This window comes from Ostrinia furnacalis, unplaced genomic scaffold, assembly GCF_004193835.3.
Source record: "Ostrinia furnacalis isolate ACB-3 unplaced genomic scaffold, ASM419383v2 OfSCF0396, whole genome shotgun sequence".
Lineage (NCBI taxonomy): Eukaryota > Metazoa > Arthropoda > Insecta > Lepidoptera > Crambidae > Ostrinia > Ostrinia furnacalis.
The window spans coordinates 51,310-339,667 of record NW_021130635.1 but is presented as its reverse complement, the minus strand read 5'-3'; the positions used below and the strand labels follow the sequence as shown (position 1 = coordinate 339,667).

Sequence of the window (288,358 nt, the reverse complement as noted above, 5' to 3'; positions counted from 1 at the left end):
ACCTCTTAGAGGCAATTTAAACACGTGTGTAACGTCATTAGGCGCACGCGCATGGGCGGAGCTGACGGTCACGTGACCTTTGACTCGCGGGCGGCTTCTGAGCGCAGCTGGTCTTGCACAAATTAGTTTAAGTTGAATGTAGAATGTGTTGCTTAAACCTGATGCGAGAGTAAAATTAAATAAATTTGCAGGCTGCGAATCAAGTCAAATGGGAAACGAGGAAGGAAAAAACGGCTGCCTGCTTTAGAGGTCCACGAATAACTCTAATTATGACAGTGGCAATTGGATTGGAGATTAGTATCCCGCTTATGTTACTGCAATGAGCACAAATAGATACCTACATACAAACATATTAACGTTTATTGTGTATTTAAGTTTTAAGTACACTTACCCGCTATCTCGGCAGCGTTCAGGAAACTACGCAACATATTTTCGTCCAAAATACCTCAGTGCCGTAAACAGCATAGGACGTCCACCCACAAGGTGGACCGACGACCTCATAAAGGTAGCGAGAAGGCGCTGGATGCAGGCCGCCACCAACCGGCCATTGTGGAATTCATTGGGGGAGACCTATGTTCAGCAGTGGACATCCTATGGCTGAAATGATGATGATGACCCGCTATCTGATCTAGCTCTTCTTAATTTGGGACTAGTTAGAGTATAGTCGTTGAAAAAAATATTGTGTATAATGTCCTAAAGATGTTCTTCCAATTTGCTTGGCAATAACACACAGAAGTACAATACTTTTATAAGAGTTGTAATTAGACCAACCGACTCTACTCGGTAGGTACAACTTATGAATAAGTATAATAATTCAAAACAATATAGGTAAGTGCATCATCTTCAACAAAATAAAGTATAGTTTTTACCTTTCATGAAAATAAGCATTGAGTTTCCAGGGCTGTGTAGCATCTCTCGCATACATTCCGACGACGCTCACGATCTGTCCCACCAATAACTCGCGTAATTGACGTCAGCCACCCAGCGAGGAGGCCGGTGCTGAAACCGCGTAAGTACAAAATCTTAAATTTTCAGCTTTCGACCTTCGTAGATGGACTTGTACTGGATAATTTTGACATTGCAATAGGAAAAACAACAGCTATCAAGAACAGTTACATTCTTCTTCTTCTTTTCGTGTCGACAACAAACCTACACAGTGTCAGCCCAAAACTCCGTCACAAGAGTGGCATTTACATTTACATTTACATTTACATATACACATAAGAGTTTTCACTAAAAAGCTTTTTTTAGCAAGCAATCATTATTTCTAACAAAGAATCAGTAGGTATCTGTCGGACCAATCATGCTTTGAGTAACTAGAAATATTTCCCATAAATTATGCAGATAAATCAGACCCCAGTAATAAAACGTTCCGCAATGGGCTCTCACACCTAAAGTACTGCTTTTACAGATATTAACGACACTAATATTTATCCAGTGCCTGCATAATAAAAGAGCAATGTACCGCACCATTACAATATTAAAACTCATTAGTACTTATTGCCTCAGCCTCGTAAAAATGCGAATAATCTGCCTTACTCGGTTATACGAGCCAGCGGGTTGTGTCGGCCGTCTTTATAACTCAGCGGGCGCGTGCGGTGAGTCCCTATGATAATTTAATTGTTGTTCGTACATTACCTTAGTCTGAGTGTCTTATTAATACAGGTTTATTTGTATTGTTGTAAGAAGTATGATGCTTTAGAACTTTTTCTGCACTTCACACTGCAGTTGATATGAAAGCGAAAAAGAATACCTAAAGTGTGAATTATGAAGTAGGTACCTATTTTAAATTATTATCATCGTATTTTCTCAAAACTTACTTTAGTAACCAACATTATTATTTGTACCACATTGCCATTGTTAGATAGACATTCACACGCAAAGCCTTCAACTCTATCATATCTTCAAAACTTTAAAAAACATTTTTTTGGACTTACTCTAATTTGCGCTTCGACGTTTCGCGTCGGGCCATCTCTATAACTCAGCGGGCGCGAGCGGTGACTTCCCTATGATAATTTAATTGTTGTGCGTGTACTACATAGTAAACTATTGTGCCCTAAACAATGTTACTGGCTGGACTAGGGCTAGACACTAGGAAATAAATGGCATGCAAATGCCATAAATGTATTCCAGAATGATCCAGTTTCTAACCAGACCGACGATCTGGTGAAGGGGGCGGAAAGTAGTTACTTGGTTGTGGGCAGGATCCGGTCGTTATGGAAATCCTTGGGGACAAGGATTTGGCTGAAACAGTGGCAACAGGTGAACGTCATTTGGCTGAAACGAACAAACACCGTTCGTTGTCAAAAGCTCCTCTATCTACATCGCAAATGTGTTTAAGAAGTTCCTGTGAAAGACACATATGTAAATTCGTTCGTTCGTTTCAGCCGAAAGACGTCCACTGCTGGACCAAGGCCTCCCCCAAGGATTTCCACAAAGACCGGTCTCCTGCGCCGCTCGCATCCAGGCACCTCCCGCGACCCTCACCAGATTTTCGGTCCACCTGCCCACGCTACGTCTTCCGGCTCGTGGTCGCCACTCAAGAACTTTCCTGCCCCACCGGCCATCAGCTCTACGAGCTATGTGCCCCGCCCACTGCCACGACTTTTAGCGATTCTGCGGGCTATGTCAGTCACTCTGGTTCTCCTACGGATCTCCTCGTTTCTGATTCGATCACGCAGGGAAACTCCGAGACGTAAAAAAAAAACATTGACTGCAACATGAGAAAATATCTATGATTCCTAAACTTATTATAATTAGAAATCATTCTGGCCACTTCATACCGCTACTAAATAAATAATAAATTCTTCTTTGATATTGAAACTGTTCATAGTACAGTCGCGGACTAGCTAATATTTTAATGCAGTAAATAAATGTACAGGCAAGAAATGTAACAGAATGCGCGCCCGCGAGGCATTCGCGGGCCTTGTAGGAAGATGAAAAGTAGAGTCCTTTGGTCTGAAATATTGTGTACTCGGGGGAAAATAAATGTATAGTGTATAAGCACAGAGTACATTGGACTAGATGTCATCTACCTTGTGATTTTGGTTACGTTACAACAGTGTGTTGATGTCAAACACAGATCACAAAAACTAAAGGGAGATGTGACAAGGGGGCGGGGCCCCACATGACTAATACCGCAGTGGATAATGAGCACATATTTTGATTACGTTGTGTGTGTGAATTTCTAATGCGACACTGAGTTTTGAACTCATCGCATTAATTGGCATCTCTCTCAATCTCTATGTTGTCAAATCTTCGTAATGGACATTATATGTATGGCTGCCCAATGGAGCAACAAAATATGTGAGATAAGGATGTGAACCAATTTCGAGCATTTTTATTTTCACATCTCTCACTTTAAGGTACTTAAATACGAACCAATAAAGTATGAATTTACTATCTTACACCAAACATGTATGTACTTCCCAAATCCATAAGGTATATGTATAGCAAAAATTACTGGAAAATATTAAGCTCAACTACGATTTATGTGTGAACTAAAAGTATAAGGCGATAGATATCAAATGTCACCCCATCAAGTAGTTACGTTCTAAAGGTACGGGACTATTCCCACCTCTCGTTCCCACCACTGCAACTCCTGTGTAGCCAGGATCTACAGCTTGACCGCCACAAAAAACCCAACCAATGAAGGTCAAGTTTGTCCCGGGGGAAAGTTAAACTGTCATTGGACCCGCAACGAAATTAATCAGAAGAACATAGGAGGAGTTCGAAATTAAGGTTCGACTTCCCTCCATTGCAAAGCGGATGACAGGTGACAAACAAAGGTTTAAAACCTTTAAGAAAAAGATTATGCACCACGGACAATAAATTAAATTAAGGGGGCCTATCTTATGAGCAATTAGCAACTACCTGCCAATAATATTTTTCACAAAATCGCTTAAAAGCACGGAAATTTTTCCTTGTCGCGACAAGATCGGTGTAATAAATTGCGGAAACAGATGTATGTTGTATTGAATTAAGCATTATATCACGTTCATGTTTCCAAAGATCACACTCCCACAAGATATGATGGGCAGACTGCTCATGACTGACATCATCAGTGGAACACTCGCAAAAAGGAGACGGAACTAGTTTGAATTCGTGAAGTTTATGTTTAAAGTTGCCATGTCCCGTGAGGAACTGCGACGAGCAATGGTCGATTTCTAACCATCGCCTAGTTAGACGTTCGCGTACATTCGGGAAGAATTTAAAACACTTATAAGCGATTTATCTATTTTTATAAGCAAAAACTCCCGAGAGCTCCGTACGCTAGCACTACACCGTGCGGGACGGGGGGGGACGTTCTAAAGGTAACATACTCCCTGTATTCAAATTGAGCATTCCTCGTCATCTCCAGCGCACATGCCAGTTGCCTTAATAAAGGCGTCCATATTTGGCCCCGGTCATGATAGGCTAACTATATCGACCAACCACTGTCTGTAGTCCCAATTGTTTTCTCTTTCTACTATTGCTAGCGAACTTGCGAAGTTTTAAACTTTCGTGTCGGAACGAAATCGAACTGAGATCGATTAACACTAGATCTACAACCTGGGGCGTAGAGAAATGTTGGTGGGCGTAATAGGTCTCAAACGATTGAAAATCGAGATTCAATTTAACTTTAACTTTAGTCTATGTAGGTTCATTATTTGTATTTTATTGTAATTTTTGCAACTCCATAAGAACACCAGGTACCTAATTATATTCGTGATTTAACTTTTCCACTAACTACCTATGTATTATAGGAATTAAATGAATAAACAGATTTCTTTACATTAATATTTTTGCTCAATTTAGAGTGGGCACTACATTGTCCTTCAACTTTTGGTCATGTGGTTTGGTACTTTGGTTAGTTTTGCAGTTCTTTAAGTAGTATGCAATCCCCATCTTAGCGTTTCTACTATCGTTAACGACAAACATCGGGTGCAAGTGTCCTGCAATTGAGTTGATCCCAACTATTCAGATTAAATAAATACAAGGCCTCGCAAATAAGGTCTTCATTAAAAGCTCTTCGCTTACTTTGTTTCAAACTGTAATTTGATTAAACTGTAATTTAACAATTACAGCACTTAAATACAGCGGTTTATTTTAATAAATAGGGACTGGAATTGACTATTATTTAACTCATAAGTATGTTGTACACACTTTTAAATGCTAACAAGTTTATTTATTATACCAAAGAGCAGTGAATAGTTACTTATTTTATCATAAGTACCAGTTAAAAATTAAGTTACCAAAAATTAATAAATGTTATGAAATTGAAAACTGAAAACACGTCAACCTAAAGCTAAATAAATTATTCAATCTCTAAATAGCAATAGATGATTTTAGACTTCTTATCTGTCTGTTTCATGATAATATTATGTTCAAATCAGATATTATATGATAGGCCTAGTAGTTTCCTCATCAAACTAGACCCAGACCCTGCCATGGCGACCAATATGGCCGCCCCAGACCTAGCTGGTACTAACTACAAAGGAACCGCTCAACCACAGATCACTGGACTATAACAGATGTCTAATGTATTGATTTGACCCGCGGCATGTTAACACGGCTAATGATTATACTATGACGTTAATTGGTCGGCTGAGTTGTTGTAATGATCCCAGACTGTTTAGCCAGGGGAGCACATTAAGTATTAAGGCAATTAGAATTATGAGTTGTAAGAGATTAGATTAGGCAGCAGTAACGTCTGCAATTTATATGATGTGGGCACTAGGAGCTTGTGCTAAAGGCCTTTCGAGGATGTCCCGTACAATATAAAGTAAAGTTCGCTTTACTGAGCTAGCTACATATCCCGCTCCTAAGTTCCAAAATGTTCTACTATAATAATAATGTGAAATCAGGATAAAATCGTAAAAGTTGTGCTGGCCGTGGACCAGAAGATTATTACACATACAATATTGCGGATAAATAAAAAGAAGAAATAAGAAACAGTTAGATAGCTTTGTAATAAATAAAGGATTAGATAGAAATATAAACAATGTAACTGTAAGTTATTGAGTAAAAAGTTAATAACATTGAAGCTAAAAATACGTGGGGGATTTTTTTTAGATCAGCATACATTAACAATTTACATTCATAAGCCAATTAAAACAACTTAATTAAGAATATGTTAAACGTAGCGGTTGCTACAAAGAGCCATGTTTTCCTATTTCCTATCTTTAATGTGATGTTTAGCAAAATTATACACCTAATAACGTTGTTAAAACCTTTTTGGGTAAATGTCAGCACCACGCCTCTTGTTCTAATCACGAAATTATCTGTGATTGCTGACCGAATTATTTCTAAAACAAGCATTAGACCTGATGTTTAGAATAGACATAAACTGCCTGTACATTATAATGAAGTCGGACAAACAAAGTTGCGAGTGTGGTTTATTGTATTGCCCACAAAGGGCACGGGATCAGTGGGATCGGGTGTAAGGCTTGGGGCTCACGAGACAAACGGCATGTGTCAAAATCACCTGACTTGTAAAATCTCAATCCACTGGGCTAGACGTAAGGCGTGACAAAGGTGTGCTATACTTGGGACTTGACAGAGGTCGTGTCAAGTGCCAGAGTGAATGGTAACTTATCCTTCAATGAGATGCGTAGAAGGTTGCAAAAATCTTTTGGTGCATTCTCTGTCCAACCGTGGACGTTTTCTAGTTTAGAAGAAGACACTTTGCAAAATTCTTAAATAAGGCGTTATTGCAATATCAATTTGAATTTCAGAAGCGTAAAACATTGAGTGCATCGGGATTATTAGCTCAGTCGAGTGAACACTGACTTTCATAAACTCTGGCACCACAAATAATGCTGTGTGTTTAGGTGTTACAAACCACACAAGAATTTTCGTCTGGTTTTCATTAGAAAGAGACTTTATTTTAGTGAAAAAGTTTAAGACTTAAAGAAATTTTAAAGCTGGATGAGATGATGCAACGATTACGAACAATTTTCCTCATGTACCCTCATCTTTACAGATACAATTTATATTGAGAGGCAAACAAAATTTAAACTCAATCGCTTATGGCCGGGATAAATTTGCATCGAAGGCGCTGCGCTGACGAAAATTGGTACAGGCATGGCGGACAAGTATGGTGGTGCTTGAATGTAAGCAAAGCTTCGATTCGGAATGCAACAATGAGCATTACATGGTATATGACGGGAATACTAATTAGAGCGAATACTAAGACGCACATATTTTGGGAACAAGTTGCTGAAATAAGTAAGCTTCTGTATAGATTTTAGTCGCGAAGAGCTTTATCGCAAATCTTTTTCATTGATTTCTTTAGTATTTTTAAATATGTTTTTTCTTATCTTAGGGATACCCCATCAGATAGCTAGATAATATTGATGACAAGTCATTCATCCATTAAGTCCTTCACCCCGAAAAATTCATCAATAAACATCATCAAAGGTTCAGCGATTTCTGAAAACGTAGCGAACAAATAGTATACAGAACTGCTTTTTCGTTATAAGCTTAAAGACAGTACAATAAATCACATTAGTTTCAAGGAAAGTTTTAATTCGAAGAAAACACGTTAATTTATTTATCAACGCCAGCAAGAAGATTGAAAATTGACATTTATTTACCAAGAACCAACCAGGCGGTACACTTTGCCACTTTAGCCAGAAATAAAATAAACAACTCAGGATAATAAGCTAACAGGCCCATAATAATATAAAAATAACCGACTATTGAAGTATTTTATGTCATCACTGCTCCTAACAAAAGTTAAAAGGTGCGAATTATTTCTCATAACCATACAATTTCGCAGATGGCGCATCTCACCTTGAAGAAACCAGTTCGAGTCCGATTCTTTAGATATCAAAGTTAAATAAGTGATTAATTTTCTTTTTAAGGGGACAGCAAGAATACTGGCAATTTTTTGAGCAATTGTAAGGCTGAGTTGCACCAACTAACTGTAACGATGGACGGTGTTTTTTTTGTATGGAGTTTGACAGATTTTTGACGTTTGTCAAAGTTAAAGTAAGATGGTGCAACCCAGCCTAAGTTCAGACCAATGTAGAGCATTGAATGAAATAATCCGTAGAAAATCCAATATTTGACGATCATGGTTTCAAATATACTTTTTTTGATCTTAATTAATTTAAGGGAAGGTAACCCAATTTTCCTTAACATTACCCCACATTGCCGGATATTGCTGTATGACGTCATAATTTTCAAGGTTAACTCAAGTAAATGAGAAAGGGGGGTTAATTATATTCCTTCTAAAGCAAGAAGTAAAAAAATGTGTTATGGTATGACATCAGTAATACAATTAGTGGGGACAATACAAAACTAGTCGTATCTTGGAAAACTTTGTTTGAAACTTTACAGTTAACTTTGACAGTCCCTTGACATACAACGGCCCCTATCTGGCCATCTCTAACCGCGTTATAAATAAATAGCAGCTACAATAAAATAAATACCAATATGACCCACAAACGAAGCCTCAAAGATACCGCTAACGAGGTATAAAAACGTGGTCGGACCTCGCAAATGGTAACAAATTGTCAGGTGTTTGCCACACCGCCCTATCGTACAATCCTGAGGACATACTGTAATAAATTGCCTTTAGGCCACTGTGACAGGAGGGGCGAGTACTTAGCTTCGTATTCTCTGCTTCAATGACAAAAGAAGATACTTAAATCCTGATTTACAACAATAATGCATCAATGCCAATAACATAAACGTTAGTCATCTTGATAAGACATTTGTGGTTAATGACTGACACGTTTACTGGACTATTAATGGACAAACGAATCGAAATGCTTAACGTCTGTAAAAGGTATTGTCTGCCTCTTGTTTAAATACTTATGAGGCTGTCTTATAATATTCTAACGGCTAACGCATCGTGTGCATGAACCGTTTTAGTAAAGACCATATCAGTCTACCAGCATATTTAACTGTCAAACTGCTAATTTTTGATTTATGTATCATTTATTTTATTTCCCGCTATTGTTGTAAGTGATCAAAGGTTGCATAGTAATATCTGTACTTATACTACGCCTGCAGTTTCGAGCTTAAAACTAATTACCTATGTATCTGCATTCTACACCTATCTTTTGCGTCGAGAAATGCTTTCTGCAGTGGTACCGGTAGATTTCGGTCGATGATGGGGATGACCAGTAGGTTATACGGGACTCTACTAGAAGGGCGGTGCTTATCCACAAACCCGACAGTGTTGCATTGGAGTCCAATGGTGGAACAAGGCCCCGGGCACACCATAACGGGTTACAGTACAGTCTGCCCCTTTCCCCGGGACAAACTTGACCTTCACTGGTTGGGTTTTCATTGGCGGTCAATCTGTAGATCCTGGCTACACAGGAGTTGCAGCAGTGGGAGCGAGAGGTGAGAATAGTCCCGTACAGTCTGCTCAGTCAATTCTGCTAATCAGAGAAGTACTAAACGTGGCCCTCAAGAAAAGTGGTCCGCAAAGTATTTGACACTTTAAATAATAACATCGCTGTCTCTTAGTACTATGAGCTAGCTCTTAGTTAAGGTCAGAGCCAGCGGGCAGCGAGGAGGTAAACGCTCGCAATTGTTACAAGCTTACCGTAATTCGTGCGCAGGTTCAGCTGATCTAGACAAATTCCATTAATTCTTTGTCTGTTTTATGGTTATGATGATGATTCTATAGTATAATACTTATTAGTTGTCTTACTAGATCATGGTTTGATATATCACGTGAATTTAGATCACATTATAACTAATTGGCGGTGCTGCTTGTGACATATTTTATACTCCTCTCGCACTTTAGTCGATCACTCATTGTTGAGAATGTTGATTATTCTATAATGTTTGTGAACCACTTGCTTCGACTTTCAGCTTCATAAACTTATAAATTAAAACTTTCTTAACACTCGCTACTAAATCATATTATGCCTTTATTACTTAAACTAATCAATATAATCCCAAACCATTACCATAAGTACCATAACAGACACCAAACTTGCTACTTCAATATCTCCATAAAATTATTTACACTATCTGAGCTTTTTGCTTCATCATTGTTCGCCATCAAATCCCATGCTCTCCATGAAAAAAATGATCTCCAGTCACGATTTATTTTGAATAAAATTTCACAGAGCCATTGTCTAAGGTGTGACGAGTTCTTGCCGCGCTATATCTGGATACAAATTGATTTTTTGCCGCTGAATCTTTCTAGTAAGTTTCGAATTTAAATATACTGTTATGACGGGCCGTATTTATAACTGACTACCAAATTGACTGTCTGATGAAGTGAATAATGCCCGTTTTCACCATCAATCCCTAATTTTTAAGTGACCTCTATGGTACACATAACAGGAATTTTGTTTTCGTAGGAGTCACTTAAGGCCGGGTAGCAGAGAAAATGGCGAAAATGAGGATTTNATTCCATCACAATACCGGTGATAAAAATGAAGTGGTGTATATTTGCTATAATAATCAACTACGATAATAAACGTATTTTTTCCGAAGTGAAAAATATCAACCCCCACCTTGGACCATGCCCTATTAGGTATTTCGTGAGATAAAAGCGACTCTTTTGGATTTTCTTTATGATGCGATAGACAAGCCTGACAACGTGACACCATGTCCTGTATTTGGCTGTTCATATTAGGCCAGTACATTATTTCTCGTGCCCTGAGTTTGCATTTTTCCACTCCCAAATGTCCAATGTGAACTTTTCTTAACATTTCCCCACGCATACTTTTTGGTATTACAATGCGATTACACTTCCACAGCATATCATAAGCCACATATAATTCATCACGACAGTCCCAGTATGGTTTTAGTGTACCGTCCATTTTAGATGGGAGGTATAAAAATTATAGAAATGAAAAAGTAATTTTAAATTTAACAAAAAGGTTTAAGTACGACTCTTTAGGGAGTGGATAAAAAATTGCAACGCGAAGAATCACCAGTCTTAAGCCCAATCAAAACCACTGCCCTTTTATCCGTGGAGAAGCGTTGACACGAAGTTGGGGTCACGAAGTTGTGATATCGTAGGGTAGTCCGATGACAAAAATGCAGCAATCACCTCCGCCGTAAGCCTGACTATGGAGAGTGAGCCGGGAGCAGCAATCGAAATCCGGTACTGGATCCCTGGAATTCCGGAAATCGGACACTTCTTAAAAAGTCTGATTTCATTTGTGTGACTGCCACATCAACCGGAAGTGAAGACAAGCGGATCAGAAGAAGAAGCGAATATGGTAATGATTATGGCAATAAATAGTGATTAATGATGTGGCAGTTATACACAATCATCCTTAGACTAGAACAATGCGATGTTTGTACTAAATAATGAACATGTAATTAAATAGTCACAAACATCTTACAAAATTACCACTAATGGATTACAGTTCTAAGTGCATTACTATAGTAATATTACTACAATAAGCTTAATCTAATCAAAGATAAATTTCCTAACATAATAATTAACAACGACCGCTGAAGGTCATGTAAGGTCATGTATGCATGACATTTACTTTTGTATTTATCATATTGAAGTAAAAACGACTATTATTTTATTATTAAACATTCTGCTTTCTAAAACCTTTAGATATTATTATGTACTTTTCAAATACTTAAATGTAGTGCATACATAGGAAGTACATTTAATTATTTTTTTGGCAGGTAGGTGATCAATAAATTTACCAAGCACTAAGTACTATTATCATGTATTAATTTGCAACACTTACCCGTTATCGGGGTGACGCACACAGACTTAATTAGATTCTGAGGTGTAAAAACTTCACGAGTTCGTAAACCTTATATTTAAAAAATCTGCAGTTAAAGTGGTACGTGTCTGCGTACGGATATTTCGCGAGACACAGTGATGGATTCGCGATCGCTGCGAGCATTCGCCGCGCCTTGAATCATTCGGCGTTCGTTCGTTCGCTCCAAGGATATAATAACAATGGTATCGCGCAGTTTGCTTACAAAAACAGTTCTTTCTATAAATATTATAATTTATTAAATGTTAGTATTTTTCTGATTTAATTGTATATTATTGTTTTCTTATTTTTAATTATAAAATAGTTGTTTTTAATAATTTCGATTTTAGTTTTTAAGAATAGTGTAACGAAGCGTTACATACCCCCCTTTTTAGGTTAGGATTTTTCTTAGAAAATCCAGCTAACTACTAGGTTAGCTTAAAATCTTTAACATGCCAAGTCCCTATATTGTGACCTGTCATATCTTGAAGATCATAGACTAATTTCGATTTCTTTGCTATTATACGACATTTAATAAATTTAGGAGCTAGTTTTTTTGAAAATTTATTGTCTTTATCGCTTTGATAAAACGTTCTTTTCCAAACAATGTCACCAACATTAAATTCTACATTTTTGCAGCGAAGATCGTAAGTAGTGCTATTTCGAGAATGTGCCTTAATTAGTGAGAGCTGCACTTTATCGAAAAGTTTTTGCAGCACTCCTATGTTTTCCGCATAGCTATCACGTGACGTGAAAACTATATGGTTCTCCAAGTCTGCGTCAACATAGTGGGAACCACAACTTACAAGTTCACGACCAAAAACTAAAAACGATGGTGTGAATCCAGTCACTTCGTTAACAGCCGAATTAAGNAAAAATCGTCCATGACGGCTTGGACAATCTCAATCAGTCGCGCGGTGGCGCTTACGGAGGACGGACGCGTGTCAGTTTTATGGCCGTGACAGTTCGCGATTTGTCAATATTTTTGACAATGATGACTTTGATGAGTCACAGTATAATAATATCAGTGTTACTGGAGAAAGCTTAAATTTTTGATAATTAAGAATTATCAATTTTGTCTACCTATTGAAATTTAAATCGTTCGCATCCTTTTAAACGAAGACTCTACTCATGATACATAGTACATTCCTCAAATATGAGACAAAACCAATGAGTTAAAATTGCATTTTAATAGTACCTACATACAATCGTCTTACACTCTTTAGAAGAGCACACTGACACAAATAAATAATAAAAAATGCTGTCTAAGGTCTGTAGCTAAAGGTCTAAGCTGTAAGATAGAAGAATCTTCTAGCCAAAAAGATGGCAGATGCAGCAGATGTTAACGGATTGTACCGTACCATTTTAGATGGGAGGTATAAAAATTATAGAAATGAAAAAGTAATTTTAAATTTAACAAAAGGGTTTAATTACAACTCTTCAGGGAGTGGGTACATAATTGCAACGCGAGGAATCACCGGCCTTAAATTCAATCAAAACCACTGCCCTTTTATCTGTGGTGTAGCGTTGACACGAAGTAGGAGCCACGAAGTTGTGATATCGTAGGGTAGTCCGACGACAAAAAAATGCGGCAATCACCTCCGCCGTAAACCTGGCTGTGGAGAGTGAGCCGGAAGCAGCAATTGAAATCCAGTACTGGAACCCCGTTATCGGGGTGACGCACACAGACTTAATTAGATTTTGAGGTGTAAAAACTTCACGAGTTCGTAAACCTTATATTTAAAAAATCTGCAGCTAAAGTGGTACGTGTCTGCGTACGGATGTTTCGCGAGACACAGTGATGGATTCGCGATCGCTGCGAGCATTCGCCGCGCCTTGAATCATTCGGCGTTCGTTCGTTCGCTCCAAAGATTTAATAACATTGGTATCGCGCAGTTTGCTTACAAAAACAATTCTTTCAATTAATATTAAAATTTATTAAATGTTAGTTATTTTATTGATTTAATTGTATATTATTTCTTCTTTTTTTTACTTATAAAATAGTTGTTTTTAATTATTTCGATTTTAGTTTTTAAGAATAGTGTAACGAAGCGTTACANTTTCTTTCTTATTTTTAATTATAAAATAGTTGTTTTTAATAATTTCGATTTTAGTTTTTAAGAATAGTGTAACGAAGCGTTACATACCCCCCTTTTTAGGTTAGGATTTTTCTTAGAAAATCCAGCTAACTACTAGGTTAGCTTAAAATCTTTAACATGCCAAGTCCCTATATTGTGACCTGTCATATCTTGAAGATCATAGACTAATTTCGATTTCTTTGCTATTATACGACATTTAATAAATTTAGGAGCTAGTTTTTTTGAAAATTTATTGTCTTTATCGCTTTGATAAAACGTTCTTTTCCAAACAATGTCACCAACATTAAATTCTAAATTTTTGCAGCGAAGATCGTAAGTAGTGCTATTTCGAGAATGTGCCTTAATTAGTGAGAGCTGCACTTTATCGAAAAGTTTTTGCAGCACTCCTATGTTTTCCGCATAGCTATCACGTGACGTGAAAACTATATGGTTCTCCAAGTCTGCGTCAACATAGTGGGAACCACAACTTACAAGTTCACGACCAAAAACTAAAAACGATGGTGTGAATCCAGTCACTTCGTTAACAGCCGAATTAAGAGCAAATTGAATTTTTGGAATGTTAGTGTCCCAAACATCAATAAAAGTAGATATTGCTGTTATGATGGTTTTATTGTAGCGTTCTACGGTATTTATTTGTGGGGTATATAGAGGAGTATAAAAAACATTTGGGATATTGTAGGTTTCAAATAGTTTTTTCATTGTAACGCTCACAAACTGTCGCCCGTTGTCCATCAGAATGGTACTAGGTATTCCGTGAATAAGAAAAACATGTTCCTCGATTATTTTTGCGATAATTTCGGATGTCGCACGACGGATGGGGAATAACAGGCAATATTTAGAGAAGCAACAGTTAATCACTAACAAAAATGTGTTTTGCTTCCTAGACACGGGTAAGGGACCTACCAAGTCTATGCTCAACATTTGGAAAAGGTCGATTACAGTCCTTGGGTCTACCCATTGTACCCAGTGTGGAGTGATTAGGGTGTTTGTGAGCGAGACAAGTATCACAATTAGACACGAAACTTACAACATATTGATGCATATTAGGCCAAAAATATCGTAACCTAAGACGTTTGTGTGTTTTATAAATGCCAAAATGGCCAGAGGTAGGTTCAGAATGGTTTTTAGCTATTATGGTATTTCTATCTTCTAACGGAACAACTTCTTTCCACTCGAACTCTCGAGTGAGTGGATTAAGCGACTTAAAAAATCGAAATAATTTTCCATTTTTAACTTGATAGTTTAAAAATGATGTTGGTGATGTCTTACATCCATTTAATATATTCAAAAACCAGGGATCACTTGTTTTATTGGTGTCGCATACTGTGTCAATAGTTGTAATCGGAACTGCGCGTGACAGACTATCTGGAACTAGATTCTCTGTCCCTTTNCCCGTTATCGGGGTGACGCACACAGACTTAATTAGATTTTGAGGTGTAAAAACTTCACGAGTTCGTAAACCTTATATTTAAAAAATCTGCAGCTAAAGTGGTACGTGTCTGCGTACGGATGTTTCGCGAGACACAGTGATGGATTCGCGATCGCTGCGAGCATTCGCCGCGCCTTGAATCATTCGGCGTTCGTTCGTTCGCTCCAAAGATTTAATAACATTGGTATCGCGCAGTTTGCTTACAAAAACAATTCTTTCAATTAATATTAAAATTTATTAAATGTTAGTTATTTTATTGATTTAATTGTATATTATTTCTTCTTTTTTTTACTTATAAAATAGTTGTTTTTAATTATTTCGATTTTAGTTTTTAAGAATAGTGTAACGAAGCGTTACATACCCCCCTTTTTAGGTTAGGATTTTTCTTAGAAAATCCTGCTAACTACTAGGTTAACTTAAAATCTTTAACGTGCCAAGTCCCTATATTGTGACCTGTCATATCTTGAAGATCGTAGACTAATTTAGATTTTTTTGCTATTATACGACATTTAATAAATTTAGGAGCTAGTTTTTTTGAAAATTTATTGTCTTTATCGCTTTGATAAAACGTCCTTTTCCAAACAATGTCACCAACATTAAATTCTACATTTTTGCGGCGAAGATCGTAAGTAGTGCTATTTCGAGAATGTGCCTTAATTAGTGAGAGCTGCACTTTATCGAATAGTTTTTGCAGCACCCCTATGTTTTCCGCATAGCTATCACGGGGCGTGAAAACTATATGGTTCTCCAGGTCTGCGTCAACATAGTGGGAACCACAACTCACAAGTTCACGACCAAAAACTAAAAACGATGGTGTGAATCCAGTCACTTCGTTAACAGCCGAATTAAGAGCAAATTGAATTTTTGGAATGTTAGTGTCCCAAACCCTATGATCTGCATCAATAAAAGTAGATATTGCTGTTATGATGGTTTTATTGTAGCGTTCTACGGTATTTATTTGTGGAGTATATAGAGGAGTATAAAAAACATTTGGTATGTTGTAGTTTTCAAATAGTTTTTTCATTGTAACGCTCACAAACTGTCGCCCGTTGTCCATCAGAATGGTACTAGGTATTCCGTGAATAAGGAAAACGTTTTCCTCGATTATTTTTGCGATAATTTCGGATGTCGCACGACGGATGGGGAATAACAGGCAATATTTAGAGAAGCAACAGTTAATCACTAACAAAAATGTGTTTTGCTTCCTAGACACCGGTAAGGGACCTACCAAGTCTATGCTCAACATTTGAAAAGGTCGATTACAGTCCTTAGGTCTACCCATTGTACCCAGTGTGGAGTGATTAGGGTGTTTGTGAGCGAGACAAGTATCACAATTAGACACGAAACTTACAACATCTTGATGCATATTAGGCCAAAAATATCTTAAGCTTAGTCGTTTGTGTGTTTTATAAATGCCAAAATGGCCAGAGGTAGGTTCAGAATGGTTTTTAGCTATTATGGTATTTCTATCCTCTAACGGAACAACTTCATTCCACTCGAACTCTCGAGTGAGTGGATTAAGCGACTTAAAATATCGGAATAATTTTCCATTTTTAACTTGATAGTTTAAAAATGATGTTGGTGATGTCTTACAACCATTCAATATATTCAAAAACCAGGGATCACTTGTTTTATTGGTGTCACATACTATGTCAATAGTTGTATTCGGAACTGCGCGTGACAGACTATCTGGAACTAGATTCTCTGTCCCTTTCCGGTGTTTTATATCGAAATTATAGGCTGATAGTCGTACTCCCCATCGAGCCAATCTTCCAGTTGGGTTATTAAGGTTGAGGAACCACTTAAGGGAAGAATGGTCTGTATAAACTGTGAATTTAAGACCATTTTCCAAATAGCAACGCCAATGTTCGATTGCAGTGAGTACGGCTAATGCTTCGCGTTCTGTTGCACTATAATTTCGTTCGGGTTGTGAAAGAGACTTACTCATGTAAGCAATTACCCTTTCCTTCCCATCCAGAGTTTGAGTGAGAACTGCTCCAATTCCGTAATCACTCGCATCAGTATGCACTTCAAAAGATTTTGTATAGTCTGGGCAAGAAAGAATTGGTGTAGTTGACAAACATTGTTTTAACTTGTTAAAAGCCAGGTCGGCTTCTGTAGACCAAATAAAAGGAGGGGCGTTTTTGCCTTGTGTCGTGAGTTTATTCAACGGGCTTGCCAAGGTACTGAAATTCGGAATAAACCTTCTGTACCAGGAGGCAGTACCTAAGAAACGCCTAACTTCTTTGCGGTTTGTGGGAGTAGGATAGTTAACTATCGACTCGACTTTATCAGGATCCGCCTGCAAGCCATTAGAGTCAACAATGTAGCCCAAGTATTTAAGTTGATTTCTAAAAAAATGGCTTTTTCGAAGGTTTATTGTGAGGTTAGCCATTTTAAGCTTTTCAAAAACACGAGTTAAGAGAGATATGTGTTGTTCAAAACTATTAGATACAACAATGACGTCATCGATAAATACGAATACCCTATGCTCAAATTCTGGCCCGTAGAATAGTTTGTCTACTAACCTTTGTTGGGTGGCTGGAGCGTTAGTGAGACCAAAAGCCATAGATTTGAATTGATAGGTACCGCGTGAAGGAATATAAAAAGCCGTCTTTTGTCTGTCTTCCTCTCGAATCAGAATCTGCCAAAAAGATTTTGAGAGGTCTAAGCTAGATAAATATTTTGCGTCGCGTAGGTTGTCAAGAATTTCTGCAATATAGGGTAGGCTATATGCATCTTTTTTAGTAATAGTATTTAATTTCCTACTGTCGAGGCAAAACCGCATTTCTCCATTTTTCTTCGGAGTTAATAGAACTGGGGATGACCACGGACTCTCGCATGGTTCTACGACGTCATCTTTAAGCATTTCATCAAGTTGTTCGACCAAAATGCGTTGTTTTTCTGGTGACATCCTGTAATAGCGCTGGCGAATGGGGGCTGCATCCCCAGTGTCAATTGGATGTGTTATTAAAGTAGTACGGCCTAAGCCACGCTCTTCATATGATATCTCGCGGAAAAGTGATGTCATATAGTCTGCTGTAGATTTTTGTTCCGGTGTGAGGTGAACGTACGAACATAGGTTTTCAGGTTCAGACTGAAGTTCAGTAGTGAAGATACCGTCTGAGTCCTTGTAGTATACTATACTGTCGAGGTGTTTAGGAAAAAGACCAAACGTCCTCCAAAAGTCCATACCTAATATAAGTTGGTGTTTTAAGTTCGGAACTACATATATTTTCAGTATGTGTGTTTGCTCATAAAAGGTAATTGGGAGGTATAGAGTTCCTATTGAGTTCAATTTTTCGCCACCAGCTGCAATAAACTGAAAAGTATCAGATTCGTGTAGCTTAAAACCTGATTTTAAAAAGAATACATGGGCACCATTACCCAATATAGTGGTAGAGGACCCAGTGTCAAGTAGACCAATAACAGAATTGTTACCCATTGCAACAGAAACATAGGGTCGGGACATATTTTTTGCATTATTTACGTGGATTGACGAGACCGCGTTGTAAGTAGAAAACGAAGATACAAAATTCAACCATCGATTCCAGTCCCCTAGGTTGAAATTTTTGTTAGAGTAAGTGTGTCTAGAAACGCTGTCCATGCAATCCACGTCGTTTAGTTTTTTTGATTATCGACGGGATTACATTTAGGGCATTCGGGGGTACGATAGTCCTTCTCTCCACACTTAAAACAAAAGATTTTTCGCTCTTCTTTACAATTCTTTAGAGAGTGATCATTAGATTTACATCTGGGACAGAATATGTATTCAGAGGAAGATCTATCAACAGCGTTAACAAATTCTCCTTTATTTTGTTTGAACTCTTTTTGATTTATGTTTTGTTTACTGTTCTCTGTTTTATTTTTAAATTCACCCTTAAATTCACTTTTGTAATTATTATTTACATAGAATTTATTCTTGTAAGCAAACTCGGGAGCCAATGTGGTAGTAGATACTCTAGGTGGCTCGTGAAAGTGAGAGAATCTAGCTAAGACATGTTCATAGTTACGGCATGCTGACACCAGGGAGTCTATGCTCCTAATATTTGGTGTAGCAGCCAACGTACTAGCATAGCAGGGACGAATATTATGGAGAAGAATTTCTAACTTTTCCTCTTCCGAAAAAGGTTTGCTGAGTCTAGAAAATAGTCCATGCATGATTGAAATGTATATCGTGATATTTTCTTGTTCACCTTGAGTACGGGATCTTATTTCTGCAGCGAGTCTGTAATCATAATCACTTGCGCTAAAATCCTGTTTGAGTAGAATACAAAGATCTTGCCATGAATTTACTTTATCTTTATTGTAACGATACCAGTGTAGAGCGTCACCTGTAAAAATTTCATAAGCCAACGAGAGTATCTTTTCAAACGATATACCACGAGACTGGACAAATTCCTCAACCTTTAGTATGAACGAATGAACGCAACTGTTGCCTGAATATTTAAGTTTTCCGATATCGGCCGATAAGCTACGTTCACCGCAAGAAACAGAAATTGTAGTTTGTTCTGCAACAGTGTCAGAGCACGATGTGGTGGTAGCTTTAGTTTGTGAACTGGAAGCAGGTCTCAAATTATTTAGTTCTTTGTAATAAGAATTAAAATTAGTTACGCAAACTTTATAAATATCAGCTACTTCGGTTGTATTGTTTATCCTGTTTATACGATGATAAAGATGATTTAGTAAGGCTTCAGTTCTAGTAAACAAATTTTTTTCAAATTTAGATTTTAAGTTAAGCAAGAGGTTATGTGCTTTTAGCAGCGATTCCTTAACTTGTTTCAGATCATCACTTGGTTCTAAATATGATTCAGATATGTCCTCCGATGAATTTAATTGGGAAAACTTTACAATTTGTTTGCGTAACTCTTGAACTGAGCCAGATGAACCACCTCGAAGTTCCACCTCATACTCTAATTCAGTCTTTTGTAAAGAAAGGAATTTAATTGGGTACGACATCTTCCTTAAATAAGAAGGGTATGTGTTGCAAAATTATAGAATGTAGTAATAATTATCTAACTACTCTAAGTACTAATGATTTTTAAGCAAGGTACTAATTCGGTGAAAGTACCTGTCATACAATGTGTGGTTTTAATATTTAATTAAAGAGGTTCTGAACCACTTACAATATACATTATTGTTTTTTTTTTAATAATTTGACGTTTCATACAGAAAACCACACATAGATAACACATATTAATAGCATAATCAGTCTTATACTAGGTTTATTTAAGCCAACACCAGAAAAAAACTATTAATTGCTAAAAAAACAAGTGACACTTCGGTTGCAATTATACTCGTTATTGGGCGCCAATGTCACGGTAATACTCCTAATTTACTTTTATGCTCTGGCCAACCATTTTGGATTATATTCTTAAGCTGCTGCATTTCTTCGTCCGACTTGGTACATCTTTGCAATTCAATAAAGTGCGAATCTGTCAATGGATTACTCACCGCTATCGCACACACCTGCGCTCCCGCGCCCATGTGGTCGCGCGGCTCCGAGCTGCCGCTGCCGTCGTCCGGCGCAACGGCGCGTGATAAGGTGTCTGCTATATATAAATACTTACCTGGTTTGTATTGAAGTACCGTCTCAGGTTGCCTGACGACGCGCGAGNTTCCTCCACCATGCGTAAGAATGTTTCAAAAATACTGTCTAAGGTCTGTAGCTAAAGGTCTAAGCTGCAAAATAAAATAATCTTCTAGCCAATAACTTTAAAACTATAATTTGAACGAATTTTGCTATTAGTGGACAAATGGCAATGCCAGATTTTGTATGGAAGGTGGCGTCTTTTTTTAAGAAATTGCAACAAAATATTCCGCTATTTTTTTATTGCGCTGATTCTACTCCACACTGATGTCTGGAGCCTTTAATGGATGGTATTGTTGGTTTACACATACAATGTCACTATTTTGTTGCAATTTCACACAAAACTTGCGCGCAAAAAGCAAATCTAGTATGTAAATCATCAAACTTCTAACGCTCGTAACTCAGTTCAGACTGAGTTTAGAGGTATGCATGTCATAGTAAGTTTGGTTTATTACACTATTTTGTAATCAAAAAACAAGGTTTGGTCGATGGCCGCGCGAAAAAAAAAGACGCCAATTTCCGGCATTGTCTTTTCTGCTCACGATGGACTAATTATCTGCTATACTATCGACTCTCTAAAGCACAACATTTATAAAAATTTTGCTGCCGTAATGCACTCCAGGTAACAGTGTGTGATGCTCATTGCTCATAGTGATTTTCGATACAGAGCCCCGTACATACGTTATACATAAATTATGGAAAGAAAACACCCAGACCAATACAAACAAATATGTATGCAATTTTAGTATGATATTTTTATTTATTAATAAACAAAAAAGACTGAACAAAATTGATGCGTGTACTGATTAATGTAATTAACCACATGCAAAGCTTTGTGAATTGCAACAACTATAATTTATTATCCAAGCTCTAAATAATCGCTACTACGAGTAACTGATCATAAAATGTTTTTCCAATCGCTCAAGCTCCCGAGGATCTACCGATAGGTCGGGTGACGTAATCTTGAAATTCTTTTAGCCCGGTCGTGGCCCTCTGGCAACAACTCCTTGATAAGGCATTCCGTATTTTTACGCAAAAGCCGCCGTCTGCGGCGCTCGCATCTGGGTACCGCCAGCACTGTGCCGGTGATTGAAATTGAAATCCAGAACTTCGTCCTCGAAGCGCACGGGATCTCGTCAAGTCAGGATACGGCTGCGCTCCCTGAAGCGCTGCGCGGCTCCAAACAAGCAAGGTGTGAAGGTTTTCGACTCGTCAATGTTTCTCGTCGGCCAGTTAGTGTGCCCGAAACATAATTTCACCTGCGTTTTGTTATTTATCAAGCGCGGCATTGTAATAACTCGCACACACACACACTGCAATACGTTTGGGCATAACATTGGACTGACTGGGACGATTGTTTGTTGTTGCGCTCCCGCATGCCGATCGGCGGCTCGGCGCGGGCTGTGGGCGCGGAGCGACTGGCAGCGATATCAATATGGCCGACTCACGCGGCGCGGCACGTGGCAGCGGTCGTTGCCCTCGTCCGGCTACTACGATAGTGCGTAAACGAATACTCACCGCGCTCAAAGGATGATTTATTTTTTATTTTTTTCGAAACATTCTTTGTCGTTTTACTCGAAAACTAGCCTGAATTTTTTTTTAAAAAACACTTGGGTTGTATTTGTATGATTTTATTAGATGCGTTGGTAAAGTATGATCAGTATAAAAAATAACACCTTATATTTATTCGATTCTAAAATATATTCCCAAAAATTTTGAAAGTTGTTTTAATTTGTATCACTTGGATATGATTTGTATTAGAAAGTGCTGTGAGTGTGACGCTTGAACGGAAGGAAGTCAACCTAACCTAACCAACTGCGTATTTCTAAACTGCGTATTTCTATACTGTGTAGCCGCGAGAGCTCTTTGGCGCGCTGTCTTCAGCGAAGTATTGCGCGTGCAGATTTTGACAGCGCGAAATACCTACTTTAGCAGAAATACCAAGCCTTAAAAATTAGGGAGTGATGGTGAAAACGAGCATAAGACTCTGTGCTTCGGAGGACAATTTAAGCTTAATGTCTGATTTAAAACATGTCAAGAGGATTTTAAATCATGAGATTTTAGTGAATTGTCGATGACACTGAATAAACATTTCTTTTTTCTTTCTTTTATTCAATTAATTATCGACAAAATAAGCGTTTGTAGAAATAATAATCGACATAAATACACAACAACACGAGTGGTCGTTTAAAACGGAAGTTTAAATTGGAAGACTGAAACTTAAATAAAAACAATTAAATAAAGCGAACTTAATGTCGAATGGCATCTTCCAGAAAACATTAGCCATGGCCACCTTCTGCAAGAACATATTTTATTTTCTTTCGTATTCTATTATGTGTAGCATCTAGTCCAATTAAAATTGAATGAGCGGACAAAGAATGCTGGCTTATCAGGACATGTGTATCACGAAACGTCAAAGTGGCTGTCAAAATTCAAGTGCCAAACTCAAATGTATAGCGTCAGGTGCACATAATAGAACTACCTATCGGAGAAAGTTAACAAGTGGAGTGTTCATGAATTGTTATTTTTTATCTTTTCATGTTCATCTTCGAACACAATTGACTTAATGAATCGTTGATACTTATCAACATCTTAATTAGCAATATCTCAGTACAGTTTCTCTAACAGCGCATATGAAATGAAATAATGATGATCCCATCAAATGTAATAATCAATTTAACTCCTGCTCACACGGTTAGATAACCATACAAAATCCCACTCTATCCATGTAATATTCCGCGCCAAAAAAACTGACTCAAATTCTCACAAAGAAAGTCGAATAGCATTGACTTTGAGTAAACTAATATCTAGTAATAGCAAACTAAACTGAAACAGTTCAGTCTCTATTTGAGTCTATTTTCATCATGCTATTTACAAAATGCCAGTTTCTATTGCCTCGGACTATGAAATCCGGCAATGCTCGTCGGTCCTGTCTACACAGTGCGGCCGGAATGTGAGCCATGGCGATCTAGTTAAAAATAATACAAAAACCAGGCTGACGGCGACCTCCGAGGGTATTGACACGATTTTTTCACAAATTACCAGCAAAAAACTAACAATGTTTCTATGATGGAACTGCGATGTTATTTTTAGAGTGTAATCATCTTATTGTGTTCGATTAATTTTATTGTTATAGTATTGTGGATCGTGTAGAGTAAGGACAGCAATTTGTTCACTAAAGATATATTTTGGTGTCCCTTTTTAAAAAGTCGAAGCTCTAGAGATGATTGTAATTAATTTTGTACCATAATATTTTTAACTTTGCCAATCTTTCTAAATAAAATATTCCAAATGTATAGTCATAGTAATACGAGAGACCGTGACCCAATAGCTCTTTTAGGAAATGTATGCTGTAGTTAATAAAATAAAGTCTCAACTTTTTACCTTATTTAGCGTTTCGAGATACTTCTGAGTTTAACTAATTCAGAGATAGCAGATTAAGTTTTGTGACTTTCTTAATATGTAGGTACCCAATTTGAGAGTTTTACACCTCGAGTGTGTTCTTGTAAAGTTCTTTCTCAAAACAACATTCTATTACCTAAACATGCAAACTTAGACAACTTAAACAGATTCAGGCTTAATTTTAGGGTGCTTTATGATGAAGGCATAATAAGAAAGACTATAAAATAAAAAATGAAAGCCCAACAAATTTACAACGGTAGGTACCTATAATTTCAAATAGGCACTAGACATCTAGACCCGTTGCTCCAAATAGTTTTGTGGAAATAAATCTAAGCTAAATTCAATTTTATTATTCGCAGTCATGTCTACATCAAATTGACTAGAATCATGCTCACAATGAAGAAGTACAGTTGCTGGAAATCTAATTAGGTCCTTAATATAACGCCCAAGCTTCCAATTGATAAAAACGTTCATGCACCGTGAGACCTAGTTTATTTATTTAGGTATTTATTTTATAGAAACCAACAGCGATACATTAAAAATGTTAGTTATAAGATTTAGACTGATAAGTATAACCAGGCCTGTTCATCTCCGCGAGTTTACATCGAAAACAAAACGCGCACGATGGCCCACCTACAGGATACGATTCGACAAGGCCTCACATACGAGCGAACATCGACTCACGCACGCGTATTCTTGTGTATGATGGAAGAAAATGGTGTACTAAATACTGTGCAGTATTTAACTGCCTAAATATTAATAAAAACACAGAATGTACTTTTTTAAGTTGCCTCAAGACACTGAGAGGTAAATAAGTAGTTAATATTATTCATGATAATTCATGCTAAATCATGTATTTCCTCCGCCATTTTCCGCAGTTTGGCACCTCACGTCACATCATTTTACCGAAGTCAGCCCTATAGCTTCGGCGCAGTGCCGATCACTGACGTTTGTCAACAAAATGGTGCTTGACTCTTGAGACAGGCTAAATTACACCATATTGTTAATGACATTGAGCATACATTTTTTTAAATACCTTCCCGAAGTAAAACTTCTGTACGTAGTACTTATTATTATTCTGTGGTATAACACAAGAAGTGAATGGTAACATATCACATCAAGCTTAGGTACAGGAACAGGACTATTCCCACCTCTCATTCCCACCACTGCAACTATTGTGTAGCCAGGATCTACAGCTTGACCGCCAATGAAAACCCAACCAGTGAAGGTCAAGCTTGTCCCGGGGATCACATCAAGCTGTCGACTGTGGTTCCTTGTGGTACTTATAATAGATGCTACTATTCTTTTGATGATGGACATAATTATTGAAACTTAATGTCCTTCAAAACCACAACCTCATGTCCCTTACTAGAGAATCATAATGATTAACTTGCAATGTTCTGAAGAAATTCCTTACGAGAACAGAAACTCTGAGAGGACGGTAACCAACTTTTTACTAACTACCATTCGTAAAGACTACGTTGTCTGTGTGTAACAGTGTAGTGACCTTAAAGCATGCTGGTATAACGTTACATTGCAAACGTCCTCCACATTACTATTCTTTATAATCATAGTTCAAGACATAAATTACTGGCTATAACTTAAGAACCAATCGCTAAACTTGGGTATGCAATCAGAATCGCCCAGCACGCGATTCGGGAGCCAACAATGCTAAACAATTTATTTTAATGGGCATTTATTAAGTTGGGTATATAATATCTGCGCGCGCGGCGGGTGGTTGAGATTATCTATGTCATGCACCCGCGAGAGATGCGTATCGCGATTATTCGGGCCTATTCGGCTTGGCTCGGGCCACATCCAGAATAGAACAGTATTATCACTCTTATTTGTGTAATAATCCCCTGCACATTATACTACTTATAAGCTGCTAGAAGCAGCAGCTACGAGGCTATTCCCACCTCTCGTTCCACCGCTTCAACTCCTGTGTAGCCAGGATCTACACTTTGAATGCCAATTAAACCCAACCAATGAAGGTCAAGTTTGTCCCGAGGAAAAGTTAAACTAGCATTGCTAGAAGCTAGGTCAAACTTCCCTCAATATTAAAACTGTAAACTCTCTTCTCAAGCAAATCTTAAGAAAGAAGGTTAAATATCTTCTCTTGCTCTCTGCTGAACTTAGTTTGCCACCATTCATCTATACCATCACCATTCAGTTCCTGGATAGAGTTTTCTTGGGTAGAGATGATTGAGAGAAATTTCACCTTATAATATTGAGAATCAAAAATCAAAATCAAAATCAAAAATATTTATTCAGTTTAGACCACAAGTGGCACTTATGAACGTCAATAGAAAATAATAAAAAAAGAAAAGGTAGCCCTTATGGGGCACTTTACATGTCTCCTTATCTTTTGGGCCCTACCAGCGCTTCGAGACAAACATATGGCAAGTGCTGAGAAGAAACGCCGGAACAAACTCAGTCACCACTTATTGCCAGGAATTATCTAACGGTAAGAATAGTCAAATTTAAGTACATCAAATATGTGCAGACTGAACTGACCACGCATCCTTGTCATCAATATAGTCTCGAACCTTGTAGTACCCTTTGGACATAATATTGAGATCTAGCCCCTTGTAATGTCCAAAATCAATCAATTTTCTGTCTTTTAAACTTTAAGAACCTTTGAATCTTGCTCTACTGTTCTGTATGGGCTGTGCTCAAGTCCGATGACAATGGCGGAACAAAATGCGAACACGTTCGCTCGTATTTCTGAACTAAGTACGAGTCTTAATGCCGTTTTGTGTGGTTCATTTGAAACCGATAGAGTTAATGAAACAATGAGGTAATTTATTCATAGATATACTTACTTTACAGATTCCTAATCCGATCAATAAATTGCACAAACTACATTAATTGGAAGAGCAGCTGTTTGTATAATCTTAAGAGCGTTTACGCCGTTTGGCGCAAAAACAGTACTTTTTCAACTCGTTACAATCATTAACCAGTAATACTACAAATATGTTATAGGCATAAATAGTTAGGCAATTTCGTCGTCTAAATAGTTAATTGAGAAAATATTGCGATTAGTTTAGCATTTAAGAATACTATCAAGATAAGTCCACACAGGTTTTGTAAATTTCCACTTTAGCGTCAGTTTACAAGCTGAAATTTTTATAAAAATACTGTGAAAACGATTTAACAAACACTTACATCCTATAGCATAGATCCTTGGGCAAATAGTTATCTGAGAAAATTTTTAGATTTAAGCATTTTACAATAAGAAATAACAAATTAAAAGAACGTGAAATACCCAAAAATCAAAGTGATTTTTTTACCAATATTCTTTCTTTATTCAACACAAAAATAGCTTAATATAATAGAAGAATATCTTATCTAAAATATTTACTTTGAAATTTAAAATAATTCATTGTAATTTTTTTTCTATGAGTATTTGAAAAGTACTATAAAACGCCGCGCACGAATCGTTCAAATTCAGTCCGCCTCGAGGCGTTCCAGAGTGAGGTCACGTCGCTCGGTGCTCTGCTGACATGTGTCACGCGTACGTTGNAAAATATTGTCATTAGTGGCGACGTATAACAATCCTACTAATATTATAAATGCGAAAGTTTGGATGTCTGGATGTTTGTTACTCTTTCACTCAAAAACTACTGAACGGATTTTGTTGAAACTTTACAGTATTATTGTTTATAAACCAGATTAACATAATTATAGGCTATAATTTATGACGATATGTGACAAATAAATTTCAATAAATAAATAAGACGTGTCTAAAAAGCGCAATCTATCGTCATTGGTTAAAATCTACAGCGCTGGACAAACTACTGTTTTTGACGTTCGTAAATATTCATGCGGGGGAAGCCGTGAAACGCCATCTATCAACATGATATCAAACAACAGATTTTACGAACTAAGGAGTAAAACGAGGTCCACGCGTACGAATTATTAATAAAATTAATAATATTTGTATTCATCTGGTCTTACTTGACTTTTACTTTACGTATGTCATGCACGATGACATTTGCGTCAATATTTGTGTACGTCCCCACTAGGCATAATTGGGATGTATTTTTCTAATTTGTCATAGGTTGTGAGAAAGCCTGTAGCTACAACTGGGAAAGTATGTTTTTTTTTTTTTTTTTTATGTGATAGGAGGCAAACGAGCAGACGGATCACCTGATGGTAAGCAATTGCCGTCGCCCATGTACACCCGCAACATCAGTGAAGTCACAAGTGCGCTGCCAACCTTTTAAATCCCATTCCCCCCCAATTGGGCATCCGGTATCCTCACTCACTCGGCGAAACACAGCGCAAGCGCTGCTTCACGCCGGTTTTTTGTGAGGCCGTGGTATCATGTGGCACCACTGGTGACAATTGATATTATTTATGCCATTTATCCTCAGTGGCGACAAAGCTAGTGTCGACAACCGAGAATAGACGCCAGTTGCGAGGTGACCATAGGGCCCAAGAGGAAATGTACGTGTACCTACGTGCACCACGAGAGGTGGAAACCAAAAGGTAGAGGAAACCAAATAGTTCCCTGCGTCAGAGTGATGTGTGCCGCAGCGATGCAAAAAGCAAAGAGCTCAGTATAAACACTACCCTCAAAAGGGCAGAACACTGATTTTCAGCTTTTGCTTGCACGCATGAAGCGTACAGGTATAGTGTGCTTACTTTCTGTGAAAGTGTTCTTTCACAGAAAGAAGCAGTGGAAAGGGGGAGCGAGAGGCCTCAGCCGACACTCCGGTTATCCGCCGCCGACACCCTGGGCGCAAGAGGACAGTTTATGGTCTCCAACTGTCCCTTCCTAACAGGCCTCGGTCGCTAACGACGGGCGAATGCTACAGGCAACAGCCAATGGCGATGTCCCGCGTTCCCTCATATCACTCATATGGATCATGGCAGAAACAGTCAGGTTTTTAATGGGTGTAGGGGCTACCCACCTTCTGGTAGGAAGAACCCCACATAACCCACTAGCTGCCCCCGCAGCTGGTGGGTATGAAATGTTATGCATTTTCCGGATAAAAAAAGAATAGTAAACAGGAAAAGTTTGTTTTGAATAGAACCGATTTGAAAAAATCTCTCACCATTAAAATTCAATTTTTTTTCTGCTGAACATAGGCTGTATAAAATATTCTCAAAATAGTAAAAAACCTTTGATAATTTACTATTTGATAAAGAATTTACGTATTTATTTATTGATTAGGACTAATGTATACCATTATTTATAATTATGGAGTCGGTGTTGGAAGATTTGAAGATTTCATAGTTTCCTTGAGCTGTCACTTGACAGCCTGGCACACTTTTACGATGGTGGATCAAAGTATTTTGGTTTGACTATAGAGCGTGAGAACACGCACACAGTCATAATTATTTTAGTGTGAATAAAACTAGCATCGAAATTACCTAAACTTGACATGCCACGCTAGACGTAAACGCTCTTAATAAGTTGTTTTTATAAAACTACTAGTATCCAATACAAGGGGTAAGTTTTAATAATAAACACATGTAAAAAAATACTACCTATCATGTTATGCATAATAGCACCTCTAAATTACATTACATATTACTACACGGTATTTCGTACAATGTTGTTAAAGGGGGGTTCATTTCCCATGTATGACGGAAATATACCTACTTACTGAATTATTTATAATTTTACTACCTAATGTGTACCTAATGTTACTTACTGATTTATTAAGTTTTCATTTAAACAATAGATAGTTAGATTTCTGTATGAAAGAGCGAGAAGATGCTTCGCCTATCAACTTATTCTTTATAGCGATTAAGACATTCAACTATTGTACAACGCGAGTTTAACTTTTTGTATTAAGTAGGGAAAGGTTACAATCAAATAAGTAGAGTTACTATAACACGCCTGCGCTGTGATATAATTTTAATTTTTAACGGCTTGTCTAATACCTAGTTACGTCTTTGAAGACCATTTCTATTGCTGATCCTGCCCAACGGCTCCACCAGAGGTCGCCGCGGGTCCGCTCCGCGAACATTACACCCTCTATCGGCGGAATGGCAGCAATTTCATAAAAGCAAACGATTCGCCTCCAGCGCGGTGTATCAATCAGATTAAAATATATTCCCAACTCGACAAAGGCGAAGCTAACATGATATCTGAAACTTTATGTTTTCTGTGTTCCAGTGAGGTACTTTGGATTTGTGAAAACTTCTTTTCGTACTGTGAATGGAGTGACCAGTTGTAATTTTACAGACGACGGCACATCGAGCTATGGCATCTTATTCTAATGCTAGTTTGCAACAAAAGTGTATATATTAACCGCTTGAGTCCCAGACGGCATTCATTAATGCCATAACAATTAATTATCTATTGTCTAGATTCGCGGGCCTTGAAGGATTAATATAGACCTCCAAAAGAGAGCTTCAGTGCTGTAGTGGTTGAATGAAAGCAGTAAAAAGCCGCTGGTTTAAACGCAGCTACAAACAATGAAATTATACTGACTAACTATAAGAAATTAATTTCATGAATTGAATTTTCAAATAATAGTTAGTATAGGTTCACATAAAGGTAAGCAAAAAAGTATTTAGGACGAGTGAAGTCCAAAAATATCTTTAATCTTAAACTTCTTACAAAGCGTGGAGAAGGAGAATGCATTTTCGTATGTTTTCCATTTCAGTGTAAAGATACGCGTAGTATCTTATTGCCAGATCACTGCTGGATTGGAGTACGCTAGAACAATTATGTAAGATTGTGTGCGTCTATTTAAATTTGAGCCGCCACGTCAAGTGACCTCGTAGATACTGGGTTTTCTAGCCTAAGTGGCGAGCTTAGGAGTGGGCTAAATGGGAAGCTCTAGCGGGAAAAAAATATAAGAAGCATTTTATAAGTGACAGTGGAAAGCGCTTATTGGAAAACGGATAAATACCAGGTAAGTGGTCAGCTTTACTCTCATGTTAATCGACTATAACTTTTTTTGTGCAGCAAAAGGTATTTGACCGCAATTACACATGTGTGCTTACCATGAGTTTACGTTAGGTGTGCTCGCTAGCGAATACGTCAAAAAAATCTATGAAGATTTAATTTCTTGAAAGTAGCCGCTAGGGGCGCTGCACAATATGTCATACATTTAATGTCATTTTTTACGCAGTCGCTAGCGAGCACACCTAACGTAAACTCATGGTAAGTACCCTGATGTTAAGTGAGAGCAGTCTAGGCTGGTAGGTACATACCTGCCTGCCCAGTAAAAGCCTATTCATTTTCACCTTTCGACCCAGATCGGATAGATAGAAAGATATCAGCAGGCAACGAATTCCAGTCTCTAGCTGTTGAAGATATCAATTCTCATCATTTAAAGTACCTAGCAAACCACTCAATTTCAAACACTATCCAGTCACGGCGCAGCCTAGCTTACTTCACTTTAAAATCCAACAAGGAATACTCGTATGCGACGGAATTATTGAAAGTGAATGCAAAGAAAAGGTAATCATATTAAATAGCGTTTTGTAACAGTGTACCAGAAGTATCCAATCCCACGGTCATAAACAACATAAGCATACGATAGAATTCCTTTCTGGCCATTCTTAAGGCTTGGTATTTCTGCTAAAGTAGGTATTTCGCGCTGTCAAAATCTGCGCGCGCAATACTTCGCCGAAGACAGCGCGCCAAAGAGCTCTCGCGGCTACACAGTATAGAAATACGCAGTTTAGAAATACGCAGTTGGTTAGGTTAGGTTGACTTCCTTCCGTTCAAGCGTCACACTCACAGCACTTTCTAATACAAATCATATCCAAGTGATACAAATTAAAACAACTTTCAAAATTTTTGGGAATACCTATATTTTAGAATCGAATAAATATAGAATATAACTGCCAAAGTAAACACGGTTCAAAGAGGCGTGGCGTCACCCGACCTTCCGGAAGTTCCGCGCCGGCTAAAAGAATTTCAAGATTACGTCACCCGACCTATCGGTAGATCCTCGGGAGCTTGAGCGATTGGAAAAACATTTTATGATCAGTTACTCGTAGTAGCGATTATTTAGAGCTTGGATAATAAATTATAGTTGTTGCAATTCACAAAGCTTTGCATGTGGTTAATTACATTAATCAGTACACGCATCAATTTTGTTCAGTCTTTTTGTTTATTAATAAATAAAAATATCATACTAAAATTGCATACATATTTGTTTGTATTGGTCTGGGTGTTTTCTTTCCATAATTTATGTAAGTATAACGTATGTACGGGGCTCTGTATCGAAAATCACTATGAGCAATGAGCATCACACATGGTTACCTGGAGTGCATTACCGCAGCAAAATTTGTATAAATGTTGTGCTTTAGAGAGTCGAGAGTATAGCAGATAATTAGTCCATCGTGAGCAGAAATGGCAATGCCAGATTTTGTATGGAAGGTGGCATCTTTTTTTTTCGCGCGGCCATCGACCAAACTTTGTTTTTTGATTACAAAATAATGTAATAAACCAAACTTACTATGACATGTATACCTCTAAACTCAGTCTGAACTGAGTTACGAGCGTTAGAAGTTTGATGATTTACATACTAGATTTGCTTTTTGCACGCAAGTTTTGTAAGAAATTGCAACACTCCACTAATAGCAAAATTCGTTCAAATTATAGTTTTAAAGTTATTGACTAGAAGATTCTTCTATCTTGCAGCTTAGACCTTTAGCTACAGACCTTAGACAGTATTTTTTTGAAAATTCTTACGCATGGTGGAGGAAGGGACGCTCTAGAACCAGGCCTGGCTCACTCCGCGCGGTACATCCGATAATTACCTACAGCGAAGCGCCCCGCCGGCGGGTATTATATCAGTCGAGTGTCACGCGCGCGCCCGTCGGGACTTGATGTTTTGCCTTTAATAAATAATTTCTTTTGAATACAATTTATGATGTTTTAAGAATTTTATCGTTAAAATATTAACTATTACCTTTCCGTGTAGGTAAATGAAACGGAAGAGTAACATCGATATGTTACGGTCAAAGTGATAAATGTGAAAATTATGAATAATCGCCGGTTATTATGAATAATTACCGCATGATTTGGTTAATGTGATTAATATGAGGTCATTTATGTGTGTATAAAACTAAATAGGCGGTCTTGGGGGTGCCCCGTAATATTATGCAAGAAACATTCCAAACTCATTATGCCAAATTATATTAATAAATATGATATCAAAACGTTCAAAAGTTTGGCTGTACACGAGCACGTACACAAGATGTTGTTCTCTTTTAAGAAATTTGTTAGTACTAAGGTTGAAATATTAAATAATCACTGTTAAATGTGATTAATTTATCACTTTTACCGCGACTGTCTGTAATTATTCATAATAACCGGTTATTATTAATAATTTTCAATTTATCACATTAACCGTAACAGATACACCAAATTACGACAAGCTAGTTCTTTTACCATAATGCATAGGTACCTACCCCAACAATATTCAGTAAAAAATAAATTGTTGCCAAAGTACAGCGAGTAACATTAGATTAAGTTTGTGCAAAGCCAAATACAAATATGATTTTCGGGTGATGCCTCTCGTTCTAGGATATAGCCGTTTCGTGTTTGCGTAGTAAGTAGGTAGGTATGATGTCATTCTTTCTTCTGTGATAGTAGGTATGTTTAATTTATTTGTCTTATGTTAAAATAGGTATGAATGAAGACATTGTATTAAAATAAGTACTTTTTTATCCTAAGTTGGTATATTTAAAATGTTATTTTTACAAAGGTAAAATAACACTAATACTTACCTACATACATACCTCATTACAAATACCTAAGTAGATTAATTCTATTTTTTCACTAGACAGCATAGCAACCCTAGCAGCGTAAGAAGAGTTCAGAGGCACGCGATAGAAAGAGACAAAACTTGTAGGTGAATAAAATTGTAGGTACGTAGTGCTGTGCGAGCTGAATTCCACTGTATCGCGTCGCAGCAAGACTCGCGTTTATTTAAATCGTCTTGCGGAGTAATCCTTCTGTACCTGTACTATTACTTATTCTGTGGTAACACTGATATTATTATACTGTGACTCATCAAAGTCATCATTGTCAAAAATATTGACAAATCGCGAACTGTCACGGCCAAAAAACTGACACGCGTCCGTCCTCCGTAAGCGCCACCGCGCGACTGATTGAGATTGTCCAAGCCGTCATGGACGATTTTTTCCACATTTTTTAACATAGTAACTAAATAAGACGCAATATAAAAATTTCATCCGTTAAAAGCCCTCAAGTTATTTCTGAACTTTAGTTTAGTAAAAGATTTAGAATCTCAAATCGCTTATTTTAAAAATAAAACCATAATTAGAAAACGAATAGAGGTAACTTTGGGAATATATTCTATCGAGTCAACTTCATCAAATCGTGTTTCCATCCGTTAATAGCCCTAGAAAATATCCTCAACTATGCCCAATAAAAATCTTAGCCTTTAATTTTACTGTTTAGTACCTCAAAAATGAAAAATGAAAACCTCATTTTCGCCATTTTCTCTGCTACCCGGCCTTAAGTCAATCAGTAATTGCTAATTTTATGCGTGTGAATTCGTTATGAAGATATCGAGATATTCTAGAAACATTTGCATGGGATGCTGCCATACTCGTAGGTGTGAGAGTCGAATAGGAGAATCATAACAAGATAATTATGTAAGAAATTAAAAACTGAGGGTCGAAATAAGTGTCTCTATGCCCTGATTCTGATGAGAATGAACGCAATTTTTTAACCACAACGGGGATTAGGCCAATGGTGCAAGCGAGCTTCACCTCAACCGCAATAAAACTGAACATTATCTTACCTCCAACTACGAAACAACAATGCTGCTAATATCGTGTGTGTACCTGTGTAGGTACCTGTGATCTTTCAAAAGTCATAAGTCAAAATGTATTTATTGCATTTCATGAATGTTTACAAGATGTGGTTATCTTAATATCCAGTACATCATGTTACCCATTTAGGCTTAGCAATTAAATTTCCGACAGACTACAGAGACGGATTTTTGTAAGTCTCGATACTCAATAAATTTATGGCTTACCACATTAGTGCATTCACAAATTGAAATCAGGCCTAACAATTCAGATCAGTTCTAAAAAGGGACAATATTATTTGATCCTCTAAAAACTAATTGATCTTTTTTGTATGTGCACTTTTAAAAATAAATGATGTATTTTATTATATTTTATCTTTATATTAATTATTGGGTCTATATTAGTTGATCTACGGATAAATTATGAATGATCTTCATTTAAGGTAACATAATATTTATGTTTAACATACTCTTTTAATATTTGGTAAACAAAAATAATATTTGATCCTCTTTTTTAGTTATTGATCTTTAATTTTGTTAATCTGATGATATTTATATCAAGTTTGCCTTTTAATATTGATCACCTAATAAATACATTTCGATCTATGTATAACTTAACTTTAAAATATATTTGATCTAACTAAAAATATTATTGGTTAATATTTAATTTACTCGGTACTTTGTAGTTGAGTGACAATCGTCCGTCATTGGTCACTGAGTTGGCCAAGGGCTTAGCGGCCAATAAGCAAGCAGAATGGTACATTGCCATGTTTGTTTAAATTACTAGCTTTGCTTAGTTTGGGACTAGAGGCGCTATGTAAAATAATTTCTTACTTCTGACATCCCTGAACCCGACATCATAATTTTTACCTCTTTATTTTGTTTTCAAATCGCAAGGTTGATTTTCTCTTAGTATACCGATCTCGACCGTGATCAGTGACCATAATAAAGTCATCTGTCAACGGGTTGATTAGACACGATAAAAGCACTAAACGATATTTGTTTACTTTTAGTGCGACATCGGGTCGTAAGGACCTGATAAGTTTTTTTTTCAAATATTTACTGTGTTTGACGAAACAATTGCAAAACAATATTTATCTTTCGTACTACTGAAAAGACCGAATATATCCATCCCGCACCAACGCATCCAGCACCTAAGGTCAATTCGACCCGATAACGCAGTGTGAACGTGCTTTTTTAATAAAAAATAAATCTTTGAACATCAAGTGCCTTTAAATAGTTTCCATCCTTTGACTACAAATTAATAAAAATAAGTACCATAACATAATTATTTTGAAGATTATTTGATATAGACAAAAAATAATTTGTACAAATCGAATTACTTAAAAAAGTATCACAATATTGAATATTTGGTGCTCATTTCTTTTATTTTTGAGGACCAACAAGTAACGATCAGATATAATTTTTACATCTCAAAATTTTTTTGCGTAGTTCAAAAGAGGTTTAAATATCGATCGATTTCATTTATTTTATGTCTCAAAGAATGAGGATCAATCATTAAAATAGATGACCATTTAGATTTTTTTATTTGCCGTTTTTGCTAATTTAAAAAGATCATTTAAATACATGCCTTCTAAAAATAACATTGGTAGTATTACACTTTTTTACGCAAGTTGAACGTAATGATGATAGACCAAATTAATGGATTTGGTGGAAATGTATTGTTTTATTCTACTCTGTAAGTATTTCGCTCTCTCTTCCAACATAAACGTATCTCGTAACAATTTAAGGTCGGCTCCACCAGTAACTCTGGTCAAGTGCGCGCCCTAACTCATCCCTCGGGCGGCGCGCGCGCACGTTACCGCGTAAGGGCACCCATTCACGCGATCGCACATTGTAGCCCCGGGTAGTGTAGGGATGGGAGTCTTTAATAGGGTCAAATCGATTGGACTTTGAAAGAATTTTAATCGATTAAACACATTTTTAAATACTCTCCGAACGTTTTATGATAACTTTAAAGATTTCGTCAGATTTGTAGGATTTCTATTCCACTTTGATCACCCGTGTGATCAAAGTGGACTTCCAGAGACAATTTAGTGTCCCTGATCACCTGGGTGATCAAAGGCAGGTGAACAAAGCGGAACAGATTATTATTATTATTATTATTCGAAGTAATTAAAATTGGATTTGCTGTTGGATGTAGGTCCCTTCCTAGTACCTACCCATCTTCCAAATACCTAGGGCCATAACATAGAAAATATTTAATCGAATCCATAATCGAACACAACGTTACATTGTTAAGTAGATGGTCTGGAATATTCTAACGAAACTGGAAACAAATCAAAATGTATTTCTTAACTTTTTACCACCGAGATGGCGTGAAGTGTCATCTGGCCAGAAAAAACTTATTCACACATTACCATGCAAATCTTGCGATATATTTTTTCATATTTTTCATTGTAGCTAGGTGTGAGAGGAACTTACTAGAGGCAAAACAATTCGCACATATAGCCATACCTTGTGACCTATTTTTTCATGATAATACATTGATTCGTCATCCATAAATCTTTCTGTAATTGCATCATTGTAATTTGAAAATAACCATGGGGTCTGTTGTCTTGCAATGCTTGTAACTTTTCAATGATGTACGAGTATACTACGAGTAATATTTAAAGAGGAAAGATTTGATTAATTGTATTGAATAGGCACCGAAACTACTGGATTGATTTGAAAAATTATATCATCATTAAAACCCGACATTATTTCTGATGAACCTAGGGTTAGTTTAAAACAAAGTCACTTTCCGCTGTCTGTCCCTATGTATGCTTATATCTTTAAAACTACGCAACGGATTTCGATGCCATTTTTTTCTAGATAGAGTGATTCATGAAGAAGGTTTGTAAGTAACATTGTACCTGTGCGAAGCATGTAATCGCTAGTCGTCGTCGTCGTCGTTTCAGCCAAATGACGTCCACAGCCAAATCGCTAGTAACTAATACATATTTTATGCTTTGTAAACATCGCAAATAGCGCTTTTATATGTTTTTTTCTTCTTCTAATTACCAAGGAGTATCGATTAAATTTAATCGATTTGTAAGTGAGACCGCGCATTTCTAAACCTTACCGCAACCAAGCGGGGGGCGCTAGAGACAATGAGTGGCCATAAACAAATGATCGCGATTTATATCTCGCTGCCATCTCCCGAGCAGCTCTGAGTAATGCTGAAACAGTTGCAGGTAAATAATTTCAATGGCTGAGGTCCTCTTAATTCTTATTCAACTTTCGATTCGAGAGCAACGTTTAATTATTCAAAACATAAAGAGACAATTCAATGTATTGTTAATAATGTTACTAGTTTTTCCCACATTATACAGGGTGTTAGGTAAATTGGTTTATAAGCCGACGACACTAGCCCATGTTAACATTATGCATATAAATAGTATGGTGAAGTCAGAAAATAGATTTTCATACAAATCGGATTTTATACATTTTATTTTATGTAGTCTTGAATGCAAATTGAAATTAAAATCATTTATTCAGTGTTCAGCCCTTTCCAGGGCACTTGTACATCTTCCAAATTAACTAGTTTGCTTCAGGACAACATACTAATATGGGCTAGTGCTAAGAAAAAGTGTAAGTGCATGATGCTCTTTATTACCAGGGGCAAATATAAGATCAATTTTTGATAGTATCTTCTATTAAGGTACATATTGACGAACCAAGTAAACCATAAGCAATCATTATGACCTTTTAGTTAGGTAAAACTAGTTAAAATTACTGTTTAAAATTACCAATGGCTAAAAGCTTTGGTGATAACATAGTTAAAACACAGACCATCCTCATCTATTTTAAACACTTCGAACACCGCGATTCCAACATCGATTGTTACTTTGCGCGTTTAGTTCTCTACCAGAATTATAGCGTCAATAACTTCTAGAGTTCGTATTGTAAGGTAATTTTGTTCTGTAGGTACACACTGCTTGTTTGTTTGGTAGACATGGCCAATTAACATTAACAAATAGTAGCGGGCGGTAGTCGGCTAAAAAGTATTCTAATGTCGTGCCCCGGGGAGAAATAACTGAATTGCACTCGTCGCGACCACATTAGCCTAAGCGGTTGGGGTGACCACAAATAGGTAGCTATAGGAAAAATATATTGTAAACTGACTGTTATTTAGCAGCTTTTGAACGCGGTGAGTTGTATTTTAATTTAAATGTGACTTTTATACGAACTTCAGCTACCAATTTTCCCTGATTGGGAAAGGATTTTATAAGCCCAAGAACACTTATCTGTTTATTTCTTTTTGACTCTATCCACGCTTTTTTCTCTTAGATTTATTTTTAATCCTTTCTTACAAAATAAATAAAGCTATTTATCAAAACTCAGCTTTTTTCATATTTCAGATTCTAGTTTCAAATTATGACAACATCTTCTTTGGGATAAGTTACGTGCACTCATAAAGCTGATTTAAAAGTTAATCCAAAGGCTGTTTCGTGTTTGCTTATTGGTGATCCATTGGTGCTTCATACGAGGACCTTTTTCATAACATAAATATGACCCTCTAGCTTTAGAGCTATTAGTAGCACTATTAGTAGTGCGAGTTCAAAACGTAAAGTGAACATAAATTTTGTAACGTGAACATAGTCACCCTAGTCTTTGACCTAAAAATTGCTCAATTCCGAACTGTACTTGGCTTCGAATAAGGCCCGTTACAGCTCTTGACAAATGTTACTAGAATTGAGTTCAGGAATTCTACCTATTAAGTAGCCTCTTTATCGGCGCCTTGGGGGCACTATTATCTGTAAACGCAGTACATTTTAGCAGCACCTCTTTATAATTTCGTAATTCTCTTTATAATGATGCCGCATCTAACTTATATTCTACTGTTTAAGAACGCCCATTTTAAAACTTTTTAGCTTTGTTTAGCTTATAATCATACAGGTATTATTTCATTGTTTCGAATATCTTATACCTAATCACAAACGTATCCACGCTGTTCTTTACCCATTAAATACTAAAAGTAGGTAAACGCACATAGGTATAATATGAATAATATATTATTATGATGTACAGCGTCTGATTCTGAGTATAAGTGTTACTAAATAATCACGTTAATTTAAGATGCGACTCTTAACGCTAAAAGTTAAATAATCACGTTAATATTCCCCCAGTAGAATTTAAATTTACTACATATTCACGTACAAACACTTGTATGCCTAATAAAAAAACAATTTATCTTAGTGACGAACCTCAGCCTAGGCGGTAACTATGTAATAAATATATCAACTGTTAACTACACGCGCCATTCGACGCCATGGACACGGCATTAATCACTGAATTAACCCATCCGCCGCCATTGGCGCGAGATAAATAAATCGCTGACCATAAATTAATCATTGACATTTTATCTATGCCTCGCGTTGACATAGAAGAGGTAAGGACGGCAAGCTTCATCAGTGTTTAGCAAACCTAGCTACATCGGGTATTAAAAGTCCATTCTTTAACAATTGGAAACGAATAGGATAGCATATTTTTAACCACCTCTGTGGTCAAGTGGTCTACCTGCTTCAGACGCAGAGGTCCCGGGTTCGATTCCCAGTGGGGGCAGATTTTTCTGTTCGGTTTGGTTGGTGGTAGGACTTGTTCTAAGTCCGCCTGGCTAGCTACCACCATCTTACCGAAGTATGTCGCCATAACAACAATGTTAACAGCATTGTTGTGTTCCGGCAGTTAGAGGTAAGATAGCCAGTTCCTCCGTGGCTGAGGATTCCGGGTGAAGCTCGCTTCCACCTTCGGCCTGATCATCACTTACCATCAGGTGAGATACAGGCCAAGAGCTTCCTCGTTGTGGATAAAAAAAAATGTTTTTCCTTTCTTTTTTGCCCCAAGCATTAGGGATGAATAAACCAGTTCTGTGATGTATGATGGGTTTTCATGCGGACTGGCTGCCCATAAAGGCATAGACTCATCTGCTACATTCAATTTAGAAACAATTCTTTCATCTTCAACAATTCGTACCACTGTATGGTCGATATAGCCACTATCCCTAGAAAACGTTTTATGCCAGCCTCAGCCAAGAAGTCAAATTCCTAAGTTGTTCTCAAATTAATGAAACCCCAGCGCCTAATAGACAGTGAATTGGAATCATCCATAAATCATTTAATTTATCGTTTGAACCATCCCTACTGTCTAAATATTCATTGTAGTAGAATTAATCGATAAAATATTCTGTAAATTCTGTAATGTATAATTGAAATCTATGCACAATCGATGAATTAAATCTATGTAGATTGTGATCCAATTACAAGGTATTTTATTAAAAATCAAGTTTAGATTTTTACTTTATGATCGTGGTTGGTGATTTCAGCTTGCATCAATATAAATCATATAACTCAGGAGGGTAAATTCATTTATCGATCAGTGATTACTTACAAATGGCAATGCCAGATTTTGTATGGAAAGTGGCGTCTTTTTTTTTTCGCGCGGCCATCGACCAAACTTTGTTTTTTGATTACAAAATAGTGTAATAAACCAAACTTACTATGACATGTATACCTCTAAACTCAGTCTGAACTGAGTTACGAGTATTAGAAGTTTGATGATTTTCATACTAGATTTGCTTTTTGTGCGCAAGTTTTGTAAGAAAATGCAACAAAATATTGCGCTATTTTTTTATTGCGCTGATTCTGCTCCATACTGATGTCTGGAGCCTTTAATGGATGGTATTGTTTGTTTACACATACAATCTCACTATTTTGTTGCAATTTCTTACAAAACTTTGCGCGAAAAAAGCAAATCTAGTATGAAAATCATCAAACTTCTAATGCTCGTAACTCAGTTCAGACTGAGTTTAGAGGTATACATGTCATAGTAAGTTTGGTTTATTACACTATTTTGTAATCAAAAAACAAAGTTTGGTCGATGGCCGCGCGAAAAAAAAAAGACGCCAATTTCCGGCATTGTCTTTTAAATATGCGAAAGAGGTTTAAATAATTCATTTCTGTAATACAAGATTAACCAACAAATAGTCAACAAAAGGCAAAACCATTGGTAAAGTGAACAAGTAAATCTTAAGCACTTGCTTTGCGTGCCCTGTTTAGTTGACATCTATGTTAAGATGCCGCGAAATATTTTGTCCGGCGCTTGTCTCATTTACAAACAAGCGTCCATAGCTTAGGCCCGGGGTACAGTCGGGGCCAAAAACACTTAAGTCATTATTTTCAACACCGATTTCACAAAATATTCAAAGTTTCAAATTATCCTTTTTTCTATTTCAATAAAAAATTACAAGCATTTTTTAAAACAAAGATAAATTCCAACATTTACCAATTTAATCAAATATTTTCACACTAAAAAGTGTTTGCTACTTTGCGAATCTTTGACACATTTAGTGTGTTGACTGTACAATAGTTACAATACGACATTAGCGGAGGAATTCGATACTAAACGATATAACGAACACAAGGCAAGAGGCAAATTCCCACACGCTAAATATTGAGACGTTTTTCCGAAAACAGACTAAACCCTTTACATTGTAGAAAGAAAGTTAAGTTTTTAGTTTCTAATTTTGTTGTAGCTTCCCCCAGTTTTGAATCAGAACCAAATGAGTTATTTAAAAATTATTAAAATTATCATGTTAAAGTCACTTCCTCTACTTCACCCATAGCTCCTTCCATACCAACCAGTAAACAAATTGTTACGTTTCCAATCCAAACCAATTAACTTCCAGTTTCTACGGACATTATGTGTGTCAAAATTGCAGGTTAAAAGGGAGGTACGAGTAGTTGATCAAATAATACGTTCGCATAGGGTCCAATTGCTGGCCTCGCTGGAGCTCATAGTTATAATGCAGGAAAGTTTAGAAGGCTAAACTTGATTAGAAAAAAAACAACACTAAATCGAAGTTTGAATGTGAACGATAATTTGATAAGTTTGAACAAAATAGTGGAGGTAGTGACAGAATGTTGGTTTAAGCAGATTAATGGTGGTAGTGATAGAATGTTGGTGTATGTATGGGGTTTACTAAAACCCTCATAACGCCTTATTATATCAGTCGAGTGTCACGCGCGCACTCGTCAGCGCTGCAGTGGCGTGCGTTGTAGTATGATTATAATTCTATGATCGAAGTATTATTTAAAAAAATGGACATAAAGTAGAAAGAAATATTGTGCGGCGTTCGGGTGTTTAAATTCGAAAAGTAATCTACCGGATTTATCTTTTGTTTTCACGTCCCAAAGATGCTGAAAGGTATGTTGGCCATGTAGGTAATCAATAATTCTTAGGATAGTATAGGAACCTAACCTACTATGACTACTGCTCAGAATGCGTTCGTTCGTTTCAGCCAAATGACGTCCACTGCTGGACAAAGGCCTCTCCCAAGGTTTACCATAATGAATGCATACTTACATACATACGTACTTAGGTCATTACAAATAAGTAGATTAATTATTTTTTCACTAGACAGCAACCCTAATAGCGTAAGAAGAGTTCAGAGGCACGCGATAGAAAGAGACAAAACTTGTAGGTGAATAAAATTGTAGGTACGTAGTGCTGTGCGAGCTGAATTCCACTGTATCGCGTCGTAGCAAGACTCGCATTTATTTAAATCGTCTTGCGGAGTAATCCTTCTGTACCTGTACTATTACTTATTCTGTGCTATTGCTAAAAGTTTTCAGTTTGATCATTTTAAACTTTAACTTAAGTATAATACAGCTTAAATTACTGCATTTTTGCATTTTGGCAATAACTACCAATGCTATTGAAGATTGAGTACTTATTACTAATTTAGCACAGCTTTAATTCTAAATTCAGAAGTAATGGCCCCACTTACATACACTTCTACTGTGGCCCAGAAATGAGGTGTTGAATTAAGAGTTTAATTTTGTAAACATTATTACAGGGAGATTGTGTTTTAGATGCAAAGTTCGATTTTAATGACGCCCCATTACTGTGGAATGGGAATAGTATAAGAACTCCTTAGCGGTGTGTGGTTAGACTGTTCCCTAGTTTCGATTAAAGAGCTGAAAAACTTACTGCATTTTTAACCCGATTAAAGATGCCTCAGGGTGCAGATCACCTAATTACGCCTAAGCCACGGTACATACCTAATTGTATTACCTACTATACATGTAGTTAATTGACCGATCAACTAGCTATTACAATTTTTATCGTGTAGTGAGTTTTATGGTCCTTTTGGATCGGACTAGGTGCAGTAGGTAGGTAGGTAAGATGTCCACTTTTAGTAAATACTAGCTGACCCGGAGAACTTCGCACTTTGAATAAAAATTCTATAGCCTTTGTTCATCTGGGCAGTGGCGGATTTACAGTTTTGCCGCCCGTAGGCTAGGGTGGGGTTGGATCTTTATTTAACTTTTATCTTTTGAAATCGAGTAAGCGTCATCTGAAATCTGCCGCCCCTAGGACGCTGCCGCCCCTAGGCCGCGGCCTATACGCCTATTGACAGATCCAAGACTGCATCTGGGATAATTTAGGATTCTAATGGTGAAAGAATTTTTCAAATCGGTCCAGTAGTAACGGAGCCTATACAATGCAAACAAACAATCAAATCCTCTTTATAATATTAGTGTTTAAGATATTTTTTGCAACCACAATGCATAGCCTGATGTGCTTTCCCTGTACTATGTTATACTATAATTTCCTGAACTACCTACCCGATGACCGATTGGCATTAAGCTAATATAAGTTTCGCCACTAAAATGCTAAGCTACTCAAAGCGGACACGAACCGATCGAAACGGCGATTAATAGGGCGGTTGACGTGTTGTTAACTGCTGTTGATTAATTTTATATAGAATTATAAGTAACGGCGCTTCGGGCGAATATAATAAAATTACTTTTATGACAGAAGGAAAAGCACAAATTTGCGCAAAGTAATTCTAGCCTGGGTACCTAGGGCTGGGTTGCACCATCTTATTATGACTTTGACAAACCTCAAAAACCTGTCAAACTCCATACAAAAAACTCCGGTTATCGTTAGTAAAGGTCAAAGTAAGGTGCTGCAACTCAGCCTAAGAAAAAAAAGTTAATAGTTTAAATTTTTACATAATCAAAATCCTGGCAGATACTGATAAAAATACAGAGCATATAAAAAGTATCAAGAAATTAATTTTTACTAAATATGAAATCTATTTGTGGTGATCTGTAGGTATACCTCTTAAATATAAATGTTACCTACCGGTTTCTGTCAATAGAGGCATTAACTGAAAGTTGAATATTATTATTATTCAACAGCATATTTTTCAGTTGGTACATTAGACACTCCAAGTTATTAAGTAAAATTGAAGTAAAAATATAAGTATAAAACATAAGAATAAAATATAAAAAGGATCTATACCTATTGCGGATCTATACCTATATGAGCTATAATCTTACAATTTCAACTTATTTATTATGTAAAGTTAATACTTCACTATCATCCTTAAACAACGTTCATCTTAACCATAGTCTTAACCGCTGAAAATAGAAGCAATCTAACCAGATAGATTAATCCGTTCATTAAATTAACCCGCTATATAATGTCCCGGTGATGAACGACGCGGAACGTCCCATCGGGACGATGACGTTATCGGGGTATACGGTATGCTATTACCGCTTAGATAGAAAGATAACTACAAAGTTTAAGCTATAGTAAAGGCTAGTTAACAGCTACAAAAGATAGCCATTTTTTGACTAACTATGTGCTAACAATAGGCTTCAGAAGGTACTCAATTTATTGTCTCAAAAAGATAAATAACTTCAAAAATAAATAAAATCACAAGTTCCAAAAAAGTAGTTTGGAGGTGCTGGGATTTGAACCCAGGACTTTCAGCATGCGAAGCAGACACTCTACCACTGAGTTACACCCCCGGTGGCATCTAGTGACGAAATCAACCATCCTATTTGTAAATGCAATACGACCATTCACTTACTACGTAGGTACTGTGACGTCACCTGCGGACTTGATTTTAAGGACAACGAATGAATGGAGACAGTAATTTAAATACGTAACTTGTTCTTTAACTGTACTTACGATTGTAACATAGTCGTACATTCATAAGCGAATATGCAATAATGTTTTTGAACCATAAGAGGTAGCGGGTTTTATTATAAAACCCGCTACCTCTTATGGTTCTATATACAGGGTGTCCCAAAAACAATGGATAACCCTGTAACCATCGATAGGCCTCGCCATGATCTCCCTAACGTCCATTTTTGACCCCAGTAAAAATATCACCGTTTTCAAGATTTTTAAGTTTTTGTGCATTTTTAGAAAATTGCCACCTGCGATTACTTTTTCTCATGCCATTTCTACAAATGAGGATACTTTTCAATCTAGTTTTTTTCCTTACCACAAGGGATAGTTGGACTATCAAAAGAAAAGATCAAAGTTCAACAAACTAGTTTGAAAGTATGAACATTTTAAGAAATTGCAGAAGAGAAGGAAAAATTAATTCATTTTCTTGCACTTTTGATCAGCCATCGTGTAAAAAAAATGTAGGAAGACCATCGTGCCCATTACCTTAAAAACTTCCTTGGTTAATTGAGATTCTAAAAAGGTATCACAAGCCTATGTATTCTGTATTATTTTTCTCTTATGGCTACTTGAATAGCAACTAGTATGAAAACTGCAAAAAATTAAATGAGTTTTTCTCGTAATAGTTAAACTAGGACTGCATAGTCGCATTAAATACAAATGGATAATTTTTAGCGTAGGAATTTAAATAAAGTAACATTTTATCATCATCATCATCATCATTTCAGCCGTAGGACGTCCACTGCTGAACATAGGCCTGTACCCTAATGATTTTCATAATGACCGCTTGGTAGCGGCCTGCATACAGCACCTTCCTGCTTATCTTTATGAGGTCGTCGGTCCACTTTGTAGGTGGACGTCCTACGATGCGCTCTCCGGTACGTAGCCTCCACTTGAACCCTGCTGCCTCAGTTCTGCGAACTACTGTGCCTTGCCCTTTGCCACTTCAGCTTGCTGATCTGTCGGGCTATGTCAGCGACTTTAGTTCGTTTACAGGTCTCCTAATTTCTGATACGGTTTCCTAAAGAAACCCGATCATAGCCCCTTCCTTATCACGCTGTGCAAAAAATCCACGTTTCCGAGCCGTGTATCATCAGGGGCATCTGTCTATAGGCACATTATAAGATGTAAAACAAAAATTAAGTAATCACAAAAACGCAGAACGGACAGCCAATGGGGCAACAGGGTTCAAGTGGAGGCTACGTACCGGAAAGCGCATCGTAGGACGTCCACCTACAAAGTGGACCGACGACCTCATAAAGGTAAGCAGGAAGGTGCTGGATGCAGGCCGCTACCAAGCGGTCATTATGATAATCATTGGGGTACAGGCCTATGTTCAGCAGTGGACGTCCTATGGCTGAAATGATGATGATGATGATGATAAAATGTTGCTTTATTTAAATTCCTACGCTAAAAATTATCCATTTGTATTTAATGCGACTATGCAGTCCTAGTTTAACTATTACGAGAAAAACTCATTTTTGCAGTTTTCGTACTAGTTGCTATTCAAGTAGCCATAAGAGAAAAATAATACAGAATACATAGGCTTGTGATACCTTTTTAGAATCTCAATTAACCAAGAAAGTTTTTAAGGCAATGGGCACGATGGTCTTCCTACATTTTTTTTACACGATGGCTGATCAAAAGTGCAAGACAATGAATTAATTTTTCCTTCTCTTCTGCAATTTCTTAAAATGTTCATACTTTCAAACTAGTTTGTTGAACTTTGATCTTTTCTTTTGATAGCCCAACTGTCCCTTGTGATAAGGAAAAAATTTAGATTGAAAAGTATCCTCATTTGTAGAAATGGCATGAGAAAAAGTAATCGCAGGTGGCAATTTTCTAAAAATGCACAAAAACTTAAAAATCTTGAAAACGGTGATATTTTAACTGGGGTCAAAAATGGACGTTAGGGAGATCATGGCGAGGCCTATCGATGGTTACAGGGTTATCCATTGTTTTTGGGACACCCTGTATATGGTCTTTATGCATATAAAACTTTTATATGCATAAAAACATAATAAAATAACACAATAACGTCCTAAGGCTAAAATAATGATGATGGCGATAGCACATATTGCAACTTAATAAGATGCTATAGTGTATCTTGACCACAAGGTGGACCGCCGACATCATAAAGGTAGCAGGAAGGCGCTGGACGCAGGCTGCTACCAATCGATCAACATTGAAATCATTAGGGGAGGCCTATGTTCAGCAGTGGACGTCCTATGGCTGAAATGATGATGATGCCATCATACATTAACACACTTCACCCTTCAATACCGAAAGAAAGTCCTGTTGTCTCGACATTTTACCGGGCGATAAGCTATTTCAGCATCATCCCGCTGAAACGGAAAACGCTGCCGCTTGTGATTTGTGCTGCACACCGCTTAAGCGCTCACAATGATCGATCGGGCAGCGTCCAGGTTTTGTCCTGGCAAATTAAGAGGCACTTAAAGCGCTGTCAGCCCACAGATTAAGTTACAGCCTGCGCTTTTTGCCGCTGTAATTTCTTGCGCAAGCGCACTGACAGTGATCGATGGAGAAAATTTGATATCGGGACTTACTGGCCGATAAAGGTTATGTTTTTTATTCATAATTTGTCATGACGTTTTTATTTTTTTGGCTATAAATGGACCTCAATGTTAAATTCTAACCCAACGGAATAGCAAGCTAAAGTGACCATGGGTGGTCGATGTGGCAGAAAGGTTCTGGAGTGGAGGCCACGTACCTACCGGAAAGCGCAGCGTAGGAGGTCCACCCACAAAGTGGACCGACGCGACGACCTCATAAAGGTAGCGGGAGGGCGCTGGATGCAGGCCGCCACCAACCGACCATTGTGGAAATCATTGGGGGAGGCCTATGTTCAGCAATGGACGTCCTATGGCTGAAATGGTAATGATGATGATGATGAATGTTAGATTCTAACTAGAACGCTGCATAAAGTGATTTTTATGGAATGGAACTCTAGCTTAAGTTGAAATTGCTCTAAGCAATGATTTGGACTCTGGTATAAATTCATAAACTGTCATACCTACTACTAAACAAACGATTAAGTGTTCATTATAGGTCATTCTGCAGCTTAAAGTGCCACTTCTGATTTATGGAGTAAATGATTCGGTAAAGGTGAAATATCAAATAAATTAAGCTCCATAGATATTACTATCTAGTGTCTACAAATGGCAGAGTGTGAGTATTATTCATCATGTGAGTGTCAAAAAATGACATTTAATGTATGACATTTATTGTACAGCGCCCCAGCGGGAAACGATCAAAAACTAAAATTTTCATACATTTTTTTAAATGCGCTCACTAGTGAGCGCGTTTGATGTAAACTCACACTCAAGCTCACTCAGCCTACTGTTACCGTAAGTATCACAGTAGGTATACTCTAAAACTTGTAGCGTAAAAACGTTTGCAAAATCGTCGATTTACTAATTTTTATTTTGTCCTAACATAATGAAGAATGTTCACTAATTTTGTTTTTTAGCTTTCTATATTCTCTGTTAAGAGCGTTGTCACATTTTTCATGCAGAAATCGAGAATTTGGCAGATTTCGAAATGATTTTAGTCATATAATTTATTGTTATAGCTTCTTTTGACTTATATCATCGTAATTATCATACGTTTTTACGGAATGTCTATTGACAAAATCTCGTTCAAATTGGATTTTTGCCTACGAAAACAGCGAATTTCGAAAGCCCGATTTCCAGGTAACTCGCGAAGGCACAACTTTGAACTAATATTACAACAAATTTATTTCTAAGTAAGAAGATAGAATGTATTCATTAGAATAAGCATACCCTGAAGAAGAAAGTGTATTGAGAAAATTTTGATGTTTAATTCATTAAAATGCATTTTTATCATGTCTAAGATAGTCAAAATTCGAGAAAATTACTGCAAGAAAACAGGTCACATCTCATAATCTAAAAGTCATTTGGCAACATAAACTACTTTATACTTAAGAAGAAACATAGTACTATTATTGTGTGAAAAAGAAAAAATATCTATCTTCAATCTTCAAATGAAAAATTAATTTGAAAATACTATAAAATCGGGTGCATCAAATGGCATAAATCAGTCGTGCTTTGGCACTCGTAGACGCCGGGTCTATGTCAGTTGACTGCCCACTGACGTATATGCGTCACGCGTGATTTTTTCGTAAATTGTAGTATGATTGAGTACTTTTGATCCGCAAGTATTTTTAATTTATTTGTTTAGGTAAATCGGACTTGTAATTTCTTTCTTTTCAAACTTTTTATTATTTTACTTACAGAATATGGGTAGAATAGATAAAAGATATTATTATGGTATCTGTTTGGTCAGGAAAAAATAAATGACTAATAAAAATTTTAACAGGGTGTCAAAACATTAGTCTATGCTATTGTGTTTCTACCAACATAAAATATACTCTTCCTTACTAATAAAAGTTGAATAGCGTCTGTATGGTCACACAACGCTTCGTCATGTTTTTCCGAAAGTTCAATTACTGACGACTGAATGAAAGAAATTGGTGCGTAACTATTCATCTGATATTAAACGTTTAGTAATAAAGGGGTAGGTCAGGTAAATGGCAAATCCACCAGCGGTCGCTCAATGACACTTAGACAAATAGTTTTATAAAACGTCAACTAAGTTGGTTAGGTATTTGCATTGTAGATACTTATACAAATGAACGTATAAAATGAGTTTATTTTTAAAAGTATAGGTACAGGGTGGAAACGATAAGTGATTTCACTTGATTTTTAATTATACAAGATATCGAGAAACTGTTTACTGTTCCTGTAAGTGCTTCATGAGCAATAATGACTAAAACAATAACAATAAATAGGTCAAAGAATAAACTGGATCTATGCGAAAATTCAATGTTTCCGAATTTCATACTAAATGTATGCCGCCAGCCATACATACCATATTAGAAGTGTTAATTTTTTGAATTTAAATTTTTAATTGAGTAATATACATATAATCAAACAACAAACTCGTAAATTGCATTCTTATTTAAATTATTTACGGAAAACATGATTTTAGGTTTAACTTGCTACAATATCATCAAGAGATACTAATTAATAAATACTAAATAAACAGATAAAGGGGACGGCATTAAGGCACTCAGAATTCTCAGAAACTATTGATTTCGTGTTTGTTTGTAACTGTATTAAATGTTGTCTGTCTGTCTGTCTGTCTGTCTGTCTGTCTGTCTGTCTGTATGTTCCTTATAGAAACAAAAACTACTAGACGGATTTTAACGAAACTTGGCACAATTATTCTTCATACTCCTGGGCAGGTTATAGGATACTTAGGAATTCCCACGGGAACAGGAATTAGCGGGAAAATCCTTTTGTATGAAAAATCTAAACCGCTTAAGTAAGACGCTTGAAATTTGGCATGTAGGTACCTTAGTAAACTTAAAGCTTAGTTACAACAGGATAGTGCAAAATTCCCACGGGAACGGTATTAGCGGGGAAATCCTTTTGTATGAAAAATCTAAACCGCTTAAGTTAGACGTTTGAAATTTGATATGTAGGTACCTTAGTAAACTTAAAGCTTAGTTGCAACAAAAAATTCCCGAAATTCCAACGGGAACGGGAATTAACGGGAAAATCCTTTTGTATGAAAAATCTAAACCGCTTAAGTTAGACGCTTGAAATTTGGCATGCAGGTACCTTAGTAAACTTAAAGCTTAGTTGCAACAGGATATTGCGAAATTCTCACGGGAACGGGAGTTAGCGGGAAAAAACATTTGTATGAAAATATCAAAACCGCGTAAGATAGATGAAGGGGGTAAAACGGGATCCACGCGTACGAAGTCGCGGGCGGCCGCTAGTATGTATAATAAGTTTGTATTTACAAAAAAAATGTATTTATTAAGTATGTTTATATCCGTTTTCTAGTGAGCGGACACTGTGAATGTACGTCACGCGGGGTCACGTGACCGTCGGCGGGACTCAATATTTAAGCGAACTTTGAATGCCTATAAAATCATAACTACTGGGTATTTTTGAATGAAATAAAAAATAATGTATTTGTAAATGTAAAAGCCTAACTGTAACATAGGTTTCAAGTGATTTTGCATACCTAGTAACATTCTCAATGTAATGAAAGTGTTACGGTCCATTTACTTTATAAAATTATCCAAATATTATTACAATCAGGGCCAAACGGTTCTTTTAACTTCATTAAAATGTCCAAACGGTAGGTAAGGTATATCATTACAATCAGGGCCCAGCGGGTCTATTTTAAAGCGCAACAATTCCGTGTTGTCACGGCGAGCTATCAAATAATAACATCATTAGTGGCAGAGTAAATTACCTCCGCCGATCTTAATAATCTCGTAATTAAATCGTTCAATTACCGCCATGGATACACCGCGGATCGTGTTACATTACATTATTGTATGGGTCCGGCTGGGAGGTTTGCTCTTTTATGGTGGCCTACTAATATGAGTATTAGAAGGTTGAAACTATATTTATACGTGCAATGATGCTAAATGGAATAGGCACTTGCTTGTGACAACGCGGCAACGTGTGAAATGTGACTTTCTTAATCTTATCTTATTTTTCCCTTAGAATTCCAGGATTTATTTTGCTACCTCCATGGTTACATTTCTAGGAAAAAATCTCAGTGTATTTGGGAAAAATTATGACAATTTCCTATTTCATATTTTTGTCCACCTGTATTTTAAACCTTACAACCTTGTTTAAAGAAAAAATAGAACATTTAAAAGCTGAAAGACATCATTTCATTAAATAACGAAATGATAACTAAACAACATCATCAATATGCAAAATAGCATGACCATTACCTTTTTTTTTTTTTTTTTTTTTTTATCCACATAAACTGTATGTTTGAAGTTAGTGCATGTAGCTATCAAGGATGGTGCTAAACCTGCTGTTTTAATGGCGGCAATTTGACGGGCACCATCATACAGGTTACACATACTTTGGCCCGTATTACAGCACCTTGATATAAAAGTTACTTGGCTACTTCGTGACGGGGAGGTATACACAAAGGATAGATGGTATACCCGTTATCTGGAAATGTAAAGGCAAGAAGTTTGTATTGTGTTTATACGCATTCAACCTCTTTGGCGGCTTAGTTAAAAATAAAACATTTGACATCTGTCAGAGAAATCCAACTGGCCAGTTTGTGAACTTCAATTGTATTTGATTTCGAAAATTCAGCTTGAGACTTCTTGGCGAGAAAGTGAAGCAAAATGTTTTCAATTGCTTAGAAACTTTATGGACTTTTTAAAGTAATCAGAATACCTAATACGAGTAAATGACAAGTAGTTTATTAATACGGGCCCTGATCTCGAACCATAAGAATCCACTGTAAACGATTACTTCTTGTAAATTAATGCAGTTAACTTTAGCATCACTCCGCTAAGTGTGCATGGACACTTAATACTCTATGGTGAGATTAAATTCTATTAACCTAAATTTGGTTTAGAAATATGAGCAATAACTTATAGATATAATGGATCGCCTTTGTTAAATAACAGAAGCCTACGTTTATTATGTAGGTACCTACTTGTACATATTGCATTTTGCTCGTGCTAAATAGTTATAGAAAGTTGTTCAATCATCACTAGCATATGTGTGTAATTTCTAATTAGCAGTATCCCAAGCCACAACATTATCTGATGGCGTAGTCCGATACGCAAACTAGCAGGTCAGCAAAATATCTTGTTATAAGACTTTTTAGCTGTCATTTGTGTTCGATTTTATTTCAACCCAGCCGTCAGCTAAGCTGTAACTGTAACCAAAGTAGACCAGCGGTTGATGGATCGAACTACTGACCCACGAACATTGCCTTAGCTAGGGTTCTTTTTCATCGGGGCCTGGCCCCTGACATACCATGCCATCATGGGGCCGTGCCGCATCGGCCACACCGCTATATACGCCCATGGCCACGAATCGGCAGTCAGATCCCGACACCGTTTGGGCGATTTTCACCTCCACTTTAGGCGGGTTTTAGAATCACGCTGACCGCTCGCTGATCGTCGGCGCTGACAGATCAATATGTATGTAATTGAAGGAAACGTTCTTGAGTGACGCTGATCGCTCGGCGCCGACGCTTCATGCATTTTGGCTGTCAGCGCCGACGGTCAGCGTGCGTCAGCGCGATACTAAAACCAGCCTTACACACATTCCATTAAGAGTTGCATTCGTAAATGATTGCAATTGTAAGCAGAGCTTCATTAGAAGCTCCCATTGAAGACCGATGTGAATAATAGGTCAGGGAACATACCCATTATGTTTATCTGCAATCTTCCTTCACTTCATAACTCGCAAGCAAGCAGCGTACTAAATAAAATTGAAGCGTGAATGGTACAATTGAATAACTTGGCAACAATGGTTATTGTGGTGGACGGATATGTGTTTATGTCTGCTTGTGACGGAGTTACGGTAGAAGTGCTGAAGAACGCACGGTGGTTTCTACGGGTTTGCTTGTTGGATAGAATTTATGCACACATTCAACTTATTCTCTCGTGTACGTAACAAGTGACATCACCAGGTTAGATTCAGGTTTGAAGAGCCGCTGTAATAGCCTCGGATGGCTCTTAATTATTTAGACACTTCTTAGCTGAAGAAGCTTTCTATTAACATCCATTCAATTTTTAAACACCTTACATACGTTCTTAAGTTGGAGGCCAAGTATGAGGTAAAAATCCCGTTTTTTTATTTAATAGGACAACCAACAAGACACACTAGAAGACAATCAATATTTACAACGTATTTAAACTTAATCTAAGTGCTGCCTTAATTATAGGTTGCCACGTTTAATTATATCTAATCATGTTCCACAAGTGTCCTTCAAGGAACAATGTTTGGTCCTACTTTCCAACTCTATTTTATGAATGTTATCAAATCTTATGCTTTGAAATAAAGTAACAGCTGAAAATACTCTAACCGATTAAAATTATCCGGCACACACATAGAAGTCCATAATTTAAGCCACAAACACACCATATTCATAATATTAGTAGATATCTCGCACGCCCACATAACTCGCGAAGATCAAAGATAGGTTTTCTTTACAGCCGCCTGAACACAATTAAACAATACTATTAGGGTACAATGCGCGGCCGCAGCTCCCTAATACGGGGTATTCCACTCGCGTCGACATCGCGGCGGCCATTTTAAGAAATTTGAGATATTAAGCCCATATTAAATTTCAACTTGTCGCCCTATTATTTAGAGGCGGTAAAGGATAGTTAGATTTTATTAATAGTGTGATTGTGTTTACCGATTATATCTTGGTAATTCTCTTATCTACTGAAATGCAGCTTAATTATTGCTGACAGTACAAAGTTGCCGGTGTATTACAAAGTAATGTAATCAAGTAGTTAACACTCTAATAGCTATTGAGCACAACTTCTATAATAATAACTGTTTAGGTCAGAAAAACTAATTAATTTTCAATTTAATCTTATCTAGATTATTAGATTACCTATTTCTTTGAAATCAATAGTTGAGCTGAAAAAATGGACTTCATAGGTTCATATTGCTGTACAAAAGGGGAAACGAGTTTTAGCAGCTCTTTAGAGCTCTTTTAAGCAAGTCAATGTTCAAAATCATATCGAAAACAATATTTTTAACTGCCGACTTCTCCTGCTTAAAATAGTGGACATATTTAAATTCTACCATATTGTCCCTAAACGTGAATCTAGTTCACGCAATCCCTTATTTTAACAGTAGAGTAAATTTCAAATCCGCCAATTTTCTTCCATTCCCACTCCATTACTCTAAAATTTTCCCAACTGACCACACGACTCCCATTGTGTTATACCGAGATTGGTCCAAATTGCCCATTGTAGACCCATGTGGGCTCTGGGCTTGTAATTGGATAGTTTACGCTGAGCCCTTTATGGATATTTGTAATGAGTATTCGTAGAGTATGGTAAACTACAATTAATTGACGTGCGTAAGTGACGAAGTGCAAAGAGATGGGCAGCAAATTCGATTGTTGGAAATCGAGTGGTCTCTTTGAAGTTCTCTTGGAACTCTTTGCCTATTTACTTTGGTGTGAACTCATGTTTATCTTAGCACATTTAACATCCCATTAGGTACTATTTATTGCTAATTGCACAGCGTAAAGTGCCACACATTGTTTATCTTGATTAGCTGTAATTAGTAAATACTGAAAAGGTATGGCGTGCAAACCTACCTATAAAAGCTTTTTCACAGCCAATACTTTGGCGTGTAACTGTTTTCGTGAGACCAGTTAAGATAATTTAAAGTCAAATAATCCGCAAGTTTTCACCTACTTTTCCCATTGTATCTCAAACTGTCAACATCAACTGCCTATTATTTTCCTAACACAGACCTCTCACATTGGAATTTCTAATCGATTTATTCAATCAGTTCCCGATCGATTGATTTCGCCGTCCCTAGCGATAGCCTAGTGCCGTCAAGGTGTGAAGTTCGGTTTCCGGTGACAGCAGCCACAAAAGGCAGTTCAACGACAATGCAATGACTTCAAATGTAAATTAAAATGTAGCGCCATATACAGGAAGGAATTTTCGCTCAATTATAATCTGTTTTAAAACACTGTATTAGAGCACAGAATAAATAACCATTAGAGTTAACATCTTATTATTTTTGAACTTTTTAATTTCTGATAAGGATTGGAATTTCATTATCTCAGCTCTAAAATTAATCAAGTATTGGAAATACTACAGACTCCATTAGATATCGATAAACCTAATATAAAAGTCAGCTGGTAGGTAAATACAGTAAATATTTTAAGTAATTTAAGAGGTAAATTCCCTTGCCCCTAGGGTTTTAGCATTAAAATAACCCTTTCCTACTTATCAAGTATTTTAATTTAAACACTTTTAAATTAATTCCCCTGGAATTCTCCTAAGAAAAACAAAGCACGTACGGACTGATGCCGTCGGCAAAACGCTATTGAAATAATTGATAGCTGGACATCTGGGCAACATCACTTGATTCTAATTCATGGTCGTGCTATGATTAAGCGCCTGCGCACTAGGGTTGTGCTTTGAGGATATGTCGATATCGACAACTATGAAATGGTCAGCTTTGTGATAATAACAATGGCGACAGGCAATATTTAAGGGAATAAAAGACTTCAAAAAAGCTATCGCAGGTTTAGAATAAAAATGTAATAATAAGACATGTTAACAACTGCATGTTTTATTTTGAGTCTTTTAGATTTTCGTATGTCATGTATCATTAGCTCAATTTTATTCAATACTAGCTGTCCCGGCGAACTTTGTTCCGCCTTAATGGCAATAAATAAAGCAGACTTTTTTTTTAAATTTCGAACGACATTAAAAGTATCCTATGTCCTTCTCCTGGCTCTAAACTACCTCCCTGACAATTTTCAGCTAAATCGGTTCAGCCCTTCTTGAGTTATAAGTGGAGTAACTAACACGACTTTCTTTTATATATATAGATTTATTCTGTTAACGTGCACCACACATTACTTGTAATTTAATTAAGAAAACAATGGAACCATGCACTGATTAAAAAAATTTTTTTTCTAATGCAAAAACATGTCAATTCTTTTTTGGAGAGATTTCGAAAATAGCTTAAGTAGGTATGTTTTATAAAACACCACCAGATTTCGAAAATAACTTAAGTAGGTATGTTTTATAAAACATACCTACTTAAGTTATTTTCGAAATCTGGTGGTGCTATAGCACCACTATCATTAAATCAAAACACATCGATACCTCCATGCCCTACATCGACGTATCAAAAGTATCGATCATCCCTACCGCGAATAAATACCGGACCGAGTCATAAATTGTTGGGGAACCTCGTAAACAAGCTTCGAAGCATTCATATTGTGTTTATGAGTGCGCGGTGTGACACAGTTTCATATTTAGCGGTATATTTAAAGCCTGCGCGGGAGTTAGGACCTTGTCGCTACAATAAAGTGCGCTCATCGGGCAAGTTGTAGAGCGACCACCCAGCATTTTACAAAGGTGCTGTTTTTTAAATGAGTTTATGTTATTGTGAGGATTTTAATCACGAATTAATAATTAAAGTCGTAAGCTCTTTTCTCTCTCTCTTATTCTTCTTCTTCCTCGGTCCCTCACTGATGAGGGTCGCGACCACATATAATGTTCCTCCACAGAATGCGGTTATACGAGTAAGCTGTGTAGACCGCTTCTCTCTCTTAACTGGTGAAAAATTGCCACTACGGCACTTTGAACTGGAGGGAAGTTATACCTTAACTTCGAGTTGAGATGGTGGGAACGAGAGGTGGGAAATCTCCCGTTAGTAAATGACGATTCAAGGAGACTGATATGACAGGTCTGCATCTACATAAAGCAAAGTGGTGTATGACAAGATCTATATACCCATAAAGGGCATAATAAATAAATAAAAAATGAATTTATTGCCTTCGAACCATTAAACATAATACTCGTATGTACAATAATAAAAAACCTTTGTCACCGGCACTGTCCTTTCCAATATTCGCTGCAACGAATCCTACAAAATAACAATGCTTTTATGTAGTCGCCTACACCCATTATAGACTGAGTTTTCTTAAAGTGTCAGAGTTTTGTTTTTTTGAAATATGTTATGGTCTACATAATGCTATACAAGCATTAAAAAAATGATCCGACCTGTAATCTAGAAAAAAAATGCTGGTACCATACGGTACCGCTAGCCTCTTACCGTGTCAGTCGATTAAAACATAACTTTATCATGGACTTTATAAAAATAGGGTAAATTGTATATTTTATTATTATTATAATATGTATTAATATACAAGCAAATAACAGGAGTAACAAATATTCATTTTTATCTTTGAATATTCAAAAATTTGGAATGGAGCTTGGCATTGCACGCTGCACATAGCCCCACGTTACATTTTCTATACTCTAATATTGTTCGAGAGTTGCAATTACCTTGAGTTCGTTCTATAAATATATGCTTCGTCTTGGGACCTTCATCGTCCTCCAAAACTGCCAAAGTTTCGTGTAAGTTACATCTAAAGTAAATAAAAACCCATGGTTTTGTAAAGTGTAGGAAACTATTTTACTTTATCTTCCTGTATACGAGGGGCGGCTGAAAAGTTTTGAGCCTAAGTATCTTCAAGTGTTATTATTGACTCGCGCTAAATTTAATTAATTTGCCAATAACCTCCTTAGTATATGTACAAAGTTTCATTTCATTAGCGTCATCACGCTTTTAGTAATTAATCCGTAAACATCATCATGTCTCAGTCATCCGCGCAATGTACGAAATTCAAGTACACAGTTGTCATAAAATTCCTCAAAAAGAGGAACCAAACGCTGACGGTAACACTTGATGAGATGTTTACAGTTTATGAGGAGTCTGGGCCTTCATTTGCCATCATGAAAAATTGGATCCGATAGTTCAAGCATGGCAGGGAGTCGCTAAAAGATGACCGCAAGTCAGGGCGGCCAGATTTCGCCATTGACGAATAAAATCATGAAAATTTAATGAATCTTCCTTTAGAGATCAGCGAATTAAGCTGTGACAGATAGCTGAAGCCATAGGCATTAGCAAGGAACGTATTGGCGATATTTTTCATACTAATTTGCACATGAAATAGGTGAGCGCGCGATGAGTGCCAAAAATGCTCACGCCGCTCAACAACCAGCGTCGAGTCACTACTTTGCAGGAGTTTTAGGACATCTTTGGCCATAGTCCTAACAATTTTTTTTCTCACATTGTCACTATTGATAAGTAATAGATCCGGCAGTACGATGTTGAGTCAAAATAAGAGTCAAAGCAATGGATTTAAAAGGGAAAACGCCGCCGCGGAAATTCAAAGTGGAGCGATCGACACCCAAGCTCATAGCCACTATTTTTGGGATTGTGGAGGAATTTTATTAATTGACTACGTATTGAAAAAAAACTACAATAAACGGAGATTATTATGCTGTACTGTTGATAAGAGTGCGTCAAGTGGTTGTTGAAATATTGAGAGGCAAACTGGCGAAAGGAAATCTGTTATTGCAAGACAAATCGCCCGCGCACATCGCGCATGTTGCATGGCTTGCCCCGGGTAAAACTGGATTTCAAGAAATTAATCACCCACCACACAGTTTAGTCCGAATCCCTGGCTATTTTGTCTAATTCTCAAATTGGAAAAAAGACCTTCAGGAACGAAGATTTTTGAGTGACAAAGAAATGAAGGCGGCGTTAAAGGCTCATTTCGAAGGCAAAGATTGCGAATTTTTTTTCAGTGGGTTAAAAGCTCTTTTACACAAATGTAAGAAGTCCGTTGTAGTAGAGGGAGATTAAATAGGAAAATATATTTTTTATACTTTTCTATCGGCATTTTTAATACCCTAGGCTCAAAACTTTTCAGCCGCCCCTCGTACCTTATATACCATTGAATATATCACATACTTCCCAATAAATACAGTAAAAACTAAAAATCATAAAATAATTAAAAAGACACCGTAAGCGGCTAGCGGTACCGTACGGTACCAGTAATTTTGACATACAATATTTCCCATTATTATTACCTATCGACGTAATTTTACACCATTTCACAATAAGAGCACTTATGGAGAATACAAGATTGTAACAAAATCAGTATTTCACTATCTCACAAAAAAAATATGATCACTTACTTGAATGGCGCGTCAATTTTTAAGAGAAAATTTTGATGCACTCACTTCAATCATCAATTACACACAACTGAAAAGAATAACTGTCAATTTTTATTCCTAGAAGCATAGACCATATCTATTGGCTACGACTTGCATCAATCAGAGCACTGCATCTTTTCACGTGTTAATGTATAGAGCCAAATTAAAACACACAAAAAAGTGGTACCATATGGGACCGCTAGTCTATAATGGGTTAACGAAGTACGGGTACCTGTTGCAAGGGAAAGGAGTGTAATATAATTAGGTTTAATTACCCCGTCAGCCTGCCAAATGAGGTTCTTCCATTAGCTGCTGATTTGTGGGATTGCCACACGGATCTAAATACTACGATGAGACTTCTTTTTACCCGACTACGGCAAAGCAAAAGGAGGGTTATGATTTTGACAGGCTATGTATGTATGTATGTATGTATGTTCATGTGTTCCCTCGTAACTTTTATTACCCGACTACGGCAAAGCAAAAGGAGGGTTATGATTTTGACAGGCTATGTATGTATGTATGTATGTATGTTCATGTGTTCCCTCGTAACTTTTAAACTACTTATCAGAATTCGACAAATGACATATCATTAGAAGCATCTTAATTGTCCGCTGGTTATAGGCTATATGGGGTTTCACAAAATCGAATGTGGCGCCCTCTAGCGGACAAAACATACAGAGTAAAAAAATAAAGTTAAGATAAATATGCCGTGTTTGGTATCATTTGAAAGCGCTTTACTTGTACATTTCGAATATATATATATTACTAGCATTTGCTTGTGACTTTACCTGTATTCATGGGCTGATTGCATATAATTCACATCTTTTCGTTCATTGCTTCTTTACTACTTATTACTTCATCAGTTTAACTTAATTGTTAATATTATGCGCCACAAATACACTTTAACACCAAAATAGTACAAATAATAAAAAGTAAAAAAACTAAAACCCAACTACGACAAAAAACGACGCTGTAAAAGTATAAAACAAGATTTTCAGAATACTGAACTGAACAAAGTTGCCAATGTAGTTGCATAGTAATTTTCATGTTTGGAAAGGCGTAGTCACACGTTACATATACCTACCTACCGTAGCACTTTGACAACGTGTGACTGCGGTTTTCCAAACATGAAAATTACTATGCAACTACATTGGCAACTTTGTTCAGTTCAGTATTCTGAAAATCTTGTTTTATACTTTTACAGCGTCGTTTTCTGTCGTAGTTGGGTTTTAGTTTTTTTACTTTTTATTATTAACAAAAATCGAACACAAAAGTGCTCCATAAATAAGTTACTTAGTAGATTTCATTTCTGTAAAGTCGCGTAAGTACACCTAGTATATCTATTCTCTAATATGTATGTTGGGAGCAAAGACAAAAAGAATCGAAGTCCTATGTTGTTTTTTATCCACAACTAGGAAGCTCTTGGCCTGCATACGGGATAATACAATTACAGTAACGTCATACAAGATAGTACTATTATAGTCTATCCAATATAGCTTGATTAGAATGACGGCTGTCAAACGAATGTGACTAGTGATGGGTATGTTTCGTACGGTTCACATAGATGTATCGATAAGTTTTCGAAAAAATGATATGAAAAAATGCACCCAATTTTTCTTCATATATCTTTATTCATAAAAATGACAATTATGATTTAAATTTAAAGACAGTAAAATTTAAAATTCATGTCAAGGGTGTACAACCTAAGTCGTAGTCATTATCATCAGTGTTCTTCAGTGGTTTTTTCCTCTCGCTAGAGGGCGGTGGGCATCTCTTCTAGAGCAACGGTGCTATGAATACCCAAAAAATTACCGGTGATTGATTTCCGATGTTTGATTATTTAAGAATGAAATGTTTTTTGGTTTTTAATAGTGAACATTTAGAAAAACGCATAACTTGACTTAAATATGTTAAAAAATGAGTTAGAAAAAAAAGGACATCATCCATTTTGGTCCAAAATCAAAAGTGCCGGCCAAAAAATAAAAGTGCTGTATTCTGATAGAATACGTCCGCCTTAGCATTTATTACTATGGCACCAAAGCTGTAGCACCACTGTGCATCGTAGTATTTGAGTACTAAAAATATATGAAACGACTGACTTTGATCTCAAATACTACGACGCACAGTGGTGCTACAGCTTCGGTGTCATAGTAACAAATGCTAAGGCGGACGTATTCTGTCAGAATACAGCACTTTTTTTTATTGGCCGACACTTTTGATTTTGAACAAAAAATTTATGAATAGTCGATGACTTTTAGATCTCAAATACTCGACGCACAGTGGAGCTACGGCTTTGGTGCCATAGTAACAAATGCTAAGGCAGACGTATTCTGTCAGAATACAGCACTTTTTTTTGTTGGCCGGCACTTTTGAGTTTGGACCAAAAATATATGAAACGTGGATGATGTCCTTTGTTAAATATGTTAAAAAAATAGTTTTAATTTAATATGACATTTGTCGATATGTCCCAACACTAACATTTTTGTAACTCGAGATAACCTTGTAGAGACGTCGTTAATACTCTAGCTTGATTTTTATAATTTCGAATTACTACTTATTGGTGTAATTTAACGCTGCATTTACACGAAATTATCATTTTTATTGGAAGCACTGTCGTCGAAAATATTGTTTGTAGGTCAGACGTGAATTATTTCTTGTCCGTCAATATTTTGCTCTCATTGATCGCTACTACAAAGTTATGTCGTTACTTTTGATGCCAGCTGTCATTCTAATCAAGCTATATTGGATAGACTATAGGAGAGAGTGACAATCGAGACGTCAAATTATTTACTTTGGAAATAAATTATGTAACACCTTTAATGCACTAAGTATATCTTTGTAAAGTGTAAAGTAAATATCTAAACTCACGGTTTAAGGTGCTTCGTTTATGTTCTGCACTTGACCGGTAACTATCAACTGGTTCGTTAAGATAAACTGAAATACTTAAATAAAACTACATTTTAACTAATACGTGAAAGTAATGTGCCCTTATGGCGTAGATCTTCATAAAGGCAATGGCTTTATACAATGGCTCTATAAATGATTTACTTAGTTTAGGTGGTTAATGAATATTTATTTATTTAAAACAAATCACAAATGCACAAAATCACAGTACGAACATGCCGAACTTAATGCCATTCGACATTCTCCTCCAGTTAACCTATGACCAAGGAAATAATCTTTATTGTTTATTGCTACGACTTTCACTCACAAAAAAAATATGTCAACAAATAATCTCTAGAAGCTCTCAAGACGTGTTTCTAATACTTCTAGCTCCATCTCTACAATCAGAAAAATAAAGATTAGTTGCAAAACACTGAATAATTCCCAATGCAACTGTCTGTACCACAACTCTCGTATTGTGAAATCTCATCCTTCTTATGCATTTTGTCCTCAGATGACATCTCTGGCGTGAAGCCCGTCCATTGCCTAGTTATCGGCACTTCGTTAGCCCAACACATTCTATTTAAACCTCGTCTTACCCATAAAGGCGGTATTCCCTTCCACGACTCCACACTTTACGCAAGACTTCCCCCTAGGCGTCCTAAAAATCTATCGAGCCAATTTAGCCTTTAATATTCCTCGGAGGCTTCAATTGTTTGACATGTCCAATAGTCATTGTGGTCTAATATCGTATGCATCACCGCTCGACGCACCAAGCTTTTGATACTGCTGTTGTTCAGTACGAGTAAGGGATATTAGGCTTTATGGGTTCGTGGATAAGAATGCAAAGTGGTTCAAGTTGGGAAATGTTGTGATTATTAAATATGCCACCCAGAAATGGATGGCGTTTGATAAAGAAACTCAGTAATGGCGGGGTATTGTTGAGGGCACGTTCTGAAATAGTGAGTTTGTTGTATTTATAAGTTACTAAGCGCATTTCTGTCTGTTTTGAACGACACCGGACAATGGGACGACTGTTTATTGGACGCTTTGTTGGATATGGGACTAAAGATGGTGCACACGTTGAGTTATGGTCAATTTTGTAACATGAACGCGGTAACTTCTTCCTTATAGGAAATAACATAAATCGGGCAATTGAGTTCAAAGCGGGTTAATGAGAAACAGACCATGCATGTAAGGTACACAATGCGTACCTATTAAGATAAAATAATATACGAGTACGGTATAGAATTGGTCGCTTTCTAACCAGAAAGGTCTGGGGTTCGATTCCCAGCCAATATGCCAGTTGAGTTAGCGCTGAAAGCTCATTCAGTCAGTTTATTTTCTCATTGAGATAATTTAATGTAATAATCAAAATAAAATAAATAAATATTGACATAGGTACTACGATGTGTGCGATTTTGTATGCGAAATACAACTCGCAAGTACAGTATTATAATATTAATAATATAGTTTTGTTTCACATACTCGTAGTAAGTATTAGAGATTATTGATATTATTATTTTATTGCTGTAGTCGTACTTACCTACCGCACTCATATATTTAAAATTTTCATTACAGGTTACTGGTTTTATGCACCTATTTACATAATAGGTGTATGTGTTATGTGTTTACTGCTTGTTTACTTAGGGTAACACACTAAATAAGTTATTATATTAGCAATAAAAGTAAGTATTTACATTTTATATCAGCGCTTAGCATAAATGTAATGTAGTAATCTAACCTCCTTGCATTTGCATCATATTAAAGTATCGCATCAGAATAATTGTACTATGTTTGTCGCATTAGCACCTATAGCACGAATATTCCAATTTTTAAGCTTGATCTGCTTAAATTAGTATCTAACAATTTCTATAGTAAGCTGAAATCAATCAATCCGTCCGGTTGTTCTATCTCCGAAACAGCAGAACAGATTTTGATGGGAACTAATGAATGAGTATTTAAGTTAGGCTTTATATAAAAAAATCTATGAAATACTGATCAGCACCTTTTTCAGACCGAAATGCAACCGCAACCGGGAGCAGAAGATAATTTCTGTAGCGGACAGCCGCTCGGGCGTGCGGAAATAAGAAAATATCTTCGGTTTGAAATAAAGATGTATTTCTGCGTTAAATGCCCTGACGGCTATCAAAAAACATATAACTTCCAAACTAAAAAACAAAAAATATCAAAAAGAGTAAAAAAGTATAAAAACATAGACAAAAATATCAAAAGAGGTTGGTCCACCTACCGGTTCCCAACATTTTCTAACCGACTCTTTTTTTTGCGGTCCAGTGTAATTAGCAGAGCTAAAGACCCAAGCTGTAGGAAACAAATAATAACAACACAGGGCACTTTCCTAAGAAGACTGCACTGTAATCATCGAATCTGACACCCCTGGGCCACGCAATGCGGTTTAAAAACGAAAGCCTGTGATACTGCATCGTGGTGCCATTACCGCGTTGGCAACGCACGCAAGGGCCTTTGGTTACGGCTCTAGACTAAATAAGACATTAAATGATGGATACGGAGACAAATTGTGAGCGTACATGACGCGGTTTTATGCTGAGAAAACAATTTTTCTGTTTTACAGCCGTAGTTTTCACGAAAAACTGTACGTAACCACCAACGCGACACTAGTACTGGCAAGAAAAAAAATTTAAGGAAAAGAATTTAGCGAGTTTTAGTAGCCAATAATGTACTGTATGAAGCTAAAAAAAGAAACCAATTTCAAATTCTAGCAACTTATTTTACGTTCGATGAAATACTAGCTATTTATTTTTAAATCTTAGCTTAAAACTTTGTATGACAATATAGTAGGTAACTTAAGTAATGTAATATGTACTATACTGAAGGATGCCCATAGAGTCAAAACGATATGAGAATTATGAGAGGTACAAATTGTATTAACAACTTCAACGATGAGGACATTATGATTGAATCAATAAAAAACAGTACACAGGATTATCGCCACTAAGCATCTTCAATCATTAGGCATATTTCACCACCACCACCTTATCCACCTTAGGCAGTTCGATGTTTCAAGTTATTTTAAAAACAGGCATCTGTTCGGCAGGCCAGCCCACAATATCGCCCCGTATATTCCGCCCGCGTAACATAGAACAGTCTTTACTGATTAGTTCCATAGGCGCCCCGCAGCCATGATTTGATGCTAGTTTGTTTAAGGGTCGCGTTAGGCGGGGGTCACGCAAACACGCGTTCGCAGAAACCATCCGTTGTAATTGATTGTCGGGCGTTACGGTCCGATCCCGCAAATAAATGGGAGAGTGTGTAATAAGGCTAACTTCAAGCTGTTTTAGCTTAGGGCCTTGTATTAAGGCAATTAAAGGTAACTTAGAAAAGAAACAGTGCTACAATAGTTAAATAATTACTCTTTACTGCACGCCAGATAGAATAATATGGATCGTTAGTTGAAGAAAAATCAACTGCTTAAAAGTCCCTTGTTCCCAACGAATCACACACCCAAACGAGTAACTCTGTAACTCTGTTACCTACTCGTTGGGAAAAATACTGAAAAAAAAGGCCCATCCAGTAACACTGGTACTTATCACACACATTAGTAAAACTGTCCTCTGTTAAGACGAATCAAAACTCCGTAATTTAGGTGGTCTTACCGTTAGAACAGACACAGACCCAGTCTAAAGTTTGTTGTCAGTTAGGCCCGGTTTCTTAATTAGTTTTTCAGCTTGAGCGTGCTTACATACTTCGAAAAGTTCATACTTGATTAAAACATGAGCACGCTTAAGCCAAAAATTTCTATTCAGAAACAAGGACTTAGTATACCTACTGTCCGAGGATCTTTTGTACCATAATACAAAGTAAGGCATTGTCATAAATATTCATCCAAATGCACATTCACAATGGTGCTAGCTGGGGGCATATCTACACCATAATATTGCCGGTCAAGCGCGAATCGCTAAGCAAACAGATGCACCGCTGCGTGCGGCGATAACACCGCTGCATGCTGGCCTCCTTTGGTACCACTACCATTGGTAATATGGCAGAAATAACAGTTAAAATTGTAATTTAATATTGTAGAAGTAACTAAGGGCGATTTTGCACCGAAAATGACTGACGTTGACTGTACACCCCCGAAGACTGCATCTCTACAATGAACTCTAGGAAATATTAAACTGGTGAAAAACCTGCCTGTTTTTAGGGTTCCGTACCTCATAAGGAAAAAACGGAACCCTTATAGGATCACTTTGTTGTCCGTCCGTCCGTCTGTCAAGACCCTTTATCTCAAGAACGCGTGAACGTATCAAGCTGAAATTCACATGAAATACTCAGGTCTATTGTCCCTTTAAGCTGTGAAAATATCAAACTTCTAAACCAAGCCAATCAAAAGATACGGCCGATTATGTCGATATTTTCAACAAATTTTCGACACTCGCAAAGGAATCAAAACCTACAGGATACTTCCCGTAAACTCAGAATCTTGAAATTTGGCATAAAGCATTGTCATATAATGCAAATATAGGAAAAATTGCGAAAATTATATTTTTTTAGTTATATAATATAATAAAAATATTTTAATAAAATGAAACTTACTACCTTATTTCTCACAAACGAATAAAGGTATCAAATTGAAATTTATACCAAATACCTAGATCTATTGTCCCTTTAAGAAGTAAAAAAATCAAACTTCTAAGTTAACGCGATCAAAAGATACAGCAGTTTATACCGACACCTTAGACGAATTTCCGTCAAACGCTAGGGAATCAAAACCTACAAGGTACTTCCTGTGTTCACTCAGAATCTTGAAATTCGGCACGAAGCAACGTTATACAGGGTGTCCCGTAATGTAACGTCAAGCCGGAACTGGGTGTTGAGGCAAGTTGTAAATAATCATACCGCATATTTTGAAATTCGTTACTACTCGCAACGGAATCAAGTAAGTAATTTGATTTACCTAATACGTCATAAATTGTAAACCACTACGTTTGTACGGCGGAACCCTCGGTGTGCGAGCCCGACTCGCACTTGGCCGGTTTTTTTAAACCTTCAACTAATATGGGAGTTCCTGCCTTTTCCTAGAGTTATGGATCTGTCGGATAGACCACATTTTATTGCATTATCTACTTTAGCCTGCGGCTTAGTCCGTGTAAATTCACGATTTAAAAACTATTTAAAACACCGTTGTAACTACAAAATCTGAAACGAACGTTTGCAAGATCGGTTTAGTTAGAGTAATAAAATATAACGCTTAAGCTGGGTTGCACCATCTTACTTTAGCTTTAACAAATGCCAAAACTGTGTCAAACTCCATACAAAAAGCACCGGTCATCGTTATAGTTACCCTTAAATGTTGGAGTTTGGAGCGTAAGAAGGAAAAGACCACGAAGATTACCACGGATTTATTTTAGAACATACAGCACACAGAGACTACATGAGATCGAGTGACTGATCCAGAAGTCTGGAAACCTTACATTGACAGCGGAGTGCCAAATTCAAATATTCAAATATGCTTGCGTTTAACCAAAAAATTTCTAACTTTCCAACGATGGTGCAAATCAGCAAGCCGAAACAAAAGAAAGTAAAACTAGAATCGAGAACTCATAGTAACATATCGATACCAATATCAAGCCACGAGCCTCTAATCAGATATCACCTGTTTACATTCAGCCTCCGGGATATTTAAAAGTACGATGCAGCAGGTTCAACTCCAGGTCGGGCCAGATGGCCGATAGCGAGATAGTCGGATTGAGAGATATACACCCATATTCATAAACTTTACTTCCATATTGGTTTGATACGAAACGATAAAGGTTTGTTGTGTTTACAAGTATGGTTGACCGGAAAATTCGAACTCTTGAGGAATATCTCTCATTCTGGATGTTCTTGACTAAAGGATAGGGCCTTATAGAATATTCATTTAGGTATTAAGTTTTACGATGACCTCAAGTTTAACTTTATGAGTTAAATAATAATCTCTCTCTCCCTATCTCTCTCTCTCTCTCTCTCTCTCTATCTCCCTCTCTCTCCCTCCCTTCCTTCCCTCCCTCTCTCTCTCTCTTTCTCTCTCATGAATCACTATCTATTGGTGAAAACTACATAAAAATCTGTTCAAGTGTAGTTTATCGCGAAAAGATTGACACTTGCAGCAGGACTATAATGTAGGTAACTAAATGACTACTAATGGTACCTATTTTAATCGTATGATAAAATTAATCAAGAATAGTTAATATGCCGAAATAATTCCTGATTAATTCCTATATTTCTGATTCCTCTGTGGGGTGAACTCTATGGTACCGCCTAAGAATACGGCTGTCAGACCCCACCAGGGCGCAGACGGCTGCCCATCGCGATGCGACGGAGCAGGTGCTCGCCATATAGGAAGCCCATTAAATGCTTCAGATTCGAATGACGGATCTTTAGTCTGAGTTAGGATCGAAACGCTGACCTCTTTTGTTGGGTATGCGCCATTCGAGCCTGCAACACTGTTGCATTGCCCCAGGAACATTAATTTTGCGATAGAGCGGGCTATGCTCGGAGTTTCCGTGCGTGATCGAATCAGAAATGAAGAGATCCGCAGGACTAGAGTGACGGATAAATCCACAGAATTTCTAAAATCAAGTGACAGTGGGCGGTGCACATTGTTCGTAGAGATGATGGCCGTTGGGGCAAAAAAGTTATCGAGTGGTGACCACGGGCCGGAAGACATAGCGTGGGCAAGCCTTCAACTAGGTGGACCGACGATCTGGTGAAGATCGCGAGAAGAACCTGGATGCGAACAGCGCAGGTTCTCCGACATTCTTAAATTCAATGTTTGAAAATAGGACGTAAACTATTTTTCATTTCCCTAGTTCAAAATAACGTTTGCTGGGTTAGCTAGTATCTTATCTTTACATTAGGTTTGAACATAGCACTTATAAAGGATATGTACTTACTTACCTATAGTTGTAATTTAGCACGATACCTAATTACACTTTATTCCATTCCTATCATCTTGCTGTCATAAGGGGTGAATTAGACGTGTCCAATATTACACTAGTCCTTCATACAAAATAACACTTATAAATCTTCAGACAAGTCGTTCTACCACAAATCAATGCAACTGAAACTCTACCACTAATTATATCGGTATTACAACGTCAATCACTAACTCTACATTAAAGAAATTAAAACAATTTATCTTAGTAGCGTTTATTCTCTACAGAATCTATCCAATAGCGCCGAGTTACTAAATACTATTATTAAAAGCTATCATATACTATATCGAACCATAGACTTCGTACCGAAGTATTAATAAAAGACTCCTAAGCTGATATAAAATCAGTACAGTCAGCTCTATGTGGTTAAAAAAACTAAAAAAAATACTTTTAACTAACAGAGAGTACCAAAATCGCTTATGATTATGAATGAGTACTGCCACAAATAGAATCCCCGATTATCTTAATACTTTCGTTTCAGACTCAAGACCTATGTAAAGATAAGTATGCAGGCTGAGTTGCACCTCCTAACTTTAACGGTAACTATAACGATAACCAGTGTATTTTGTATGGAATTGGACAGATTTTGGACGTTTGTTAAATTCCCAGCCTAAGGCTGAGTTAATTGCACCACTGTATTTTAACCGTATATTAACAATAGCCGGTGTTTTTTGTATGGAATTTGACAAATTTTGACGTTTGTCAAAGAAGTAGGGATGGTACAACTCAACCTAAGTGTACATATCGCAATACTCGTGGGCCAAATGAGCTGTTGCAACAACTGCATTAATGGAGGTAAAACTAAAAAGTTATTAAGGGCAATAAGAGTGCGCTGGCTGCGTCGGAACACCCAGATGCTCAATTTACTGCTGCTGCTACTATCGCGGTTTGGTGCAAGGATCGAGAATTTGTCCACTCGATAAAGTTTTTGGGTTTTAAAGTAATAATAATGATAATAGTATTATGATTATTTTATTTTGTTTTATTGGACGCTACAATAATTTAGCTAACGCTAATAGCGATGGAGCGTGCTATGCTCGGAGTTTTCCTGCGTGATCGAATCAGAAATGAGGAGATCCGTAGGAGAACCAGAGTGACTGACATAGCCCGCAGAATCGCTAAAATCAAGTGGCAGTGGGCGGGGCACATAGCTCGAAGAGCTGACGGCCGCTGGGGCAGGAAAGTTCTTGAGTGGCGACCACGAGCTGGAAGACATAGCGTGGGCAGGCCTCCCACTAGGTGGACCGACGATCTGGTGAAGGTCGCGGGAAGTACCTGGATGCAAGCGGCGCAGGACCGGTCTTTGTGGAAATCCTTGGGGGAGGCCTTTGTCCAGCAGTGGACGTCTTTCGGCTGAAACGAACGAACGAACGAACGAACGAACGAACAATAATTTAAAAAAAACTCATTTATTTACGCAAATAGGCTTTTAGATAGCACTTTTACACGTCTCAGTATTAACCCTACCACTGCTTCAGGACAATAAATGGACCAATGCAATTCTTTTTCTGTGTCTATTTTCTGGGCGTTGAACATGTATTACCTGTGGTATTACATAAACTGATCGCTAAACGTATACATGTACTTTATCTGGTATCACATCTTACAACGTACTTAACGTGTACATGTTACTGTAAAAGCTCGAACTACGGTTAATCTTAAGATTTAAGTGTAAGTCTTAGGATTTACCGACATGAGTTGGTAAATGTAAGTATTTCTGAAAATACGACGATTTTTTCGAGCTTTTACCATTCGAATTCAGTATATGCTAGGTTTTACCTCTGTCAGCTGGTAGATGTTGGTTTTAGGAATAAAACAATGAGTAATTCTTAATGGGAAATTATAACACGATCGACTAAAAAATAACTTAGCGACTGATGATGGCATACTTACTGTTTTAATAACTTGAGCGGTATGAATTTGAGTAAGCGAAAAATTAACTTAACTAACGACGAATATTGATTAATCCTTCAAGGCCCGCGAATCTAGACACAATAGATAATCAATTGTTATGGCATTAATGTATGCCGTCTGGGACTTTAAAGGTTAATATAATCAAATGCAGAACGAGCTTACAAAAAGTGGGTTATGTTTAATCCATTCTAGATATTAAAATTCTGTCCGTGCGATTACTAAGTGAGCGACTAGAAATACAAAGAGGGCAACTTCAATATTAAGATAGATTCGTTTTTTTCCAATTGAAGTAATTTCTGATGATGATGATGATGATGAGATGCGCTGAGCACGTTATGACATGTTTTGTTTTTCAACGTTTACCGTGCCATTAATGTAAATCCTAAGATTTACCAACGAAATGGTGGTAAGAGTTCGAATCGCAAACCTTTTGGGACATTTACCATTAGACATTGGTAGATCTTAGGTTTTACTGGAATATCTTAGGATTTACTGCAATTCGAGCTTTTACAGTAACATACATACTAAAATACGTATAAAGACGTGTACGAGTCTAATAGTACGCTACCGCCGTGGACAGTGACGCTAATAGGTACCTCCATAACCTACATCATATTTTAACACGCCTGCAGACACAAGCGTGTTTTCAAAAATTTTATATTTAAATAAAAAAATGTCTTAATGTGACTAGTAAGAATAATAATATTATAAGTTAAATTAAATCAGAAAAAATCAAATGATACCGCGACATAAAAGCCAACACCGCCATCTATGAGTTCAATTACTAACTACTTACCATTCTATGGAAGACTCGCGTGAAGCGCTGCGTACAAAATCTAAGCGATGCAAATATTTTATGCGTGCCTCTAGCTGCATTTTATACGATACTTTCGAACCTGCATTGTTAATGTAAACGATACTTTGACAGTGTTTGATACAATTTATTTACACCACAGGTGATGTTATTAATAAAAATAAATGTAAAAGATTTATGGCCCTTCCTTACTGGACGAAATAATTTATTGAGGCAGGTATGTTCTTATTTATATTGTGTCGAACAATTAAATATCTTAACAAGAATTGTTATTATGTTTTTTAACAAACTTCCTGCCACTTAGACCACGGATTTGAGCAGCACGAACGTAAAATATAGCGAGTGTTTACGCGCGCAGAAACATTAGTCCACGACAGCAGGTTTCTTATATTTGCTCTGCCCCGATAGAGTGATGTTAAAATGGTATCATTACGAATTCGATTGGCTGTAGCGATTTGGGTTGGGTCTATCGGAAAATTCGTCCGTTACAACTTGAGAGAGTGATTGTGAGGGCTAAATTGTATGCCGCGAAAATTGCAGTGAAAAAAATGCGAGAAAATGGGCAAGTGATTAATACAGTCCTGAAAACTACCAAATCGAAACAAACAAAACGATAGGGACACTTACTTGGAGCACAGGAGTCATCTCATGGATACACGTGAAGATGAAAAGTCCGTTTACTGACGAGCCTGTCTTTTCTTCACTTTCTAATAATATACTGAATCTAGGGAATCCGATCACAGCCAGAAATCACCACATTTCTGCGTATTTATCACTTTAAATCAATTTATAGGTGGCACGAAATACACACACACGTTACAGTTTGAAATGTCAACTATCACTGACAGCGAGTTGACGCGAATTCAAAATTCGAACTACGGTCTTCCAAATTCTAATGATCGATTTGATTCTTGATGATTTGATTTGAGTGGGAAACTATTACAAGTTACTAGCGGCCGCCCGCGACTTCGTACGCGTGGATCCCGTTTTACCCCATTTTCCCGAATTTTCTTTGCTATAAACCTCACGGAGCCCGAGACCTTTCCAACGAATGCAAAACCGTGGAAATCGGTTCGTGCGTTCTGGAGTTTAAGCGTCAGGGAGGAAAACCCGACTTATTTTTATATAGTGTACTAGCTTTCCGCCCGCGGCTTCGCCCGCGTGGAATTTTGTCTGTCACAGAAAAACTTTATCGCGCGCGTCCCTGTTTCAAAAACCGGGATAAAAACTATCCTATGTTCTTTCCCGGGACTCAAACTATCTCTATGCCAAATTTCATCAAAATCGGTTGCGAGGTTTAAGCGGGAAAGCGTAACAGACAGACAGACAGACAGACAGACAGACAGACAGACAGACAGAGTTACTTTCGCATTTATAATATTATAATAGTTGGGATTACAGGCCAAATAAAGACGTATAGTGAAGTATTTTTTTCTGTATGTTTGTGAATTATGTAGCGAACTGTTTAAAGTATCACATAGACATAGAATCTAATAACTCTGGTACGAATCTCACACTAAGTGAGCGCAACCATGTGGCAGATTCCCATTACGTCTTACAAAATGATATCAGATACTAGTAATATATGTCATAGATCTCAGAAAACCATTTACACTTATTTACAGTACCAACTTCATACATTCCATTTTCTTCGCACACAAGTTCACCTTGCCTGAAGTACGCGCTGAATTTACAGCACGACTGTACAGTTGCCACAAACAACGTCTTATGTCCCCACAAATCCTCTCTGAAGCAGCAAATCGGTACAGAAAATCTAATTAGAATACCCGAAATCTCCTGCAAAATCTACACATAAATAACTGGTCGGTGGGCAGTGCTGGGTACTTGCAACACCCCGCCTCAGGTGTTTCTTGATTGCAGTACCCTACACCATGATATACGGCCCCAGAAGAACTGGGAACAGGAGACTATTAACCGCAACAAAGGGAAAGGGCCAATTTACGATGGCAAAGCTGAATTTCCATCGGCAATTACAAAGAATGCCAGGAATCTCACGACGGGCTCCGTAAAAACCGTTTGGACTAACGCCACAGAATACATAATTGCGAAGTGCTGGTTGAATTCGGAAAATGTTGGCTTAATGTTTAGAAGTACTTGCTTTAATTGCTTAGTTTATTAGTAGCGACCTCACTTTAAGGAGAGAGCACAAAACATCGCTAGATGTAGAGCAAATGGATGTGTGAGTGTCAGTGTTGGTGTAGGGCAGGGAAAACAAGTGATCAACACAAGATTCTAGTTTCAACTCCTTTATTATCGATATTTGACTTATGCATTACAGCTCCGTGTCACGTGTCTGTGCGTGTGTCTATTTGGACATTGAACTTTATACAATGCAATTTATTATAGATGTTAAGTACATTGACACGGCTACCACAGTACTCTCCCCCTTTGAAAATATGAAGCAGTAACTAAAAAAATTGGCAATTAAAAACATATCTAATTGACGTTTAAAAACGTAAAATTGAAAATCAATTTACAAATTAAAAACATGTAAATGTTAAGTAAAATATAACTAAATGAATCAAATGAATGTATACAAATCTATAAAATAAAGAGACAATTTACGACACTTTTGTCTGCTAATATTATGGTTAAAAAAATTAACACGAAAAAATCTTAATATAATTTTAGACTAACACTGGAACTGATACGATGCACTCACATTTAAACACAGTCATTGACACTACACTGCACTACACTTTTCTTCAGGGGATGAACGCGGGGTTGGTTTGAGCATGCCCTTGTGTGGACATGCACCTCGCCGCTGGCGCCACTGCTGCTGGCGCCGCCGCTGGTGCCGCCGCCGTCGGAGTCAATGGGATGTTTCTCGCCGCTGCCATCTTCGCCAATTCCTTGGCCATGGCTTTGCGTCCTCGAGCCATACATCTCTTCAGCAAATAGAGAGTGGCGATAATGATAAAGATTATGCAGACAGCACCCATTAGCATTTCGACTCTTGCCAATGTGGTGCTGGTTGATGCGGAGCCTCCACTCGCAGTGGCTTGGGACTGCGACACCACGATTTCATCTTTTGAAGAGTAACTTCCCATGGTTGACTTTTAGGTGTTTTCTCGACCTCTGGTTGAAGTGTAATGAATTTTGTTAGTTACAAAATCGTACGACTGGCTTGATGATGCGACCGTACTTGGTAACGCGATCCGGTGTCGGGTGACCGTCAGTCGAATGCNGAAGAGTATTCGTTGGATTCTAAACAATTCAGCGACTAAAATACACATTGTAATTTTTAGATGATGGCCTTGTCGTCCCGTTTTATCAAATTATATTAATTATATTATGCTAAAGATTTAAAACTTAATTTACAAATATATATTTTTTTATATAAATACAGATATCAATTTTCTGACTTCACCATACCATTTATATGACCATGTTAAAATGGGCTAGTGTCGGCTCATATACCCATTCACCTAACACCCTGTATATATCCTTGGACATTTTACACTGCGCTTCTAGTCCCAAACTAAGCAAAGCTTGTACTATGGGTACTAGACAACTTACTTACTAAATTACTTCTGAAATTCGATATATGTCATGTCTACTGTATAGGTAGGTACTCATACTATAGACCACCAAACAATAAAGACCACCAATTTTTTATTCTTCGCTGAAAAACTAAACGTCATATGAAACTAACAAACCTAGTCAGAAATAGACTTTTCTAAGACAACCTTTACCAACGCGGAATGCCTTGTTCATTATCTGAAAGCAATATAACAATTGTACAGACAGATTTTTATTAAGCTCAGCTCAGATTAGTTACGCTAAGGTTTTAGCGGTTCAGAAGTGACAACACAATTGATTACCAGTCGGCTAGCAATCATAAATACGGTATTTATTACCCATAAACGTAACACAAAGAGTTACAACCGGTATGCCAAGTAAACAATGCTTTTGTCAGATCACCGATTGCTTTGGCCCGCCGAAAAGCTCAGAGCTACGAAGATAGATTGATATTGCTATGGGCCTTTAAAATCGTTATAAACATGTAGCGATTTTAAAAAAAGTTGATGTTTTGTGATAGTGATAATTGAAACTCATTTTCAGTCCGTTACTAGACATTTAACAAAACAAGTTAATAATAAACCAATCCAAAGTCCATTCAGTGTGCTTAAATAAATCATCCTTATTTTATTCCTCTTTTGTTTTAATGAAAGGGGAACAACCGAACACTTAGGTAACGGACCGAAGAGTTTATTTTCAAATTAATAAGCAATTAGGTAAATAACTTTGTGAATGACCAGTTTCAAATGAAATGGTATATTTTAAACAACAGAAAGGAGTAAAGGGAAAGTCATTTTATCAGCTACCACTTCAGACTAGCCTCTATCTCTCTCAACTCATCATCATCATCATCATCATTTCAGCCATAGGACGTCCACTACTGAACATAGCATCCCCCAATGATTTCTATAATTACCGGTTGATAACTGTCTGCATTCAGCGCCTTCCTTGTGAGGTCGTCGGTGCACCTTGTGTGTGGACGTCCTACTCTGCACTTTCCGGTACGTGGCCTCCACTAAAAACCTTGCTGCCCCATCGTCCGTCAGTTCTGCATTTATAGTTCCAAAATACTGAACTGTCCTATCCATGACATTGACAGTGGGGCGCCACCGTCAATACCGTATCGCTGCTTCCGATTTTGGCCATGTTGGAAACCATATGCTGCCGCCGCCGCATTTTCAGAGAAAATACTTGGTATTGTTGAAAACAACACTTCTAAAGTTAAGGTTAGTCGATCAAAGGTTTTGCTTAAGCCATGGATTACACCTGGCCTTGTTAGGTGCTCCAAACATAGGGACAAGCTACACGCACAGGCGAAGAACAACCTCAACTCATGATCAAATAAAAAGAAAAAATTTTACCCGCTACAGAAATTTTTATACTGATCTTTTAAGAAAACTCAAACATGAACACGAATCATTAGAACTAGAAAAAAACAAAAATTCTCCAAAAAAACTCTGGAAATCGATTAGGACTATAACACACACAAACAAAACTAAAGAAAAATCTCAAGCGCTTATAAAAATTAAAGACACAACAGAGAAATCTCTGAACCACTGCAATGAATTCTTTTCAACTATCGGTAAATGTTTGGCAGAGAAAATACTTACAAACACAAATGAAACTCAAAAGTCATTAGCAGCCAAGGTTTCATTGCAAGGTGCACCTGTCCAATCGTTGTTCTTGGAACCTACTGATGTGGCCGAAATCGAGTCCATAATAATAAATCTTAAAATAGATAGTGCACCCGGCCTAGATGGTGTATCAAATAGGCTATTAAAAGTAGTGAAAAACCACTTAATAACTCCTCTTACAGCTATCTGTAACTTAAGTCTATCTGAGGGAATATTCCCCGATCAATGGAAAGTAGCAGCTGTTGCTCCCATCTATAAGTCTGGCGACAAAACTGAACCGAACAGCTACAGACCGATTTCCTTACTGGGTGCTTTCTCTAAAATCTTGGAGAGACTAGTAAGCAAGCGTCTTATAAAATTTATTGAAAGCAACAGGCTGATCTCTGAAAGGCAATTTGGCTTCAGGCAAGGTAGGTCCACTGAAGGGGCGGTATCTCTGTTAACTAGTATAATCACAGAAAACCTTGACAATAAAAGGCCCTGCATAGGAGTGTTCCTCGACCTCGCAAAGGCATTTGATACTGTGTCAACGTATATACTTATCGAAAAACTAGAAAAAATGGGTATTCGGGGCACTCCGCTTAATTGGTTTCAGAGTTACTTAACCGGCCGTAGTCAGTGTGTCAGAATCGGGGAACACCAAAGTACAGCCAGCCTAGTGGAATATGGGGTTCCGCAGGGTAGCATTCTCGGCCCGACGCTTTTTACCCTCTATATCAATGATATCATATCCTCCGACCTAGTCACACACACACACACACACAAACACGGTCCAATTATGCATGCATAAATATTATAATTTTCATAATTTTTCTTTTTCGTTGTGGACTGACAGTTGAGGTCGCATATGATATAAACAATTTTGTTAACTTGTGACAAAAGATTGTCTACATGACAGGCTTAGCCTAGCGTAGAAATCTCAGTTACTTTATGAACTGAAGCGTATGTCGGTACAACCTTAGCATTAAACGGGTCTTTAAGGAAATGTATGTACAACAATGCAATGTAAGCAATGTAAAAAATGTTAAAGTTGTTAAATAAACTTTTTTTTAAACTTTTATTATTTATTAAACTTTATATAGTTGAACGATGGTAGCGCCCCCCTGTCATTGAGTTTGGTGGGACAGTTCAGCGTGGGTCATCTATACTATGTGCCCTGCTCAATGCTCATACTGCCTGTCTCTACCAATCCTTTCCTAAATGCAAGTAACGCATGAAATATACCTGTCATCCAGCTCTCAGTGGACTGAGTGCACAATTTGTTCCTGCCTCGGTAGCGGCCATAACCGTTTTAGTATTGATATTGTGATCCTGCGCACATTTATCACGGCTCCGTCCGATTGCGTATCGTTTGTATAGCGGTCAGAGGTAACTTGGTAATTTATTAACACCACTACTGCCAAGTGGATTCGTCATGAATCACAGATTTGCATTGGTATTTGTGGACAAGAATTTAACCTGTTCGTAGTGAGAAATATTTGTCTAGTTATAAAATTGGGCGCGAAAATGTTCACAGTTTATCCTTGGAAAAAGAAAAGCACCTTATTAGGGATGTAAGATATTGCTATGCGATCAGTGGTAGGCATTGAGTATGTAACTACATTTTTTATACTTCATTAATAAATACCTTTTGCCTATAAAAAAAAACTACTTAGTTCTATTGTAGGCACATTTTAATAGAACCACCAAATTACAGCTCAGCAAAGATACATCGTTGAAGCCTTCTAGGATCATTTCAGTCAATATTTAGTCGTTAGTCTACCAAAATACAACATAAATAAATAATGCATGTCCTAAGGGTCAGAGTACACCAGCCCTTTGCTCGCTTACTAATTTGCGAAGATGCTTTATAAGATGCGGGACTGCAACAATGGCTCGCGATAACCATCACTCCCCATTAAGAGTACTGGTGCAGTGTGCAATGGGCTTAATGTGACGGTAACACTCGTTGTACTTATGTATTAGTAGTGTCAATATTTTATCTGAATCTGTGGAGGGAAATCGAACCCTAACTTCGAACTCTTATGTCCTTCTGATTAATTTCGTTGCGTCCAATGACAGTTTAACTTTCCCCCGAGACAAACTTAGCCTTCACTGATTGAGTGTTTATTGGCGGTCAAACTGTAGATCCTGGATACACAGGTGATGCAGCGGTGGGAAGGAGAGGTGGGAATAGTCTAGTAGACTTGCAATGGAACTTCGAAGTCTTCTTGTAGAATCCCATAACCCATCAAAATCCTAGCGGTTGCATTAGACCTGTGATAATAAATTGATTTCTATTGCATCTCGATTCGCGAGGCTTGAAGGACTAAAAGTGTAGTAGTAATACTTTAAAAGTATTTTTCCCCCCCGTGTCTAATATAGAAATACTAGCGGACGCTCGCGACGTCGTATGCGTGGATCCCGTTTTACCCCCTTATAGGGATTGAATTTTGTGAGCACCTACGTTCTAAAAGGAACCCCCATGCAAAATTTGAGACTCCTAGCACTTGTAGTTACTGAGATTTCGTGATGAGTGAGTCCAGTCAATCAGTGACTTTTCGCTTTTAAAGGTATAGATCGATTTAGGAGGTAAAGGATTACGGTTAAAAAAGCATACTTATTGCATTTACACGGCTCTCGAAATGTCCCTCTAAAATCTCCAGGTACAGCACTGCAATATGCTTTATCTATCAGTCAGTCATGCTTATAACTATAGTCAGTATAATCTTAGGTAAGCCCTAAAACAATGCGTCTACGCACCGCGACTGCTTATCGGTCGATAGCGGCGCCTACCGGACAATTAACAAGGGCTATTGTCCTACTAATTTGAGCCAGTAGTATCGCTGATGGTAATAGAGCTATCAAACTGTTGTGCAATTATATCTCAGAGCTTTTAATTAAAATTTACTCGTGATGGATTGTTAGAGAAACTTCTAGCTAGAATGGTTTATTTATTTATTTATCTATTCAGAAACTCAACAGCTGTTTTAAATATTCATGTTAGTTGATGAGCATTAAATCTAAGCCAATTAAAGAGTTTCCTAGTTTGGTGCTTATGTATTTCTTACACTAAAAGAACAGTCGCTTTTCGGTTTAGCTCTGCTTTGTATAAATTATCTATTTTTTCCCCAAAACGAAGAAGATTTTGGCGTCCATCCCATGTGCATTTGCCACCCCAAAGCTTAAGTACTTAATTTAGAAGTTAAACTTCTTTTAGGTAATTTAAAATTCCAACCATAGCTACGAGCGTAAAAATACGAACTACTAGATGCATTCGCAAGGCTACATAAGAAATAACAATACTAATTACTTAATATAATTTCTAATCAATAAAAACGCACTAAAGTTCAAGATCCCTTCTTTGGGCATGTAAGTATAATGTACAGCCATGTATAGCCGAGTAGAACAAGGAATTATAAAAAGTAACATGGTGTACAAGATCTGCCCTCTCGTTTGAACTGAATTTATTACTAAAACAATTTAATAGATAAACACGGTTTAAACGGTACCTCTCTTGCCGCTCGCATTGGAAACGGTCAGTGTTGCAAATACTATACAAGGTGGTGCGATAAAGTAATGTTTCAGCTCTTTTTCGTAAAATCTAATAAATTCGTAAAATCATAGCATTGAAAAATCGTATCGCACGAATGTTGAAAACGACTGAAACTTCTTAAAAGCCATTCCTCGATGCCATAAATCAATCGGTTAGTAAGATGTGCCATCTAAATATTCTATTCGATGTACGGAATCATTTCGACAAATCGAAAACCACAAAAAGGAAAGATTATTCGGAAAAAAGCACATCAAGGCAAAAGTTTTTTGAGGAGAATAAGTATTTGGTGAAAATGATTATTTCATTGCGCAGTGACATCAAAATGTTGATTGAATCACAAATATAAGGGTGGTTCTACTTTTAGAGTCCATCACAAAAATAATGTTGTCCCCACAATAACAAAGGTTAATACTTAATACAAAATGAAGAAACTATCATTTATTTTATTTAAATAAAGTTAATAACACCTGTTTAGATTATCTAGTTACATTACGTTTCAATTACAATTTAACTGTGTTAAAAAAATGACTTCAAACTTTTATAACAAAGCTAAAACGGCATGTCCCCATTAGGTGTTGCTTAGAACTATTACGTTTTTTAGAAATAATTTGTTGAAGCCACACAATTATTTTTAAATAAAAAGAGATATACATTGTTAAACATGGTAACTACAAAGTTTAATTTTATTTATCTGTAAAAATATATTTTTTTGGTGTGACGAAAGATTGTCCCGAAAATTGGAGTATCCATCGTCACGAACAGTCAAATATTAAAATAAGTTCTTAAAAAATACGTGAGGAGATCACGTTTTTTAGTAAAACGAAAGGCCATAGACCATAGAGTATAGAACGAAACTCTAATCAAGTGTTTAACATAGCCAGCTTGTCACTTCTTTTACATCAAGCACGAAAACGGGCGGCGTGTGTTTATTGGGCGTATCCTTAGTCACAGCGGTTTTTGGTATTTATTTAACGAATTTTAAATTGTTTTACTGTAAACATGATTTGTTTTTATGTAATCTTTAAGATAAAGTATAGTTTTCGATCCAAATTATCGTTATTTACGATTATTATTAACTCTTTTTGTAACTCATTTTATGTCGTTTAATACTTGGTTTTTAGTGTGTAATACTACTTTTTCAATATAACTTTATAAAAGAGAAAAATAATTGATTTTTGTTAAGTTTTAAAGGTGTAAATGTGACGAAAGGGACAAACTGTTCATTTTTATGGAATTGTTACCTGATTAAATAACGATTAACTACCAATTGTCCAAGACTGATTTAAGCTGAGATTTTGTAATAATAAATGCAAATATCTATTGAAATTTCTTTTAATTTATCGAGTTTTAAACAACTGAATTTCGTGACGAAGGATACATTTTTTTCCATCTTAGTCTAGTAAAACGCAAAAAAATATAAGTTTTGATAAAAAACTGAGCTGCTGGTCTACAGATACCGAATCTATGGTAATTTTCCTACATTTTAGTCGTATGAAATGTACTAAATAGCTTTATTTATTTTTTATCATGGTTAAGACCTTAAAAGTAGAACGACCCATAAAACACACGTCATGTCTTGATCCGTGTCTCATTTCGTTTCACTGGAATATTAGATATCTGTGTCCTCAAAGTCACTGTTACTGCCCCGATTTTGTTTGCACCAAGTGTTACTATCCAACCAATAGCTATTCTAGTCAAAGATGATCCAAATACCACCAGAACAGCCCTGTATAGCATTCGATACAGTATTCCTTGACCGGGGCATAACACTAAATAATAATTGCACACGATTCCGACCATTAACATAAACATGTGAGTGCTGATACTATAGACGATGAACAATACAGATAGCGCGTGCCATACTGTCCTTTCTTGGGATCAAATAGATTTAGGAATGGATAGAATTTCTTCAAACTTTAAACTGAATAAATAAACTTAACCGTAACATTAAAACGCGAACTACGTATTTACTTATTTACTGTGAGAGTGCTCTATATTAGACCTCATCATCATTCATCATCAGGTCTTATTGAATACAAACGAGAAATTAATCACACAAGAATATTGTTAAACAACTCAAAATAATGTGTAAAACAACCAGTGGACGTCTTCTGACTGCTAGACAAAGGCCTTCCCTAAGTATTTCCCCAACGACCGGTCCAATGCAGCCCTCATCCAGGTGCTTCCCAAGGCCTTCACTAGATCAACGGTCCACTGAATTGGTGACCTGACTACACTACATTTTCGCGTCTGTGGTCGTCTCAAGAATTTTACTGTCCCAGCGGCCATCAGTTTGGCAATTCTGCACATAAACTTAAGCAAATTAAAATTAGTGATTGAAAATTTTTAAGCAAATTATACGTTTACAATGTAAGAAGGAATTCTATCCTAATTATGTCTTTTCTTTCTTAAGTCTTCGCGACGCCTTAACTTCCATACTCGGCGGTCCACAGATTAGGTTTGAAGCGCGAAATGCGGCCATATTTTGGCGCTCTATCTACTGTCAGCTGGTAATTAACATGCGCAGGAGGCTGTGTAGTGGCTCTGAGTCACGAAGCGGGTCTAACAAGGTATCAATACTAAGTCGGATAAGGAATTATACAAGAGTGTCACAGACAAGCGATGGTGAAAACTCAAAAACAAATTCCTTTTAAGTTTATGCAAGGTGCTATCCTTTTCCCCTAATTCTTCTTCTTGTGTGATTAAAAGTATTTTCAGAGAGTTAAGGAACATAGTAGATGATTAGCTTTAGTGGCTACAATGAAATTTGATCATTTCTCTACTACATTGTGTACGCTATACAGTAATAGATACATCAAAGGCCCTAAAATAGAATCCTGTTGTACACACTAAATTTTTTATATTTTTATTGGACTTTTAGACGTTGATAAAGTTATAAATGTTTGTAAATATTGAACAATGAAGTCATTTAAAAATAAATCCTTAATTTAGGAATATGATCAAATCAGTTGCCTAGTCTATATCTTTGGTATTCCGAATTTGGTGTTAAGCGTGAACTACATTTAGTTTGTCGTATCTCTACCGATTCGGTGTTATCTGAAGCAGTGCGTAGAACCATAATAAAGACGTGAATAGTGGGTTCGACGCAGCTGGTAATGAAATGAAGCTCAAAACTCCAACATAGATTCAAAGTTGTGGTTGCTTGATTTCTATTAACATTTAGAATAATTCTTTGGATATAAGTTTGATACGATAAACTAAGAACAAAAGAGCTAAACAAAACCTACATTGTACCTACTGCTTCGACCTTGTTTGTCTTTCATTTGTCATTTTAAGATATGGGATATCAAGTGGGATGAGTGTAGATATAAAAAACATATCGATAACCTAATTAACAACTCATACGGAAATACCTAAAATAAAATTGCAAAACGATAAATACTTTATCGAGCCAGTGCCGAAACCCGGGATTGAACCAGGGACCTTTAGATCTTCAGTCTAACGCTCTCCCAACTGAGCTATTTCGGCTTGTGTCATTTTCAGCGAAATTGGCGTTCCGACAGTGTGAACTTTGATGGCTACATACGTTGGCCCCAATGTTGGTCCCAACATCACTCGTCAAACGTAAACATAATTATGTTTCAACCAAAAGAGATCCACTGCAGGACACTGGTCCTGCGCTGTCCATGGTCCACCTGATGCCCAAGGGAACAAATCAATCGGGATCAAGGAATCAAGGAGCGAATTAATTTAGTTATAAGCAGGTATCGGAATCGACACACGAAATAGTTTAATTAGCTTTTTTAATTAAAAACCGGCAAATGGGTTAATTTATCTCAGAGATCTGCCACCATATACAAGTGGTAAACGTGACAGTTGTAATATCGAAATCACATCTCTCCGGCGTTTTTTTGTATGGCGTACCTAACTTCGCTCTGTAACGATGGAAGCGATTTCGAAATGGAAACTGTCACGTTTTCCTCCTGTCAAGAGAGACTCCCTAGACTAGACAGACCTAGACCTAGGTTTTAAAGCCTACTTAAATCAGCTCAGTTTTGGGCCGGCTATCGGCCGTCAGCCATAATTAACCGACGCCTCTGAGTCACGACCCGTTGCGAAACTATTACTATTGTTAATTGTTCCAAACGCGTTATCTTTGTTTCTGGCATTTCTGAAATAACACCAGTCCGATTTGCAAATGTAGCGCCGTGTTGTTTGCGTTTGCTGACTTGTTACAATTTCGTGTTAATTTTCAGATGACCTAGATCTTTCTGATCCGTTCCACAAACTGCAAATAATATTAGGGTTATCTATTTGCTGTCTGTCTTATTGGAATCATAACAAACTAGGTCTTCTATTTCTTCAAAAATAAATTCGGCATTTTACTACCCAATGGATTAGAAAATGAAACCAAAATACCTACTAAAAGACTTCAATTCCTATTTCTGTAGATTTTATTCATAAACTGATTTTCATAAGCGTTCAGTTTTAAGTTAACTAAAGCCCTCCCTTCAACATGTGGCATTTGTAAAAACCAATCAGAATTATTTTTAATATAGCTTCACTATATTCTAACTGAAAATGAAGTTGTAACTCGTAATGCACAAGCTTGCATCCGTAGGCTCCTACACGAGCATTGTATCTCGGATCTACACACTCGGACACACTAACCCATGACTTGGTTATCTAAAATCTCAGCAATAAACCGACAATTCGTTCTTTGATTGCCAATATACGGCTCGTTAAGAACAATCTTAATTGGACCATGAAAGCCGCATAAAGGCTCACTAAATTGCCAGTTTTAGATCCCCGAAGCAGTTCTGGAGATGAGGACCGTGTTGGTGTTTGTTTTCTTCGCTAATTATGCGTGGAGGGCTCAGGGGTATATTGTGGGAGCTGGGCGTAAGTTTGTGAATTGATTTTGTTGTGAAGAAACAATGAGTGACTATTAATGAGACTTTTTGTAACGATAAAAGGACATTGTAACTAATAACGGCACTTTATGTTTATTACCAAATATCTATTCGTCTAAGACAAGTCTACCCCAATAGTTGAAAGGACGCATCTAACACCAAATCAAAATGGAGATAAAAAAAGTTTCAAATGATTCCATTTCAATCATTCTTCATTCTTAGCTGACCTTTAGTTTAATCATAACCGCAAAAAGTGTTAGATGCGACTTTTAAACTATCGGAGGCAGAAGTGCCAAGTAAAGAAATTTTGAGACTTTCTAGAACATAGCTCAAGAAAATAAGTTGCAGCAATATTTATGTCCAGATTAAACTGGTCGTTAATGCAGCGCTAATAATGCCAAAACTGTCTAACAAAAATCTTTTACAATCTCATTTGGAGCACGAATCGTAAAACACGGCGCAGTAGGATTATACGGCACGGTTTAGTGTCAATGGAAGTATTACCATTGATTTCCATCCGCTTCATGCATTAATAAATCATGATTTGTAAAGCCATTAACTCTAAATGGGCCATAATACGTGAAAAGGAGATTCTAAATGCACATTGACTTTAATTTCTGGCTTCAAATGGATGGCCCTTAAAACTCACTATAGAAATGTCATTGCGCTTGAGACAGTTAACCTAATCATTTCAATGGCTTCGGTGATTTACATTTCTTGTTAGTCCATCAATCTGAGTTAATTTCCCTCTTATTTGTCTATTTAAGTAGAGCTTAGCTATTCAATAAGCCACGGCTAGTCCCTTCAATATTATATCAAAACCCATAACTCTTGATCCTAGATTATCCTAATGAGCAGAAATCCGAGGCATTTCTCTGCAGTCGCGTAAAACTCAAATTAGAGCTGATTTATCTAACAGTTTAGTACGGTAATGCCCTCGTTATCAGTTTGGAAGTGATTGATTCAACGATAAAGGTAATGGAGTCAGCTCATTAATAAAGTAATGCAAAAAGAGACATGTTAGTTCGGGATAGAGATAAGTTGAACTTACAAGTACTAGCGGATAGATAACTCGCACGATTTATAGTAAGTGGCTAAGTCACATTTTCGATCGGTTTTATTGGCATAATAAAGCTAAAGTTTTATGTTTTTACGGCAATTTAATTGACGGTTTTTGGAGCTTGACTGTTCTTTTATGCGTCGTATTTTTTGTTTATCAGTGAATGTTCGCTTCGCTCAAATGCTGTACACAGACAGCAAATATCAGGTGCTTCGGGAAGAGATGGTGAAGGTAAAAAAACACGTCAATTTTACTTATTTATTCTTAAATTCTCTTACCTGGGCATTAAGGATCAAGGGGCAATTAAAGGGATAAATTTTCCTAAAATAAGGAGTTAGTTAATTGATAAAATAATTTGTTAAACTTTTCACGTAGAATTAATATATTCAGAGGTAGGATTTGTGCCCTTGCTCAAATGCATGTTGGCAATGAATGCTACTAGCAAAGAATTACTTATACCATATTTAATTACTATTTTGCTACTTTAGAAATCACAGTACCTACTTCTAACATAGCCCGTAATTGTAATTCCAGGCCAACACCAGAAACCTGGTGTACCACTGTCGCTCGGACAAGACCGACTGCGACGCAGCCCTGGCCAAGATGCGCTATAAGGCCAGCAAGCACTTTTACGCTCTCTCAAAGGCGGTGGTGGACTATGTGAAGAACAAACGCCAAGCAAGGCCCACTGGATACGTTGGTACGTAGATAACTGAATTACGATATCAGTCAAGTGCCTATAAGCAGGTGACCTAGACGGTCGGTGTTTCAAATTCCAAATCTAATTGAGTTACACACGAATGAAAGTCAGGTGACAGTGCTTTATTGCTGCGTATAGGTTACATGTTAGAGATAATAGAGCCAAGACAACTGCAGATGACTTAAAGAAAAGCTTAATATGGTATGGACCTACTACTAATTGTGGTATGAACCAGCAATTACGACACCAGACACCAGTCAATTGGCAAACATTTTATGAGCTTCCAAACCGTGATTCTCTTATAGATTTTGAACGACATCTTTTCCCTGATTTCAAAGCCAGTAAAATGTACAGAAAATTTAGAACCAATTCTGTTTTTAGAACTGTAATATTTTGATAGAATAATATTAGTTAATGCGTCAACTACCTGCCCTACCCACTGTATTTTTACCACCAGGCTCAGCGACATTCTGCCAGGAAAACTCATGCGTGACAGACACGGATCCCCCCATCGTGTTTGGGGGGTGCTACACACTGATCTCGTGCGGAGGGAACCAGACCTGGCACCTCGACACTGTAGTCTACAAGAAAAAGAAGACCAGATTCTACTAGAAGATTCTTCTAGAAATATTTATATAGAAATATAGTGTTTCATTTTAGTTCCTAGTCTTTTTTCATCATTTTCATCTGTAGTCTATAAGTAGTGGGCCAGCTACAATGCTACATCTGTTAAGGAAATGAATGAGAATGCTTTCAATAATAGCTAGGTTTTTCTATCTGTCTAGAAAAAAAAATGGTCCCCTAACTGACATTCATAATAGGCCATTAAACCAAGCTTAACTAGCAAACGGGTGAGGGATGATGGATGAGATGAAACATAAAATAAAACTTGTGGGTGTCTGCAAAAGCATGTGGTATCCAAGACTTTTATGCACCTTTATCGAGAACTCTACATTTAAATAATTATTTATATTCAAATACTTTAGGGCATTCATTCAAATCAAAAGAAATCCTAATCAAGACTGCAAAAATAAGATAATCTTTTTCTAGTAAATACAACACTCGTAATATCAACACTTTGTCTAAAAGTTCATGAAACCTTTGACCACGATACATTACAATTTCATAACAGCAGCACCCAACACAGATTAACTATTAGATAGCCTCTCATAAAGTATATTTATTATTGCATGTCAATATAAACAATTATACTGCTATGAAATAAGCAGCCGCAGTAAATCAGAAGCTTTCGCCGGCTATCTAGGAGGTAGCTCTTTTTATGGTGCCTTAAAGCACAATATGAGAGAGTTATAAGCTAGAAATGTCATAGAGATAAATACGGATGGTAAATGGGACTAATTGATTCTACTAAGAAGGCTGGGAAGGGATCTGAAATAAGCAAGATAAGTATTCATTGCTTACAAAGATTTTTTACATAAATTCATTTTCTAATTACTTTGCGAACAATTTTATAGGTAACATAATCGTATAGATTATGTTATAATATTATAATGAATCTGTAGAGAGGTCAATTCTGTACCTACATGAAATATATTTTCAAAATAACTATCAGAGGGTGATAAATGATCGATACTGATGCCAAAAATGCAATTAGTAAAATTTTTGTCTGTCTGTCTGTCTGTCTGTCTGTCTGTCTGTCTGTCCGTCTGTATGTTCCTTATAGAAACAAAAACTACTCGACGGATTTTAACGAAACTTGGTACAATTATTCTTCATACTCCTGGGCAGGTTATAGTATACTTAGGAATTCCCACGGGAACAGGAATTAGCGGGAAAATCCTTTTGTATGAAAAATCTAAACCGCTTAAGTTAGACGCTTGAAATTTGGCATGCAGGTACCTTAGTAAATTTAAAGCTTAGTTACAACAGGATATTGCAAAATTCCCACGGGAACGGGAGTTAGCGGGAAAAAACATTTGTATGAAAAAATCTAAACCGCGTAAGATAGATGAAGGGGGTAAAACGGGATCCACGCGTACGAAGTCGCGGGCGGCCGCTAGTTAGTAATATTAATTAAGGTTAAGCCATATTATGTAATTGTTTGTTGTTCTGAATAAAATAGAATAAAATTCAGAAATGTTAATTAAAACAATATACCTAGTTGAAAGGCCATCTTAGATATGTCTTAACTTTTATGGAAACTGACATTAAAATTATATTGGTATTCTTATCGCGTACTCATCTCCTTCATATTAAATATTGTTTTTGCTCATACTTTTCAACAACAATCAACTTTAATTATTTAATTATTAATTTATGAAATAGAGATCTCGAGTTTTTTAAACTAATTGAAACGTTATTTTAAGTACAAAGTATCAGACAATTATTTTCGTCCAAAACCTCCACTTTAATGCACAAAAAACCCTTGTTTAAATGGCTTACCTTAATGACTCTCTCAAACAGGAATCTGTCTTTATTTTGGAAAGAAGGGTAAAATAATTATTAAGTAGAATTAATTCACCCAAACTGTTGCAATGCCCTTACGGCGCTCATGTTACGAGTCCATGCACTCTATATTTAAGATATCTACCTATGTATCAACAAGATACAAACTTGAGTATAGAATTAAATAAATATTTATTACACAGATGCATCTTAAACTGCACTTACCTACTCGTACCTCCAATACTAACGACATTGAAATAATACAATCGTTAAGCGTGATTAGCCCGCAATCTGGTTTAGAGTTCACGAGCAATCTCGAATAAAAAAGCAGCACCACCTGTTCATTGTGCTACAACAATAAGAGCATTGTTGCCTTATCTGATGGCGAGGGATTTAAAAGAAGCCAGCTGGCAGGGGGCGAGATGGTACGATGGCTGCCGCGACATGCCTGTGTGCGGGACTGCTCGCCCTCGCGGTGGTGGTCAGCCCGGAGATCAGAAGTAGCTTGGTGCTTAATAAGTAAGTAATAAAATAGTTTTAAAACTATCAATATTTTTTTAATGTGTTCTAAATTGCTGTCCGAGCAACGCAATATAGTGCCTAGAAAGGTGACTGCATTTCAAACACAATCTATAATATTATGTTTCTCTGTAATTATTATTTGGTTTTACAACTCGTAGATCTTTTTATTCAAAGTAAGTACCTATACAGGGTGGAAACTATAAGTGATCTCATTCGATTATTTCTAAACTATACAAGATATCGAAAAACTGGTTACTAATCCTGAAAGTGCTTCACAAGCTCTATCCAACGGTACCAATATTAGGTTACAGAATTAACTGGATCTATCAAAAATTGTATGTTTTCAGCCTCCATACTAAATGTATGCCAGCTTAACGATAATAGAAGTATTAATTTTTTTTTTTAAATAATAATTTTAATAAACACTTAAAATGACCTGGTAAATTGCATTCTTATTTAAAATTATTCTTGGAAAATATTGGTTTTAGGCTTTACTTGCTATAATATTAACAAGACATGAGTGCCATGACTGTGGCTGTACTAAATGTATGGAAGCTGGAAACATTGAATTTTCGAATGGATCCAGTTTATTTTGTAACCTATTATTGGTACCGTTGAATAGAGCTCGTGAAGCACTTTCAGGATCAGTAACCAGTTTTTAAATATCTTGTATAGTTTTTAATATTATGTGGTTTTACTAAATGTATGGAAGCTGGAAACATTGAATTTTCGGATAGATCCAGTTTATTCTGTAACCTATTATTGGTACCGTTTGAAAGAACTTGTGAAGCACTTTCAGAATCAGTAATCAGTTTTTCGATATCTTGTATAGTTTAGAAATAATCGAGTGAGACCACTTAACGTTTCCACCCTGTATAGTTAACAATCTAATCTAAACTGTGTTGCATCATGATCAATACCAAGGTCTTAGGTCAAACCGAATTAAACAATCGATATTAATTAACAAAAAATTAAGCAGCTTTCATCTTTTAACTCATCATTTTAATTAAGCCTCTTTTTTTATCACTTCATAAATTACTTCTTATCTATCTAGAGTCTACTTCGTTATCTATAGAGTCAGACACTCTTCTAGAGTCCAAAAAGTATTATGACAGTATTTTTTAATTCTATGTTACCAGTTTATTAGCCTTTAATTTTACTTAACTAAACTCATCCCCAGATTAGTAAAAGTGAAGCCAGTCGGTGGCAACTTGGCCAAGGCCTTCGTACCCCTCACGGAGATCCCTCCTCCCCACCTCCCCTTGGCATCAGGACGACGGCACTTCGAAGACTGCAGCCAGAAGCCCCCGGCCAAGGAGGTGTATGGAGGCGCCAAGGTGGACATCTTCGGGGAGTACTACGATGATATGGTGGCTAAGACTGTGGCTACGGTGATCTTCCCTGATCATATTGACCGTGAGTATTTATCTACCTAATTAATCAAGGCAAGTAACAAAAGACCTTTTGCTGACAAATACGGCATCTGTCTACAGGCCGATAGCTGAACAAAGACCATCCCTTAAAATGTCTCAGAGAGCTTCGTTTCAGCCAAATGATGTCCACTGCTGGACAAAGGCCTCCCCCAAGGTTTTCCATAATCTCAGAGAGCAGCTGTGGTCCATTTGCATATGGCAACTGCCTGCAACCTTTACTATATCAGTCGTACGAGCAGTACTTCCTCTTTCTCCTATTTATTTGTAATCTGAAAATTAAATCGCCTTTGTTGAGTACCTAGTGAACAGGTTTTTTCTCGAGCAATAAAGTAGTAGTAAAGCTATTTGAAAGTAGGTCCCAGTTTGTTCCAGACAATAACAAAAAAAAACAGACTGCAAGAAACACCTTTGCATACTTATAATAACATATTCTACCCACTACATACACCTACCTACTTTATAGGCCAGAAGAATTAAACACAAAAATTGATTAAATCGGAAATAATTCCTACAAAAGATTTTTTTTCTTTAATGGCTTCATTGGTTGCCCATTAAGACTCTCCTAAGTTTTCGACTTCGACGGAGTTGTGCTTAAGTAGTGGGGGCCCTCGAAAGGGGCGTTTTTTCGGTTTTCCGGATATACCGCGTAAAGGACTTACCCTATCGAAAAGTGGTCTTCATGACGGTTGAAGGGAACTTAATCCTGCATTGAATTAGACCAAATTCATATGTTTTGGACAAACCGTTCTCGCGCTAAAGTTCGGCAAAGTAGAAAATATACGTACAATTAATGACCCTCTCCACGTCCAATGGCTTGTTACCTACATGCTTCCAAGTCTTGAAAAGGGCCACCTCAACCAGTGTAACCCTATCAAGGCTTACGAGCTTGATGCGCCTATCCTTGTTCGTCCCAGCCGTTCCTTAACTGCGGTTGGTGCACCTCTTCCTTGCACTCTCCTGAACGACCCTGTGTTACCTACTGTGGCTGTCCCTCTTCCTTGCACCCTCCTGCACGACTACGTTGCTTAGCCGTATGCCTGGTCCAAGGTTCGACGCCAAAAAAATCAACAATAACAGATTCATATTTTTGGACTGCCCGTTCTCATGCTAATGCTCATCAAAGTTGTATAAATTTTAATTCATCAAAGTTGTATAATCAAATTTATGAAAATCTAGCCGTGATTTCGCATGTGCGGAAATGTTTTGATCATTTTTCCCCGTTTTCGCAACACTTGTCAGTGATGCTCTGCTCCTATTGGTTGTAGTGTAATAGCCTATAATCCTATAGCCTTCCTCGATTTATGAGCTTATTCAACACAAAAAGAATTATTCAAATCAAACCAGTAGTTCCTGAGATTAGCGCGTTCAACCAAACAAACAAAGAAACTCTTCAGCGTTTATAAGTAATACTATTAGTACTATTAATAATATCTTAGTGTTAGTGTACGTGTTATTTACATAGTACTATGTTGTATAATATGTCTAACATACTAGCTTTCAGTCGCGACTTTGTCATGAAAAATCTTATCTTAATACATGTAGGTAATTAATGTTTGTTGTTGTTCAATGTACTTACATATTTATTTGATTTCATGAGTTGTGTTCGTTCATTTTCCTTTATCATCAGTCGCAAAACATAATTATCAAATAAAAACTTTTTAAAAGGTAATATCTCTTTTAATATTCTACAAAAATCCTACTCCTACTAATATTATAAGTAAATGCAATATTGTTGTTTTCTTGTTACTCAATCACACAAAAACGGCTGAACGGTTTCGAATACAGGTCATACAGATAGACACCCAACTTTTTATCTCGAAAAAAGAACAGGAAACTGAACCGGGCCTGCTTACCAAGATATACGCGGACGAAGTCGCGACTGAAAGCTAGTATGTTAGACATATTATACAACATAGTACTATAGTACTATGTAAATAACACGTGCACTAACACTAAGATATTATTAATAATACTAATACAGTGTGAGTCACGTTAAAGTGTACATATGAAAATAGATGAAACTAGACCTATTTTTATCGACAAAAAAGAGGTCGAAAAATTTTTGAGATTTTTTTTAAATTTTTTATAGAATTTTTTTTCTTCCAATTTCTTATTGTAAAGAAAACGTAATAACTTTTAAACTAAGCGGTATATCCTGATAAAATAAAAACAGTAATAATGCTAAGTAACAGGCGATACTAAAAAAATACATAAAATACACAAAAAAGGCCAACAAATAATAAAAAATGATACTTTTTGAAAAAAAATTGCTTTTAAATTCGTGTTTTTTTGCTTATTTGATAAATTTCTCCAAAAAATGCCCCTATAACCGGTGGTTTTTATTACTTTGTATTATTCTCTATTGTATTACCTTCGTAAAACCAAAAATCGCATGTCTCTATCCCTATCACAACGTTTGCAATGATCGTTTGAACTAAGCCTCTCCGGGCGCGTCATTCAACGCTTCGTTAACAACGAAACTGAAAATGGCTCTAGATTTGTAATTTTGATAAAGACAAGTTAGATTTCAAATAAAAACAAAAGATTTCGAAGTAAAATAAGCATTTTAGTTAAAAATTAAAATTGTCTCTACCTGTAGCGGAGAATAATGTTGTGGCAGGCCTTTGTTCAAACGATCATAGCAAATGTTGTGATAGGGATAGAGACATACAATTTTTGGTTTTACAAAGATAATACGATAGAGAATAATACGAAGCAATAAAAAACACCTGTTATAGGGGCATTTTTTGGAGAAATTTATCAAATAACCAAAAAAACACGAATTTAAAAGCAGATTTTTTTCAAAAAGTATCATTTTTTATTATTTGTTGGCCTTTTTTGTGTATTTAATGTATTTTTTTAGTATCGTCTATTATTTAGCATTATTACTGTTTTTATTTTATCAGGATATACCGCTTAGTTTAAAAGTTATTACGTTTTCTTTACAATAAATAATTGGAAGAAAAAAAAATCTATAAAAAATTTAAAAAAAAACTCAAAATTTTTTTGACCTCATTTTTGTCGATAAAAATAGGTCTAGTTACATCTATTTTCATATGTACACTTTAACGTGACTCACACTGTATAGTATTACTTATAAACGCTGAAGAGTTTCTTTGTTTATTTGGTTGAACGCGCTAATCTCAGGAACTACTGGTTTGATTTGAATAATTCTTTTTGTGTTGAATAAGCTCATAAATCGAGGAAGGCTATAGGATTATAGGCTATTACACTACAACCAATAGGAGCAGAGCATCACTGACAAGTGTTGCGAAAACGGGGAAAAATGATCAAAACATTTCCGCACATGCGAAATCACGGCTAGATTTTCATAAATTTGTAAAATTTATACAACTTTGATGAGCATTAGCATGAGAACGGGTAGTCCAAAAATATGAATCTGTTGTTGTTGTTTTTTTGGCGTCGAACCTTGGACCAGGCATACGGCTAGGCAACGTAGTCGTGCAGGAGGCTGCAAGGAAGAGGGACAGCCACAGTAGGTAACACAGGGTCGTTCAGGAGAGTGCAAGGAAGAGGTGCACCAACCGCATTTAAGGAACGGCTGGGGCGAACAAGGATAGGCGCATCAAGCTTGTAAGCCTTGATAGGGTTACACTGGTTGAGGTGGCCCTTTTCAAGACTTGGAAGCCTGTGGGTAACAAGCCATTGGACGTGGAGAGGGTCATTAATTATACGTATATTTTCTACTTTGCCGAACTTTAGCGCGAGAACGGTTTGTCCAAAACATATGAATTTGGTCTTATTCAATGCAGGATTAAGTGCCCTTCAACCGTCATGAAGACCACTTTTCGATAGGGTAAGTCCTTAACGCGGTATAACCGGAAAACCGAAAACATGCCCCTTTCGGGGGCCCCCACCACTTAAGCACAACTCCGTCGAAGTCGAAAACTTAGGAGAGTCTTAATGAGCAACCAATGAAGCCATTAAAACAATAAAATCTTTTGTAGGAATTATTTCCGATTTAAAAGCTTATTCTACTGGACTATTAGTATTTTATGTTTCCTCTATCTTTCCCAGGCAAACACTTCGAAGTGACAACCGAAGTGCCTTACCTCACCGTGGGCCCGATAGAAGCTATAGGCTACCACCCGAGCACGCTCAAGAGTGACCACCCTGCTGAGTGTGAGAAGATATACCAGGACCACCTAGCCGAAATGTACTCCGATGAGACCACGGACTATTCCGAGGAGTCCTTGGAGATGGCCCGAATGCCACTGAGTCCTACTGCAAAACCATCCAAATCAGACGAATTCAACCTGGAAGACCTTTACGAGGACTTCGAGAGATAACTTTAGATCATTTTTGGTATTTTTGTACGTCGCTTTTGTATGTAATAAAATTGAAAATAATGTTGATTTTTTGCATTTACTTAAAACACGCTGTTGTTTTAGTTGAAATGGAAAGCGAAACTTTAAAATCTTATATTTTAAACACACTGTGTATAGAGTTCTACGTGTACTTCCTCAGACAATAGTCCATGGACCAAGGTTCAATTTCCAGCGTGGAAAAGTGATAAACCACTTATGGATATTTATTATGGATTATGGATATAGAACTTTAAGAAACTTCGTGTAACGAGCAGAAACAAATTTACATTCCATAGATGACTATACTGGGTTAGGCACTAAGGGCTATATTTCACCGGGACACCATGGCGGCGCAACCAGTCGCCGGCTACCAACAAAATGTACACAGCTCTATAGAGAGTTACTCACCTGGTGTCCGTTTGGTTGCGCAAAGCTGTATACATTTTGTTGGTAGAGGCGAATGGTTGCGCCGCCATGGTGTCCTGGTGAAATATAGCCCTAAGAGATTGATTTGGAAGTTGAAACAATTTATTGTTAAGCCTTTCCATTAGAAAATGAAGGCCTTTTTTGTGATCTCTACATTAGGTTGAAGTCGGTTGAGCACATTAAAAATTGACGTAGCACCGTAGAAGAGGGAATTAAGACCACATTTGATGGTAGAGACTGTTCTTACTTTTAAATTAAACTTAAGGCCCTTTTAACAAATAGTAAACTAGCAAGTACCTACACTTGCTTGGATGAAAACTTCTAATCTCCATCTGTCCTCTAGCTAGGAGGTTCTGGGTTCTTTCTATTCCTAAGTGGGACTTTTAAATAACAACACGTTCAGATCTTTGACACACTTTTAATATCTTACAATTAAATTATTAAATCTAACAACGGGATCTATGCAATTTATCTACATTATTCTAGGATCCTGCACCTCTTTCTTTAGTCTAGTGGCCTAAGCGAGCCCACGCACTAGGCAGCCTGGCAATCCCACATATATGAACACTCTTGGCTGCTTAGTGCCATACACCGTCATAATGTTCGACTGGCTGCCGCAGCCAGGCTGCCTAGTGCGCGGGGTCGCTAACTCGAGTTTAAAACACTATTCTATAGCTGTCAGTTAGTTTAATAACTGAATAAAGAAAGTGGCGCGGGCGCACTGAAGATTTAATTACGATACAACGCTACACCGGCCCAGCCTGCAGGTTGTACTTATTCGGCAACTTGACGTCCTTGTCCTTGTCGTCGAATATTTCTTCCGTGTCATCGTCATCGAAGTCGTCCATGTCGAGTGGATTCCTGAAATATCAAGTCAGAATTTTTAGATAATTCGTTGAGTAATAAAAATTATATCCTTGGATGTCTAAATTATCATGTAAATGTAAACTGTCGGTCTATTGTTTGTTACTTTGTCTGTTATGCAAACACTGAAGCATTTTTTTGAGTTTAGTAAAGTTATACTGGATCTGTGAAAGAACTTAACCTATCCCTCAACATTGTGTCGCAAATTCGAAATAAGTACTTGAATATCATTTCTTGTTTTGGTCAGTAATCAACTTTGTGATTAATAATAACCCAAGCAGTTGTCGGCATGAAATAGAAAGTAAAGCCATGTAAAGCTCTCAACAAATTATTTGTACGTAACTAATAGATAAATATTAATTTCACATATTCTCTACTTTCTTCGGTCTGTCGACATGACCAATGCATTATCGATAGATTAAAAACTGCCCTAAGGTAAAATAACTACCGTTTAAAATGACTAAAATGTACTTACTTATTCCAATCGATCTTATGCCTCTTCCTGTAATTAAATAAAAGATAAGCCGTTAAACTGATTACAAGTTTAGATTATTACAACTTTCACCGTCGATCTGATGACATAATTGATAATTTAAAGTTAAAAGTCGGCCTTTAATACAAAATATAATAAGTTACCTACTTCATGCAATATTAAAATGGAAAATGTAAGCAAGATAAAGATAATGGTAATTTAAAAGCTGAGAAACGAAGAGCTTTTAAAGTTATTTACTTTATAAACTGAAATATCTAGTCTTAGAACTACACTATCGTTTTTCTTCAAAAAACGTCAATTCCACTGACTCTACCACACTATATTTTATGGTACCTAATATTGAATACATTATGCACCAATTGATAAACGTAAATAACATTTTACACACATATGTGGAAATCCGTGGGAGGCCATTGTCCAGCTGTAAACGAAATTCGACTGAAACGAAGTTCTAAATTCGGCGATTTTCAGTAAATATTACCTGTTAGTAGCGATGTAGTCCTGATCCATATACTCCTCAGATATTTCCACCGACAACGGTTGCCCGCGGTGGTCTTGTAGGATGCCGAAGTATCTAGGCGCTCGTGTCACAGAGAATAAAAGTGCTGGGGAAACAAAAAGGTAGAGTCATTAGTTAATTTTATCAACGAAAATAATCTCACTTTAAGGTGCCTCTCGTTCCTGACGCTGAAACATCGGTGCCAAGATCTTTGACTTGACTACTAACGTAGGATGATAATCTCTACCAATTAAAGGCTGAATAACTAACTCAGCGCAGAGAAAAGTGCGAATTTGGTACAGGTACCTAATAAACTTTCAAAATATACTCTAAGGCTAAGGTTCCACCAAAGATTTACGAAATAATTTGCGATAAGGATGGTCACAGCTTAAGCAATGATTAACAAGACAGGGTTTAGGTAAATAGTATACCAAGCATATTTTAACATGTATGGTAGTGTCGGCATGGTATAACATTTACCTAACACCCTGTATAATAAAAAGAAATACCTACATAATTGTATAGTATAGGTATCTTGCAACTTACAATCATCAACGCCACAAATCCCTCGAATTATACACAAAACAATGAAAACTACATGCAACTTTAACTTTGATTCACTCATTTTTGTCGTTTTAAAAATATGACTTAAGACTTAAAGAAAATTATAATAATTTATTATTTAAAAGGTTCAAGTCATGCTAGCACACAGCAGAAGTTTTAATCCATCCGTCTAACCGATTGAAAACTTGACTGTTTCTTCAACATGGCGGTTGGAAATGGTCGGTTTTCGGCCACACAGTTTTAATGCCAATATTCGTAGTGTTTCTTATAAACTTCCTCGTGCAGTAGTTTAGAAAACAGCCCTTGTTTGGTGTTTTCCAAAATTGCGTCTAGGTGGGGAGAACAATTGAATTACACAACTCATGGGCACGTGATTTGAAGTCACGTGACAGGTGAAATCATAAAATATTTTTATGAATAAGTAGAAATAGGATAAACTTTAATTTTTAATTTGAATTTGAATTTGAATTTAGGATAAACTATTTTGTAAGCTGTCGTTCCAACTGAGGCATGACAGACATCTGACTCCACGCCGTGCTGTAACTTCAACCGCCTCTGGAATCTGTAGGAAAACCTCTTGTCTTAGAGCCAGAGGTCTCGGGTTCGATTTCCAACGGGGGCAACATTTATTGCTTGGTTTAGTTTCTAAGTCTGCCTACCTACCACCATACTTAGTCTGTCGTCTTAGCAACAATTTTCATATCATGTTAATTTCGGCAGATAGAGGTAAAAATAGCCGTTCCTCTGAGATTGAGCACTCTGAATAAAATTGCCTCCACTTTCATCTTGGTCATGATTTTCTATAAATAGATGTGATGTGCAGGTCAAGAGCTTTCGCCGTTGTGGATGAAAAAGACATTAAGTATGTACGTACGAATACGTTTTTCTTCTTTAAATTAAAGTAAATATGTACTGTGATTTCCCATGAAGCTTCGATTGCTAGATGAAACGTTTTGTTTGTGCATTTATTTAGTTGAACTTTTTTGGTTTCGTCCGAAAAAGATACCTATAATTAAGTACTTCACAGGCTACATTAAGTTGGTCCAAACTCCGAATGAGCCAAGTCAGACTATGGCGGTTCATAAATTCTGACACAGCGTGGTGTCCTCAGTTGTTCACTATAGCAATAGTTCACTCGTGCCACCACAGCGCACCCAAGCAAGAGAAGTATTTGGTAATTGATTTTGTACTTCCTTTTATAGCTCGATCCCAAACTTGTAAATGATAAGTGGGCAAGCCAATTCTTCGTTTCTGACTAGCCTCGTTCTCACCGCTATGCAACTACTGTGTACTTAGCCAGGATCTACATCTTTATCGCCAAAAAAACCAACCATCGAAGGCTAAGCTTATTTATTTTTGGGAAACATACAGTTACAATATAATTTAACTTATCCCAAAGGAAAGTTTACTTTAATCGAACCAGTATTCTAGTATCCAGTAGTATAGTAGTAGTTCTATCGCGTAGGTACTAATAAAACGACACATAAATTATTTCAACTCATTTAATCTTATTATAATACAAAGATCAAACTTTTAATGTTTCATGTTTTACACAAGGCTCCTTCAGTATTTTTCTAAAAGACAGCTATATTCCACTCAGAAGTAACTACACGTCTATCTTTTATAGAACAGATTGCCTTCCCCGCCCCAAAGTCTTCTGCCGCCGTAGCCGATCAGCTCCTGTCGCAGCGAGTTGTACTTCTTGAAGAACAGCTTCTTAAGTATGCGCTTTCGTCGCTTGTCTTCCTTTAGGCATGACTCAAGTTTGTCCATGCAGACGTCCTCTCTGAGAAAAAAGTGTATGTTTTGAAGTATTTATTTTCCAAGTAATAACTTTACTAGACAACAGTGTAGTAACATCCTTAATTAAGCTTATTAGATCCTTTGCTACGCTACTTAGCACCTTAAAACTTAACTTAAAAAACATCAATCTTAGTTTAATTCTGGCGCCCAACGTGGGACTGCTAGAATCACCACAGTGACCACACACTCACTTGTAGTTCTGGTCAAACAGCAACTTGGAAGGCTCGGTCTTCGTGAACTTGTCTGGAAGACGAGACCCTGGGGGCATTTTCGCCAGCTCCTTCATAATTCCCATGATCGTGTTCTCCAGTTGAGCCAGTTTTGGCACCATGAGTCTTTTGATCACCTGAACATAAAGTAACTTTAGTACGTATAAATATAGGTAATGACTTACAAGGAAATAAATTGAACGCTGATGATTCAACATAAAACTGCAATGATAATACAATAAATTATTTTGGGCCTCCATTTAAGAAGTTTTTAATCATCAGATAACAAAGACTTAGCAATATCAAATTGTACCTTCCCACATCGATTCCCAGTTTTACAGGGTGTTCTAAACTTCCTGCCCAGGTCCATAGTCGGCAGGTTCTGGATTTGGGTGATCACATTCGAAAATGTACCCACGGCTGTTTTTTGAGCTGGTAAAGGAAAGCAAGTGAGGTAAGAAGCATTGACAAAGTAGTCCACGTTATAGTACTTCACGAAATTTACGACTCATAATATTCTCCATCAGTTTGTTAACACCCGATTTAAATATTTTAAGTTAATACTTCCAATTAAATTTTTCTTTTACTCACCCATCTTATTCCTTCTCGTCTTCCCTACCCTAGCAATATCTGTCCTCTCATCAGAGTTTTTCCCTCCTTGTACTAATGGAACTACAATTACGAATATAAAAAAAGATTTTACCGCGAGATATTTTTTTAAATTCATAATTTCATTCGACGCAACACCCGACTAGAACGACTGTTGGTAATGAAAAGGAAGGAAGCCGAGGTTTCAAGAAATTATTTTCCAAACATCTACATACTAACGACCATTAAAAACTCGCTAGTGTAAGAATTATATCAGAAAGGGCGTGTTTTGTAAATACACTGAGCTACGGAATAACTGACGATAACGCGAAATCTTAAATTTTGCGCTTTATTGCCATAATCCACAAGTGCACATTTACGTGAAGTGATGCACAATGTGCCCTGTATGTATGTACAGCTAGACGACAATAATGAAATCTGACTTGTTAATTAAGTTAACTGTTAATAATGTTTTCATTCCCAGTTAAACTGTCTCTAAACAAAGTAACGCACAATGTTTTCGAGTCGCTTTCCTAACAGATTTTCAAACCTTCGCTCCGTGATTTTTTTAGAGTTTCGGAGTCATTTTTAAAGGCCAAGTGACACACAATCTGATTTGTGCAAGAGGGGCACCTCTTGCTTTAAAAAAAGGAATCAGGAAATGTCAGATATTACGCTCAAAGACCTAATGCCCAACTACATGATGTACGAAAAAAAAAATTTACACCACACAAAATTGACAGAAGTGACAAACGGTAAAATAAACATGTTTTGTTTTGTTTTGTTTGGGACTGAATTTGGCATTTTATTTTTAGGTTATTTTTCTTTCTGATGTTATTTTTATAATTTCCTATTACTTTGTTTGTTGTTAAAATTTATCATTAGATTCAAAATTAACTTATTAAAACACTGTGTAAACGTCCAAGGTTTCTAACGCTAAAAATGGAGACATCAGATGATCCTGACAAAAACAAGAAACCTTCCATCAATGGATTTACAAAAGAAATTAACACAAGTGCGCTGATTTGGCCGGATCATATCACTTCAATTGATTTAAGCAACAAAAACTTGGTGACTGTGGACGATTGTGTGAAATTCCCGCCAAATGTAGTCGATTTAAATTTGGCTTACAATGCATTGCGTGAGATTCCTTCTGCTGTACTCGGAATTGCGAAACTAAAGAATTTAGATATATCAAACAACAGTATTAAATATTTTGATGACACTCCTAGCTTCTGCCACTCTATAGAAACCCTTAAACTTGGGCATAATAGTTTAGAAGGACCTCCTTACTGGATCTGGACAGCAAATCCTAGAAATCTCACCCACTTAGACCTAAATTACAACATCGATATAACAGAATCATTTAAGAATGGTTACTTCGAAGAACTATTGCAGTACAAAACACCAGTTGTACATTTAATCATAAATAATTGTAAAATTGGAAAACATTTGGAGCTGCTCAGCACATTCCCTAAGGTTAAAGTATTGGAAATAGGTTCAGAGAAGTTAAGCCACTTGTTCACCAATCGTGTCCTAGAAGTGCCTTGCGGAGGACTCGAGAACTGCTGTGATTTAGAAAAGTTAAACTTAAGCAATACCCATATTTATAATGTAGTTGCTAATATAGATATGTTTGTTAGTTTAGTAGAAATAAATTTATCACAGAATTATATAAGTGGGTTACCAAATGAGTTTTGTAACTTACATAACTTGAAATGCTGTATTTTATCATTCAATCAGATTTTATATTTGCCCGACGAGATGAGAAAACTCAAAAACCTTGTAGTACTGCTTGTTGACAGTAATGAGTTGTGTACTTTACCGGACAGCTTAGTTGACTTGAAAAATTTAGAGGTTTTGGATGTTTACAACAACTGCCTCTATGAAATCCCTGATGAGATAATGAAATTAGCAGAATTGGACTTGGCCCAAAATTATTTTGATGAGCCAGATGATGAAACTTATTTAGAAAAGAAAGAAAAATTAAGACTGAATATAGAGGACAGGTGTGATGGCAGGTATGAAGCTTATAAATAATATTTTAAACTTTTTATTAAATTATCCATGAATTAACTCCTGATTTTATTAATTTCTAGAAAGCTAGAACAAGCACTACCTGATAGTGAACATTCTTCAAACACCACAGACGATGAAGAATTAATACAACATCTGGAAAATATTTCTAAAAGTAAAAAAGGTAAAGATTTGATTGGTAATGCTTTAATGTATGAACCTATACCTGTAGCCTGAAAAAATAATTTAACCCTCCAAGTTCTAATTGTATGTTTGATCATATGTTATCTTTATCTTCACAGAAAATATAGTCAGAAATGACCCTCCAAGTTCTCCAGAAGACTGGGACTCTGACGATTACTGGGTGCCACGGTTTTGTAGTGCCACTTCTCTGACACCACACGAAAAATGGATTGAATTTGTCAAGAGAAAAATGGAGGCTGGAAACTTTTGCCCTGTGGATGCCCATCCTGTGTCCATCACTGAGAAAGTTAAATATGAGAAACTGTGTAACCCTCAAATTGTGCAAGAAGTGATTGGACAATTTGATGACCTATCTGATGACGATAGTTAATGACTATAATGTTTTTAGTAATAAGCTTAGTATGACATTGAAAACTGTAAAGTTATATGTATATATGTGTTGTTTGTTGAATATAAATGTTCCATTATTAATGCTATTGCCACGCCAATGCAGTTTTTATGTATTTTGCATGTGTGCACAAGACTGCAATGTTGAGTATTTAGAGATATTAAAAACGATGTTGACAGATAATAATTAATTGTAATGCAGATTGTTTGTAAGCAAAGAACTCATTGATGCTGTAAACAATCCAGTAGACGGAGGAAAGTGATTGTTTGGTGTGACTATGCCACTGCAGCCAGTTTCTATGTGCCATAGAGCAAAGATTTCTATGGTATACATATTTTTGTCAAATAGTACAAAAATATCATCCAGGTCATAATTATCCTGTATGGTACTGCCTCGGTGAGTTCTTTGTGTCATTGACAAACCATATTATTATAGGTACTAAGATGCTATTGTGTTGTGAATAATAATTAGTTAAATCAGCTATAAAAAGCCATAATTTTGTGTTCAAACTATAACTTCGAATGCTAGAATAAGTTAGCATATTCAAGATATTTTTGTTATGAATATTTATAGTTGGAAAAGGGCCCAATTCCCAAATTTTCACTTTATCTACCTTCACAATCACAAATGTGTGAGCTCTTATTATTCCTCTTTATTCACATATAAAAAACTCAATTCTCAATCCTATAAATAGTGAAAGTTTCCAGGATTAGGCCCCACCTACTAGAAAGGAAAGTTAAGATAACTTAGTAGGTACCTACTTTCAGAATACAGTCTTGAAGAAGAGTTTATTTTTCAATATATTGTTTACTCTCGTTATGTTTTTAATTGCATGATGTTATTATTTTCAAGACTAGTAAAAAAACAGGTACACACTCATATATCATTTATTTATAGACTGAATCTCTTTTGGGAATAAAAATAAGTTAAAATTAAATGTAATTTTCATTTCTTTTAAAATATCTTCATGAATTGTATTTCTGTTTTCTCTAGTTACCTGAAAAAATTGGAAAATATTTTACAGGCGTCAATAATATTTTCTTTAAATCCAATTAAATCTGCTTATCTGGAAAATAAGTCATGTTAACATTCAAAACATGTAGGTATTTTTAAAACTTACCATCCAAACCTTAGCATCTCTATTATCCCTAAGAGACTCAATAAGGAGATTGGTGCTCCTTGATGGTATAGTAGCCAGAACAATACAATTTGAACCTGGTTTGAATATTTCAAAAATTCTGGCTCTGAATGAGGCACTCATTAACTCCATTGTGCCTATCTCATCAATGACTAATAAGTGTGGCTGGGAATCGTCTTCAGGCTGTAAATAAACAATGAAAACTTAACGTAAGTAACTACTTTATCAGTGAGGAGATACTACCTAACTACAATATTGAAATAGCTGACCTCTTTCAGTGAAGGTAGTGCAACATTCTCAAATTCTTCTACTCTCACTCCGTATTTTCCAACTTTGAACTTTACAGGGCCATTTCGGGAACAGTCTCGGGCTAGACACCCTCTGCGTCCGTCCAATGACACAACATCAAACCCCTCGCGAACGCCGGCTCGTCGCACTTCTTCGGTGTAGAAACCGCTCGTTTGTAAACCCATTTCGTTGACAAGAGAACACAGTTTTTTAGTTAATGTGGTCTTTCCCACGCCTGTAAATAAACCAACGTTTAAAATATTTCTTAGAACAAAACCAAAATTCATTAAATCGAACGAACCTACCTGGATCGCCGGTAAGCATGAAATACTTAATTTTCGTCATATTATTTTAATTGTCGAAAAACAATATTATTACAACACCTCAATAATATTTAAAACACCTGTTTTCAAGCAATTACATTTGATAAAAATGCACAACTTTATTTTTTGAAACCAGACCAGCTGATTTTTGTTTTGACAGTCGCTGACTGAAAAACTATAAGGTTTTCAGCTGATAATATCAGCCTGATATCACTGGGTAATTGGGTCACTATCGATAAATATCATGTTACTTTATCGACTCTTTTGAAACACTAGATGGGACAGCCGACAGCCGGTATCTCTTTGACATTTGTTATCAACGAGTATCAAAGTTCATCCAACATTTTTGGAACAGCCACTTTGTTGAAGTTGCTTTTGCGAAAGGCAAAGTTTTATTGACTTTCGTCAAACTTCAATTTTAAAATGGCTTCGGTTGGTTCACTAACTCGTGTTTTGCTAGGGAAAAATGTTGTCAACACTAGCCGTGTGGCGACGCTCTCAAATACCGGTTTGGTGAAGTTCTACAGTGCTGGTGAGAATTTTAAGTACCTAATTAACAAGAGTAAATATCACATGGCTACCTAATGTTTAAGAATACATTAAACTAACATTTCAAGAGTAAGTTACATTAAGTCCAACTAATTTATTAAAACTTACTAATTAGGTGCTGTTGTTTTCATCTTTGTAACCTATCTCTACCAGAATGACTGTAATAAGTAACTAACTACCATAGAACTTTAGAAGAGTATGCACTAAAATTATATAATATCTACTAACAAAGAATTACTAACTTCACCGAAGAAATTTCCTTGAATTAAATTTGGTATCAAAGACCTATTGAACTGCTGATTCCTATGACCTTGAAGTTAACGTGGCCTGCATTGAATTTTTACATTAAAGTGATCATAATTTAGCTATCATAAGTCAACCTGTGAAAAGCAACTTAATTTTAATAAGTTTTCTTTTTTTTTTCAAAGCATTATGTATAATTTTATTAAAAGTCAGTTTACAAGTTGAATCATGATTAAATTAGCACTCTGAATTGATTTTAAAAATGTTTAGAAATTATAAAATATCTTGCATGTCAGTTTTTCTACAAGATAACCTTGACTGCTTATTACAGTCACTTTAGAGACCCATATAGATAGAGAGAGATTAGGCTATCAAGTAAATATTTAGTGGGGGACCGCAGTTATCACTAGCTAGGGCAAAGATATAAATAAATATAACTGATCACAAATGTATGATATAACAAAATAAATTATTAGGTAACTATGATAAGGCAAATTACAAGTTTCAATCTTCGTTTAAAATTTTGTTATCTTATCATCTTTGCACGACTTTCGGTAATAACACCGGTCGTATCGTAATATTTTAAGTGATATTTTCTTCCATTACTTTTTAAGGCTTTGTTGAAGTATCTTTTTTACAAAAAGAAGTTCTACCCACAAAATAATATAATTTTATTAGTGTTATTTTTTATTGATGATAAATAAGCACAGTCACTGCTTATCTAGACACGCGTTAGCGTGTCAAGCCAAGTTTATATTATACCTGCTGTAAAATCATCATGATGGGACTTTATCAATATTGATATTAAAATGATGTATTTTCAGCCCCGTCATACGAAAACATCAAGACTGAAGTGGTTGGTGCCAAGAAAAATGTAGGCATCGTCCAGCTGTACAGGCCCAAGGCCCTCAATGCACTCTGCAAGCCCCTTTTCCAGGAACTGGGTCAAGCCGTCAAGGCCTTCGATGCTGATGACTCAATCTCAGCCATTATTATCACAGGTTTGTTTCCAATATCTTAGTATCATTTTTTGAATAGAGCTAACTGCGCACCTCGCTGGCATGCGATTCTCCCTCCCATTCGCCCGCACACCTTCCCACATTCGCCCCGTCCGTACCAGAGCGTCGATGTGACGTCACGGCTGTCAGATGCGCAGTTAACTCGACCAGGTTGTACACTTTAAATTGTATTTCTAAATGGAAATCCCATAAATTTCTTATTTCCAAACCGGGTTCTATTTGTACAGTCTCAAGAACTGATCCAATTCAAAATATATTTCGCTATCAAAAAGCTCCAATTTAAAAATAGGTATCCAAATATAATTTGACTTGCAACATTTTCAGGTAATGAGAAAGCTTTTGCTGCTGGTGCCGACATCAAAGAGATGCAAAATAACACATACAGCTCAAACCAGAAAGCAGGGTTCCTGCAAGAGTGGGAAGACATCAGCAACTGTGGCAAGCCAATCATTGCTGCCGTCAATGGTTTCGCTGTAAGCAAAAATAATTCATTTATATAATGGGGATGTTGCTTGGGTCAAAAAGCAAGAGTTTTAATTAGTCCGTCAGTTAACTTATCAAAAAATACTCTACACGTATTTTTCACTTTTTCAAACTAATGAAAATTTAAAGAGATAAAGCGCCCCAAAGTTCATAAGAAGAGGCCCGTGACGTCAACGCTTGCTTAAAAATGCCGCACGTTGTGACGTCGTGCGCAACTTCAACGCACCATAACTATGTAATTATTTGTTAGATTGACAAATAAAAATATACGTGTCCAATATTTTTTGATATTAAACATTACGGACTAAAAAAATTTTTTTAGGCAACTAGTCTTTCTTCATTGACTTTAGTGTAAATATACATATTTACTATTATTTCAATATTGATTAGCTTTATTTCTTAACTGGTTTACATCACCGGATGTTACAACTGCGAACTCTATTGTCTGCTAACTTGAATATTGTAATATCATTTACAAAATAATATGACCTTGGCGATCTTTCTTTCAGCTCAATAGCGTACTAAAGCGTACAATACCTATCAATCAATATGCTCATTTTCGTTCAATTTCCTTAATGTGCTCCTGGACGCCTTCAGCAAACTACGATATTATTGTATATTGAGTGCTTGATAAATGACTTCCCGAGATATCGAAAAAACGTAGGATAAAATATAAACATGTACATGTACATGGCGTGTGAAAGTGAAACTTTTAATATACCAAACTGTATTTGTTCAATAAGCTTGGTGGAGGTTGCGAGCTCGCTATGCTCTGTGACATCATCTACGCCGGCGAGAAGGCCAAGTTTGGCCAGCCTGAAATCAACATTGGAACCATTCCCGGAGCTGGAGGCACCCAGCGTCTACCAAGATACGTCGGCAAGTCTAAGGCTATGGAGATCGTTTTGACTGGCAACTTCATCGACGCCCATGAAGCTGAGAAAATGGGTAAGAGCATTTTTATTAACTTCAATTTTCACTAAAATGTTACTTTACATACTATAACTAACCAATATTAGTATAACTGCTGTACAAACTACAAACAGGGACACAAGTAGAAGATAAGAAAAAAGAGCTTCTTATATCGATCATAATCGATGCAAACTGACAAACTAAAACATTATATTAATACTAAATAGTGAACAATCTCTATAATTAATACTTCATACCGACCATAAATGTCATACATATAAATACGTACTTGTACATAATTTCTATGTTATATTTTCAAGGCGAGAGTGAATAGGCACTTACAGGGCAGATATGTACCATCCTAGACTGCATCTCACTTAACACCAGGTGCGATTGCGGTCAAATACCTGCCTTGGCTAGCATAAAAAAAAAATATTGTTTATCAACAGGATTGGTGAGCCGCGTGTTTCCAGTGGACAAGCTGTTAGAGGAAACAATCAAACTCGCTGAGAGGATCGGAACGCACTCGCCTCTGATCGTAAAGATGGCGAAACAAGCCGTCAACCAGGCCTATGAGACCAACCTCAAGGCTGGTCTTCAATATGAAAAGTCTACCTTCTATGGCACCTTCGCTACTGTAAGTATTTATTAAACCAATCGAGATTTGTAAGTCATTTTCACAGTTTCTTTTACACTTTAAAGTCCTGCTTAAAAGTAAAGTTCGGTACTTAACCGCAAATTAAAATAAATCATATTATCCCTCATCTATCTATCTATCTATATAAATAAAAATGAATTGATGTTCGTTAGTCTGATTAAAACTCGAGAACGGCTGGGCCAATTGAGCTGATTTTGGTTTTAAAATGTTTGTCGTAGTCCAGGGTAGGTCTAAACCAGTCTTTCCCAAAGTGGGCGATAACGCCCCCTTGTGGACGCTGCAGGCTTAAAGGGGGGCGGTAAGAGACCCAGAAAAAAAATCAGGACGTTGTATAGAGGCTTGGGAGGCGTCATTTACTAGGAGGTCTCTTAGACACCGACTGAGCACTCGACTCTCGACTACAAATGGGGGCGCTAAAATGAATTTATTCTCAAAGTGGGCGGTAGACAAACCAAGTTTGGGAACCGCTGGTCTAAACGGTGAGGAAATACGCGCGCGATATTGTTTTTCTGTGACAGACAAAATTCCACGCGGGCGAAGCCGCGGGCGGAAAGCTAGTAAAAAATATTACTGAAGGAATTCGTTCGTTCGTTTCAGCCAATTGACGTCCAGTGCTAGATAAAAGCTTCCCCAAGGAAAGAAGAAATAATTAATTTATTATAATTTATAACAAAAGTAATTATTATCTTGTTTACAGGCTGATCGCAAGGAAGGTATGACTGCATTTATCGAAAAGAGAGCGCCCAATTTCAAGAACGAATAAATGGTGCATTATATAAATTTAATTATATTTTTCGTGCCGCATAGATTTAAGCAAAAGTGCAATCAGGTCTGTCCCACTTTTATATTGTTAAAAAATGTTATACAGAATGAAAGTTTATTTTCGAAATATTTGTATTATTTACTCCTATAGACATTTCATAATATGATAACTGTGATTACAAGAATTAATTGAGATTCTATCTTTACACCAACGTTATAACTATTATTATATCATCTAAAAATCTATATATCCTAATACTTTTTATTTCAAGTGAAAATACTTATTAGTCACTATTATTTATACTATCGATAAATTACGCTCCGTTTTCTTTAGAAGTCGCATCACTATAGAAAATAATGTATGTCAGTTTCGTCTAAAATGTCAGCTTCTATAATGATACCAAATTAAAAAGTGGCCTTGTATTTTGGCGAAAGGTAGAAAACGCCCGTATTTTGACATTTCCACTAGCGCCACCATGAATTGGCAAATGCCTCGCCAATCTGTCTGTTTATTTGTTGTTCCGCAAAAAGTCTCGACGACAAACAGAAGAAATTATATTACCTTGTTTTAATTGATTAATTAGCATAAGTAAGTCATCAAAGCAAGTATGCTAAGTCAGCGCGAGTGCCGCGAGTAGTCTTACGTGAAATTTGGATCGGGAAGCAAGTGTTTTGTGTGATAAGTGTTTGCAATCCAGTTCCCATGTTTTGGGATCATGTTTACCGAAACAGACACATTATGCAGGAGTTTGAGGACATAGAAGTGCATAAAACTAGTGTGTCAGTCTTTGTAGCGTTGTTTTATTTAGAAATGCTGTATATTCTGATCATGACGCTGTCTATTCTCAACAGGCTGAATCAGCAACTACCCTCATAAATAAGTACATACCTACATAGCTTCCAGAGTTCATAGGTATCCAATCAAATTAAGCAAAACATGTTTTTTACTTATTCTTTGTGACTTAATACCAACTGAAATCATTGCTTGTTATTAACAAGCTTTAGTTTCACCTGCCCCTACTAACAAATTAATCTGCTATTTCTACACTGCTTCACTCATGCACGCCTGATAGATTGTGCAGCTCATATCCTATTAACATAAAAATCATCATCTTTTATAACCTAGGTAGTCATTTTAAAGGATTAAAAAACAAATTAGTTTACTTGTTGAAAATCAATACCTATCACTGGATGCTTAATGGGGCTTCAGCATTTATTATGCTAATGATATCTAAAACATTATCTTCCATTTGAAATAAAAAATACTGCTTTGGGTGGAATGAAAACCCATAATCTTTTCACTATACATTTTTGAGTGATTTTTATGAGTTGAATTCAAGCCACCATTATTCCAAGAGTGATTGGTTGTGTATTATTAAACACTTTAAGCAGTAGTTTTAAACAAATACCAAGAACTAACTCAGAAGCTAGATAATTGTTTACTCACTGCATAGGAAATAACTTACTCTGGTTTTAGGTGTAAGTAAAATATTTCAAAATGAATGGATACCCTAAGCCTTTGGCAGAGAGGCTTTACCTGCACAGGGATGAGGACGATGAGATATTTGTAGATGCTTTACTACACCAGCACCAAATTGACGGCATCAGATTTCTCTACAAGCAGTTTACCAAGGTAAACCTTATTTTGGATATGAAATATCTTGCCTTGTATAGGTTTTGTATTGTTTGCTGACTGTTTTTTAATACTATAATTCGGGCCTCTTCAAAGTACAGTGAATAGGCGTTTTCTGGGCAGGTATGTACCACCCTATACTACCTGCAAATAGGCAGGTAGTCGCCTTGTTGTGCAAGAAAAAAATGCTCAATATTCATACCTATTAATTTATTGCATTTTGTTTTTCAATAATATACAATGAACCCTATTGAGCATTTTTAGACTAACTATGCATGTTAAACTATTTTGGCTTCAATTAATTAATTAGGATTCCAATGTAGAAGAAACATATTTAAGTAACATGAAAAAATGGAAGTAATATAAGAGGGGATTTTTCTACTCTCTTATTTAGAGAAATGCAGCAATGCGACTGATAGATATTATTTCGTAAATTTCAGAAAAGTCCGGGTGTGGTCATCAACAATCCTCTCGGTTATGGCAACTCCATGATAGTGGCGCTGTTTCTTGGCGCCATCCGCCACTTGCTGGAGAAGCCTATTCTGATAATTTGCGAGGATGGCCAAGCGTTGAACTGGCTGGAACATTTCCAGAAGTTAACACACTGTTATAATGGTGCGTATTGCTATTATATTTCATTTTGCTTGTTATTTATTGTTAGTTTTTAATTTATTATTTGTGTTACTTACTTTTTAAGTATCAAAGTTTTATTAAGTCTGTGTACACTTTTAGCACTTGTAGAAAGATAAATTAGTTATTCAGACAAACAAGAGTAATAATAAATCAGAAAGGTGATAGTTATTTTGTCAGCATAGGGTAATCTCATAAATGAGAATGCCTTGACCTTTCTGACGATTAAGCACTTTAATCTGTGTTATTTGTTGTTTTAATAGTTATTGTGTATTGCAAAGATACTTTGTAATGTTAAGTTTTAATAATGTTACGATTTATTTATTTCCTCGTCATCATTCCTGCAGTAGAGACTAAAATAAATGACCTGATGATAATTTGGTCTCTACTGAGCATGACCCTCACTAATACCAGAGGCTGTTTGTTTTTTTGTTAAAGTCCCGTTAACACCTCGTAATAAGCTAAACATGCTTGTATTCATGAGTTCACCCTAATAGTCGAGCGGCGGTGGAGTTCGAAACAGCGTTCCTCAGTACCTCTAGCATGAACAACTTTCGTCTTCGAATCGTTTGCGTATTCGACAAAGATCGATACTCAACTTTCGAATTAAACGATAACGTGACCATTTTGATTCTCAAAATAAGTTTCGTGCAACCATTTCTCATACTAAGTTCACTTTACGTACGACAAGTTCACAAGGGCGCTGTTGTAGTTTTCGTACTTAATCTTTTGATGGCGATTAGAAATACGCAAACAATTTGAACTCGAAAGTTTTTCGTGCTAGCCGTAGATGTCGAGTCACCAGACTCACCAGTACGACACCACCATTTGGCTATCGAAAAAAAGTGGCGAAAGAAATACAATTTCTATATTATTACATAGTACATAGTACAAGCATTGCTTAGTTCGGGACTAGAAGCGCAGTGTAAAATGTCCAAAGATATTTATTTATTATTTATTTATTATTATTTTGTTTCGTTGTTCCACGTAGTCGGCATAGCAGCGGAGAGTCCCTTCGTGAAGAAATCCATCTTCATCAACACCATGGCTCGCCTGGAGCAGTTCAGTCGACGGGAATGGAGCGTAATGGTGGTGGATAACGCCGCCTTCCTCAAGGAGAAAACCATCCAGGCTAAATATAAGGCAGACTTCAAAATTTGGATCACACCCGATGATATGAAGGTATGGTTTTTTTTTATAAAATATACCACAATCCTTCTAATATTATAAATGGGAAAGTTTGTGTGGATGTCTAGATGTCTGGATGTCGGGATGTTTGTAACTCTTTCACGCAAAAACTACTGAACGGATTTTGATGAAACTTTATAGTATTATTGTTTATGACCCAGAATAACATATAGGCAATAAATTATGACCATCTTGACAAACTAAATTTTACGCGGGTGAAGCCGCGGGCAAAAGCTAGTAATATTGTAAACGAAAGTTTGTGACTGTGCGAGTGTGTATTGTTTGTTACTTCTTTATGTCTAAACGGCTGGAGCGATTTTTAATAAAATTGGTATGGAGTTTAGCTGAAACCCTGGATTAACACATCACAATCTTAGCTAACATACTAAAAAGTTAATTTCTGAAATCATGGATAATTGCAAACAAAATGAAATGAACCAAAATATTCTATAATCTAATAGTCCTCCATGCATTGCATCTTTTCTACAAGATAGCAAAATAACATTAACATCAGCAATTTCTTTTTACAAACACTTATTTGATTCGTCCTTGTTTTTACTTCTACAAGTTAATAAAAATTAATTTTCAGGACCATCTTGATACATTCGCTTCTATCCACAAGTGGCTGTTCCCAAACGAGAAACTGAATATTGACAATTTAAAGGCGAAACCTGGAGATATCAAAGATACTATCGCCAAAACCAAATTTCTTGACGCATTTCTACAAGACAAAGTGTTCCGAACACACTTACTTACACCATTTGAGGTATATCTTAATTATAGATATAAATACTACATTATACTATAAATATGTCTATAATATCCTACACACTATTATTTTATAATCTTTATTATCTTTATTTATCTTTATTAACTATAAATTTTTTGTCATTACCAACAGAATCCTTATTCAAAATCTGAACGAACTTCTACACAAGTATCCAAGAAAAACAAAGATGCAACAGGGACCAAAATAAAACGTTCCAAACGGACGTCAGAATGTGCCAGCACCTCTACTGCAGTGCCGTCAACTAGCGATATGGAACCCGGGCCCAGCGCTGTCAAGATACCTAGGAAGGCTACACAGGACAATGCAGCCGATGACTTCACTATAGATAACTTTAAAAACAACAATGAATCCACTACAGTAACCCAAGACTCAGATGACAAAACTCCCGAAATGGACGTCGAAAGCTTCATACGTAACGAGGAACCAGTCCAATACGATCCATTCAAAAAATTCATGCAAGATTATGATAACATATCACACCACAGCGAGGAGGAGAGTCGACCCGAATTCATAGAGCAGGAACCGCAAATATTCCAGTCTCCCGAGAAATTAGAAGGTATCAAGGTATCATCAGGCGTTCCGATGGATTTCACAGAAAATGTAGAGAGCTGTTTGGTAGATAGCGACACGAATTCCGACAATCTCATGCAGAGACCCAATTTTTTTGTAGAAACATCTCAAGATACCAATGTCAGTGATTATGATATAGAATGCAAATTGCAGTCGACCCCGCCTGATTTTCTCACTGATAATATTCTGAATGAAATGAAAGATGAATTGTCAGAGACCAATAATTCTGACTCTAATAACGATTCCAAACCAGAAGAAACCACGAAAGAGGAACTGGAACAAGTTGTAGAAGAATCTCCAAAGAAAGATTTAAATTCAAAAATGAAAGAAATGGACGATCAGGTAACGAAAAAATTCCAAGGCTCTTTGTTAGATAGGCTTTTTTAAAATGAGACTATGTGTCATCACTTCAGCTCTCTTAAGTCTGCCGGATCCGGAGAGAAGAAGGCGATATTTAAGAATGGTGAGCTACAAATGTATTGGTATTAAAATGAAATGGGTAAAGCTCGCCATGTTAGGTCCTCGCCTCGTCAACCTAGTCAAGTTTATTTGCGAAACTGTTATATGCGCCCGCCCGGGTGTTAAAGAGATAATTACCTATGTACTAAGCCTATGTCATGTAATATGTAATACATACTACATATGTTATAGCTGTCTTTTCAGTTATTTTTAGCACAGTTTCTTTGAAATTAATTGTAAGACACTAATTATAATGCACTCGCTGCTCAGTAGGCCGAAGATGCGCGCCGCGATAAGCGGTTATCACGCCATTTTATCGATTTTACCCATACATTTTGACGTCGATAAAAGTTATCACGGCGCGCATCTTAGGCCTACAGGACTCAATTCAAACTTAAGCGTAGAGTCTTGCCTGTGATTGGTCGATATAATTTATGCTTAACTATGAACTTGTACTCAAATCTCAAAATTCTCGTTGTACTGATCTCCCCGGATCCGGCAAACAAATCAGTGTAACTATTTATATAGTAATATGCATTATGATGGTGGACGGAGTCCCCATCAAATACTTCTCAAAGTAGGATTTTTAAGTGTAGTGTTACTTACATCGTAAGTAGCGTGTAGGAAAGATAACATTGATGTATTTGTGTACTTTACTCATATAAAAATATGTAATAACCAGTTTGATGTTACTTAAGCAAACATAGATTTAATCACACATGTCCATAATAATTACGTACTTTTCATAACCAGAATAGAATTGCATACCTACCTTTTTTATAAAATAAAATAGAATAATCCAGTAACTTTAAGCTTGAGGGTCATTCCTCACCTCATTGCATATCTTTCATAAATACTTCTAACTATGGTTTATAACATATTTTATGCAGATGTTGACTGTATTATGCCAAAAGACTTTATTTATTTATTTTCTTTATTTAAAAAAATCTATTTCTTACTAAGTAAGTACTAATATCTTTAGTATTGAGATCGAAAAAACTTTCATTCCCTGAGTTTTTCTTTATACAAAAAATGTGATAAATATACGAATAAGTACAGCATTGAAAATGCGATTTCCGATTGAGGAAAAGTTTATATGTACAATTGTACGTTTTCTTTATTTCGTTTAAATCTATCATGTAATACCTACCATGTTATTTACAAATATTTTGCATTTTGTACTGATTAGTCACTGTGAAAATGAAATAAAATACCTACAAGTCTGCTATGTATAATATTGTTTTATTTATTTCATTTTTTATGTCTATATTTTCAAAATATCACTTAACCATTCGGTGTTTGGAATGTAATTAAACTAAAATAACAGCCAAATGTTTTAACACCTTTGAATTTAGTTATGCAAAATAATAACCACATAACTAAATACAAACTGACATAATTTGTACAAAATATTTAGAATCTGTTGTTTCATTTTAAGGCTTTTGCATGCAGCGTCCTTATTTTTTAAGTAAAAATCTTTTTGGCACATTTAGGTGTCAAGTTGAAAGACCTCCTCTCTTTTATTACATTAACTTTTGATTTAAATGAAGTATTTTTTTAAATAAGAACACTGCAGTGAACTTTTAACACATTCGCTAACGCAGTCATGAAGCGTACTTGGAAGCATATTATAACTTTGTTTAATATCTTTTTAAAAAGATTGAATCACAAAATTATAAGCACTAATATAGTAGGAAATGTAGCTCTTATACGTAATACAAATAACGATTATTCTATGCATAGATACACTTTACGCCATTAAATTCTAATATACCTACATATAATATTATTTCACATTTAGGCCGTTCATGTTAATCCATCCATCACTTATTATAATAGTCGAAACACTGTACATCAAGGATTAATAATTCTCACAAAATAATTATCTGGTCAAACGCCATGTTCTTAGACTTGACACAACCTTTTACAGGAACATAGAAGATATATTTGTAATAGCATATTTATACGCACTTAGCGCTAATAATATATCCGATGAAGAAAAATATTAAAGCGACAAGAAACGACACAAATAATATATGAGCCACGTGGCGCCCAACGTGTTAAATATAGCGCCTTAGAATCGGCTATAGATGTAAAGTTAAAAGTAAAAGTGAGTATGTAAATACTTTCAAAGTAAAAAAATATCTATAAATACAAAATTACCACCAGCTAAATATGATAACTTCATATATTTCATTCATAAATATGTATATCTCATTTTCACAATAGTTACTATCAGAAATGCAATCGTATATCGTGCCACTACTGGACACAGGTCTTGTGCAATCATATAATAATCTCACTGTTAATAATCATGCATGAAATCAAAAATTACATCGATAGGAAGGATTTATAAATATATTTTCTGCAAATATTGTAACGGTTGAAGAAGCTAATTTATTCTAATCCGCATAAAACAACATACAAATAAATAACTATAATATATTTTTGGACATTTTAAGCACCAATGCATTACAATATTTATCAAGCCTTTGCGCGATATATTTTATTTTTATATCCAGAAGAACGCAATAAAGGCCTTAGGCCTTTACTGAAATTACCAAACATGTAAACAAAGTAAATAATTGATATTAATATATTAATTTATTTCCTCTATTTGTGTTTATCGAATGTATAACAGCGGTTGTTTATATTTTTGGTAATTTCTGCAATATTGAAATTAAACACTTTCAAACCAAATGTAACATCTCCGTGAAGACAATTCATCAATCCTTTACATGTTAAGTACCAAGATTATTCCATAATATACAGTTTACAGTACATATTTTTTATTTATAATAAATATACTTAAACTGAAAATACATAAAATTGATTATCTCTTAACTACTTAAATTGATATAGGACAAGGTATTTTACACCCACAATACACTTCACTAAAACAAACTACATAGACGTAGTTACTTTTTAAACTATGGTAAGTACTTGATTATAATATACGGAAGTAATTTCATTCGTGAGAGTTATCTCATTTTTAAGTAAATCTTAAACTCGGTTCCAAAAAACAAATGATATGGTAATTGAATTGTTCTTAATTGACTGTAGTTTATAATTTGACGAAGCGGCAAAAATAACTAGATCTGAAATTCATGCAAATGCATTTAAATTGGAACTATCAATAAATAGGTACGTGTAGTTATTGATGGTCATAAATACTATGACGAATAGTTGATTAATAGTTCAACAGTCAACGGCTTATCATAAAATTTCAGATTGTAACAACAAACATCTGTAAAATAAAGTCTGTGATTAATTTAGTACAAAGACAATTTTATATATTGACTTCCTGCTGTCTGTACTACGTACTACTTAGTAGAAGTTGTTGAGTACCTACCGTAAACATGATAGAATTTCATCTTAAAATATTTATCAATTGCTGTAGTTTCAATAACAGTTCTCAGTACACTATCAGAGTAAAACGTCATAGATTTAGCGTCGTTATTGTGATGCTGAAATTGCTGAATATCATAGAAACACCAACATTTGTTGGTTATAATTTACAATAATGCTAGAACCTGAGTACTCGCGTAGTTCGGGCACGGCCCGCCATCGGCGCTAGGGTGACAAATGAAGGTACTCAGCGACGAAGACTCGGAAGATCTTGTTCAAATTCTCTATGGTGGTGAAGTCGAGCGCTGTGAGGTCGTCCGAAGGCTGGTGCCACACACTCGGGAATGGAGACGGGATTATGTGCAGGACGTCCACGTCTGCGAAGAAAAGATTTATGTTTTACTAGCTTTCCGCCTGCGGCTTCGCCCGCGTGGAATTTTGTCTGTCACAGAAAAACTTTATCGCGCGCGTCCCTGTTTCAAAAACCGGGATAAAAACTATCCTATGTCCTTTCCCGGGACTCAAACTATCTCTATACCAAATTTCATCAAAATCGGTTCATTGGTTTAGTCATAGTCATAAATGTTTATTGCATCATAAATATAAGATTTAGGAGTGAAAGCAAGACAGTCAGACAGAGTTACTTTAGCATTTATAATATTAGTAGGTATATGATAGATGACGCTGTAGTTATTATGGCTGGTTCCAATTTCTATATTTCTCTGTGTAATCTATCTAGTCATATGTAATTTTACTAATTCTAATTACTAATATTCCTGTTAACTCCTCCAAGGTCCACCTCAATAGTCTATGTTCGAGGATCGAACTAGCATCCTCTTAAATCGATAGACTGATGCATTCTAATAGTTTTAAAATCAAGTTTTAATGTTGGGTAATAAAAAAGGCGCTAAACGCCACGTGCATCACATCGAAGGGAAAACAAATTACAATATTTTTACCTTTATCAATATTAATTTAACTGATAACTTCCCTATTGCCTTTCAGTCCCAAAATTCCAATTATGAAACCGCAAAACGTCTAAAACGATGACAGGGAAAATCCAAGGTAAAGCATCTTATTTATGCGGGCGATACTGAATGGCACTAAAGCGAGCGTTAATGGATTCTGTAACCGGGTTTTATGCGGGGAGATGGGGTTTTAACCTGATATTATAGGGAAATTGGAGCTCAAGTGGCGAAAGCATAATCTGCCGCGCGTTTCAGAACCTTAAGATAAAAGTTAGCTGTTGTATATGATTCGGTAAACAACATAAGTATTTATCAGAATTTTAATGACGTTATTCAACCGTTTCGATCGATAAATTATCGAATACTTCTGAATTATCTACACCCCAATTACAAATCGTAAAGGATAGATTTGAAAACCAGATCCAGAATATACCGTTTTCTGTGGACGTAAGACAACAATATACATTAGCTCCCTTTTAGGTACCTTTCCTTCTTAGCTGCCAGATTTAGGTTGTAAACCCAACCCCTATAATAACTGCATGCAGTCTTTGAAATATCTAAAACTCCGACAAGTTTAGCTCGCCTGTAAAATATTTAGAGCTTTCGCAAAATACTCACTTCTCCTCAAGAACGGTATGTGGTCGTCTTCTATAATAGCTCTCGAACTGCTCAGCTTGAAGTACTTATTGTTCTGATCCTCTGTATCCTTGGCGTAGCTCTCGAGCTGGTCAAGGTCAGCCAGCCGGGACTCCGCGCTGACCATTCGGATGTACCACTTCTCGGTGGATCGGAAGTAGCTGTAGAATGCTGGGTTGGGAGCCCCTAGGAGGTCTAGGAGGACCAGGACGTCCTGCAAAAGAGATGGTTTCGGAGTTAGTAAGGTGTTAACGAGTTAGTAACCCGATGGGCGATTAATAATGAAAGTCATTTATTTTTTGCAAGTAGGCTTTTAAAAACACTTACACGTTCCAAATATAGCTTTCCCTACCTACCTACGACAACATTATGGGGTGCTGAGAAGCGGAAGAAACTCAGTCAAGTTTGTCAGACTATTATAGTAGATATTAGAGATTTTTCTGTCAATCACCGCTTCAGTGGTCACTAGAGGCTCTACCTGAACAGATTTAGAGACCATTTTTAAATGCCAGATTAAGTACCTTACCTACACTCAATAAACCCGTGTGTACGTATGACAATCGTTCGGGCTAATATGATTTTCCTGACCGTCTGTTTCTGCATATATTGAAAGGGTTAATACAATCTCATCCGAAGGTGAAGCCTGCCCAGACGATGCTTATTCTACGCGTGCGTTCCTCGAAGGTCTTGATTTTGTATAAATAGTCCCAATAAATTAGAGTCTACTTCATAGAAAAATATTTGGAAAATGTAGTGGCCCAAAAAATTCTAATATCTTTTTTATCTTTCTCAATATTATTTAGAATAGAGAAAATATTTACTCTAGATCTTCCCAGGCATATTCAAGCTAGTATAATTAATATGTAGGTGTGAGTTTATTTTTTCTCAAATTGCGCTGTCGTTTACATGGTCAATAGAGGAAAAAAATAGTTCAAACTGCGTTGTTAAATTGTTTACGTTATTTATATCTCCATGAGTTATTTAGGCTCATACACGCGATTGTATTTGTCACAGGTCGTGAACCCGCACTAAAAGATAAACGTCAATCGCTTTCATAATAATTCGTTGCTAAACATCATGATTTATATAGTCCAGTCATTATAGTAAGTTCACCTCGGAATTCGAGATACCCAGCTGTAAGTCTGTAAATACGTGTATATTGACACTAGAGATGAAACGGATATCCGGTAACTATCCGGTAGGCCGGATATCCGGCCTAAATTTACTATCCGGCCGGATACCGGATAGTAACTCACTATCCGGCCGGATACCGGATATTAAAAAACTACGACAATTTTCTATTAATAAAATGAAATACATTAATCTTTGAGGTAAATATCAATAAAATGGCTTATAATAATGACGGTTTTTGTTTAAAGTCCAAAAAGTTACAAAAGCCATATTAAGGTCTTTCAAAAAACTAATTTCTCTTTCTGGGCTATTCACTCTAATGACGAATACATAAATAGTAAATATCTGTTAGTGTCGAAATATTGCCAAATAAAAAAGGCGATCTTTTTTTCACTGATGGTTTAATGACATGATGCATGCAGTTCAGTCAGATTACGCAACAAGTAAACTAATTTAATTTTCGCTATTCAATCACGCACGATAGCAACCGAAATCGCCCGTTGATCTGCCCCCTAGACAAGTGGCAAAATCTGACATTCTATTCGGACGGATTCGATTTTCGAAAAGTGTGACTAGTCTAGTCTACTAATACCCACTGATCGCCTTCGAAGCACTTGTGCGGCGCTAAACTCGTCACGACATGCAACGAGACAATGGGCCAACTATATACCCCCACCAATCCGGAACTCTTTGACAGGATATGCTTTTAAAACCAGATTCAAGGCTTATCTTCTTGAGCGTCAAAAACTGATGTAGTTTTGCACGTAACAATTTTGGGGACTGTTTGCACGTATCTACTGTTGGTATCTGATCTTGTGCCTTGTTATTCTCATTATCATTGTCATGTTTATTGTTTCTGCCTTACTTAAACTTATGCCAAAATGTGTATGTGTCACCGTTGCTCAGTTGCGTCTTGTTTTTTTTTAATGTTTACCTGCGCCTCTCCACCACTACAATCAGGCGACCACTGAAAACCAGCGTCGTGGTGCTACGCACTGCGGCATTATGCTGAGTGGAAGCCTATTTGGCATAATCTTTAAATTTTTTTTTTTATCGTATTAATATTCTGTAATTTGTTGTTCTAGTGTGCCAAATAAATGTATTTTCTTTCTTTCTTCTTCTTTCTTCTTTAACTATCCGGCCGCCGGATATCCGGCTATCCGGCCTAGCAGCTGGCCGGATATCCGGTATCCGGTATCCGGCCAAACAACTATCCGTTTCATCTCTAATTGACACCCTAAAAGTTGTCTCAAAACCTACATATGGTAGGGTGTAAGCAACTATTAAATTTCAAGGTCAACGGTCACAAAAATCGGTTTTTTGCGCTTTTTTTTAGAAATATCTCATTTCCTGTGGGTTTTTTGCTATTTGTATTTATTATCAATATTGTAGAATACTAAATTCTCTACAAATTTTGTTTAAAAACTTTTTTTATACGGTGAACCGTTTTCGAGATAGAGGGCGGAGAGCGCGCGGTCACTGCATCACTTCAGGTCTACTTAAGCGGTTTAGATTTTTCATACAAAAGGATTTTCCCGCTAATTCCTGTGGGAATTTCGGGAATTCCTTGTTGTAACTAAGCTTTGAGTTTACTAAGGTACCTACATGCCAAATTTCAAGCGTCTAACTTCCGTTAAGCGTTTAGATTTTTCATACAAAAGGATTTTCCCGCTAATTCCTGTTCCCGTGGGAATTCCTAAGTAAACTATAACCTGCCCAGGTGTATGAAGAATAATTGTACCAAGTTTCGTTAAAATCCGTTAAACCGCTTAAGTTGACCTGAAGTGATGCAGTGACCGCGCGCTCTCCGCCCTCTATCTCGAAAACGGTTCACCATATAAAAAAAGTTTTTAAACAAAATTGGTAGAGAATTCAGTATTCTACAATATTGATAATAAATACAAATAGCAAAAAACCCATAGGAAATGAGATATTTCCAAAAAAAGCGCAAAAAACCGATTTTTATGACCTTTGACCTTAAAATTTAATAGTTGCTTACACCCTACCATATGTAGGTTTTGAGACAACTTTTAGGGTGTCAATATACACGTATTTACAGACTTACAGCTGGGTATCTCTAATTCCGAGATTCTTACCTAATTTAAGCTTAAATGACTGGACTATTATTGTTGATAGGCACCTACTTTATTATTTTGTTATGTTCGTTTTATTTAAATAGGAAAATATAGTAACCTATAAGAGAGATGTTTCTAAAGGCAGAGAAAATCAACTTGACTCCAACAATACGGTTGAATAACAGTAGGTGATAATCAGTCAGACACTATTCAAGCAGATATCAGAATTAGACGGTTTCCTCAGACAATACCGTTCCTGACTTCTCAAACGTAACAGCTTGTAATAAATAACAGTGTAATTTTAACACAAATTAATAGAGTCAAGCCCAACAGCAAGAAACGTAAATTAAAATACTTATAAGTACTTGCAATAAATTGAAAAGAGTAACATACAGATCACACTATCGTGGCTCTTCAGATCATCTGATAGGTAGGAAGTACTTAGGCAGTAAATTGAAAAGAGTACATACAGATCTCACTAATCGTGGATTTTCAGATCATCGAAATAGGTAATCGTTATTTCGTAGTACTTCGTCTTTCGCCTTTGGAAGAATAAAGCTCTACTAATGATACTTGTCTGGACCTAGTTTTTCCGTAGATAGATAGAGGATCTTTCTCCCACAAATGCAAGTTATATTAAGTACTTAAAGGTACTATTAGTTAGGTAGGTAGGATCGATCAAGTTATTAGATAAATATTTGACCAGCGCATCACAAATCCGTGATATTATGTGGTGACCACGATTTCGTCATATTAAAGTCTCCAACTTAATACTTATTTTAAGAGATAATAATAATACATGACATGACTGTATATTCCATTTATAGATACGCACAAACAAGAAAATTACTGGAAGAGATAATTGATAGAGTGATTACATCAATTATCACGTTCGACGCGAGACTTCACTGGTGCTTTGAATATTACATAGTGGGCTTACAAACTGACTGATTTGCGGAAACTAGATACCAGACTTAAAAATAAACTTAATACTGCTGCAATAAATACTTATGTCATTTGAATTCCTAAAATGTTAGCTTTGAGATCTATGCATCGGCATTTTGGAATAAAAATAAAATTTGTCTGGGCCACGTGCTCAGAATATTTTAAAATGTAGTTAATTACGTCAGTCGTCAGCCGTTCGAAAAAACTGGTATTACCTACCCATGCAAAGCATCAGATGCATTTAAATTGATCTCGGTTTTTAAACTTAATTGATTAGATGTTCGGTGCCTATAGGCAAATGTTTACACCTCCTTCATATATGTGTGATTTGCAGCAAACATATACAGGGTGTTAGGTAAATGGGTATATGAGCCAACACTAGCCCATATTAACATGGTCATATAAATGGTATGGTGAAGTCAGAAAATTTATATCTTCATTTTAGTTATTTTAATTTTCATACAAATCGGATTTTATAAAATTTATTTTGTATGAATATTTAAAAAAATAAAATAATGATATCAAATTTCTGACTTCACCATACCATTTATATGCCCATGTTAGCATGGGCTAGTGCCGGCTCATATACCCATTTACCTAACACCCTGTATATAACAAGATGTACTATCAGGGACTCGAACGCCTTGACACCTTAAGGGCCTAAATTGTTTGCACACACACGCTCGATTTTGCTCCGCCCCCGTTCATTCATATTTCGGGTCTAAGCAGCGTCGGCGCACCACTGTAGATGTTTGCCCTAGCAAACCAAGCTCTATGTAAAGCAATTAGGATTGAGTATTGCTTATTACCCGCATCCGTAGCGCTCGTTTGGCAACGTAGCATTTTAGTCAATTTGAAACCCAATAAAGAATCGCTACAAAATATTATATGAGGCTTCGTGTAAAATTTGAACTAGCGATTGCCCGCTCGGGTCACAAAATTGCTATCGCACATTCCGAGGTAACTATGCAATTTCCCGAGAAAAAAGTAGCCCTTTCTACAATTATTGTTGATATTATGAGTGTAAATCTCATGATATTAGTTTAGCTAGTTAGGGCGAGGAATACAAAATCATACAGTTGCTTTCGAATTTTACTTATTTAATAGGTATTTAATTTATTCGGAACTTATTTAAACAATATGTTATTGAATTAATTAGTAAAGTGTTAAGGAATATTTGTGGCTTAAAACAATCATTGTAAGATCTGGCTATAACTTTCTTAAATCCTTGAATGTAAATAAAAACTTATACCTGATAGGTTTCTATTTATTTTTAATGCATATTTTGTTTTCCGTTTTAAAGAAACACTTATCTTTAAAACGGAACATCTCACATCCAGGTAATTGGTTATCGTAAATATTATAATATTCAGTTAGTTTTATTTCAAATTCAATTTTTTATTGCACATTAAGTGTCTTTACACAAGGTCTTAAATCAATAACAATTAAACTTCAAACTAAATAATACTTAAACAGTTAACAATGAATAGATAAGTTTGTAAGTAAATATAAGAATTATTTTGAGAGGCATGGTTCAGTAATCGAGCGGAGGTCAATAAAAAGGCAATCAAACAGTCCAATTACTAGCACGGGTCAACACAAATCAATCGGTTATTGATCACGAAACTTCACAAAAAAACAAAGGAGAGAATATGTCGACAGATCGCCAAAGCAAAAAGCAGACAGACCTCGTATAAAAACACAATATTAAAAAAAATACATATCTATTTGTTTGTAACCAAATTCTATTATTAAAATTCTAAGGCTGAGTTGCACCATCTTACTTTAACTTTAACAAACGTCAAAATTCTGTCAAACTCCATACAAAAAGGACCGGTTACCGTTATAGTTACGGTCAAAGTTAGGTGGTGCAACTCAGCCTAAAACTAAGAAAGATTGAAGAAAAAGAAACATTTCGTTTTAAACCTTAACCGTATGACAATAAAGTGCACAATGGTATTTCGTATTGCAACCTAAGCCCTGATTGTCTCTTATTGGTCGTAGTAAAAATATAGTAAAATGCGTAACCAATTAGAGACGCGGTGAGCACGTGACCGGAGCGATGCGCTTACGCTAAAATTTCTACAAAGTGGTCAGGCGGAAGAGTCCCCGAAAGTACCTACAGAAACCTTAAATCAGATTAAGTGTTCCAGTTCCCACTAAATAGGCTACAAGCTTCACAATCTGCATAGTTGATTACCCGTTTCAGACTAGTCATTTGCCTAAAATGGAAATGAATCCAGAAATGAGGAGTGGCTACAGCAGGATCACAAGTCCAGCTTTCAAAACAATCTAACTTAATTGTTGTGATTATAATAAAATTGGATAGGTACCATACCATACGTCAATATTTATCTACCAAGGTATAAAATTCATGTTTTTCAAAAAAAATAATTGGATACTATTGGTTTGTAGTACATCTGTTTAATTATGGCCTAGTTTTCCTCAAAAGAAATGGTAGATTTGATGATAATCATCATTATTGTGATTGGGACATTTGGGACACAAGAAAAAGGCGATGTCTGGAACGCTGTAAATAATGATGATGATACCATTTTCAATCACGATTTTCCTATGAATATGGCACACAAAACGAGTGACATTAAACCGCTATACAAATACATTACTTCCTTCATTTGTTTCATCCATTTTCAGACATACATATAGTTCCAAAATACTGGACTGTCCTGTCGATGACATTGACAGTGGGGCGCCACCGTCAATACCGGATCGCTGGTTCAGATTTTTGCCATGTTGGAAACCATATAGTTGAACGATGGTAGCGCCCCCCTGTCATTGAGTTTGGCGGGACAGTTCAGCGTGGGTCATCTATACCAAATATCGCGCGTCAATGGTGTTTGCTCATTAACAATGGTCGTCTTAATGAAGCAGTAATTAAAATTCTACTAATGTAGCTACATAATAAATTGCTTGCCATTCGTCGCCTTAAAGGTCGGGCAATACGACAAAATGTTTACGCAGAGAAAAGTCTCTTCTTAACACATTTAGGGATACTAGTAAAACTTGAAAGCCTAGTGATATTCATCATGAAAATGTATTAGGAATAAAGTAGGTATGTATTGATGATGATGACGAGCAAGATGTTTCTATAAGTCACACTTTTTAAGGCCTGAATCCTGTTCAACTCTTATTCAAGCGAAGTAAAAAACGATTAAAAATAAGTTAGTACGATTGGTTTCGCCCCACTGTCAATTATTGCGCTCAAATCCTATAAAACGAAACTAAAAAAGTTTTAAACGTGTTTCGTAAGCGATGTTTTCCGACTTTTTGCTTGAGATTTCTTACACGTGTAGTCGCTTCGTCAACTCAATCAACAACGCTAAGCGAACAAGGTCCCCCTGCCCGGGAGAAATGGATTCCCCGTTACGAGATGAAGGCGATTTTCCTTGTGGTCATATGGGTTCCGAGAATGTAACACTTAGAGCCTTTTAAGCTTTGTACGTTATCGCCCGGGCAAAACCCATGCTCCGGAACGATAATGAAATGTCTTAATTAGAAGCACATACTTTACTTTCTCTACGGTCGTATACAAATATTTAGATTACACAATTTATTGCAATCATAATTTTGTGTGTGATTTTTTAAAGAACTTTGGACTACTTAAATAAATTTTAGTTACAGCGCCTAATGATTAACGCATTTTGCTTCTATGGGTAAACAAAATTATTATCTGAATTTTTGATTTCTTTGGGGAAATCACCATAAGGCGCTTGCATGAAGGTAAAGTATTTTTTCAGGATATAAGCGAAAAAGAAAATTAAAAGCTTTTTCTATTCCTTTTAATCCACAATAGCTAGACTATTTCTCGTAAGGTTTCAAAGGCTTGACAATCACAGCTAGAATCGATCGGCCGTTTATCTATATCGCATTTTCTTTTGCACAAACAAACGGACAACATTACTAACTTACATAAAAAAAATACGGAACTATTCCCAACTCTCGTTCCCACCACTGCAACTCCTGTGTAGCCAGGATCTACAGCTTGACCGCCGGATTACTAATGTTTGGCCAAAAAACGTTTCCCAAATTATCACATCGCAAACAACGTTTCGCAAATTTTCATTTGGCAAATACTCATTTGGCAAAGCAACTTATTGCAAACTTTTAATTCGCAAATGTTGTTTTTGGCATATTATTGTTTACCAAATTATTGTTTGGCAAAGTATGGTTTGCCAAATGTTTCATTAGGCAAAAATGTTTCACGATAAACTATTTACAAAATAATTTGATTGGTGCATAGAATGGATACAAATTAGCTTGTGGTTATTGTTTTGTTTAGTGGGTAGTTAATACAAAAATTGTTCTGCATTAATTTCCTTATTTCATTCTTTTTATCGAAATTTCCAAACGATTCATTAACAATAGAGGTGATTCTAGCGCTCGGCGGCCGCTGCCGCGGCACGCTTCGCTCGCCTTCGCGCATTAAGGGTCACTGTTCTAACCTAACCTAACCTACTTTTTTCTGTAATACCTACTTTTTGCAACCATACTATTTCCTGCAATGTTTTACATAAAATTCTTGTGAAAACCATGATCATGTGCCTTATACTTTGATTTGTGGGTAACGGTGGGTAAGTATGTGAAGTGTCAATTTGACCAAACAAATTATTTGGGATATAATATTTGGCAACATAAAACATTTGCTATATAAACATTTGCCAAGTAAAATTTGGCCAAATGATAATTTGACCAAATGAATTAGTTGCGAAAAGTACAGTTGCTAAAAGTTAATTTGGGAAATGAAACTTTGGCGATAAGTTGTTTGCGAAGTGAAATTTGGCGAAAAGTAATTTGGCCAAACGGAAGGATACCTTGACCGCCACAAAAACCCAACCTACTAACTTACATAAGCCTTCGTTCGTTCGTTTCAGCCAAATGACGTCCACCGCTGGACAAAGGCCTCCCCAAGGATTTCCATAACGACCGTTCCTACGTTGCCCACTATAAGTGCCTTTTCACACGTTCCGGTTGCCGGCTATCCGGCGCCGGCTACCCGGCGTCAAATGAGCTTTCACACGCCCCGGTTGATGACGGCAGTATCGACTAGAGAGCCGACAAGAGTACAGTCTCGTTCATTTCATACTTTCAAAGATGGACCGTGAACAAATAATTGCAATGTGGCTTTATATCCTAGACTGCATCCCACTTAACATCAGGTGCGATTGTGATCAAATACCTGCCTTGTTATGCATAAAATAAATAAATAAAATAAAATAAAATATCGAAGACGAAAATATCTGCGCCGGAAAGAAATATCAAGAAATTATTGGGTTCATACAATTAATATGAAAAGAGAAGCATTAGGTGCATTCTATACATTATTCCCAGATCTACGAGCACATGAAGACAGGTTTTTCAAGTACAACTACTTTTGATGAATTACATAACCGTTTGAAGAACTCTTTGCAACGTCAGGATACAAAAATGAGAAACTGCATCTTTCGCAGACTGTACCTGGATGACTGACCGCCCGGCGCGTGTGAAAGCTAGTTGCGTGTTACATACACCACTGTCAGTTCGGCCGCCGGCTAACCGATGCTCGGCGACCGGACGTAGTGCCTTTTCACACGTTCCGGTTGCCGGCTATCCGGCGCCGGCTACCCGGCGTCAAATGAGCTTTCACACGCCCCGGTTGATGACGACAAGAGTACAGTCTCGTTCATTTCATACTTTCAAAGATGGACCGTGAACAAATAATTGCAATGTGGCTTTTATATCCTAGACTGCATCCCACTTAACATCAGGTGCGCTTGTGATCAAATACCTGCCTTGTTATGCATAAAAAAAAAATAAAAAAAAAAATATCGAAGACGAAAATATCTGCGCCGGAAAGAAATATCAAGAAATTATTGGATTCATACAATTAATATGAAAAGAGAAGCATTAGGTGCATTCTATACATTATACCCAGATCTACGAGCACATGAAGACAGGTTTTTCAAGTACAACTACTTTTGATGAATTACATAACCGTTTGAAGAACTCTTTGCAACGTCAGGATACAAAAATGAGAAACTGCAACTCTCGCAGACTGTACCTGGACGACTGACCGGCCGGCGCGTGTGAAAGCTAGTTGCGTGTTCCATACACCACTGTCAGTTCGGCCGCCGGCTAACCGGTGCCCGGCGACCGGACGTACAGTGGTGGATCCGGCGCGCACCCGGCGACCGCCTGCCGGATTAATTTACGCCGGAACATGTGAAAGCTCCGTACCATGCCCATACACTTCACCACCGGGTACCCGGCGCCGGATAGCCAGCAACCGGAACGTGTGAAAAGGCACTAAGCCTTACCTAAATTAAACAGCTTTAAAAATGTTTAACAATAGGACTCTCCGTTAAAACAAAAGACTACTAAAACTAGGTACCTACAACTATAACTGAAGTCCTAGTTTCCGAACTCAATTACGAACTTGTAAAACAGAGCTGTAGAGCTGTGACTAGTGTAAATGTCGGATTACCCTCAGCGAAACTTTTCAGCGTGAGATTACGAAGTTAGAACCTTCAGAGAAACTACCCTTTGAGAAATAAGGCCGCGTTTTATCCTTTTTCCTTTGCACCGAAGTGGCAATTTGTGCGAATAAACAGTGGAGGACAGTTTTAGATTACATCTTTAGGTTTTTCTTTTTACATTTTGTCTTTGAACGACTAATTATTAAGTAACTAGGTATATCTTTGTCTAAAGAGAGTTAGAATGAATGAACAGCCTGCATGGAAAAGAATGCTAGTGAATGATTTCTAAGACGAACTAAACTACCTACGACATGGGAAGTGCCAAGTTCGGACTGGCAAAATGCCACGGGCCCCCGCGACCCGAAGAGGCCCCGTCCAAGACCATAAGCGACCTAGATACGACAAGGGGCACAAGGGCCCCATGCACAGAATTTGCCACGGGCCTCGGATGCTGTATTTACGCCACTGGACCTGGGTTCACCGAGCAGAAGGCTACGTACAAAACAAGTCCTTTACTTTGCTTGCTTGGAACATTGGACAACGTCATGGCCTGAAGCTAAATAAGCCTATATTCCAGAGATCAGTTTTCTAGGCTGCAGGGCTGTTGACAGTCAGATCAGGACAAAAGATTTAATAAGTTTACATTTACTAACAGAATACAAAAATCACTTACCATCCTCTGCAAGTCATTGGCTCCATCTTTGTACGGTGACGACTGCCACTTCTGTGCCAAATGCCTCGCTCCATAAATTGAGTCTGTGGGACCCCACTGCCTGAAGGCTTCTTCTCCGTCGAAGAATATGAACATGAGGCTAAGCTTCGACTGCTTCAGTTTATCCAGCTGTGTAGACATGACTTTGGCAAGGTTGATCATCATGGCACAGGGGACTGCAGAGTCGGTGGCACCTAAGGTACAATATATTTTTATAACTTTTGTTTGATAAAACCCTTCAACAAACCTTCACCATAAATAGGACTTACATATTAGTGTAATAGTGTTCATTATTATACCACAAGGGAATTCTTATTTAGACCTGTATTCCATAGTGTATGGGACAATCAAGTTTATATCTTAAATGAACAAACCACTATTTAATGATATTAATAAAATTCTCATTGCATTTTCGAAATAATGAAGATATGACCACTTCAGAATTAAATCCCTCTTTATCTTATCTAATTTACATAATCATAGAATGATAATAGAAAGAGAAAATAATTCTAAGAATTAAACTGTATTTCAAAGCACTTACCAACAAATACATGTTCTCTTGTATATTTACTGTCATAATGGCACGCCAGGACCAAAAATCTGTCCGCATTTGGGTTCAACTTGGCAATAATATTTTTAAAGTTCAACGTGCCAAATACCGGTGTGGTGTCTGCAAACACATTCTCCGTGACATCCCAACCAAGCCCCTTCAGTTGGTTCACGATGTAATTACCAACTTTTTCGTGGTTTGGGGTGCCCACAACTCGTGGTATTAGGATTTCATTCAACACACTCTTGAAGTGGTTCATATCTGACAGCTGGGCTATAGCTCTCACATTGCTATTCGTGAGTTCTTGAGCTTCGTGGAATGCCTAAAAAGATATGTAATGAATACAAAATAAGCAGTTGTTTCCTTGAAAAGTTGGCCATTAAATTCAAAGCAAAATTTAGTTTATGTCATAGTAAATTCTGCATACCTAAATGTATCAAGCATAACATTTCAATATTTAGATTATAATTCTTGCAATAATTTGTTTGAAATCATAATTAAAAACAAAAGGCTGTGCAGTTATGTTTTAATTAAATTTTAAGCATCTTTGTTATCTAATAATAGTCTTATTGAATATTGATTAGATCAGATAAAGTTCACTTTCAAGGATTTTAATTATCTGCACAGAGACAAGAGGTCACAATTCATGACACTGTTTACTTTCTACTGCAATTTTAAGGTCGCATGGCCTTCATTGACCATTCAGATTCACACATTCACCAGGAAAAGTTTTGGGTAAATAAACTTTTGAACAAACAAACACTCACCTTCTCTTGGTAAAATTTGAGCTCTCCATCCGAACTGACTAACGCGAAACTTAACACGAATAGAGAGAAGTACGTGATCATTTTGGTGATATTAAACACTGCACTGGTGGTCAGATGTGTCGGCCGGCGCTTTATGCCGTATCGGACGCGAATCACGTCCAGGGAAACACGTCGCGTAGTCAGATTTGCACTAGGTGTAGGTATTTTACTCACTCCCAAAACAGCTGCCCATTCAACCTGTGCCCCGCCGCCTTCTCCCCTCAGCAAGTATACGACACCAGTTTGACATTTCAGTTTAGGGTTACCAGTTTCTTACAATCAAATACCCATTTTCAGAAAAGTTATTTTTCTTTAGATTTTTATTTGATTTATATTACTAGCAGCTGAATATTTTACTAATATTTAATACGTCTACGTTTCACGTTCCATACTTAGTTGAGAAGGTATAAAATAATTTTAAGGCAAATTAGATATTATGTTTAGCTTTTTTTTTAATATTTAATACTATAGCTTTTTCCCGCGGCTTCGAAATTTCGTTTGTCACAGATCGTCATAAATTATAGCCTATAACGTCATTCTGGGTTATAAACAATAATACTGTAAAGTTTCATCAAAATCCGTTCAATAGTTTTTGCGTGAAAAAGTAACAAACATCCAGACATCCAAACTTTCGCATTTATAATATTAGTAGGATTTCAATAAATAAACAATTTAACAATATTCTGTGTCCCTACTCTACAGTTCTTTACAATCAGTAACAGACAGACGGTTACGGTTAGTCTAGATATTTTGAATTTAGCCAATGTGCAAATCAATAAAACAACTAAGTAAGTTCTTTATCTTTTGAGAATCCGAATTTTAATTTGTTTTTTAACGGCCACCAGCATTGACAAACTCCTGTGTTCTAGGGGAAAGTTTTAGTAGTGGTCTCTACCCCTACTGTCTCGACTTTTTGCGTGGATAGATAAAAGTTACAGAAGACCCGCCGCGTTCTGAAAAATATCTCTAAAACTGGTGTGAATGTGTGATGAAATTGATTTACCTTCTGTGCCGTGTCATAATTGGCGAAATGAAATTCCGGGGATAACAGAAAAAATAATTCACCATGCATGCATGCGCCTAACTGCATAAGGTGTACCTAATAAATACGAGTAGGTAGGTACCTATGTTGTATGGTTGGTTATCCTTGGGGGAGGTCTTTGTCCACAGTGGACGTAACGTGGCTGAAACGGAATAAGAACGATACGAAACAATTTTCATGCCTAATGTTACCTTCTGCATATTTTTAATCTATGAGGTTCAGAAATGACGTCACAGCGATTGTCTGACGTAGTAGGCGTCAAGTGCGAGTGTTGTTAATAAAACAATTATTTTGTAAGAAGTTTTGAACTTTAACCCCGTTTCATAAAGTTTAGAATTGTGTTTCAATCGTGTCAAAGACTTGGAATTTTACTTAAGCTATCCGATTCTCTGAAGCTACACGGCTAGTTGTGCGTAGAGATGGGTAGTGGGTAAAAACCCATTTCACCCGATTGGGTTTAAACTGGGTGATTTGGGTAAAAACCCGGTTTTTTCCCATTATCACCCATTCTGGTGGGTGAAAACAAAAATAGCGTTTTTTTAAAGTGAGAAGTGGTATTTGTTGCTAAGGGGGCATTCTAGTGTTACGTAATGCAATCTGGGGGGAGAGGAGGTCTTGAAAAACGTTACAATGCGTTCCAGTGGCGGAAGGGCGGTCGATTTCAAGTTTTTAAGCAGAAGTACTTTGTAGTTGGTGTTGTTATTTGTAACTTTATACCGTAATGTCATCAAAGAGAGAGATTGGCATCTTTGGCATCCCCCCCTCCATGTCCTTGCTATGATCACAAATTATTGTGTTCCTACTAAATTTCTTTTAAATCGGTTCAACGATTCTTGAAATAACACCATTTTATAAAAATAATTGGTCACATCATCATAACGTGACCAATTTTACGATTTGGCCACGATATAAATGCATATTAGTGTTAAATTTGACTTATTACTTATTAATCAATAAACTTAAATGAGAAAAATTCAATAAAAATAAAGAAAAGATACCAATTGAAATAATTATAACATTATTTGTTTTCACCCGGTGTAAACACCCACGGGTGGAATGAAACGGGTTTTTATTGGGTTTTTACCCTCATGTGGGTTTTTACCCGGGTGGAAACCCATCTCTAGTTGTGCGTAGTACCTACGTAACGTGGGTGAAATGAAATTACTTTCACGTCCCTTTTCTCATGTTGCGTAAAATTACATTGGATCTTCCCTTGTGAAATCAAGCTATTTAGGGACAGAAAAGTCTATTTTTGGCTACTACACTTTTAATTTCCTCTCACCTAATTTTTAAATCTAATAAAATAAAAATATGGATAGCCATATCAATACTTTATTCTATTTACAAAGTTATGTTTTAAATATTGGCGCAGTTTTTCATCATAGCCTACACTTCGCCTGATCTTATATTGGGTTACATGTAGCTGCATTTCACCACCAATCCTTATTTGGATACCTCTCTTTGGATAGATCCTACTTGAGAACACCACTTCACCATCACCACAAAACACTTCTATTGAGCTCGAATCGACGAATATTCGCCAATGCATATGACCCGTTGGGGACCAGTCTGCTTTTCTTATGCCGTCTATCCCCCCACGATCCACAGTAATACGACCCCGTTCTGCTGAGTAAGCTATCGCATATTGCCTCTCCCCGTGCCATTCAAAGGTCACGGCTGCATCGTACAACACAGAACTCGCGTTCACTATCAGCTCGAAGGATTTGCTCCCAGCATGGAAAGCTTCCCCAGGGCTGTACCACGCGTCCTCCAATATTTCAGTTCGCAGGTCTACCATCTCCTTTATGGGCGTCATCAGCAGTCGGCCCTGAGGACTTAGGCGAACTTCCCTGATCAATGTCATCATACTTGCCCAGCCGTCACGAGATTCAACCAACTCACTTTCCCACATCCCCAGCCAAGCGATCAAAAGCCTCCTTCCATCATACGCTTGTAACGTATGAGCTGCGTAGAAGTCATGCCCATAATCCAATTCAGTAAATGTAGCCATAGAAACTTCAAGGTTCTCAAAACGCAATGAATGGTAATTAAAATTTCCCACGACATATCCTGTTTGGTACAAATTCCTGAATCTGTAGCTTTCAGCTTGAATACCTTGGACCGACAGAATTAGAACGTGCTGCCCGTCCACTTCGAATAAATCAGGATTCTCCCACATGTACCCCATGTCTCCGTACGATCTTGCCAAGGTCCTGTTATATTTCCAATGAAACATATCTGGAGAACTGAATAAAATTAACTGTCCTTGTCTGTTTTCTGTAGCACTTCCGAGGATCATGAACCATTTGTTTCGAAATCTCCAAACTTTAGGGTTCCTGAAGTCTGTGACATTCGCGGGGTATTGTCTAATAACAGGATTATACAGATATTTCTGAAAGATGATTCCATCTCCACTAATAGCTATGTTTTGTGTCTGGATAGTCTGATTTTGCGTTTGGACGACACCAGTGTAGAAGAGTGTTAGGTAGTTGTTGTGCATAACGGCTGTTCCTGCCAAGCAGCCGTGCCGATCGTAAAAGTCCTTGGGGAGCACTGCAGGAGGATAATGCACCCAGTCGATGAGGTTGTCACTGATGGCCTGACCCCAGTGCATGGTGCCCCAAGCGCCATTGTACGGGTGATATTGGTAAAAGATGTGGTATCGGCGTTTGAAGTAGGCGAATCCAGCCGGGCTGTTGAGCCAGCCAACCGGCGCTGAAATGTGGTAGAGTGGCCGATACTTCTTCTTCAAAACGTATCTCTTTTGTTCTATGAAGGCTTCCACGTGCGCGAGATCTTGTGCGAATTCGGCAGCGGCTACGCTCAGCAAAACGGTCAGTAGTAACACCTCCATCTGCACGGGATATTCAGCACGGACTAATCATACAAGCGATGTAATGATCTAATCGTTACTCGACGAATAGAATAACAAAAGATGTTTGTAAATATATTTTCCACGAAGAAGGGCGGGACAATCTCCGTTTGTAGTAAAGTTGTAAACAATCATCTTTCCCTTTTGTGTAACGGTGATCGAATTATTTTGTCACTGTGATTGTTTATTAAACTGCCAAGTTATGTGTACTCACTTGGCTTACTTATGACGTAATTTCAGCATGGCATCAACCTTTGTTAGCGCAGGCTTCAAACAAATGTTATGCGCGCCATTGCACGCCATCCTTGCGACGAAATCAACTTCAAACCTAGCGAAGTTTAGAAAATCTAACTTATACGAAAATCGCAAGATTTTTTTACAATTCCTAATAATGAATTTTCATAATATTATCTCCTGAATCGTAGGTAGCGTATCTACAGATAAAGATAAGAATCGGCAGCCGCGATCATGTCCCTCGGATGAAATCCGTTGTTTAATATTTTTATCTAACCATAATAATCATCGTAGCAATCGAACGCTTTTTCGCTCTCCTAACGATCAAGAAGGATCTTCCAATCCAACTATCTAAATTGGTTCTTTGTTTTTAACGATGTTAGGGATTAACTTAATTGAAAAATTAAAGGTTTATGATAATTATAATAACGAACTTTATTTATCGATTAAAAAAATATAATGGTTTCATCTCGTCTTTAACTGTGTACTTACTTAAATAAACAAAACACACGTACATAAATTAAATTGATATGGACACTTATTTACTACGGATCAAGTTAGATTTGTATCAAGGTAATAAATACTTGTCAAAACATAACATTAATAAACAACTAAAAACAGTATAAATGTAATTCGAGCTTTTTTTTATCACAGAAGAATTTTACTTGGTCAGATCTTATGATTACCTGCCACCATACAAATACAATACATAATAATACACTGAATAGAATACACTAAAATAATATAAATTATTAATATGTATGATTTTACAATATAATACAAGCTACAAAATATATAACAATAATTCTTTAAATTGATATTATGCTTTTCTCACAACACTCGCTGTGCGATATTGTTTAAACTAAAAGCTACATTGTATTGCACACTTTAAAACTTCAAAAGGCACAGACTTCTATTTAACTAGGCAATATGGTGTTGGACTTTTCTCCCTCGTATTCGTAGTCAAATAAAATATCCACGAAGCGAATGTGAACACTAGGCGAAGACGTGGCCACAATATTCGCTTAGTTGTCGATAACCACGATAACTCTAGCACATTTGCCCTTTCCTTGCATTTTACTTTTTTAAGTAAAATGTAAACAATACAGGGTTTTTATTGCATAATTCAATATGAGGTAGGTATGTAGGTAAATACATGCACTAAACATTTGGTCCGTTGAAAGATAAAAAAAAAACTATTAGCCAAATGTGGAAAAACCTCATTACTTCACTACTAAGAAATCATTAGGAGAATCATTACCTCACCACCACGGGTCGCCAATGAATCGCCTAAATGTTGAGCAATGGCAAATTTGAAGTTAGCCTTCGATGCCATAAAGTTAGGCATAAATAGGCATACGGAGTCAAAGAAGATTGTTGCGGTCTCGTCTGCACAGTAATTGTTCTATGAACTCATTCAACGTCGGATGTTTTTTTTTATTTAATAGTGGGCTTGGCTTGCGGGTGTCGTAGAGCCGTGTGTAGATCTGCCCATAGAGCAGCGATGCGCGCATGCGCGGTCCCGTGGGTTCTGAAGAGCTCTGGCAGCGATTCTAGCGCAGCCAGTGCGTATGCGCGGCCGATACGGGCTTCCTGCGAAGAAAGAAATGCAATGAAATTAAGGGCTAGTTTTAATCAAATTCCAATCAACCTACTTGTATATTTGATGCAATTTTGGATACAACAAGTTCGTTTGAGGCAAATTAATATCCACTCGGCACTCAATTTTATGAGCGTAGCCAACGGAACCAATGAATTTTATACTAAGCTTCAAAAGGTGTAAAATATTTCATTTCAATTCTGTCAATTTGATACAATTTACCTATTAACATAATATTTTTAAATTTTAATCTAAAGCACATTACATAGCACCATGCACTATAATTTACTGCGAAAGAACTGGTTCGATTCAATTCTTCTCAAGCTTTATCGGTTACTTACTTCCAAAGAACATCGGAGAGCGTATCTGTGTCGTTCCCTTAGCAGCTGCGAAGCCGCCGTGTGCGGGGCCGCAGCGGCAGCAGCGGCTCTCTCAGCATGGAGGCCCCTGGTCAGCCGGGAGCATAGCTCGCGGTAAGCACCTAATGCATCAAGGGCCAGTAACACCTTGCCACCGGGACCGTCTTCCGTGAAGTCCATCTCCTCAGGAGGAGACTCGCTCAGCTCTGTCACTAAGCTGGAAGGAATGCATTGCTGTTCTACTGTTTTGATTTCTACAATATACCTACTTGTTAGCTTGTCCTCAAAAGCAAAAGGAGAAGTAGCTATGAGTCTACGAAATTGATATCGATGCTTTTATCAAATCTTCTTATCTACTGATACGGATATTCACCCATTATGTCTTATAGAAAGATTTATCTCAACTTACTCTGCTGCAGCTTTCATAGCCTCTTTTACATGAGACCACCTAGGCCCATCAGCTATCGATGGCGTAGACAGAGCATTTAGACCATTTCCCAATTCCCGTATATCAGCCCGCTCTGCTTCACACCTGCTTTCGACTAATAACAAAACAATGACCATTAATAAACATGTATGGCTTAGTAATAAAATCACAATCTGGCTCGAAGGACCAACCTCTTTCAAATATCTGGTATATTCTGTCAATGCCCAAAAGAGCTAAGCGGAGCTGCTCCTGATCCGTCGTAAATGCTGCCTGCATATCCTCAGTTGACATTTCCCTCTAAAATGGGTAAATAAGAATGAGATGAATAGCTAGATAACATTATGAAAACCTTAAAAAAATACATATTGGATTGGTTACGATAGTCATGACTAAAAACGAATTATCAAGCACGTGAATCATACAAATAAAGTAATTTTACGATCAACAGTTTTGTGCCAACTTTATTATGTTATACATACAATCATGGGCACGGGATCATGAGGGTCATAAAGTGACTGTTTTACTAAAACAGTTTCTATGGAACGTCATAGGTAACATGAGGTTTCTTACAGGGCTGTCTTCTTGTGTGCCAGCCAGTACAAACTCATCGTGCTTCGGTTTGTCCAACCTCGATGTAGTCTCGCAGAGGAAACTGCGGAGGTCTGCATCGTGAGCTAAGACTGGGTGCCTGGCGACCAGGGTGAGCCACCTCTGCAGAGCCGCTCGCCTCCGCTGTAGGAAGCGAGGACTCCCACCGCCTACCACGACACGTTTTGGCGGCAACCGGCATACTGAGCTGAAAGGAGTTATGGAAGGCTAGTACTTAATTATGGTAATTACGACATTTAATGAATAAAACCAAATAATACACACGGCTAGCTATATTAACCATGATCTACAAAAACACACACGTTATTTTATAAATTATGTTTCGAGGTAGGTAGGTAGGTTTACCTACCAAAGATACCAACTTTTACATTGTACTTTTGTAATGTAAAGGTCGTTGGTTATAAAGCGATAACAATTGATATATTCTTTTACGGTTAATGAGTAACAAAATGTGATACCATAACAGGTTTAGTACGAGTAAAATATTGAGTGTGCCGCCGACGCCATCCGACAGTACCTCTTATTACTTAAATAAGGTACATATTTTAGTCCTATTAAGTACCTACTTAACTGAAAGGAGATAAAGAAATAGGAAAAATATAAAATTTGCAGTTATTTTATTAAGACAATGCGATAAAAGGAAGTTATGAATAAACTAGTGAGTAGGTACTTTATCATCGCAAAAGTTCTTGACATAGATCGCACACATACAATGGTGTTAGGTAACTACGAGATAATGAAATCATCCGCCCAGTTTATCACATTTCCTCTCATCTCACACGCGGGCTGTGGGAACATTGTTCCCATCAATCAACTGTAACATATCTGTTCGGAAAAAACTAGGTAGTAGATAGCAGTATCTGCGTACGTAATACCTACTTAGAGGCAATAGCCTAAAGAAGCGACCATAGCCCAAAGGCCTGTCGGTGTCGTCGGGTCGGGTCAGACTCAGATCCGATGAACGCAGGTTCGATCTCTGCTGTGCTATTGAGGTGATGAACCACTCGTAACATAAAGTATTTAGCTTACCATAAGGCGTTAACGGGACTAAAACTTGTAACACTTCTGGCGCAAGGTAATATTTTTTAACGTCAACTGTTGTAGGTAGGTAGTAAGGGTTGCTATTGCTATGCCCGTATTCACAAACATTGCTATGAGGTCTCATAGTGCACGTGGGCGCACTGGGTCACACGTGAAACAATCACAGAGCTCTATTCTACGCTGTGCGTTCGATTTTTTGCACTTATGCAAGCATAGTTTGTGAATACGGGTGATAGACATTAACGCTAACGCGCCGGCATTTATCGGCTCGGCACAGCTGGGCGGCAAAATGGAATATAATGCAGATGAGTGATCGGGGAAAAAACCCGCTCACCTAGGCGAACAATCGGTAAATATAGTGTTAGTGTCAACCCGAATGTACTACCCGTATCCGGAGCACGAATAAATCGTTCTCAGTAAAGCATGGTCGCGGTAATCGATTTTTAGGGTTCCACTGAAAATTAAACCAAAAATTTTTTGTTTCGTTTTCAGTTTGTTTTTACCTAATAAAAAGTTAGGCTTATAAATGAAAATCTTAAAGTTAACATTCACAAAAAAAGTAAGTAAAAAAAGTTGTAAATTGTATGAATTTGTTGATAAATTCAGGTAACTACCTAGTACAATTAAACAACATTAGGCGTACAAGGAAATATAATGTCTACTAAAATTAAATTGTTTCTGGGATTTTCTCACAGCTGCTAACTGGTACTTACCGATAAGGATATTTTGCATACAAGACATCATACAGCTGGGAAAAGTCATTGTATCGCCTCGTCACAGTGGTGCCATGTCTTCTGGAGCTCACGTAATATTCACAATGTTTCAATATCAGCCCTTTTCTCTCCGGAACCAGTTCTACGCTAATCACGTCCGTAGCTTCCAACTCTTCATACGTCACTATATCCGTACTGTTATTTGGCATTTTGGGTACTACTGCAAAGATACTCAAAACTTAGTAATTAAATAAAGATCTATAAATATCCAGCAATTGATCATAACAAACGTTATTGCACTAATACATAAATAAAAAAACATGTAGACAAGTGTATATCTGATATCTAGAAAGCAGAATAATGCCAACTGTGTCTACATAGTTCCACATAATTGCATGTATAATTAATTTCTACTCAATAAAACAATTCAATCGGTAATTCTCATTATTAAGATTAAAATCCTAATGACAAAGTTACACATGTAGTTGTATGAAGGTAATGACATCAAGGATTAACATAAATTACCATTAAAAATACTTACAATAAATTCTAACATATCACAGTGCTAAGTTAGAACTAAGTAGGGCGTTTGCAACTCCTAGATCGTAATAAGTATCAACTTCTAAACTTTCGGCGCCAAAAACTTCTGTGACGGTGCAACTAAAAGTATGTACAACAACAAATAAATAAAACTCAAAAGATAAATAACTTTCAAAAAACAAACAAAAGTTTAGCATGCGCTTGCGCCGATTTGGAAATTTGGAATATGATTTGGCATTACGGCGGAAGTGTCACCTCATTTGACGTTTTGCCACCCACTTGCGGTGACGGGGGCGTTTGGCGAAAAATAGCGCTAGCTAGTAAAATGGCGTCCTTTTAGTGGTAAAGTGCTGTCACCGTCAAAAAAATGTATAGAAAAACATCACTTTTGAAGTTTAGCAAACGTGTCTTAGAAGAAAACATGCTATAGGTTCGGACGTTGCCATGGCGATCGCCATTTTGCTAACAATTTCTAACATTTGTATTTTCCGCCAAACGCAGCCAATCGCTGCCATTTTCGTTCGGAAATTCATTTTCCACCACTAGGCACGTATCGTTGGCGGAACAGCTACACAAACAAAAACAGAGGTAAACATTAAGTTATTTTTAATTCTACTCACTTGTGATTTTGAAAGAGACCACTTTCTATGAGATGTCGCTTTGAAATGTAAAATGCTCCAGTTTCTATCAAATCTCCGCCCCAGTCCTGTCGCCTCGGTCTGGCGAAGACGTCGAAGTTAATGGGAGAAAAAGTGCTTCCAAGTTGTTTCCACCGAAGTTTATAGCTTCTAAAATAAACATTCACTTAAATATAGCAACTGGATTCTCTGTCTGAACCTCTGTCTGATTCAGAAGCTCTGAACTCAACAATAATTTAATTACGGCATTTTACGTTTACTAAAACCCACAAAAAATCTTACTCACCTATGAGCTGAAAAAACACAGTCATAAGGAATGGGGTAGTTTATATTTTTAACAGCGTCTTTCAGCCGTATAGGGCTTAAGAATGGCGACGTGGCTTGTAGTAACACCAAAACCGTAACGTCGAGTCTCTTTCCTATAAATTCAGCTGCCCCCCAGATTGATGGTGCGCAGTCTACTGCTGTTATGGGGCTTCTATGGAAAATGGCGGCTCCATCTGTTGGCGCACAAGGAATGAAAACAATATTATATTGTAGTCTCCTACATTGAAATCTGCAAACAACACACCTATTTGGTTGATATCTTCACTTACTTCTCAAAGCTTCTAACGCGATCAAAGGATGGTCGGTGGACACTGTGACGTCATCGAGTCCTGCAGACTTGGCTGTTGCGATGGCACGGCTTAGGAGGGTCAGACCTCCGACACGCTGGAGGTTCTTCAGACGAACACCTTTTGATCCTCCCCGCGCTAAAATTAGCACGGCCGTTCTTCCTGATACTTGTGTAAAACAACTGAAATGCAGAAGAAGTAGGTACAACAATTTTTAGTAACTTAAGTAGCACTGATAGCACGTTTACTTGGTGGGTAATTAACTCAGTTATCGAGCTGATAATTCTAACAAACTGCTAAAGCAAATCATTGGAATAAGATACCTAAATAAAAACAAAGTTTCAACTTACAGAAAGAATAGACAGAGAACAAATACAAACACCCGCATACACATGTTCCTCAATGAAGTGAGTTACTGAGGGGATCTAGGGACGACTCGAACTAACACCATTCAACTTCCGTCCATCTCATCAATGATAGGTACTTTTATTTGATCAAGTAAATTGCCCTCAAACATTTACACGGACGAATTTATCTATGCATTGTTCGTTGTGTGTTAAGTGTGTCGCAGATAAATCGTAATGATTATTATAAACACACTTACATAAAAATTAAATTCAATCTAGGTAAGTAGTATAAAATACAGTAAAATAATGGGTTTGTTCGCGTGCAAGGGATTCCTTATCATTCGTTTTCTTGATGCAGAGATTTTAGTGTAGATACTTTATAAAAAAAATAATTTGATAAAATACTAAAAATTATACCCTGAGTAAAGATAAAAAAACATTGTCATCTTTTCTGTAGTCGGGTAATTTTATTCAATCAACAACAGATGAATTTCATTCGTTCAAATAAGAACAATTTATGACGTTTGCTGTCACTGTCATCTATTGTAACGTTAAAATAAAAAAGTCACTTGAACGCTGGTCGCTCGCTGATTTTCAGAACAATGTTTTGAATAATTTTATATGTATTTAGTGATTTTATTCAAAAGAAATGTCGACTATTGAAGAATTAGAAAACGACGTCAAAGAAGTTGAAAAAGAATTGATCAATGTTGATGCCCAGTTGCGAAAATGGAAGTCGTTACAAAACAAACTTCAAGAGAAAAAACTTTCATTGAAAAATTCTATTAACAAGTTAAAATCTGATTCTCTTGCAAGTGTTGACTGGGCTGGCACAGAATACGAGTGGTCGAAAGACGTTCAAAGGACTTTAGAGACTGTTTTTAAGTTGAATTCATTCAGGCCCCAGCAACTAAGTGCTATAAACTCTACCCTCTCTGGGCAGCACACTTTAGTTGTGATGCCGACAGGAGCCGGCAAAAGCTTGTGTTATCAACTACCTGCTCAGGTAAAACCGGGTATAACCATTGTTATATCACCCTTAATCTCATTAATGGAAGACCAAGTGCGATCTCTAACTAACAAAAATATACCAGCAATGTTGATGACAAGTACTAGTCCCAAAGAAGAAACCCAGGCAGCTCTAAATTTATTGAAGGAGAAAAATTCTCCAATCAAGCTACTGTATGTGACTCCAGAAAGACTGGCTAAGAGCAAAAGGTTTATGGCCAATCTACAGAAATGCCATGCTGATGGTAGATTACAGAGGATTGCTATAGATGAGGTGCACTGTTGCTCTCAGTGGGGACATGATTTTAGGCCTGATTATAAATTCCTTGGAATTCTTTCCAACATGTTCCCTAATGTTCCCATTTTAGGACTGACTGCAACTGCAACTAGCCATGTCCTGTCAGATGTTCAGAAAATTCTCAATATTCCTGGATGTTTAATTATAAAATCCACCTTCAACAGACCTAACTTATTCTATAAGATAATGGAAAAACCAACATCACAAGAAGAGTGTCTCAATATTTTGGAGAAACTTTTAAAGTACAGATATAAAGGAAATACTGGTATAATTTACACAAACAGTATAAAAGATTCAGAGGAAATATCTGAAGGACTTCGCAAGAGAGGTCTGAAAGTTGGGTGTTACCATGCAAATATGGAAGCTGAGGCGAGATCTAAGGTGCACGTGAAATGGCATGAGAAACATTACCAAGCTATAGTTGCCACAGTTGCTTTTGGAATGGGTATTGACAAGCCTGATGTTCGTTTTGTCATACATCACACAATAAGTAAATCAATGGAGAATTACTACCAGGAAAGTGGAAGAGCAGGACGAGATGGCTTGAGAGCAGAGTGTGTCACTTTGTACAGAATGCAGGACATTTTCAAAGTAAGCACAATGGTATTTTCTTCAGTGGGTAACTTAGATCATTTGTATGGTATGGTCAAATATTGTATCACAGGAGATACATGTAGAAGGAAACTTATTGCAGAACACTTCAATGAAGACTGGGGCAATGATGATTGCAGTAAAATGTGTGATGTATGCTGTAATCCTAATTTAAATATAAAGGAAATCAATCTTGAAGCTTATTGCAGAACACTTTCTGGTATAATAGACAATGCTGATAAACAAGATGCTAAATTAACTGCTCAGAAACTGTTGGATGCATGGTTTTTAAAAGGACCTGTAAATCTAAGGCATAAAGGGAAAGAGCCAACTATATCCAGAACTCTTGGTGAAGATGTTATTGCATATTTGCTAATAGAGAATTATCTGGCCGAAAATTTTCATTTCACTGCTTACTCAACTATAAGCTACATGAAGAAAGGTCCAAATTTACATTTAGCACAGGATCCTGAATTTACTTTGAAAATGCCAATAAGGAAATACACATATTTTGAATTGGAAGCACCAGCACCTTGTGACTTTGAACCATCTGTTACTAAGGTGGCCAAAGATACAGAGAAAACAAAATCTAATGGTTCAACAGATAAAACAAAGAAAAAATCAAGACCAATTATTATTGATGATGATGATGACTTGGAATCATCAGCTCCTTGTAAGACAGAAGAAACTGTTGCTAAGGTAGCCAAGGATGATTGCAATTCTAAGAAAAGAAAGGCCCATAGTTCAACTGACAAAGTGAAAAAGAAGTCAAGACCAATTATTATTGATGATGATGATGATTAGTTTACTTAATAATAATAGGGAAAATGATTTGATTAAGTAAACAATTTAGAATACTTACCCTCTTTTATTACAAAAACAAATAGCAAGTCCCAAAATATTATCAAAAGTCTTTTCAATAATTAAATTAAGAAAATGTTATTGTCGTCGCCTTGGTGAATATTGCAATGGAGAAAGCTTTTCATAGGCCGCAACATTCTCTTCTTTCGTCTTCTTTCTTCCAGATCTAAGGGCCGGCTGCGGTTTCTCTTGCGATCTGCTGCTGCGTACTGAGGCAGGCTTGGATTTGTCTTGAGACCCATTACTGCGTGTTGAACTAACTGCAAATTAACAAAAGAATGACTACTTACAATTCCATTTTGTTTAATTCACACTCATATTTTATTTCTAAGAACAGGACCATACCAGATTTAACTGCACTGCCCTTCTGAAGGTTCTCCCTGCTTCTAAGTGTGCTGAAGCCAGACTCAGTAGATCTGGCGGTAGAGCATTCGCTGTCTATGCCCAAAGCGTCGAGGGCCCGCATTCTCTCAGCTATCTGTTCCTTAATGATCTCCCGGTGCGGACCCGCTTCACCAAGATACTCCATTTCGGCCAGCCATTCGGCGCGCTCGCGAATTTGTGTGACCACTGTAAAGAGGAAAGAAAATTTTGCATAAAGATTGTAGAATTCTAGCCCCGACATAATTAATCCAACATTCTTTGAAATAATCTCCACATTCCCAATAATGCAAAATTGAGACAAATGTTTAATCAAAATACGACTACAATTTTGAAAGTTGTTACGTACAATCATGCCAGGTCTCTTTATTAGTGGGAATTTTCGGTTTCGGCTTAGGAAGGCGAGGTGGTGCAGGAGGCGTCTGTTCTGGAGTGTCACCGTATGCCATCAAGTTGGCTAGCCGTTGCTTTAACTTCTCGCGATCTTCTCCTCGTTTTAGAGGACAGACCCTAAAGAAACGTAACGTATGCAAATAAGTAAAATTATTTATACCAAAGTAATGTGTTTAGATAAGCACAGTCAATGGTAAGGTTCTTGCTTTTTTCAGGACTCCATCGAACGCGCTGTATATCATCATCTAGGAGTTTAGGATTATGTAAACGAACTCTAAGCTAAATTGTATTTTAAAGTAGGTACTTACGGTTCAAATTCGAACGCGCCTGACTCCCTGATAGCAGACAGTGAACGTCGTTTCGAGGTGCGCGGGCGCACGAGCGGCATCTGCGGCGGCGCGCGCTGCGGCTTGTCATCGTATTCGCGCAGCGCTAGTGCGGACTTCTTGCGTTGAGCGATAGACAACTTTGACTCTTCCAGTAGCACTGAATAAACAAATGTCTGCCTTTAACTAATCGTAATAAAGATTTAAATTAGAGTCACAGCGATTGTTGTAGACTGGATAACAGTGTTATTACCATAAAGTGCTCAAGTTAAACTGGAAGATCATTAAATTGAATTAAGTGGTGGTGAAGTGGATACCTCTGAGAAACTCTTGCTGTTCCGCTGAAGGCTGCACAGTTCGAGAATGAAATATTCCTCCATGGGGAATAGTTTTGCTCGGCCAGTTTATATTCACGTATCCATTAGCATCTGGTTTTTCCATGTCTTGAATATAAAACAAATAAATGTGTACTTTTGTGTGCAATTTCCTCTACCTCCTGAAACTGTTTTTTAATTTCCCCGGGCAACGCAGTCAACGTCAAATTGACAGAATCGTTTCGTCCTACGTAATGTTTTGGAAGGACCATTTTAAAAATTTATATACATTTTATATAATCACATTAATTTAAAACTTATTCGGAATTATAAAGGACATAATTTATACATGTATCTAATTAACATATTTAAATGATAATAATTGACTCTTTGATTTAACATTTTCCGATTCAAATTAAAATACAATAAATAGGGTTAGTATTGGAATGGAACGTTTATGGTATGGATTGGCGGCAAAAAACAAAAAGTTTTCTCGGAATTTCTCGTGCACGCACAGTGCACAGGTTTTTCTCCCGATTTGGCGTCTATGTTTCAAGCCTCAAAAAAATTGTGGCTCTCGTAAACTTCTTGATAATAAAATGAACAACTCAGTGGTTTCAACTATCGAAAAAATTAAGCTACAGGAACAAGATAATGAGGTCAAATTGAAAGAAAAACGCGAATGTAAGTAATTTCATTTTGTACTATCAAAGTTGCTAATGTAAATTCATGAATTTAGTAGGTAAGTACGTAGGTATGTATTCCAAAAACGAATTTTGGTAAACTTATCTTAACCACTTAATAAATGTTCATAATTAGACGAAGCTACAATATCATCACTGAATCGAGCGATACGTGAAACTCTTCAGCACGTAGATAAGTCCGAACAGGAGCACGTGTTGCTAAGGGCTCAAGTAGACGGTCTACGTTCACAGCTCGTGATAGCGAGAACCAGAAGAGACGCCTTGCGAGGGCAGCTGCAAGCGTGTACCAAAGAGCTGGAGGAGTTAAGATCTGAGTCGGTTAGGTTTATATTATTTATTTCATACTCTTTAATTCTAGTTAAACAATCTAAGTTCAAATTATTCTTCTTTATGACAAATTATTGCATGCTGTGCTATCAACTGATCGACTTTTTAAGGACAAAGGCATAATGAAAGTATGGGAATTGCGATCATCCCTGAGTACCGCTGTCCAACATGTTGCTGATGAGTGTGATATCAGAGCACTCCTTATTAAACCGATGCAACCCGAGTTTCTACCGCCTCCTGCTAAAAGACCTGTTGAGGGTTCACACAATGTTTCAACAGCCGAACACGAGATACGACTGAAAGCTGCAGTTGAAAAAAAAGAAAAAGTTATTTTTGAGCGGGATCGTTTGATGGTAGAACCTGAAGTGGGAGAAGAATTTCTTCGGTGGGTAGAAATTTTTTTTTACTTTCTATAAGGACTCTACTAAATGTTGTAATAATATTATGTTGCCCAAATATTTGTTTTTACTTGAATAGACTTATTTTTCAGTATCAAAAATGCACTCAAATACTCACAAGAAATGATAAATCAAAGAAAATATGTAAGTACTAAGTACTATAAAATGTATTCCTTTGCAAACGAATCACTGAAAAAAGTGCCAGCTGTCAATTCTGTCCATGAAGCTATAGATAAAAATGGAGGACACACTCCGAATACCTACTTGAAGCACAACCTATGTATCACTATCTCGCTCTCTGTGGGCAGACTCTCTCTTTCTAAGTAAACAAAAAATATAAATTTGCTCAAAGTTAATGAAACTCAATGTAAAATCCTTATGTCTTGACATAGGTATCAATAAATGATAAGTGTAAATACTGGTAAAACGTTTTAAGGAAGAAATTACTGTGAAAATTGTGAAAAATGTTTACAATGATCCAATGTCGGAAATCACGAAATAAAAACTTACGCGTGGAATCTTAAGTCACTTCCGGGACACCACGTCCTACCGCAACCACGCACTACAAAATTTTGCACCATTTCTTGTGAATTATGTCCTGTAAAAAATCTCAAACGAAATTAAATAAATAAATAATAATAAATAAATATCCTTAGACATTTTACACTGCGCTTCTAGTCCCAAACTAAGCAAAACTTGTACTATGGGTACTAGACAACTTAAATACTTTTTTTTTTGTAAATACCTACTTATTATACATAGAAAACACCCAGTCCAATACAAACAAATATGTTCATGCACATAAATGTTTGTACTGTGCGGGAATCGAACCCGCTACCTCCGGAATAGTAGCCCGTTTCGAACCACTACACCAAACGGCTGACTTTTACTGCATAATAAACAAAATAGTAAACAACCGCCATGATGGGCCGGATTGGGCCGATGTTGCCACATGGTACCGATTACCCAGGAATTGGGATTGTAATTCCCTGATTCGCCAACACATAAGCCTAAACGGCCGACAATTTTGTCCACACTAAAAAGAGAGGTCGGCCCACAGAGAGCGAGATAGAGATAAGTAGGTATTTGACTCAAGTTTTTGTTCCAAGTCTGGCCTCCATTTTTATCTTTAGCTTCATGATTCTGTCAATGTCAGCTGGGATAATTTCAATTTGATTCTTAGCACTCTAATCTGTGCATACTCTCTAATCTGTGCTTAGCACAGATTAGAGAGTGATTCTTAGTTTGTAAATTTTAGATTTCGTAATATTTTGAAATTTTAACTTGAATTATTGTATGGGAATTGAATAAAATGAATAGAAATCTCCTTCTGTATTCGTATGTATAACAATATTTTTATAATATTTTATTTATAGGTTAGAATGTATTTAATTACCCTGGTGTTAAGTGCATTTCTGTAACTGACTGCAAATCAATGAAATCTGGATTGATGTGCAATAATTATATAATATTACATTTTTGTACTGTATTTGATAAAGCACAGCACCCGATCCTTTGACCAACGATTTAGATTTAACACCTATTCTTGTTCTGGGTGTATAATAATTAGAATGTAGGATATATAGGAATTTAAATACCTATTTTTCTTAATAAAAACAAATCACAGGAATAAAACATAATATTAATAGTTAATAAAAAATTATAAAATAAACAATGTTCTAAATTACTCACCATAATAATTGCAAAATTAGTCATAATATTACCTTGACAAATGTTTAACAATTCACCGTTATTACTAATAATGATGAGTAATATTGTTTTGTTTCATTTCATGATGCAATCATTACTTTCAGGAGATGTTTCCGAACCAGGAGACCAAGCAGACTTTTTAGCAGCAAAGTAGAGCCGAATGAAAATGAACCCATCAAATTCTCGACTAGCCCAGCAGCCAGAAAGACCACAATACCTGTGATCAGAAAGCCTTCAAAAAATGATATGCCATGGTATCAACCATTTTGTGTAACTGGCAGTCTTGCTGTCTTTTTAATATACTTCTGTGTCCTAAGAGAAGAAAATGATGTAGACCTTGAATTCAATAAAACTTTGTATGACAGAATTAAAGGCTTGGAAAAAGAACAGCTGATTCAGACTTACAGATTCAACAAAGAACATGGTAAAAGTGTAGAGGATATTGAACAACGACTTAAAGAAATAGAAGCAGAAGAACAGAAGCTAGTGGCATAGAATAAGTTTTAATTTATTGCTGTAGTATAAAAATAGGTTGAGATATTTTGTTTAGATGTTTGTTTCAATAAATTATTAAAAATAATGGTTTTTTCATGCTAGTTTTCCCTGATAACACCATAGAAGTCATAGGCCTTGTTTCCGTTTATTCCCGATGTCCCCCACTGGTGGACATCGAGAAAAAAAGTTGCAATGTCCACCAGTGGGGGACAGCGCTACTGAAATCTTCCCATTGGGCCCTACTGGTGGACACTGAGAAGAAAATATGAGTTGGCAGTTGCTCTGTCCCTCAGTGGTGGACATTGAAACCAAAAAAGTTCCGTTGTCCTCCACTCCATACTGATTCAGTCTGGTTATAGGGATTGTGGTTAGAACTAGAATCAATGTGCTGTGGTATTTTTACCCAAATCACCTAGTTAATCTGTGCCGTGGTATTTTTTACCCTAATCCAGTCATGTGTGTTGTTTTTTAGTAAGCTGTTATCTGTAAATACTTAGAAAAACGATTCATTTAATGATAAGATAATCTACTAAAAAGTGAGTTTGTGTGTAAGGGTGGTAAGGGTTTGAATAGAAAACCAAAATTAAGTAAATCTAAATTATATTTATTTTAACACCAATTACTCATTACACTCATTTTCAGGTGCATCAAATTACTCCTAAAACAGAATTCTCACACTGTCATGTGGTTTACAATATTTTCTAATACACTACCTAGACAGAATATTCCACAAGTCACTAATCAAAACGCTATGTCCTTACATGGGACACTGTTAATACAAGTGACGAATGTCAAGTAAAGAAATAGGTATGGTTTAAGTAATATTAACATACAGTATCCTATGCAAATGCACAGCAAAACTTACAAATAAGAACATATTTATAAAGATTCAGTTCTGCTGCCTCCTTACATTAAAGATTACAATGTTAAGATGAATTAAATGAGACATTACAAAAGAATGACGGATTAATTTTACCAATAATTTAAAGTTAATTAAATCTAGGTTAACTTAAGCACGCTCCCCACGGATTCGCCGGGCAAGCTGGATGTCTTTAGGCATAATGGTTACGCGTTTCGCGTGGATGGCGCACAAGTTGGTGTCTTCAAACAGACCCACCAGATAGGCCTCACTCGCTTCCTAAAACAAAAGAAAATTACACAGTTTTAGTACGTTCGTGATAAATTTTACTAAATTAAAACCAGAGGTTCAAAAAATAGCACGTGTTATTATTAAATCCCACCTGCAGAGCACCAATGGCGGCAGACTGGAAACGAAGATCCGTTTTGAAGTCCTGGGCGATTTCTCTCACCAATCGCTGGAACGGCAGCTTACGGATGAGCAACTCAGTAGACTTCTGGTAACGACGGATTTCTCGGAGCGCCACGGTACCAGGGCGGTAACGATGGGGCTTCTTGACTCCACCAGTGCTTGGCGCCGATTTACGGGCAGCCTTGGTGGCCAACTGTTTGCGAGGAGCTTTTCCTCCGGTAGACTTACGGGCTGTCTGCTTGGTACGTGCCATCTTTTAATACTGAAACCAAATGAAGCAAATCGTTAAAATTAGGAACACAAAACAACGAATTGCGACATCCAAGTCAAGCACTCGCAAGATTTCACAAGAACGGGAAAGATTTCACTTTAAACTTAAATTTTATACTTTGAGTTTGTAACACTACAGTTAAAACATAATTTTACGTACTTTTTGATTGATTTTTAACAGAATTCACTAAGTTTACTTCAATTTGTGTACGAGCTCCACAACAATAATCATATGCTCAAGATGGCGTCGAAGAGAATGGCGGGCGAGCACTGACGCTATAAGCCGGGCGGTCATTGGTCGAGATAATGAACTTTCCCGCATTGTCATTGGCCAAAAAAGTAGAGGTTCTGATTGGTTAAGACCGAATTGTTTCTATTTATCTCTCTTCTCATTGGTCAAGGAGACCATGATTCAATGTTGCCGTTAAAAATAATAATAATCACAGAACAGTGAAAATGTAATTAATAATTTTGTGATTTATGTAATTTGACCTAATTAAATATCATATTTTTACTTGTTTATTAATGTTTCGATGAAAAGGAGTCATTTAAAACTTAACTAAAATTTTAGGGAACAAATTTTGGTTTCTTTGATACTAAAAATTCTTAAAATTAAGTTATAAAACTTTTTTTAAGTACTTTTATGTCTTTTTTTACGTTTTTTTACAGGTTTATTTAGAGATTTATTTTATCAAGATAAGAAAATGCGATTACACGAGAAAATATTAATACAAATTACTTTACACACTCTACAATTTAAGATTGATTTAAAAAAAATGTGATTTAATTTAATTTTACATTAAAAAAATAGTACAAAAAGCACACAACAAAACAACAAAGGCAGTTTTTTTTCCTTGATGTGTCTAAACAACCAAGGACTCAAGGAGAAAAATGCATTGTCCTATTTTTTGTCTCTTTTATACCTTAGTGATTAGTGGTTCTCTAAAAAGAGATGGACAGAAAACAACTACGTGACAGGTCTGTCAATGGTGGCGATTATTATTTTTCTTTCGTGTCATTAGATTCTCGGAGTCGTGAAATGATTATTTTAAGTTCAAGGTCATTTTAATCTAAAATGTGGCGTGTATTTACGGGAATATTCAACATTTTCGGGCTCTGTTTACATTTTTTACCTTTCTAAAATATTTTGTATCACGTGATCCTATATTGAATTTTAATTGGTCGACGGTGAGCGTGCCCTGCGCGACGCAAGAGGCGCAATAATAGTTTCCCAAAATGCCGTCTGAATCAAAACCTTTGTTGGCAGCTCAAACAGAAAAACCAAATCATTACAAGTAAATATCCATGTTTTGAGTTGATTTTAGTGAAGTGTTAATGTTGTGAAATAAGTACGAGTGTGTTTTACTAAGCGTCGAATTCTTGGGTTGCAGATATCTAAAGGAATTCCGAGTAGAGCAGTGTCCATCGTTCCTACAACACAAATGTACACAACATAGGCCTTTCACATGTTTCCATTGGCATTTTAATAATCAAAGAAGGCGAAGACCTGTTAGAAAAAGAGACGGGACGTTTAATTATAGCGCAGATAATTATTGTACCAAATATAATGAGACATCAGGGATTTGTGAAGACGGCGACGAGTAAGTACCTACTTAACTGCTGTCATTGCTTTGTTTTCCTGCATTTAGTTGTACCTGACTTTCTCACATTTTCGGGTTACGAACCAGTAAAGAAGGTGCCATAGATATCATTAACTTGGTACTTTCTAACTTATTGGTATCCAACTGGAAAAAATATTGTTTACTCCAATGGTCCCCATAATCCTACCAAGTATGGGATGCATCCAAACAAGTTGTATACTAACAGAACTTCAGGCTCCTTCATTTGGTAGTGTATTGAGGTCCATTGTTCTTTCAGTGTTATTGATATTTCGGTTGGTTGTTTTGCATTTTCCAAATTGCCCATTAACGAGTCTGGTTTATTAATTTTAGTATTTATTCAACTGTGTAAAAGAAATGTACACAGCTTTATTCCTATGAAAAGTGTTTTATAAATAAAAGTCAACCAGGAGAGCGCTTTGATGAATGAGCGTTGCTTTAAAAAATATATGACTTTAGTTTACTTTTCCAGGCTTTTTTTAAATTTTACAAGCACAGATATGTTTTTATGTGATCATGAATCTTTGGATTAAGGCCGGGTAACAGAGAAAATGGCGAAAATGAGGTTTTCATTTTTCATTTTTGAGGTACTAAACAGTAAAATAAAAGGCTAAGATTTTTTTTGGGCATAGTTGAGGATATTTTCTAGGGCTATTAACGGATGGAAACACGATTTGATGAAGTTGACTCGATAGAATAAATTCCCAAAGTTACCTCTATTCGTTTTCTAATAATGGTTTTATTTTTAAAATAAGCGATTTGAGATTCTGAATCTTTTACTAAAGTTCAGAAATAACTTGAGGGCTTTTAACGGATGAAATTTTTATATTGCGTCTTATTTAGTTACTATGTTAAAAAATGTGGAAAAAATCGCCCATGACGGCTTGGACAATCTCAATCAGTCGCGCGGTGGCGCTTACGGAGGACGGACGCGTGCAAACTCTAGGGACCTCTGCTTAAACTCCCATGAGTGCACAGAGGTACGCAGATAACCGCGTGTGATGCTCATAGCAATTTTCGATAGGTACAGAACCCCGTACATACGTCATACATATTATAGAAAGAAAACACCCAGACCAATACAAACAAATATGTTTCTGCAATTTTAGTATGATATTTTTATTTATTAATAAACAAAGAGACTGAACAAAATTGATGCGTACCTATACTGATTAATGTTATTAACCACATGCAAAACCGATAGGTCGGGTGACGTAATCTTGAAATTCTTTAAGCCGGTGCAAAACTTCCAGAAGGTCGGGCGACGCCACGGCCACTTTGAACCGTGTTTACTTCTGCAGTTATATTTTATATTTATTCGATTCTAGAATATATTCCCAAAGAGTCTGAAAGGTGTTTTAATTTGTATCACTTGGATATGATTTCTATTAGAAAGTGTTGTACCTAAGTGTGACGCTTGAAAGGAAGGAAGTCAACCTAACCTAACCAACTGCGTATTTCTATACTGTGTAGCTGGAAATTGTGGCGGGAGCTCTTTGACGCGCTGTTTTCGGCGAAGAATTGCGCGCGCAGATTTTGACAGCGCGAAATACCTACTTTAGAAGAAATACCAAGCCTTAACTGGTGCTGAAGTGTATTTTTTGTTATTCGAAGAAATCTGTGCCACACAGCCATAGCTTGTCTAAAACAAAAAACAATAAAAATCTGTATAGTCTCAACTCAATGATAAACATTTGTATTTTTACTTTAAAGTAATCATATTCTTGTTTACAATTTAGCAGGTGTTATCAAATTAGCAGAACCATAATAAAATTAATTATGAAAGCTATAAATTGGTCAACAATTAAAAATCTGTTCCTATTCATTACTCAAGTAGCAAATCTTTATCAGTACATTACATTACTTATCCCACAAAATATGTTCATGTAATAATATGTGTTTCAACATACTGTAACTATCAATCAATTCTGTAACCCAAAACTGTATAAAAGACTGTCTATATTACAATAAAAAATAAGCATCTTCTAGTCCTAAACTATAATAGAAAAAAAAACAAGATGCTCTCAATGTGTGAGGAGTTTTGCCGCGAAGATTGGCTACGTAAGCCTTCTTCGGGCACACCAGCGCCGCCAAGACAGTTAGGAAGTCGAAGTAGTAGCCGAAATCGGTCGAATGAATCATAAGAAAAAAGATACATTTTTCAACCATATCTTCATAGCATAAAGTTCATTTTGTTTTGGCCTCTTTCAATAGTCTATTTGACACCATTCCCCAATAATTCGAAATCACAATTTATTAAGACACTTCATTCTGGTCTTAAAAACTTAATTCATTTTATATTACCCGTAAACTAGGATATTTTGTTAAAAAAGTAATTTTTGAGTTGACAAAATAGTGATGTGACTTGCTTGTATTGCCATACAAAATCTATGGGAATCTTGTTTTGTTAAAAAGTATTCAACTACTAAAGATTAAACACTGTCCATTGTCTCTATAAATATATTGGCAAAACCAGTGTGCTTCAAATACGCACCATTGAAGCCAATAGACAGAATAATAATAATAAGGTTGGTTTCTATAAAATAAATAAATAAACGTGAAATTACTCTTCCAGATGCCCGTACCTCCACCGCACAGCGGGCGACACGGAGCGCCGGTACCACCTCCGCTACTACAAGACTTGCATGTGTGTTCACGATACGGACGCGCGCGGGCTTTGTACGAAAAACGGGGCCCACTGTGCGTTCGCTCACGGGGCCCCCGACCTCCGGCCCGCCGTGCTGGATATGAGGGAGTTGCAAGCTTTGGAGAACCCTGACGCGGCTGATGGAGATACGGCGGCGCCGAACGCTTTAGATAGAGAACGGAATTTAATGAATGAAGACCCTAAGTGGCAAGGTTCGAGATGTTTCTTATTTGGAAGAACATTTTTTTGTAAAAAAAATATTTAAACAATCTAACTAAAATCAATGCCATTATGGCATTCTCTTCCAGTCAACTTTTGGGCCTAGCTGAAATTATTAAGTATTCTCTGCTTAACTCTTTTGTTTTCTCTTCTTTCTTTTGGCTTAGAACTTCTTGTTCATTTGCCACAGAGATGAGTTTTTGAGCATAGAAAAGAAATTATTTTCAATAACTATTGCATTTAGTATTGGCTAATATAAATTATCCTGAAGCAATTTATATTACAGGAAATAAACAACTTGTGAATACTAAATCATACATAGATAAGACTACCAATAACATAACTAAGGAAAATGTATAATGTTTACTAATTTACTTATTTCATTTCAGATACAAATTATGTACTATCATCATATAAAACTGAGCCATGTAAAAGACCACCTAGGTTATGTAGACAAGGGTATGCATGCCCTCAATATCACAATAGTAAAGTAAGTATGTCTTTCCACATAGTCATTTATTTATTTAAATACTAATAAAATATTATTTCCCATTCCATATCTGCATCTTAATTAAAAACAAACTTTAAAAAAGTAATTCAAGTTTACACAATCACAAGAACATCATGTGATTCTGTCAGAGATTTTCATGTTGCAATCAGAGGTGGAATAGGGTATTTGACACCACCAATCTATTGACGTACTTTTTAAAACTGTCAAAACGACACTCTCCCATAGATTTTGTACGGCAATACTAGCATGTGACGTCACAATTTTATCAACTCAATGAAACTACTTTTTTCAATTATAATGCAACGAAAAATCGTAATTTACAGGTAATTAAAAATTAATTAAGTTTTTAAGACCAGAAAGAAGTGTCTTTTTAAAAAAGTTGTGCTTTAGAATTATTGGGAAATGGTGTCAAATACCCAATATTGTGTAAAGCAATCGTAATCATTTGACAGTTCATAACGTACGATTATTCTGTCAAACGCTTTGTTCAACTGACTTTATCGTACGTTATGAACTGTCAAATGATTACGATTGCTTTACACAATTCCACCTCTGAATCTTTTTGTAATGTAAAAATCTCTGATAGAGTCAACTCTCTTCTTGGAGTCGTGAGCATTATAGTTTTCGTATTTACGCTGCCCATAGAGGTGCTTACAGCCACGGATTTGGAGCCTAAAAATTTAAAAAGAAAAATATATTTTTTTGTTTATTAATGTATCTCATAGTAGCCCAATTTTTTTATTATTTATTAACTTGGAGCTTTAACGAACCACTGTATTCCAGGATAAACGCAGATCGCCTAGGAAATACAAGTACCGCAGCACGCCGTGCCCGAACGTGAAGCACGGCGAGGAGTGGGGCGAGCCCTCCAACTGCGAGGCCGGCGACGCCTGCGGCTACTGCCACACGCGCACCGAGCAGCAGTTCCACCCCGAGATCTACAAGTCCACCAAGTGCAACGACGTGCAGCAGGCCGGCTACTGCCCGCGCGGCCTCTTCTGCGCCTTCGCGCACGTCGAGCGTGAGTATCTACACGCTGCAGTATAAAATGTTTAAGGCCCCGGCCTCGAGTTTAGCGGGCAGTGGGGCGGCGGCGGTAGCTGCGCAGGAGCGGCGGGATCTTATGCGTAAACAAATAGACCGGTTCTCGAAAACAGCGGCGCGGGAGCGGGCAACGAGCGGGCAGCGGCGCGGGAGCGGGCCACTAGCGGGCAGCGCACTCCTTCTTTTGCCCACAATAAATCGAGCGTTAGGAATAAATTTGAATCGAAATAAAATTGTCGCCGTTGTTCAGACATTTCGTTTGCGAATAAAAACAAATATCTCGACAACACAACCCCGAACACAACACTTCGCTGCTAAAGCGCCGCGCGAGCTGCCAGCTTGTTTCGAGAACGGGTTTGCGTTGCCCGCCCCGCTCCCGCGCCGCTGCCCGCTAAATTCGAGGTTGAGGCCTTAGAGTTTTAATTTTTTAACCGCCTTTTATCTTTTATTGTAAGCAGAGTAAACTCCTTATCAGTCGAGATGTAATACAAAGTTTATAATAAAGTTTGCGTTTGTTACAGCCGAAGATCTGAGCGGCGCTCGCGAGCTCGCCGCGCCGCTGGAGTGCGGCACCAACCTCGCGGATCTGCTGTCGTCCGCGCTGCCGCCCGACAAGAAGCCCGACGCCGCCCTGCGCGCCGCCTCGCCCGCGCCGCCCCACACCAACGGCAGCGCCGAGGCCTCCGAGTGCGCCTCCACCTCCAGCGCCGGCTCCAGCGCCGGCCGCGCGCCCGCGCCGCCCGCGCCGGCGGCGCTGCGGCGCGAGCTGGACACGGCGCGCGCGGGCCGGCGCGAGCTGCGCGGGCTGCCGCTGGCGGCGCTGAAGGCGCTGCAGGCGGCGGCGCGCGCCGAGCTGGAGGAGATCGAGAAGGCGCTGTACCTGGAGACGGCCACCAAGTGCATGCGCTGCGAGGAGCAGCCGCGCGCCGTGACGCTGGCGCCCTGCAACCACTACGTGCTGTGCGACGCCTGCGCCGCCACGGCCGCCGAGTGCCCGTACTGCCAGACGCCGGTCGCGCACCACCAGTAGGCGCCGGTCGCGCACCACCAGTAGGCGCCGGTCGCGCACCACCAGTGGGCGCCGGTCGCGCACCACCAGTAGGCGCCGGTCGCGCACCACCAGTGGGCGCCGGTCGCGCACCACCAGTAGGCGCCGTCGCTCTCCGCCGCCTCGAAGTCGGGTGACCGCTCCTCTTGATATTTTTGTAACTCGACGACTCGATAATAATAGGATATTTAATTTTAGAGAAAGAGCGAGACTTATTCTGATAAACTTATTGAATAAAATTGAAAGCGTGAATTAGGATTTTTCAAATTTACTGCCACTGTCACTTGTGTAACGGTAAACGTATTTTAAGGTAGGAAGCGTACTGTGTGACTCCTTTCGACGGCGAGGATCTAGACGACGCTCCGTTGGAAACTGACAAAATATTGTAATCTCTGAAATGAGTGATTTCGTACGGTGTGTACAAAATATTTCTTAAACTTTTATAAACATTGACGAGTATTATGTAAAAGTAAAGTTTGTAGGCTTACAAATTAGGAAGTAAAGTTTATTTGCTTAAAATTAACAAATGGACACCAAAGCTGCAATTTACGTGACTCGGTACTGATATACAGACGCATACAAAAATATATTCTATTCTATTAATAATAAAGTATTTTTCATAAAAGAAATATTATAAATATTTAGTGCATGTTTTACACGCTGTAGAAGGTTTAATATTACAAGAATGATTATTATGCTTTTGATGTTAAACAGTTTTGTTTATTTAGACTCGTGTATTAGTGGACTTGTTGCTTTTACTGATATATAAAATAGTACCTATTTATGACGTTTATGAGGTTTTATCGTAAATAAAACTGGTCGTGCTTTCACCAATAGCTTCGGAAACCTAACAATTGTAACGATTTCAAATATATTCTCACATAGATTGCTTTTAATAACAAATGTATTGGTGGCAGCAAGACCATGATATATCATTAGAAATATAATTGAAGTAGTTTTAGTTTTATATGAATATTCAAACAGATTTTGCATGTTCACATTAGATTGTCTAATAATAATAATAATGAAACTTGGATCAGAAGTTGTTATCGTTACGTTTTCTTTTTACATTTTTTAACAAGTATATTCATAGATGTAGTTAGTGTGAGAGTGGACTGCCCTCGGTTTGCCAGCACAACGTTCAGTTTGCCTCAATTAGCCACTTTAGGACCAATATTAATGTATTCCTAAGCAATAAATGGAGATAACCGATTTTATAAAGTATCTTTGAGAGTTTCATAAGCTGTAGCTTTGTATTTACATTTTATTGACACTGTTCGATAGTAACTTGAGTTTTCGTAGGGTAATTCCATTTTCATAAAAATGGGAAGCATATAAATATTTCTATAGACAGAGAATTGACTATTTCTCACTTTTTTTTTTTTTTTTTTTTTTGTGGGGCAACATTTAAAAGAGGAATAATCCTTTATTGTGGGTGGCAATACTTGCACTCTATTTTAAAAGTGAGTTTTGATCACGAACTGTATTCACTTGCATTCAAAGTGTTACAAAAAATATAAATATTTAACTATCATAAATGCATTCGCACTATTTTCGATTGATGCAAACGAAGGTACTGGTCTAGTTTTACTAGGTTTTAGAACATTTTTTAAGTTTACATTCCCAAATAATATTTAGAAAAGTTTTCTATGTTAGTATTTACTCATGGTGGGGGTATCATTTACTTGGATGAATTGCATTTAGCTCTAAACATGATAATGTAAGTCGGACGAATTTTTAATTATTCAATGCAATCGTATATGTTTACCTCATGTGAACACACAAAAGTAGTGTATCACAAACAAGGCACATATGGGAACTTTTTATATTTTATTATGCGTAAACATTGATTCATAAAGAAAGAGAAGAATCTTACTATTTGTTGCAGAATTGACCAGCATTACTACTACACAATAACAATTGGGATTGCAAGTAATGTCGTATCCACAGATATAGATATACATAGATAACGCAAGTAACACGATCTGTATTAAAACCAAGCGTGCCGACTTTTTAATACCTACTGTGACGTCACAGCCAACATTTAGTGACGGGAAATCGTAATCGATTCAAAGATGCCGATGCCGCCGTTGCCCCAACGCACCGTTACGATCACAGAAATGGCATCGATTATCTGACAGACGAATGAGATACACAGACGAATGAGATACACAGACGAATGAGAACAGACGAATGATATTAAACGAAATGTTTAAATATATATTTTCATTGAATTTAAAATAAAAATGTATAATTCTAAAACAGATTGCTTATTATAATACATTGTTGCTGCGCGGGCATTTTTCGAGCCGCCAGTTGCAGTGTTGTCACACATAATTATTTTTTTGTATCATTAATTTCATCCTGTTTAAGTTTATTTTGAGACAAAGTCACGTCATGTAGTTTTCTTTTAAAAAACACAATTAAATAACTACAAAAGGCTAATTTTAGACACGATCCCGTATTAAAATATGTTATATTTACTTTGAATAGTGAATAAAATACATTTTAAGTTTTTATCAAAATATCAATATCTCGACAACGGTGCCTCGTAAATATTTTGTATTGCTCTTATAACATATCCAGCAATATATGTGATTATTTGGTCACAAAATTCTGTTATTTGTGGCAATGTTTTATAAAAATCATCAAAATCACGTACACTACCTGTATTCATTTCTCTACAATCCTACAATCTACATCATCATTAGCAGATCATTATTTCTTATATGTATGTACACACATTATTATATAGGTACTTTTACATGAAAATACATACATATATCTATACTACACCTTTTCTAATTTTCTCTTCCTTGACAACAATAGAGGTTGTTGTGGTGTTTGTTGAATATTATTATATTTTATATTATACAGGGTGTTTGGCGAAAGGTTAGACAAACTTCGTGGGTGTATAGATAAGGTCATTTTAAGAGTACAAGTTCGCCCATTTTACCTTAAGCGAGCTACTTTTTTTTAATTGATGTTATTGTTTTTATTTATTTTTTTTCCAAAATGTGACCTAAAACCTGTTTAAATTTTTTTTCTCGCATGTTTTCAACCGCTTTTTTATTTGATATTAATATCGAATATGTCTTTAGTCAAATAAAATAAATTTCAAATCCAGATAATGATTGAATAGGTAGTTACGAACCGCCAAAGTTTAACAAAAGTACAAACCACGATAAAAAAATCTACTTAGAATTCGATTTAAAAAAATTAAAGGTGATAATGGATTGCCAATGATCTTAAAAACATCTCTAGTTTCTCTTCTTTACAATGATACATCACCATGTAGTAATTAGATATTGAAATTTGCCAAAAATTCAAAGTTTAGGGAAGAAAATGGAATAATAATACAAAAATTATCCATACATCCATTGCATCTTGTGGAAACTAGGAAAAAAAAGACATATAAATACTACAAATACACATTAATTAGAATATTTATTTAATATGAGAGTTATTTTTTAATAATAATTAGTATCATTCGTCTGTCCGATATCGATAAGAATCGATTATTGATTAAAGTAGTAGAACGAACAACACTAGTAGCAAAATTTGACAGACGAATGAGAAGTTGCGTGTACAACGAAGTCGAAGCGATGCGCGACAGTGGCGCTTGTCCGTTATACCAGGCCTGGCTCACTCCGTGCGGTACATCCGATAATTACCTACAGCGAAGCGCCCCGCCGGCGGGTATTATATCAGTCGAGTGTCACGCGCGCGCCCGTCAGCACGCTGGCGTGCGTTGCAGTACCTAATTCTATGATCGAAGTATTATTTAAAAATGGACATAAAGGGAAATAATTATTGTGCGGCGTTCGGGTGTTTAAATTCGAAAAGAAATCTACCTTTTCTTTTCGCTTCCCAAAGATGCTGAAAGGTATGTAGGCCATGTAGGTCATTGTAGGTAATCAATAATTCTTAGGATAGTATAGGAACCTAACCTACCATGACTGCTCAGAATGCGTTCGTTCGTTTCAGCCAAATGACGTCCACTGCTGGACAAAGGCCTCTCCCAAGGTTTTCCATAATGAATGCGTACTTACCTACATACGTACCTCATTACAAATAAGTAAATTAATTATTTTTTCACTAGACAGCAACCCTAACAGCGTAAGAAGAGTTCAGAGGCACGCGATAGAAAGAGACAAAACTTGTAGGTGAATAAAATTGTAGGTACGTAGTGCTGTGCGAGCGAATTCCACTGTATCGCGTCGTAGCAAGACTCGCATTTATTTAAATCGTCTTGCGGAGTAATCCTTCTGTACCTGTACTATTACTTATTCTGTGGTTATACATCGCCTCTTAACACATAACGTCAGATCAAACGCTCAAAACAAACCCGGCAATGTATCGTAAAAAATTTTTTGAATGGTAAGTTATAGATTTTTAGGTACATTCTTGAAACCACAGCTTGGAATACTTAAAAAAATGTTTTAAAATGAATTAACACTTAATATAATATTAAAATAACTTACCCGTGATAGGAAATATGTCCTTGCCTTTGGGAGCTCGAAATTTTTGGCTTATTGCAATTAATTATCACACATTGAGGCATTTTTCTAGTTTTCGCGGCCGTCCGCATGCAACAACAGACGCGCGTGGACTGTAAGCAGCGGCAACTCATTCCGAGGATTTATCGGGATCGGGACACGCGAAGTAGGTGCATTCGCGTTATCTAGGTATATCTATATCTGTGGTCGTATCATTTTTGTACTTTATCAAAGCGGGCTCTAACTTTTTATCTCCTTTTACGAGTACCATCTTTTGGGTCAATAAATAGATATACTAATGTAACTGTAGTCTGATCGCGCGATAAGTAAACTTACTGAACTATCTAAAGTAAAAATATTTTCTATTTAATACAATCGCATTTTATATAAAGTTTTATTTCAATTTTACTACTTTAAAAATATTAATACATAAAATATTTATATATTTTGAAAATCTTGGAAAAGTTTTTGTATCTGTATTGATAATAGTAATAACAAATTTAACATAGGTATAACATAGATTTAAGTAGTGTTTTCAAATTGTATTGGATATTATTTTAAGTGTGTAGTTGCAGCGTGTATCGTAACCAATAGCAATATCCACCACCGCCTTTAAAGAGTAACTATAGCGACCTCAGTGCTGCTGGGGGGCTACTGCGAGTTTTGCTCGATATTGGATAAAGATTTGTATGTAGAATATAACACCAACTTCGCATAATATTGTCGAGCGCAGCCAGTAGTAGTCCCTCTCTGTTGATTCTCACGTTATTCGCCGGCCTGCGCCGGCGCGCCTCTCATAGTGCCTGTAGATTGGAGCGGGAATGTAATAGAAAGGAAACAAAGTGCAAACAGAACGAAGAGATTTATATAGAACGGTGGCTCCTTATTGTATTTAGTGGTTGGTCGCTTTTATTAAGTAGGTGTCGACACAGCACATTTTGTGTTGTTCGCAGTGGGAGCACGGATGCTGGAGCGATATTGCACGGGCTTGGTTCACCAAACAGCTCAATTTTGTCGACTAACAAAATAATTCATAAATTATACTCTGAAAACAACTATATCATCTAAATACAACGAATTTAGAAGTCCAGTCTAGAATCAAGTGTTCATTAATTCTTTAAAAATCCAATAGATTCGATCAAATCGAGCTGTTTGCCTGAAGTAGTGGTTTGATGTGTTTATACATAGGTACGATTGTTGCAATATTAAGAGTCACAAATTGGAAGGAAGAGTCTCAACACATTTAGACATACAAAATGTACTGTGTAGCCATTGAATATTATGATATAGCTTGCTAGTATTTCTAATGTTTTAAATTTAGATGTGTATTAGAGACATATTTATTTTTATATAATAGTCTTTATCACATGGAGTATGTAGTGTTTGCTGATATCGTAAAGAATATGTATCGGACTGTAACCAATAGATTCAGAGTATTTATAATAGTTTATATATTTCTCAATATATCAAGACCCTTATTTTTTAATTACTGGTAAAGATTTACGAGGCGACTGTACTATAGGAAGTGAACTTTCGACTAGAGAACAAATCTTGTAAGAATATTTCGCAGTCAAAAACTGCATTTAAATTAAAGTGTTCACTTTATCCTATTCTTTCTAGTTAACATGTTCACTGTCATGTATGTCCCTTATCATTATATCGGTAATTAAAAAATAGTGGTGTATATTAGCGGATGCGTGGCATTGAAATGCGTCGCATTATTGGACAGTCCGGGCCAGATAAGTGCAGTTTTCCTGCAGACTTATTTTAAAACGTTATAATTCCAATTCAAGGAATTTGTACAAGTTCAGCATGCGAGTTGGAATTCTAATGCTTTGAAAATACGCCTTGGCACAGTAACAACTCTTCAAACTCGCACTTCCATTTTACTCTTACTCGTAATTCTTATTGGGAAAGCCAGCCTCGTGTGGTCCACTTGATACGTTTTGAATTTCGATTAATTCCGATCTACGACTGCATAAATCGTATAGAAACCCTCATATGATTTGTGCGCGAGTAGGAATTGAAATGTTAACAATTTGTTCCATCATCTACAAAATCGAAGCGCGAGTTTGAATTCGTTTTACTGTCAGTGGGCGTTGTGGATCCACTCCGGCGGCATGGCAGTGCCGCGCCCGATGCCGACAGAACTTGTTTGACAGGCGTGGTGTGGTTCTTGTTGTTGTTTTACTTTATTTCGTTTTATTTAGCAATCATTTAATCAACATTTATATTTCATTTACTGTTTGCATTTTATGTTAGTTAATTTACTTAGGACCAATGTTGTTTTAAAGCTTCATGTTTCTGCATTCGCATAATAATAACCCCCTTTTTTATATTTTAATTAATATAATTTTTCAATTATTTAATCTTTAGGTAGGTAGGTCCAACAAATTCTTTCAAATTTATTATTGTTAAATTAGAAATAGATAATATTGTAGTAGATAACCAATTGTGCGTTTACAGTCGCTCGGGAAGATCAAATAAATTATGTTTTCAATTTTATATTTATTACTACAAAAATATGCATTCAAGCTTCTATTAATATCATAGTAGGTATTTTATAACAAAATAATTTTCAAATCCATGTGATACAAACATGTAACAGATGTGAAGATTATAATTATTACTAGATAGGTAGGTTTAATAAATTTTAAATTCCATTCAATAAAAACAAGTGTTTTATTTAATGACCTAACATTTCCTTTTCAGGTGATTAAGTGAAAAAGACACGAAATTAAACAAACTTCTTCATTTTAAACTCTTTAATAAATAAAACTCACAACATTGCATTGTTAATTCGTGTACATGAACATTAAAAAATCGGTGAAATGAAACAAAAATCATGGTTACTAAAATACATAAAACAAAAACTGTTTGATAGGTACGCACATTTTGTTGGGTAAATAATAAGCTGGTAGTGTTCAGTCAAGCTCGAAATATAAGGTGTTATTTTTTGTACTGATCATACTTTACCAAGGCATCTAATAAAATCATACAAATACAACCCAAGTGTTTTTAAAAAAAAATTCAGGCTAGTTTTTGTTTTTGCTTTTCCTAACAAAAAAAAGATATTATTTTTACAACCATCCTGTCTTCACTCACTGCCTCTCTCTCTTTCTTTACTCATTTCATTCATACGAGTACGAACAATGGCCGCGCGCGTTCATTCAACGTTCACACACATAAAGGTTAGATTACACTAAGCCTACGTTACCAAAAATTATCACTCGTGAGTATGTACGATGTTACATCATGTTAATAGGTACTACGCGCTGGGAGAAACAAAATCTAGCTACATAAGTAGGTAAATAAGTGTATTTTCATTAGTGTAATAGCGGGGGACTTTTCCAACGAACCGAGGCGAATCATCCGCGTTAAACTAGAAATTTAAAAAAGGATAGAAATTGGAATTCAATATCTACGGTTTCGTAATGCCTACGCAATTTATTTAGAGACGTAATAAAAAATTGATAGGTACATACCTATTACTACTTCGCTTCGCTTCAGTGGAAATGCACCCTAATATTGAATATGAATAGGTGTTGTAAATAAAACTCACTGATCAATTTTCCTGGTTTTAATTCCTAAATTATGATTTGCCATCACACTTTAGATTCATTGATTTTACTTATTCACACATTTACCTATTTTGAATGTTGTTATTTAAAGTTCCTAGGTTATTATTACACTAATCACAATACATTTTGAACGTCAAGCCTTTGTTGAATGTTCACGTAAACACTGTCTTGCACTGTCTAATCTAGCCACGATCGAATTGAGGTAATGCTTTCGGGCTGCACACTTGCTTGCTGTTCACTAGACACCACGTCGGATGTTGTATTCACAATTCGCGCACTAACTTTTTTACGGAAAAAGTCCCTTTCGCGTAAACAAGCACTCATCTGTCCAAATCACACTGTAGGTATGTACCTAGGTAGACTTCCGCAATAACCATCGATAGAACTCGGTCGCGGTCGTGGCCCTCTGGCAACAACTCCTTGATAAGGCATTCCGTATTTTTACGCAAAAGCCGCCGTCTGCGGCGCTCGCATCTGGGTACCGCCAGCACTGTGCCGGTGATTGAAATTGAAATCCAGAACTTCGTCCTCGAAGCGCACGGGATCTCGTCAAGTCAGGATACGGCTGCGCTCCCTGAAGCGCTACGCGGCTCCAAACAAGCAAGGTATGAAGGTTTTCGACTCGTCAATGTTTCTCGTCGGCCAGTTAGTGTGCCCGAAACATAATTTCACCAGCGTTTTGTTATTGATCAAGCGCGGCATTGTAATAACTCGCACATACACTGCAACACGTTTGGGCGCATTGGACGGACTGGTACGATTATTTATGTTGTTGCGCTCCCGCATGCCGATCGGCGGCTCGGCGCGGGCTGTGGGCGCGGAGCGACTGGCAGCGATATCAATATGGCCGACTCACGCGGCGCGGCACGTGGCAGCGGTCGTTGCCCTCGGCCGGCTACTACGATAGTGCGTAAACGAATACTCACCGCGCTCAAAGGATGATTTATTTTTTATTTTTTTCGAAACATTCTTTGTCGTTTTACTCGAAAACTAGCCTGAATTTTTTTTTAAAAACACTTGGGTTGTATTTGTATGATTTTATTAGATGCGTTGGTAAAGTATGATCAGTACAAAAAATAACACCTTATATATTAATGTTTCAATGTGCTAAGGTAATTATAACAACTGAACGAATGAAAGCTATTAGCAGACCAGTGAAAATTCAATTAAATATAACATTTATCGTTAAACCTGTACCTTTTGCCTTCCAATCCAAAAGCCGAAAAGTACTTATACAGGGTGTATAGTTTCGGCTTTTGGATTGGAAGGTCTACGGATAGCCCTAGTGATGCTCTACCTCTGGGCTTCGGCTTGACACTTTTGGGGCACACTGTATATTTGTATTAGTGGACGTAGAGACACGTCCATATAGCGGCCCGTGTCCCACACAAACGTACGTACAGTTACAAGTACATTTATGGAGATGCTATCTAGTGATTATTAACCTTTGGTTACATTTAAACTTATTAGTCGTCAGGTTGTGTTTATATAACATAACATTAGTAATAACAAATTAATAAAATAAACATTATTTGTGACGTTATCTTAGGACTAGGTTCTAATATAAATAAATGAGCAAGTGTGATGATGACCTATCTTATGATAAGGTCAGGCGCATCCGTTCCTTTTGTATTAAGGCTCTAACGTGAAACGCGATCCGCGTGGCAAAGTAGCAAATTATATAATCAATATGTTAGGCCTTGATATAGACATACTATATAAATTGTTTTATACACTACTATAAAATCAGATTTTTTATAATCTCTCATAATATAATATTTAATATCTGTTTGGCTTTAAAATCTACAGAGAGCGTTAAAAATTTATACATATTAGAAGATTTACACACATTTTTAAGTGCATCATTCGTTGCCCGTAATCATACTGTTAAGTTGTATCTGCAACCATAAATTGTAGTGGCCCTATCGCGTATATAAAAGTACTACGCGTAAAAATAGTTATCATTGTAGTAGTAACTGCGAAAAACTAAATTATCCGTTACTACCATTACAACCAAGCAGTAGGAGCACAGACAACGCATGCGTGAAATACAATTTCCATTACACATAAAATGAATTTCATTACAGTTGCCTTAATGGTTCACAAGAGAATCCAATACGATTTGGAATATAAAATTAACTGCATAGGTTTATAGATATTATTGATGTTTGGAAATGATTAGGGTAAAATACCCAATGTTGAGCTTTGAAAACTGCAAGACGTACTCGTATCGATCCATTTACTTGGTAAAACAAAACTCAAATCTGGACTTAACAGTAAATGCTCTAACCTACCCTAACCTAACTAAAGCTTACTTGTCATGGTCTTACATATTGCAACATTCAAACACTAGTTACTCTAAAAATGCAATATTATTGAATACTTATTACGTTACTTATAGTATTATTTATTAATTTGTTATCCGGTTTCACCGTTACGCAACTCACTAATTTACACACTTTCTGTGTATCTTTTTTCAAAACTTTAAAAATATCCAAATTTTGTAAATTTCGTTGAGTGTTGTTATTAGGTTTACTTAATATATTCGCTTATGGTTTTAAATCTGACTCGAACATTATGTAATTAAACCTCTTATGGGCACTATTCTCTGTAATGATGAGAACCAATCGACCAAATGTTTTAAAATTAACAAAATACGATCAACGCTGCGCAAATAGAAAATATTTTTCGTAATTTTGCTAACACTGAGTGGTAGATATAGTTAATTATGTCAATGGAATTTGGTTTCCAAAATACCTACGAATTTTACGATTGAAAATAGAGTTATTTGAAACAACTTCTTGACCATACAAAGTACGTATGACGTCATGACTAACACTCAATCTGCAAGTTTTGAAACTGATTCAAAATTAATTAGGTGGCAGCACTGTTTTCACAAGGACATAAAATATGTTTGTTGTACTCCGTTTTAAAATGAATGACAAATAACGTTTCTAAAATTTAATTGATAAAGGCAATCTTATTGAAATTTCCTTTTACTATCAATACAATTCACTTTTTAAGATGGGGGTATTTCTAATAAAATAAACGAAATTAACAACTTGGTGCACTTACCCTAAAAATTCGGTGGTGATTATAAGCTACGAGAAAATGGGCATGGTGTTTGTACAAATACAGGGTGTAAAGAAACAGGTTCACAAAAACATTTTTTTCCTAGAATAGTGTTGTACGTTTCACCCTGTATAAATACAATACTTATTCATGTAATATTAAGTTAGTAATGTATAACTCACTCATTTTGTGTAACAGTCAAAAGTGCAACGTTTTTATGTTAAATCGGCATAACTGAACCGTTTAAATGAAGGGTATAATTATTTTCTGCAGGAAAAAGGTCTTGCAGAATTGTATAGTTACATCATACATAAACTTAATTATTAAATAAATTACGTCATAACCTATTATTTAATCTTTTACAGAGTTCAGGCAGTTCACGTTACGTCTTATTTGCTTTATTACGTTAACTTACAGACCGGCGAAGCTACGGTACTATAATTTACTAGGCACTATTTTACACATTTATACATTTCATACATTCACAACTCAAAAAAACTATTTAAAAATCATTTCGGAGGAAGGGTTATTAACTAATTAATGCTAAAAATAATTGTATAAATAAGCTGCTTATGATTTCATACAAGCCAATTTAATATTACATCATTTCAACTCAGCTTAACTGAATAATAAGTTTGGTATAATGACAGTTATGCATAGAAAATATTATGCCTAAATGTAAATTTTGTTCTACAGACAAAAAGTTGTCTGTGATTTTAAAAAATGGCCTTCAAAAGATCAGATCTTAATATTTTAACTAATATAAACTTAAATTAAATTACTTAATAAAATTAAACAAGAGGTATTAGTATTGCATCAGACAGCATAGTCGTTTTGGAAGTGGTATTAGTATTTTAAGAAGCACTCTGATATTATGGCAAAGAAAGTTTGTAATACTCAAATCTCAGAATGGCACAATTTACTTTAAATTTAGTTCAGTTCAGACAAAACACGTATAAAAATAAATGCCGGAAATATCCACGATAAATAAAATTCATTTACTTAATATTAATTTTGTATACGTCGTGATATAAACAATCAATTTGTGCTACAATAAATAAGTAATCTAATAAAAAGTCGAAATTTCATCGAGAGGAGATCTAAATAAATGCAAAAAACAATGCGCTGAAATGTTAAGAGTTAAGTATTGTTATGTGGAGCGTATTTCCATTGGTCTGTAAAGCAAAGGCGAGGCGACTAAATGTCAAAATGTATAAAGGCATTTGCATATTATGCATGCGCTAACTCTGTGGTTCACGAATGAGATGTGATCAAGAGAAAGTCCCATGATGTAGGCACGAACGTCGACACACGAGCGTATTAAAAATTAAAAATGTTGGGTCACCTTATGGTTACCTTTTTTTTAATTTATAATTTTTGCGTTAATAATACTGGTCAAAATTAAATAAATATTTTTGATTTGATCTGACTTTCAGTTCTCAAATATAATATTTACGAATCAAAATAATTTTTGTATCCATTCATATCTACCTTGCCGTTGCTGTCGCTTCTACAGACTAATGGTAACACGCCCACAGGTCACTAAAACAATATCTTACTTAATTTTATCTTAGCTTAGTATCAAACAACTTTCAACCTTACCGCATTATAAATACGCACTATCGTTGTTTGAGACAAGTGCACTTGATCCGAGGTATAATATCCGAGTCTTTTCAATTCCACTCTACTCCCTAAATTAGCAATTGAACGCGTTACTCTGTGATAGCTTAGGCCGCTTACACATGGACGACTTTTGTAATAGTAAGTGTTTATTATAATTCTTTTTTGACAAAGATGTGATAATTTTAAACGTAGGCAATTCTATTCATCTTGTCATCAAAAGTGATAAAAATATTGAAAATCGGTGGATAGACTCGGCCTCAAATATGGACCCTCAGTGGTCAAGAGAATACCCACTAAATACTCTAAAAGCTGCCATAGACTCACTATTACTTATTAATAAGTTCTTTTAAAAATCAGATCATTTTTCAAACGTCATGGAAACAATTCGTCTATGTATAAGAAGTCTTGCCAACACGCAGTATTTCCGATTCCACCGAGCCTCTACTTATCTATTATCCCTTTGCCACTATCCCTTATTTAGTATTAACCTTAGAGCTACTCAATTAGTGAAGTTAGGCCGCGCACACATGATACAATACTAATTTAGAGTTAAAGCGAGTGTGTGACACCGGCCTTATCAAAACCATTCAATATGGAACTTACATACGTCCTTATTCTATCGTTTATAGCTCGGCAGACTACAAGGCAACTACAATGGGCGTCGAAGTAAATACCTTATCGTTATATTATCCTTAAGGTACATAGTTGAAAAGTCACCAATGTCATAGTGAATTACTAATTTTCATGGCCCATAAAACTGTCTCTAAATACTGGAAACACAATAAAAAAGAATAGAGTAAATTCCGATATAATTAATTCCATTATCTGCTGATGTTAAGTCTTTTTTCATACAATTCGAGAAGACATTTTAGACATAATTCTAATTTATTAGTCAAAAGATTAATTCTCAACATGACCTGGGCGGACATTTTAATTAAACTGTTTTTCGTGTAGCTGCAAGCGATCGCAGACCTTACGGCTGTGGGGCAGATTTCAAAATCAATCTGTCAGTAGTTGTTATGTGAACATATTATTTAAATAACTTCAAACGACTTTAGGCCTTATATAAAATTTGCGTAAACTAGCATATTAAGGCCGACTGAATGAAATGTAAAGAAAGTTCGTGAAGACTATAGACCAGGCACGGCGAACCTTTAAGTATCAACGTGCCACTTTTCTGAAAAAAAATTTTGATGTAGTCATAAACGTGCCATCAAATAACACCTAATGCTATCAATGAGGGGTATAAGTAGTACAAGTGGCGCCATTGGCGAGTAACACTAACTGATGAGAACAAATACAGCCCCTATATAAAACACAAACAAGTGCTGAAGTGTGCGGTTTGCGTAGATCAATTTTTCTTACGTTGATAGGTAGCTGCAAATGGATGTAGACCTTATAACTTAGATATAGGGTTCAAACGGAGGTTCCGACGTGCGCACGGTCGGCGTCGAGCGTGACGTCTTCTGGGCTGGCCAGGTATGCCAATACCAGCCCTAGATAATTACCATAGGGTTCAAACTGAAGTGCCGAAGTGTGCGGTTTGCGTAGAAAATAACTGCAGCTTATTATTATAAGTCAGCTGCATCCGATTATAGGCCTTACGTCTTCACAATAGGGTTCAAACTGAAGTACCGACGTGCGCACGGTCGGCGTCGAACGTGACGTCTTCTGGGCTGGCCAGGTCCACGCAGAGTCGGACCCCGCAACCCGTCAGCATCCAGCGGCTTTTAGACCTTACGTCTTATACATAGGGTTCAAACTGAAGTGCTGAAGTGTGCGGTTTGTGTAGATCAATTTTTCTTACGTTGATAGGTAGCTGCAAATGGATGTAGACCTTATAGCTTAGCTATAGGGTTTAAACTGAAGTGCCGACGTGTGCACGATCAGCGTCGAGCGTGACGTCTTCTGGGCTGGCCAGGTCGGCGCGGATCGGACCCCGCGACCCGTCAGCATCCAGCGGCTTTTAGACCTTACGTCTTATACATAGGGTTCAAACTGAAGTGCCGAAATGTGCGGTTTGCGTAGACAAATGTTTCCTAAGTTGATAGGTAGCTGCAAATGGATGTAGACCTTATAACTAAGATATAGGGTTCAAACTGAAGTGCCGACGTGTGCACGATCGGCGTCGAGCGTGACGTCGTTTGGGCTGGCCAGGGATGCCAATACCAGCCCTAGATAATTACCATAGGGTTCAAACTGAAGTGCCGAAGTGTGCGGTTTGCGTAGAAAATAACTGCAGCTTATTATAATAAGTCAGCTGCAACCGATTATAGGCCTTACGTCTTCACAATATTGATCAAACTGAAGTGCCGAAGTGCGCGGTTTGCGTAGATATTTTTTTCTTACGTTGATAGGTAGCTGCAAATGGATGTAGACCTTATAACTTAGTTATAGGGTTCAAACTGAAGTGCCGACGTGTGCAAGATCGGCGTCGAGCGTGACGTCTTCTGGGCTGGCCAGGTCTGCGCGGAGTCGGACCCCGCGCTCCGTCAGCATCCAGCGGCTTTTAGACCTTACGTCTTATACATAGGGTTCAAACTGAAGTGCCGAAGTGTGCGGTTTGCGTAGACAAATGTTTCTTAAGTTGATAGGTAGCTGCAAATGGATGTAGACCTTATAACTTAGCTATAGGGTTCAAACTGAAGTGCCGACGTGTGCACGATCGGCGTCGAGCGTGACGTCTTCTGGGCTGGCCAGGTCTGCACGGAGTCGGACCCCACGGCCTGTGAGCGTCCACCGGCACGCCGCGCGTTCTGTGCTTGGGGATACTCTGGAAATAATACAATTTTATCATGTTCTAACTATTTCAACAATAATTCTGAAAGTCATCAACCGTTATCGCATCCTTATTGATGGAAGTAAAAACAAAAAATTTCATCTATGTACAAATAAACACTTAATTACTTAGTTAAGCGCTTACCGACCTAGCTAACTAAGCGATGCGGAAGAGGTAATATTTGAAAGTTTTTATACAATACATAGCTGAAAGAAACACATTTGATATCTGACTGTCGTTTGACGTAACAAAAATATATCATCCGCATCATCTCTCATAGCCAAAGCTTTTATTCAGTACTTTGGTCCTTTCCAGGGCGCTTATACACTTTCCAAATATAACTTGCCCTACCACTACTTAGAGATAACATACAGGCTAAAGCCCGGTCTGTGAGCACGTAGAATTTTGTGCAATGACCTCAAGCTACCCATCTTTATCGCTCGCGCGTAATTTTGCGACTGTGCGACGGGCGCCCGCAGACAGTATGCGAGCGCGACAGCAATATAATTACGTACGAGCGATAAGGATGGGTAGCTTGGGGTCATTGGACAAAATTCTACGTGCTCGCAGACCAACTATAGTACTGAGAAGTTCTTTGTACTTGTCACTTCTTCCACCACTTTTCGTCACCACATTCCTCCCAATTAATCATCATCTTAATTTTGTCGCTTTGTACTTGACACATGTTTATCATAAGCCCTGCTGAAGGCGCTCACCTGCAGACGCCCTCGGGCGGCGGTGGCGGGCGCTCGTCGTCGGGCGAGGCGGCACTGGAGCCCGAGCTGGCCGCCTCGTCGCTGCCGCCGCCGCGGTAGCGCTCCACGCACTCTGCAGAAACATTTACAAGTCAAAATATCAACCATAAAATATAGGGTGTTTTTTTAGAGGTATACAACTTTAAAATAAAATAAAATTGATGTAAAAATATATTTTATTACAATACAATACAATACAAAATCATTTATTGTGAATCATAGGTAAAATGGTGACATGTTACATTAGGTAGTATCACTATGTTCCGCTCAAAGAGCATACAATTTGTCAGACAACAATAAAATTTGGCAGTTACATAAACTAATTAGATTTATCGTCAAAGAATTCAGATATATTATAATAACATTTATTAATTAAATAAGTCAGTAAAGTTTTTTTAAATGAATTTAGATGTTCAATTAATCTAATGTCTTTTGGTAATTTATTCACATGGTATTGGTTTTTATAAAAGATGTTCTTATGACATTTATGCTTCAAAATGATTTCGGGCCTGTGCCACGGTTGGCTCAAATGTAGCGTAATCGAGATGTCCAGTGTAAGCAATTTAAAGTTTTACTCCTCTAAAAAACACCCTTTACATTACTCAATTTAAATACTGTGTACTTTTTGTTTTAGCGCATAGCTCAGTGCCTGAGTTATGGGAAGGTGTTTTTGTTAAATGTCTCTGACGTCGTCACGTTTTATCGTATCAAAATCACCCCTCCTGTGCTGCTCACATACCTTAGGAACTGGCTGAGTTAAGCGCTAGAACTTATAGTATTATGATTTAAAAAGAAAAACTTTTAAAAACTTGCATAATATGTAAGTAATGTAACATTTTTAAAGTATCTCACCTCTCCGGTCGTCGCAGTCGGGCGCGTCTTCGAGCGTGCGCAGGATCTCGGCACAGAGTTCCGAGTCAAGCGGGACGGGGTTGTCCGACTCCCTGAGAAACAATTTTTGTTATAAGGATTTCCATTTCTATACAAATGCTTCAAGATAAGATGACAAAAGTTCTTAATAGATGGTGGCAATATGCCTTTCAAATTTCAGGAGCCCCTTTTGCCATCTTTTGTAAATTGGAACCTTTCATCATAGTAGTAGTGGTATTTATTTGATGTAGGAGGTTGGAAACTTAACTTCTCGCAGAATAATGAATAAATGGAGGGGAAAAGGGGAGGAGTCCTCTCCATTGTTGTTCTGCCCGACAGGGTTCATGGTGATCCAATTATATATTTAAGAACTAATGTACACTGTGAAATGCAATAAAGAATTGAGTATTGAGTTAGACAGGGACTCCAAATTTACACTTCACACGTTTTGGGTCTTCTCACGCTTTCAATTATAATGTTTGGGTACACGAAACCAGTCTAGGGTTTCGTGGGTAAGATTTGCTGTAAAATACGAGTTTTAGATACCTCTCAACTACTTCCCCAGGCGGCTACAGTATCCTAGCCACCTTCAAAGAACTGACGTACCGTCCCACTCATGTAGTTTAGTTACAAGTTTTGCTAAATAGGACGAGTCTTTGACACCTCTCGGCTACTCCCCAGGCAGCTATAGTATCCGAGCCAACTTCAAACAACTATCACCACTACGTACATACGTATAACGTGCATACCTGTTGTGCAGCACGAGCGCGACGGCGGCGGGGCACGGGCGGTTTGAACGCCGACAGATCTAACGCCGGCGCGGGAATATGCGGCGCGGGTGTGCCGCTTTAGTTAGTTTAGTCACAAGTTTAGTGGGGAAGGCTTGCTAAATAGGACAAAGTCTTTGACACCTTTCGGCTACTTTCCCACGCAGCTACAGTATCCTAGCGACCTTCAAACAACTATCACCTCTAAAGCCCGGTCTGTGAGCACGTAGAATTTTGTCCAATTACCCCAAGCTACCCATCTTTATCGCTCGCGCGTAATTATATTGCTGTCGCAACTGTGCGACGGGCGCGCCCGTGTGTGCCCGCAGTGAGTGTGCGAGCGCGACAGCAACATAATTACGCGCGAGCGATAAGGATGGGTAGCTTGGGGTCATTGGACAAAATTCTACGTGCTCGCGGAGCAGACTCTACATCCATACGTATAAGGTGCATACCTGTTGTGCAGCACGAGCGCGACGGCGGCGGGGTGCGGCACGGGCGGGTGGGCTGAAGGCCGACAGCTCCAGTATCCGAGCCACCTTCAAACAACTATCACCTCTACGTACATACGTATAAGGTGCATACCTGTTGTGCAGCACGAGCGCGACGGCGGCGGGGTGCGGCACGGGCTGAAGGTCGACAGCTCTTGGTCACCTCTCAACTACTCCTCAGACAACAGTCTTGGACACCTCTCGGCTACTTCCCCAGACAACTACAGTATCCTAGCCACTTTCAAACAACTATTACCTCTACACACATACGTTTAAGGTACATTACCTGTTGTGCAGCACGAGCGCGACGGCGGCGGGGTGCGGGACGGGCGGGTGCGGCGGCGCGCGCGGGCTGAAGGCCGACAGCTCTAAGGCCGGCGCGGGAACACGCGGCGCCGGCGTGCCGCCCCACTCGCACCACACGCCTGAGGAACAAGTTAGAGAGAGATGAAATGCTTTATTGTACTGTGATGTAACAGACAAAATGAGAAAAGAAAGGAACACACAAAAGAGACGGATCAATTTAGTTACTTCTTCTTCTTCCTCGGTCCCTCGCTGATGAGGATCGCGACCACAGATAGTGTTCCTCCACAGACTGCGGTCATAAGCTGTGTGGACCGCACGATGCAAACTCCCGCCTACCGTCTTCCTCACCGCGTCCGACCATCTCGTCGGTGCCCTGCCCCGAGCGCGTCTGCCTTCCATTTGTCCCAAGATAATTTGTTTCTCCAGAAAATGCCTTGGAGACCGCATAATGTGTCCAAAGAAACAGAGGGTACGCTTTAGGCATAATAATATAGTGGAGAGCCGCGTGGTGATGTTGAGCTCTTTTAATGTGGACTCGTTGGTTCGCATGGCAGTCCAGGGTATGCGGAGTAATTTCCGCCAACACCACATCTCAAACGCATCGATCTTACTGCTATCGCGGCTTCATTCGGCGGAATTTAGTTACAGTCAGCGTCAAATAGTTTATGACACTTGAAGAGGCCAAAAAGTTGACACAACCTTATTCCAATCGTAACAGACGTATTGCGAAATTATTTGATACTTTTAGTGTCACGAAATATTTGACGCTGACTAATTAAGTACCTAGTACGTTCAGGTTTCAACCAGATGCCATCCACTGCTGGACAAAAACCATCTCCACAGTTTTTCTCTCATATTTCCACAACGACCGGTCCTGCGCTGCCCACATTCAAGTGCTACCCATGACCATCATCAATTTTTGGTCTAGAAGTGAGCCTGCCCAAACTACGTTTTCCAATACATAGTTGATAACTTTCTGCCTCAACGACCATCATTTATTTTAACTTTATGCCCCGCCCACTGTCACTTAATTTGGCAATTCTACAGGCTATCGGCCGAATACTGAAACACTACTCAAATCTGTCACTCAGCTGACGGGCTCCTAAATTTAAGTATCCTTCAATTTTAAATGGTATTCTCAAACGCCACTCAACGGATTTGAAGCCGTGATCAGCTAAGCAGCTCTCAAATGTTTACATAATGGCAACATTTACCAAAAAAAGTATGTTTTCATTTACACAAATGATAACTTTACGTTTTTTATCCATTACACGCAGCATCGTTTGGTTATGTATTGTCTTTTATGGAAATATTACTCAATCAACTTAACATACAACAGTTTGTTTTTAGTTTCTATTATACATAAATCTCGTTTTATCATATAAAAAAATTAATGCTTGCATTTTTATTTAATTAAAAAAATAATTTTAAAGGTGATACTTTTTATTGTTGAAATCTAATAAGTGGCGATCGTGGACCGAAACGTAACCACAATTGACATTTATCATTGTTGACAGAGCATCAAATTGACAAATCAACAACTCTTGGAAATGCTACTATGCGATGTCCCCATATTATTCCTCAGAAATAAGCATGTTTATGTAAAGCGATTTCATAGCAGCTATTTTAGTTGTTACTTTGTGCACTATACGATGCACAGTTGGCTGTTCGATGTGGAAGATATCACCTAGTACACGTTCATAACTTCCCGTTGCGTAGAACAGTAGGGTTAAAATAAGTATTTGGTCCACTGGTTGTATGGCGTTTGGTGCGGGGTTTCAAAGAGCTTCCAAATTATGAATCCAGACACAACACCGTTTCTTTAGAGATGCGGAACCTCGCTCGGAATCAGGGCCGGATCGTGAATTTGTGGGGCCCTGGGCTGATACTACTTGTGGGCCTATCTTAGTTCTCAACTAATAGCCATGCCAAAAAACTGTTTCTATAACATTGAGTTATAATGTACTACGTACTAGAGAAGACATGTCAACTAGACTGTTTCTGGCACGTAAATAGGTCCACGGACCGAAATTCAATTTAAAGATGTGTCGTTATGGGTTTTTGAAATAACGAAACGCGACGGTTTTCGAATCACGAATAACGTTTTCAAAACTAGTTTTTTTTAAACGAAGTTATTTCCACAACGCTCAAGCAAGAGTGATAATAATAACGTTAGGTGTTTGGTTAGCTGCAAGGCCTTTAGGAACTTATGACCTTCAAAATAAGACTCAAATTCCGTTGAATATCTAACGTACGACGAAGATTATACCTATTTCATCCACACTTATGTTAACGTCCTATGGCTTTCTCACTCGCACACGCACTCGATTCGTTGCGATCCTTATTATTTGGACACCATACATTACTCGCTTTACTCCTTTAGGTTACAAAAAATATGTTTAAGAATCGTCAATGTACGACGTTGTCCTCAAAACTGTCATAACGAAGCGGGAAACACGTTATTTTTTGTGTCAACCAAACATCTACCTTATGTTGTTTGCTTAAGAGTGAATTCAGTTTACCTTTAGAGCGTTGTGGAAGCAATCGTGTTGAATAACGAAGAGATTCTAACGTTGTATGACGTTAAGAAAAAAACTAGTTTAGGCGTTTTTGGATAACGAGTGATCACTGGTCAGGCTAATCACTCGTTTAATAACCAGTGATAACNAAGATGGACTGACTGAAGATAGCAGGAAGACGCTGGGTGCAGGCCACTATCAACTGGGCGATGTGGAAATCATTAGAGGAGGCCTTTGTTCAGCAGTGGACGTCCAGTAGCTAAAATGATGATGACGATGTTTCCTTACAGTATCCAATTCAATAGGCAGAAACTAAACGTAAACGAAGTGTCGCCTCTGTAATGGTATCATTATCTATAACTCATAATATTTCGTGCGCTGTCGGATGACAGTTTTAAACTAGAGATGGGTAATTTTTTTATCGAATTAGAAAATACCAGTTAACGATTCTCAAGGCGATTATCGATTACATTAGATTTTAATCGGGAAAAAAAAATTAATGGCTTAAGCATCAGTATGAAGCCCATACGCACTTGTAGCACAAGTAACACGATTAGCCTCAGTCCCCTCAGTTGTGAATTCGGAATCGCCAGTTGTAATTTTAAAATCGCATCATTTATTTATTTATTTATTTAAAACTTATATGCACGTATAACGGTGTACATAAGGCGGACTTAATGCCTTTTGGCATTATCTCAGATCACATCACAGAGTGAAGTAACTGCTACGTTTTGTCACTTGTCTAGGGAGGGCTAATTTTAGTCTAAGGCAGGTGAGCTTAGATTACATTACAGGAAACGCACAATATGATAAAAGAAAATAATGTAAGTAGCTGAACCTTTTTGCTATTGAGCACCATGAAAATTTAACACAATTTAGCCGATTTGTTTATTTTCACAATCGTTTCACAATGTCTATGATGAGGCGACCGCAGGAACGTCACTATTCGTGCAATCCTATCAATAAAGTACGACATTTTCTGGTGCAGATTTTATCGCCATAAATTATGAAACTTGATAGTCATGGATTTGACTGACAGCTGTCCGTCAAATTCCCGCCCCGCACCCCGCACTGTACATATTTTGTTCGCGATGTCTGTTCTATACGTAGTAATATTACTTCAATGTTCTATAATGATATATTATTCTTATACTTATATTTTTTATTGCACAAAAAACATAAATATTACTTAAATCTACGCAAGTATTAGTTGTACAAAAGGCGACCTTATTGCTGTGTAGCAATCTCTTCCAGGTAACCTTTGGGTGAGAGAGAAACCCAAATAGAGATGTACAATGTACATTGTATAAAAGAAAATAAAAAACAACAAAATAATTTTATTTAGTATTCATTTATTAGTAAAATAAATTCGTTCGTTCGTTCGTTTCAGCCGAAAGACGTCCACTGCTGGACAAAGGCCTCCCCCAAGTATTTCCACAAAGACCGGTCCTGCGCCGCTTGCATCCAGGTACTTCCCGCGACCTTCACCAGATCGTCGGTCCACCTAGTGGGAGGCCTGCCCACGCTACCTCTTCCAGCTCGTGGTCGCCACTCAAGAACTTTCCTGCCCCAGCGGCCATCAGCTCTTCGAGCTATGTGCCCCGCCCACTGCCACTTGATTTTAGCGATTCTGCGGGCTATGTCAGTCACTCTGGTTCTCCTACGGATCTCCTCATTTCTGATTCGATCACGCAGGGAAACTCCGAGCATAGCACGCTCCATCGCTCTTTGGGTGACCTTGAGCCTTCTTATGAGGCCCATAGTAGTTAGTAAAAGAAATTATAATTTATAAATTAACCTTTCTACATTTTTGTGCTGCAAATTCTTTTATTTGGTCATCGCATTGCAAGTCTTTTGTTGTTAAATCACAATTTATAGACAGAAGTGAGAAATGGTTTAGTCGAAAGTTCGCCATTGTTGTCCTATATTTATTTTCTATATAGGACATCTTTGAGAAGGAGCGTTCTGCTTCACAGCTAGTTATTGGTAAAGTTAATAAAATCTTTACAATGGTATAGCAATTAGGGAACACGTTCACTTTCGCTGAAACTTTTTAAATTTTCATGATGTCATCATAACTATTTTTTAACGCTTTGACAGCATCATAGTGGCAAGACTACTTATCTGGTCTGGCCTAAACTTTTTAACGTGAATTTTAATTTTATTTCACGATTCAACAGTTCCCTCCTATGGGTCGAAGCAGAAAAGAAAACGTATATTTGTTGCACTACTCCAAAAAAGTTTACAATTTCGGTTGCAACGTTAACAGATCTACACCAACTAGGTTAAGGGAATACACAGCAAATGGCACATAATCCGCGGCATGGCACATAATCTTGTAGACAATTTCGAACTCCTCCTATGTTCTTCTGATTAATTTCGTTGCGGGTCCAATGACAGTTTAACTTTCCCCCGGGACAAACTTGACCTTCATTGGTTGGGTTTTTGTGGCGGTCAAGCTGTAGATCCTGGCTACACAGGAGTTGCAGTGGTGGGAACGAGAGGTGGGAATAGTCCCGTAGACCATTGTAGTGACCCGCCATATTGGCAGCGTTGTCATAAGATTGCCCTCTACAATTACTCAGTAGTAATCCATTTGTTTCTATAAAGCTTGTAAAATATTAAATAAATGTAAAGCAGTATGACTACTAATTTTAATGAAGGCTACACATTTTTCATATACTTTCCGCCGAAAACAGTATTGTAATACAATAGCATGCAAGAAAAACTTGCCATTATTAACTTTAAAAAAATTCAAGAAAAACAGCATGAAAACAACCTTTTACACGTATTTCATCCCCCCTCAACTACATTCATAAAAGTATGCAATTTTTAATCAATATTTTCTTATGATGTTGTTACGTAAAAATATCGTCCGTAACGGTTTACGGACGATATTTTTACGTGACAAGTAAAGTACCGACTTTACAGACAACTATTTCTTTTTTTTTTAATTATGGCCTACTTTTTAGCGGGATTTGGGGGCCCCTTGTAACCCCGGGGCCCTGGGCTGCAGCCCAATCAGCCCATAGGTAGATCCGGCCCTGCTCGGAATTGCATGTCATTATAATAATATTTTTCAATAGCGTTCAGCATTATTGCGTTCCTGCGATTAGATCTAGGTATTTCCTCGAGCCTCGAAAGAAATGATAACGATGACACACATTATTTACCACTATTTAGGTCGATTTAGGTATAAGAATAGGATTTAAGATACCGCGCAAGCACTCTCAAATTTAACAGCTGCTTAAGACGATTTGACAGTTGTTTGAGTAATGCTTAGCGTTGAATGGCGTTTCAGTATGCGAAAATTCATTTAAGTGGCGTTTGAGTGCAACTTAATTTGAGAGGTGCTTAAAAATTGAGAACTGCTCAGATATTGTTTTGAGTATGCGAAATGTAAGTTTAGGAGCTGCTTAACTATTTGAGAAGCCGTCAAATATTTAAATGGCGTTTCAGTATTCGGCCGTATGTTAATTACTTTAACCGTTCTGATCTTGCGGCGCCCTAGACAGTCCGGGACACGTACCCGCGGCTTCGGGGCGCCAGTCGTCCCGCTCAGCTATAATCTATCGCTTAACACAATCAGTTACTGGGGTATGGGAGCGGCACGTGGGTGGTGACTTAGACATAATTATGACGTGACAAGGCATACAAATCTGAAGTCTCGCTGACGTTTGACGGTCACAAAATCACTCTCTGATGCTGCTCCCATACCTCAAACACCGAGTTAAACGCTAGATCTATAGCCCAGTAGTGCTGGCCTAAATTCGCTAACCGCGCTACCTTGCTCCTAAAGAACCCTAGAAAGTCCGGGACACGTACCCGCGGCTTCAGGGCGCCAGTCGTCCCGCTCAGCTATAGATAAGTCATGAGCTAGGCGCTAGGCTTAGCTCAGTTAGTGCCTTAGGTATGGGAGCGGCACGTGAGTGGTGATCTGAAGTGTCGCTGACGTTTGACGGTCACAAAATCACTCTCTGATGCTGCTCCCATACCTCAGATACTGAGTTAAACGCGAGATCTATAGCCCAGTAGTGCTGGCCTAAATTCGCTAACCGCGCTACCTTGCTCCTAAGGAACCCTAGACAGTTAAAGTCCTTAAAGGCCGGCAACGCACCTGTAACGCCCCTGGCTCTGCGGGTGTCTATGGGCGACGGTAATCACTTACTTATCAGGTGATCCGTCTGCTCGTTTGACACATTAAAAAAAAATGTACATTGAGTTAACCTATAGCCCAGTAGCCTAACCCCGTCTAGCGCGCCACCTTGCTCCTGTGCGGTACACTAGACCTAAGCGGAGACACGTACCTGCGGCTTCGGGGCGCCAGTCGTCCCGCTCAGCTAATACGTCAGGCGGCGCCGTGTCGCGACCGCAGTGCGCTGCCCACGCGCGCACACCTTCACCCGCTTCTAAAGGTAGTCTCGCTTCGCTCTCCTGCGGCGCCCTAGACAGTCCGGGACACGTACCCGCGGCTTCGGGCCGCCAGTCGTCCCGCTCAGCTATAGATAAGGCATGAGCTGGCGCTAGGCTTAGCTCAGTCAGTGCCTTAGGTATGGGAGCGGCACGTGAGTGGTGACTTTGACATAATTATGACGTAACAAGACATACAAATCTTAAGTGTCGCTGACGTTTGACGGTCACAAAATCACTCTCTGATGCTGCTCCCATACCTCAAACACCGAGTTAGACGCTAGATCTATAGCCCAGTAGCGCTGGCCTAAATTCGCTAACCGCGCTACTTTGCTCCTAAGGCACCCTAGACCAGCGGTTCCCGAATGGTCGTCCGCGGAACCCTGGGGTTCCGTGGAAAGGCCGCAAGGGTTCCGTAAAAAATATTATCCCACGTTTCGTGATCGACGTTGTTCGCGCGCACCGACTTGTTTACGCACAAGGGAGGGGCAGGGCGTGCGGGCGGAGTAGTACGGGGGTTCCGCTAGGAAAAGTATAATCAATTAGGGTTCCCTGGCAAAACAAAATTGGGAAACCCTGCCCTAGACAGTCCGGGACACGTACCCGCAGCTTCAGGGCGCCAATCGTCCCGCTCAGCTAACACGTCAGGCGGCGCCGTATCGCGACCACAGTGCGCTGCCCACGCGCGCACACCTTCACCTGCTTCTAAAGGTAGTCTCGCTTCGCTCTCCTGCGGCGCCCTAGACAGTCCGGGACACGTACCCGCGGCTTCGGGGCGCACGTCGTCCCGCTCAGCTATAGATAAGGCATGAGCTGGCGCTAGGCTTAGTTCAGTTAGTGCTTTAGGCATGGGAGTAACACAGGATGGGTGACACATCATGGTGGCCACATTGAAATATTATGATGTGACAAGGCATACAAATCTGAAGTCTGGCTGACGTTTGACGGTCACAAATCACTCTCTGATGCTGCTTCCATACCTCAAACACCGAGTTAAACGCTAGATCTATAGCCCAGTAGTGCTGGCCTAAATTCGCTAACCGCGCTACTTTGCTCCTACGGCACCCTAGACCAGCGGTTCCCGAATGGTCGTCCGCGGAACCCTGGGGTTCCGTGGAAAGGCCGCAAGGGTTCCGTAAAAAATATTATCCCACGTTTCGTGATCGACGTTGTTCGCGCGCACCGACTTGTTTACGCACAAGGGAGGGGCAGGGCGTGCGGGCGGAGTAGTACGGGGGTTCCGCTAGGAAAAGTATAATAAATTAGGGTTCCCTGGCAAAACAAAATTGGAAAACTGCCCTAGACAGTCCGGGACACGTACCCGCAGCTTCAGGGCGCCAGTCGTCCCGCTCAGCTAATACGTCAGGCGGTGCCGTGTCTCGACCGCAGTGCGCTGCCCACGCGCGCACACCTTCACCGGCTTCTAAAGGTAGTCTCGCTTCGCTCTCCTCTAGCGCCACTAAGACTTCTGCGTCGAACACCTGGACATGACAAAAATTATTTATACTGTTCTGCTGAAACATTGTTAAACAATACAAAATATTGTGGAACTTAAGACAAAAAATAAAGTTCATCTTCAACTAGGTGTCAAGCGGAATTACAATGCAATGTCCCACAATTTAAGTTGACGCCGTCATTTATTTATTTATAGAAACCAACAGAGATACATTGAAAATGTTAGTTATAAGATTTGTATGGCCAATGACAGGTTTCCTTCTTTAGTACATTGTTGTTCGAAAAAATGACGTCACTTTCCCGAAAAATCGGCTTTTATAGCCTGACCAGGAACATAAAAACCCTCGCCATGTTGCGGAAAACTAATGGTACTAATTTCTTTTAATGGCAACAGTAACTGAAAACTTCATTGACATGTCACCTTGCATGTCAGTCTATTGCTGTCAAAGTGTAAACAAACTTTATTTTAAATGTGCGCAATTGATTTTGTGAATTAAATTGCTAAAATATTTTTATAGTCGTGAAAGAAAAGTGGTTCACAATGTGTTAAAGTATTTGTTGAAGAGAAATACTAAGGGTTCGAACAATATTTTCATTGAATAATGTTTCCGACAAAGGTTGTCAAATTGACTGACATGTTTATCGTATAGTACAGTCCACTATGAAAATTAGCTGTGGTTTGTTTCAACTACCTATTTTAAAGTTTTTTGTCACTTTCTAAGTGTTGAATTTTATGGAATTGGGAAAGAAGTACCGAGTTTGAAGCGTTCATGAGCAGACATTGCAGTTGAATATTCAAGTTCTAAAGGATGATGGGCACAAATGTATGGAAAGTGGTACCCGCTCCAATAGCCATAACCAATATATATTTTAAAAGGCCTTTAGATGTAGGAAAATGTCTGTTATGGGGCCAGTTCTAATTCACGTTTTGAAAGCAGTAATTCCACTAAGTATTATAATGAAAGTATAACACAATCATCCATGTATACGAGTATGTATTATTATGACTACAATCTATTAATATAACTAAAAGAAGCATTGAAAAGGAAAGGATTATACCTACGATGAACTACCCAAGCTATTAGCCCTTTATTCGCTTTCATCATCATCATCGTGATCATTTTAGCCATAGGACGTCCAGTTGAACATAGGCCTCCCCCAATGATTTCCACAATGGCCGGTTGGTGGCGGAATGCATCCAGCGCCTTCCCGCTTCCTTTATGAGGTCGTCGGTCCATCTTGTGGGTGGACTTGTTGGGTTTTGTGGGTTTATTCGCTTTAGCAACCCATAATAAAAGCCTTAAGAAGTAATAAAACTTTCACCCCTTTATTAATAAAAGTTACACCCTAGTTGAACTCTGGCTTAAATTGTCATTTGGTATGGAAATGTCATTTTAATCCAAGGTTCTTCCTAGGTGTAACTTTTTATTAATAAGGGGTTAGTACTTCTCTAAATAAAAATATTTATTTCACAATCATCCCCATCAATAATTATAGAGTTAAAAGGAAGCATGCTGGAACAGTAAACCCTTCCTGACTCGCATAACCTAAGTACCATACGATGGACACGTATGATACTTCTTCTTTTTCTTCCTCGGTCCCTCACTGATGAGGATCGTGACCACAGATAGTGTTCCTCCACAGACTGCGGTCATAAGCTGTGTGGACCGCACGATGCAAACTCCCGCCCAGCACCGTCTTCCTCGCCGCGTCCGACCATCTCGTCGGTGCCCTGCCCCGATCGCGTCCCCCTTCATACTGTATGATACTTAGGTTACACAAAAAGTATCTTTATCTTCGAACGCAACCAGATCTGAGGCTGGTGGCCATAGTAAATGTTGTTCGTCTTGGTAAGACCTTTCAAATGACACTACAAACATTACTATTGGAGCCGGGTACCATTCTGCAAAAAAGTATGTATATCTTCGTACACAACCAGATCTGAGGCTGGTGGTCATAGTGAAAGTTGTTCATCTTGGTAAGACCTTTCAAACGATACTAGACTCATATCTATTGGAGCCGGGTACCATTTTGCCCATTGTCCTTTGATTATTGACGAATAATAAAATAAATACTACTAACTCGATAAATGGTTTCATTTAATTTATTTAAACCAGGTTACCTATAATAATATTTTTTCGTTAATTTATGAAAATATCAAATTAGCCCGTAATCCAGAATCCTGATACATAAAGTTAGCCTATTAATTTAACACAGGTACGACTGTACTCAGTGTTGCACTATCAAATGCAATTGTCGCGCCTCTATGCCAGGGTTTTTATGTTCCTGGTCAGGCTATAACTATTTCTCAAATCACGTTTGTCTCCCTCTGCAGAAATGAACACGCGCGACAGCTCATCGCAGATGTAGTGTTGCGAGCCCTACGTCACATATCGTCCCTCGCATGACTAACTATCCTATCTCAGTTTTGCCACTTTCTCAAAACCACGGGTTTTTAGTTAGGTCATTTCAAATTTAGTTTCTGTTTATACTTTACGGACCTCGAGGGAGGAAAAATAGGTACATACAGATACGTGAGTTAGAGAAAATCGTAGATAATGGAAGCAGAAAAAAATTTATAGTCCGTTAGGACTTGAGTTATCAAATCGCCAAAAGACTGAGATAGGATAGTTAGTCATGCCACAGAATAAGTACTACGTACAGAAGTTTTACAACGCGAAGGTTTTTAAAAAAATGTATGCTCAATGTCATTAACAATATGGTGTAATTTAGCCTGTCTCAAGAGTCAAGCACCATTTTGTTGACAAACGTCAGTGATCGGCACTGCGCCGAAGCTATAGGGCTGACTTCGGTAAAATGATGAGACGTGAGGTGCCAAACTGCGGAAAATGGCGGAGGAAATACAATATGACTTAGCATGAATTATCATGAATAATATTAACTACTTATTTACCTCTCAGTGTCTTGAGGCAACTTAAAAAAGTACATTCTGTGTTTTTATTATTTAGGCAGTTAAATACTGCACAGTATTTAGTACACCAATTAATTTCTTTTCTTCCATCATACAAAAGAATACGCGTGCGTGAGTCAATGTTCGCTCGTATGTGAGGCCTTGTCGAATAGTATCCTGTAGGTGGGCCATCGTGCGTGTTTTGTTTTCGAGGTAAACTCGCGGAGATGAACAGGCCTGGTCATGCGAGGGACGATATGACGTCATGACATTGTGCCGCAATGTATACTAGCCTCGACGAGTGTGTTGGCAGCGAGCGCGTGCCAGTCTGATAGCTCGAGCCCGCGCGCCGTCCACCACTCCTCGCTGCGTGCCACCGAGCTGAAAACCCGCGATAGCTCGGCTGCCGCTGTTTGTACTGCTCTCTGAGAAAAGGAAATAAGAAATACCCATTAAAGTTTTCATTCTGCATTTCACCATTATACGTCCTATTAGGGCGTTTTAGTGTGCGGATTGGCTCATGCACGTTATTGGTCCGTATGCGTAGTACCCACAACGAACAATTTCATATGCGTTTTTTTACAGCAAAGCGTGATTTATGCATGCGAAACGCAGAGCATCCGCATGCTGTATCGTTATGCAACCCATAGAAACTGAAAACAGCGTGTCGCTTAAAAATCCCTACGTGTTTTTATGTTAAACTAGCGGCCGCCCGCGACTTCGTACGCGTGGACCCCGTTTTACCCTTAGGGGTGAAGTTTCGAGTTTTTTAGGGTTTACCCGGAAATTATTCAAACTTTTCTCGCTGTAAAAACCATCCTTGGACTTCAACAAACATTTAAAAAAAAGAATTGGTAAAATTGGTCCAGGCGTTGTTGAGTTATGCGCTTACCAACACATTTTGCGATTCATTTTTATATTATAGAAGACGTTGAAAGAAACAAAGAGCGCTTCAAAAACGATTTCACGCAGAATATACGACGAATACTTTCTACGTCTTAAATAAAGGCAAAGAGTCACACACGAACCAATTACAGTGCTCTATTCAACGCTGTGCGTTCGAATTGCTGCTTCACTTAAGCAAGCATAGTTTGTGAGTGCGGGTGTATAACTCTTAGTATCCTATCTAACATGCGGTTCGCAATAAATCTGAATCTATGACAGGCGTAAAGGCAACGTGCTTTGTGAACTTACCCTAAGGTCCTGCGTGGTCATGCGCACTCGTGCTCGCGCGGCATCGCTGAGTCCTAAGGCTAAGTCTCGCCGTCTACTCGACACTTTTTCTCGCAGCGACATCGTCAGCTCCATGCATTCTTTTTCTAGCTGCTTGTATGCCCCAGTCTGTGAAGATGAAGATATTATTTAGACTGGTTAAAAGAAGGAACATTACTGGATCTTCAAAGACTGTGGGATTGTTACCTGTTTTTACAAATAAATGATTTGATTTGAACAAACTTTTGCATCAGGTAAGATGGAGGTCAAGAGCTTCCTCGTTGTGGAAAAAACTAAAAAAAAAGTATATTTAACTTAACTGACACATCGCTTAAAAACTGAACTGTAACTGCGTTGGTTAATTTCGCATAGTCACGTAGCGGCTCGACAGCCACCTTTAGCTCGCCTAGGCCGCGTTACGAACACTTCTATTCATTCCAAGCTCGCTTCTAAAACTGCGGTCGTTTTGGGAATACCTTGAGGGAGGTTTTTGCCGATCCGTTGTCGTATTTTGGTCAAAACGTGCAATAAATATGGTCACTTGCCTTAGCTATCTGCACGGAGAAGGGCCCGAAGCAAGCGTCCACAAAATGCGCGTAGTCCCGTAGAGGCCGCTCTATGGCCAGCTCCAGCTCGCTCGCCCAGGCCGATAAAGATTCTAGCTCGCCTCGAGCCACCACCGCTGCTACGGCTTGCGCACAACTGTAGGAATAATTGCTCAATGAGTTTTTGATGAAACGCTTCGGTTGAGGAATTACTTTCTAATTCTAAATCCGCCTGGCTAGCTACCACCATCTTACCTAAGTCTGTCACCATAACAACAATGTTTATTTATTTATTGATAAAGGTACACCAACAGCAATACACATTTAAGACATTCACAGTATACAACACATATTGGGGTTTCAGTTTAAATATTTTATGTTAACAGCATTATTGTGTTCCGGCAGTTAGAGGTAAGATAACCAGTTCCTCCGTGGTTGAGGATTTCGGGTGAAGCTCGCTTTCACCTTCGGCCTGATCGACACTTACCATCAGGTGAGATACAGGCCAAGAGCTTCCTCGTTGTGGATAAAAAAAATTAAAAAAAACTTGACTGTTTTATGACAGTTCCTAAGTGCCACTTGTGGTCTAAATTGAATAACTATTTTTGATTTTGATTTTGAGTCAGTGTGTATTAGCGTTAACGTTAAGTTGCTTGTGTGTAATTTGACGGCCCGACACTTCTCAGCTCTGCTCCACTCCGCTCCGCTTTGGTGGAAACCGGGCCTAAAAATCGACTTTTCTTTGGTATAAAGCATGACAGATGATGCAAATGACAGTTTTTTTTTAAAAATTTTTTATTCACATTCCAACATGGCAAAAATCGGAACCAGCGATCTGGTATTGACGGTGGCGCCCCACTGTCAATGTCATGCATAGGACAGTTCAATATTTTGGAACTATATTTAACATTTGCTGCTCGTTGACAGATGTCGCAGATGACAGTCGGCCACTCACGTGATCTGGTAGTAGGTGCGCGTGTGCAGGCCGGGCCCGCGCACGCGCCGGCAGAAGGCGGACTCGTGTGCGGGCACGCGCGCCGCGCGCCGGATCACCGCCGCCCACGCCAGCTGCTCCCATAGACCTCGAACGCCCCACCACGATACGCCGCCTGGGTTACAACAACAGCAACAAACATACAGCTTTTAAGGCCGTGTCCAAGATAACGCGTTTTTAGAGAGACACAAAGGCTAGTTTTAGTGTCACGCGGACCGTCCGGTGCGGCCCGTTCCGCACGGCCAATCTGTATGAACTTCTAGGGAGCGTTTTAGAGTAATGCGGTCCGGAGGAACCGCTTCGCTCCCTAGCAGTTCATACAGATCGGCTGTGCGGAGCGATCCGCACTAACAGTCCGCGTGACACTAAAACCAGCCTAAAGTCCGGTCACCGAGCACGTAGAATTTCGTCCAATGACCCCAAGCCATGCCATACATTCTGTCTACATGCACTCGCGCATGAATCGCGTGCATACATAAAACGCGTTATCTGGACAAGCTGTAGGCCTCTCTGTCTTCGACTTGCCAGCACCCGCGCTGTGCCAATACAATGTTTTTTCGAACAAGTAATGCAACAGCGAGGTTATGGGGTTGCATTTTTAACCGTGGGAGAGCCATGCTTGCATGGAAAAAATAAGAAAGTCTTACTTAAGAACAGATAGTACAAGAATAACACTTACCAACTAGTAAAAGAAGTGCGCAGAGCGGGCATATTATTACGGCAACAATAAATGCTACTATGGGCTGGAGCACTCCTAAGATAACTATCCGCCAAATGATGACTTCAAATAATACTAGAAATCTGAAACAAGAAATTAACTTCATGAGTCACCAAATATCACCATGGGTGTCACAATAATGGAAATTACCAGTGCAAGCCAAGTTTGTCCCAGAGGAAAATTAATCAGAACAACATAGAAGGAGTAGTATACTATTAGGGAGTGTTTCGAAATTAACGCAGTTATATTGACTGCCTGGATGCGAGCGGCGCAGGACCGGTCTTTGTAAAAATCCTTGGGGGAGGCCTTTGTCCAGCAGTGGACGTCTTTCGGCTGAAACGAACGAACGATGTTGACTGACCTGTTAAGTCTCGGCGGGTCGGGGCAGTCCAGGTCATATAACAGCGCGCATCCACACAGCACGGCCAGCGTCAGTGGCGGCGCCCACAGCGGCACAGTGGCAGCGGCTGCCAGTGACAATACACTGCCGCCGGGAAGTCAGTAGCAATTATCTGACTCGACACTAGCCCAGCTGTGAACTGACCTGTTAAGTCTCGGCGGGTCGGGGCAGTCCAGGTCATATAACAGCGCGCATCCACACAATACCGCCAGCGTTAGTGGCGGCGCCCACAGCGGCACAGTGGCAGCGGCCGCCAGCGGGAAGCCAGCATTAAGATCATCTGTTTCGGCTCTAGCACAACTTTGCACTGACCTGTTAAGTCTCGGCGGGTCGGGGCAGTCCAGGTCATATAACAGCACGCATCCACACAATACCGCTAGCGTGAGAGGCGGCGCCCACAGCGGCACAGTGGCAGCGGCTGCCAATGACAAAGCACTGCTGCCAGCGGGAAGCCAGCAGTAAGATCATCTGTTTCGGCTCTAGCACAACTGTGAATTAACCTTAAGGTAAGGTTGAGGATTCCGGGTGAAGCTCGCTTCCACCTTCGGCCTGATCGTCACTTACCATCAGGTGAGATACAGGCCAAGAGCTTCCTCGTTGTGGATAAAAAAAAAAAAAAAAACCTGTTAAGTCTCGGCGGGTCGGGGCAGTCCAGGTCATACAACAGCGCGCATCCACACAATACCGCCAGCGTTAGTGGCGGCGCCCACAGCGGCACAGTGGCAGCGGCCGCCAGCGGGAAGCCAGCAGTAAGATCATCTGTCTCGCTCTAGTACAGCTGTGAACTGACCTGTTAAGTCTTGGCGGGTTGGGGCAGTCCAGGTCATACAACAACGCGCATCCACACAGCATGGCTAGCGTCAGTGGCGGCACCCACAGCGGTACAGTGGCAGCGGCCGCCAGCGACAAAGCACTGCCGCCAGTGGGAAGCCATCAGCAAGATCATCTGTCTCGCTCTAGCACAGCTGTGAACTGACCTGTTAAGTCTTGGCGGGTCGGGGCAGTCCAAGTCATACAACAACGCGCATCCACACAGCACGGCCAGCGTCAGTGGAGGCGCCCACAGCGGCACAGTGGCAGCGGCCGCCAGCGACAAAGCACTGCCGCCCAGTGCCGCCAGTGGAAATCCTAGTAGCAGCCCTAGCGAGCCCAGCCCACCCACTACTCCGTAGTTCCACACGCGGTTCGCTTGTCGGCTCAGGCCTTTGCCTAGTAGACCTGCACGAAAAAATCATCATTCATCATCAAATCATTTTTGAAATAGCGCACGAATCTAATGTCAGCGTTAAACCCGTTTATTCTTAAACACGGCTCCCAGCGTCGAAACCAAACCATTAGCAGTTATAAGAAAGAAATAAACACATACTTTTGTGTATGATTTTTTTGCCAAATCAGAACATTTATTAACTTTCTCACAAAAACCTACACTTTTTATTTGCTTGCATTTGAAAAATTTTGTCTAGTCACTTTAGTATAAAAAGATCAAATCGTTGGCTTTATTTATTTAAAACATCTTCTGAACACAAAGTAAGTAATTCTAACCTGTATCTGGCTCAGTCTCGAACCGCGTCCGTTCTTTGGATATGTGCCGCCACAGTTTCAATAATCGCGACCACATCGTCTGTGTTTCACTGCTACGCTTCGGGAACAATGTGCCGTTAACCTGTACAATAAATAGATTACATTCATTTCATTTCAACATTACATTAAATAAATTAACTTTACTTTAACGACCTCATGAAGGTGGCAGGAAGGAGCTGGATGCAAGCCGCTAACAATCGGTCAATATGGAAACCATTAGAGGAAAGAAAGAAAGAAATAGACTTTATTGAACACAGTAAGCACAAAAATATAAACAATAACAACACAAAACGAATACAGAAAATAGTGGGCCACTGTGTCAATAGGCATAAGCTCATAAGGGCATGTCAAGAAACTGGCCTTTCGCGAGAGCCCTTGTTGTGGCTTCGCGCATCCCTTCCGAGAGACATCGATTCGAGTTCGATACTTCGATATCTCTCAAAAAGGGTGAGCAAAGAAGGGACACCGGACATTACTACATTAGAGGAGGCCTATGTTTAGCAGTGGACGTCGTGTGGTTGAAATGATGATGATGATGAAATGTTCTTCGTACCTGCGAAAGCTCGTAGTCCGGCACGAATGGTCTGACACATAACAGAGTCCGTAGCGATATGGGCGAGCACCACGGCACTAGCACTCCCAGCAGGAACATCAGATTCCAACTCCAACACCACGTTCTGAATACAAAAAGAAATTGCTGTTAGTGTTGCCTTTTGTTATACCAGAGTCAGCAGTTATAAGAGTAAAGGCGCTATCATTGTGGAAGACCGTAAATTCTGGTATTGCGGGTTTCCTCCAATGCGGTCACCAGTTGGCGCCACTGGAGAGTGATACGACAAAGTGGCGCAAATCAGAGGGCTGAGTGTGAGTTTAAATCAAACATTGTCACTAAAGCCTGGTCCGTGAGCACGTAGAATCCCGTCCAATGACCCCACGCTACCCATCCCTATCGCTCGCGCGTAATTATGTTGCTGTCGCGACTGTGCGACGGGCGCCCGCAGTGAGTGTGCGAGCGCGACAGCAACATAATTACGCGCGAGCGATAAGGATGGGTAGCTTGGGGTCATTGGACGGGATTCTACGTGCTCACGGACCAGGCTTTAGTGAGCGCGAATTTTAGTTCTTGAAAGTATCCGCTAGGGGCGCTACAATCCGTCATACATTTAATGTCATTTTATTACGCGCTCAATAGTGACAACGTTTGATGTAAACTCACACTAAGCCCTCTGATGATTTCAAATGCGATATCCCTTCTACCGCGTCGAGTTACAGCTAATGAAATATTTAGGTAGAGTAGTTAGAAGTGGTCTTGGGGACTGATTTGGATGTAAGTAGTTTAAAGCACTACCCAGTATTTATATTAAATACAGAATATGCAGTCGTAGTTGTACGCTACTACAACGAGTTACTAAAGTGTTACAAAGGAGTTAATCACCTGTGAGCCAAATTGACCAATCGCCACCCAGGCCACCTGGTGCTAGTGGTCCTAATCCGCTCCTTGTCCACCAGGAACACAGGCTGCGACGGGTCGGACCGCGGTGTGACTATGGACGTGGCGCGCGTGCTCAGAACGGTAGGGATTCGCTCAGAGCGACCCCTGAAGTGGCGGACGACCACCCAGTTTTGAGGCAGCCATATCCTGGTGGACCAGGTGAATTCGCGAGTGGGAGTTTTGGCTGCGCGCAGTTCCTGAAAAAAGATTTGGAATTAGTCAAAGTAGTTGACTCTAAGTGAGCCATTTAAAGTTATTAGGACATAATTTTAAGTCGTCAATTTTACAAAAAATAAAAGAAGAAGACAGCAATTTTCTGTGCTGCGAGCGCTAGTCACTCCTTGCGCTACGTCTACGCACGAGACAGAATAGAGCTGTGTCTAGAAACTAACCTTCATAAGGTCAGGTCTCTCAGCAAGAAGTATCTATGCTGGTGTAATTTTAAAGCCTGCATAGCAGCGGCGGCGTTCTTCATGGCCGCCCAGCGGAGCACGCCATGACTCCGCGCGCGATATAGGATGGAACTGCTTTGAGACTAATCTTCAAAAGCAATGGCTCCCGATCCCTGAAGAACGTCAGGTCTCTCAGCAAGAAGTATCTGTGATGGTGCAGCTTAAGGGCCTGCATGGCGCCCAGCGGAGCTCGCCGCGGAGTCGCACCTTGCTTCACGCTTCCGCGCGAGACATGATGAGCTTGTGTTTAGACACTAACCTTCATAAGCAGCGGCTCTCGGTCCCTCAAGAAGGTCAAGTCTCTCAGCAAGAAGTATCTGTGCTGGTGTAGTTTCAAGGCCTGCATGGCGGCGGCGGCGTCTTCCATGGCCGCCCAGCGGAGCTCGCCGCGGAGCCGCTTCTTGCGTCACACTTCCGCACGAGATAGCTATGTCTTGACACTAACCTTCATAAGCAGCGGCTCCCGATCCCTCAAGAAGGTCAGGTCTCTTAGCAAGAAGTATCTATGCTGGTGTAATTTTAAAGCCTGCATAGCAGCGGCGGCGTCCCCCATGGCCGACCAGCGGAGCTCGTCGCGGAGTCTCTCCTTGCGCCATATCTCCGCGCGAGACATTACGAGTTACTGTTTAGACACTAACCTTCATAAGCAGTGGCTCCCGATCACTCAAGAAGGTCAGGTCTCTCAGCAGGAAGTATCTGTGCTGGTGTAGTTTCAAGGCCTGCATGGCGGCGGCGGCGTCCTCCATGGCCGCCCAGCGGAGCTCGCCGCGGAGCCGCTTCTTGCGTCACACTTCCGCACGAGATATAACGGAGCTGTGTCTTCAAACTAACCTTCATAAGCAGCGGTTCTCTATCCCTCAAGAAGGTCAGGTCTCTCAGCAAGAAGTATCTGTGCTGGTGTAGTTTCAAGGCCTGCATGGCGGCGGCGGCGTCCTCCATGGCCGCCCAGCGGAGCTCGCCGCGGAGCCGCTTCTTGCGTCACACTTCCGCACGAGATATAACGGAGCTGTGTCTTCAAACTAACCTTCATAAGCAGCGGCTCTCGGTCCCTCAAGAAGGTCAGGTCTCTCAGCAAGAAGTATCTGTGCTGGTGTAGTTTCAAGGCCTGCATGGCGGCGGCGGCGTCCTCCATGGCCGCCCAGCGGAGCTCGCCGCGGAGCCGCTTCTTGCGTCACACTTCCGCACGAGATATAACGGAGCTGTGTCTTCAAACTAACCTTCATAAGCAGCGGCTCCCGATCCCTCAAGAAGGTCAGGTCTCTCAGCAGGAAGTATCTGTGCTGGTGTAGTTTCAAGGCCTGCATGGCGCCCAGCGGAGCTCGCCGCGGAGCCGCTTCTTGCGTCACACTTCCGCACGAGATAGAACGGAGCTGTCTTGAGACTAACCTTCATAAGCAGCGGCTCTCGATCCCTCAAGAAGGTCAGGTCTCTCAGCAAGAAGTATCTGTGCTGGTGTAGTTTCAAGGCCTGCATGGCGGCGGCGGCGTCCTCCATGGCCGCCCAGCGGAGCTCGCCGCGGAGCCGCTGCGCCGCGAGCGCGAGTCTCTCCTTGCGCCACGTTTCCGCGCGCGATAAAATCGGGTGTGTTGCGCAGATCCGCGCCTCTGCGGTTGCTAAGCCGGCTTCTAGCTTACGGCGGACGCCTTCTTCGGCTCTAGAAAGGAAGAAGGGATTCTGTTAGTGTTATAATGGAGCGGCTTTCGTGCATGATAATAGACAGTTTGACACCATACTCCAATAATTCGAAACCACAACTTTTTTAAAAATACCCTTCATTCTGGTCTTAAAAACTTAATTAATTTTAAATTACCTGTAAATTACGATTTTTCTTCGCATTGTAATTGAAAAAAGTAGTTTAATTGAGTTGATAAAATAGTGACGTCACTTGCTTGTATTGTAGTGCCATACAAAATATATGGAAGTTTCGTTTTGACAGTTTTAAAAAGTACGTCAATTGATTGGTGGTGTCAACATGTCTATTATATCCAATTAACGGTCATTATTGTGAATTACATGGTCTGGGCTGAATTTTCATAGACTGCAATATATCACGAAAAACAGTTATGAAAATTCTATACATTTTTATAACACGAAAAAACTGTGAATTTTCTTGAACGCTTCTTAATGAAGAAACATGGTCTGATCTGAGCTCTTCATTCCAATGCCCTAATGATTGACGTCAAGCTTTGGTCTCGAAGATTGCGACATATTAACACAACAGCATGCAACTAGTGGCTCAGAGCAAAAACAGCTGCCTTCTTCTACTGATCTAGCAGAGCTAGGATATATTTTTGGATATTTTTTGGACAATTTTACACAGCGCCAAGATAATGAATCCTGTACCAGCAGGAGCAGCTACTCCAACGGACCACGGCACGTAACGCCTCACAACACGATTGGTCTTGTCTCACCTGTCCACGACGGCAGCTGCTCTGAGTTGTTGCGCCAACAATTGTGGGATGTCGGGACCTAATGCCAGCAGACGCTCGCAAGACAACACGCCACGGCACACTCGAGACACGTATTCGCGCATCGCAGCTGTTCGGACTTCCTATAACAAAACAGTCGTATGAAAGTATTTGTTCGTTTTTTACAACTAAAAGACGTATACTGCTGGGCAAAGGTTCCCTAAGGTTTTCCAGATGCATCGGTATTGCGCTGCTTGCGATCGAATACTTTCCGTGACCTTTACCGAATAGTCTTTCTAAGGTACTTTCATGGTTTTAACTTCCTTGCGTTTTCGTCTTCAGTTTTGTTTGTTAATTTAAATCTTGTATTAAGCTAGTTAGTTTTAGATTGAAAGAAAATGACCACAGAAAAGGGTATAGCTCTATAAACTTATTTAATGTAAGAACCAGATTTAACAGGGCTTGCAGGGAGGCCGCGGCCTAGCACATCAGCTCGCGCCATATGCGATAATGCGCCTCTTAGAGTAGGCGCACACCGTTGATTTTTCGTCGGCCGATAGTTTAGTCGGGCTGTTGATCAGTATGGGCATGTATGGGACTGCGCACACTACGCCGATTCTTCATACAATTTGAAATCGGGCACAACTATCGGTCAACTAAATATCAACGGTGTGCGCCTACTTTTAGACAAAGAGTTTTTCATTATCGGAGAAATAATGAAAAACCATCTAAGGTGTACAAACGTTATTACTACCTGTTCGATGTCCTTTAAGGGCACCTTTTGGCTGGCCAACTGTGCGGCGCGGCGCTCGCGAAAGTGCAGGAACCAGCCGCGCGCCTCACGCTCCAATAAAGCTTGAAGAGGCGCCGCTGCCTTGCGGGTTAATTCGCGACGGTATAGACGGAGATCCACCTGTGGAAAAAAGTATTTGCCACTCATAAACTATTAGGATAGGATGGAAATAAGACCTCTATTTCAACCTTACTAAAAGGGATTTCAGTTTCGATGCTAGCCGAGATATCGGAAGGTATCACTTAGGAATTATATTGCCTAACGGGCACTTAAGCTGCAAATTCAGCCAGATGCACCGGAAGCAAACAAATCGCTGGCGACTATAATCACTCAAGTGTATCAAAATGTTGGGATACTTTAGTGATAATGCGATACCCCTCTTTTTATATCAGTTGGCGCCACTGGCGAGTGACAAATCCTATACTCGCCAGCGGCGCCAACTGGGCGCAAACTCATTCCACACTGTACCTGTGTGCTCTGAAAAGTGGTATACACCCTGGGGTCAGTCATGGACGTCTCGAATTGTGTCGTATTTACAGGTGCCTGGGCACCTGTTTGTGCCACAGTCGAACGACAGAACCTTACTCGCTAGTGGCGCCAACTCGTTAGCATTGTACCTGTGTCCTTTGAGGAGTGGTGTACAGACACGGCACTCTAGGCGCGGTCCTGGACGCCTCTCGCGCGTCAGTCTTCTCGGAGGCGGCCCGACGCATCGCGCGGGTCACCCAAGCAGCCAAAGCCGCTATGTCTTCTTGATGTTCAGGCTGAATAAAAATAAATACGATTACAATTGATATTTACAATTTGTTTACTTCGTTAATATCAATTTGTAGAGTGAGAAAAATGGAGTACAGATCACCTACATTAAAATCGTAGTCAGATAAGTGCTGATGACAAAAAAAAAACAGTTTTATAAAAGTACTTACCATACAAATAAGTTCAGCTACTAAGTATCGAGATCTTTCTTCGCGTATTTTCTTATCGAGATCACGAGCTTCTAAGGACGGCATTCCAAACGCGAGATCCAATAATCTGTAAAAGTAAAAAGAAAAGGACATTTATTATAAAACAAAAACCATAATATTAAAAAAACAATAGTAGCACAAGAAAACACGAAAAGAGAAAAATAGTAAAATGAGTAGGGCCATCCTATCCCAAATGGGATCCCACCACACACACCATACATCATAAAATTCATTTATTTTTGCAAATGGGCTTTAAAAAAGCGCTTTTACACGTCCCAATATTAACCCTACCACTGCTTCGGGACAATAAATGGGCCAGTGCTGAGAAGAAGCAGCGCAAGAAACTCAGTCACTATTGTACCATAACCATCGTGATGAAAGCCACGACATTGGTTAAATAAAGAGTATATTTCATTCAGATCTTCCTTTTACTAAATCCATGCCCGACTCACATGGCACTAAAATCTTACAAAACTTTCTATTTCTTACCTATGCAAACCCATGAGCATGGACTTAGCTCCAGCTATGACCGACAGCGGCTCATCCCTCAGCAGTCGATCTCTTGCTACCACTACTATGAGCGCCACGGCTCTCGCCACGTGGCAATACAAGTCTTCCCGCGAACGCGCACGACCCCTCTGCAGCCATCCCTCCCCGGGACAAACTTGACCTTCACTGGTTGGGTCTTTACTGGCGGTCAAGCTGTAGATCCTGGCTACACAGGAGTTGCAGCGGTGGGAACAAGAGTTGGGAATAGTCCCGTCACCATACATCGTGACGAAAGCCACGACATTGGTTAAATAGAGAGCATATTTCATTTAGATCTTCCTTCTACCACATCCATGGCCGACTAACGCACTAAAATCTTAATTTTCTTTCTATTTCTTACCTATGCAAACCCATGAGCATGGACTTAGCTCCAGCTATGACCGACAGCGGCTCATCCCGCAGCAATCGATCTCTCGCCACCACGACTATCAGCGCCACGGCCCTCGCCACGTGGCAATACAAGTCCTCCCGCGAACGCGCACGACCACGCTGCAACCATCCCGCCACGCGCCACACGTGCGTTTGCCCGGGGAAATGGCGGGACGGCACCTCGAACTCGCTGTTGGATTTGTAGATAGTTATTAAAAAAAATCTGGCGTTAAGTCGCCTCTCGATGTAAATATTTTTAAAATAACTTGAAAAATCGAACTGCCTAAGGTGAGAATCGAACTCTAAGTAGGCCTAAGTAAAGCCCGGTCTGTGAGCACGTAGAATTTTGTCCAATGACCCCAAGCTACCCATCCTTATCACTCGCGCGTAATTATATTGCTGTCGCTTGCTGTCGTTTGCTGGTCATTGGACAAAATTCTACGTGCTCACAGACCAGACTATAGCTCAGATGGAAGAGCAGTCACCCGGCAAGCGAAAACTCGTGGGTTCGATTCTCACCTTAGGCAGTTCGATTTTTTCAAGTTATTTTAAAAATATTGAAGTAGTTGTTTGTATTGGTAAGGGCGCAACTAAGTCAGTGCCTAAAGTATGACGTCACAAGGAATACAAGTTTGAAGCACATCTGTCTCGCTAACGTTTGACGTCACAAGAACACCCTCCAGTGCCGCTCTCATACCTCAGCCACTGAGTCAGTTATGTCATAGACCTGTATCTTAGAAGATTATGTACAATAAGCTGAAGTACACGTAACAGAAGACAGATTAATCGAATTCCTAGACTACGAAGTATCTAATCTTGCCCATGTTTAAGGGTGATCTTCACAACACCAAGGAACATGCTAGAAGACTATAACTATTGCCTATGATAGGATGGAGCTACAGTGTCAAGACAGGAAATACACATAAACATATACAGACGCAAGTACAAGCTTCTAATGAATGGATCGCATGCTTGGGGGTAGAGTTGGCGCCAATATTTGTAGTGAACTAAAATATTGGCACCAACATTGGTAATATAGAATACACATAAATAAAGTAACAAAATATAGATATCAGGGCGACATACCCCCATTCACGTATGGATTCCAATTGTTTAGCACTTAGTTTCTTCGGCTTAAATATTCTGTCCTTGTGCAAGCTTTACGAAAAAAAATATTCTATATAAATTGCTATTGAATATTGAACGGTTTATACACATATACATATACACCTACAGGATACGAATGTGTATAAGGCTTAGATGTCATTAGATGAGTAATAATGGCGCAGCAAATCCCTCTAGTAAGCCTGAAGCTATCCTTCTTAAGACCGATCCTAAGAAGAGTCATGAATGACATGTGTATTTAGATGTTGTATGTATGAAACTTTCTAGATGTATTTATAAAGCTTTCAATCTATATCTAGAGGGTCTAATCTTAGATAAGTTACAATAAAAGACAGTATCGGTTTTAAGTAGAATCAATTTTGTTTCTATGTTGGTATTTCATAAACCGCAGTTTAAAACCACGTGTGACTCTAGGAAGGAGCTTCAGAAGTTCAGATCATGGCTCACATACTAGAATATACCTTGTACACCAATATCTATACAAAGGACGACCTGGCTATTGTCATGAGAATGCGATTGGGTTCGCAAAACTCTGATCTGGGTCAATATAGAGACTACACGAAATACAAATGAGATCTTCCCTTATACCTGTCCTCAGCTTATTAATATCCTGTATCTAACACGTAATTGATACCTTTTGTTCTGTAACACGAAACTGGATTGCTCGCGTGCGAGATTGAGTTACGATCGTGAGTCACCCGCCCCGCTGCCTTGTCTGAACAATACATTTCGAGCACAATTGTCGCAACTGATATGGCGGGCTGACATTTTTAACCCTAGATTATTTATTCGATGTCCTAGGACTGATAGAAGGTCAATACTAACGCCTGTACTCACAAACGATGCTTGCTTACGTGAAGCAGAAAATCGAACGCACAGCGTTGAATAGAGCTGAGTGCAGCAATGATTGGTTCGTGTGTCACCCTGTGCGTCCACGCGCACTGTGAGACCGCATAGCAATGTTTGTGAATACGGGCGTAATACTCGTAAATGCAGTCACGAATCTTTCGCTAAATTAATACAAGTGATTTAAGTCACGTGTGTCAAAAATTACGCATAATAAAAAAAGATAGTACAAGTTTTTATTTATAAACAATACGATACGATATCAGCTGACAAGAAACGATATCATTTATACGTTGTTAAGTTTACATAACAGGTGCCTACTTAGTTCACCTTGCGTTTCATTAGTAACATTAACTTCTGATTGTATAAAGAAATGCGTACATGCATTAGGTACCATCTTGCATTAGTCGGGCTAGTTAATTACTTTGGAGTGTACTTAAGTTCACACCAACTTCAACTTCTCAACACAGTATCTTAGTCTCGAAGAGAAATCTGATAGTAGCTCAGGATATTACTGAAACCTGTTTTTTATGTAGAACAAGGCAGATATTAGACCGCAATCGCACCTGATGTTAAGTGAGATGCAGTCTAGGGTGGTACATGACATATCTCCCCTGCAAATGCCTATTCACTCTCGCCTTGAAAAGGCCTGTTGCAAACATTTCCCTCTAACTATACAATAATAATATGTATTAGTGTTCAAAGACAGACATCAGACATCTGTAATTCCGTACGCGTACAGCAATAAAATGGAAAGGAGTCGAGAAACACGTGAAATGAAAAGGGCGCGACAAGTTCAGACGGGTGAGTTGAAAGCATATCATCTGCGGGGTAGGGTTGACACTGTGATACCGCATTCTTGATTAAACGTTTTATTTAACTTAAGAGACGCTGATTGTCAGATGTTATACTAATTCGTTGTTATACTAATCAGTAATAGCTAGCTAAGTAGCACAAAACAGTTAAGCCATAAGCTCAGAGTTTATTAAAAGACTAGAATATTTCGTACTTATTTTGTTTGTGAGATAATTAACTTGGATTCTACCCGAAAATAATACCGCAATCCGCCTGTAGAAAGTGAAATAAGGTCAGCCATTTCTTTTTAGTAAAAGGCCTTGATAAAGTAAAAGTTTAAGCTTTCTGTTTTGGCAACCCTAACAGGGCTTAAACATTAATTGAACTTAACGAGTTCAAAGGCCGAAGGGGACCATATCCTTTGTTACACAGCACTTTTATTGAACCTAACGATGCATGGGCGCGTTTTAATTTTTAGGCATTTCGTCCCATTTGATACGTTTGTGTACGGCTGACTGATGTAACTCAATTTTGTAAAACAAGTGTTTCAACCTTGAACAATCGTGAAAAGTTGCTCCAATGTCACAAAATGTGGTCATCATGACTAACATGTAATTTACACTCTTATTAGTTAAGTTTACGTGAATATTTTTGCATCTTTCAGAAGTTTGTGTAGGCGCAAATAGACGAGTACATTGCTATTCGCATTCAAATAAGAATCAACTGACTGATTGAGTATTGAGTAGGTAGTGCAATCACTTGAATGTTCTACTTCTTCGTTTATTGAATAGGCATTGAATTCTTATGTGGTACAGTCAATAACAAAACAACTAACGCTTTTATGTAGATAAGCGTCATTGTTATTTAGTTTTACTGTAGTTCTACAGACAGCTCTACATTGCTTTAACAGTTAAAATGAATTCACATTGTTATGTGGCGTGTGTGGAATTCGTATGAGACTGCGCACGGTATGCGTCGCTGTTTCTCATACAAATGTCACGCGCATCTAAATATTACTTTTTTATTATACGATATAACATGTCACAAATGTGAGACATTTTCATACTCTCATCCGTCCGATGATTTCTCGGCGAGGCGATATTACAGCGATTTTCACTGCGTTTTCTTGACAGTGCGTGCACGCTGCGTGTGCGCTGCGATATCGCTCCAATAAGAATTCTCTCGTGTGAAGGCAATAACTAGCTACGCGCCGCGATCTTACTGCGGTGTCGCAGCGATTGTCAAATAGTGCGATGTCACTGCGTATAGTATGCCACGGTCACAAAAAGGCCAAAATGAGCCATTTCTGCTATTATAAATCATCAATAAATTAATACACCTCATAATGAGCGGACCATTTTGAGGGTACCCTAATTTTATCAATGGTTGACTGGTAGAGAGAGAACGCCTACTGGCATCAAGTTCGAAAAGAGGAACCATTTTATGTAAAAAACTAGATTAGATTTAAGTGTTTTCGTGATTCTGGTAGTTATTTAACACCAAAATAATCATTATATCTTTCTCTCAAGTCTCACCCCTTCTCCACTAGACTAAATTAAAGTGTTTTCGTAGTTCTGGATTGTTTTAACACCAAATAATTATTATATCTTTCTCTCAAATCTCACCCCTTCTCCACTAGACTAAATTAAAGTGTTTTCGTGGTTCTGGATTGTTTTAACACCAAATAATTATTATATCTACTATATGAAAACAAACTCCAGTTATAACTCCAGAACGCACGAACCGATTTCCACGGTTTTGCATTCGTTGGAAAGGTCTCGGGCTCCGTGAGGTTTATAGCAAAGAACATTCGGGAAAAGGGGGTAAAACAGGATTCACGCGTACGAAGTCGCGGGCGGCCGCTAGTCTTTCTATAAATCTCACCCCTTCTCTCTAATAGCGTGGAGCTGCTTCGGCGACAGCGGGTGGGGCTCCAGGCCTGCGTCGAGCGCGGCGGCGTCGAGCTCGTCGCACGGCGGCGCCACGATGATGTCGCATGGCCGGTTGCCGGCGCCCGAGAAACGGGACGGAGGGAGAACTGGAACAAATGTTTAATGAAATGTAATAAAGCATCTATTTCTGAGAAAGTGGCAGTATGAGACATTAAACTTGCCTGTCTGCGCCTGCAGACCACCGATTTTTCGTCGTCCGATAGGTGGGGCTGTTAATTAGTATGGACATGTATGGCAATGCGCACATTACATCGATTTTATTTAAATACAAATTAAAATCTGGCTCAACTATCGGCCAACTAAAAGTAGACGGTCTGCACCTAAGCTAAATCACAGGAAGTTCAGCACATTCTACCATTAGTAGTACTAGTGTAGAAATATCAAATATTACAGCAGAAAGCTACTAAATATTTGTTCTGTATAAATAAGTCTGACAGTCTTAAGTCTGCCAGTCTTTCAGATTACTAGTGGTAAACAGCTACTGTAAGGTAAGTATCTGTCAAAGTATCTAAAAGAAAGGAAAGCCACTAAGAACAATAAAACCAGATAATATGTGAATGATATTGCAGACTTTCATTCAAATCAAAGTTTGTCCATTAAATGAACCCAATTATGAAATTCTTTATCTCATAATTGGGTGCATTTAATGGATGAAATAATTGAATGCATGTTGAAATGTATGAGACAATGTGTNATAATATACGTTTTTTTACTATGTCCCGCTTCTGGCGGAAGAATCCCGCTATTTTCACTCAAAAAGTACCAAGGTCCCGACTTGGCGAAAAAAAAAACTGGCAACGCTGAGTCATACCCAGTTTCGGGCCGGGGGGGAAGTCATGCCCAGTTTATGACCTGGGGAGAGGAGAGGGGCGGGGTAGTCATACCCAGCTTCTAGGCTAAGATTAAATAGATTTCCAGCACGGAGCGGCTGTCCTTTCCTGCAGCAGCTGGCCCGCCCATGGGAACGGCGAATAGGTAGGTGCGTAGGTTTAACTCAGAAAAACTAAATAACAGGTAGGTATTATTAAGTGTACATCGAAATGATTTTCATAGCAATGTCTTATTGTTAGAAGTTATACCTAATTGTTAGAAGTAAATAAATTAATACCTATACATTTTTATATTTTACTTGGAAGAAGATATGACTCTAACAACACTTATGTACACAAAATTACCTATCGATAGCTTACTTTATTCTGATGAATAAATGTCATTACAAGTTTTTCTCTAAAACTGATAATTTGGCTAGAAAAAAATATTTTCTATCCACGCAGTATGCCGGCAGCGTTCGGATCGGATATAATGACGTCATCGTCCCCGCGCCGGGCGGTCAGTGAACTTTTTTAGTAATTTGGCCATAACTTCGTCAATTTTTGTCGTAGAACAAAAATTTTTGCACTGTGTATTAAGGATTTCTTAGCCCTATAAATCTGCATTCACAGCTAAAAATCGAAATGATCCTCATTGACATAGAGATAAATTATTTAAGCTTATTACTTAAAAGAAATTATGTGAAAGTGAAAACATGTTTAAATTGTGAGTCGAATCATGGGTTAGCTTTTAGAAGATGGGAATTTTATGAAATATTCAAAATGTAAAAATTATATAACTTTTTTGTTTTTATGTGGTAATTAGAATAACATAGCTAATGAATTTATTAATTAAAAGTACAACAAACAAAGCTTGTTAATAAATTAAAAAACCTATGAGAACATTATCACAGTTATTGACACAATCACAGTGAAATAGAAATCATAACAATGCATTTCTCACCGATGGGAAAAGTTTTCCAGTGGTAGAGAAAATCCTCGGCGACCTGCTTGATGTTGTTGACCAGCTGCTCCACCTCGGGCGGCGCTCCCACCAGCTGCACGTCGAAGCGCAGCGGCTCCCGCTCCGGCGCCGCGGCCTCCAGCAACAAGGAGCTGGGCCGTGACGCGCGCTCGCCCTCTCCGGCCATACCGCTAAACCACACTACTGCATCACACACTACAGCCCAGTACGTGGGCACTGCTCTAATCGCATAATGATGGCTTCATACTTCATTCCATCCGTTCCAGTAGGCGGAGAAATCACTTGATTCACTTGACACCGACCACTTATTCTTATATTATTTACATTCATCTGATCAATCCAGCCAACGCGCCTCGGCTGACGGCGCTTGGACGGCGCTATCCCGAATATAATTTATTCTCGTCTAGGAATGCGGCATGGATACGCTTTTTAGAACACACCAATAGGGATATTCCGATACTAATAAATACGAGTAGGTACTCGATACTTTTGATTCGATACCAAGTATTTATTGTATCGAATCAATTTTGCGATACATAATCGGTATCGAAACAAAAATACTTGGTATCGAATCGAATCAGCAAAACAACCGAAAACAATAAAAAAAACCGAGAATGCATCATACAGAACTGAAAGAGTAAAAACAGTCAGCTAATCAGCTTTAATCGGTTACCGAGTTACTAGAGCCCGAGCCGAAAGCGAGAGAAGGAGACACCCGCACCCGCCCGCAAATCATCTCGCCATTCCGCCATTGTGAAAGTGTTAAGTCACTATTTACAAGTAATTTTATTAATTGTAATCATCAAATTCATCGGTTTATTCCAATGTTATCATGGCATAAACCGATAAATAAATAGTTGTTTTCTTCTCAATTTTGTTTAAATTATTGTCCTTCAACGTTCATTGATAGCACCCTCAAAATAATAAAACAAAATAAAAGTTCCAAAAAGTATCGATATCAGTAGGTATCGATACTTTAGGAGTACTTATTTAAGTAGTATCGAAAAAAGATTTGAGTATTATCGAAATGAGTAGGTATCGATACTTAGGTGGTATCGGAACATCCCTACACACCAACACATAAAAATAGTTTTCGTGTAGACAAAAGCAAAAAGCAGAAAAAGAAAACCGATAGACCGATACCCAGCCTCGATTTCTTTTAATTTGACATTAGAGATGTCATTTCGAATGTCGTTTAGTCGACAATCTGTCGATAAAAAAGTGAACAATGTGGGAATAGTTAAAATACAAACAATCGATTATTCCCTATAGATCATGGCTGGAAATTGTATAAATCATAAATATTAAGATTAATTATTTAATATTAATACATCAATGATGAAAGAATATATTGTTACATATTTTTATGACTCCAAAACTAATAAGTAGGAGGATGATAATAATATTACCCTATAATTATTATTATTTAAACGTAAAATCAGTAATTGAAAGTACCGAATTTTAGTTGACCGATAGTTGGGTCCAATTCTATTTTATATAAAGAAATTAAAGAATCTGCCGATACCAAATCGATGTAATATAGTATTGTGCGCACTTTCATACATGTTACCGAAACTGATTAACAGCCCGACCCAACTATCGGCTAATTAAAAGTCAGTGGTCTGCGCCTAGGCTTAAAGCGTTTGTTTATATTCAATCGAGGTATACTAATATCATAACTAAAATCGTTTCGAACTTTTGATCGATTATTACTTTCGATAAGTTGGTATCACTATTATGACATAACGCATTATGACAGCAAAATGATTTGCTCTGTGATTTGCTGATACGTCATTTTACGTATAACGGAACGTAGATGAACAATCCAAATTAATTTTAAAAAATTATAAATTTAATCCATCTAAAGATTTTATGCGTATTCATCTGAAAGAAATTAATTTTTAATACAATTTAAACGACTTCATCTTTAAAAATTAACTAAGCTTTTTATTTATCATCGTTAAGGTCATTTTGACAGGAGCCGTAAATTAAAAATAATAAAGAAAGTTGTCAATGTGGTGATTTGTGGACTTGTTTATTTATTGCAGAAAATTAATAAAATACGGATTTTATTTACGAAAATCACTAGCATTTACATAAAGCTTGATACATTCCTCCGTTCATTTGCTGTACACATCAATTCAAGCGACGGCGCTCTACAGCCATCGATTCATTGTCTTCGAGAGACCGAAGGTGATCGGATTAGGTAGGTACGTCCTACATTACCTCTAATTTATAAGCCGAATCTTTCGTTTGAGATTGAGACGCGTACTCCCCTAGAATCCGTTTAGTGTTTTCATTGTTTATTTGTATTAAGTTAGATTTGGTAAGTATTTGGTTTCGTTTCTGTTTTTTTTCGGCTTTGTGTGTCATTCTAATTCGGCGTTTCTTTCAGTGATGGAGGCGATGGACATTCAGGCCGTGGAATCCAAACTGAGCGACGTGACCGTGACCGCTATACCGATGAGTGGAAAGAATGTGCATAAAGACTTGGGGCTCGGCGGCAACAGTCACGCGACTATATCGACCGTGCCGGCCTCGTCGCCTTCCTCGATCGGCAAAGATAAGGACAACGGCACTTCGAAGTACGCGCAACTACTAGCTGTTATTGAGGAAATGGGTAAAGAAGTCAGGCCTAGCTACTCTGGGAGCCGCAGCTCCGCCGAGCGCCTAAAGCGCGGCATCGTCCACGCCCGCATTCTGGTCAGAGAGTGCCTGATCGAGACTGAGCGGTCAGCACGACAGTAGTTTGCTGAACCTAAAGTAATCACAGTCAATTTACAGTACCACAATTTGGTATTGCTTTTCATAAAATGACATAGACATGTTCAAATGACTGCCAGTTACATGTTACCATTTGCTGTAAGAATTTTGCTGATACAAATCATAAGTAATGGCTATGTGAAGGCCATAGTCCATAGTCTGCAATTCAGTCTGTCACTTTAACAATAATCTATTGCTATGGAATGCTCTAGTGTAATGTCTCAAATGTTTCACTATACAAAGGTCCCAGAACAGTATACTTTTATTCAGAATAGTCATATATTTCAAGTGAATTTTTTGATTGATATTGTCATGGTTTAATAAATTAATTATGTGTAAAAGATTTAATGTTCTCTCAGAGTTAGGGTCTAATTTGTTAGAAGTAATATATAATTCAGGGTATGTAGGCATAAATAAGGATTGATTCAAATGTAATTGTTTGGCCTTTATTTGAAAACAAACATTTTCACATCTTTCTTGAAACTGGTGTAGAATTCCAAAGAATATGTTACATCTAATGTCTAGTTGAAGGCTGTTCGAAGTTGAATTTGTTGCATTTGAATATTTTCAATATTTGATAGTGTTAAGTGGTGAGTAAGCAACCTGGCAGTTGTGAATTCAATTATACCTCACATAGAAATGTATTGCAGTGAACAGAAGTAATGTCCTGAATGAAACAGGCTGTGATCGCAACATTTATTGTGAACATCTACCTCAAACTCAACAAATATTGATATTTTTAATGTTTATATGTATGTTTATGCAATGATGTCATTTCGATGTTTTTATATTATAGCAACTGAATAAAATAGAACTAGATATTTAAATATTCAGGTATTTTAGAGTTTTATAGAGTCAAATGTTATTTCAGGCTTGTATTTTGAAAGTGAATAAAGTTTAATTGGACATTATTATTGTCCATAGGTTTGTATTTGAATGCTAGAAATGTTTCTCAGAGCTGCAGACTAAAGGGTGACTCAACTGAACAAGACACAAGTAATGTTTATAAAAAAAAACGTGGGAAGTATTATCAAATGTTTTATAATATTTGATTAGCTAGATCTAAAGGCTACATAGTATGTCTATGTGTACAAATCTGGTGTGTTTTGAGCTATACCACCAATTCACCCTTTAGTAAGTGTCTGAACTTAGTATAGCTTTGCTAATGTTACACAATTTTAATATCATAGCAATATTAATTTGATATTATAATATTTGCTTATATTTTATGTAACTCAAGCCAATCATGTGACCTCAACATAGTGTAATAACATAGTGAATAAGAAAAATGTGCTCATTGATTTGGTATTTCCTTTTCTATAGGATTAAGTTGTATATAATTTAGTTTATAATGTATCCTACAAATGCAATAGCCTCCAATAGCCTGGGATATTTCAGATGGTAAGCACTAGTTCATCTTTTTACACAATGTACCATTTTATTTGGCAACTTATTGACAGAAATAGATAGTTGTAACCATCTGAAATAAGCCCCATCTTTAACCACACTTGTAGGAATTAATATGTTGGTCCAACTGCCGTAAAGTATACTTTTAAAAGTAGCTAGTTTTAAGAAGAAATTACGAAATAGTTTTAACTTTATCCAATAAGTTACCATTAATGAGTATGTACTTACATAAATGTTATTAAACTTAATTCTTTAAAGTCCATTGCAATTAATATTTTGATAATATTTTAATCCTTATGTATTATCTATTCTCTCAACGTTATTTATAAGTTTTAAACTATTTTTTAGTTTTGTTCAACAGTAACTGAATATTTTGACTATTGTTTAGTTGGTGCCACTGGTTTACATTTATTTTGATGTAACAAATGAATCTTACAAAGATGATAAAGGTGTATAATACATAGGTAATTCACCTAATAAATGTATACGGATTTGCCTTGAGTTCTAAAATATTAATAAATAAAATACAAATTAAACAAAAGTAGATCTAATTGCCTCATACATTATTAATAAATAAACATAGAATGCGTGATGCATATTTAATAAATTTAAATAATTAATAATATCTATTTTAAACGAGAATTTTACCTAATAATATTACTTTAACATTGTTAGGTTTTTAATGTAGCTCATTGAAATTTTTCACATAAATTATGAAATCTATGGTGGCACATTTTATCGGTTATCTCCAGTTTTTGGCTATTCGTGTCCGCTATTAAGGTTGATAGTAATAATTGATAGTTTCAATGTAATTGTAAGTGGCGAACCATGAAACAGTACAAATTTTAGCAAATTATTAACATTAATATGTGTGTTGACAATGTGGCAGATAAATGTGGAATACATTTCACTCTACGAGATATAGCGTTAGTTTGCTGTATTTATTCATGTATGGACATATTTTTATTATGAATAAATGGGTCTAAATAGTAATAACTGTTTTTATCTTCGCCTACCACTCAGATAAGTCTATTAATTTTGAATAATATCCCGCAGAACAGAAAAAACGACACACCTACTTGTTAATACCCTGGAGTTAACTGCGCACCTCGCTGAAATGCGACTCCCCCTCGTACTACCCGCATTTGCGTCCGTACCATAGCGTCGATGTGACGTCACAGCGGCCAGGTGCGCAGTTAACAGTACATGCTTTTTAAACGTTTTTTCTGTTCTGTAATTTATCTCTAGAATGTCCCGAAAATTGAATATAAAAAAAAGAAATTACTTGATTTCCTTTTTGGTATGAATGAAATATCGTTAAAATTACTTAATTCCTATTTGACATTGTAGATGGCAGTGGAGTGGAAGACGCGGCTGCGCTGGCACACGAGGCTCAATGCGGACTCCGTGGAGTGGTGCCCGGTGGAGCCCTACCGGCACCTGCTGGTCTGCGGCTGCTACCACTTGTCTAATGAAGATAAAGAAAAAGGTTTGCTGCATTCTCGTTTAGAGACCGAGGAGAGTTGTGACTGTCGATTTTTGGATAACTATAAGCAAGCTCGCAACAGCGAGATTTGTTACTCAAGCTTAAAAACGCGCACTGTAACGAGTTCGACAAAAAATCGACAATGTTACAACTCACCTCTTCTCCCCTACCATATCCCGGCAATCAAACAGTTTTTTCTAAATGAGTTTTACTATGCCTTTCTATTGTCCAGAGTGTGGAAACGAATCTGAGTCCAAGACACCATTACGCCATTGCAACGTGTTAATTATTTTCATTCATGTTACAGAAGCTGGACCAACGAAGCAAAAGAGACTTGGAAAAATTTACCTCTTTTCCATCAACCACGACACGTCTGCTCTTGTCCCAATCCAGGAGATAGACACAGTCGGTGTTCTGGACCAGAAGTGGTGCTACCACACCATCCAGGACCACCCAGTGCTGTGCGTCGTCAATTCTCAAGGCTTCGTAGAGCTGTACCGTCTCTCTGAAGGGACTCGCCTTGAACTGTGGTTAAAAGAATCAATCGGTACCGCAGAGGATATCCTCGCTCTATCTGTCGATTGGTCCACTAATAAGACCGCGTCTGACAATCCGATGCTGGTGGTCAGTGACTCAGAGGGCGCTGTGACGGTACTGCAGATAGGAGACGATGGCCTGAAGAAGGTCGGGACGTGGGCCACTCACGGCTTCGAAGCGTGGACAGCTGCTTTCAACTATTGGAATCCGGACGTGTTTTATTCAGGTTGGTATTGGATGAATACAGTATACCTAGGTCTAGCGCTGCTTAACACTTAGTCAGTCAGTGCCTGAGGTATGCGATCGGCACGGGAGGTGATTTTGATTTTGTGACGGTCAAACGTCAGCGAGACTTCCGATTTGTATGCCCTGCGTCGTCACAATGTTAATGTAATCTCTCCCGTACCGCTCACCTAATACTACCTCAGACCGACTGAGTTACGCGCTAAACCTCAATCCTCGCAGACTGATAAGTAAGGTTCTGCTTCTTAAGTTAAATTGTAATTTCAGGAGGCGATGACACCTTGTTCAAGTGTTATGACATCAGGGTGTCTGACGCTGCTGTGGCCACGAACAAAAGCCACGAGGCTGGGGTCACGTGTGTGCGGAAACACACTGATATGGAGTACCAGCTCTTGACTGGAAGGTTTGTGTGATTTTTTCAAACATACAGTCCTCTCAACTTAAGCTGAGAATTGCATTTGTGTGAGTGCACACCGATAGTTTAGAGTGGCAATCGGCTTGAAGCGCGCTGCGTCCCGCGCATGGTTTATTATAGCAAGCGGCCTGAAGCGCGGCGCGTCCGCCACGCACCGCTTCCTTGTCGCTCACATACTTCACTTCACCCCCGGTACTGGTAGCAGATACGTGTAATTTTATGTAATTGTGTTCCAAATATTAGTGAAATGGCTCCTACTGTAAGTGAATTTCCTGTACGAAATCCATTAAGCAGCCAAGTGAAAGAAATTTTATGCAAATTGAATACGTATTTTAAAGGTGTGAACGAAAAGTTTTTAGTCTGTTTTTATTTTGTGATTTTATAAAGTTTGTCTTTTTGTTGTATTTTGTAAGGCTGGCTGGACGCCCTCTCTATAAACCGTGCTCGCAGAATATCAGCGTCGAGGTACTTCGTGCCTTGGCATATGCTGAGCGAGGACCTGTTTTTATTTATTTATTTATTTAAAAGGATGTGTCAAGTGTCGTTACATCGGCCCAATTGGTAGCAAGTGTTTTATAGACTTCCTTTTTATAAAACATTAATTTTATTTGTATGTGTTTTACTAACGGTACTTTTGGCGATCACTCACACAAATGCAATTCTCAGCTTAAGTTGATAGGACTGTACATTTAGAGCCTTGCCACACTGGCGGATTACAAGCGGTTTTAAAGTCTCCGCCGCGTCGCCTCTCCGCGTTGAAAACGCTTGCTATCCGCCAGTATGGCAGTTCACTTATATCACGGTAACTAGTGTATGTTTAGGGGAAAGTAGTACGAGTTGATCCCCTGGGGTAAGATGATCCTTCGCGATTGTGCTGAAACCACTAACGTCATTTAGTTTCTTTCACTGGTAAAACATAGCTCTGGACACCTCCCCGCCTCAGTCAAATCTGTTTATTGGAATATTTTTTAAACAAGTAAGCTAAAACTAGTTCGAGCTGCACATCTCGCAGGAATGTGACTCTCCCTCCCACCTCCCCGCGTTTGCCACGTCGTCCGTGCCAGAGCGTCGATGTGACGTCACGGCCGCTAGGTGCGCAGATAACTAATCAAGAAAAAAAATACAAATGCTCGGTAAAATTAATTTGTTCAATCGCTGTGATTTAGATGTCGCTCGCTTGCGTAGATTAATAAAGTCCTCGCTTGAAGAAATTGCTGCTTACGTTTTTTTTTGTATTATGAGAGAAGTCAATAACAAGCTTATTCCTTATTGGGAAATAATTTACTAATTATCTATTTTTTTTTAAAAAGATTATTAGTAATTTGTTATTACACAAATTACTAATACTCCCGTTAGCCCCTCGTACTAAGCTAAATATGCTTGTGTCACGAGTGAGCTCACCACAATAGTCGAGCGGCGGCGGGGACCGAACCCGCGTTCCCCGGATCACGAGTCGGCCAGTCCGACCCCTTCACCATTCGGCTATCGTGGCTTCTTTGAATTTGAAATGAGTTCCGATTAAAATAATTTATTTTTTAACAGTTACGACCAAATAGTGCGATTATGGGACACGCGGGCCCTAAAACGGAGTGTCACCGAGAAGCACGTTGGAGGCGGCATCTGGCGGCTAAAATGGCACCCCTACCGCCCAGACACCATACTAGCGGCCTGCATGTATGGGGGGTTCCGTACGCTACAGGTTATCGACGAGGTGTCGTTATCAATAGCTTGCGAGTACAAGGAACACGAGAGCATAGCGTACGGCGCGGATTGGATGTTCGACGAAAACTCTTTGGTGGCCACTTGCTCGTTTTATGATTGCAAACTGCATGTAAGTGAAGTTTGTTAGAATGTTAATAAAAAATGTTATAAATACAAAAATAAGTACACTCCATTTGGATTCAAACTGTAACAACTAATCGCTAATATTTTATGTATATAAAAATAATAAAAGCACAAATGTACTATTATTTTGTGTGTATATTTATTAAAAGCCCAAAGAAAGCTGCCTATTGTTCACTCGACGACTTCGTGCCACGTGACGTGATGTTATTGTGTTCCCAGATTTGGGGGTTTATTTGTCACTGTCGTTCATTTCGCCATCTAGTATGAGTAAAATTAATAGATAACTCCGGAAACGGCGTTATGTAGTAATCCTATAGGTACCAGTAAAACATTTAGATATCATTTTAAACATGTTGTATTTCAATTTGCTTATAATGTCATGATAAATATAATTTTTAACAATTACATACTTCATAAAGTAATCATTTGCCATAAGTGATAAAAAAATTCTTACACCATTTACAATATGAAGGCTTTGGGATGTTATCTTGTTCGCTTCTGTTCATGCGTTTTTGTCTCTGGATAAATTTAAAAAACACTAAACTGGCCAGATTCTCCCTACTATAAATTTGTACCTTAACATTTTCTAAATAAAGTCTATTTTCTATTTACTGGAATTAAAGTACAATTTACTCTCACCGCCAGGCAAACGAAGTTCCTCATACCCCTAACATGAAATGCTTCAAAGTTTTTATACGAGATTATTAGAATATCGGTGCATAATATTTGCCGCCATGATTAATAATATTTAACACTTTTGGGCGTCATCTATACGCGTTCAGTAGCAATTTGCTATGTACTAAATTCATACAGTAAGTACAAAATATTTACTAGATTTTTAGGGAGAAGGTTTTTTTAGTGAATCCATACATTTAATAAGGATCAAATTGTAAGTGAAACTGCAAAATGCTGTTTATTGCATATAGATGTCACTCAAATCTATTTCGGTAACATAAATGCTTCCACTACTCGCACCCCTAATTAACTCATTCTCCAAGTTTTACATAGTAAATAACTCAATCTAATTTAGCTAAGATTTTGTAAAGTACATAGATAGAAATGCCTGGGTGTTACATTTCATAATTTTTATTTAACTTTCACATTAATCAGCTTTAAAGTCTCTAACATTATCTAAAAATCATCTGTGTAAATAAATATATCAGATTCTGCAAATATCAATATTTAAAAATGATTTCATATGCATATTATTATGCTTCATTCCTTCCATTTGCGACTGATACTGGATAGTATAACATCCTATGTTGTACTCGAGACTTGAATGTGTTAATATCCTAACTCGAATTTTGGCAAAGCAAAGTTATTGAAATTTGAACATTTAATGTTATATTTTGTAAGCTATATACAATTTCGTTCATTAAGCTTTCAATTTTTATAACATTCAAATGATTTTATCACATTATTTTTACCTATTTTTTACAATTAGACCCGCTGTTGATATTTTTCACAATTATATGAGACAATATGCATTTATTATTTTAATTATGCTAACCAGCGGGTAGCGGGTCTAACGGTAAATTGTTAACGAGTCAGACTTTCCTGCCGATTCTTCCTGAAAATGTGTTATTATATTTGCTTTCTGCAGTCACAAATCTGTTACTATTATACTATGATTATATAAAAATAAACTCTTTCATCAGAACTACAGAAAAGAAGCGATAAGGCATTACAATTGGTACTACACCTGTCTATACATTTTGGTCTTGACATAGTCTAGCTTGCTACATAACAAATTATTATTCCCTTGCTCACTATGGAAATGTGGATACAGTAATGCCGTAACATTTTTGAATAAGAATGTACTAATCTTTAATATCCATTCTGATTATAGCCATCTGTTAGCTTCTCATACAACGTCGTATTGCTAGGATTCCCCGCACCAGACGGAGTCGGCGGTGCCTCGAGAACATTATACTATCACATCATAAAAATAATTCGCGTAAAATATTTGAGGCATTTCAATTACAAATGTAAGCGTAAGTTCACGGTATATAACCATTAAGTTGAGAATACACGACTGTGTACACTCATAACAATGCAGTATCGACGCACAATGTTACGAAGCTAAAAATGCAAATTGTAAATTTTAATAAGATCCCAAACGATTTATAAAATTTCAAATCACAAGACACTATTAATTAGACTAGTTTTGATTCTAAAATGGCAACTAAACAGTTGTTTGTCTCACATAAAATATACTAGTTACACAAATGTAACTTCATTACTTTTAATATCACTGCATCGTTACACAATTATGTAAACAACATGTATCGAGATTTACACCTTTCGGACAGTTTACAATGAGTAGAAGTGTAAATATTTACAACGAGAGTAAAACTTTAATAATAGTACTTATAGATAGAAAACTCTAACTCATCTAAAATAGGTGAATTATCACTAGGAGTCTAGATTCAGTGACATGTAAGAGGTGATAAAAAATAAATAAAAATAAAATTATATTTTACTCATTGTACACTGTATATTCCGTGGGGCACGCCCGTTCTTTTCGAAATTTCTTTCGTTGGTTGAAAGTCGATCACAATGGGCCGCCCGCTAAATGGCAACTTGGGTTGACGACTGTTATTGTGAAACAAAGTCAATTCCTTTAATTAGATGTTTTGTTGCCAAATAATTAACTAGCTGCCGTTAACTAGAAACCCCATTTTGATCAGGCATTCGAGCAACTGATGCTTTATCAGGGTGTCCACTGCAAATGTTCGAAAAAATTCCCTGACTTTTCCCTGACTTTCCCTGACAATTTTTTCAAAATTCCCTGACCAACTATGTATACAACGTGTCCCAAAATTCAAGGATAAGCCGACGCCACAGGATGGACATAGTCATGACTACTTTAGGAAAAATAAGGAAAAAAATCTATCTCAATTATTTTTTTACTTACACAATAAATTATGAAATTCAACGAAAATTGACACCCCTTATGATATTTTACATTACCACGACCACAATTTTTCAATTATTCCTGGTTTTCTGTTTATATCGGCAACTTAAGTAGTGCTGCTGTTCACCCCAACTCTTAAAACCCCCAGAATCCTTGCAGTTTTTACACAAAAGTTAATCAAAATAACTAACAAGCGAAGTGCTTGTAAAAATGGTACGCATATCTTTTTTGCGGCTAGACTTCTTAGAGTATTATACCATTTTGGAATCTTGGATAGTTGCGTCAACTTTATAAAAAACTTGCCGCAGTAGTGTTCATACTTTTTTTTAACAAAACGATGAGTAAAAGTGGAGTGAAAGTAAAAATCGTTCAAAATTTTTAGGAAATAAAATATTTTGATTAACTTTTGTGTAAAAACTGCAAGGATTCTGGGGGTTTTAAGAGTTGGGGTGGACAGCAACACTACTTAAGTTGCCGATACAAACAAAAAACAGAAATATTTGAAAAATAGTGGTCGTGGTAATGTGGTAAAATATCATAAGGGGTGTCAATATTCGAAGAATTTCATAATTTATTGTGTAACTTAAAAAATAATTGAGATAGATTTTTTTTCTTATTTTTCCTAAAGTAGTCATGATGACTACGTCCATCCTGCGGCGCCGGCTTATCCTTGAATTTTGGGACACGTTGACTTTTCGGATAGATCCAGTTAATTCTGTAACCTATTACTGATATCGTTTGAAAGAGCTCGTGAAGCACTTTCAAGATCAGTAAGCAGTTTTTCGATATCTTGTGTAGTTTAGAAATAATCGAGTGAGATCACTTATCGTTTCCACCCTGTATTAATAGCACTCACAGTGAACTGCTCACTAGTCTGCACTCAATAATCAAATCAATAAATAATTATAAAAAAAATATAAATAAACATAAGTTATAAGTTACACTTTCACATCGACAATAGAAAATATATCATTTTACTGAAACAAAAAATTACAACTATTAAAACAAAAAGGAGTAATCTAGTTATGACAAAAAAAATCATAACATAGATCACTCTAGGTAATCCTAAAAAAAAACTATATGAAAGTAATCTAATTATGAACAAAATTATGTCATAATTTAGATCAATCCACTTCATTAGATAAAAAACTAAAAAGGAGTAAATAACTATGACTAAAAACAAAGTCATAATTTAGATCACTCCAAACCTGAAAAAAATGCTTCGATAGTCAAGATCAAAGGTCTTTCTAGATCATAAGTTAATTAAATCCCTCATTTTACAATCACTGGGAAATTTCGGGAGACAAACAGTGTTTTGGTTTGGACAAAATCTCAATGTTTCCCTGACTTTCCAGGTGACCCCTCTATTTCACTGACTTTCCCTGACTGCTATGAGCTTCCCTGACTTTTCCCTGACTTTCCCTGACTTTCCAGAATGTGGACACCCTGTTTATTTATTATGCAAATATCTTCAAGTTTTCGAACGGATTTGTGCCACGGAAGTTCATAATCGCGTACCGTACGCTACAAAATACTGTATTTCATTTAACCGATGTCAGATCACGCTAGTCCCGCGGAGAGACTGCTATTTACAACATATAACTATATTTACACCGAGCTAGAGTCCGTGCCTCGAACTAAGCTAACTATTTAACATTATCATACTGTCTTTCAATAGACATTTTACATTTACGAAGGTCTTTTTGTGCCTTGAAGATAAACATGATTTATCAGAGTATAGAAGACACATTTACAGAATTAAAAGTTTTTTTTAATAAATATAACACTCTTTAAGAATTGTTACTCCAGGATCAACCATGGATGTAATAAATCTTAGGTTTCAGTATTTTTTTGTAAGAACTAAGTTTTTTTTACATTTTTGTGTTGAAACCTTACAACTAAAATAATATAGGCACAAAAAGACCACACTAGTTCCTGAACATTCTACTGAAAAGATGGTTTGATCACTTTAGTGTACTCTGACACTTAGCATATCTGCCCTACAATGTGATTTTTCCGTTTCTTACAATTATCATTTTGATATCTTCTACATATAAAATCTTGAATACATTGTAGATTTTATACATAGCAGATATCGTTAAGGGTTTGGTGTCTAACCAGGATGTACAAACATACTCGAACGGGCACAAGCCCCAGTTTTTGACAGATTATCAAGTGTTAATCAGCCGGTCAGATCCTGTACTTAATTTATTCATTAGTAGAATCACTGGAATCCAAAATTATAGAAAGAAGACAACCAACGACGAAGAGATATGACTGGCTGGAAAATTCGATAATCAATCGACAAACTGGGGGGTACAAACATGGGTTTCCATATCCCCATTAAATTCATTCGGTCTCAGTAACGACTTGACATTCATATGAGTTACCGACCACCATCACATATCAAGTCCAACAACCATTTCTAGAATCTCAAAATTATGAGTTTCGAAGCCACCATTTAGTTACGCGTATCAGATACTCGAGTCACTCGTCACAGTCACTGCACTGACATAATTGTCACCGCACTATTGTTCGGCCGCGTGTCGCGGGCAGAGCGCTTGGAAGGCGTCCTCGTCTAGTTGCCAGCGGGCAGGGCCGGCGCAAGGGAGGTGCACGCGGGCGCGGCACAGACGGGCGCGGCAGGCGAGCGCGGCGCCGGGGCGCGCGCAGGGCCCGCAGCGGGCGGCGCGCGCGCCCCACACGGCTGGGGCCAGTCCCCACACGCGCGCGCCCGCCGCCACGACTCCCGGGGCCCACACGCCGCACGCCGCGTGCAGCCACACCTCGCTCGTGCCCGCGCCGGTCGTGTAACGCCGCCGCGTCGCTTCGTCCAGCGCTCTGTTAAAGAGAGCCAGACGTTTTACATACGCTACGCTACTATAAACTTTGCTACTTTTATCAAGAAAGTTTAATTCCAAACAAAAGTATCATAGAACGCACTGTCACGTGATATCCAACGTGCTAGCAGCGGCATGGTGGCATCATATCGCATCCCAGCATGCGCCATCGACGAATTTTAAATTAATTGTACAATCTCACCTGTATTCCTCGCAGTCTGTCTCCACAGTATACGGCCCAAATAAATCCCCCAGTCCGGCTGCATGAGGGCCCCGTTCACAGCACACGCAGAGCCATGTGACATCTGGCGTCGTGGCATCATACCGCAGCCCTAGCGCGCTAGAATTTATCTAGAATATTGCTCTAAATTGAATATTCCAACTCACCTGTACTCCTCGCAGTCCGTCTCCACAGTATACGGCCCAAATAAATCCCCCAGTCCGGCTGCGTGAGGGCCCCGTTCACAAAACACGCACAGCCATGTGACGTCTGGCGTGGTGGCATCATATCGCATCCTCAGCATGCGCCATCGACGAAAATATTGTTTTAAATTAATTGTACAATCTCACCTGTATTCCTCGCAGTCTGTCTCCACAGTATACGGCCCAAATAAATCCCCCAGTCCAGCTGCATGTGGGCCTCTTTCACAGAACACGCACAGCCATGTGACGTCTGGCGTCGTGGCATCATACCGCAGCCCTAGCGCGCTAGAATTTATCTAGAATATTGCTCTAAATTGAATATTCCAACTCACCTATATTCCTCGCAGTCTGTCTCCACCGTATACGGTCCAAATAGGTCCCCCAAGCCTGCCGCGTGAGGGCCCCGTTCACAGAACACGCAGAGCCATGTGACATCTGGCGTCGTGGCATCATACCGCAGCCCTAGCGCGCTAGAATTTATCTAGAATATTGCTCTAAATTGAATATTCCAACTCACCTATATTCCTCGCAGTCTGTCTCCACAGTATACGGCCCGAATAAATCCCCCAGTCCGGCTGCGTGAGGGCCCCGTTCACAGAACACGCAGAGCCATGTGACGTCTGGCGTGGTGGCATCATATCGCAGCCCCACCATACTAGCATATCTTCGAAAATATTGTACTAAGTATATCAACTCACCTATATTCCTCGCAGTCTGTCTCCACAGTATACGGCCCGAATAAATCCCCCAAGCCTGCTGCGTGAGGGCCCCGTTCACAGAACACGCAGAGCCACGTAACATCCGGTGTAGTGGCATCATATCGCAGCCCCAACGTGCTAGCGTGAAGGCCCCGCGCTCGCAGTCCGTTGCGGAATTCTTCGCCGCCCTTGCGCCGGCCCAGTGACGCTTCTTCCTCTTCGCCCGTTGACGCGTTGATCACGCTTACGGATAAGGGAGAGTCGCGCGGGCCGCGGATCTGGAGATGAATTTGATAAGTAGTTAATATTGGTGTGTGAATAACTAAAGATATGGGCTTTTCAGCGTGTATCAGTCCGTAAATATGACTTTTTTGTCAGCCAAATCTGGGCGTAGCCTTTTTGATAAACAAAAACCGTATTTACAAAAAATAGTGTCTGAGCTGGAGACTGCTTTTAACAGAAAACTTTCAATCGCACTAAATTAAATGCTGACGGACACCTCGAGCAGTTAGCAGCTGGACCGCTCTTATCAACAGTCGCAGTCATAGTCAACAGCTAATTAAAATTTTTCAATCACAAGGTCTTCCTTAGTGCCAACCGTGGTAGGGCAAGCTATTTGGAACGGGTATAAGTGCCCTGGAAAGGGCCCAAGTACTGAATAAAAAACTAATGCGGTTTCTCACCATCAATCCCTAATTTTAAAGTGACACCTATGAAAACAAAATGCATGTTGCATAGGGGTCACATAAAATTGAAGGGATTGATGGTGAAAACGGGCATCTGTCTCTTAGCCTAAGAAAGAACTCATGGTGCGAGTTTCACCCGCGCCCGCGGCGGTTGCGGGCCCGCAGCTTCTGTAGAATGCAGATACTTATGTAAAAACTAATGCACATCTCACGACGCGGTTTGCGCCCGCAGCGTGCGCGGTTGTATGCGGGTCCCGCAGTACCGGCGGGCGACTAGTAGAATCGCGCGGGCCGCGGCAACCGCAGCCTCGGCGGTTTTCGCCCGCGCGAAAACTGCCCGATCGGCGGGCGACCATTTTGTACCAGTGACTTAGCGCGCGGAGCGATTTTCACCCGCGCCGTGGGTTCTTAGCCTCATCCTGCTCTTACCTGTATGTAGGGCCCGCGGGAGCGACCCGAGCTGGCGTTGGATCCGGAGTCGTAGGCGTCCTTGTTGTTGTCCTTCTTCTTGCCGGCCTCCTTCTTGCGTGCGGCTTTGCGTCGGAAACCGCCCTCGTCGGTGGACATTCGGCTGGCGCGCCGGGACGCTTTGCGCTCGCCTGTGGAACGAAGGTATTTGTTTTTGAAAATACCGCGCAGGTATAACCAAGGAATGCCCAAGGATAGTTGCGTTATAAATACTGCGTAGGTATAACCAAAGAAAGTCCAAGGATAGTTGCGTTATAAATACTGCGCAGGTATGACCAAAGAAAGTCCAAGGATAGTTGCGTTATAAATACTGCGCAGGTATGACCAAGGAAAGTCCAAGGATAGTTGCGGCTGAGTAGATTAGAACCCACTCTTGGTTATTAGAAGGGGCTGCTAAGGGAGAAATAAAAATTGCATGTCACATGTAACAAGATATGTAACCAAATCATTTTGTTTCAATAATGCTGTTTATAATCATATGCTAAAATACATTTTAGGGATATTTTAAGATCCCTTTTCCATCTTAAAAACTTGCTGAGAATATAAGAGACTGCTTTACAAAGGTTAGCATTAGATTTGACTCATGATTATATATTATCCTGCTTTCGCCTCCGAGATTTATTTTACCGTGTAGTACCCCTGTACGACAAGCCAATCCGCACACAATATTCAGCGCAGTAGTAGTAAAAAACAAAAGAGCGGGCAACCCCACCCCTACCACGCTGTGGGCTCGGTGTCCGAGCGGTCTCATTTAAATCTCTTCGGCGAAAACAGGATAATTCAGATCGAACTTCACTTGGTAAGTTCGTTTGATCATCTAATTTTTATTGATAATTCGATTGCAGTAAAAACTAAAAATTTTACCTTTGGTGGGCGCGGATTTTCTCCGCTTCTTCGCCTTAGCCGTCTGCGGCTTGCCGTCATCTGCCTTGTCCGCCGACGGCTCCTCGATGCCCGCAAACATTTTCTCCAGCTGGTTTTCCACTTCCACGAAGCTGGCAGCCGTGGGCTCCGCAGTAGGCGCATCAGGCTCCGGTTCGGCTGGCTTGGCCTCTGATGGAGACTCCACTGGGACGTTTGCAGATTCCGAATTGGAGGTCCGAGCGTTCCGACGCCGCGGTGCAGCCGCCGCTTCGACCGGCGGCGCTTCGGGAGGCTTTTCCTCGATCTGCGGCGGCGACTGCCGAATCTCCGGCTCCGGTTTCGGTTCCGGGCTCGCTAAGACGCTTTTCAGGTTGTCGACCGTCACCGGCGGCTCGGTTGACACGACCGGTGGGATGACTGGGTCGTCGGGCGGCCGGTCGGTGGACGCGATCATGGCGGCGATGTCGTCGATGGTTTCCGCGGAGCCTGATCTGGTTTTTCTCCGGGCGGGGGGCCGGGCTGGTTGTTGCGGCGGGGGCGGCGGGGAGGGGGGTCTCTCGGGGCCGTTCGTTTTGATTTCGCCGTTCTCGGTCGGTTTCGGGGGTTCGGGGGGACGAGGGGGTTCAACGGCTGGAGGGGGGGCGGGTAGGGAGGGGGGTTCGGGGGTGGGGGTGGGCGGGGCGAGGCGCGGGGGCGGCGGGGAGGGCGCAGCGGGCGCGGGGGCGGCTGGGACGCGTATCGTCCGCTCCGGCTTTCGTTTCCTCTTTGAGCCGGGCGGCGCGCCGCATGAGTCTGCCGAATCCTGTAACGGAGAGATGGCTGTATTAGTAGATGTACAGACATGAGTGGAAACGGTCAAGAATGTACAGTAAGAAATATTGGAGCCGTTGCAGGATCAAATTCTCCAATCATCAGCGTCATTACTTACCAGAAGCTTGCAGCGGCTGAGACAGGCTTCTCACTTTATTACTCACATAGGCCTAATCAAGAGGCTAAGTGCGATAAAATAAAGTGCTAAACTAAAATAAGGATGACGTTCCTAAAAGATTGATTCAAGGGTGACGTTTTTCTTAAAAAAATCGTTGTGTGGCGTTACACTATGCCTAAACTGCATCACCGCGGTCATTGACCTCGTTGGAGGAGAGCGGGGAATGCGGTGACTGTGCGACGGGCGCCCGCAGTGAGTGTGCGAGCGTAGCAACATAATTACGCGCGAGCGATAAGGATGGGTAGCTTGGGGTCATTGGACAAAATTCTATTCTATGGCGCGCGCTGTGACGAGGCTAGCGTACTACCCTCGCGGTCACTGACCTCGTTGGAGGAGGGCGGGGAGTGCGGCGACTGTGTGACGGGCGCCCGCAGTGAGCGTGCGAGCGCAACAGCAACATAATTACGCGCGAGCGATAAGGATGGGTAGCTTGGGGTCGTTGGACAAAATTCTATTCTATGGCGCGTGCTGTGACGAGGCTAGCGTACTACCCTCGCTGCGTCACTGACCTCGTTGGAGGAGGGCGGGGAGTGCGGGAAAGCGGGCGCGAGCCGCTCCAGCAGCGCGTCTATAGTCTGGTCGCGACCGTGCGACGGGCGCCCGCAGTGAGTGTGCGCGCGCAATAGGGCTTGGGGTCATTGGACAAAATTCTACGTGCTCGGAGACCGGGCTTTACCCTCGCTGCGTCACTGACCTCGTTGGAGGAGGGCGGGGAGGGCGTGGGCGCGGCGCGCGGGTGCACGATGACGGAGTGCGGGGAGGCGGGCGCGGGCGCGAGCCGCTCCAGCAGCGCGTCTACCCGCGCGTGCCCGTGGCGCGGTGCTGCGCGTGCTGTCAAACAAAACATTCCATTTTTGACATGTTGTATTGACAATTTGCTCAAAAACCGCTCTGAGATTTGCTATGTATTTCAGCCCCCCTAGACAAAACGCACTTTTTGATCGAATCGAAAATCGAATCCGTCAAAACTCCATACAAAAAAGGGGCTTTTCGACCACTTTTCGACTGGTTTGCGATTATAATTTGCACTTTGTCTAGACCCACAGGATGCTTCTGGAATCACTCAATTTGTCGACTTAGAATGCGTGCCACGAAGTCTTATCGTCTCTAGACAACAACTACATGTCTATCATCTTGTCTAAAATTGAATAGGTTAACGTTACCAAGTCAGCTTAAATGTGCTTGTTGTCTGGCATTTAGGCGCATAATGTCAAATCCATAAAAATCTTATTAATTTATGAATCTTGAATTTTATTATGGGCGGAGCCGCGAAAGAAGTCTAAGCCCTCTAGCTCAGACAATAATTCGCAGTTCCGTCTCAAAAACTTTGGGAGGACACGACGGACAACGTCAGGTTTTAGTGAGTAGGCCCTGCCCTGCCCATCTGGCAGGGAGAGCCTCACAATTTCAACGACTATAGTGCGACGGGATTCAAATAGCGATCGACTGACAAAGCGGCAGTCTGATGCTAATGCTGTACTATAGAGCCGTAAACTTACTAATCAGCTGCAAATGAACAAAACATCATCACAGTTGTGACCTCACGCTGCATATTTTTTTAATTTTTTTTAATTATTAATTTGGACCACAAACAGATTCACAATATGTATTCTTAAAAGCTAGTTTTATGGATAGTGCTTATCATGAATCCAACAACGCTGGTCACAATTTAAGATTACAAATGTTTAATGGGGCGGAGCCTGTCTAGGCATCCGGCGCATACTCTAGTTCTACTCGTTCCTGCAAAACTCCAATCTTCCACTGATTCCAATCTGACAATGAGTTCATCAGGCTGACACCATCTGCAAACTTCACTTCAAACCTCCAGTGATCTATCATCACTACACCCAACTGACCTATGAGACTGTTGATAGTGGGCGTGTCTAGTATTGCCCACTCTTCGGCTGTCACCATCTGTAAAGCTATAAGGCCGCTTTCACATTAGGGCGTGAGAAGCGCGACAGCAGCGCGGCAGCGGCGTTTTTATAATGTGAAGGCATGCATCCGCTGTCATATAGTATGAAATTATCGGCAGCGCGTCTGTCGCGCGTTTGTCGCGCTGCTAAATCGCCTAAATGTGAAAGACTGTTGATAGTGGGCGTATCTATTTTATTTCCCATTCTTCGGCTGTCATCTGTAAACCTATAACCCCACTGACCTATGAGACTGTTGATAGTGGGCGTGTCTATTATTGCCCACTCTTCGGATGTCACCATTTGTAAAGCTAAAAAGCCGCTTCCACATTAGGGCATGAGAAGCGCGACAGCAGCATTTTTATAATGTGAAGGCATGCATCCGCTGTCACATAGTATGAAATTTTCGGCAGCGCGTCTGTCGCGCTGCTAAATCGCCCACATGTGAAAGACTGTTGATAGTGGGCGTGTCTATTATTATTATTTCCCACTCTTCAGCTGTCATTTGTAACTCCACTGACCTATAAGACTGTTGATAGTGGGCGTATCTATTTTATTACCCACTTTTCGGCTGTCATGTGTAAAGCTATAAACCCCACTGACCTATGAGACTGTTGATGGTGGGCGCGTCCCGTACAGACAGCGCGGGCGAGGCTGGATGTGGCGCGGGCGAGCCGTTGGCTGCGCGCGCGCCTGCCAATGACAAGTCCACACCCACGCGAGCGTATGCCAGCAGATCCTCGGGCCGGACTAGCTTGTCTGCGAAGTAATGTAGCGTTTTTTTATCCCTTTAACCACGAGTGGTAAGCGAAATATGCTTGTGTTAAGGTGAGTATAGACTAGAGCAGGGTTGGCGAACCAATGGCACGCGTGCCAATGATGGCACGCGACATAATATTTTGGGCACGCCACCAATCACAAATTCAGTAATTCAATAGTAAATAATGTGTTTTGATTATGAGCTATCGTATTTGCCGTCATCAGTTAGTGCCACTGTAGAGTAAGGTCGTGCCACTCACCAGTGGTGCCACTTGATAGCATTAGGTGTTAATTTAATGGCACGTGTCTATGACTACTTCAAATTTTTTTTTAAATAGTGGCACGTTCAATCTTAAAGGTTCGCCATCCCTGGACTAGAGCATTTCTATGTAATATAACGTTCTTGCGAATGGTACAATACAGGTAAAATGTAAGAAGTTTGGTTCGTGAAAGGGTGATACTGATACTAGAACATTTTCATAGAGCGGCTCGTTGTTCTGATACAAGTAAATGCTCTAGCTAGTCTATACTCACCTTTACGCGTGGGTTCACCAGAATAGTCTAGCGGCGCTAGTTCCTCAATGTAGTGCTAGGCCCGGGTCCATCAAGGCGGATCAGAGAAATGTTTTGAATAACCAATCAGATTTCATTCTCCAATCCAAATTCCGCTTTGGTGGAAACAGGGCCTTATGATATCCTGGGTATTCATGCTGCACTAAGTGTTGGTCTAATTCAAGCTTGGTTTAATTTTTATTAGCCAATGAGGGCTACAGTTTTTGTACCTAACGACATGTTTGTATATTATAGTCTACAGAGGTGTCATTGACATTGCTTTACAATGGCGCTAATTGATGAGCACTCAAACAAAAAATAACATAGGAACATTCTGACTTTAAGAACCTCAGAGAGTTGAAAATTATATTTTATTCCATGTATTGCCAACACTGCCAATTGGTTCAAAAAAGAAAATTATACATCTATGTATAAATCCGTTTCAACGAATTAATGCATGAAAACAAAAATGTTACTTCGTAGAATAATTAGATTACATTAGAATTTGGTTTAAGTTTAATATCATTACTTTAAGTATTGATTTAAGAAGCATTCGACAAGTTTTAAGTTCCGCTTGGAATTATTATTAAATCATTATTTGCACCTAATGAATATTCACGTTTTGGTACACAAAGAATGGCGTTAATACTGTATTGAATCTAACATTCTATTTTTGTAACGGAGTTTTAGCAACGTGACTATATTAATGACAACTCATACGTCGGTGTGCATGAACCACAACGAACGAACAAATTTTTTAAATGAAATATTTGCATAACATTTGTATAGCGTGCGCGAGGTTTCCTACGGAGTGCATACAAAAACACGCGATCCTCTAAACATTCCTTAGCATATAAACCCTAAATGGTAAGTGTCCAATGAATAAGTAGGTAAAACAGTAACTTACCTCTGCCAGGCCCCAAGTGTGGGTAGAGCTCGGGCTGTGGCATGGACGCTCCGGATTTGACATCGCCCGGCGAAGGGGTGTGTCTAAAATAAACATATTTTCTTAAATTCTAACTCTATACGGCAGGTCGTAGAACGCGATTCAGTCGAGGGCACATTGAAATCAGCAATAGTATTAATTTGATCGTAATTGTTAGAGAAAAATGTGAATTCGTGCTTCAGAGTTCAGAGGGCACGTTAAGCCATGGACTCCGATTATGAAACTTCTGAGTCATATCAGACGCCTATAGCGTATCTTAGGGTGGATTGCACCATCTTACTTTGACAGTAACTATGACGATAACCGGTGCTTTTTGTATGGAGTTTGACAGATTTTTGACGTTTGTCAAAGTTAAAGTAAGATGGTGGAACCAAGCCTTAAAGTCTGACCATCTATCTCAATCAGGGTTGTGACCTTGTTACCTCAGTTGAACCGACCCAACAGAAGAAAATAAACTTTTAACTAGAACAAAACCCATTCCATCATACATCAATAATGGTGGCAATGTTTTAGTGAGAAATAACATTTTTATGGCAAAATTTATAATATTATTGTAAAAATATTGTCTCACCTCATCAAGTGTTTATCCGGCGGGGTCGGCGTGTGCCGGTACAATTCCGGCGGGGTGGCGGTGTGCCGGAACACCGAGTTGCCGCCGGCATTTTTCATCGCCTGCAACGTTGCAAACATCTCCTACATCCAATCAAGATTGCACTAGTTAAACTTATGTTAGTGTAGCAACAAAATAAAATGGCAATGGGTAAAATAATGTTTACGTAAGGTGTTCATTATTGTTGGAAATCTGATAATGATGATGAAAAATAAGTAGCATTAGTAAAGTTATAATAGGAAATGCAAGGTTTTTTTATTTCTCACATTTCAGTAGCTTTGGTATTATCAAATCAATTAGTGCTTGTCTTTCACAAAAATTTCAAAAGACACCTAAGATATAAACGTTAGAGATCTCATGACGTCATGGTCATGTTAGAACGACACGCAGAGTCTCATACAAGTTACTATGGGAGGGTGACATTTGACGTCACGCTCAGTCATTTCCATACAAAGTTTAAACACATGTAACTTTTTTGTTTCCAGTCCGATTTCACTAGTTTTTCAGAAATTTTATCATTTAACTAAAGTGTTTATTAATTTTTAAAATCGATGCATATTCCCCTATTAATTTCTTGTACAGTATAGGAATTTTTGTTGTAATGTAACACTTATTACAAGCATATTAGATTCCAAATTGTTTAGCTTTTTATGCTGTCATTTGTACATTCGTTAGCATTCAGAATCAATAAAACACCAGCTGGTGTCTTTCACATAATCCTTGCGTGCGTCAACAGTCAACACGAAGGCAAAGTCAATAAATTATAGAATTAGAAAAGTGCATCAGGTCACCCACTTTGAATACCGATTCGGCGCAACAAGTGTTCTGAGACCAGATAAACTTTCGTCTCCTTCGAAAATCACGTCCAACTCTGAGGTATACTCGATGTGCGATGTACTCGTCACCTGTTGCACCAATTTTAGTTGGGGAGCAGCAAAATTAAGGGAGAGTTAACCCTTTATGGGGTGGGCACAACAGGTTCGTGCTGCAAATCTAGATACAAAGCTGCAATATTACTTCGGTATTCGTACTGCCTTAAAGGTTGACACCTGACAGCAGTGAAGTGAATTTGAGGATTACATATCTTTTAGCCTAGGCGCAGACCACAGACTTTTAGTTGGCCGATAGTTGGGCTCAATTCTAATTTATATGAAGAATCGGCCGATACCAAATCGGTACTCACTTATGCATATTGGCCTTAACAATTTTCCAAGACAAATACAGGAAGCGATATCGAATAAGTATCTTTTAAAATAGAGTAGTTGCGCTCTAGTACGCATGTGAACCAATATCTTAGGACAACGGATGCACATATCCTTGAATTATAGATTCTATCAATAAATGACGATTATGAAGTCATTATTTACATAGATTGTGTGTATTAAATAGAAACCATACAAAAGAACACATGTAATAAAAGTTATGAAGTGTACTTTGCACTTTAGTGTGCTGCCAAGGAAAAATAAGTTGTGATAGGTTTCCGAAATACATGTAATGTCATGATTTGACTAACTAACTGCGGTTAAGCAAATATAGCATTAATTACAATCACTATAATGTTTCATTCCAGACGGCGGCTCATGTGGTTATTTAGAATCAGCCCAAATAATTTTGTAAACCATCTTTATTATTACTCGTGATATGACTAGCTGAAATAGGATTCTAGTCTGGAAAAAGGAAATAAGAAGAATCTTTGTCTACTAAATAGTTAATGACTCTCTGAACTAAACAGTTCCTGAGATCGCTTACCATGTGGGCGGGGCAAATGTTGATGATCACGTGTCTCGAAGATTTTTCAGTATTGTGAAAAAATAATTACGCATATTTCAGTGTTTAAATGACGTATGTTAATGTTATACCTACACAAATGTGCTATGCTCAAAGTTTATCTACATGATCGGATAGAAATGAAGAGATCCATAGGAGAACCAAAGTAACCGACATAGCCAGGAGAATAGCCAAATTTAAGTGGCAGTGGCCGGGGCATAGATCACCTAAAACTGACGATCGTTAAGGCAGAAAAGTTTTTGGGTGGCGACCACACATCGGAAGATCTAGCAAGTTTATTAAAGTATTTCATGGATTTTAGTGATGATATAAAATGAATATAAGTGATAGTGAAAGCAGTTTTATATTTTAACGAGCTTTTCACCTTAGTCCTAAGTTGTACACTAAATACTTAAAACAGCCATCCCATGATCCCAGTTCAGTGGTTAGAAAGTTGCAGGACCTGAAAGTCTTGGGTTACATTCACAGCTTAGTTAGGATGAGCTTGATCAACTTGCTTGCCAATCGATGGAAGGTATTGAGGAGCTAGGTAAGTCCATTACATACTTATGATCAGTTCAGTCCAACTAATAATAGTTGAATCTATTTGTTTCAACCAAACTAAGTATGTTTATCCCGTCGTCTAGTACCCATAGTACAAGCTTTGCTTAGTTTGGGACTAGAGGCGCAGTGTAAAATGTCCAAGGATTTATTTATTTTATTTTATTTATTTATTTAAACTCCATCCACTGCTGGACAAAGACCTCCTCCACGGATTTCGACGTCTTTTCAATTTCCACGGAAATCCGCTTCCACGGATTTCCACGTCTTTGATGTCCACGTCCAATTAGTTGACAACCACAAGGTGGACCGACGACCTAATAAAGGTAGCAGGAAGACGCTGGATGCAGGCAGCTACCAACCGGGCGATATGGAGATCATTGGGGAAGGCCTATGTTCAGCAGTGGACGTCCTGTGGCTGAAATGATGAGGCAGGGACTATTCCCACCTCTCGTTCCCACCGCTGCAACTGTGTGTAGCCAGGATCTACACCAATAAAAACCCAACCAGTGAAGGTCAAGTTTGTCCCGTTGGAAAGTTAAACTGTCATTGGACCCGCAACGTTGAAATGAGGCAGTTGTTATAGTCTGGTCCGTGAGCAAGTAGAATTTTGTCCAATGACCCCAAGCTACCCATCCTTATCGCTCGCGCGTAATTATGTTGCTATCGCGCTCGCACACTCACTGCGGGTGCCAGTCGCACAGTCGCAACAGCAATATAATTACGCGCGAGCGATAAGGATGGGTAGTTAGGGGTCATTGGACAAAATTCTACGTGCTCACGGACCGGAGTGTGGGATTGAAAGAAAGAAAGAAAGATACATTTATTACATGATTGGGATTGGGAGCGGAGGTGTCACTTACCTGCAGAGGGTCTGGGGGCGAAGGCGCCGGCACGTGGTAGAGGTGCGGCGGCGGCGTCGGCGTGTGCCACGTGACGCCGCGTTCGGCAGCCATGTGCACCTGGGGCGCGCGCGCCAGGAAGTTTGCCACCTGTAACTGATGGTTTCGTTGACTTTCAATATGTGAAAACGGTACAAATTGCTTTATGTGATACTAAGGATAATGCAATAAATAATTTGAACTTGAATTTAAGGATTTAAGTTATGAGGATTGAGTAAAGCCACTAGAGTCTAAAGCCCGGTCTGTGAGCACGTATAATTCTGTCCAATGACCCCAAGCTACCCATCCTTATCGCTTGCGCGTAATTATATTGCTGTCGCGACAGTGCAACGGGCGCCCGCAGTGAGTGTGCGAGCGCAACAGCAACATAATTAGAAAGAAAGATAAGGATGGGTAGCTTGGGGTCATTGGACAAAATTCTACGTGGTCGCAGACCAGACTATAGTTAGACACATATCTCAACACATACTAGACTAGCGATCTCAGTAAGTGCCTGAGGTAGGCGAGTGGCACGGCAGGGGTGACATTGATATTATGACGTGACAGAGCATACAAATCTGAAGTCTTGCTGACATTTCACTGTCACAAAAACACCCTTCCGTGAAGCTTCTATGCCTCAGGCACTCAGTCAAGCGCTTTATTTGGGGTCTGTTCTTATTTTTTTTTTTAATCATTACAAGGCAGGTATTTGACCACAATCGCACCTGTTCAACCTATTTGTTTATCTGGTAAACATTAATTGTGTTTATCTAACTGAATCAGGCCTCTCTTTCCAGGCAGGCAGTCTGGGCACATGCCCAGTGCCCTGGGACACTAAGCGATAAACGGGGCTCCGTCAGCTATCAAGAAATTTAAATTTTTAAACATCTTGTGAACAATACTAACAGTTATACATTTATTGTGTTTGCAAAGAAATATACTGTAATTGCTGATTAGGTAGGTACAGTCAGCGTCAAATAGTTTGTGACTACCAAAATATCCAAAAGTTCACAACACGTCTTCGTTACAATCGTACATTCCGATTGTGTTGTCAACTTTTTGGCCACTTTGGGTGTCACAAATTATTTGACCATGACTGTACATGATACATTACACTGTATTTTTTAAAGGATAAGGAACCTTATTTCTTAATTGCTCAGGCTGTGATCTTAATCACTTTAAAGTACATCCATTTCTGACAACATACTGTGTTACTGTCTGTAACATTGATAATGATAGGTGCAGAGTTAAACAATAAGGTCCCAGGACACCACCCATTTTGGTTCATTCAAACAATTACTTTATTGTTGTTTAAATGATATTTTTCTGTCTACATTAATTTGCATACAATATGCTTGTTTGTGTTCATATTTTTTACAGTTGAAATTAATTTCCGCTTTTAATTGAAAAACTTTTTCATTTATTTTCCATCTTGAGGAAAAACTTTAAACAAAAAGTTTTTCCTCAAGATGGAAAATAAAGAACTTGAAACAAATAGTTTATTGTATGACAGTGTAAGTATAATCACTTTCCAGGAAAGTTACCGAACACATTTTAAAAGAGATCTTCTATGATGTTAATATAACCTAATCTAATGATAAAATTGCTACATTAAGGCTGAGTTTCACCACCTTACTTTAACCATATATTTCCAAAATACTGAACTGTCCTATCCATGACATTGACAGCGGGGCGCCACCGTCAATACCGGATCGCTGGTTCTGATTTTTTACATATTGGAAACCATATACTTGAACGATGGTAGCGCCCCCCTGTCATTGAGTTTGGTGGGACAGTTCAGCGTGGGTCATCTATAGCTGGTGTTTTTCGTAGGAAGTTTGACAGACTTTTGACATTTGTTAAAGTTAAGGCGATGCAACCAAGCCTTATAAATTACATGCACAACACAAAACATGCACAATGAAACAAAATTATTTTTTCACAAAAGGCTGACAATATAGTCATGCATACCAATGTGTATTTTTTCCGATGTTTTATATTATGAAATCTTGAAGTGGTACTTTTCCACAAATCAACTCCATTTATGTTATCATGACTTTATATAGCCAATAATACCCAATTTAGTTGGAATAATAATCTTATCTCTCATAGAAGTGGGTTTCACTAATTAGGTACATTTCACAAACAATTATATTGCTCAATTAATATTTTTGCTATGCCTATTTATGTTACCTAGTTTACCTAAAACTCAGAACAAAACCAATCCATGTCATCATAGATAAACAACCTTGAAGCTCCACTGACTTACACTTTGGTTCAATGCAAAACATAAATCTTGTTATTTCTGATTTGTGTACTATTTATAACTTTTAATTTTCTAATCTGAACATGAGAACTATGCAACTGTGTTGTTACACTTTGATTACTTGTCAGTGCAAACAGCTGATTTGCTTGCATCACACACACATACAAAGGTGCAACTGGCAAAATGTGCACAAAGAAATGTTTGTGTGCCTAAACTACATTTTAACATCTGGACTATACTACTTTCATGCAAGCATTGTTATTTAGCACTGAAGATGTCTGTATGCTAGGTTGTTGGCAAATAGAGTAAGTAAAGCGTGAATGAGAATGGAATAATATGCACCACCTGCAGAGGGCTCCAACCGGGGCCCAACTGCGACTGTCGGCCGTTCGGGTTGTGCTGCGACCCGCCGGACATCGTGCGCGGCTCCTCGCGGCACTGTTTACAACACGTACTCAACACTAATCAGACAACAAACACTCTCTCAGTCCACCATAATGATGCCGGCAACTTTGAAGCCTTCGCCCGCGTAACTGCGCTCCCTTACGACGTGTACAGAAACTTCCGAAACGTTTTCATGTGCGCACATTAAATTTTCTGATAACCACTGCATCCCATGAATAGTTCACACAGAGAACTCCACTCTCTCACAATGTATGACCACTTATTTCAAAGAAATCTAGATTTATTTCGTGCATGGTAAGGTGTTCTCGAATCTGATGCTCACTTCGCGTGACATTTTGAACGCATCTACGTTTCGAAAATAATCACTTTTGGAGTCGATAATCTCTTGGTAACGTCTTGTTAGATGATGCGCACCATACCTTTATAATTAAAATGTTATATTTCGTCGTAAAGTATCACAAAAAATCAAAAATTCGTCAAAGTATTGAATAAAATCGCCTTCAACAATGGTGGCCGATGGGGATTTTTGAAAGCACATGCAGTGCCATCTTGTGACATTTTTTGGAAGCGGGTCGGTAAAACAGCATAACGGAAGTAGGTACGTTTTAATTTGTCTATGGAAAGTAAAAACCGAAAAATAATAACATTTATAAATTCTAGTAAATAAAGTAAATAAAATTCTAAAAAAAATAGTAAATCTCCTGCAACTGTTTACCAATTTTATCAACGAGTGATTTATTTTCAGTACAAGTTCCGGTTTTGAAAAAAAGGTTTTTGAAAAATGGCAACATTTTGTAACCATGGCAACGTTTGTTTTGTTTTTGTTGTGTAATTTCCAGCAGTTTACGAACAAGTTGAAAAGTAAAAGTTTCACTGATTCAATGAAAGAGAATGGTATTACAAAGTTTCTTGTGTCATTCAGTGGTCAGATAGAATACGTTGTGTTCCCAGCGGGAGTTTTTGACGAGCAATTGTATGTGCATTATGAGGTGGTTTGGGGACCCGATTGGGACCCTGTTTCGGGGCTGGCTAGTGGAACAAGTCAGATGGCCTGCCCTGGAAGCGATCCTGAGAAGGTAGTCTTCAACATGCCGATTGAATTAGTCTTCAGCAGCACGAATGTATTTGGTTGTGAGTGGTTTTGTATGAGTCATTCGTCATTCCTAATTCAATACTCCAAGTCAATTTATTTATCCTTATATAAGTAGGTACCCTCGTGATAACTGTTTTGTGTTTGGCCTGAAGATCTATAACAACTTTGGATTTGAACAAACAGTACCTGAATAAATGACTATGACAAGACTATGACTATGACCTAGTTAATTCTATTCTGTGCGCGAATTGTTAATACGCTCCAAGCAACTGCAGAATATGACGCGCATTTCCCTATAATTTTTATTACCCAGGGCCACAGCTAGTCATCACAGTTAGGGCGCAGAACGCGATTAGCGGGGACTCCCTCCACGGGTACGCTTTGGTCCTGATGCCACCGACCGCCGGCGCCAGGGCTGCCACAGCGCCACTGCTTCGCCCGCGCGCCGCCACCGTGTTGGGCGAGTGGCTATCGTGGATGACGGGGCGGCGCCCTGAGCTGACTGACCCGAAGATGTTGGCGGGAGGAAAGGAGAACTATTGTAAGACTTAGGCACAGAACAGACGGTGAAACGCAACTGCAACGAAACTGCAACTGCTAGTTACTTTTGAGTTGTACTAAGTTTCTGCTATAGCGTCCGTTGAGAGACCACACATGACGCGACCAGTTTGAAACTTTCAGTTTCAGTTTCATTCATCAGAATCATCAAAAAGTTGCAGTTTCGTTGCAGTTGCGTTTCACCGTCTGTTCTGGGCCTCACAGAAAATCCATGTCTAATTCCTAATAATAATAAGTTTGCAAGAGCAAACTTTATTTTTTGAAATGAAAAATGTTTCGTCTATAGCTCTTAAAATTTTTCTTTAGTAAAAGTTGCTTTGCAAGGTTATCAAAACATTTTCAATTATCTTAGATGCACTAAGTTTAAAAAAAAAATTACTTTTTCAGTAACGCTAACGCATTAGATTTTCATAGAGAGATGTAAAAATAAGTTGGTGCTTATGAAGCCACTACAAACAACTTAATTGTAGCTACATTATTTCAAGTAAAGACTAAGTAAAAAACATGAATGAAGGTCACAATATAAACTCTAATTATTTAGATAGGGATCCTGCTGTGCTAGAAACCAGTGTAGGTATATTTTTTGTTGCCAATCACAATAAATACTTTTGCAACTTAATAACCATCGTATTCAAGATTAATTTCAATCCAATTGGAACTAGTTATTATGTATTACTAGCTTTCCGCCCGCGGCTTCGCCCGCGTGGAATTTTGTCTGTCACAGAAAAACTTTATCGCGCGCGTCCCTGATTCAAAAACCGGGATAAAAACTATCCTATGTTCTTTCCCGGGACTCAAACTATCTCTATGCCAAATTTCATCAAAATCGGTTGCGAGGGAAAGCGTAACAGACAGACAGACAGACAGACAGACAGACAGACAGACAGACAGAGTTACTTTCGCATTTATAATATTAGTTGGGATAATCCGCTTACTACTTTGCGTAACGCGTGAACTAGTTGCGTCGCATAAATTAGACTAGTCGATAAGTTATCAATAGCAGTTATGAATCACGGTGAAATGAATGAAGATGGTGGCGTGCTCGTAATTGCTCCTAAACGTGTCAATGCCCAGTTCTAGGTCGGCTTTTGGTCTAGATAGCAGACTTACGCATTTACGTGGTAAACCCAACAATGTTTGCACGAAACTTATTTCTTCGTATTTTTTACGAATCCAGAATAAAACCCGTATTCATAAACGATGCTTGCATAAGTGAAGCAGCAAATCGAACGCACAGCGTGGAATAGAGCTCTGTGATTGGTTCGTGTGTTACCCTGTGCGTCCACGCGCACTGTGAGACCTCTTTGTGAATACGGGCGTAAGCAGATACCGTAAACCTTATTTTTTATTGACATATAGATCTTTATTGCCAAAATATTTTAATTGAAATGTAAATTACAATAGTTCGACGACACTATGGCGAAAGTCCGGGTTCGATGCCCGATCGGGTCAATAAAAATGTTTTTCAAACTATCATCATCTGATCATCATCATTTCATTATCATTAACATCATAATTTCAGCTCCACAGGACGGCTGCTACTAAAAATAAGTAGGTAATGAACGCTCCCAATGATTTCCAGGTTGGCCGGTTTTCTAATTACTTTTTCCTCCAAATATTCTTTTTTTTGTTTAATTTAATTTGATTTATGGTTTCTAAATTCTTGTTTTTTAACGGTTTCTATTTGTTCCAGTGCTGCGCACAGAATCCTATGGCAGTGTGATGGTGACTCTCTCAATGGTTTCCAAGGACCTGCGGAAACTCGGCTACGACAACCAACCGGTGTGCAGTGCAATTAACGAAACATAACGAAGATAATTATAATGTAAAAAAATAGTAGCCATCAGCCTCCATGCTGGAAGTTAGGCCTCTGTCAGTGCGCTACTAATTACTTACTTAAAAAACTCTTCTTCTTCTAATCTAGGCGCCGACCACCGATTTTAGTTGGCTGATAGTTGGGTCGGGCTATTAATCAGTATGGAGATGTATGAAAGTGCGCACATTAGGTACACCGATTAAATAAAATATCCTTGGACATTTGACACTGCGCCGCTAGTCCCAAACTAAGCAAAGCTTGTACTATGGGTACTAGACAACGGATATAAACATACTTAAATACTTTTTTTTTGTAAATACATACATATTATACATAGAAAACACCCAGACCCGTCACAGAAATGAAAATTCATCATTTCAATTTCTGCCCGGCCGGGAATCGAACCCGGGACCTCTCGGCATAGTAGTTTGTCCTGAACCACTACACCAAACGGCCGACGATGATTGATTGATATAAATTGAATCGGGCCCAACTACCGGCAGAGTAAAAGTTGGTGGTCTGCGCCTAGGCTTATAGTCTAGTCAGCTTAAGTTGTCCAGCCCCGTATGTAATTGCTGTGAATCTTTGCTGCTCTTCCCAAGGTGTGGTACTCACACTAGGTTTCGTATTACGATAACTGACGGTCAAAACTTATTTCAATCTAATTTGAAAATTATAAATAGTAACTTGAAAAAATCGAACTGCCTAAGGCGGGAATTGAACCCACGACCTTCCGATTGCCGGGCGACTGCTCTTCATTTAACTTAGTTTGAGATGCGACTTAAAATTGAATAATTATTTCAATCTAAATCTTGTTTTATCCCGTGATTTGTCTGAATATTAAAATGTAACTTATCGAAAGCCTCATCGAATTGAATTTTGAGCGTCGTTCTAATAACAGAGAACTCGTCAGTAACAATACAAAAAACAAGACTCGCCTATGGAGGTTGTGGTTTATAACAAAAAGTTTCATAATGGGTATAATTCGTGGTTTCAAAGGCGATTTTGTGCAATAATCGACCCTGCCCATTTGAGATTCGGTTTGGTTTATGGACGATAAGTTATTAAAAAATAAATATAACATTAATAAGGTAACATTGACGAAGGTATGTTTTGAATACGAGTGCAAAAGGGATCAGAATAAAATACCTAACAAATTAGTATTTTTCAAAATAATAACGACTCCATATTTTATTATTCAGAATTTTGGATTCTGACGTTAATATATTCTTTTAATGCATATATTATGCTAAAGGTAAAGTTAAGATTGTTTATTTGTAAGGTTTAATACTTGAATAAAATATATTCTGTAATTTATTTTTGTTTTTAATTTTGACCCAAGTTAATGCCCTATATCAAAGACACCAACGCGTTAGAAGATTTAAAAATGTTTTTTTTATTTGGTTTTGGTTTAAAGCAACGATTGTTTTGGTTTAGGATTCAAAATAACGATTGTACAAAATATATTACATTAATTTGTTTGGTATCGTACCTATTTGGAATATTAACTCTCAAACTTTGTTATTTATAGCTATTTAATTGTGTAATTAAGCGATTAAAATATAATTGCTGATCTTGACCTCTTTGAGGAAAATGCTTTCATTTAAGTTTGTCAGAAAATATAGTCTTTTCTCAATTAAATACTAAACTCGTACTAAGAGGGATAGAATACCTAGCGATTTTGATGTGTTTGTGTATAATTATTTCACAGAAACCAGTACATATCCACTTACTTATTTGCATAAGGTTAACTGAACTAGGTACTTGATAATGTGCTTAATTAAATTAACTACTGCATCATGGTCCCTAAAAAATAATCTCCGGGATTTCCTTGACCTTGTGTTTCTAGGGTTGTTAAAGTTTTTTTATTTTAATTTCGAATAAAATCGGCAAGGCGTGATTTTGGCCAGTGTTGGACTGGCTAATAGTGGAGGGGGGCATATTATTTATTTGGCTGTAGACACGTAGGAAAATTATTCATTTAAGTACAGAGTAAAACTCATTTATTTTTGCAATAGCCTAGGCTTTTAAAAAGCACTTTTACACGTCCCAGTATTAACCCTACCACTGCTTCAGGACAATAAATGGATCAGTGCAGTGAAGTAGCAGCGCAAGAAACTAACACCCGTATTCACAAACGATACTTACCTATGCAAAGCAGCAACGCTATGCGAAATGAGACATTTTCTCAATGCGTTCCATATGACAAGCCTTTCAATTCATAAAAAATACTTAAACGACCCTTGACTATGCAAAAACAGAGTGTTGAATAGAGTTCTGTGATTGGTTCGCTTATGTTACGCACTTCACTCCGCTAACTGACATGACATTCCTGTCATTCAAACGGTGCAACGGTTTATAAGTGTCGTTATTTTGTGGATTTGTGAATTAAATAATATAAATAAATATGGATAAAACTACAACTATCAGGTTAGTATGAATATTTCGATTAATAATAATAGTGAAAATCATGTTTCAATCATTATTTTTCAGATAAAAAAGCTGCCGTTTTCTTCTTCCGAAAGAGAGCTGCTGATTGTAGCTTAATAAGAGAAAGGCCTATTATTGAAGACAAGCATATTATTATCCTCTCTAAAATATCGAGTTGACGAAGCAGGCCTGGGAAACTCTAACAGTGGCTTACAATTCTCAACCATATTTTATGTTTCACAAAGGCTCACACATCAACTGAAAAGCTGCTGGAATAATTTAAAGACCCAAAGAATGAAAGAACTTTCTCAGGAATCAATCAAACGTTCTCAACACCCACTAGTAAGTAATGTTTTTAAAATATATAGTACGTAGATTTATGAGGAATAACTAAGCAGAATATACTCAAAGGAATTAAATTCATAATTTGCTTTTCAGGTAGGTATCAAGAAATTAAGATTAGTAGTAGCAAGAATGAAGATTAAGACAGAAACAAGAATCAAACGCACCACATTGAATAATATACAACAAGACCAGGCTTTGCACGAGTTGGGGCTACAAAGAGAAAAAATATTGATAGAAAGAGAAAACAATTTGTTAGAACATGAAAAAAAGCTTTATGATTTACAAATACATAAAATTAAATTAGACATTGAAGATTGATGAAAATAAAACTTTATTAAAAATTTTATGTTTTATTTGCCACTAGCAACTGATACATTATGTAGGTGGCACTGGAAGGCCTCCTCGCAGTTAATTTCCTCAGGTCTTCTTTTATCAGTGGTAAAAGTATGAAAAGTACCCCATCATTGAAAAACCTAAACTAAATTCGTCTGAATTGTAATAATCAAAGGGGTTTTGGGAATCCCGTATCACTTTTCTGGTACTTATTCTACTTTGCTCATTGATATAATTATCAAATTCTTCTTCACTACTGTAATCCATTGTAAGATAATAAATCGCATACAACCATAAATAAAGCAAACAAACCTCAAAAACGAGAATAACCTAAAAATTTTGACGTAAATAGACACTATGCGTTGCGTAATACAGCTCCCTGGCTACCTTAGCTTTGCGTTCATTCTAAGGGACGCATAGTGCTTGTCACCACTGAAGTATCGTCTATGAATAGGTTTTTGGGACCCTGTGCATCCACGCGCACTATGAGGCCTCAAAGTAATGTTTGTGAATACGGGTGTCAGTCACTTGTCAGCCTCCTTTCAAGGGTTTACAGTCTTTAAAATATACATGTAGTACGAGAGTAATGAAATGGTGTAGAGTCACGCGGGCCCTTCATGCGCAGGACAGTGCATGTGTAGATTTCAGAGGTATTGAGCAGCACACTCACGATTCACCCCTTTCTATGGGACAGAAACAACATGTTAGTCATTCTTTAAAAGATAGTGCCACTCGACAACAGCACAGTAATAAAATGGTGGCTACGAAATGTTATTTGTAACACAACTTACCGAATTTCATTACACAGGGTCGCTCGATTGTATCAGCCCTGTGTCATTGCCCGCATCAGCATTCAGCAATGACGACAATGGCTGTTCCCTTGAGACAATTGCATATTTATCGGAGAATTACTCTCTAATGTATGGGGACACGTTAAAATTTATGTATTTCGTCATTTCCGATCGCTGGCTCTTTCTCCTCGTTATCAATTGGCAAGGACATGTAGGTGTCTATCGACACCATTTTGAAATAATCAGGAACCTACTGTTTCTCTTTAATTATTTTAGTGAGCGCCGCCATGATCATCATCATTTTAGCCATAGGACGTCCACTGCTGAACATAGGCCTCCCCCAATGATTTCCATAATGATCGGGTTGGTAGCTGCCTGCATACAGCCAACTGAAGAAAACGATGATCACTTAAAATTATTATTTTATTGTTTTGATACTGCATGTAGGTAATTAAGTATTATCTGTTCAATGCTGCGGCTTTATACTTTTTTTGTTGTCAGTCGACAACTATAAATAAAATGCTTTTAAGATGTCTGAAACGTTCGTTCGTTCGTTTCAGCCGAAAGACGTCCTCTGCTAGATGATAAAGGCCTCCCCCAAGGATTTCCACAAAGACCGATCCTGCGCCGCTCACATCCAGGCACCTCCCGCGACCCTCACCAGATCTTCGGTCCACCTAGTGGGAGGCCTGCCCACGCTACGTCTTCCGGCTCGTGGTCGCCACTCAAGAACTATCCTGCCCCAGCGGCCATCAGCTCTACGAGCTCTGTGCCCCGCCCATTGTGACCCGGTGATATTATTTTAGTTATAAAAGGACAATTTCAGAAGTCAAACTTTGTAAAACATTGAATAACTTATTAACATAGCTGGGCATTAACTCGTTAATCCGTTAATCGTTAATTAACGAAGTTAACATTTCTATTAACGGATTAACTTTTAAGTTAACTTTAAAAAATGTTAACGGACTCGTTAACTTCCGTTAAATTATCCTAAGTCCGTTAATTGTTAATCCAGTACCTACTATTTACCAAAAAGATACAGCAGGCACGCTAAAACGCTACAAAAACGCGTTCTGACAAGTACGTTTGGGCTTCCACCCGATCACTAACGACACCTTGTTAGTGTGTGGGACAACTCTTGCAACTGAATTTAAGACCAGTTTTCCTCAACCGATTGAGCTGAAATTTGGTATACTATAGAATAGAATAGAATAGAATACCTTTATTCAGCATTAACATTTATGTGCATAGGTACATGTACAGAGGTTAAATATTACTGAGCCATGCTGAAAAGGCGTACCCTAAGGCGTTATGTAAGTACGATGGCAATGCAATGTTATGGTACCATTGAGCTGGTCTGATGATGGAGTCATGAGGTGGCCATAGGAACTCCTAAATGAAACGGCGGCATCGCATCGAATTTGGGTTCGTTGGATTTGTCTTTTCGAGCACTTTAGTACTAGATGATGTCCAGGGTACTGATGATGGAGTCAGGAGTTGGCCATAGGAATTCCTAAACGAAACGGTGGAAACTTATCGAGTTTGGGTTTGCTGGATTTTTCTTTTCGAGCACTTTGGTGCTAAATTGTATTGTAATTGAACCAAGGCTCTGAGATTGAGATACTTACTACAAAAAAGTGTAAAATAAAATTATAATAATTAAAAACTTTTTTAAAAACCAGCTTTAATTCTGAAATGCAGTTGTACTAAAACGAGAAATTAATTGTACTTATGCAAGGTTCAAATAATTTCGAAAGCTTGTAGCGCAAACATAAAAGAGTAATATACATTCCATGCGCGATACAAGCTTTCAAAATTATTTGAACCTTGCAATTATACAACTATTTTTTTCGTTTTATCATGGGTTAGTAGTAGTTTCGCACAATTTTCCTTCGCACGAATGAGAACTAGTAATCGCATACTACTAGTTCAAAAAAGAGTCGATTCGCACGCGATTTTAATACTTTTAATACATCCGGGTGAAACGCCTACTAAAAAAAAATATTATTGAAAGGGGACGTTTCGCACATTCGTGCGAAGGAAAATCGTGCGAAACTACTACCAACCCTTTATCATGTGTTAACGGATTAACGATTAACGTTAACTTGCGTTAAATCTTGCAAAATGTAACGTTTTAACGTTTAACGAAGTTAATTTTTTTATTAACGGTTTAACGATTAACGATGTTAACTATTTGATTAACGGTGCCCAGCTATGCTTATTAATCACTTGTCGGATACCTTGAATTGTGCTAAGTGACTTAAGTCGTATTTAACCTTTAATAAACAATAATGATTCATGTTTATTAAAATAAATTGAATGAACTTTGTTTCAAAATTTGTGTCCACCCCAGGATTTTGGGCTACCGATTGGGAAATATCACGTATTTATTACTCCTCCCGTAAGCTCTCTGACATGGCATGTCAGGAACCAGCCTCCCCCTGAAAAATAACCCTAGATACGCCAATGGCAACCGACGTGATACGAGGCTTATTTTGCTTTTGTTTTTCTAAAGGTAATTAACTAAAACCTAGCTGACGTCTTCTTAGACGTAAAAACAGGCAAATACAAATCATTGTCAAAACATTGTGGGTGGGGAAACTACGTCATAGGTATACATTCATCACCAATTATCCTCTTGGGGGCTCGACGTGCCTTACCTCACACAAGTGCTTACGTCAATTATTTACCTATTGTAGGGTTTTAACCCGTTATTTGCCAACATCATAGGTTGTTTATGTATTTGTAGCGAAATATGACCGCAACTACCTACATTCCAACGGTATGTTTTAAGCATTAAAATCTTTTTTTAGCTCTCGTTACGATGCTGGAAGATTGGGTAGCACCTATGCATCTTTATTGCTATTTCAAGATATGCAAAACAGTAAAGCTGGTAAAGTTTCATAAGATACTGCAATAAAAGATACGCAACAAACGTCATAGAATGTAAAACACACGCGTTTACCTGTGCATGCGGTATTCCCCTGAAGTAATGTGAAGATTCTGATTTCTGAGTTGGTAAAATTCACCAGGAAAAGTCAAAGGATAGGTAGATCTATAGAGATTAGATATTATAGGCATTTTAATACCTTTAACTTCTATTTAGATCCTACTACGGTATTACTTTGGGAAGCACTGCTTGTGCAAATAATAATTATATACATAACTACTTACATATTTTTAAGAAAATAAACATAGTAATCTACGAAATATTATTTTTTTATCCTGCTAGCATAGCAACTGCGTGCCTGCTTAGAACCTGGCTCTACATTGAGAGTTAAAAAATATTTTTGTCACAAAGTTGTATCTATTAAAGCCTTAAAAACGCCTAGGCTTATGTGTTGATAAGTTTAAAACAGAAAACCTAAATTATTTCTGTTTCTTTTTACAATGTGGTGTGCAATAAAGAGTATTTATTATTATTATTATTATCTATTGGTTAGTGAACTTTACCTTCAGAGTAGGTAGGTACCGCTCAATTTTCAGATTCTTCTCAAGAAAGGAATTGACGAAATGATTTCGCCTTTACACATATTGTATCAAAACACAACAGCACTTAATTCAGCGTTAACAAACCCGTGTCATTATCAAGGCATTTTTATCTTTAGCGCGCGGAAACTGCTCTCAAGGGCCGTATTAATTAGCGCATAGCGGCGGAAGATAAACTCATATGTAGGTCGACTTTCTGAGCCTTATGGATTATCGTTGTTATTGTATGAATTGGAATCTACTAATATAAAAATAAGTCGGGTTTTCCTCCCTGACGCTCAGTGGCGGATTAAGAGTATCCGAGGCCTTAAGCACAGAGCCTGTGTAGGCCCTCTATTGCTTAAATGGAAATGGAAGGAATGGAATGGAAGGTATAAAGTATAAAATGAAAGTTCATCAAAATAGAAAGTGTAGTAGGTAAAATGTAAAACTTATTTTCCTTGCCTTAATCAGAGCAAACTTCGAGATTACAGCGTCGAAATTTATCCGACGAAGTATGTCTGCCTCAATACACATTAATGCTAAATAATTAAGCTTGTCTGGACGGATTTTTGTTCTTTGCGGGTTTTTTAACCTTTTTAGTTGTGAGAAGGATCGTTCAGCAAAGCAGTTATAATAGTAATCATTAAGCTGTGAAAGATTCTAAACGCAACCACAATGATATTAGTCTTACACTAGCACACTNCCGTAGTACAATTTTATTTCAGTACAGTCAGTTTAAACTAGGCAAAATTTTCACCCGCGTGAAATTTAGTATGTTACAGATCGTCATAAATTATAGCCTATATGTTAATCTGGGTTATAAACAGTAATACTGTAAAGTTTCAACAAAATCCGTTCAGTAGTTTTTGCGTGAAAGAGTAACAAACGTCCAAACATCCAGACATCATGACATCCAAACTTTCGCATTTATAATATTAGTAGGATTTAAACGGCCTTGTTGATATGCAGTTTATGTTAGTGTCCGTGACTTCCACTCGGAATGGGGCCCACTGAAAACCAGCGTCGTGGCCTTCCCCACCGTGGGCCACGGCATATGCTGAGTGGAATCCCATTGCGATGGGCATCGCTGTTGCGACAGGATAGCACTGCTCACTGCTCAGTTCACTTTTTATTTCCTTGTAATATTTATGTGCCATTTCTGTCTTTTTCTCTGTCATGTATGTGATGTTCATCGTAATAAATTTTTCTTTCTTTCTTTCTTTAAACGCCACTTGTATATTTGGGAAAACGCGCTTTACTTTATCTACACTATAATATTATAAAGAGGAAAACTTTGTTTGGTTGTAATGAATAGGCTCAAAAACTACTAGACCGTTTTTAAAAATTCTTTCACCATTTGAAAGCTACATTACTTACGAGTAACATAGGCTAAATCTCTATAAATGTAGGTATGAAATGAAACGCTTGGCGCTGGCGCGCCAGCAGAGGATGGAGGCCCCTGGAGAACAGGGGCCCCAAGCACGTGCTTGTAGTGCTTATACGTTAATCCGCCACTGCTGACGCTATAACTCCAGAACGCACGAACCGATTTCCACGGTTTTGCATTCGTTGGAAAGGTCTCGGGCTCCGTGAGGTTTATAGCAAAAAAAATTCGGGAAAAGGGGGTAAAACGGGATCCACGCGTACGAAGTCGCGGGCGGCCGCTAGTATTTTATAAGATAGTCAAATTAACAAGCTATGGCAAAGCTTCTGAAGTATGAGTGAACAAAGTTTTTGGTCTAAGAAAGCTTATTTGCTTCAAGTTTCATTCATTGGAATATTATTCCCTAGAGTGCAATGACATTTTAATGAAGAGTCAGCCCAAAAGATAAAATTCTGAAGTTGGTGTAAACAAGTTTTGCTTATAGAGAGCAAATTTTTAATCATTTTGTCTTATTAGTACATCTACATATACCTAACTACTTAAGTGTGAGATCGTGGTTTAAAAATGTTTGCCAAATCTGAACCCAAAAAGGTAGCAAACAACCCAAAGTTTGGCATGAACCAAGGAGGAAAACTTTTAAAACTAAATCTAAGTGAATTGATTAGTTGCTTATAAGCAAAGTAGCATATTTCAACACACTTTAGATCAAGCAGTTCATTCGGTTCAAATTGCACAAGTCTCTAACTTAATAGCAAACATTTTCTTGAACTCATCATGTCGTCTTGATCTCCCTTATTCTCTCCTTTTCTCCCTAATCTTCTCCTATCCTCCCTTACCTCTCGTCATCCATTTTATATAAATTATATGTATGTATTTATGTATATATTTTGTATAAATATATATTTATAATATTTTATGTATTATATTGTGTACATTTTTGTAGCTTTTTAGCACCGCCTACTCAATATCTCTGTTTTGCTCAAGGTCAGCTGGTAGAGAATGACTTATGGCATTAAGCTCGCCTTTTTGTACGGAACATTGTTGTGTGTGCAATAAAGTCTTTAAATAAATAAATAAAAAATAAATATCAAATCGTATTGTTTTAAAACTTCCGCTGAGGTAATGGGTTAAAACTAGAGCAAATAGAAGCTTATTCTAGCACACTTAATATGACTTTGGAACTTGTGGACAACCTAAATCGTTGAATTATAGAAGCTAATAAACTTTTTTTATTGTGGTGTATGTCGTGGTATTAGTACGAACTAACTTCAGTATTTACACCATTTAGTCTATAATTTAGTCACGATTCATATTCAAATGAAGTATATTTAATTTTTAGTTTTCTCATATTCAACTGATTTCATTATGATTTCAGATCTCTTTTTCAAGTTACTCGTACTGTAAAGTTTCATCAAAATCGTTTCAATAGTATTTGCATGAAAGATTATTATCAAACAATCCATCCATCGCATCCTCACAAACTCTTATATCAATATAACTAGCGGCTGCCCGCGACTACGTACGCGTGAATCCCGTTTTACCCATTTTAGGGGTAGAGTTTCGTAAAATCAGTTATGTACTGAGTGAGCACCTACGTTCTAAAAGGAACCCCCATGCAAAGTTTAGGACTCCTATCACTTGTGGTTTCTAAGATTTCATGATGAGTGAGTGAGTCGGTCAATCAGTGACCTTTCGCTTTTATAAATATAGATAGATGTAGGTAAGTGGGATAGGATTAGATAAGATTATAAATCACGTGCAATCTGTTTCAAAGTAAAAAAAGTCCCGCACAAATTACCTATTCATTCGAATGAATAGCAAATTTCTGTAAGTTTAGTACCTAATAATATGTAAAACAGTGAAGAATAAAATAACCAATACAATACACTATAAAGCTAGTAATTTTTGAGTAAATGGTCCATCTAATGTCCTAACAAAATAGCTATTGAGATAGATAAAATGTTTATTTGCAAAACACATTGTTGACACACAATAAGCAAGAAGTGTAAGGATGGGATGCACCATCTTAGTTAAAAATGGAAATGAACTGTGAAATTCTAGTTCAAACACCGCGGTTATAGTTACGGTTAAAGTGAAGTGGTGCAACTCAGCCTAAAAGAGTGAACCAAAAACGGAGTAAGGATAAAAATAGTGACTTTAGAAGGAAAACAAAAGAAAAACCAAACCTCCGTATTGGTGACGCCTTTGTCTTCAATATCCAATTAACTAATTTATTCAGAGGTGTTTGTAAAGTGTAATTAGAATAATTACTTCAAAAAACGTGCGTGGAGCGTGCATTCCTGAAAATATTTCCATTACAGCAGTTGTTTATTGCGATATTTATTACAGTGTTATTTCTAATCAATGAACTACGCCACAGCAAATAACTTTATTAATAAACATACTTTTACATTTCACTGGGAAAAATACCATAGGATTTATTGTTTTCTATGGTTATTATGTGTTTGCACCGTTAACTCACAATGTTTGAGTATTAATCGACTTTGAGATTGCGCTACATCCAATTTTCACACAGAAATTTCTATGTGTATTTCAAGCATAGTTAGTGTATGGGTATTTAGCAACAACAACATTAGTTCTAATCCAATAAGAGTAGGTATTATAATACGCAATTAATATGGCCCGGTGTACCATCGTACCATGTAGAGTCACGCTATCTCTGGAGTAATCATTGTTCATATTTTATTACTCTAAATGTAATTGAGCATTTAATTAGTTATGTTTAGTTTTATTTTATTTACTATTTAAAAACATAATTATTGTTTTATGAAACAAAAGTAGCTAATCCGTAAAATAATATTTAAATCTTACACAAACAATAGAATATTTTATATTTAACTAGGATTTAATGATAAGAAATCATTAAATCCTAGTTAAATATAAAATGTAACGACAGTCGCAATATTTATTATAATTAGTTGTTTTATTCCGATCTAGAATGTTGTTGTTTATTTCATTTTCTCTACATTTTCCATTCGTGTCCACGTTGTACCTATACCTACCTATGCTAGTCCTTACGAATTAAAAGTAACACGATAAATGTAGACTGAAAAGGCCTTGCTAAGTCAAAATTGTTACGCATAAAGGTACTTGGGTATTTCTCATCGCCACGGTTCTCATCGTCACCTTCGTGGCAAATTTTATTTTTAACTTATTTCAACTTTTTGTAAACAAAAATTGTAGCGCTTGATGTGAAGAGTGTATTCTCAGTAAATCAGTCAAATAGTGAGTCTGGTTTGGAAGCTTTAACGTTTTGAATTTTTTGATGCCACGAAAGTGATTCTGTACTTCACAGCAATAATTATTTCAAACTTTACTACTGTAAATGACTCTTAAGTATTTATAAAACATATATTTTGTCTTATTTTCATAGATAAATGGCAATAACATAATATAAATAGGTAGGTAGTTAAATACAAGATAAAATTTTACCGATAACGTCACCTACTAAGTTACAAGATTCTACGCAATTGGTTTTAAGGGTGATACTGGTGGCATTCTGAAATCCTAAAGAAGCAAAAAAAAAGGATTATCAGTACCTCAATAAAAAAGAACTCTTAACTTATCAGTCCCTCAACAAAAAATATGTTTATTTATTGAGGTCAGATGGCCTTGTATTTTTGTTGTACAACTTTTAACTCAAACTTCAGATTAAATTTATCTTACAAACAGATACACAGTCACATATACAGACATACATACAGTCATACAGACAGACAGACAAAAAAAAACGAGGCCCTTATTTTTTTATTGATGTACTGAACTCTACTTAACACGTATAATTAATTCGTTATTAAAATATTGTAAAAACTTAAACACCAGTCATTATATTTTAAAATAAACCAAAGCAAGAAATCACTTTCGTGGCCTAAAATCACATTCGTGTATAAAACACCACGAAGGTGATGCCACGAAGGTGACGAAAATTTTAGTTTTTTATTCATTATCCTTAAATTTGAGTTTAACGGTTCAAGCCGAATACTACACAAATAAGTCTAACATGTTAAGTTTTCAATGGCCTAAGTTTCAATTAAATTGTTTAAATTTTAGAGGTAGAAAATATTGATCAAGCAAGCGACGGAATGTCTATGGATAATCACAAAAAGTTACGTATTTTTTTCCCGGAGCGACGATCGACTTATCTCACCTCCGCAATGGCAGGAGCGCGACTGACGTTAACCGAATAGAACACAGTGATTGGTTGATGGTGTTCGGTTTAACGGCAATCTTGTATGATTACTCAAAATTCTAGGTACCTAAAATCGTGTGACCAACGTATTTTCCTTCCTCAATTCGAAATAATTATATGAAGATATTTTTTTGACTATTGTGTGGAAAGTATATTTAATTACGATGATTTTAGTACATGTTACACACAAATTGAATGAAAATTGTAAATGCAGTAACCAAATGTTTCATTGCAACCGAAGGTGTGACACGATGAGAACGCGAAAAATGACCCCGTTTTGTATCGTTTCATGTGATGTTTTCGTATTATTTTTGCTTCTATTACGATAAAATTTGTTTTGTATGTAGCTAAATAGTTATGTTATCACCTGAATTCAAAGTTATTGTTCTAACTTATACCGTTTATGAACTATTATTGTGTGACCATCAAATTTGAGTGTAAATGAGAAGTACCCACTTACGTTTCTAGGGTCACTGTAGAGTCATAAATGATTATGGCTAAAAGACAAAAATAGGCCCGGTTTGTAACAACGAACTTAATAATAACCTGGGCAATAAAATTAATGTTGAAATTAACTCTAACCAAACATGTAGTACTGACTGGTGAATTTATTTAATGACATAGTTAAATAGTTAACGATTTCTGTTATTTTGTTACGCATTTCACGATTAAGATTTAAGGATTAATGTGTGATAATATGCCTCTATTTACCACAATAATCTCTCCTACCGATAACTAACCGCTAAGTTTCTTTGTTTTTCAGTTGGTATTCTATTACACCCATGAGACAAACCTAGCCCAGTATTACATGTATAGAATCTTGTGGTCCATGGCTATGTATTGTAAATTGGTAAATAAAGTTTTATTTACATATCAAATGTCTTTAGGGGTTTAACTGAAGTAACAGTGCGCAGAGCACGTAGCGTGAAGAGCCTGATAGGGCCCACAGGGGAAAAAGTTCAGAATCAAGGCAACATACGTATGTAAAGACACAGACGCAGGCATTGCAGAATGTTATTGTGTCTTGGTAAAGGAGCTGAAATAAGTTATTCTAACATATTTATGGACTGTACTTGCAGGATGATAATTAGTGACTTTAAAGGGCTTAAGCAGTTTTCATCTCGACCTAATAATGGCGGAGAGTAATCTCTTAAACACGTGCTCTACACACACTCGAATCCAGAACTAATTGATTCATGTTTCGAATTTTGCACGCACTATGCGCTGGCCTATCATAAACAATGCCTGAAAGAACGTCTCTACAGAGACGGAATATAAAACTAATCACTCTAGTATCTATGAAGTTGTATAAGGTTGCGTAGGTTGTAACAAAAAACAAAAATCTTCGGACGGGATTAGGTGGTCCTGTCGACTCATCATTGAGGGAGGGCGTGGGAAGGCCCACAGATTAGGGTGGAACGTCCGTGGAAAGCGTACATCTTGGTTATTTCTATTACCCAAAACGCACTAAGCGTTAGTAACATCCCAGGTTTTAATGGGTTCATGACCCACATTTAACCTGCCACCTGGCGCCGACGCCATGAACAGTCCATTTTCTTAAAAAAAAACAATCTGATATGCCATCGACTGCAACTGCATTCATACTTGACCAGTATAAGAACCGCTTTCGCGGAAGATCAGTTTCTTGACATGCCCTTACGAGCATGTCAAGATAAATGCTGGGGAGCCTATTGGCGCAGTGGCCCACTATTTTCTATGTTCATTTTGTGTTGTTATTGCTTATAATTTGTGCTTACTGTGATCAATAAAGTCAATTCTATTCTATTCTATCCTGCATCCGTATATCTACGGAACACACATTGTAAAGATTCTCTCACACCTCATCTCATGTCTTCGTTATCAAGCTGTATAAAAATCGTTGTCGGAGCCCTGAGACCTCAAGGCGGCAGAGTAGCGCTTGCGCCGGTGAGAGGCGCACGTCGACGCACAATGTCACGATAACCGATCCGATACATCGAGAAACTGTTCGAAATAACAACTTTTTGAACAAAATAACAGAGTTATTAAAGTGCGAACGAAGACTTCAAAGAATTTAGAAGTGGCTTAGAAAAGTTTTGGACGCTAGAGGTGCTAAGGTGAACTAATTAAGGTAAGGATTCGATTTTTTCATTGGTAAATCGATATTTCATGTATATAAGCAGGTGCCCTAACTGGGTCCACATTGTATAACTGCCTAAATTGTAAGACCTATAAATGTGAATGCTAATGTGGTTATGCAATAAAAGTATTGAGTATTGAATTAGGTTTGTAGGTATATCAAAATCGTTATGAAAACGGTAAGGCAGTACAGTTTTTGAATCTGACACTTGATGGTATACTCGGTGGTCTATCATCGCACTCATATTTTTATCTAAGTACCTAATCTAATAATGTAAGTATCAGATTATGAACACGACTTCATTATTGAATATAATCCATTCCTTAGTTTTAATAAAATTTAATGAAATCGAATCCCAACAATTTTGACACGTTATCGGTTGCTGATTTAATTTTTAGGAAGTAAAAAAGGCCAAATACATTTAAAGGACACTCCATTATCTCCTTTATGGCACATTTTTAATTAACATTTTAAGCTTCTTAGATAAAACAGAACCTTCGCCTAAATGAACGAGACAATCATACCTATCGTCAACTAAACATTATATTTTAATTTACTGCCTAATATCTATGCAACCCCCCTAGACAAAACGCACTTTTTGATCGAATCGAATATCGAATCCGTCAAAACTCCATACAAAAAAAAGGCTTTTCGACCACTTATCGACTGGTTTGCGATTATAATTTGCACTTTGTCTAGACCCACTCGACTGAGAAGCGAAATGTAACATAGCAGCGATCAAAATCCGTCCAAACCGGTACACATGATACTAAGGGTGGATACCATCTTACTTTGACTTTGACAAACGTCAAAAATCTGTCAATTTCCATACAAAATGCACCGGTTATCGTCATTGTTACCGTTAAAGTTAGGTGGTGGTGCACTCAGCCTTAGACTCCATTGAACTATAACAGCTAAATACACAAGTACACAACTAATGAAAAATAAGTAATCAATTCATGGCTTAGTATTAGGTAACTAGTAACAACGACTGAATAATAATTTTGAAGCCACCTGCCGTTGACTCTGTTGACAGGTTTCAGGTGAAATATCACTATTTCTAATATCTTATGATTTATCAAGATAGGTCACTCACAGATTTCGCCACCTGAAATAAAAATACACTGTAGGTATCTATTCCAATTTATCGGAGTTAAGTAGGCCTTCTTCATCGGTATTCAATTTAATCCTTCAAGGCCCGCGAATCTAGACACAATAGATAAATCAATTGTTAAGACATTAATGAATGCCGTCTGGGACTCAAGCGGTTAACTGACTTGCCTTAACGCTTGGAGTGTTTGTCTAAGTTGAAAATCGAACCAATTGCTTTCATAGTACATATTTAGGACATAGTTGGGCATACAGAACAGTATTAAGTCCCGAATTTACCTAGGTACCTATGTCGGGACTCTATTGTTACATTTTACTTTACATAGTGCGTAACCTATGTAACAAGAAGCTAAATTCAACACAAAGAATACTAATTATAGAGTCAGAGAATAATTAATTAACAAAATAACATTACTACCGGATGTTGTGGTAACTGAAGCAGTCAATTTTAACAAAAACGTGTCTCGCCGCAGATTGCAAGTTAATGTAGTAACACAGGTTATAATAATGTAATCTAATTATGAACACCTTTTAGGCTCATGTTTCATAGTTGTCAAGGAAGCTGTAGGCAAGGGCATGTAAGACTAGACCAAGATAAATAAAAGCAAGTTAATTCAGGAACAGATTTTGCTACAGCGGTCTTAAAAAGAGATTAAAGATACCTTTAAATATTTACTTTTGTTTGTCCCATAAGTTGGCAGGTAGAATGCCATAAAGTTATCTCTACAATTATGAAGTCTTAAATAAATAAATTTTAACAATTGGTTACAAGGACAAACATTAATGCTACAACAAATAACAAACTACCTCTGATACAGAATTGTCTGTTATATGTTATTCGGCATGGTTGCTAAAGTCTCAGCTCAGTACGTGCCCATACCAGATGATGATAATTAAAATAATAAAATAGTTATCTATGAAAATAATCATAATGATGATTATTATCATACCAGAAAATCATTATTAGGAGGCTTGTGTTGTATGTAATTCGGTATGCCTTTCCTTAATGCAATACGAAGAGATAGGTATAACTTGTACCTAAGTAGGAAAATAGCTTGGGGGCTCGCTCGTTCGTCAATAGAATAGGTTTCTTTAGTTTGTATTGAATGATTCAGTATGGGAATTATAACAATAACAATGTATTTCGTATGTGATACTCCCACTTTTGCGGTTGAGGATACCTAATCTTAATGACTTAATTCCCGTAGACAACACTGACCATAGTTTAAAGTAAACAGTTAGTTCAATAACAGAATGAATGATAGATTACTTCATAAGATATAAGATTAATCTGAAATCATACTTGCAATTTTGTTTTTCCTACACACGCGTATGAGTAAAGACACTTTTTAATAAGCTTACACAGATTCAGGCAGATTTTTAATTTTGATTATTGTAAAGATTAATTACCGTAGTTTGAGTTCTAATCATCCTTTAATCAATAACCTTTTCAACCTCCTCTGTGGTCTAGTGGTAAGACCACCTGCTTCAGACGCAGAGGTTCCGGATTCGATTCCCAGTGGGGGTAGATTTTTCTGTTTGGTTTGGTTGGTGGTAGGGCTTGTTCTAAGTCCGCCTGGCTAACTACCACCATCTTACCTAAGTCTGTCGCCATAACAACAATGTTAACAGCATATTGTGTTCCTGCAGTTAGAGGTAAGATAGCCAGTTCCTCTGTGGTTGAGGAATGAGGATTCCGGGTGAAGCTCGCTTCCACCTTCGGCCTGATCATCACTTACCATCAGGTGCGATACAAGCCAAGAGCTTCCTCGTTGTGGATAAAAAAAAGATTCCTCATCCTCTCCATAGAAGGACCTTTATTTGTTTTTTGATAGGTTGGTCTGGCTGTTGTTTTTTTCTAAGACGAGTGTGCGGGGATTAAATTGCCGGCATTACACAACGAATCGCTTATCAACAAAATGACAACCGTAAGAATCGCTGGCTAAATGACTTATTCACGTTGCACATAATGGCATTATTTTGCAGTGCGCTATGCGCTTGTAGTATGTAGAGACGACAGAATATGAAGCTAAACACTGTTTCTTAAGGAGTTGCAATAAATAATATTTTGGAAAAATGAATAGTAGCAGTAGACTGTACAAAGTTATTTTTGTCTTGAAAATATCCACGTATGCGCGAAATAATTGTCAGAGCAGTTATTTTAAGAGCAATAGAAATATGATTATAAATCAATGTCACTTCACATCATTTAAATTCAGTCGAGAGAATTTTCGTTTATGTTGATGATATGATAGAGATATAGAGTCATAATCATAAACCTGTATTTTTAATAAATAGTTTAGCATAAAATCCGCGACGTTAACCTCAATAAAATGTTACTGGGAGGACCGATGGCTCACCCTTGACATTTCATCCTAACGCACGATTTACCAACCTACATCTACGAGTATGTCCTGTTTCCATGTATTGTTAATTTAATGTTAACTAACGTATCAGATCTAGAATAAACTGCATTTAAAAGAATAAACTGTCCTGAGAAAGGGTAATAAATAATAGTTTAGTAAAATTACACATACCACATTCAGGACATCTGACGACGTATCTGTAGCTCCTCAACCCCTTTTTACCAGAAGGAATGCAAACCTTTCCTATGTTCTTTGTGTATTTCGTTGCGCGCCCAATGACAGTTTAACTTTTCCTCTAACCACCAAAAAAGGCCTTTACTATTTGTGTTTTAGTTGATGGTCAAACTGTAGATCCTGGCTACACAGGGGTTGCAACTGTAGGTGGTGGGAAAAGTCCCGTTGAAGCACTTTATACCTACTAAGATCCATGAGAGTTTGATTTTGAAAGTACCCACTGGAGGTAGGTTAAATATAGGCATAAATATAGATGACCCACGCTGAACTGTCCCACCAAACTCAATAACAGGGGGGCGCTACCATCGTTCAACTATATGGTTTCAAACATGGCAAAAATCTGAACCAGCGATCCGGTATTGACGGTGGCGCCCCTCTGTCAATGTCATCCATAGGACAGTTCAGTATTTTGGAACTATAACTTAAACCGGATTCCAAACAAGTGTCAATAGATTGGCAAACCGCAAATTGGTTAGAGGTTAATCGATTGGGTTGTCGATCAACCTGCATGATAGAAAATAGCAAAGTTCTCGTTACATACCTATAACTTGTCTTGTTACCTTCATTATGATCTAGAAATTTAGGGGTTACATTCGTTCTGCTTATAAATAATTGTAAAACATGATATTTTGAGGGAATGTAGTTTTTATAGTACATTGTAAGAAAAGAGATTTGATTGGTAAATTAGTTGTAGTTACTATAACGTTTGCATTGCAATCGATTCGAAAGTAATAAACAACTCGGAAACTTTATTAAAGAATGAAAGTAATATTATTAACTATATTTTACGACTTGAACTTGAAAATAATATAAAACTAATCTATAAAAGTATGTTGTTATTAGTAATAAAATGTGTTAAAAATGAACCATCAAAATCGATTCATCTTAATACAAGATCGAATGCGCACGTGCTAACATTCTCAATATTATGTTTTTAAATTGCAAGTTTATGGTACAAGTAAAGTATTTTCAGAACATAAAATGAATGTTGAATTGATTGAGCCATGAACATTCTTAACTTATTAATAAATAAATGATTTGAAACACTCGCAAGCATTTACTTAAGTTACACAGAAAAAAAATACATAAAAGTTAATCTATCCTAAAACTAGGTAATAAATAAGCAGGTATATTATATAGATATTAGCGCGTCACTACTTACCTTGTTTAATATACCACGCAATAAAGTATATCCATTCTTATAAGATACACTATACAAGAATGCATGGTAAATNCATTCTTATAAGATACACTATACAAGAATGCATGGTAAATTCAGTGAACTGCTCCTGAATCGAATGTACCTACTACTGCTATTTCTATTTATTTATATTAACCGGCATACAGTGGTGACTGAGTTTGTTGCGGCGCTTCTTCTCAGCACTTGCCAAATGTTGGTCTCGAAGCGCTGGTAGGGTAAAAAGATTATGAGACATGTAGAGGCTCCTTAAGAGCAAAATGACGATTTGTAAGAACTATTTATTAGTCTAAACAAATAAATAACAAACTATATTTAAAATATTTTGTATTTATCATTATTGATATCACTAACTAATTGCGTTTAATCGCGGTTGGGAGAGGGGACGCGCATTCCACGGACCGGCAAACTTAGCGCGAACGGGTAGTACGAGGGCGGCACTGAAAATTTCGGGAATCAAGGAAGTGAAACAACATTACTATTTAAAAATGTATTTATTGCTTTTTAAAGTATTCTCCGCGAACTTTGACACATTTTTCCATACACGAAACCAATCATTGAAGCAACCATTGCATTCGGAAGTTTGGGTCTCCAAAATGGCCGTTTTGTAGGCTTCCACAGCTTCTTCAGGTGATGAAAATCTCTGACCACGCAATTTATTCTTAATTTTAGGGAAAGTATAGAAATCATTAGGGCTTAGGTCGGGGCTGTACGGCGGATGGACTAATAATTCTATGTTTTCTTGCTCTAAAAACTCTTTTGTTCAGTGCGCGGTGTGAGAACTCGCATTGTCGTGATGGAGGATGATGCGGCGGTTGCAGTTCTCTTTACGGAGTTCAGAAACGACCTGTGGCAAACAAATGCTAGCATACTAATCTGCATTAACCGTTCTTTGTCCCCCAAGAGGAATAGTCGCAACATGGCCGGTTTTGGAGACAAACGTGGCCACCATTTTTTTTGCAACACTCCGTGAACGAACAATTTTTGTTGGCTTTAATTCATTTTCGAACACCCAAACTCGTGACTGGTTTTTTGTTTCGGGTTCGTACGCGTATATCCATGATTCGTCACCTGATACGATGTTGTATACAGCATTTGAGGATCCTGCATGTAATCTCCCGAGAGTTCTGACGCACCAAGTAACGCGAGCCGCTTTTTGCTCTTCACAGAGCGAATGCGGTATCCATCGGGAAAACAACTTTTTTACACCTAATTGTTCATGCAAGATTATTTGTATTTGACTCATGCCAATGTCTAAAGTTGCCTGAATTTCGCGGTATATCACATGTCGATCTTCTTCAATCAGCTTACGCACAGCATCAACGTTTTCTTAGGTGACTGCAGTTTTTGGACGACCTTGACGGGGATCATCACTGAGCTTGACACGTCCACGTTGAAATTCAGGAAACCAGCGATAAATTGTGGTTTTGGATGGGGCTTCATTACCAAATGCAGAAATCATCCGGTCAACACACTGTTTTTGTGTTAAACCACTTCAAAAGTCATAATAAATCATCGCTCGTGAATTTTCTCGAGTCAATTCCATTTTCTCAACGACTAAACAAGTTTGACAAGACCTTGTGATACGACCGAGAATCTTTTTTTAAATAAATAAATGGTATACGATTTTTAAAACCCTGGAGTTTGCAATTAAATAGATTTTAATATGACTGGAACAGTGGAAATATTCCATTCCCGATACTTTTAGTGCAGCCCTCGTAGCGTATTCTACGAGTACCTACATAAAGCAAAAACTGCTTAACAGGAATAAGTAGTTACCCTGAACTAAGCTTATATAGGTTCGTTGTACGAGTATAATGTTAACATATACTTGGAAAGATTTTATTAATATCACACAAAAGCCACGCATAATAAGTAGCTAGTTTTACATTATTATAGAGACGTGGTCGCTTACTATAGGCCTCATAAGAAGGCTCAAGGTCACCCAAAGGGCGATAGAGCGGGCTATGCTCGGAGTTTCCCTGCCTGATCGAATCAGAAAGGAGGAAATCCGCAGGAGAACCAAAGTAACCGACATAGCTCGCAGAATTGCTAAAATCAAGTGGCAGTGGGCGGGGCACATAGCTCGTAGAGACGATGGCCGTTGGGGCAGGAAAGTTCTCAAGTGGTGACCACGGACTGTAAGACGTAGCGTGGGCAGGCCTCCTACTAGGTGAACCGACGATCTGGTAAAGGTCGCGGGAAGAGCCTGGATGCGGGCAGCGCAGGACCGCTCATTATGGAAAACCTTGGTGGAGGCCTTTGTCCAGCAGTGGACGTCATTTGGCTGAAACGAACGAACATTATTATAATACACCTAAGTAATACCTATTATCCAAGTTCAAACCTTGGCTACATGGCTGTTAATTCTAGAACAGCTGGTAAAATAATTTCTTTTCATTATTGTTATTACCGCAGAACAATAATTTATTTATAGAATAACAATTATTGATCTAGTGTTTATTTTAATGGGCAACTAAGTGAAATTCAATTCCGAGGACCTATCAGGGAAAACATATTTCCCCAATATGGAAAATTAAATATTTCCCTTTAAGGAAATATTTTTTACGCATACCAGCCGATCACAGACATCGAAAGCTCACTTCTCACGCCATAGTCTTTACTTACTGGGTTTCATCCAAATCTGTCCGTGAATGAGTATAAACGTTGGGCAATTGTCCTATTTCCTGTCGATTTGTAATATTTTAATGGTTGATTGAACATTAGGCTGCAGTCATACGTACAGAAATATTGATAAAATTGATCTAAAGTCATAAATCAAAGGAAACTAAATAAATGAGAACATTCAACATTTACCTGAAGAAAATTCTTCTAATAAACATTCGATAAAATTGCGATATTTATCTGCTACTCGGAAACGACATGTGTTAGCGAAATAATTACGAATCGATATCAAATGCTATACATAAATTATACATTTACTGGCACTAATTAGGCATTTGGTCACCTGTCCTTTACGCCATGTTATAGGACGGCAAATCAACCTGTTACGCTTCATTAAAAGAAATTGCGCATATTGTAGCCGTAGCTTTATAATCTGACGAGTATTTAACATTTCGCATTTTTTTAAAGTATTGAAACGTTATCAGTTCAAGATGTGATAAAAGCAGGATAACAATAACATTTATCTATCATCATAATGGCGGTACTTTCCGGACACTTCGGGCACAATCAGGCACTCCTGATAATGTTCTCTTGACACACAAACAACTATTGATGTGTATGACAACATTCGAAACGTGATCGCTACCACTTGATAGAGATTATTTTTGATATTGTTATATGGCCCCCCATCATTCATAGCTAGGCTATTTTCCACTGAAAAACTTTCCATCTGTGTAATTTTCCATCGAGATTTGGGAAATTCTTTCAAATCCTACCTAGCTAAGCTACGAAGATTCCATCTTTATTTATAAACTTCCTGTGTATTTAGGTAAATGAAGTATATGGAAGTCACCTGACTTCAAACAATTACGCACGCATCAGGGAATCAATTCATTGTGCTGAATTGACGCTACGAAAATTACGACGATAAAACTCTATTGTTTTCCAATTTCTATCGGGTCGTTATATTTGTTTAAAGTCTTTTGTTTTACAGTTTTATAGGCAACTATAAATTACCTTTTATGCTCATCGCAAATTAATGGGATATTGATTACCCTAGTAATAAACACTAACACCACGTGAAAGAAAACGTTTCAGGGGTGAAGTGTACAGCGGTGGTAGAAGTGCTTACGTGTACAAGGTAAGGCTGGATTGCACCATCTTACTTTAACTTTAACAATCGTCAAAAGTCTGCCAAACTCCATACAAAAACACCGGTTAGCTTTGTAGTCACGGTTAAAATAAGATGGTGCAACTCAGCCTAAGAATTTAATAATTTCCATCTTAACTGTTAGTATGAGAAATTCATCATTTTACAAATAAGAAGCTCTTTGACTACTGTATTTCGAGAAGCATCCAACACTGAAATAAAATAAAATTATGATGATAATGAAGAAGGATGTGCAATAATAGTATCATTTGATAATTAAATTTCCAAAAAAAACATAAAATACTAAATTTTATCACAAGCTATAGTAACTGAAATTTTGCCGAAATATTCTGTAACTTATCACTCTACCCAGTTGAAGTAAGAGAGCCTCGAACCTGAAAAGATGTAATCTTCGCTAGTTCACGTCGCTTTCAAAAATAGATTTATTGCCAACAATTGTAATAATGTAATGTTAGTCAGCCCTATAATTTACGTGATAGCCACTTTATATTCAATGCGGATTTTGCAATTAGGTAATAAACTTCTAAGGGTTTATTCTTCGTTGATTTCGTCAATAAGTGTATGCGAGTGCATTTTCACGTAGCCTTATTATTGTCACAAGTAGGTAACTTAGTAAACAATGTAGGTAAATTAAGTACCTATGTATTGTATATACGTAGCCAAAGATTTTCCCTGTTGAGTGGACTAACTACGTTACGTGGTGTTGACGCTTTCGCACTAGTGGTTAGTATAAATATGAACTTGTGTGGTAAAGTTGGACAGTCTTCCTACGGTGTACAATAAATAATTACTGAAATCAACTGAAAGTTTTTGTGAAATAATTTATTTGAAATTCATCGGCAGTTGTTAAGGTTAGTAGCTTTTTTAATTCTTTTTTTTCAGTTTGGGAAAACATTTTTAGGAGCTACTCAAATCAAACATTAATATTTGTGATCTGATTTTGATAAATTTTAACATCTTATTTAGTTTTGTTTTTCACATTATTTTATATTAAAATTACCGGTGAGCTAAATTAATCTGTGTGTGTGCGTGATTGTCTTGTTGGTTGTCCTAATAAATAAAATAAAATAATCTGCTTGTGACAAGAATCGAACTAATAGTCAGCCGAATTGAAATTAATAAATAGGATTAAGTAAGGATAAGTAGTATTCAGGATTATATTACCCGAGGGACAGAGGGTTTTGATTTTGTGTTCACGCATTTGAAGTCGGTTTTATTTTTTTTAAAAGTTAATTATTCTTGGGAATACTCACACTTTCCTGAATCAAAATAAATGTAAAGTTAACCGTCGTTTAAAAAATCTTTTACATACACAAAACAAGTAGGTTAGATGACTATTTTAAATGTAAACTATATAACATGAAACTAACTAATTAACAAGAGTATCCCTGAGTTTAATCACGTGCTGAAACTGTTTCAACAAGTTTACAAAAAACAACAAACATTATTTGGATTTGTCCCATTCATCGTCGGTAAATCTCGACACGCAAATCTTGTAGAAAAAGCGATTCGAGTTTTCCTTGTCGACTCGAACTCGAACTCGAACTCATCGAAGCCTGCCATCCGTGTTGAGGCCACACAGTGCGGACAATGTAGAACAGTTCCGTATGTTTCTATTTTTTTAGATGACAATTTAAAAATGTCGTCGCTTGCCTCTCTAACTGCCGTAACTGACATTTAGCAAAATTTTCAGGCAATTAGACAAATCGATTTGTCTTGCAAAATTGATTAAGATGGTGTAGAAACTCAGTTTCGAAAAAAATGTCAGATACGTCGGTTAGAGCGGCAAGCGGCGATGTTAGATGTAGAGTCTACATTGTTGAACCGTATCATGAAAAGACACTAAAGTAATAATAAATATATAGTATACTCGTAAGTCTTTTGGTCCCAAATTGAAAATCTACTAATCTTAGCGCTTGTGTGGATTCTTCATTTTCCAATTTTAATCTATCAACATCAGTAAGTACTATCGGCAACAGTGTTAACTACCCATTGTCGGTCATGTCGTCTCGTTCTACCGCAAAGAATCACCATTTGATGACAACGAGAGCAAAAACATAAATGGATAGTTTTTTAACACTGTGGCCGTGTGTACATAGGTTAAATCTGAATTACTAACATGATTGCGCAAACGTTTCTTCATTTGACCCTTTTGCATTGTGTGAGCAAAATAAGAACTGCCCTACCCAACCCTAAAACGTCGCGAGCCGTACGTGACGTCACGTGCGCGCGCGCGGAAAATGGCCCTATTTCCTATTTGACTCACTGGGCTTCTATTCGAGTAATCGCCTTGAAGATTTGCCTCACTGTCCTTGTTAGAAGACAATATGTGCCAGCAAACGGCCTTTGATGACTAGGTGCACATTGCATAATGCTAGGAGCATATTGAAAGAATGTCCCAGTTCGATTCCAGGCGGGGTCAATTCAGCTCGTAACATACATACATACATCCAATTTTATCATCTGTGTCTTTTTAACATATTAATTAATTATAATTAATTAGTGAATATCTAGAGACCTTTGCAGTTAGCTAGAGACCATTGGTTTAATTTTTATTATTGTGTTTAATACCGTATCTCATGTTAATAGCCCAATAATATATCCGTCCTGTTTAAGTAGAAGTTAAAATGAAAAAAGTAGGTATTATACACACACTCACGTGTTGATTAGAAAAATGAACGCTTTTGCATTTTAATTAACAGATTAATAATGTCGTTTTAATTAAATACTTACTCGATAACGTTGACGCATACTTAGCTCACTAATGCATATAATATATTTTTAATCTAGTTAATTAAGTCATGACTTTTCCTTAAACCTCTAAAAAAAATTAAATCTTAATTTCCTGTATAGATCGATTTATATTTTAGTTATTGATTGATTGATGTTCGTTCAACAACTTATTTTAATTTATTACTTCAATCCTCTTCCATCGCAAATAAAGATTATAAAAGTAAGGAAAAACATATTACCAAATAGGTATAATGTTTCGAATTATGACTCTACTAGGTACTTACTCTATTTGGAAAAACAAGTATTCTACGGTAATATGGTTTATCTATTTTATTTCTTGGAAAACCAATGTGTAAGGCAATGTGAACAGCCTCTGATAAGATATGGTATCAGCCACTGAAGGACACCTGTCTACTCGAAATTCTTTTGAAACACTTACTGTGACACTTATGCCAGTATTCACAAACGATGCTTGCTTAAATGAAACAGCAAATCGAACTCACAGCGTTGAATACAGTACCTCTAGTAGGAAAAACTTTCGAGTTCGTTTCGTTGCGTATTCAAAGTGTCATCGAAAAATTTTGTATGAAAAATTAAACAGCGCCCCCTATATTATAGCCGCCCTAGGGGGCGCTGTTTAATTTTTCATACAAAATTTTTCGATGACACTTTGAATACGCAAACGAAACGAACTCGAAAGTTTTTCGTACTAGAGGTCGAACTCGAAAGTTTTTCGTACTAGAGGTACAGCTCTGTGATTGGTTCGTGTGTCGCCCAGTGCGTTCACGCGCACTGTGAGACCTCATAGTAATGTTTGTGAATACGGGCGTTATGTACAAACGATGGCATGTCAAGCTTACACTATTATAAGCTTTAATGCAGTTGTAATATGAGTGATTATGCAAAAAAAATGTAGAGATTGGTGTGTGTGTTCAGAAATGTTCGCAAATGTTTTGCTACGTATTTCAGTCACGATTGCTTTTGAAATTAAATACCATACGTAGGTATAATTACAATGAATGTTAGGTACGCTATTTTAATTATTTTGATTAGTTCTTTTAAGACGTTGGCATTAATTGAGAAGCATGACATGCAAGTGGACTTCCAGAGGTCAGATTTGCCTGATTGTTTTGTTGTTAACAGTATTCATAAAAAGTTATAGTTGTTGCAATTCACGAAGGCGAGTGAGCTTTGTGTGGTGGCTCGCTACTGTTCGTTTTTAAAAGTTTTGGTAGACATTGCACTATCGTTATGTGCATGTACACGTACACACACAAGTAAAGCTCACTCGCCTTCGTGAGTTGCAAGAACTATGTCGTTTTAAAAGTTAACTTTGTTATCTATGTGAAATGAGTAATCGTATCTCAAATGAGTAAGGCCCAGACCACACGGTGAAACGTAACTGCAATGAAACTGCAACTTCTAGTTACTTTTGAGTTGCATCTAAGTTTCTGCCATAGATTCCGTTGAGAGACCACAAATGAACATGCTATGGCAGAAACTTAGATGCAACTCAAAAGTAACTAGAAGTTGCAGTTTCGTTGCAGGTGAAACGCAACACCGTGTGTTCTGGGCCTAAGTGTAAGAAACCAGTAAGGTTTCATTCATAGATCGTTATGAAAGCAATAAAATCATCAATCGGTGAAACAATGGATACTTATGATCATTGTGTTGCTTATAAGTCATCAGTGACGTTCGTTTCCACAACAAATTACTTTATGAAATTAATATAAATATAATAGGTACCTACCAATTTTCCTTCTGACGTATAATAATAAGTCACGTTTTGTTACGGTAGGATTAGCAAAAGGACTGTATTTTACATACTATTTCATTTAAAATAAGGCAAGCTCTCATTATTACCGCTTAAATGCTTTTCAGCGAGATAACACAATGGGTTTGTAGGTACTATTATTATGGAAATTATCAATTTTTCACGACCAATTTAATACCAATTTGCTGAATTGTCAGCTAGGTACTCTTTTTGCCTATTTCCTGAGCCTGTAATAATAAATTAAAATTCGTTATTATAGTAATTTATTTCGTTAGGTAAACGTTTATATCCTCGTTTATGAACCTATAACAAAATTGGTGATTCTAGCTCTTACATGCCCGACTTTTGCCCTTTTTACAATCGCTTCAGTAACATCTATTATTAATAATCAAAGCTGAAGTTTGTTTGTTAAACGAGCTCTCAGGAACTGCTGTTTCGAATCGCAAAAATATTTTTATTGGAGAGTCCATTTATCGAGAAAGCCCTAGGTATAACGTCAATGAATAATGTTGGAAAAACGGGAAAAATTATCGCACTATTTTCACGAGCACAAAGTGACGCTAAGCTCAAAGCTGTGCAGCTTTAAGTATAAAACAAATTGATAGGTTTAACCACATCTTAACTAATGTTTTTACAGGCACAGTGTTCATAATTCAAAGCCTACCTACGTACAGTTAAAATAATGTTAATGTCGAACACCAATCATTTCCGAGTATAAGAGTAGGAATGGCAATTTTATTAATCCGGCGAGACGGCGCCGGCGCTTAGCAATTCTTTCAATTATGTCACATGTTACGTACTTAATCAGCTTTGACTAAAGATTAACGCTTTCGTTCTTATTAATTTAATAGTAAACCAGGGCGATGTTTGACACCAACGGGCCCTGTTTTACCTGTTTCGTAGTCTATGATTAGATCGTTATGTAACATTTGAAGCATTTCCTCCGCATAAATTAGTAGGTATGTTTGATTGAAGACAAGTACCAGGTTTCAAACACATGTAAATGCCTAAATATTAGACATTTTATTGCCTTTTAATTGCACATTAATTTTATCTATTTTCAAGCATACATAGGTAGGTACACGCCATACTGTAAAAAGAAAAATGAGCCACGAATATCACTGTTTCAGAATGTTATTGGTTCTTCAATTTAACTGTACTTGTAAAATAATTATTATTTTCTTTTTCTCTGTTTTATTGATCAAACATGATATTAAATTTAATCTAAAGGCCGAATCAGATACAATACCTACCTATTTGTTAGGTACTTTTTCCTTACAAGCTTCTTCAATATTGACAACTTGTTCACTGATTAAAAACTGTTCCAGCAATCACATTAATGTAAATTGTAAATTGCCCAGCCTCAAACTCTACGTTTTTAAAGGAAAACTTAAATATAAAAGGTACAACAATGTCTGGCCCAAGGCTTTAATGCTTATGAAAAACTCACAAAGTTTTGCCTAAAGTTGGATCCCATCAAAAACAATACTTGTCAAAAAAACCAAGTCTCGCAACTCAGTTGTTCTACGGTAAAAAGTTGTGAGATCCATGTAATACCAAGTCCAGGCCAGGAAATCTTTAACGTTTTACATAAATTATTGACTTGGCCATCGCACTAAATAATTTAATTTACACGTGTTTTCATGCGATGGCCAAGTCAATATATTTATGTAAAACGTTAAAGATTTCCTGGCCTGGACTTGGTATTACATGGATCTCACAACTTTTTACCGTAGAACAACTGAGTTGCGAGACTTGGTTTTTTTGACAAGTATTGTTTTTGATGGGATCTCATTTCTTTTTGTATTTTGTAGACAGCAGTTATGTATTTAGAAAACTGGACCGAAATTGAAAAAAAATATTCGACTTGGCGGTTGCACTACCGTGCCCCCAAATATTTTAGTTTTTCCTTGATTCATACACCAAACACTACTTATATTCCAAATTTGAAGCTTCTAGGTCTGCTAGAAGTGCCTTAGAGTTTTGATGATCGGTGAGTCAGTGAGTCAGTGAGTGACAAAATTAAGTAAATTTGACCCGTTATAATTCTTAAACTACTGGTTCAAATTGAATGAAATTTTAAATATACCGTGTCTTTACAATGCCTGCATAGCTAATGAAAATTCAGCCTGCTAGTTTTATCCACAACGAAGTTACAGGCGGTCGAAAATGGCCTGAATTGCTTCGAGAAAAGGATGGTACGGTCGTGCCGCTTTTTTGCTCGACTTGGTGGGGGCACTGCCGTGCCCCCAGATTCAAACCCGCAACCGCAACTGATCACTGTCACTAAAACCCACAAAGACCGCCACATGCGGAAAAAGAGTTTTATATGCGTAATGCTCTACATTTTATATGTAAGGATTTAGGATTTTGAAACTACCTAAGTACTTAGGATTTCGAAAAGTAGGCTTCGCTTGTAATCCACATCTAACTTACTTGGGTTTTGGGGAAGATCAAGAAAAACTTACTCTATTGCCAATATTTTTGCACATTATAGAGTAGGTAGGTAGGTACTCTATGACTTATGGTGCAAAAAGTTTGAAAATCCAGCAATTTATTAAGGCAATAACGAAAATTACAATTTAAAATCCTGGTAATTGATTAAGCTAAAGAAACATCTATCACTTTTTGTGCGAATCGACCGTTGGCGATAAAAAATTAAACGCTCTATCATTGTAACATTTGGACGTAAAAACGTACCGAGGTCAACCGAGTGACTAGACCACGGTACAAGTTTGAGAAATGGTATAAATGTGCAAAAACTAAATTATTTAAGGATCTAATAAATAAATAAATAAGTTTACCAACAAGTTCGTTCCTTAAATTCTATTAATACTGGAAGTTGTTTCAATATATCATACGTGTAAAAAGAAGTAAACAACAAAAAATAATTTATGTATTAGCATTAGTATGTATTTGCACAACACAGCCAAACTGGCCAAACTGACTAGTTTGCAAAAATACTGGACAATAGGTCAAGGCGCCGAAAAGCAAATAAAATTGGCTATTCGAGCAGCGCTAATGATTGTACTATTAAAATGCCATCTCTAGCGACATGCCAGGGTCAATTAATTTTATATTGATTTCGTGACATTGAATAACGATTTTTGAAAATTTTAAAAGCCTTCCTTTTTTACAATAGTTCGCCATATCAGAATGATATGAATACAGCCAATTTATTTGCCTTGTCAGTTAAAAAAATATGCCTACATCTAGCTGCTTGAACAGTAATACCAGGTGGCCTTTATTGGGAAACGAGATTTGGAGACTTTATTTATACATAGTAATTACATTATATTGTTAGCTCTTTTACCAACTAAGGCTGAATGAATATCGTCTAGATTTCTGATGAAAAGTGTGCATAATATTTATACGTGCCCATGGAATTTTGATCCTTTGCGAATCGAAACACCACCCATATTGGTCTGAAAAACTCTGAACTGGAGATAAGGAATTAAGAAAGGTACTTTTACATTTCCAGATGATACAACTGCTGCTGCTAGCGGCAGTCGCCGCGAGCTGCCTCGCTGAAGACCTCCCCCCATCATGCGAGAAGCCGGTCTACTGCGACAGCGAACTTCTCCATCATGTCCAGACCTCCAGCGTCTTCCCGGACTCCAAGACCTTCGTCGACCTCCACATGCTTGCAGACCCTGAAACAATATTAGAAGAATTCGACCAACTCCTAAACGAAACCAACAATAATCCTACTAAAGAACAGCTCCAAAGATTCGTCGAATCAAACTTCGATTCCGAGGGAGAACTCGAAGACTGGACTCCTCATGACTTCTCAGATAATCCCAAATTCCTTCTGGGCATTCGAGATGAAGAACTAAGACAATATGCAAAGGATATTCACAATATATGGCCCACTCTCGGTCGGAGAATCAAGTCAGCAGTGTTTGAAAAGCCCGAGAGGTTCAGTCTTATACCAGTGCCAAACGGCTTCATCATACCAGGAGGTAGATTCAAGGAAATTTACTACTGGGACACGTACTGGATTATCGAGGGTCTACTTATCGGTGGAATGAATGAGACAGCAAGGGGAATGATCGAAAATCTAATTGAATTGTTGAGGAAAGTAGGTCACATACCTAATGGCAGTAGATGGTATTACCAGGAGAGGAGTCAACCTCCACTGTTGTCGGCTATGATGTCGCTATACATCCGCGAAACCAAGGATATCAAATTTTTGAAGGATAACATCGACGCCTTACAAGAAGAGCTTAACTATTGGCTTGACAGTCAGATTATTACATTTGACAAAGGAAACTCAACGCACACTCTGCTCAGGTACTACGCCCCAAGCAAAGGGCCTCGCCCGGAGTCGTACCGTGAGGATTACAACGGAGCTCTCAGGTACACTGCAGATGAACGCAAACAAGAGTTCTATATTGATCTAAAGAGTGCTGCGGAAAGTGGATGGGATTTCTCGTCACGGTGGTTCATCGGAGACGATGGGAAAAATGGTGGCAACCTTACTAATATTCACACACAAGATATAATTCCGGTTGATTTGAATGCCATATTCGCTAATGCTCTACAAAATATGGCTTACTTCGAAGGTATCCTGAAGAGGCCGCGAAGAGGCTCGCACTGGGCTTACCTTGCGCAGCAGTGGCGCAGTAACATTGAAGCTGTGTTTTGGAATGAACAGGATGGAGTATGGTACGACTACGACATGGTACACGGCACGCACCGAAAATACTTTTATCCAAGCAACGTAGCGCCTCTGTGGATGGGGGCAGTCGATAAAAAACTGGTTGTGAAGCATTCTGCTCGAGTGCTTGAATATCTGGAAAAATCTCACGGTCTGGATTTCCCGGGAGGAGTTCCATCGTCGCTGATTAGGAGCGGGGAGCAGTGGGACTTCCCTAACGCCTGGCCGCCTCTAGTGAGCATTGTTGTGAATGCGTTGGAGGCTTTGGGGTCAGAAGAAGGGAAGAAGGTGGCTTTTGATGTCGCTCAAACGTGGGTGAGGGCGTGCCGTAAAGGTTTCGTTGAAAACAAGCAAATGTTTGAGAAGTATGATGCTGAACAGCCTGGCAAAGTTGGCGGTGGTGGTGAGTACGTCGTGCAGTTTGGTTTCGGCTGGTCGAACGGAGTTGTCCTAGAGTTCCTCACCAAATATGGCAGACAAATGACTGCTACTGATGCAACCTCTTACTCCACACCTCATGAAATCGAATCCAAGGAAAACGTGTACACAATAGACACAAAAGAAAGTAGGAGATAGGTAATTCACGGAAATGTAGAGTCGTCAGATGAATATAATAAGCAATCGATAAAACGTTTAGATATAGCTATTTACTTTACCTCTCAGTTGGTTGTGAATCACGAATAATAGGTTAAGAAGTGCCATAACAAGAAACCTTTGAAGTACATAATGAACAAACTTAGAAGAAACTTAAATAACAAATAATGTTACTCCCGATTTGGAGTGCTTTTCATGAAGGTTGAAAGTCGTGTTTTTACATGTAATACAAACTTATTTATCCAGCAATAAATGCTCATGGCAAGATTAGATCACAACTCATTATGTTTTACAAACAAGTCATCTAGAACATAGTAAACGAGAGCTTGGCATAAAATAACATTAACTTATAAAATTGGTTTGATAACCAATGAATCATTGGCAATGATACCTACTACTTCAATATTTATTTTTATGAAATAAGTAGAGTTAAAGTTACTACTTTTGTAATTTAAAATGCAGGAAAACAATAGGGTATTATTTTATTTACTTTTAATATTCACAAGTTTATTTTTTTCTTTAATGGCAAGCTAAGTATTACGTTTTATTTTATGTAATAACCGTGTTGGTACGTAAGTAACTACGAGTAAGAGTAGGTACTAAAGAAGTTACTAAAAGAACAGAAATGTTTTTTTCTGAAAATTCAACTTCCAGACACTCTATACGAAATGGAATTTCATTATTAAATAGTTTTATAAGTACAAATAATTTCACAATTTTACGATTTTCTCTATTTTAATTGTAGAATTAAAGTAAATCACGTCAAGCTACCACAAAATTGCACATTAATCTCCAATGGATTTCGCACTTTATTATTGTAACATAGGATCAAAATGTGATTATGGAAATCAGTACTTTTGTGGTTAGGTTGATAGCAGAAATTACCATGCATTTTTATAAATAAGGATTATCGTTCCTATGGCACATCTTCTAATGTGATTTTTAAATTTAATCATGATATAAGATAATGCATAACGATTTTATGATACTTGATATTTATTTGATTTATATTTATGAATTCTACAATAGGTATATTTAAAGTGAAGACAAATAATGTTGTATTACCATCTGTGCCAGCTACAAAGAATTTGTTATACTAGATAACAAGGACTATTATATTAAATAGCTTTTGCTGTAATTAACACATTGTTGGACCCTAGACATCATAATTATTTAAGTGTACTTAATTACAATTATCAATTATAGACAAATATGGTATTAGAATACTAAGCACCACGTTTAGAATATAAACAAATGTTACCACATCCCTCCTAAGTGTGATTTTTAATGTATTTTAATTATAATATAAATACATAGTATTATTTTTATGTATTATATAGATAGATAGACAGCTATACATAATAAAAGTTTACGTACTTATTAGATGTAAATAAAAGGCTGTGTGTTAATTTCAAGCGGTTTTATTTTCCCAAAATGAACTCGTAATAGTTAATACCTATCTGAATAACTTTAATTACTTACCTACTCAGGCACTATTAACATCATTCAGTTATCTTCTACTAAATGATGAACTCAGGTAATGTAAAGTTTATTCGCGTAAAACAGTATTGTTTCTATTAACGTACAGTTTCATGACACCTAATAGCTGTACATTATGCAGGCCGCCCCACCAACCGGCCATTGTGGAAATCATTGTTAGCAGTGAACGACCTATGGCTGAAATGATGATGATGATGATGATTATCCTAGTGGAGTACGGACGACTATGGTCCAGTGCTAAGAAAATGAGACAGATTACCTAATAGTGATGAGTAACCAATGAATTTTACTACATATGGTTAGCACATTGCAGGCTTGCATTAACCCTTAACCACTAACGTACGTACGTGGTACGTCGGTCAAACGGTTTTTCGTTCAAAACTTCATTTTGTGCGGGAATTTTTGACTGTCCTTTTTGGTAGATTCCTAGTGGCCAGAGACGCGTGTGCGACGGGAGAAAATTGATGGGTAGCGCGTCCCTAAGTATGAGAGCTAGACCACCCGACGTATGTGGTACGTAACGTCAGTGTTAGTGTAACTTTTTCAACATCGGTTTTGTATGTTGGTCCATAGATAAAATGATTCGTTAGCAGTCTAAAATATTACAAATGATGAAGAAATTAGCAAAAAATCCAGTAGATGAAAATTTTTATATCTTTGCGGTTTTCGAGGACAATCATCATGATGGTGAAGGAGCTTTAGTTCGTGGCTTTGGATTTGACTTCTTCTGGAGATTGTATACCATATTTTCATATTTCCTAGCTAGTTTGAAGCACGGTAAATTGGTGACCAGGTCATCAAACAAAGAAAGACTATAGAAAATATCCTTCCTAAATGAACTGTATTAAAAAGTGACATAATTTGTGAATTATTGCTATTGCGATTTTTTCCTGATTAAAACTGTTATTGATCTTTAATATGGCCAAAATAGACGTTTCTAGTTTTATCGAATATTTTTGTGTTGATTTTTAAAAAATGCCTGTGTAACTTTTATTACGTCTGGAGGATTTCACCAATATCATACTATTCTATTAATGTTACTATGTTTTTTTACTATAAACATGTGTAAATATTTTAAATTTAACGGCCATTCTCACGATTAGGCGTTCTCAGCCTAATTACCATATTATTTTTGAAATTTGGCTTAATTGACTTAAATGCATTTAAATATAAAACACATGAAAAGTACGAATCTAACAATCGTAAAGGCGTCAAATTATTCAAAGCGGTTTTCGCGTAAATGAGATCCAAAAATTTTATGGTCATGGTAATTAGATAAGGCTAATACTTAATCTAACGGTAATTAGAAAATATATGTAAAATAGCAAAAAAAACAACATCATGCATTGATAAATTTGTACACAAATAATAGCGTCATATAAAAAGCTGTAGGTACTCTTAATAGCCCTTTGCAAAAAGAAGAACACTAATTTCTATTATTTATTGTATCATTATATTTTCAGTATACTGCAAGAATCGAGGCTATAACAGGAACACTTAGTTTCAGCAAGAAGGGGCTATGTGTCACATTTAAAATGAGAGCATTTAGCTGAATCAGAATCTGAATTTTGCAATTTGCTTTAAATGTGGTATAAACGATGGATACAGATAATGGATCAGGAAGTATGCAAATACTGTCTTACTATAACGTATGGAGGCCAACATACTGATTCTATTTAAATCAACAACGTGGATCTACCTTCAAAAATCTAGTTTAAAAATAAGGACATGGTAAATAGAAAAATTGAAAACCAAAGATATGGTAATTATACTCTTACGCGATTCATCGACGGTACGCCAACGCAATAGACGTCTACTTGCTTACAGGTCATAGAACTAACTAAGGGCTCGCGCCACGCGCGTAAATGATGTGTCAAATATTATTATTTAGGCTTGTGTGCCCAAAAACAAAAAACGTCACGGGAATTAGGATTTTCGCTCGGACAAGCAGTTTTTTAATTCTAATTATTTACAGAATGGTTCTATTGAATAGATATTTTGCCATGCATAAGACAATCTTTTATACTCTTTAAAATGTTGAATGGAGTAAACCAAATCTTTACGACATAAAAATTACAGCCAACTTTTAACATTAAGTCGGTGTGCGGACGCGTAACGGTAATTAGAGAACAGGGTTTCATGAAATTAATTTAGACACAAATACTTAAAATAGAGGCCTATGATTTAATGCACAACTGGATAGGGTTGTTAAGTAACATATAAAAATACTTGCATGTCTCTAATTTGTCATTTTTAACGATTTAACAGCCCGGACACGCAAAAACTAGCTCATCTGAGAATGGCCGTTAAATATCACCAAAGTTACACTCTATTGATACATCAGGAGGTCTTCAAAGTTACGTACGTCAGTGTTAGTGTAACAAAATGACACGTCAGTGGTTAAGGGTTAATATGATTTTCCATGAAAAAGGAATAAGTACTTGCTACGTGCTGAAAAAAGCCATTTTTCAACGAATAACGTATACTTACCTACTATGTCATGGGAATCACTACAGAATAGCGCACATGATTAGGTCATTGACACAACATGCTACATGAAATAAAAATAATTAATAATTCACTCAAGCGATTTGAATAAAAAATATTAAATTGCAAACGCGAATTCGATAACACCTTTTTACGATCATCAAAAAAACTAACTAAAAGTTGTTTTATTGGCGGACCATTAAAAACTTGAAATGGACTGGTTTGAGAGAACTTGATCTTGGTTTGTTGTCTAGATTATTTAAATTAGATTTTTTAGTAGTAATACTATACGAATTGATATATTTATTCATGATGTTTATTAAATTACTATGGCAAATCATTAAACTCCTGATAATATTCAGTTTGCAATATTAACTCGGTGAGTTAATGCTATAATATTTAGTTTAGTAGAATAGGTAGAGTTTTTCGCGGGAAGCGAAAAGATGACGAACAAACTTTTTTGGACTTTTGAGTGGTAAAATAGCAAATTGTCTTTGGTAGCAATAACAATGCGTATCTACTGCATATTATTTGTGTCATACTTATTATTATTCTGTGGTCATAGTACAATATTTGTCTTTTTGAGCTAGCATATAGATGACCCACGCTGAACTGTCCCACCAAACTCAATGACAGGGGGGCGCTACCATCGTTCAACTATATGGTTTCTGACATGGCAAAAATCTGAACAAGCGATCCGGTATTGACGGTGGCGCCCCACTGTCAATGTCATCGACAGGACAGTCCAGTATTTTGGAACTATAAAACCAAAAATGTCACAATCACTGTCAATTACATAAACCGGTTTAATACCTCCTAGCTCAGTCTACACTTGCAACAATGTATGGTGCATCTAATTTCTTGCCCAGTTTGGTCTCAAAGAAAATTGCGAAAAGTTAGTAAAAGTGTGTCACATTGATAACTTTCATAAATCACCTGTAAAAGGTAGCCATCAAGAAAAACTGGTCAACTTCGTTAAAAGGAAAACTTAAGTGGATAGGTAATTGACTGATGGTGTAAAATATCTAAGGATATTTATACGAGTACGCTGAAAGGTGAACCTAGAGCACTATGGACTCTCCTCAACAATGTAGTGTGGAGTTTAAAAGTTGAAAGATAGAGATTTTTTCATAAAGGCAGCAATAGCACGCAATAGTGTTCCAATAGCTCTTTTCAAAATCAGTCTGATATATCAAGGATTTTGTTAACACTGGAATAAAATCTCATTCCGTGGTTTGTAAGTTTTCTAGCAGTATTGAATAGGATTGCGTTATCTAATTCAATGATCATGGCATTGGACTCTATCAGCTGATGCCTAGCGTGCGTGACGCAGTGATAACGTTACGCTACGAGCTAGCTCGTGCGCATATTAGAATAACATTTGCTCTGATTGGTCGCGGGTATCCAGGAAATAATATTTATTGGCTGCCGAGAAGCGGAATTCCTCACATTAGATTGTCAGTAGAGCTCATGTCGCCAAAGAAATGCCACGTGTTTTGTCTCAGACCGACCTAGTTAGCGAGTTGTAGGCCAAGGCCTTGAGCGTCTCGTACCGTAAGCGCGCGCCGCAGTCTCGCGCGCCTAATGACTGCAAGCCGGGAGTGAAAGCGGGGGCTCGTCGTCATCTAGTCGCGTTGCATCAGCGATGGGAAAAGGGCGGAGCACGGAGCTAGCTCGCTGACACACTGAGGGCGCACAATGTGTGCTGTGTGTGCGGCCACTCGTCCCGCGACATCGGAGCCCGCGCCACGCCGCTCGCGCGCGAATGTTATGTTTACTCCACGCGTCGGAAATCTCGATAAACAAACATGCTGAAGTTAAGGCGACTCCGCAGCGTGCCTCTATATCCAGTGCTGGGACTGTTGGGCGCTTATGCTCATGCGTTCTCGACAGCACCTGCCTGCAACTCCTCGATATTCTGCACCGGTGAACTTCTGCACACAGTTCAGCTCGCGCGTGTATTTCCTGACTCGAAAACCTTCGTTGACTTAAAACTTATTCAAGACGAAAATGTAACGTTGGCAGATTTTACAAGATTGATGCAAGAGACCCAAAGAAACCCGACACGAGAGCAACTTACGGACTTCGTAAACAATCATTTTTCGGAGGGAGATGAACTCATGCCTTGGATGCCGCCTGACTTCGACCCCGACCCCCCCTTCCTCAAGCAAATCATTGATCCGAAGCTGAAACAATTCGCTAAAAGTGTCATCGGTATATGGGCAAAATTGGGTCGTAAAGTTGACCCTGCAGTTGCAAAAAGTCCTGACAAATACAGCTTTTTATATGTACCCAATGGTTTCATAGTTCCTGGTGGAAGATTCAAGGAACTTTACTACTGGGATTCATTTTGGGTGGTGCGAGGACTTCTCATCAGCAATATGACGCAGACCGCTAAAGGCATGATAGAAAATCTTTTGTATCTGGTGGAGAAACTGGGATACATTCCAAACGGAAGTCGGATCTACTATCTGGGCAGGAGCCAGCCACCGCTTCTCGCTGCAATGGTGGCCAGCTACTTTACCGCAACTGGAGATCTAGCTTGGTTAGAGCAGCATTTGCCCACTGTGGAGAAAGAATTGCAGTACTGGTTGGACAAGAAGAAAGTGACAGTTGAAGTGAACGGTAAAAAGTACGTACTACTTAGATATTTTGCGGATCCAACGGGTACAGGTCCTCGCCCTGAATCATATTACGAAGATTACAGAAGTGGTTTAGAATTGCCTAAAGATGAACGCGAGGATTTTTACAACGAAATGAAAAGCGCTGCTGAAAGTGGATGGGACTTTTCCTCCCGATGGTTCGTGACTGCCGGCGACATAATCGGGAACCTGACAGACGTGCATGCCACTCGTATATTGCCAGTCGATTTGAACGCTATTTTCGCCAACGCACTTGAACTTGCCGGTGACTTTCGAAACCGACTGAAGGACAGACGCGAAGCACAGAAATGGTGGAGTCTTGCCAAGTACTGGCGAAGTGCCATTGAGAACGTCATGTGGGACCCGGTAGATGGCGTCTGGTACGACTATGACGCCCAAGCAAGAGCGCCGAGAAAGCATTTCTACCCGAGCTGTGCAACTCCTCTTTGGGCTGGTACAATTGAAAAAGCCGATGGTGCCTTCTACGGCGCGAAGTTAGTCAAATATCTTTTAGGATCTGGTGGCATGAACTTCCCGGGGGGCATACCTGCATCAGTATTATACTCTGGTGAGCAGTGGGACTACCCTAACGCATGGCCTCCGCTGCAGAGCATCTTGATAGGAGGTTTGGATGCGAGTGGAAATTTAGAGGCTGAGGAACTGGCTAAAAAGCAGGCGAAGTTGTGGATAAGAGCCAATTATATTGGTTACTCTACATGGCAGAAGATGTTTGAGAAGTACAGCGCGGAAAACCCTGGGCATGAAGGTAGTGGCGGGGAGTACGTGGTGCAGGATGGCTTTGGATGGACCAACGGGGTGGCGCTGGAACTTCTACAGAGGTATAGCAAAGATCTGGTTTTGGACGAACAAGCGCAATCTACTGAGCCCTACGTTAGTCAAATTCGTTAAGTTTTAACTCTGGATTTAACTATTGATTAGTAAGATTGTATTGTATTTTTAAGAAAAATGTTCCGAGATAGAATAAGTAAAAGAATTTAATGTTTTTGTTTGTACAAAGATGTGATATTAGATAGAGACTTTTATTGGACTAACTAGTGTTATTTGTGTGAGAGTTTTTAATTACTATTTATTTCAATTAAGTTTAAGATTTAAAAATATTACATTTTATACGAGTGTTGTTTATTTATTCAATTAAGTATCCTTTAATACGTAAAATTCACGCACTTTTAAATATTGACCTTCTATTATCATAATAAATACATATAATATTATGTAGGTTCATAATTTAATGCACATTTACAGGAAATTACAATCAATTCCAACATTGCGGTTTCATATTATTGTTGCTACATCATATTATAAGTAAGTAGAACAACAGTATTGAACTCTGTTGGCTATTAAGTATTTATTTACAAAGTTGGACTGTCTCGATCCAGAGGTCCTAGGTTCGATTCGCAGGCGGGTCAGATAAAAATTGAAACCTCACTTTGTGCCATGAGTCCCAGTTTGTTTTAAATCAATCAATCTGAGTTTTGTATAACAAACAATAAGGAGCAAAAAAATAACAATTCACCGTTAGCTCCTCGCGGTAAGAAGTCAAATATAATGCTTGTATTACGAGTGATTTTACCACAATCTCAGATCATAGAAGAGAATCCCTTCTATGATCTTATGATCTGAGACCACAATAGTCCGGGAGCTTTTCATAATAGATTCCTCCCATGAAATTGTAAATAAAATCCGCTGAAATTCTCACGGACTAAGTAATGGGCGAGAGCTAATAATGTAGTAGAAAGAAATACAATCACCATCAATTAAATTGTCTACTAGTTAAACGTGTGGCCTAGATATTCGTTTGTAAAAATTAAATCACAACACGACATTTAATATTGTTGTCGTTTTTACGCTTACGCACAGAATTTTCGCCTTTTAGAGATAGGTAGTATACTTTAATTATTTGAAAGGTTTTTTCATCGTTGATCGTTCCATAATACGAGTATCTTTAATTATTTCTTTCAACCGAAAGACGTGCTCTGCACAAATGAATTACAATTTATAGATAAAGTATCTCTTAAAACAAAGCGCATTTTACATTAGAGAGCATTTCTTAATAAAGTTGTTGTCTGTTAAATGAAAAATGTAATGAAACGTTATAAGAACCAGAGATCTTATTACAGTACCCTAAAGTTTACGAGTAAATACTTATTTAAAAAAATAATGTTCAAAATAAATTATAAGAAAGCCTATGCTCACATAAACTGCGAGTTCCGTACCGTATGCACTTATCCGGTTTCATTGCGATATTTTCTTTTAATTGCAATTAGATAATTGTGCAAGCGCAGTCCATTGAATTTAAAAACAGTCGGCTGTTACTTTTTAGTAGCAATTAATGCATTATTTTTGACATGGTTTCCTAATAACTCATGGAATAAGTATTCTTTAATAATAAGTTTCAGTTTTGAAATTTCCTTTTAATAGAAAAATATCCTACTATTTATAACTAGCTTTCCGCCTTGGAATTTGGTCTGTCACAGAAAAACTTTATCGCGCGCGTCCCTGTTTCAAAAATCGGGATAAAAACTATCCTATGTCCTTTCTCGGGACTCAAACTATCTCTATGCCAAATTTCATGAAAATCGGTTCAGTGGTTTAGGTGTGAAAGCAAGACAGACATAGTTACTTTCGCATTTATAAATTAGTATAGAAGTATAGATTTATTACAATAAAACTTTAATAATTGTAACAAATAGACAAAATAATTAATTATGCACAGGTTTTTAATGATATAATAGTGTTGTCGCTACAACATCTAGTGAAAGGCATGAAAAAGCCGAAACTGAAAATACGAACAAGTACTTAGTATACAAACATACCTAGTAATCCTGCAAGTAAAGCTAAATAAAATCTTTAAGAGGATGTAGAGTCCTAATTCATTGTTTTAAAACTTGCACGTGCAATTAATGCAAACATGTAGTTAGTCTTTCTATATGTATAAAAACGAAAGGTCACTGACTCAGTCATTAATCACGAAATCTCAGAAACTACAAGTGCTAGGAGTCTCAAATTTTGGGGGTTCCTTTTAGAACGTAGGTGCTCACTAAGACGGGATTTTGCTAAATTCAACCTGTACGGCGGTAAAACGGTACGGCCGCTAGTATAGGTATAAGTACTCACTTAAAATACGATACCTAACATGTGACATTATTAAGTAGCGTCGACGGTTGATTACGAATGGTAATTGAAACTAGAAGCCGTAATTGACCCAGCCGTTGACATGCGAGTTGTGGATGCAAAACATATTCTTATTGTGAAGGGGGTAAGACCCAGTATAAAATAAAGGGGATTGTATTGCTGTAGCACGCAACTCGACCTAAGTAAGTACTAAGTAGGTATAATGATTTAGAATCTTAGACGCTATGGTTAAGACTTCAATGAATACCTAGCGCAAGGTATGGCTTGTTTTAGGTCTTTATTATTGGATGAATGATTTATTTTACAAAAAGCATTTAATTCGTGTCTCGTTTCCTTAATTTTGTCGGTCGTTTGGTGTAGTGGTTTATAACGCACTACTATGCCGAGAGCGGGTTCGATTCCCCGCACAGTACAAACATTTGGGTGGATGAACATATTGGTTTGATCTGGGTGGTTTCTATCTATAATTATGTATTTGCAAAAAAAAGTATTTAGGTATGTATAAAAATATCCGTTGTCTAGTACCCTTAGTACAAGCTTTACTTAGTTTGGGACTAGAGGCGCAGTGTAAAATCTCCAACGATATTGATTATATTTAATTTTGCAAAATTAATCGTCTGTCCAACGAATTTAGACCATGATTCATTAGTGAGCAATGTAGAGCGAGATATACACGACACAACACGAGGCGGACGACGCGAAAAATTCCACGGAAGTGACAATCAACGGAAGTACATTTTGCTGCGACATTAAAAAATAAAATTAAATGAGTAAGTAAGCAGTAGAAAATGACGTTTTATCTTACCAATTTATGACGAAGCCAGATATAAAGATTTTTAATTATTCAGTTTCATGTAGAGTTCCCAAGATGAGACCATAATATGACTCGCATTATGAAAAAGTTATAGGATCAGACCTCATGTAGCTTCTAACTCCTAGACACTCTCATGTAATAAAGATATATAAAAATAAAAAACAAATAACTCTCTAACTCTATAAGCCCTAAACTTTACAAACTCTACACCTCATTTTCAATCAAAATATGTGGCTTGAGAGTTACAGTACGATATGAACGTTTCCCCCTACTAATATTATAGGTAAATGCGAAAGTAACTCTGTCTGTCTTTGTCGCTTTAACGCTTACCTAAACAACTGAGCCGATTTTGATGAAATTTGGCATAGAGATAGTTTGAGTCCAGGGAAAGGACATAGGATAGTTTTCCCGGTTGTGAAAAAAAATATTCACGCGGGCGAAGCCGCGGGCGGAAAGCTAGTAAGCTATAAGAGCGTAAGGTGAAAATTTAT

The 288,358-nt window shown here is 37.9% G+C and overlaps 24 protein-coding genes and 2 non-coding genes across 35 annotated transcripts; 14 read left to right on the top strand and 12 right to left on the bottom strand.

Moving 5' to 3' along the window:
• Positions 1–45,724: 45,724 nt before the first annotated feature.
• On the bottom strand, positions 45,725–45,796 carry TRNAA-CGC (transfer RNA alanine (anticodon CGC)). Its single transcript has one exon. It is a non-coding gene; the product is annotated as a tRNA-Ala (tRNA).
• Positions 45,797–85,268: 39,472 nt separating this feature from the next.
• Positions 85,269–85,341, bottom strand: TRNAF-GAA (transfer RNA phenylalanine (anticodon GAA)). The gene has a single exon. It is a non-coding gene; the product is annotated as a tRNA-Phe (tRNA).
• Positions 85,342–87,769: 2,428 nt separating this feature from the next.
• On the top strand, positions 87,770–89,098 carry LOC114362788 (uncharacterized). 2 transcript variants are annotated; one of them, XM_028318329.1, is made up of 4 exons: positions 87,770–87,812; positions 87,947–88,017; positions 88,321–88,486; positions 88,944–89,098. In XM_028318329.1, coding segments are annotated over exons 1-4 (393 nt in total). In that variant the 5' UTR covers positions 87,770–87,811. The 2 variants fall into 2 exon arrangements, with proteins under 2 accessions (XP_028174130.1, XP_028174122.1); XM_028318321.1 differs by lacking the exon at positions 87,770–87,812 and having other exon boundaries at positions 87,866–88,017.
• A 2,224-nt stretch (positions 89,099–91,322) lies between these two features.
• Positions 91,323–97,165, top strand: LOC114363122 (uncharacterized). Its single transcript, XM_028318753.1, has 3 exons — positions 91,323–91,411; positions 92,595–92,830; positions 96,886–97,165. The coding sequence occupies exons 1-3, from the start codon at positions 91,323–91,325 to the stop codon at positions 97,155–97,157; spliced, it is 597 nt and encodes a 198-aa protein (XP_028174554.1). The 3' UTR covers positions 97,158–97,165.
• Positions 97,166–98,263: 1,098 nt separating this feature from the next.
• Positions 98,264–100,082, bottom strand: LOC114362801 (uncharacterized). The gene is made up of 4 exons (XM_028318339.1): positions 100,004–100,082; positions 99,440–99,563; positions 98,941–98,967; positions 98,264–98,462 (listed from the first exon to the last, which is right to left on the bottom strand). Exons 1-4 carry the CDS (start codon positions 100,080–100,082, stop codon positions 98,348–98,350), a joined length of 345 nt encoding a protein of 114 aa, XP_028174140.1. The 3' UTR covers positions 98,264–98,347.
• A 1,464-nt stretch (positions 100,083–101,546) lies between these two features.
• LOC114362944 (uncharacterized) lies at positions 101,547–103,403 on the bottom strand. Its single transcript, XM_028318534.1, has 4 exons — positions 102,625–103,403; positions 102,347–102,465; positions 102,016–102,170; positions 101,547–101,807 (listed from the first exon to the last, which is right to left on the bottom strand). Exons 1-4 carry the CDS (start codon positions 102,758–102,760, stop codon positions 101,636–101,638), a joined length of 582 nt encoding a protein of 193 aa, XP_028174335.1. The 5' UTR covers positions 102,761–103,403; the 3' UTR covers positions 101,547–101,635.
• Positions 103,404–103,434: 31 nt separating this feature from the next.
• On the top strand, positions 103,435–106,089 carry LOC114362933 (protein scribble homolog). Its single transcript, XM_028318522.1, has 3 exons — positions 103,435–104,642; positions 104,721–104,821; positions 104,940–106,089. Exons 1-3 carry the CDS (start codon positions 103,564–103,566, stop codon positions 105,209–105,211), a joined length of 1,452 nt encoding a protein of 483 aa, XP_028174323.1. The 5' UTR covers positions 103,435–103,563; the 3' UTR covers positions 105,212–106,089.
• A 23-nt stretch (positions 106,090–106,112) lies between these two features.
• LOC114362923 (nucleoside-triphosphatase THEP1) lies at positions 106,113–107,154 on the bottom strand. Its single transcript, XM_028318512.1, has 4 exons — positions 106,961–107,154; positions 106,637–106,890; positions 106,350–106,550; positions 106,113–106,226 (listed from the first exon to the last, which is right to left on the bottom strand). The coding sequence occupies exons 1-4, from the start codon at positions 106,998–107,000 to the stop codon at positions 106,113–106,115; spliced, it is 609 nt and encodes a 202-aa protein (XP_028174313.1). The 5' UTR covers positions 107,001–107,154.
• Positions 107,155–107,273: 119 nt separating this feature from the next.
• Echs1 (Enoyl-CoA hydratase, short chain 1) lies at positions 107,274–111,731 on the top strand. The gene is made up of 6 exons (XM_028318502.1): positions 107,274–107,510; positions 108,595–108,771; positions 109,114–109,262; positions 110,016–110,220; positions 110,634–110,821; positions 111,540–111,731. Exons 1-6 carry the CDS (start codon positions 107,402–107,404, stop codon positions 111,603–111,605), a joined length of 894 nt encoding a protein of 297 aa, XP_028174303.1. The 5' UTR covers positions 107,274–107,401; the 3' UTR covers positions 111,606–111,731.
• A 309-nt stretch (positions 111,732–112,040) lies between these two features.
• Positions 112,041–118,999, top strand: LOC114362810 (uncharacterized). Of its 4 annotated transcripts, none has more exons than XM_028318362.1 (7): positions 112,041–112,193; positions 112,457–112,517; positions 113,082–113,237; positions 113,678–113,852; positions 114,859–115,049; positions 115,645–115,821; positions 115,957–118,999. In XM_028318362.1, exons 3-7 carry the CDS (start codon positions 113,103–113,105, stop codon positions 116,800–116,802), a joined length of 1,524 nt encoding a protein of 507 aa, XP_028174163.1. In that variant the 5' UTR covers positions 112,041–112,193; positions 112,457–112,517; positions 113,082–113,102; the 3' UTR covers positions 116,803–118,999. The 4 variants fall into 4 exon arrangements, with proteins under 4 accessions (XP_028174163.1, XP_028174150.1, XP_028174170.1 ...); XM_028318349.1 differs by having other exon boundaries at positions 112,041–112,384; XM_028318369.1 differs by lacking the exon at positions 112,457–112,517.
• On the bottom strand, positions 118,008–134,908 carry LOC114363112 (glutaminyl-peptide cyclotransferase). Its single transcript, XM_028318744.1, has 6 exons — positions 134,902–134,908; positions 134,480–134,790; positions 133,704–134,034; positions 133,124–133,356; positions 121,809–122,040; positions 118,008–120,599 (listed from the first exon to the last, which is right to left on the bottom strand). The coding sequence occupies exons 1-6, from the start codon at positions 134,906–134,908 to the stop codon at positions 120,448–120,450; spliced, it is 1,266 nt and encodes a 421-aa protein (XP_028174545.1). The 3' UTR covers positions 118,008–120,447.
• Positions 134,909–136,883: 1,975 nt separating this feature from the next.
• LOC114363014 (sucrose-6-phosphate hydrolase) lies at positions 136,884–138,424 on the bottom strand. The gene has a single exon (XM_028318609.1). The coding sequence runs from the start codon at positions 138,412–138,414 to the stop codon at positions 136,885–136,887; it is 1,530 nt and encodes a 509-aa protein (XP_028174410.1). The 5' UTR covers positions 138,415–138,424; the 3' UTR covers position 136,884.
• Positions 138,425–139,147: 723 nt separating this feature from the next.
• On the bottom strand, positions 139,148–145,679 carry LOC114363071 (CMP-sialic acid synthase). Of its 3 annotated transcripts, none has more exons than XM_028318688.1 (9): positions 145,558–145,679; positions 145,190–145,389; positions 144,880–145,093; positions 144,576–144,740; positions 141,623–141,848; positions 141,244–141,349; positions 141,035–141,167; positions 140,608–140,842; positions 139,148–140,259 (listed from the first exon to the last, which is right to left on the bottom strand). In XM_028318688.1, the coding sequence occupies exons 1-9, from the start codon at positions 145,599–145,601 to the stop codon at positions 140,104–140,106; spliced, it is 1,479 nt and encodes a 492-aa protein (XP_028174489.1). In that variant the 5' UTR covers positions 145,602–145,679; the 3' UTR covers positions 139,148–140,103. The 3 variants fall into 3 exon arrangements, with proteins under 3 accessions (XP_028174489.1, XP_028174483.1, XP_028174498.1); XM_028318682.1 differs by having other exon boundaries at positions 144,576–144,743; positions 145,558–145,678; XM_028318697.1 differs by lacking the exons at positions 144,576–144,740; positions 144,880–145,093; positions 145,190–145,389; positions 145,558–145,679 and adding exons at positions 143,416–143,635; positions 143,957–144,394.
• A 438-nt stretch (positions 145,680–146,117) lies between these two features.
• LOC114362835 (ATP-dependent DNA helicase Q1) lies at positions 146,118–148,257 on the top strand. The gene has a single exon (XM_028318380.1). It carries the CDS (start codon positions 146,204–146,206, stop codon positions 148,253–148,255), a length of 2,052 nt encoding a protein of 683 aa, XP_028174181.1. The 5' UTR covers positions 146,118–146,203; the 3' UTR covers positions 148,256–148,257.
• Positions 148,258–148,279: 22 nt separating this feature from the next.
• Positions 148,280–152,963, bottom strand: LOC114362845 (UPF0193 protein EVG1 homolog). 2 transcript variants are annotated; one of them, XM_028318401.1, is made up of 6 exons: positions 152,848–152,963; positions 149,730–149,855; positions 149,395–149,572; positions 149,043–149,203; positions 148,658–148,882; positions 148,280–148,572 (listed from the first exon to the last, which is right to left on the bottom strand). In XM_028318401.1, exons 2-6 carry the CDS (start codon positions 149,851–149,853, stop codon positions 148,391–148,393), a joined length of 870 nt encoding a protein of 289 aa, XP_028174202.1. In that variant the 5' UTR covers positions 149,854–149,855; positions 152,848–152,963; the 3' UTR covers positions 148,280–148,390. The 2 variants fall into 2 exon arrangements, with proteins under 2 accessions (XP_028174202.1, XP_028174193.1); XM_028318392.1 differs by lacking the exon at positions 152,848–152,963 and having other exon boundaries at positions 149,730–149,937.
• LOC114363103 (uncharacterized) lies at positions 150,168–152,392 on the top strand. The gene is given in 5 exon segments (XM_083287613.1): positions 150,168–150,410; positions 150,546–150,857; positions 150,860–151,142; positions 151,248–151,299; positions 152,381–152,392. Coding segments are annotated over 5 exon segments (744 nt in total). The 5' UTR covers positions 150,168–150,325.
• LOC114362853 (uncharacterized) lies at positions 152,321–153,445 on the top strand. The gene is made up of 2 exons (XM_028318414.1): positions 152,321–152,493; positions 152,970–153,445. Exons 1-2 carry the CDS (start codon positions 152,468–152,470, stop codon positions 153,358–153,360), a joined length of 417 nt encoding a protein of 138 aa, XP_028174215.1. The 5' UTR covers positions 152,321–152,467; the 3' UTR covers positions 153,361–153,445.
• A 546-nt stretch (positions 153,446–153,991) lies between these two features.
• LOC114362861 (histone H3.3) lies at positions 153,992–155,203 on the bottom strand. Its single transcript, XM_028318427.1, has 3 exons — positions 155,061–155,203; positions 154,602–154,892; positions 153,992–154,498 (listed from the first exon to the last, which is right to left on the bottom strand). The coding sequence occupies exons 2-3, from the start codon at positions 154,881–154,883 to the stop codon at positions 154,370–154,372; spliced, it is 411 nt and encodes a 136-aa protein (XP_028174228.1). The 5' UTR covers positions 154,884–154,892; positions 155,061–155,203; the 3' UTR covers positions 153,992–154,369.
• Positions 155,204–155,849: 646 nt separating this feature from the next.
• unk (RING finger protein unk) lies at positions 155,850–163,603 on the top strand. Its single transcript, XM_028318722.1, has 6 exons — positions 155,850–156,195; positions 156,292–156,501; positions 159,095–159,378; positions 159,775–159,875; positions 160,680–160,917; positions 161,462–163,603. Exons 1-6 carry the CDS (start codon positions 156,137–156,139, stop codon positions 161,968–161,970), a joined length of 1,401 nt encoding a protein of 466 aa, XP_028174523.1. The 5' UTR covers positions 155,850–156,136; the 3' UTR covers positions 161,971–163,603.
• A 7,577-nt stretch (positions 163,604–171,180) lies between these two features.
• Positions 171,181–211,551, bottom strand: LOC114363042 (uncharacterized). Its single transcript, XM_028318640.1, has 22 exons — positions 210,996–211,551; positions 209,155–209,308; positions 204,476–204,694; positions 203,548–203,653; positions 203,239–203,385; positions 202,583–202,741; positions 201,832–201,971; positions 200,807–201,074; positions 198,912–199,165; positions 198,030–198,153; positions 197,438–197,558; positions 196,873–197,113; positions 195,457–195,578; positions 194,739–194,892; positions 193,784–193,940; positions 193,221–193,367; positions 192,320–192,451; positions 188,982–189,141; positions 180,712–180,850; positions 179,150–179,241; positions 178,259–178,370; positions 171,181–177,536 (listed from the first exon to the last, which is right to left on the bottom strand). Exons 1-22 carry the CDS (start codon positions 211,180–211,182, stop codon positions 177,401–177,403), a joined length of 3,471 nt encoding a protein of 1,156 aa, XP_028174441.1. The 5' UTR covers positions 211,183–211,551; the 3' UTR covers positions 171,181–177,400.
• A 1,400-nt stretch (positions 211,552–212,951) lies between these two features.
• Positions 212,952–219,837, top strand: LOC114363047 (diphthine methyltransferase). The gene is made up of 5 exons (XM_028318652.1): positions 212,952–213,222; positions 216,537–216,675; positions 216,980–217,435; positions 217,720–217,855; positions 219,410–219,837. Exons 2-5 carry the CDS (start codon positions 216,537–216,539, stop codon positions 219,714–219,716), a joined length of 1,038 nt encoding a protein of 345 aa, XP_028174453.1. The 5' UTR covers positions 212,952–213,222; the 3' UTR covers positions 219,717–219,837.
• Positions 213,081–216,179, top strand: LOC114363055 (cyclin-dependent kinase 2-associated protein 1-like). Of its 2 annotated transcripts, none has more exons than XM_028318663.1 (2): positions 213,081–213,226; positions 213,412–216,179. In XM_028318663.1, exon 2 carries the CDS (start codon positions 213,414–213,416, stop codon positions 213,762–213,764), a length of 351 nt encoding a protein of 116 aa, XP_028174464.1. In that variant the 5' UTR covers positions 213,081–213,226; positions 213,412–213,413; the 3' UTR covers positions 213,765–216,179. The 2 variants fall into 2 exon arrangements, with proteins under 2 accessions (XP_028174464.1, XP_028174471.1); XM_028318670.1 differs by lacking the exon at positions 213,081–213,226 and adding an exon at positions 213,251–213,342.
• A 5,320-nt stretch (positions 219,838–225,157) lies between the features above and the next one.
• Positions 225,158–240,816, bottom strand: LOC114363085 (uncharacterized protein CG5098). The gene is made up of 10 exons (XM_028318710.1): positions 240,197–240,816; positions 237,568–237,702; positions 234,338–234,438; positions 233,728–233,810; positions 232,113–232,268; positions 230,291–230,427; positions 228,609–229,410; positions 227,706–227,875; positions 226,591–226,868; positions 225,158–225,470 (listed from the first exon to the last, which is right to left on the bottom strand). Exons 1-10 carry the CDS (start codon positions 240,266–240,268, stop codon positions 225,158–225,160), a joined length of 2,247 nt encoding a protein of 748 aa, XP_028174511.1. The 5' UTR covers positions 240,269–240,816.
• A 263-nt stretch (positions 240,817–241,079) lies between these two features.
• B9d1 (B9 domain-containing protein 1) lies at positions 241,080–243,802 on the top strand. The gene is made up of 3 exons (XM_028318628.1): positions 241,080–241,387; positions 241,663–241,890; positions 243,601–243,802. The coding sequence occupies exons 1-3, from the start codon at positions 241,138–241,140 to the stop codon at positions 243,714–243,716; spliced, it is 594 nt and encodes a 197-aa protein (XP_028174429.1). The 5' UTR covers positions 241,080–241,137; the 3' UTR covers positions 243,717–243,802.
• Positions 243,803–245,913: 2,111 nt separating this feature from the next.
• Positions 245,914–246,959, top strand: LOC114363003 (uncharacterized). Of its 2 annotated transcripts, XM_028318596.1 has the most exons (3): positions 245,914–246,153; positions 246,399–246,495; positions 246,592–246,959. In XM_028318596.1, exons 1-3 carry the CDS (start codon positions 246,131–246,133, stop codon positions 246,814–246,816), a joined length of 345 nt encoding a protein of 114 aa, XP_028174397.1. In that variant the 5' UTR covers positions 245,914–246,130; the 3' UTR covers positions 246,817–246,959. The 2 variants fall into 2 exon arrangements, 1 of the variants encoding a protein (XP_028174397.1); XR_003656747.1 differs by lacking the exon at positions 245,914–246,153 and having other exon boundaries at positions 246,160–246,495; positions 246,596–246,959.
• A 21,294-nt stretch (positions 246,960–268,253) lies between these two features.
• LOC114362777 (uncharacterized) lies at positions 268,254–284,872 on the top strand. Its single transcript, XM_028318310.1, has 4 exons — positions 268,254–268,361; positions 275,499–277,249; positions 282,268–282,301; positions 283,076–284,872. Exons 2-4 carry the CDS (start codon positions 275,499–275,501, stop codon positions 284,807–284,809), a joined length of 3,519 nt encoding a protein of 1,172 aa, XP_028174111.1. The 5' UTR covers positions 268,254–268,361; the 3' UTR covers positions 284,810–284,872.
• The last annotated feature ends 3,486 nt before the right edge of the window (positions 284,873–288,358 follow it).

Coding starts and splice junctions, on each gene's coding strand:
- LOC114362788 (XM_028318321.1), top strand. CDS start 87,922: ATGCGTCGTATTTTTTGTTTATCAGTGAATGTTCGCTTCGCTCAAATG. Junction 88,018..88,320: donor TTCGGGAAGAGATGGTGAAG/GTAAAAAAACAC, acceptor TTGTAATTCCAG/GCCAACACCAGAAACCTGGT. Junction 88,487..88,943: donor AAGGCCCACTGGATACGTTG/GTACGTAGATAA, acceptor TTTTACCACCAG/GCTCAGCGACATTCTGCCAG.
- LOC114363122 (XM_028318753.1), top strand. CDS start 91,323: ATGGCTGCCGCGACATGCCTGTGTGCGGGACTGCTCGCCCTCGCGGTG. Junction 91,412..92,594: donor AGTAGCTTGGTGCTTAATAA/GTAAGTAATAAA, acceptor ACTCATCCCCAG/ATTAGTAAAAGTGAAGCCAG. Junction 92,831..96,885: donor CTTCCCTGATCATATTGACC/GTGAGTATTTAT, acceptor TATCTTTCCCAG/GCAAACACTTCGAAGTGACA.
- LOC114362801 (XM_028318339.1), bottom strand. CDS start 100,082: ATGAGTGAATCAAAGTTAAAGTTGCATGTAGTTTTCATTGTTTTGTGT. Junction 99,564..100,003: donor GATTTGTGGCGTTGATGATT/GTAAGTTGCAAG, acceptor TTGTTTCCCCAG/CACTTTTATTCTCTGTGACA. Junction 98,463..98,940: donor CATAAGATCGATTGGAATAA/GTAAGTACATTT, acceptor TTGATATTTCAG/GAATCCACTCGACATGGACG.
- LOC114362944 (XM_028318534.1), bottom strand. CDS start 102,760: ATGAATTTAAAAAAATATCTCGCGGTAAAATCTTTTTTTATATTCGTA. Junction 102,466..102,624: donor GACGAGAAGGAATAAGATGG/GTGAGTAAAAGA, acceptor TTCCTTTACCAG/CTCAAAAAACAGCCGTGGGT. Junction 101,808..102,015: donor CTGTTTGACCAGAACTACAA/GTGAGTGTGTGG, acceptor CTTTTTTCTCAG/AGAGGACGTCTGCATGGACA.
- LOC114362933 (XM_028318522.1), top strand. CDS start 103,564: ATGGAGACATCAGATGATCCTGACAAAAACAAGAAACCTTCCATCAAT. Junction 104,643..104,720: donor GAGGACAGGTGTGATGGCAG/GTATGAAGCTTA, acceptor ATTAATTTCTAG/AAAGCTAGAACAAGCACTAC. Junction 104,822..104,939: donor TATTTCTAAAAGTAAAAAAG/GTAAAGATTTGA, acceptor TTATCTTCACAG/AAAATATAGTCAGAAATGAC.
- LOC114362923 (XM_028318512.1), bottom strand. CDS start 107,000: ATGACGAAAATTAAGTATTTCATGCTTACCGGCGATCCAG. Junction 106,891..106,960: donor CATGCTTACCGGCGATCCAG/GTAGGTTCGTTC, acceptor GTTTATTTACAG/GCGTGGGAAAGACCACATTA. Junction 106,227..106,349: donor GAGATGCTAAGGTTTGGATG/GTAAGTTTTAAA, acceptor CAATTTTTTCAG/GTAACTAGAGAAAACAGAAA.
- Echs1 (XM_028318502.1), top strand. CDS start 107,402: ATGGCTTCGGTTGGTTCACTAACTCGTGTTTTGCTAGGGAAAAATGTT. Junction 108,772..109,113: donor CTCAGCCATTATTATCACAG/GTTTGTTTCCAA, acceptor CAACATTTTCAG/GTAATGAGAAAGCTTTTGCT. Junction 110,822..111,539: donor TCTATGGCACCTTCGCTACT/GTAAGTATTTAT, acceptor TCTTGTTTACAG/GCTGATCGCAAGGAAGGTAT.
- LOC114362810 (XM_028318369.1), top strand. CDS start 113,103: ATGAATGGATACCCTAAGCCTTTGGCAGAGAGGCTTTACCTGCACAGG. Junction 113,853..114,858: donor GTTAACACACTGTTATAATG/GTGCGTATTGCT, acceptor TGTTCCACGTAG/TCGGCATAGCAGCGGAGAGT. Junction 115,822..115,956: donor ACTTACTTACACCATTTGAG/GTATATCTTAAT, acceptor CATTACCAACAG/AATCCTTATTCAAAATCTGA.
- LOC114363112 (XM_028318744.1), bottom strand. Junction 134,035..134,479: donor TCAAATTTTACCAAGAGAAG/GTGAGTGTTTGT, acceptor ATATCTTTTTAG/GCATTCCACGAAGCTCAAGA. Junction 133,357..133,703: donor AAGAGAACATGTATTTGTTG/GTAAGTGCTTTG, acceptor ATTGTACCTTAG/GTGCCACCGACTCTGCAGTC.
- LOC114363014 (XM_028318609.1), bottom strand. CDS start 138,414: ATGGAGGTGTTACTACTGACCGTTTTGCTGAGCGTAGCCGCTGCCGAA.
- LOC114363071 (XM_028318682.1), bottom strand. CDS start 145,601: ATGTGTATGCGGGTGTTTGTATTTGTTCTCTGTCTATTCTTTCT. Junction 144,744..144,879: donor TGTGTTTTTTCAGCTCATAG/GTGAGTAAGATT, acceptor TGTTTATTTTAG/AAGCTATAAACTTCGGTGGA. Junction 141,168..141,243: donor ATACCAGATATTTGAAAGAG/GTTGGTCCTTCG, acceptor TTTTGTTATTAG/TCGAAAGCAGGTGTGAAGCA.
- LOC114362835 (XM_028318380.1), top strand. CDS start 146,204: ATGTCGACTATTGAAGAATTAGAAAACGACGTCAAAGAAGTTGAAAAA.
- LOC114362845 (XM_028318401.1), bottom strand. CDS start 149,853: ATGGAAAAACCAGATGCTAATGGATACGTGAATATAAACTGGCCGAGC. Junction 149,573..149,729: donor ACAGCAAGAGTTTCTCAGAG/GTATCCACTTCA, acceptor TTGTTTATTCAG/TGCTACTGGAAGAGTCAAAG. Junction 149,204..149,394: donor GGCGCGTTCGAATTTGAACC/GTAAGTACCTAC, acceptor ACGTTTCTTTAG/GGTCTGTCCTCTAAAACGAG.
- LOC114362853 (XM_028318414.1), top strand. CDS start 152,468: ATGAATAGAAATCTCCTTCTGTATTC. Junction 152,494..152,969: donor AGAAATCTCCTTCTGTATTC/GTATGTATAACA, acceptor CATTACTTTCAG/GAGATGTTTCCGAACCAGGA.
- LOC114362861 (XM_028318427.1), bottom strand. CDS start 154,883: ATGGCACGTACCAAGCAGACAGCCCGTAAGTCTACCGGAGGAAAAGCT. Junction 154,499..154,601: donor CCGCCATTGGTGCTCTGCAG/GTGGGATTTAAT, acceptor CTTTTGTTTTAG/GAAGCGAGTGAGGCCTATCT.
- unk (XM_028318722.1), top strand. CDS start 156,137: ATGCCGTCTGAATCAAAACCTTTGTTGGCAGCTCAAACAGAAAAACCA. Junction 156,196..156,291: donor GAAAAACCAAATCATTACAA/GTAAATATCCAT, acceptor CTTGGGTTGCAG/ATATCTAAAGGAATTCCGAG. Junction 156,502..159,094: donor ATTTGTGAAGACGGCGACGA/GTAAGTACCTAC, acceptor TTACTCTTCCAG/ATGCCCGTACCTCCACCGCA.
- LOC114363042 (XM_028318640.1), bottom strand. CDS start 211,182: ATGGCCGGAGAGGGCGAGCGCGCGTCACGGCCCAGCTCCTTGTTGCTG. Junction 209,309..210,995: donor CTGGAAAACTTTTCCCATCG/GTGAGAAATGCA, acceptor CATTTGTTCCAG/TTCTCCCTCCGTCCCGTTTC. Junction 204,695..209,154: donor CACGCTATTAGAGAGAAGGG/GTGAGATTTATA, acceptor CAAATCCAACAG/CGAGTTCGAGGTGCCGTCCC.
- LOC114363055 (XM_028318663.1), top strand. CDS start 213,414: ATGGAGGCGATGGACATTCAGGCCGTGGAATCCAAACTGAGCGACGTG.
- LOC114363047 (XM_028318652.1), top strand. CDS start 216,537: ATGGCAGTGGAGTGGAAGACGCGGCTGCGCTGGCACACGAGGCTCAAT. Junction 216,676..216,979: donor TAATGAAGATAAAGAAAAAG/GTTTGCTGCATT, acceptor TTCATGTTACAG/AAGCTGGACCAACGAAGCAA. Junction 217,856..219,409: donor TACCAGCTCTTGACTGGAAG/GTTTGTGTGATT, acceptor ATTTTTTAACAG/TTACGACCAAATAGTGCGAT.
- LOC114363085 (XM_028318710.1), bottom strand. CDS start 240,268: ATGTCCGGCGGGTCGCAGCACAACCCGAACGGCCGACAGTCGCAGTTG. Junction 234,439..237,567: donor CGCCCCCAGACCCTCTGCAG/GTAAGTGACACC, acceptor GCAACGTTGCAG/GCGATGAAAAATGCCGGCGG. Junction 225,471..226,590: donor ACAGACTGCGAGGAATATAG/GTGAGTTGATAT, acceptor TCTCTTTAACAG/AGCGCTGGACGAAGCGACGC.
- B9d1 (XM_028318628.1), top strand. CDS start 241,138: ATGAAAGAGAATGGTATTACAAAGTTTCTTGTGTCATTCAGTGGTCAG. Junction 241,388..241,662: donor CAGCACGAATGTATTTGGTT/GTGAGTGGTTTT, acceptor TTTATTACCCAG/GGCCACAGCTAGTCATCACA. Junction 241,891..243,600: donor GGGAGGAAAGGAGAACTATT/GTAAGACTTAGG, acceptor TATTTGTTCCAG/TGCTGCGCACAGAATCCTAT.
- LOC114363003 (XM_028318596.1), top strand. CDS start 246,131: ATGGATAAAACTACAACTATCAG. Junction 246,154..246,398: donor GATAAAACTACAACTATCAG/GTTAGTATGAAT, acceptor TGTTTCACAAAG/GCTCACACATCAACTGAAAA. Junction 246,496..246,591: donor AACGTTCTCAACACCCACTA/GTAAGTAATGTT, acceptor TTTGCTTTTCAG/GTAGGTATCAAGAAATTAAG.
- LOC114362777 (XM_028318310.1), top strand. CDS start 275,499: ATGATACAACTGCTGCTGCTAGCGGCAGTCGCCGCGAGCTGCCTCGCT. Junction 277,250..282,267: donor GACACAAAAGAAAGTAGGAG/ATAGGTAATTCA, acceptor TAGGTAATTGAC/TGATGGTGTAAAATATCTAA. Junction 282,302..283,075: donor ATCTAAGGATATTTATACGA/GTACGCTGAAAG, acceptor AACATGCTGAAG/TTAAGGCGACTCCGCAGCGT.